The sequence below is a fragment of the Ochotona princeps genome, chromosome 10 (assembly GCF_030435755.1).
Source record: "Ochotona princeps isolate mOchPri1 chromosome 10, mOchPri1.hap1, whole genome shotgun sequence".
In the NCBI taxonomy this organism is placed as follows: Eukaryota; Metazoa; Chordata; class Mammalia; order Lagomorpha; family Ochotonidae; genus Ochotona; species Ochotona princeps.
This window is the reverse complement of record NC_080841.1, coordinates 67,872,895-68,161,252: the sequence shown is the minus strand read 5'-3', so window position 1 is coordinate 68,161,252 and position 288,358 is coordinate 67,872,895. Positions and strand designations below refer to the sequence as shown.

The following is a 288,358-nucleotide window of genomic DNA, read 5'->3' as shown; positions in this document are numbered from 1 at the left end:
ATTTTGTAGTTCCCATTCCCATTTTTCTAGGAACCTCTGTGGTGTTCCCAATCCCATCTATCCTATTGCTAGGGTTCCCTTCTCACAGGGTTCTGGATAATATGCATCACCTTCAATCTTAGAAATAAATAACATTAACTGGGTATACAGCACAACATTATTGGTCCTCAGAGCCTGCTATTCTTTCTGTCTCTCTCCCTCAAGATTTATTTATTTATTTTTATTGGAAAGGCAGATATACAGAGAAGAAGAGACAGAGAGAAAGATTTTCCATTTGATGATTCACTCCCCAAGAGGCCACAATGGCTGGAGCTGAGCCAATCTGAAGCCAGGAGCCTGGAGTCTCTTCCATGTGGGTGCAGGATCCAAAGGCTTTGGGGTATCTTTGACTGCTTTCCCAGGTCACAGGCAGGGAGCGTGATGGGAAGCAGGGCTGCTGGGATTAGAATAGGCACCCATATTGGATCCTGGTGCATTCAAGGCAAGGACTTTACCTGCTATGCTATCGTGCCGGGCCCAGATCCTGCTGTTCTCAACAACACACATCAACCCAGAGAATGTTGCACCCAGTGAAATAAACCAGACTCTGGTAGGACTAAGTGATGTCACCTGTGGAATCTTCCTAAATTGGGTCCCTTAAAAAAAGTGAGGATGGAAAGGTTGTGGCCAATGATGGGGAAATGAAGTGAGTAGAGAGTTGGGATTGGGAAAGGGTCAAAAAATACAGTTTCTGATCGATGCGGGATGAGAAAGTTGGGGGGGATTTACCATGCCTCTGGTGACCACAGTCAAATAACGCTCCACTCACATCGGATGAGGAACTCCCAGGGGTCCTGTGGTCTCAGGGTGAGTTTAGATCTCCTTCTCCTTATTTCACTGTAAACTGGGACTGTAATAAGGGTAGATTTCAAGTGCTCACATGGTGGTGTGTGAAGTGAGCTATTGGGTTTCTTCATTGGCAGTAACCTCTTAACTCTATGGCACATGACAACCTCACATTATGTACCTTAAGCAGACTGTTGGTGCATCCTGCAACTATGTCCTCCCAACTGTGGGTGAAAATAGTTGGGAAAAAAATCATAACTGGGCTGGCCATACACTGAGTTATTTTTTCCTTGTCATTGTTCTCTATACAACATAGTGTGGTACCTCCTGGCATAGCCTGTGCATGTATCAGATATGACAAAGTAGTTTAGAGATGATTAAATGTACACAGGAAGATATGCACAGCTTTAATGCAAGCACTATGCCATTTTACGCAAGCAACTTGCACATCTGTGGATGTCTGGCATCACAGGGACTCCTGAAATCCTCCAAAGATTGCTATTAATGGAAGAACAAATAAAAAATAAAACTACAGCCTGCCTGGCCCCCACCTGGAGATCTCTATACCTCTGGATTTTAGTTCCTTTTCATCTATGAAGCCTTTCTTATATATCATGTGACCAGTCATTACTTTTGTGACTCATCTGAATCCCACACCAGTGATTCATCTGGGAGGAGAGAAAGTTCCCTAGGCCATGGAACCTAGCAGACATGCAGCACATGTCTAGACTCTAGATGACTCTAGATCACGATAGGCTGCTGGTGACACACTACACTGAACTGAATGAAATGTTCTCCGTGGTCACCAGTCAGCCATCCAGAAACTTAGCTGGGCAAGCACAGCTGCCATGGAGAGGAATAGCAGCACGCAGGGCTACTGTACTGGGAACTGCCTACAGGATCCCAGAGAGCCAGACTGGAGGCATTAGCTGGCTTGCAGAGCCCTTCCTATCGCCAGATTATCTACCTCTCTTAGGTGAGCTCTTGTGACTTAATCTGCATCCCTCAGGGCACACCCCAGCAGACTAGATTTTGAGGCAGAAGTGACATTAGAAGAGGAAGTGGCAGATGCTGGCACATAAATGATTAGGAAACCACTGCAGGCACCAAGTACATCCTGCTGGGCCTGCTAGGCCTACTGGGATGCAGCAAGCTCAGAGTGGTCTCCTGAGCACACAAGGCCATGGAGGCATTCTCTGCAACCACATCCTTCCTCTGAGGGGCCCTTCAGCTCCCAGGGACACAGTGGGCATGAAAGCGATGGGTCAGAAAGCCTCAGGCCTGGAGGAACTTAGGCAGGAAGAGGCTATGGGAGGTAAGGGACAGGAGCAATGGTTCCTTGCCATGTGCACTGCATAGTGGGTAGAAAGGTTAGCTGTGGGGGCCAAGCACATGATCGTAGTTTTTTGAAAAACTTTATTTACATTTTATTTGGAAGCCTTTTCTATCCACTGATGCATTGCCCAAATGCCCTTAAAGGCCAGAGCTGAGTCATGACAAAGCCAGGAGGACTGAACTCCATCTGGGTCTCCTAGGTGGGTGGCAGGGACTCAGGAATTTGAGCCATCACCTGCTGCCTCCTGGGGTCTGCATCAGACAGAAAGCTGGATGGAAAGGGAGGAATCAGAACTGGGACTAGGCATTGAGGTATGGGATGCAAAGAAGTCCCAAGAAGGATCATAATTGCTGCCCTACATGAATTGTTTAACCAACAGATAAGTCTTCTCTTTGCAACATCCCAATAACCAGCCCAGTTCAGAATTCCTAGGAAGCTTGGTTCCTAGTACTGCATAGCGAGCTGGAAAGAGCTGGTCCATCTCTAAGCAGAATATGCTGATCACTGCCACTGAGGTTTAGCCATTCCTATCCCGCTTCTGACTCCATAATAAACCAGTATCGTGTGGAGAATCAAGATGGTGGAATAGGGTAAGGACATATTTAAGCAGATGGAGAATAACTAGCTAAGGTGAAGCAGAGCAAGCAGATTCCAGGGAATAGGAGAGGACAGGCCAATGACAGAGGGGAACCTGGAGACTATGGACACAGGGAAGCAGCAAAGAAAACGAAGTGGTGCTGCAATGACCAGATATCTCAGCGGCAGTTAGCAAATGGTGATACAAGCTCCACCAGCAACCAGAGTTCTACTGGCAGCCAGGTAGGAAGAGGAGTTCACTGGGAGCTCAGCAGGTGAACCTAGGCAAAGGACTGCCCATCAAGCCAATTTGTGTGATCTGATGAGCAGCAGAGATAGAACAGCAAACCCCAAGCAGATGGTGTGGAAACAGGGTGGATTTCACAGCCTAGACCTCCACCAGTGTCACATCAGGCACCATTTTGTGTAGTGAGGCAAAGGCTGTGGGACTGGAAAGACAATAGCAAGCTACACATACACTAAGCCTGGAGTCAACTCATTTCTGGGTCAGCACATTGCACTGGCCCCACATGGAAAATAGTACCAATGTGGCATCCTACAGGTTCAACCTAAAATAGGTCCAGGTACCCCCAGACCTACTGGCCAGTAGATCCAAAACTGCAGCAGGTACCTTTTTGTATAGTGTGGCAAAGGCTGTGGGACTGGAGGGACAATACGGAGCTGCACATGTGCTAAGCTGGGAGTGAACTCACTTCCAGCTCATTGCATTGTACTGGTCCCATAGGGAAAATAGTACCCACTTTGGCATGCTATGAGTCCCACATAAAATAGGTCCAGATGGCCCTTAGACCTAACAGCCAACAGGTTCTGGAAAGATCAACACCATCAAAAACCTAGTTATTTAGGACATCTGGCACCTCCCTAATCCTGGGAACTGCTCGAACTGGAAGTGGGAGAAAGGTTACACAGGCAATGGTGCAGCCTCAGCCCGGGATCACAGGAGGTGCAGACTGTGAGTGATAAACTGGGGCTACAGAGACCGTAATGGAAGCCTAACACAAGAGCCCAAGCTTGAAACTCACTGGAGGGAGTGGCACAAGTGATGACAAATGAAGAACTGGGTACCAAACACAGTAAATGAAATTGAACTGTAGACCTGTGGGTGATACAGCTTAGATCTTCCTTAAGGGGAAGAATCTGCTAACCAAAAGTGCAATGACCAAAAGCAAAAGAAGAAACAGAGGCACAATGAATATTACTGAAGACTCCCCTGCAAAGGAGCAAAGCCTTTTCCAACTTCAGAGTTAACTGAGGAATGTATCAAGGAAATAGTGGATAAAGAACTTAAAAAAGAAAAAAAGTTTGCTATAAAGCTTCTTACCAACAACCAGAAGCTTATACAGCAATTTAAGGAGTATGTCACACAAGAAACAGCAACACTGGAACAAAATGAAGCTGAATTATTAGAAATGGAGGACACAATGGAGCAAATTAAAAATTCGGTGGAAAGCTTCAACAACAGAATGAATGAGAGAAGAAATCTCAGAATTTGAAGATATTTCTTGCCACAATGGGCAAACAATCAAAAAGCTGGAAGCAGAGCTGGGTCAAACTAAAAACAAAGTAGTCAGGAATTAAGAGACATTATTAAAAGATCAAATATAAGAATTATGGGGGTTCCAGAGGTACAGAAAGAGAAGCTGGGTTTAAAAATGTAGTCAATGAAATAATAAACAAAAGCTTCTCTAGAATGGAGAAAGAATTGGGAAACAAGATCCAGGAGGGGCACAGAACTCTCATTAAGATTGACAAAAAGCAATCTTCATCATGACACATAATAATCAAGCTTTCTTCAGTCAGATATAAGGAAAAAATTCTTAAATATGCACAAGGCAAAAATATCAATTGATCTATACAGAAATAGCAATCAGACTCACAACTGATCTCTCAGAGGAAATTCTATAGGCCACAAGAGAATGGAGTGACATATTCCAGATTCTAAAAGGAAAAAAAAAATGTCGACCCAGAATAACATACCCAGCAAAACTTTCCTTTGTCTTTGAAATGGAAATGAAATTCTTTCACGGCAAAGTTCAAGGAATACACCTCTTCCAGGCCTGCCTTACAAAATGATACTTAAAGATGTTCTCTTGACAGAGAAAAGGAATAGCACCTACCAAAACCAAAGGCAAATGCAGAGAGAATCCAAGTAAAATGACAATAGAAGACTAAATCAAACAATGAACAACCTATGGCTAAAATGACAGGATCAAATAACCAAATATCCATATTAACCTTAAATATAAATGGATTAAACTCATCTATAAAATGTCATAGGTTAGTGGGCTGGATCAAAAAATAAAACCCATTTGTCTGCTGCCTACAAGAGACATACCTCACAAGCAAAGATCAGCAGAAATTACATCTAATGGTTCAGTGTTTTTGGTTTTATTTCTATTTCTTTTTTCCCTCAGTTTAAATTCTTCACTGACTCATGGGTCATACACAGCATCATTGTCTTCAAGAGGTTCTTGATTTTTCTTTTTCATTTCTTCAGCCACATATTGGTCATTCAGTAGATGTTATTTAACATTATGGCATTGTAAATTTCTCTTTTTCCTGTTGTTGATTTTGTTTTGTGGCTTTTTTATTTAAAAAATGCATAGTAACTGTGTAATATAGACTATCATCTAAATGTGATGATATAATGCAGTATGCATCTCTACTTCCAAATCAAAGATGGACTCCCAATGAAACTGCTGTATGGATCCTAACAATAGGATGCTGGACTCTCTGCCATTGTCCATGCCTGCAATGATGGACTTAAGAATGTTTATGAAGGACTATACTATCGTAATAACATAGGGAAATCAGCAGTGATGGGGGAAAAGATCTGCGGTGGGAGGGGGAAAGGGAAATCTCAGAGCCTATGAAACTGTATCATACAATACTTTTTAAAAATTAAAAAAAAAAACCAGTATCATTCTCCTTCAGCTTTTAAAACAGATCTCAGTGCAGCTTGAAAGCAGAGTGAAGACACAAAACTTAAGCCTCACCCCAACCCGTTCACAAGGACAAATAATCCTTAAACTTGAATTTTTGCTTTTGATTCTCTAAGTTGGTGTCCAAAAAAACAGGCAATAATATTCACGTGCCTCCAGCCTGATTGTGAGATGATGCAGGCAAGGCCTGAAGGCTAACAGGGCAGCACTGTGTAGGAAGGGGAACGCTCTTGACCTTGCTTAGGGCCACACTTTGGAAATCCTTCCAGGGCAAAGAAAGCAAGAAGGACACACACAGAGCTCTAGCCATGGGGAGTGAAGGGAGGAAAGAGAGCCAGGGACGTAGCCCCTGCCTGGATGTGTAAGAAAACCCGTGCAAGCCCCCTCCTCCAACTATACCTTGCACCTGCTTGAAACTGGAGACTAGCAGGCTGTCTGCATTCTGGTAGATATTTTCTATCTTCAACCCCCCCAACCCCCAGTCATTCCAGGAATGAGACTCAGGAGCAGCCAGCCAGGAGCCAGGAGCCAGGATGTGGGAGGGGAGGCATTTCAACAGCTGGTTGGGGGTGGGGGCTGGCAGCCCATGTCAGCTGTAGGCACAATGATCCCCAGGTCTTAGCTAGTCTGCTAACCTTGCAAGAGAGCTCATGGGAAAATTGGGCAGTGCCTTTGAGTGCTGTTTGAGAATTTAGTGAATGAGTTGCTCACTAGGGCCTGTACTTGAGGCAGGGATACAGAAGAAGATGGGGAAGGCAGTTTGGGTTTTTTTGTTTGTTTTGTTTTGTTTTTGGTCTGTTTCACAGGACAGAGTAAGAGTAGGTCTGGCTTATTTGGATGGATGGATGATGGATGGATGAACTGAGTCCCAGGTTCACTCTGGCTGGACCTGTAAGAATAACTATTTGACCCTAAGAAGCAGTACCAGTGCCCACCTTGTGATCAGCATTGCTGGTAGCCCATGCTGTGTGCAGTCTCTGTGTCCAGCCTATTTTGTGCTGTACCAAGGGATGATGATACAGAAGCTACCAGTTCTGAAAACGACTCTGTTGAGGCAGGAAGCTGCCTGGCACCTGCACCTGCTGGTGGTAGCAGCTCCCAGAGATGACCATAGCATACTCTTCTTCAGCATCTCACTTCCCATGCTACTTGACTGTAAATTTTCTTTTTAAAAAAGTATTTATTATAAATGTAGAAAAAAAAGACATGTGCTATCCACTGATTTGTACTCCTCCAATGCCTATACAGTCAGGGCTAGGCCTGGGCAAAACCAGAAGCCCAGAACTCTGTCCAAGTGTCCCACGGGGCCAGTAAGAGCCTAAGCACTTGAACTGTCATCTACTGCCTCTCTGGGCATGACTTGCAGGAAGTTGGAATGGGGAGTGGAACCATGACTTGAACCCAGGCATTCTGCTGCCATGTCCAGTGCCTGCCCCTACATTAGAGGTTGCTTCACGGCTTCAGGATCAAAGCTTTTCTTTTACAGTTCCTGGGAAGGAAAGCTGTCCCCAGGGGCATCTTTGCTGACCTATAAGTGCCCAAGGCCCCAAACCTCAACTGTGACTCAGGCCCGTCAACGGGAAATGTGAAAAATTCTTCTCGCCCACCCCAGACACCCACACAGAGCCGAAGAATGCTACTCTCCTCATACCAGACTGGCTTCCCAGAATGCTTTCCTGCCTTCCCAGTGGGTGGTGGCTGGCGGGGCCACGCCCTGTCCTGGGAAAGAAACTGAGAGCGCCCCAGCTCAGGTAGGATGCTTTCCCATGCACCTGTCTCTCTTCATTCTTACAGAACCAGGAATTGCCTAGCCAGGGATTACCCATTGTTATCACTCTCTGGACTCCAAAAGGTTCAGCTGCTGGTCCAAATCACAGAGCTGGAAAGTGGATACAGGGTTCCAACCCAGGTCCTCCTGACCACAGCCCACCCCACTAGGGATGTGTATGCATGTGTGGTGGTGGTGCTTCTTCAATCTGCAGCCATGCACTTCTCGCCACTGTCACAAGTCCAACACATGGTATGTTGAATGCACAAATAAATGATGAATGCCCTCTCTTCTCACCAACACACTCTTTGCCACAGGCCATCTGTCAACTCCTCTATTAAGCCACTGGGACCTTCTTCTGTTCTTTCAGCCCTTTATGGTTGAGATTGATTTTGCACAATCCCTCTCACGTGGGCTCCAGCAGATTGAGACTTCAAGACTTCATTCTGTTCTTCTCTACCCTTTGTTGCTCACTGGATCTTCTGGGTTAACCTGTGTTAGTCCCACCATCTGACAGAGGATGGATGTGAGGCCTGGCAAACATCCAGAATGGCAGTTCTGCAAGTAGACCACGAACTAAGCAAGGGGGAAGGCTCTTCTACTGATGTTATTAAGACCCAATGAGCATAATTCCTAAGCCAAAACCATTGCTTGGGCCTCTGTCACACAGCATTATCCACACACTCAACAGTTGCAGAGACATCAATTATAACTTATCCATCAAGGAAGAGTCCCTGACTTTGCCATAGATACCAGAATCTAAAGCCCTGGTGAACCCCAACATCCATCTTCAGCTCTTACATGAGCTCTTCTTGTATCTTCTTGTACTTTTGGGGTAATTGACTAGATAGCACAGTGTGTCATCTACTCCAATCTCTGTCATTTCAGGGGTTAAATTGCCACTTGTGACATCAGCATCTCACGAGCACCACTTTGAATCCTGGACATTCCACTTCTGATCAACTTTCTGCTTTAACACCTGGGAGACAGCAAATGATGGGTCAAAGATCTGGTCTTCTGCTACCCACATGGGAGCCCCAGATGGAGTGCCAGACTCCTGGCTTCACCTTGGCCCCGCCCCAGCCATTGATGCGTTTGGACAGTGAATCAGTAGTTGGAAATGTTCTACCCTTCTCTAACTCTGCCTTTAAAGCAAACAAATATTTTTAAAAGATGATTCTGAAATGTTATATGAACTCCAGTATTTTCCAAATTCGAGTCTACAGGAAATTGTTCTTTCCTTCAAAATAAAGGGAAGGAAAAAATCCTGCAGTCTCATGGCCCTAATTAACAAAGATTTGGGTAGCCTTCCCTAGCCAGAGGGAGAAATGTAGAACTGTTACAAATGACAAGAGCTAAACCAGCCCTGTTCCAAATGCATTCTCAGCTCTGCTGTTGTGGTGGCCTCAAGAAGAGTTGAAAATGAAAGAGAAAACTGCCAGGCTTACTTTTTTCCTTCTCTTTCTCTCTCTCTCTCCTCCCCTCCCTCTAATTCTCCCTCTCTTTCTCTGGTCTTTCTTTGAAACTCAGAGTTACAGAAGGATACACAGAGAGAGGGAGAAGGAGATCTTCCATCTGCTGGTTCACTTCCCACAGGGCTTCAATGAGCAGGACTTCGGCCAAGCTGAAGCCAGGAGCCAGGAATTTCAACCAGTTCTCCCATGTGGGTGGGTCCTTGAGTCCAAGCACCCGGGCCATCTCATACTGTTTTCTCAGAAGCTGTATTGGAAGCAGAGCAGCTGGGACCAGAACTGCTGCCCATAGGAGACGCCTGTGTCACAGGTGGTGACTTCACCTGATATGCCACAGTGCTAGCCCAAGCTCATGTTTCTGGGGAGTATGTGTTTCCATAGTTCAGGTAGTAGAATCAAAGACAGCTCTAGACTAATCCTATATGGCGATTTCAAATGAGGCAGCTCCATTCTGCGGTGGGGGCTGTGGTGTTTCTCCACTTGGGCAAGCTGTACCTGCCCTTGCCTGTAGGGATAACAGAGAGCTTGCTCTGGTACCAGAGACAGCTAACACCTGCCCCTCACTCTTAACTCCAAGAAGGCTGTGTTGTCGAAGAGCAAGGGTGGTGACACCACAGGCCTTGGGACTTTCCTAGAGAAGATGCTTCTCACTAGGTGTCAGAAGGTCACAGGTGCCCACCCATGGAGCTAGGAAGCGCTCATCTTGTCTGACTGCTGCCAACACAGCAGCAAGGTCCACAGTCCAGCTGTGCTAGGGACTTCACAGTTCATTCCACTTTACTCGAGTGCACTCACCCATTCATTCAGAAAACCTAGTCAACCCTCCACCAGGCACTTCCCTAGATGCTGGAGATGACATAATAACCAAACTGTGAGGTAACTCAGGCACCTCAGTTGGTAGACAAAAACAGGATAAGATAAAAAGGATTTGGCATGGCTGAAGGCAGGCAAGGCCCTTTGGGAGGCTGCTGAGTAGAAACGTGAAGGTCAGATGGAGAGAGTGAGGCCCACCTGGAGGAAGGCCTGTTGTAGGCATAGAACAGCACCAGGCAGGCGGGAAGCCCAGAGCTGGGCACATCACCAGGAAGGGAAGAGGCCCAAAACTGAGCACAGCACCAGCAGGTGAAGACAAAAGGTGCTGTGAAAAGTCCCACTTCCTACAGCCTGAGCTGATATGCCTGACACCTGCTACACTGTTGGAGGGTTATTAGCTGACCTGAGAGAATCAGTATGCAGCAAACTGCAAGGTAGCCAAGGCAAGAGCTAAGAAGGTTTTCAACTTTCCTAGTAAGAGATGGTGTTCAGTGCTGCCAATAAAAAAAGATAAAAAAAAAAAAAAGATAAAAAGGAAAATTGCCCATCAGGAGCTCTGGTGACTTGGACAAGGGAAATTAAAAGCCAGACTAAAACAAGTAAGAGAAGGACAAGAGCTACCCCTTCCAGGGGCCAAGGAGCTGGGCATGGCAGCAGGGCCAATGGTCAGGAGAAATAGCAGGATATTTGCTAGAGTATGCCAGGGGAGAATGACAAAAAGAGAGTGAAATGCAGACATCAAGAGTGTACAGATGAGAGTTGCAGGTGAGTGAGTGGAATGCTAAGCCATTACCTGAGCTAGGCAAGCAGCGCAGAGTGGGCATACGTAGGGTGAGGGATAGTATAAAGGAGTGTGAGATCAATGGATTTAGTGGGATCAAAATATTATGTTAGGGGCTAGCGCTACAGTATAGCAGATAAAGCCACTGCCTGTGATGTTGATATCCCACATGGACGTTGGCTCCAGTCTTAGCTACTCCACTTTTGATCCAGCACCTTGTTAATGCACCTGGGAAAGAAACAGAAATTGGCCCAGTTGCTTGGATCCTTGTCACCCACCTGGGAGACTCAGAAAAAGCTTCTGGCTCCTGGTTTCAGCCTGGAGCAGCACTGTCTGTTAGAGCCATGTGGGGAATGAACCAAAAGATGGAAATTCTCTCTTTCTCTCTCTGTTACTCTTTGAAATAAATTAATTAATCTTAAAAACAAAAACCCTATGATGTTAGATACTGGAGAATGTAAGCTGAAAAGAAAAGAGAATGAGTTGAGTGGAGGGCATCTTACCTTCAACCTCTAAGGGAAGGAGGATGTATTGGGCTGCTACTGCTGCTGAAACAGATTCTTGCAATCTATTGACTTAAAAACCATAAGCATGTTACTTGATACTTCTGGAGGTCAGATGTCTACAGCAGATCTCAGTGAGTTCAGTCAAGTTGTGGGTTGCGCCAAGCTTCTTTCTGGAAGCTTTCAGGAAGGATACACTTCCTGGCTCTGTCCAGCACAGAGTTCACCCACTTTCCTGATCCGTAGCACCCTTCTTCCTCCTAGGAGACCCTGAATCTTCTACTGAGCATGTGCTGTTTCTGGTCTCTGCTTCTTAGGACTTCGGTAATTTCCCTGGGTCCATCCACAGAATCCACGATACTCTTCTTGTTAAACATCAACTGGTGAGCAGTCTTCATCTGCAGACAGCATTCCTCCCCACCACATCAGGTGACATACCCACAGATTTGGGGCAATTAGGACTTTAGTGTCTTTGGGGGGGTTCACTATTCTGCCCGACAGGAGGAGTATTGTTTTTGGCAAGGACAGATCATGGAGTGGATAGAAGACAAGGTCACTGGAAGGGTTAAGGTCAAGGAAGTGCAAAGACAGAATAGTGCAAGAAATATGTGCAAGAATGTTGGTGTCTCTGGGAGATGATGCAGTGGCACAGCAAGCTAATCCTTGGTCCTGTAGTGCAGGCATCCTGTATGGGCACCAGTTAGTGTCCCAGCTGCTCCGCTTCTAATCCAGATCCTTGCTTTGACCTGGGAAGGCAATGGAGAATGGTCCAATGTCCTGGGCTCCTGCACCTGTGTGGGAGACCTAGAAACTCCTGGCTCGCAGCTCTAGATCATTACCACTTCTGGCCATTGCAGCCATCTGGGTGGCGAACAAGTAGATGGGAGACTTTCTCTATCTGTCCTTGTCTCTCTGTGTAATCTGCCTTTTAAATAAAAATAAATAAATATCTTTTTAAAAAAATATTGGAGTCGCCAAGAATTACAACAGGAAAAGTATGAGAGAATAATAAGTAATCTGAAGTCAAGACTCAAGAGATAGTTAGATCTAGGGCAGGAAGCAGTTATCATTTAATGAGCTCTTGGGTGCCTTGTGGTACTGGCAGTAAAAGAAGTTGAAGTCAAGGTAGAAAACATTGACTCAGTCCTGCCCCTATAAAAGAAATTTCAAGGAAAGGAATAGAGATGATAGAATTTTCTCAAAACAGAGTTATCTCCTTGCAAGAATAACTTGAACTATAGGAACCATAAGGTATTATACCATACTTTTCAACAAATTTAGGGCCCAGCAAAATAGCTTAATTTATTAATCCTCTACCTGCAGCACTGGCATCCCATATGGGTGCTGATTCAAGTCCCAGCTCCTCTACTTCTCGTCCAGCTCTCTTACGTGACCTGGGAAAGTGGTGGAGAGTGGCCCAATGGGAGACTCAGAAGAAACTCCTGGCTTCAGATCACCTCAACTCTGGTCATTGTGGTCATCTGAAGAGTAACTAGTGGATGAAAGATCTTTTTTTCTGTCTTTCCTCTCTGTAAATCTGTCTTTCTAATAAAAATAAGTAAATCTTTAAAAAAATGTTTAGGTTTCTATTGTCTTTGTGGATGCTTATAGCAACTAGGTTATAGAAACGTGATTTTCCCCTTTCCATAGATTGAAGAACCAAGAATTAGTTGGCAATAAATAAGTATTAATATCATCTCAATCCCATGCTCATTCAACGGCTCTGCAGAGTATCAAAGACATTGTAGGAAACACAATAAAGTATAACACAGACTATGAAAATCTCCAGTGGGAGACTAAACTTTTGGGTCAACAATTCTTTTGAAAATCTGATGCTTGGTAAGGATTTTTGTCCCCTTAAAAGGTATGTAATGGCATACATCAAATGGCACATGTGATTTTGCAACACCTCCAAACTCCCCTCAAGTCCCAAGGGATTTATGCATTCTTGGGAGTGAGCCTTTTGTGCACCTGGCAAGATAAAACCACAGACAGTAGAACGCAGGTGGCAAGAGAGGGCCTTATTATGCGTGCTGTGCAAATGACATGGGAAATCACAGCTATGAATCCAAAAGAGCCCTACCACCCTCACACTTGAGCGAATCATGGAAATGTTGTGGAGCACATTGAAGAATGGAGATGATGCTGTGAAAAAGAGGAGTGATGAGGACAATTCAGCAGAGAGAGGAAAAGGGACTGAGAATTTGGGAGCCATGTTTAGGAGACCATTGAGAGACCAGATTGCCTGTGAATTGGGGCCCAAAATAGCCTCCAAAATATATTAAAAAAAGAGAGAGAACCATGTCTCCAAGTGAAATGTTTTCTCCCCACCCCCTAAATTTATTAATATGGCAGATGGGTTTGTTAGGTGATGAACGGTGAGTAAAAATAATTATTGTGATGAATTCAAAATTTCTAAGTTTCTGGTAAACAGCTTGGAAAGGCGGCTCCATCTTCAAAACACTAAAACAGGAAAAAGGTGTCTTGTCTATGAGAAGATTCTCATGTGATTGGACAGTAGAAACTGAATGTTAAATTTTCGCTATCTTTTATGCATCTTGATTTTAAAAATGGGTCTATGAAGGATAAACAAAAGCATTTTTTATGACTGACATAAAAAATACTGCAAAAGCTGGTGTGGCAGCCCAAACCCATCCTCTGACACCCCCTCCCCCGTATACTCCCATTCTCTAGAAAATATGAGCTGTCACAGGGAAAGCAGTAAGTTAAAATGTCCAAGACGTTATGGCTATTTTGACAGCATTAAAAGAGAGTCAAATGTTTTCAGAACGCTTGACATGAAATGGAAAACAGGTGAACAGTGATAAATCGTTCTGTCTACAGTCCTGAGTTGTCACACTGGCACCTGAATCTGAGACATTATAGGGAAAATCCCGCATACCACTCTTCAAAGGGCCGAACGACATCCAAATGAGATCCAGGTTAGGAATGTGAGGACTGGAGACATCCTCAATGTCAGATTTTCCTGGTCCAAATTCCCCCTGGGTAACACCTTTGCAGAGAGTAATGAATATTGCAGAATCACCGGATGATAGAAATGGAAGGGTTTTCACTGTCTGCACCCCTCATTCCTTCATTGATGTCTGGATTTCTCTCCCAACAGCCTTGTCTCTTCCTTTGAGAAATCTACCTGGAGATGGTAGGCTGAGAAAGACTTACCAACTGGATCCCCGGAGGGAAAGGAAGACTTGCTAGAACTGCCAATTTCCATGGTGTACATACTCCCAGTGAGGTGGGTCCCAGCGGCCAAAGTAACACCACAATAGAGAGGATAGCAACGGATACGATACATGTCAGTAGTCTCAGATGTAGAGTAAGCATAAAACACAATAGAGGTTGGTATTGTGGCACAGTGCGTTATGCTACCATTTGCAATGCTGGAATCCTCTGTTCTGCATTCAGCTTCCTGCCAATGCATCTGGAAAAGCAGTGGATGGTGCTTTGCCCATCCCTGCCACCTGTGTTGGAGACCTGGATAAAGTTCCTGGCTCCTTGCTTCAGCCTGGCTCCTTGCTCTAGCTGCTGTAGCCACCTGGGGAAAACACAAGCAGATGGAAGATTTCTTGATCTCTCTCTTGCCCGCTCCCTCTGCCTTTTGGAGAAATAAATCTTTCAATAATAATAGTAAAACACAGTAAAATAAGTTGAGGTAGTAAATTTAAACATTTTACATGTCTAGAAGCAATTTAGCTTCTAATATTTTAGGAGTAAACATTTAATAATTGCTACACATAGTAAATAGGCTGCCATGAGCCAGTGTGTGCTGGCTTCCAGATACCACTAACAGTGGTCTTGGAAAATGACATTGGACCATCCCTCCCAAGTCCTGCACCAGCGGTAACTCCTCCAGGTCACCACCCAAGCATCCAACAACTTCTAAGCCTGGTGCCTCTTCCCGGATGCTCTCCCACTCCCATCTCTCTATAGTTCTTCCAACAAACACTATTCACAAAAACACAGGCCAGCTGGATTAATGGTATAAACACAAAAAATAAAAGAACTATTCCAGAACAAGGAGAAACAGAGACAACTATTTTTTTAAAACCGGAGCAGAAGAAGCTCATTAACCCTAACATGAAACCCAGAAATCAGGAAGCAAAACCAAAATCACAGGCTCCAGTGATTTACCTAAAGCCTGTGCATAAGAAAATGTTTTATTAAAAACACAGGAGAAAGCACTCAATTGTGAGCCACATTCCACATAAAAACAACCAACAGCCAAAAGACAAATAAAACAATGCAAAAATGGCTCTAGGATATAAACAAACTGGCAGGACTATAAATATTGATAATTACATGAATGGATACCTAAGATGTGCAGAATAAGATGGTGAAATACCCGTCTCACCCAGCATATTAATAAATATTGAAATATCTGGCAAAATCCTAGAGTTGGAGAAGGAATAGGAAACCACATCTGTGCCAGGTGAGGTCAATGTTACCTGGTTGAGGAGAGAAAACCACGATGAACTAAAATGCATATATCCTCTGAACCAGAAGTCTGTTATAGGTCTATTTAATGGAACAGGATTCTTGATTTCTTGTTTGTTTTGAAAGGCAAAGAGACAGACTGAGAAAGAAATCTCCCACCTACTGGTTCACTTTGGCCAAACTGAAAAACAAAAACAACAACAAAAATCCAGCAGGTTCCCTCTGCCAATCTAACTGTCTCTTGCTATCTCTCTACCCTTCACATCAATTAATTAACTCAGAATGATATGTTCATAAATATTTGAAGAGTCATAGCTTTTTCTTCAGGGAAAAAAAAAGAAAGAAACTGATAGGAACAGTTGGCTTTTCTGGAAGACAGAGTGGTGGCACAGGGCCTGTAGCACTACTCAACGGCTGTGAGCAAGGAGACCAGTGTGACTGGAGGAGCCAGGTGAGTGAGGGGCTAGAACGGAGTGTGGAGACTTCTTAGGCAGGGGCTGGGGGAGGTGTGCGCCTGCCCAGGTTGAGACCTGTGATGGTTGGGGGTTGAGGTTAGGCTACCTGGCTTAGGGGCAGTGCTTTTGCTGCGTGCACTGTGGGTTGGGGAGTGGAGCAAGGAGCTGGGGTGTGGGAGTTGAGGAGGTGAAGAGGGAATCAATGATAAAAGAGAAAAGATCTGGGGTGGGACTGTGGTGCTGTCTGTAGGAATGGGAATAAGAGCTAAAAAAAGGTGAAGCCAGGACCACAAAGACAACAGGAATTTCTGAAGGCAGCTTTGGGGTTGTTGCAGGGAAGGTTTTGTGAGTAAAGTGGTATCCAGCCTCTTGCTCAAGTGCATACTGTTCTCCCTTCACTCACTCCAAGGCAAGCTACAGCTACCCTCAGTCACAGAATCAGCCACAATGCCCTTGCCCTTCGTGGCTGCCCAGAGAACTCCTCTTCATCCATTAAAGCCTGATGCTACAGCTCCAATGAACTGCTTGTTTTTCAGCACCACACACAACCCGGTGGACAGCTTTGCAGCCAACATCAGCTAGAACATGGCATGTGGCAAGCAAGTCACGGTCATTTCCTTACTCAAAGGCTTCAGATTGTCCTCACTGAGCCAGGGGCAGCTGGTGCCAGGCTTTTGCCTGAAGGCCATGAACAGCATATCCAGTTACAGCTCAGAGGCGCTTAAGCATGAGGACATTTGAAAAAAAAAAGGAGGGGGGCGAAACGTGGAATTAAAGGACAAATTTATTTTGGTGCAAAAGGAGTTGAATTTCACACATGTAAGGCATCTCTCAATGTCGAGGGGGAAATGCATATTAAGAAAAACTATACGTGAATTTCAAAATGTTTTACACCAAAACCATTTGGATGGGGTGGGGGGTATCTTTATCTGAAAGGCACTGTGACAGAGGAAGAGAAAGAAAGAGAGGAGAATCATCCATTTGCTGGTTTACATCCAAAATGACTGCAACAGTTGGGGCTGGGTCAGCTAGAAACCAGGAGCCAGGCGCTTCATCCAAGCACTTGGGCCATCTTCTGCTCCTTCCCCTGGTGTGTAGGATGCTGAGCATCTTGAACTTCAGTAAGCGCTCATATCAGATGCAGCATAACAAGAGGTAGGTAGCTTCACTTGCTGCACCAGAACGCCAACCCCTAAAGTTCCCTATCCTCCCAGCTCTGGAACAGGAGGGTGGGGACCCAGAGATTCCCTCTTCTCTTACTGATGTCCTCCACCCTCTTGTTCAGGTGCCAGCTCCCACACAAATGCTGCCATACCCAGGGGTGGCTATGCTGTGGGAATTGACGAATACATACATGTTGGGGACAGACAGCAAATCCTGTAAGTAAACCACCCATTTGGAGAAATGTTAACAGATAAATCAGACTTCCTTTAATCTTCTTTATTTTGTCTCACTTTGAATGTACACACACACAGGCACAGTTACTCTCACAGGCAAATTTTCTAGAACGTAAATAACAAAGGGAGATGTGGCACTGGTAAGATGTGGGCATGAGCTCTCTGTGGTGCATATGACAAAGCACTTTGCCCTGTGTCTTGCACAGGTGTATCCACTTCAATGCATCCTGGACTAGCCTCCCTGCGTGCTTTTTGTTAACCTGATCAAGTTACAAGTTGGGACAAACGGCTTACTCTTGCATTGCCAGACCTGCAATGTCCCCAAATCCAGGAATCCCAGGACCAATTTTCAGCAAAACATATATTCATGCTCCCATCAGGCCCTTTTTTGCCATATCCAGAATCAAGGAGAAATGAGCAAGTTTGGGTACCCCGAAGCAAAACCAGAAGGCTACCTGAGATGTTCCTAGATGCTCACAATGAGGAGACGAGCTGCTAGTCAGTCTCCAAGGCCACGAAGTCCAGGAGGAAACCTTTAGCCTTGGCCTTGGAGCTTGTGGATGTCACCTCCCTGGTACGCAGGCCGTGTCCCTTACACATGGCATGGCTGCGCTGGCAAGGCAGAGCTCGCGGTGGATGTAAATTCCATTGCAGAGGCTCTCCTAGCAACGTGGCAACAATAACAAACCCACAGTAACCTTTTGTCGTGTGCTCTGTGAAGCAGCAGCATGGTCATTAGTCTCACCAGAAATTTTAAAGGCAATTCTGCAGGAGGAGAGAGTGATTTCCCACTGGAGCATCAACAGCAGAGGCCCCAGTGGCTCTCTGTGGGCTGATAGCTACCCACCAAGGCACCAGGTTTTCACTCCTTAAGAGGAGGACATACCCTAAGTGGGGACACAGGCTAGGGAAAGACAGGGGCTGGGAAGCTTCTGGTCCTAACCCTGGTTTAGGAACTACCTGTAGACCTTGGCCAACTCACTCACACTCTCTAAACCTTTCCTGTTCTGCAACAAACAAACTACCTAACTACTTTTGGGGCTTGTTAAAAATCCAGGTTCTTAGGATTCCACCTGTCTTCCGAATCAGGAGCTTGTTCCAGAAATGTGGATTTAACCACAGCAAATGGACAAGCCTGCTGACTGATTCTGGAACCTTGCTGGGTGATTCTGTCTCTCCTACTTTGCTCACTTGGCAGTAGAGGATTCTGTATCCCTGAGGACTGGCCTGGGCAGCTCTGACCACTGCAGTCATTAGAGGAGTGAACCAGCAAATGGAAGGCCTTTCTCCTTCTGTCTATACGTCTTTCAAATAAAATAATTACACTTACAAAAAACTATGTATCAAGGGGCCAATTCAATGGTTCAATTGGCTAATCCCCCACCTGCAATCTCTGACATCACATATGGGCACTGATTTGTGTCCTGGTTGCTCCACTTCCAATCCAGCTCCTGGCTTATATGGTAACAAATCAGTGAAGGATGACCCAAAGCCTTGGAAACTTGCACCCAAATGGGAGACCTGAAAGAAGTGTCTGGCTCCTGGCAGCAGATCAGCTCAACTCCGGCCATTGTGGCCACTTGGGGGTAAAACCAGCAGATGAGGATCTTTGTCTGTCCTTCTCTCTGTAAATCTGATCTGGCTTTCCAATAAAAATACATAAATATAAGAAAAAGAATCTATGTATCATGTTCCCTATCGGGAGAACATTTTGCTTCTAATATGTCTATTTTGAAACAGTTAATTACCTACTTTATTTATGTATTTGTTTATTTTTATTTGAAAGGCAGAGATAGAGAAAGGAAGACAAAGAGACAGCATGATCTTCCATCCACTGGTTCATTCCCCAGAAACAACCAGGATTAGACCGGGCTGAAGCCAGGTCCAGAAATTCAATCCAGATCTCCAAGGTGGGTAAAAGGGACTCACATATTTGAGCCGTCACCGATTATTTTTTTGCATCTGCAGAAAGCTGGGTCAGAAGGGGAAGATCGGGGACTTGAATCCCGGCACTTGATTATAGACGTTAATACCCTATACAGTGACCTGACCACTGTGCCAAATGTCCTCTTCTGTAGTTAGCATCCTTGCTTATTTATTATACACTTTACTGTTTTTTAAAGATTTATTTATTTTTTTATTGGAAAGTCAGATATACATGGAGGAGGAGAGGCAGAAAGGAAGATCTTTGTCCGATGATTCACTCCCCAAGTGACTGCAACGGCTGGTGCTGCACCGATCTGAAGCCAGGAGCCAGGAGCCTCCTCCAGGTATCCCAAGAGGATCCAGGGTCCCAAGGCTTTGGGCCATCCTCGAATGCTTTCCCAGGCCACAAGCAGGGAGCTGAATGGGAAGTGGAGCTGCCGGGATTAGAACCGGTGCCCATATGGGATCCCGGTGCATTCAGGGTAAGGACTTCAGCCGCTAGGCCACGCTGCAGGGCCCCACTTTACTGTGTTTTAACATATAACATTAAATATTAGCATGTTAATATATTTCAAGCATTCTGAAATATAAATTAAAAGGCTCTAAAAGAAAAAAATTTGAAATAAGATGAAGGATTAAGGATTACTTTATGTGCAAGACACAGAGAGATTGAGACAGGGATAGACAGAGATCGCCCATGCATTAACAGGGTCTGGATCAGAGGGAGAACTGGAATGTTAACCCACATACTCCAATATGGAACACAGGTATCCCAAATAGCATCTCAATGGCTACATTAAAAGCCTATCTACAGGCCCAGCGTGTTAGTCTAGTGGCTAGAGTCCTCTCCTTGCACGCACCGGGAACCCATATGGGCACCAGTTCATGTCCCTGCTGCCCCAATTCTCATCTGGCTCCTTGCTTGTGGCCTGGGAAAGCAGTCAAGGACAACCCAAAGCCTTGGGAACCTGCCCAGAAGAGGCTCCAGGCTCCTGGCTTCAGGTTGGCTCAGCTCCAGCCCATGCGGCCACTTGGGGAGTGAAGCAGATTGGATGGAAGATCTTCCTCTCTGTCTCGCCTCCTCTCTGTCTATCTGACTTTAAAATAAAAATAAATAAAGTCTTTTTAAAAAGACATGTGCACTTTTAAGACATTATTGGTGAAAATCCTGGTTTAACACTTCGTAGAATAGAAAGACCAAACACAACTTATAGTGCTGATTACTTTTTTTAATGCTTAGTTGTAATACTAGGGTAATTTAAAAAGTTCATAGAAATGGAATACAAAGATAATCTGTGCATGAATTCAAAAGTTTCTGAAAAAAATGCGTATTATGAATGAACTGCGAACAGATACAAAATTTTCTCTGTACCAAAATAAGCTTTATCTTTGGATTCTATTTCTCATTAACCCCTCTTTCTTAAACTATTGATTTGTTTATTGAAAATAATTACAGAGAAGGGTGGGAGGGGACAGAGACAGAAAGATGTTTCATCTGATGGACACAATGGCCAGGACTGGAGCAGAATAGCAAAACCGGGAGCCTGGAACTTCATCCAGGAGCCTGGGACTTCATCCAGGTCTCCCAGGAGGTGACAGGTTCCCCAGCACTCGTGCCGTCTTCCGCTGCTTTCCCAGGCGCGTTAGCAGGGAGCTGGCTCAGAGTCGAGCAATCAAGACAAACCAGTGTTCACATAGAGGATGCAGGCTTTTTAAGTAGCTTTTTAACTCACTATACCACAATGTCAGCCCCTTGAGTTATTTTCAAGCATCCATTTCCAAAGTGTTCTGTCCATAGTATGAATTCCTTTCCAAAGTGATTAATTTCCCACCCAATATAACACCATTTCCTCTTCCCTTTACCTCCAATGGACACATTAAACATTTTTCAGATAGCCTGCTGAATAGTGTATCTGCCACAGAGAAAGTCAGCAAATTTGGAATATTTTGTATTTATAAAATAATAATGAGTGTCTTTAGTTGAATAATGCCTTTAAGAGCTCTGCCGTAAGATAACTTACAACACTTTATGGCCACAGAGATCCTCACTGTCATTCCGCATTTCATCAAGATTCTACTTTGATTTTTCTTTTAAGTAACCACATTAAGGGCGGCCTGTAATATTTTTGTGGATTTGCAATTCAACTGTTTTGTTACAGTGAGATCCCAAGGTTGCCTCTTTGTCTTCCTTGGGGCGTTTTCTTCGTGAATTCTGTCAGATGAGTCATTTTGAGTGGCTGTGCACATACGGATGTCCCCTCCCCCAACTCTCTTTCTTTTTAATTAAATAAGTCATTTTCTGTTGAGAATGTATCTTTTATCCATGCATCTTTCCCTTGGCAGGCCATAGACAGGCATTACTTCCTGTAATTCACTATTGAAACAGGATCTATCAGTTTAGTTATGGGGTCGTGTTGGAAGAATCTCAAATTTCATCCAGTCAGCAGGAATTTATTCCTCAAACATCCTCCATATATAAGTTTACCAATACATTGCATATCTTCCAGAAGGATTTTTCATACTAAAGGAAACATTTTGATTTTTCACTACAGTTTCATGTAAGTTCTTTCATTTTTTTTTACTGCAATACATTTGCTACCAGATAAAAAAAGCTCAAGAGTGGCTTCTACATAGTTATGAGTATTTCACAAGATGTTTTAAAATCTTAGGTGAGTAAGCATCACAAAATATGACACTTTAAACCAGAGAAAGGCTCATGTTCATGTCTTCATGTCTTCATTTCAAATCCTGTTCTAATGCAGCAAAGGAATTCCTATAGAGAAGTTTTGCCTCATAGGTAGCAATAGTGGATATAAACAGGTAGAGTTTAAATAGATTTTCAAAACAGATTTATTTATTTTTATTCAAAAGGCAGATCATATTTACAGAGAAAAGGCAAGACAGAGAGAAAAACCTTCCAATTGGCCACAATGGCCAGAGTTGAGCCAATCCAATACCAGGAGCCAAAAGCTTCTTCTGGGTCTCCCATATGAATGTAGGGTCCCAAACTTTTGGGTTGCCTTCTGCTGCTTTCCTAGACCACAAACAGGGAGCCGGAAGAAAATTGGAGCAGCCTGCACAAGAACCAGTACCCATGTGGGAGCCCGGCATGTACAAGGTGAGGGTTTAGCCATTAAGCCATCATACTGAACCCAGCTAAAATATATTTTTAAGAGAACTTTGTCAATCGCAAAAACTTGAAGTTTACAAGAGGACTGCAAAGACAGAACAGAGAATTCCTAGACACCCACCATAACCCAGCTTCCCTGTATATCAACATTTTATATGACCAGAGTATTTATTCAAACAAAGTAACTGGCTGGAACTATGCACTGCACTAGAAACTTTGTTTTGCTTCTCCAGTTTTCCCATGAACAGCCTTTTTCTACTCCAGACCTAGTCCGGGATACTGTTACCGAATGAGCACTCATCAATGACACGTAACAAATTTTTGGATATCTGCTAAGACTGGAAGAATGACGCAGTTGTGGCACTGTGCCTCACCAAGAATGAGTGAGAGGCACATATTCCAAAATCCCTAAAGAATGGGTGTATTCTCTTCTACTTGAGATGAGATGATCCAGCTTCCACCTATGTAACCACCACATGTGTAGTGAATACTGGGGAAACTATTTCTTCTCATTTTACTTTTTTTGTAAAAGACAGAACGATTGATATATCGAGCTACCCCAATTCCATTCCCGTAGCAAGTCTCTGCTACAAAGTGGGTAATAGACTGCATCATTTCCTTCTCCCAGAGTGGACACCTCGTTCTCCAAAGCACAGCTCTACTCTGCAACCATACCCTTTGGCTGTCAGGAGAACACGTTACATTCCTAGTAATATCATCAAGGTCTGAACTCGGAAAACTGGACAGTTGCAGTGTCAGTTTCTCTAGTCGAGCGAGACCACATTTTCCTGAATTATTGATAGCCAGGAAGCAATTACTAAACAGCCCCCTAATTAAAGGGCACAGATGCATTCCCTCCAAGAACACTGTGAAACCTCCACACTCTGTTTACACGATGGACTCTTCCGGCAGGACAGCACTGGGAAAACTTTGGAGGGGTAGAAGGCACCCCCACAGAAGCTGCCGACTCCCCTGGATTTCACCACTGAAACTCGGAAAGTTCATGCATGAGAGATACAACATTCTTTTACAGGAAGAGTAAATGAGGTTGTGGATGCTCTACTGGGCTGCCCCCCATGGATCTTGCTTCCAACTCTTTCAGGAAGGCTCCCACACCAGTCCTGTGCGAGCACCTGCCACTCACCACTCAGAACTTAAACAGCACAGTGAACGAAAGAGAATCAGCACAGCAGTGCTGGGGATGCTTCCAGAAGGTCATGTGTGTGAACCTTTTCATAGAACTCACTTGCATTTTATGTCCATTTTGGTCATTTTCTCGTGAACTTTGCAGCACCCATGCTTGTTTGCACTTAAATCTTATCTTTTGGAGCCAGCAATGTGGCCTAGTGGGTTGAGCTGTCCATCCCACATCCCACATGAGCACCAGTTTTGAGTCCTGACTAGTCCACTCTAATCCAGCTCCCTGCTAATGTGCCTGGGGGAACAGTGGAAAATGTTCCAGTGTGGCATTGTAAACTCCTAGCTTTTGCCTCATCCAGATCTGGCTATTAGGACCTTTGGGGAATAAACCAGAGGGTGGAAGATCTCCCTTTCTACCTTGCTCTCTGTAGCTCTCTTTCAAACACATAAATGAATCTTTTTAAAATTGTATTTCTTTTTAAATTTATATTTTATATACTAGTAATACATCTTGACTTTTATTATTTTAAAGATTTATTAATTTTTATTTGAAAGGCAGATTTTTACAGAGAGAGAAAGAGAGAGAGGTCTTCCATCTGCTGGTTCACTCCCCAAATGGCTGCAATGGCCAGAACTGACCTGATCTGAAGCCAGGAGCCAGGAGCTTCTTCCAGGCCTCCCATGTGGGTACAGGGTCCCAAGGCTTTGGGTCATCCTCCATTGTTTTTCCAGGTCATAAGCAGAGAGCTGTATGGGAAGTGGAGAAACCTTGACATGAACTGGTGCCCATATGGAATGCCAGCAGAAGCAAGCGGAGGATTAACCAGTAAGCCACTGTGCCAGCCCCAATTTTTAGTATTTTTAAAAAGGTTTAATCATGAGAGAAACAGAGAGAGAGAGAAAGAGAGAGAGAGAGAGAGAGAGAGAGAGAGAGAGAGAGAGACTCCCACATGCAGTTCCGAACATCCTGATATCTGCAAAATGACTAGGGCTTGGTTCAGGTCCACAGCTGGAGCTGGAAACTCAGTTCAGATTTCCTATGTGCATGCAGGAACCCAGCTACTTGAGCCCTAACTACTGCCTCCTGGGGTCTGCATCAGCAGGAAGCGGGAGTCAGCTGCTAGGTGGGATAGTGTCTTAACAGGTGTCTGATGTGCTAGGTGAGACACCCACACTGATATTTAAGTTACTATATGATAATCCCATAGCCTGTTCATACCATGATAATAGCTACCATCTGAGAATCGTTCGCTGAGTGTCTCTGCTGCATTAGAGTATTTATTCTAACAGGTGCTGTTCTAGATTTGAAGTCATTAGCAATTATTATATCATGCTCCACTTCTAGGCTTAGCTATAAATTACAGTGGCCATTTAACATAGTGGCTAAAATGTGTGAAGCCCATGGTCTCATATTTGATTACCTAGATTTGAATTCCACTGTACCCCTGATTCCAGCTTCCTGTTAGCACACACCCTGGGAGGCAGCAGATGATGGCTCAAGTCGCTGGGTCCCTGCCACCTACATAGGAGACCTGGATGGAGTCCCTAGTGTGCTGGATTTAGCCTGGCATACAGCCCCAGTGAAGCAGCTGTGGGCGTTTGGGGAGTAAATCAGTGGGTGAGAGGCTGCTTTCTGTCCTTCTCTGTCTCTTTCCTTTAAAAGGTAGTACTAATTTAGCTAAATAAAAATTGCAGTTCAAGACTTAGCTAATATGTCACCCCTATTTTCCAGCTGAGAAAACAGATTTGCGTGACTCCTCAAAGTAGGAGGAAGAAGTGAGGGAGTCAGGATCCTTAAGCAGCCCAGCGATTGGCTCTCCAACCCATCTGCTCAGAAGCCCTGCCCTGTCCCACCCTTCACCCCACGCCGTCTCGCTAGCACCTCCCTGCCAGGCAACAGTGGATCTGCTGCTCCATCTCTCTGCATGCCAGCTCGCTCTTCTCTAAAGCACTGAGCGAGGGGCCAGGTGAGCTCCTTATCACACAGGGGACCTGGAAGTCATGATCACCCAGGCCCTGTTCAAAGGTGCCTCTCTTCAAAATTAGGGTTTTAAGGAATCAAAAGAGACCACATTCCATTCTTAATATAAAAATCTCAGGTTAAGCTTTTAAAATACTTCCATGCAGGCCCTGTGTGTTAGAGGCATATTTGAAGATAGGGTAACTACCTGGATTACCACAGCTGGAGTCTCTGGTGGGAAATGGAATGTTTTTATTGAAATTGTTCTTGTTTAGGTTTCAGGGGGAAAAAAAGGAGAAAGAGAGCTGATCGACAGTATCGTGTCTGGTTTTAATCATAGCACAATCTTCATGAGAGAGGGGAAGGCTGAGAATTTTTTAATCTGATATTTCTCAAGAAAAATACATGTCCAGGAATGATACAAACTCATCAGCCTTGAAAGAAAGGCTAGGGGGGAGAGGAGAAGGAATCCTTCATATAAAAAAGACACAGGAAATTCCAAGGATGTTCCACGGGGAGGAAGAAAACCACTCTATATTTGTTTGTTAAGTTTTTGCTGCTTTTATTTTTCAATATGGTGTGAAGAGCTGGTTCTGTCCAACTCCCAAAGCTTGGCTTAGAAGAAATTGGACCATTCACCTTCTCTGATGGGAAAGCACAACTCACCAAATGCATCAAAAACTGCCACATGTACAATGACCCATCAGCCCTCTGCAAAGTTATCTCCCTGCTCAATGTGTAGTTCCAGCTTAGAGCCCATGAGGCCACATCTGAGAGCTATCACGTGTCTGCAGGTGGCCTCAGAATGTCCATATTTCCATTTGATGACTTAACCACTAATTGGGTTGGGGAGCAGGAAGTCATTTGGTATGATGTCAGGGTTAGCTATCCAGATTGGAAGGCATTGTCATTTCAGGTTTCACAACTCTGAGAATAGCAAAAATCTCAACCTTCCAATAAGCAGCAAAACTACAAATGGCTTCCTGGATGGTAATGTTTGGCACTGATGCACAGTGGGATACATTACTTATAGAACATCAGCAGAGTTCAAGTACATTTCATACCAGGTGTGCTAACTTTACTGTTCCTATGAGTGTCCACAATTTCAGAGTAAATCTAGTCTTCTTTTATACGCATCTGCATGAATTTTGGCTTTATTTTTTAACAGGCTTTATGATTCAACTACTGAAAGAGAAAACTAGTAGAGAAAAGAAAGGCCAATAAAAATAAAAACAGAAAAATAGTTTCTAAGGAATGAGATTTACAAAACGATATACAATGGAGTACCCTTATTGCCAAAGTGTTCAATCTCAGATTTATTCAAAACTGCCTCATTTAGTGCTTATTTGTGCTAGCTTTCATAGCACAAACTAAATCACAAAGATCAAATAAGGTAACCAGGCATCATTTTAAAGTTCATATTTGGATTGTGAGAGCATTTTTTTCCTCATCCCCATGGTCTTATCTCTGTCCAAAGCAAGAAACTGAACATTTTTATATGACTGAAATAGTCACATGTAAGAACCCGTTAAGACTTAAAACTTCAACTACTTTGGCTTAAGCTTTCAATTCTCTAAGTCCACTGTGAAGAGGAAAAAGAAAGTTGCATAAATTAAAATAGCTAACATTGCCCAACTATTCTCCGCTATTTCTCTGTGCTATAAATTATACATGTTTATAAGAATGGTAACAACTGCCTTTTCTCCCATTTCTTAAGTTCCCTTGTCTACAGAAAGTGGGATATGCTCATCCATTATTTAAGTTGCTATTTCTATCCCTGAATTGATACATATTTCTACGTAAGCCAATGGACTGATGCAGCCAGCATACACACACACTTCAATTTGATGTCCCACTTCATAATCTCTATTTACAATGTAAATAATCCTGTAAAAAATTAAACCTCAAATATCTTTAGCCAAAAGGATGTTCCCCTTTTTGGAAAGATTGTTGCCTTACTCTTGGTGTTCTCTGGAGCCTGCAGTGGAAAGGCATGGTTACTGCATCCTGTTTGACAGGGTATATGCCTTCTGCATATAGACCGTCAAGCTATCCAGTTATAAAAAGTGGGAGCACTGAATGGGTACTCGGTCTGCCAGTTAACATGCCAGTTAAGATACCTGCATCCCATACCAGAGTACCTGGGTTTCATTCCTAGCTCTGGCTCCTGACTCCAGCTTCCCTGCTAATTTAGACTCTGGGAGACAGCGAGTGATGGCTCAAGTAGTTGTCTTTCTGCCACCCACTTAGGAGACCCACACGCAGTTCCCAGCTCTCTGCTAAAGCCCTAGCCCACTCTGGCATGGCAGGAATTTGGAGAGTGAACCAGCAGATGGGCGCTCTCCATTTCTCTCAGCCCTTCAAGCAATAAAAGTTCATTGAGTAACATATTGGGGATTTGCTCTTACCTTCTCTGTCAGCACAGTCTCACTTTTAGTAACTTTGGTTCCTGCTCCTGACTTCCCAGGTTTTCACTGACTTCCCAGGGTGAAAGGAGGAGATGGGGTGGAAGGGAATTGAAGGACAGACAGCCCTAGGCAGAAAGGCAGGGCACACATTTGATATTTATGGGACAAGCATGCCTCTGTCCACTGACACACTCTAGCCTAACTTGTGCCGGAGGGCTGTGCAGACAAATTCAGCCAGGAGGAGAAATAAAATATATTCCAGTTGGAAAAGGAGGATAACTTGGTTTTGTCCTGAACGAATTGTGTTTAAAACAAAAAGAAAATGTTAAGTAATCTCCAAAAAAGGCTAATTACAAGTAGTAAGTGACTTTGGGAAGATTATACCATAAAGCCAGTGTTGTAGTACAGTGAGTTAGGCCAGTGCCTACACCATCAACATCCCATATAAGATTGCCACTTCACGTCCCAGCTGTCCTACTTCAATCCAGCTTTCTACCAATGTGCCTGGGAAGGCAACAAAAGATGGCCCAGGTATTTAGGCCCCTGCAAGGAGACTTGGCTGGAGATTCTGGCTCCTGGGTTCAGCTTGACCTGCCCTTCGGGAACGAATCAGCAAATGGAAGCTTTCTCTCTCTGTCTTCACCTCCATGTAACTCTGTTTTTCCAATAAATAAATAAATAAGCAAATATTTTCTAAAAATATAACATGATGTAAAAGGATTGTATATTTAAAGTTAATATGTGAAATTCAGTTATGTAGTGCCTAGCTGACCTAACAATTAGCTATTAAATGTTTTTAAATTCCCATTACAAACAATTCCCTAACAATTAGCTATTAAATGTTTTTAAATTCCCATTACAGTAGCATAAAGATGTGACATACTTAAATCTAACAAAATGTCTATAAGACCTTTACATTTACTTTATTTTAAAAATTTATTTGTTTATTTTTAAAGAGTTACACAGAGAGAGAAAGAGTGTGTGAGACAGACCTTCTTTCTTCTAGTTCACTTTTCAAATGCTCTCCATAGCTGGGACTCGGCCAAGCTTAAGCCAGGAGCCTGGAACTCTATTCACATCTCCCACTTGGTCCATTTTCCACCATTTTTCCCGATGCATTAACAGGAGGCAGGAGCAGCCCAAACTCAATCAGTTCCCATATGAGATGCCACAGGTAGCAACTTAAACTTCTAAGCCACAATGCCAGCCCAAAGACTTTTACATTTAAAACAAGAAAACACTGCTGATATAAGTGGAAACCTTAAAGCACTTGGTAATAATATCATTGAAATAAATTTACCATTAATGTTTGGGCTATACTTAACATATTAAGGGTACTGCAAAAAGTTAATGGAAAAATATAGTTTAAAAGATAATGCAAATGGCATAATGAAGCAGGGCCACACAGAGTCTCAATTGAACTTTTCAAAGTTTATCTGATCATGGCCAGCACCATGGTGTTATCAGGCTGGGCTTCTGCCTGCAACACTGGCATCTCATATGGGAGCTGATTCATGGCCCAGCTGCTCTACTTCCAACCCAGCTCTCTGCTAATGGCCTGGGAAAGCAGTAGAGAATGCTCCAGAGCCTTGGACACCTGCACCCAAGTGGGAGGCCAGGAAAAAGCACCTGGCTTCAGTCTGGCACGAACCCCAACTGTTGCAGCTATTTGAGAAGTGAACCAGTGGGCGGAAGAGAGATCTCTCTCTCTCTCTCTCTCTCTCTCTCTCTCTCTCTCTCTCTCTGGCTGTGTGTTCTCTCTCTCTCTTTCTCTCCTTTCTTTTTCTTTCTCTTTCCTTTTCTTTTTCTTTCTCTTTCCTTCTCCTCTTTTTCTTTCTCTTTCTTTTTCCTTCTCTTTCTCATTTCTCTTTCTCTTCTTCTTCTTTCTCCTCTTCCTCTTTTCTTTCTCTATGTCCTTCTCCCACCAGAGTTGCAGGAAGTTGCAAAATGCTTGAACCGTCACCCCTGCCTCCCAGGGTCAGCAATGGCAGGAGGCTAGCACCAGGGCCTGGAGCAGAGAATCAACCCAGGATTTTGCTGGGATAGAAGAGCATCTTCACCACTGGGCTTAACACCCATTTTTCAGCTAATGTCTGGTACAGGTGCAAAAATAACTCAGGGGAGAACACTTTTACTAATAGAGAAAGAATGATTGAATATCCATTTGCAAAAGAATGAACTATAGTTCAGTTCTCGCACTGTTTACCAGAATGTCTAGTATCAGAAGATACAAGCATCAAAACCAAAATCATGAAATTTCTATACACACATTCTTGGTGGTCTCAGGTTAGGTGAAGAGCTCTTAAATACAACACATACACACGCAAACACACCCCAGGTTTTTTTTTTTTCTGACTTCTTTTACCAACTGCGCAGGAAAGAATGGAATCAAACAGGTAAATTGAATTAACTGAAGGACCAGGTGACATATGAAAAATACAAATTACCAGGCCAAATCCTCAGGAACTATATCAGGTACCCTGTTAGTGGAGCTCAGAAATTTATTTTTCTGAACAAGCTTTCTCCTTCCAACCCCACCCCTGCACACACACAGACACAGAAGATTCCGATTCTATTCTGAAGTCAGAGAAACAGGTATCTGAACAAATTACTATAATCCCATTCCCCCTTACTGAAAATTTTACTAAGAGCTGATTTTATTCACACCAATGAGTTACAAGTGGAAATCTGGGTGCTCTAACAAAAGTCTTTCTCTGTACACCCCTGCTAAAACTGTTCTGTACCTCAATTGCTGACACATGTCTTGTTTGAGTTATAAGCCAGTCTAGACTACCCCCCCAAAAAAAGAGGGAAAAAGTCAAGTTCAGCAAAATTATGCTTTAACGCTATATAATGCTAAATACTATAATGAAAATAGACACGAGACAGCTGAATAGTAATCTATAGCCATTTTAAGGTGTATAGAACCCGGTCGTGTATAAACTAAAATTGAAATGTCAATGAAGGAGTCACAGGATGTGGTAAAGAACTTGCATTTTTTAACATGTTGGTTACTCAATACTATGTCAATTAATTCCATAACGTTATAAATTGTTGCTGATGTTATTCAGGGTTTTTAATTCATAGGGATGATACTCTGCCGGCTCTACCTTCAGACCAGAGATGGTCTCCCCAACAAGCCGTTGAATTTATCCGGACGATAAGATGCTGGACTCTACGCTTGGTAGATGCTCGCAATGAAAGAATCTCAACTGATCTTGAACTGTGGTAATGCAACAAGGTGGAGGAATCCACCATGGGGGAGGGTTTGGGGAGTGGTGGGGGGAATCCCAGTACCTATAAGACTGTGTCACATAATGCAATGTAATTAATAAAAAAAAAGTCTTTCTTTGACAAAAAAGAGAGAAAAAAAAAAAAACAGTGCAAACGTTGGCCATAGAAGTGTGAAGATACTGTATCTGGAGCTACAGCACCATTTTTGTGGCTATAAGGAGTCACACTTAAGAGCTCCAGGGTAAAAAGATGATGTCTTAGTGCCACTGAAATGACCAAATTTGGCCCTACTCTGCATCTGGGGTGTCTGTGCAAAAAGGTAAGCCCCTTTTGTTCAGATACACTATTCCTTGCATCTGAAAACATCCCAGTAAACACCTTACTTCACTCTCCACTGAGGTTCAAAGGAAGCAAATTTGCAAATTTGCAAATTCAGAACTAGTGAAATAGAAAACAGCAACACAGATTGCAAACCCATCCTCGGAAGCCTTGAGAGCTATCTCTATTCCCTGGTCTTCTGAAATTTTATTTAGTCTATTTAAAAGGTGAGATCACAAGTATGCATGGGGCATGCTCAGGAGGATGAGAAGAGGAAAGGTGAGAGAAGGAAAAATGTTTCTGCTCTCAATTCTGTGCCTGCAGGAGGGGAGGGATGGCCCCTCTACATTGCCAGACTTAATATGATCTTGGGAAGTGGGCTGGGTTCATGATACTGCACTACCTCCCTGGCGAGAGGAGTCATTGATTGATAGGCAGGTGGAATTTACAAAGCGCAGGGAGACTGTGACCTCTATTTATGATCCTACGCCGACTACATACCTGTGCCATGCTCCCTCCCCCCAGAGAATCTAGACTATTCTTTAGAAAACATTTGTTTTATTTATTTATGGGAAAGTCAGATATACAGAGAGGAGGAGAGACAGAGAGGAAGATCTTCCATCTGTTGATTCACTCCCCAAGTGACCGCATGGGCTGGAGCTGCACCAACCCGAAGCCAAAACCCTGGAGCCTCTTCTAGTCTCCCACATGGGTACAGGATCATAAGGCTTTGGGCCGTCCTCGACTGCTTTCCTAGGCCACAAGCAGGGAGCTGAATGGGAAGTGGGGATGCTAAGCTTAGAACTGGTGCCCATATGGGATCCTGGCACATGCAAAGCGGGGACTTTAGCTGCTAGGCTACCACACTGGGCCCGAAATTCTAGACTCTTAATCTAAGGGTGTAGATTAGTCACAGCTTCTGTAATTACTTCCTACTGGTTAAGGATGTAAAGCTTGCCTATCCCAGGTCAGAACTCTTTCTTTCTCATCTAATGAATCCTTCTTATGAGCTGGAGAGCTTCCATTTAGTGTCAATGGCTACATCCCCTGAATCTTTATCATTACTCTGAGATGTTGTTGGCTTCTTTCCAGGGAGTCAGCAACATAGGTGGTTTAATCAAACAGCCTGTGCACTAAGGCCAGACAACACACCCACAGGTCCAGGACCCTGAGATCAGAGAAGGTGATGTGTCAGAATCCATCATGAGATGAAAGAACACGCTGCTTGCCAATGCCAAAAGATATTGGTGGGCCTCTCCCTACAGCAGATGCTGTGGCCTGGCCTGAGGAGGCCTGCCAGATCTCACCTGCAACTCCAGATCTCATACAGTTTGGCAGGTGCAGTGGTCTGACCCAGGGAGGCCTGTGGCTGCATCTCTGCCCATATAAAGAAAACCCTGAAGTGGCTCTCCTCCAGCCCCCCAAATCCAGCAAGCAGGGGTAGCAATCCACTCGTCCCATTACCCTCTTGCAGATTCAATGTTAAAGGGTAGAAGCTATGCTGACACACTGGTATAATTAAAACTGAGTTAGCATGAACCAATCCCAAATTGTCGTCTAGCTACTGGCTGCCTTACCCCCAGAGATGTAACCCTTGCCTGGGTACAAGGCAATCTAGTACAGTTGGGATACTCCCTGGTCTTAAAGCAAGAATATAAGTTAACCTCACTGTTTTTATCTACTATATGTCAATATTTACCTTTGTCACAATGCCTTTAAGGTATATCTAGTGATGATGCTATATCCAGACCTAAAGCACCTCTCCTGGGATCATCATACAATCCAGGTCAGGCATGTGTGACAGAAGATACTTTCGAAGAAAGTTCAGAGGCATGACCATTCTTGATTTCAATCTCAAAAAGTTAAAGTGGCACCATTGGGCTTACTTGAGTTTTCTGTCATACTTCATTGTGGCTTGACTGTAGATGCAGCCACCCAGCTCATAATAGTGCTCCTGCACCAAACTCACCAAATCATGGAGTGGAAGCAGACTTCATCTCAGAACATTTCCATCAGGAATAAAATGCCAAAACATGGAGTGGATAGAGATCTTCCCAGAGCAAAGGTGAAAGGCGCTTGTTGTCTTTGCAGCCATCAGCATTGCTTAGGCCTGAAGCAAGTCGCAAGGAAAGAAGATACAGAGGCAGGAAGTGAGGCTACAGAGCAAATAAACACATCTCTTTCTGTACACCACCTTGCCTTCAATGAGGATTACCTTTCCAGGTGAAGCCCCTCCAGGGACTCACAGCCAGCACAGATGGGTTTGTCATCCTTCTCCACAGGTCAGGAAACATAGGCTTTGCAGGGTTGACAGTCTGGCTCATTCCAAAATCAACTGTCCTCCACTGAGAATACCCTGTCAGTTGTCAGAGAAGGCGTGCCAAAGGAGAGAGAAGATCTCTCAAAGACAGAAAGCAGACCTTGCAAGATTTGAGGGCTTCGACCCATACCTCCTGTGGCTCTTGGAGACGTGAAGGAAGCCGGCAGCATATGGACCCCAGATGTTCAGAGCAACTTGCTCTCTCTCTCAGATGAGTCTGCACTGGAACTCAGAGTAGGTCACAAGAGAAGGCACCTGTGTGCCCAGCCAGGAAATGCAAGGAGCTGCTTCCTAGGCACAGAGTCAAGGGGCCAGCCTGAGTCTGGCATTCAAGATTTCCATTTTCTCCCCCTGGGGTGGTGACACTCTTCCTGTCTCGTGATGAGGTGTAGGGTTAAACCAGCACAGGCGATGGGGAAGAGCTATAGATCATGTAGCTCTTGAAGTCCTTGTGGCAGAGCCTTGGCAATGGACTCACCCACGGACATTTTTGCAGTGAGGTGGGGCCATGTGACTGAGCCCGGACCAATGGAATGTAGGTAGGCGTGGTAGACATCACTTCTGGCATAAAGCAACCTTGGTCATCCTCCACCGTCTGTCTCCTGCCCGCTAGTCACACACACGAGGTCCAGCAGACAGCCCAGAAGCCCCAGCATATGCTGACACCATTCACCGAAAGGAATGATACTCCTGGAATAGTTACACAGAGGGCCACTTACCTAGAAGGAATCACCACCTTGGATTTTGCTTGGAGGAAAAACAGCTTGGGCTGTGCTAAGCCATTCTAGACTTAGTTTAGGGTTAACTGACACCACTTGACACAGAATCTCAGTAGATCCTAGATGAAACACTGAGGGGTAATTGGTCCTAGGGGACAGGGATGACAGTCGTGTTTGGAGGCCAGGACCTCCCGTCCGTGCCATTCATGCACTTGGTGAGCTCTTTGGGAGGCGCCTCATTTCCCTCCCTTCTATCTGATCTAGTTTTTTTTTTTTTCAAGATTTATTTATTTTTATTGGAAAGGCAGATGTACGAAGAGGAGAGACAGAGAGGAAGATCTTCCGTCTGATGGTTCACTCCCCAAGTGGCCGCAATGGCTGGAGCTGAGCCGATCCGAAGCCAGGAGCCCGGAGCTCTTCTGGGTCTCCCACACAGGTGCAGGGTCCCAAGGCTTTGGGCCGTCCTCGACTGCTTTCCCAGGCCACAAGCAAGGAGCTGGATGGGAAGCAGGGCTGCTGGGGTTAGAACCGGAGCCAACATGAGATCCGCGCAGGTGCAAGGCGAGGACTTTAACCACTACACTATTGCACCGGGCCCTTCTGATCTAGTTTCTAAATAGTTAGAAAAAGTTCCGAGGACTTAATTTAGGCCTATCTCTTTCTTTGTTTCAGAACCTATAACCTCCAATACATTTCCAGACCCCAAGTTCACCGTCATTTAATTCATCCATAGCTGATGGTTGCTAGGTGCAGGAAGAGTTGATGAGTGTGCACCAGCTTATATTTTCATGATCGCAATAATCAATGGGAACCTTTGCTCATTGTTGAAGTGTTTCATACAAAGGGCACTTACAGAGCTCTTATTCCTGAGATTGTGGTTATTTTAAATCAATATTTCCTGATTTAAAAAAAATTCTGCCACATGTTTATGTGTGAGTAACTTGATCTGAACAAATCTGTGTCTGATGGTCAACACTTGCCTTGGTCTTTTTGGTGTTATTTTATTGTAGAAAAACTTAGTATACATTTACCATTTTAACCATTTTTCAATCCACAAGTCAGTGACACTGATTCTGTTTGCCATGTGCAACCTCTGCTGCTAATCCTGAGATCTTCCCATCGCCCCTGACTGAAACGTTGTCAACATTAAGCACTCTCCATGTCACTTCCTCCTTTCCAGTGCCACTCACTGAATTTTTGACTCGGTGAGTGCTTATTCTAGATAGTCTGTGCAAGCAGTCATAATAGATTTGCAATCTTGTAGCTGGTCTATCTTACTTAACATATTTATTCAAACTCCACCCATGATCTATCAAGACTTATTCTTCCTTTTTTCATTCCAGCTTCCATTTGCCCATGCCTCCTCATGTGTTGGAGGATGTTGGAGTTCCCATGGGCATTTGAGGGACCTGGTTGAAGGCAGATGAGGTTAGGAATACATTTCCTTGTGGTTTAGGGGCTTACATATGTAGGTTGTGGTTTCTTTTGAGCATAACTAGTTTAACACTATCATTTCAGCATGAAATGCTTCTGACCAACCAATGTGCACACTCGGTAACATTATGATTTGAAGGAGCTGCTGATAGGCACACTTTCCAGCAAGAGAAATAACACCTGGGCCCGGCAGCGTGGCCTAGTGGCTGGAGTCCTCGCCTTGAATGCGCCGGGATCCCATGTGGGCGCCGGTTCTAATCCCGGCAGCTCCACTTCCCATCCAGCTCCCTGCTTGTGGCCTGGGAAAGCAGTTCAGGACGGCCCAAAGCTTTGGGACCCTGCACCCATGTGGGAGACCCGGAAGAGGTTCCTGGTTCCCGGCATCAGGTCGGCGCGCATCAGCCTGTTGCGGCTCACTTGGGGAGTGAATCATCGGATGGAAGATCTTCCTCTCTGTCTCTCCTCCTCTCTGTATATCTGACTTTCAAATAAAATAAATCTGAAAAAAATAAAGAATTTTTTACTGACTAGTTCACGGTTCTTTAATTTCAGGTGTTATTTCTCTTTTTTTAAAAACTTTTTTTTTAAAGATTTATCATTATTGGAAAGCCGGATATACAGAGAGGAGGAGAGACAGAGAGGAAGATCTTCCATTCGATGATTCACTCCCCAAGTGGCTGCAATTGCCAGCACTGCGCCAATATGAAGCCAGAAGCCTGGAGCCTCTTCTGGATCTCCCACACAGGTACAGGGTCACAACTGATTTCCCAGGCCACAGGCCGGGAGCTGGATGGGAAGCGGGGCCACCGGGATTAGAACTGGTGCCCATATGGGATCCCAGTGCATGCAAGGAGAGGACTTTAGCCACTGTGCTACCATGCCGAGACCATCAGTGATAAATTTTTACAAATGCCTGGTGTGTAAAAGTGTAAGTTCAGAAAACAAATGCTTTTCTATCAATACTAAGCCCAAGCAGAAAGTCTTCCTTTATGTTTATATTTGATAATACAGCATAGATAGTTATAAGTGCACCATGTACTTTCTCCTTAAAGAAAAAGATGTATACTGATGAATTATTTGCTTATTCAAAAGTCAGTGTCCTAATATGCCACCAACAAGGAGCCAACAACGTCTCCTCCTTTCACAGCCTCTTGGCCTCATAACAGCAGTGCATGTGATGCTCACACAGTGGACTCAGTGGCCTCACAAAGATGTCCACATACTGATCCCTGGAACCTGTGATTGTTCCTATCTTAGCTCAAGCTACAGGGTGCCATGAGCTGGATGACTTATACTCAGGAGAGATTTGGTTGTCATGTTGCTGGTAGCTGCAGGTTTGAGACCAGAATGCGTTTGGGTCTTGGGGAGGGATTTTTCTGGGCTGCATCCTTCAAATTTTTCCTTGCACAATCTAATTCCAACAAGGAAACAAGAGAACTTCTTGGAGATGCTTTGAAAGGGGCACAGACTTCCATCTGTGAGAGCTTTGCCCTCAGGATCTGATTTCTTCCCCACAAACCCCACTTCCTGCAGTCACCATGTTGGGCTTACAATTTCAACAGGTAAGTCTGGAGGATGAGGTCAGTAAAACAGCAAGAAGAGGAGCTTCTGACCCTCACCTAGGCACAAAGTCAAACATGAAGTCCACTCTGAATGAATGAGGGACACCTGTGGGCCAACCTCAGCATGTGGTCAGCAGCTAAAGTGATCCAGAGGATTGCAGAAACTAAGATGGGGGCACAAAAGGGGGCAGGGAACGTTGCTGCTCTATCACCTCATCCCTTAACTTGGTACAGTGCCAGGAGGGCCACTCTTAGCCACAGATGACTCTCAGGGTGGGAAGAGGTAGTGTGGGGGTGCTCAGAGGCTTCTCTTTGTTTTGATGTAGATCTCAACTGCTGGAACATCTGGAGGCAGAACCGCTGTGCCTCCTGCAGCTGGAGCCACCAACTCCTCCTCCCTCCTGTGGACTGAGAGACGCTTTGCACTCCCCACACCTCGTCTGGTGAAGCTGCTTGTGTTCCTATCTGGGCACTGACAAGTGCATACCTGCACACCAACCACTGCCCATGTACCTCCAATCTCACAGGCAAGGTTCCCACCTACTTTCATTGCATACATACAAAGAAGCTTTGTTTACCCCCCACCCCAACCATGGCTCTTGCACACCCATTGCTACCCCAGTGCCTGCAGCTACATCCCTGCTAGACCAGTTAATTGCTCCAGCTGCAAGTGTGCCCAGGTCTCCAGCAGATCCAATCCCTGAATGTTTTTCTGGAACTGACACTTCTGGACATGGATACAGATCTAGAGCCGCAGAGCCCCTCCTATAGAAGGAGGCCTTTCCCTATGCTTGTGCCAATCTGTGAAGATTAGCAGGTGTGGCTGCTGCTTCCAATGCCGGCTGTGATACAGGCACAAGGAGCATGAACATTAGGAAACCTGAGATGACCAGAGGAACTCAATGACTCCCTCATACTGAAGAAATGGACATCCATGAGTGGATACAGTGCTGCTGCATGGTAAGATGCTGCTTGTGACACCTGTAAGCCATGCTGGAGGTCTGGTTCAAGTCCTGCTTACTTACTTGATTTCCAGTTCAGGGTTTGTTAATGCACCTGGGAAGGCAGTGGAATATAGCGCAATACTTGGAATCCTGACGTTGGAGACAAGGTGCAGCTCCTGGCTCGTGGCTTTTGCCTGGCCCAGCATAGGTTGTTGTGACTATTTGGGAAATGAACCAGCAGATGAAAGTGCTTCCTCTCTCTCCTCTCTCTCTGCCTTTCAAGTAGGTGAAAATAATTTCAGAATAACATTTTTAAAATGGGGACATATGAATTTCTAGACAAGGAATTCAATTATTTTAATGAATCTCAGAAACCTACATATAAACCACTCAAATATCAGGAAAAGTATATGTTAGCAAAATAAGAAGTTGAACTAAGAAATTGTAAAAGATTTGAACAAATTCTGGTTCTGAAGAGTACAGCAATAAGCAGGAAAGATACAGTACATAAATTCAACATCAGCCTTGATAAGACAAAGAAAAAATAACCGGACTTGAACACAAATCATTTGAAACTGCACAAATGGGAGAAAAAAAGAATAAATAAGAGTGGGAAAATGCATGAAATTTATGAGACAACATCAAGAGAATCAACATATTTATATACTTTCCATAAGTAGAAAGAGGAAAAAGAGAGGCAGAGAAAGAGAGGATGAGAGAAAACATATATAAAGAAATAACATCTGACACATTCCATTGCTCAAAAAAAAAAAAAAGAGAAATAACATCTGAAAACAAGAGAAATCAACATCCACATTCATGAAGCTTAATGATCCTAAGAAGAGTTAACCAGAAAGATTACTGCAAAGGGCCCAGCACAGTGGCCTAGCAGCTAAAGTCCTCACCTTGAATGCACCAGGACCCCATATGAGCACTGGTTCTAATCCCAGCAGCCCCATTTCCCTTCCAACACCCTGCTCCTGTCCTGGAAGCTCCTGGCTTCAGATTTGTGCAGCTCCAGCCATTGAGGCTACTTGGGGAGTGAATCAGCAGTCAGAAGATCTTCCTCTCTGTTTCTCCTCCTCTCTGTATATCTGAATTTCCAATAAAAATTAAAAAATCTTTTTAAAAAGATTACTGCAAGACACGTGAATATTTTTTTTATATGAAGGGAGCAAATTTCATGTATTTCACTTGCACAGTTTTAAGAGTGAGGTGATATTTTCTACCATACCTTCTCTTTCTGCTCCTTCCTTTCTGATTTTTCTTTTCATTCTTACAACACCAAATAAATTTTCAACTTACTTGGTGATCACAACCTTAACCTTCCACTGAATAAAAAACTACAATAAATATTAAGTAGGAAAAAAAAGACTGCATCAAAGGCTACAAATGATAATCAAATCTCAAAATATCAATTTGCTCATATACATTACATATTTTGTACTCTGTATATTAGTTATCACAGAAAAGAGAAAACATCACTTTCATCTTTTGGGCCTAGTTTATCTTACTAAGCGTAATGGCCTCTAACTGCATCCATTCTGTTGGATGTGGGAAATCGTCCCTAGGTTTCTGCCTGCTACCTGCTGGGCATGACCTAGAGCTTATCTGCCCTGGCCTAAGGTGTAACTTCCAATGCTGTATACGGAACATGACTTCTAACATGATTAGAAGGGCAAGAGGATTAGGGGTGCCTTTCAGTCAATAACAGTGACGTTATTGGGTGAAGGGACTACCTGAAAACCTGATTCAACGCATGAATTCTCCATCTTCAAGCACTGGCATTCCAAAGGACTATTTGGAGAGTGAACCAGCAGATGGAAGATATTTTCCTCTTTGTCTCTCCTTTTCTGTGTAACTCTGCCTTTCAAACAAAAATAAATAATAATTTTTTTTAAAAAAAAAAGTGTGCAGAGGGTAAATGTGTAGTTATTGTATCTATTTGAGGTCATCTTATTAAATTAAAGGAGAGCTAAATATAACTCTTTGCAAGCCTCATAATAAACACAAAGAAGAAATTTAGAAGAAACTCAAAGGATGGAAAGAATCATTGCCAATTATTACTAAAGAAACCAAAATACTAAAGGAAGAGAGAAGAAGAACAAAGCATATCCTCAATGACCAGGTGCATGGTTGATGAGCAGAAATGGCTGGAAAGGAATCTCTTTTTCTAAGAAATGGGTCTTGAAGGTGGACTGAAATATTTGCTGAAGTATGTTGGAAAGAGATATGTTTCATACTAGGCTTGAGTATCCCATCTGTAAAGCGCAGAACAGGTGTCGTACAATTCTCAACAGCCATAGCATCTTTGGCAGAGTGAATGAGCAGTGGCTTCCGATGGAAGACACCAGCTGCTTTTGTAGCTAAGAAAACAATCAGCCTGGCAGTTGAAGCTGTGAAGCAAGGCACTAAATTCCTCTCCATGGCTATGAGAATCCTAGCTGGCGTTTTCCTCCAAAACCAGGCTATGGGATCCAACTCGAAGACCTGTTGCTTAGCAGAGCTGCCTTGATCACCTGTTGGATCGAGCATTTCTGGGTTACTCACTTCAGCTTTCTACATCAGCATTTGCTCTATCTTCTGGTACTTCCATGTTATGAAGATGGCATATTTCCTGAAACCGCATGAACCAACCTCTGACAGCTTTAGGCTTCTCTTCAGCAATGCTTTCAGTTTTATCAGGATTGAAGACAATTAGGGCTTTGCCCCAGACTGGGCAAATGTGGCTGATTCAATATTCTATCCAGACCACTAGAACTTTCTCCAAATTGGCCTTAAGTGGAGTGGTACTTTTGATTTCCTTCAAGAGCTTTTCCTTTGCTTTCATAACTTGGTTAACTAGTGCAAGAGACTTAGCTTAGGGCAGTCATTGCTCAAAACTAAAACCCAAACAAGAAACACAACACAAAGCCTCCAAACCTTTCCAGTGGGAGGCATAGGTTGGATTCATTTTCTCATCTTGTCCTTCCCTAGAATAAGAATGCTGGTTGTTGGTTCTACAAGCCAATAGAAGAAAAGAGTCCTAGTTTCTGATTCAAATGATTCCAAATACTGATTGGATGACTCTACAGACAACTTGGGGAAGTTTCAAGATGGGTAAGTTGTAGCTTGTGTCCTCAAGGAATCAAGGAACAAGGCTGCGGAGGGAGGAGGAATTGCAGGGTATACATTCCTACTTATAGTACGCATAAGTCAGTTTTGTGTTCCTGCTATGAATCACCTGAAGCAGGCTACTTATGAACAAAATAGATATTTTTATTCATAGTTTTGGAAGTTCACTGTAGAAGGTCTGGCAAACCTCACTAATTTGGTAATCTTGCAGAGTTCATACAAAATAGGACTCCATGGTAAGACAGAGAAAACAACTGGGCCCCAAATGGTCTTTGTAACAAACACTTGCAAGAACTCCTTTCCAATGCCCACTTCATGGACACTGTAACTGGATGAACTTCCTAACTCTCAGTCCTGTTAGTTTATAACTTTGGGATCGAAACTCCAGCCAGTGTGGGAACCATACCTTACGGGAACCATAGCACAGTGAACTTAGAACACACAGAATGTCTCCTCCAAGGATAATGGCAGGAGAGGGTCACCAATTAGAGAGTGATGACAGGAAACAGGAGACAGAAGAACCTCCATGGGAAGGGTCCTGTGCATTTCCCTAAGCAGAGTGCAGATTCATGCAAGCCAAGTCTTTAAGGGGTGGGAGTCTAGGTCATGGGGGAAAGGAAGCCAGAAAGCAAACAGGGAGCCATATTTCACAGCTGGGTCAGTAAGCATTTTCTGTAAAGTGATAAGTGGTATTTTTAAAAATTTATTAAGTGATATTTTTCTGAATTGAAGCACAATCACTCTTTTCAATTTAATTAATCCATTTGAGAGAGAAAGAAGGAACTATCTTTCATCTGCTGGTTCCCTCCTCAAATGCTTCCAACAGCCAGGACTGGATCAGGTCAAAAGCAGGGGTTGGAACTCCATCTGCATCTCCATGTAGGTGGGAAGGACCCACAGATTTGAACCATCACCTGCTGCCTCCCAGGGAGTACTTCCTCAGGAAGATGGATTGGAAGTAGATCCAGGACTTGGATGCAGGGACTCCAATATGAGATGTGGACATCACAAGAAGCATCTTAATCACTGTGCCAGGAATCCCCTCCACTAGCAAGTGTCGGAGACATTGTACATCACGTGATCTATGTCTAGTAGCTCAAATGCAGCCCCACGCAATGCATAAGTAAAAGTGTGTGCCTCTGTCCCAATAAAACTTTATTTATAAAAACAGCAAGGGGGTTAGAATAGTCAGCTAAGGCAGCAATGAGCTCATGAGAAGTCACTGGTGATCTGTTAGTGGAAGATGATGTCATAACAGCACAGGTATGCTACATAGTTGGAAAAGAAGTTGGGCCATAGGGTATGGTGAGAAATATAGGAAGTGGAATTGGGGATAATGAGGTAGCAGCAGGGAGGTTGTTATAGACATCTACCAACTCAGAGCTGGGGTTTGGGTGGAAGGAAAACTCTGAGCAGTCCCATGAGGGAGCAGGGCAGTAAACATATCCCTGGGTGCTCAGAATAAGGCCAAGCACATAGACAGGCACTGTGGTTAGCCATCATCTCACACATGTCAGGGCCCAGCATGTCTGGTATAGCAAGATGGCACAGCACACTCCTGGAGGTCACAAGGGGCAGGGGCCTGGCAAACAGATAGCACCTGGTGCTCTCAGAGTCTGGCCAAGTCAGGGTTCTTCCCAGGAAGCGAGGATGAGCACCCATGAGCTGCTACACATCTTGGAAAACAGCCAAGGCAGAACAAAGCCAACCCTGGCCAGGGGCAGGTGCAGACCATGCCAAGTGACCAGAGAAGCCATGTGGATGGGCCAGATCGCTTTGTAATGACATGGCTCTCCAGACAAGATGAAAATGGTGTGCCTTGGAAAGCACACTTGTGGAGTCAGCCTAGGAACAGAACAGGTCAGGCTCCGGGTGGAAGGCCAGTGTCAGGAGTCGTGTTTCAGTGTTACCACCTTCCCCTTTGCCAGCCAGCCAGGGAAGGAGAGAAACAGGCCTGGCATGCTGGGGGAAAGCCACGGCTGTAGTGGAGTTGAAGATTCTGAATGGAAATGTGTGGCCTCACACTGAAGGTGTCATCACTTCTCTCTGGAAACATCGCATAAAGATGGCTGTTTTGTTCCTTGCTGTGTCTGATAGCAAAGCTTTTGCTTGCTGCTCCTTGTACTGAGACAGTTGAGCGGAAGAGGAGCTGCCTCAGAATTTGCCACACTGAGGGTTGACAAAGAGGCAGTTGGCTCCCTAGTAACACTTCTCCTTGCTGAGATGTAAACTCTCGCATTTGGCAGATACGGAAAATGCTATTTTGATATGTGATGTGCTTTCTGGTGACTGTAATTCAAAAGCAGACCATAAGGGAAGATATTCCTAATTGAGAAATGGAAATGTGATGCTGCCATTTGGGATTATTTATGTCCCTTGCAATCAGTCAGGTGATGTTAGGAAACATATTCAGAGTTGCTTCTAACATGATTTGGGGCAGGTGAGTCATTTCGCCATTTTCTTTTCATGTATTACAAGATTTTCCCCCTCATTTTCTTAAATGTACTTATTTGACAGAAAGACACAGGGAATGAGATTTATTTACTTGAAAGGCAGAGTTACAAAGAGAGAAAGAGGAGAGACAAAGAGATCTTCCATGTGCTGGTTCACTCCCCAAATGGCTGTGCACAATGGCCAGGGATGGGCCAGTCTGAAGCCAGGAGCCAGAAACTACTTCCAGATACACACATGGGTGCCAGGACCCAGGCACTTGGGCCACCCTCTACTGTTTCCTAGATACATTAGCAGGGAGCTGAATCAGAAGTGAAGCAACTTAGACTTAAGCCTCGGGGTGCTTTACTCAGTAAGCCTTGGCTCTGGCCCTGACCATCAATATTCCTACTTTTGGTTTTATAAATCCACCATCAGAACTTAATGAAGGAGGTGACTGAGACATCCGCGGGATGTTAGAGAGGGCCATCCGTAAGAGCAACCGACCAGCGAAGAGCTGGTGAACTTCAGTTGGGCAGAGGGAGTCAGTAGTAAGGGGAAGGCGGGAAGGTCAACTTGGTCTGCTTGCATTGCTCCCTCTGGTAAGAAGTTCCTTGTCTCTGACTATTTGCAGTTTGCTTGGTCTTGGAGGAGCTGGTGGGAAGCCCAGTGGGGTCAAGGCAGGCGATTGATTTACTACCACAGCTTCCCCCTGGAGACACAGGTCAGGCCCTCAAAGGTCATTAGCAGAGGGTGGGAAACCACAGGGCTGAGACACCACATCTCCTAGCAGGTGGATGAGAATTGGACCTCACAACTGTTCCTTAGCCATTCCTGGCCAGTTGACAGCTGAGGGAGAACTAAACCCAGAGACTCAGCATTGGGGTGCTGTTGGCTTTGCTGCCTGAGGAATCCCGAGAGGCTGAAACCTCTGAGAACATCATCTGGGGGGGAAGGGCAGCGGTCTGTCCTCCACACAGTCAGTCCTGCTCTGCCATTGACAGGTCAATCTGCAAGCCAGGCAGCAGGTGAAGCCGTCTTCATTCCCTCTGCATGTCCCTTGTCCATGTGCTTCTGCTTACTGTCACACAGGTTGGAAGACCAAGGACCTCCTGCTCTGAACCACCTCCCCCCATCGAAATGCTTCCAAAGCTTAGCCTTAGATGGGAATCTGTGCAGTTCCCTGGGATCTTGATGGAAAAGTTTCAGTGGACATTCCCTCCTGACATCTTGGCCAATGTCCTTGTACACAGAACAGCACGAAGGTCCCAGCTGCCTGTTTCAACACTGCAGGTGTTGGCCAACCAGCAGAAGAGGATGAATGAGGAGCATCCTTACATGTAGATGGTTAACTCACCACTGTTCTTGCCACATTGCATCCAAACCCCCTGAGGCACACTTGTTGGCAGCCTTGGTGATAACACAGTAGCCATGTGCTGATTCTAGGAACAGAGAGCTGTAGTTAGGTGAGGTGCCAGCCCACCTATCTTCATTCTAGTGGATGACATGCTTTGGACCACACTAACCTACAGAAACAGTAAAAATGGAAATGACTCCAAAGTTGCCTTCCACATAAAGGCCGTGACTGTTCACCATGGACCACAGACACCACCTAGGAACCTCAGTGACTTCCTCCTACCAGTCTGTTCTCTTGCTGGCCTACTTTCCCGAGCCCCAGTTGACCCAGCCTAGTGGCGACAGATGGGAGAAAGGAAGTGACTTGCTGTGATGAGAGGTTTTCCCCAGGGAGGTTCATGCAGCTGGCCACAGCCGGGGAGCCTGTCTGGGGCCCACACGTGCAGGATGTCAGAATATGCCAAGATCAGCAGAGATAAGATCTCAGCATACAAATTCTTCATCCTGAGGGTTGAGGAGGCTCAGCTGACAGCCTGAGCTGTGTGTCTGACTGCTTTGGCTGACAGAAGCCAACTGCACCTTGGATTAGAGACAGTTCAAGGCTACAGATTAAGAGCTCGGGGTCCTTCTGCTGATGCAACAGGAGTGTTACTCTCAATGGGCTGGGAAACAGAGCATGGGATTTATGAGCTCCAGGTGGCTAGAGTTGAGAGATGTCACCACTGCCTGAGATCTCTCATCTTTGACTCACATGCTACAGTGTTCACCTGTTGGGCCCCAAACGCTCCCAGGTGCACGTTTTAATCGTTACAATTGGTGTAGGTGCCAAACATAGAAATGTAATGCAATTAGATAAATAGCAACTCCCAAAGGAAAGAAGAAAGCTCACTTGTAGTTTGGCATGTGAGAAATTGCTGCCTCTCATTGGATACAACATTTAGAGTCTTCCTCTAACTCCTGTGTAGCTCTGGGGGAAGGGAGGACTCCCACTGAATGCTGTCTAACCTCTCACAGCATCAATTTCAAGCTTCCTCCCAATAGTGGAAGGAGAAACATTTGACCCAGTTGGAGAAATGTGAACCAAAAACAACAACAACAACAACAAAAAAAAAACCCTGCTCAGTTAGCGACCCATCCTGTGCTTTCTAATGTTTACAAATGGACTTCAAAGCTGCATTTAAAAAACGGAATGGGGGCCCGGTACGATAGCCTAGCGGTTAAAGTCCTTACCCTGAACACACCCGGATCCCATATGGGCGCCGGTTCTAATTCCAGCAGCCCTGCTTCCCATCCAGCTCCCTGCTTGTGGTCTGGGAAAGCAGTCGAGGATGGCCCAAAACCTTGAGACCCTGTACCTGCGTGGGAGACCCAGGAGAGGCTCCTGGCTTCAGATCGGTGCAGCACCAGCCGTTGCAGCCACTTGGGGAGTGAACCATCAGACGGAAGATCTTCCTCTCTGTCTCTTCTCTTCGTACATCTGCCTTTCCAATAAAGATAAATGAATCTTTTTTTTTAAATGGAATGGGAGGCTAAGTTCAGGGCACAGCGGTTGAGATGGCATCTGGGCCACCCATATTGTGTGACAGTGTGTCTGCACTGCAGTTCCAGCTGTGCTCCAAGCCACAGCTTCCTGCTAATGTGCATCCTCAAAGCCAGCAGGTAACGGTTCAAGTCCCTTGGTCACTGCACCCACATGGGAGGCCCGCACTGAACTCCTGGACCCAGGGCTCAGCCTGGCATAGCCATGTCTGTGGCAGGCACTTGAATAATAACCCAGTATTGGGAGCTCTCTTTGTGTGTGTGTGTCTCTCTCTCTGCCTTTAAAATAAGCATATTTAGAATAAAATATAAGAAATACTTATTTTGGTGCAAAACATTTTGAAATCCTGTATGATGTTTTTTCATACGCATTTTTCATGAACTTTATGGAGACCATTTGTATGTCTAAATTTCAAAAATGTGTGCCTCAAAATAAGCATATCTTTTGTTTAAAATTTTTAAAAGATTTATTTACTTATTTTGAAAGTCGGATTTACGGAGAGAGAGAGAGAGAAATCTTCCATCTGCTGATTCACTCCCCAGAATGGCTGCAATGGCTGATGCTGGGTAGACCAAAGTCAGGAGCCAGGTGCTTCTTCCAGGTCTTCCACAGATCTTCCACAGGTCTTCCCAATAGTAGGGGCTATTTGGTCTATCTTCAATTGCTTTTTCAACCCATTGCCAGGGACTTTGATGAGAAGTGGAGCGGCCAGGATGTGCCCTTATAGAGTTGACTTACCCACTAAACCACAACGCCAAGCTTACATTTTGATTTTGTTTTCCACGAGATTTCTGAAATACGCTCATGCTTTCCAGAAGGGAGCATGGTGATCTTCCTCGGCTGTGGGCCAACGGAGGGCTGCCCAGGTGCGATGGACAACAGCTGTCCCTTGTCCCAGCTGTCAGCAGTCCCTTCATGCGCACCCTCTATGTCCCCACACTGTGTCCTGCATCCCTGATTGTGCGTGGGATTCTCTATGTGCTTTCAAACACACTCTTGGCCTTCAGTGGGTGCTGTGCTGTCCACAAGATGGCCTGAGACAGTTGAGGGAGCTGATGACTATACCTTAACTTCCACCACAGATGTTTTCTGCATTTATTTCTCCCAGGAGGACAAGAGATGCAAATAGTTCATTTGAGCACTGTCTGTTCCTTGCTCTCCTATTCTAGTGCTGTGAAATAAGCCCAACGTGGTGGTTTGGGATCTTGTGAAGGGAGAAGACTTAGTTTGCATACTTCAAATTAAAGGGGAAAAAGCATTAGAATATGTAGGAGGCAGAAGCTGGCACGTCACCCCAGCAGCCACGACAGGCCCTCGGGGTGGGAGCCTGGGAAAGCTTACTGGTTCTGACATCTAAAAGAAGTGGAAGGAGCAATAAGGACACTTACACACACACACACACACCAAATATTAGAAAACATTGAGAAAATTGAAGTTGAGCATTGTTTCTTTTTTTTTTAATTTTTTTAATTTTTATTACAAAGATATACAGAAAGGAGGAGAGACAGAGAGGAAGATCTTCCGTCTGATGATTCACTCCCCAAGTGACCACAGCGGCCGGTGCTGCGCCGATGCAAAGCCGGGAACCAGGAACCTCTTCCGGGTCTCCCACAAGGGTGCAGGGTCCCAAAGCATTGGGCCATCCTTGAATGCTTTCCCAGGCCACAAGCAGGGAGCTGGATGGGAAGTGGAGCTGCCGGGATTAGAACCGGCGCCCATATGGGATCCCAGTGCGTTCAAGGTGAGAACTTTAACGGGTAGGCCACCATGCTGGGCCCCGAAGTTGAGCATTGTCTCTATGCAGGTGCACTGATGGTTCAAAATTCACAGCCTCTATCTCCACAGGGGGCCTGCTCTGGCCAGCTCTGTGTGTGCAGAAAGAGGAGGGCACGTTGCTAATCAGCTTGCCTGGGGTTCCTGTCAGCCGCCTTCCACATCTGACTTGCTGGCACTCATTTCCTCGGTTAAGTTCAGCTTCCCCAAAACTCCTAGGCAAGCAGAAAACTCCGGAACACTGAAACCATGAGTTCCCGGAGGAGACTGGACCACTGGAATCTTCCAGAAACCAATGATAACTGACCAAATTACAAGGCAGGCCAGCAGCCTCCTGGTGAGTGAGCATTGCTGAGGTCTTGGAATGTTTGTATTTGACTGAGAACATTTGCATCTGGATTGAAAAAAAAGCTAAGGGAGGTGTTTTCTCTCTTTAGGAGGACAGCAAAGAGGGCCAGGGACTGTCCCCAGAGCTCAGAGGAGGGCTGAGGATTGCCAGGCAGGAGCCCAGGCTCTGTCCCTCAGCAGCAGCAGCAGCAACTAGTCCTGGCTTCTGCAGTGACTTTTACGTGTGGCAGGCCCTGCACAAGGCCACACTCACACTGTCTCCTCATCTGGTCCGCAGCAGCTCCGTCTCACAGGGATTTTCAAGTGAGCTAGTAAAATTTCCTTGTTTTCCTAAAGTGGGTCAAAAAAGAACTGACTTCCTGTGACCCTAATTCAAGCCATGTGTGCATGGGGACGCTCAGCCCCTTGATTTTTTTTTTAAACCTCCATGGGAGAGAGGGAGAGCTAAAGATGTTTCAAGTGGCCTGGCAGCAGTTTGCCAGGCAGTTGTCCCCAGCCCACCTCATCTGTCTGCATCCCAAGCCTGGGGAATCAGGCACCACCGGTGGGCTTGGGTCCTGCTGTCTCTTACGGAGTGGTGATAAACACACATTAGGAGCAAAGCTCTAACTTGCCGGAATACCCATCCAGCCCCCTTGGCCAGTGTATTATGGGCTCAAATCTTCTTGAAAGAAAAGGGAGAAGTAAGAAGTTGCAGGTAAATCCAAAGGGTCTGTTAGCTGCCTTCTGGGAGAGAAATACTTTCCACTCTGAAGTTAGAAATTGACATTGAACATCATTCTTACGCAGGTGCACCAAGTGTTCAAAATTCCCAACCTCCACCTCCAAACGAGGAGCAGAGTGCATGGAGATCAGGTCCCAAGTGTTCTGCCTCCGGAAAGCATGTGACTAGCTTGCCACACATGCCACATGGGGCCTTTTCCACAGAAATATCCACAAATGCCACGTTTCCTGTATGACAGTTACAGAAAATGCTGCATCAGGCTTCCCACGGGATGCAAGGTGTTGGGCTAATGTCAGAAGTTTGCACATTGATTGGTGGGTTGCTTGTGGTGCCAATAGGAGGAGCTGGCATTTACTGAGGGCTCACTTCACCCCAGGCACTGTGCTCTAGGGCAGGAAGTTGGTGGGAGGGAGGGGGCTTTTGTGTTACTCAGGAAACCCACATGGACCAGAGGGGCAGAGACAAAGAAGCTGAGTTGAGATAAAACATCTGGCCCATAGTCACATCACTCAGGGGCGCCAGGGATGGAATGTGAAGATGGGTAGTGTGACTTCAGGCCGGGCTTAGCCACATCCTGTCTTGCCCCATCTCAACTCTGGGCCTCCCCCGCTAGAGGAATGGAGACGCTTGACCTGCTCAGACTCCCACCTCATGGGTCATCTGTGTTTTAATTTTTAAGGTTTAATTTTAAAAAATTTATTCACAAGACAGAGCTAGAGAGGAAGAGAGAAATATCTTCCACCTGCTGCTTCACTCCCCAGATGCCCACAACAGCCAGGGCTGGGCCAGGTTGAAACCAGGAGCCAGTAATACCACCTGGGTCTCTCATGTGGGTGGCAGGGCCCCAAGTACTTGAGCTTTCATCTGCTGCCTCCCAGGGTGCACACTAGCAGGACGCTGGATCAAAAGCAGCGCCAGGACTTGCTCTCAAGCACTGTGATAAGAAATGTGAGGGCTTAACTACCCTGGCACAATGCCCGCCCTTCACTGGCAAATCCAACAGTCAGGGATTCGGAATTTTAGAGGCACAAAATCAATGAAGAGGGATCTGCACAGAAGGGTCAGACACAAGAGGGTGAGCATTTGGCACAGAGGCTTCGGTAGCTGCTTGGGAATGCCCATATCCCATACCAGAATCCTTTGGTGTGAGTTCTGACTCTGGTTCCAATCCTGCTTCCTGCTCATGCACACCCTGGTCAGCAACAGATGATGGCCCCAGTGGCTGGGTCCTTGCCACCCAGCTGGGAGACCTCAGTGGAGTTCTTCCACCTGGCCTGGTCCCAGCTGTTGCAAGCATTTGGAGAGTGAACCAGAAGACAGAAGATCACTCGCTGTAATCTGCCTTTCAAAATCTTTTTTTCTGAAGAGAAAGTAAAAAACAGCGGGGCTCGCACTGTGCCCATGGCTTGGGCAGCTTGTTTGTAAATCAGCACTGACAAACTGCTGCTCTGTGTTTCATCTGAGCAGTCAGACAGATGAGCTGGGGCTCATAGGGTTTTGCAAGAGAGAGCCATGTCTCATTGGTGGCCAATGGTACTCTCTCCAGACCCTGGCCAGAGTGGGTGGGTGGCAACCCGCCATGACCACAATTACAAATCCCAGCTCCAGGCGAAGCAAAAATACAGTAAAAGATTGACGGGGCTCTGTGTGTGAGCAGGCGTGTGTGCCTGTATACATGCATGTGTTTTTGTGCCTATGATAATATGCCTGTGTGTACACACATGCGTATAAGCTTGGGTGAGTGTATATGTGTGCACACATGTGTGACGTGTGTGCATATGAGCATGTGTGAATGCGTGGTGTGTGACATATATGTGCATATGAACCTGTGTGAATGCATGGTGTGTGACACATGTGTGCATTTGAGCCTGTGTGAATGTGTGTGTGTGTGCGCGCCCATGAACCTGTATGAGTGTATGTGTGTATGTGCACATGTGTGTGTGTAAGTGGTTAGCATCATTCCCAAGGTCCTTGGGAGGATTTTGGCTGGGAGCCTCAGCCAGCGGGCAGCACACAGCCCTCCACCACATCCTGCCTCCCACTTCCTCCTCTCCTTTCCCGGCTGGAGTGGCCCAGATGGGAAGTCTCTCACGACCCTGTGGCTTGGCCCAGAGGAAGCCTGAACTTGACACAGCTGGCTTTCCTGAGGCCTGCTAAGAGCATTTGAGTCGGGCTTCTCTGCTGCCCTATTTTTAGCCTCTTACTGTAGATATTCTAAGGGCATGAAGCTGCTCCAAGCCAGGGCTTAGGCCAGCAGCTGTTGGGTGTGTAAGGGCACACCTGAGCAGGGCATCCAGTCATGGGTACACACACTTGACTTTCAAATGCAAAGGCAGGGGAATCAACTGCCTTCCACAGTGCCTGCCCTTCCTCCCAGGAAAAGCATTCTGGCTTTGCCCTCTGCCTCTGAAGCCAGCAGAGGATGGTGGCCTGGGAATCTGAGCACGTGGGACAGTCAGTGCAGTGGGACAATCAGGGACAGAGGCTGCAGCCTCCACTGTCGTCACACTCCCGGCCAGGCATGGCCAAGAGTCCCTTCCCTGACCAATCCTGCACCCTCACCCTCCCTGACAGCTCCTCCTGCTCCACAGCAGGCTTTGTTTTTTTGTGCTGTTGCTTCTGTGGGAAAGTTCTGGCTCACCTGCTCTGTAACTCTTGAGGTCTGTCTGGTTTAAGGAGTGGGCGTTGTGGCCTGGTGGGTTAAGCCACTACCTAGGATGCCTGCACCCTCTGCCGAGGGCCTGGTTCAAATCCAAGCTTCCTCACTTCTAGCTCAGCTTTCTGCTAATCCAATTCCTGGGCGGCAGCAGCTTGTAGCACAGGGGCTTGGGTCTCTGTCTCTCACCTGAATGAAGTCCCTGGCTCCTGGCTTTGGCCTGACACAGCCTTGACTGTTGTAGGCATTTGGGAAGCAAACCAGCGACAGAAGTTCTCTCGCTCTCCCTCTTCCTTTCCCTTTCTTTGTTGCTATTTTCTGCTTCTGTTGCTCTTTCAAATAAATGAAAATAAATAAATAAGCAGTTTATAAAAGATCTAGTTTCGAGACTGATGCTGTGGCATAATAGTGCAAGCTTGCAGCGTTGGCATCCCATATGAGCATCCGTTCGTGTCCTGGCTGCTGCACTTCCCATCCAGCTCCCTCCTTAAGGCCTGGGAAAGCAGAGGAGGATGACCAAAGGCCTTGGCACCCGGCACTCACGTGGGAGACCCAGAAGAAGCTCCTGGTTCCTGACTTCAGATCAGCTTAGCACTAACCCTTCTGGCTGTTTGGGGACTGAATTAGCTGATGGGAGATACCTCTGCTGTGTGCACACGCTATTTTCTGTTTCGGTTGCTCTTTCACATAGATACAAATAAATACACAAGCAGTTTTATAAAGATCTAGTTCAAGTGTTACCCAAGCATTTACTGTCTTAAAATGGTTGGCATGTAACTGCCTCCCCCAGAAAGGAGAGAAATTGAAGTACTTGATCTCTATCTTGCCCGTCTTTATGCTGCAGGTGTGTCAGGGAGCAGGTGTGTGAGGTGGAGGCTCATACACCAGATTGGCGGTGTGGTCGGGGCCAGCCTGTCATGGGTGCACATATAATGTGTGCTCGGAAAAGGCTGAGATGACTGAATGAACAAATGACATGCAACAAAGAGATATTATCATTGGAGGGCAATAGCCACACCTGGAAAAGGAGCTAATTCGTGTTCCTGATTTTCTTTGTTTTTAGATCTTGCTGTTTTAGTGACCCTTGTCCAAATCCACTTACATTTTTAAGCTTTATTTATTTTTTTACTTGAAAGGCAGTGTTAACACACAGAGAGAGACAGAGACAGAGAAAGCTTCCATCCTGTTTCTTTTTTTTTTTTTTTTTAAAGATTTATTCATTTTATTACAGCCAGATATACACAGAGGAGGAGAGACAGAGAGGAAGATCTTCCGTCCGATGATTCATTCCCCAAGTGAGCCGCAACGGGCCGATGCGCGCCGATCTGAAGCCAGGAACCTCCTCCGGGTCTCCCACACGGGTGCAGTGTCCCAATGCATTGGGCCGTCCTCGACTGCTTTCCCAGGCCACAAGCAGGGAGCTGGATGGGAAGTGGAGCTGCCGGGACCAGAACCGGCGCCCATATGGGATCCCAGGGCTTTCAAGGGGAGGACTTTAGCTGCTAGGCCACACCGCTGGGCCCCCATCCTCTGTTTCATCCCCCAAATGACTGCAATGGCTGGAGCTAGGTAGGTCCAAAGTGAGGAGCCAGGTGCTTCTTTCAAATCTTCCATGTGGGTGCAGGAACTCAAGCACTTGGGTCATTCTTTACTGCTTTCCCAGACTATTCTCAGAGAGCTGGATGGGGAGTGGAACAGCCAGGCCTAGACTGGCACCCATATGGAATGCTGACACCACAGGGAAGGTTACCCTGATGTGCCACTGCATCAATCCCCAAACATTCCCTATTAATTCAAGATATGAGGGTATCCTGCCCCTGAGTCGGTCATCTGGGCCAAATGCTACACGAGTGAATGGAAAACATGATTGCAGAGCACTGAACTGAAACTTCTCGGCTGTGTCGCCAGCATCAGTCCTGATCAGCCAATATGTTTCATGTGAAGTTAGCATAGTGGACAATAGATTTCGAAAAATGAGAACCAGAGCACACAAGCAGAGAGTGGCCTTTGCACAATTCAGACAGTTACCCATCACTCAGAAAAGGCATCCCATGGAGGTTAGCACAGCTGGCCAGTGCCGAGTCACCCTTTCCCGTGGACAGACTGGAGGAGGACGCAGCCAGGTCAGCAGAGGCAGGAGCAGGCAGGAGCACTTTAGGCCTTCAGCTGCCCTGTGACCCTCTCCACCCCACCCCTGTCACCTGTGGGCACTGAACGTGAACCTTGTTCAAGGTGAGAGCATGTTCTCTTTCTTTCTCCAGGGTGCTATGTGGAATTCTTTCTTTTTTGATCAGCTTCCATGGGTAGCTGGACATACCTGCTCACCTTACTGCTCTCGGACACTATGCTCTGCATCCCACAGGGAAGGAGTGTGCTAGGTCTAGGTAACCCAGGAGTCTGCCCCCTGTGACCAGGGTGTCCTTGTGTCCTGAACTTGACTCATACCTGGAACAAGACAGACGTGAAATACTCAGCACATGGCAGGTCTCTGGGGGATCTGTGCGGGACATCAGGCACTTGCCAGGGGCTCCAATACAGCAACTGCACCTGCCTGAACATGCAGGGCTGGATGGGCCCCTGGAAGCGACATGGCGCCAGGTCTGGTTCTGTTGTCAACCAGGCTTCTCTAGCCAGAGAACTGTGCACAAACCAAGGAGCCATGTTCTGGAGAGCTCTATCTAAGAAGACCCCTAGCCAGCCCAAAGGACAGAATCAGAGTCACTTCTGGAGTTTAATACCCACATGCTGGGAGCTCACTCCGAACCCACAGAGTAGGGGTCTGGAGTGGGGTGGACCAGGGGTCTGGAGTGGGGTGGGCCAGGGGTCTGGAGTGGGGTGGGGCAGGGGACTGGGATACACTACCCCACCATACCCCACCCCGAAGCAGGCACCATCACAGTCATATGATCTTTGAGGCCACAGAACATGCCTTTTACTTCAAACTTGGCATGGTCTTGCATACTAAATGCCTATTTAAAGAAAGAATGAGAGAGAGAGAGAGAGAGAGAGACGGGAAGGGAGGAAGAGGAAAGCAGAAGGGTGAGAGAGAAAAAAAGAAAGAAAGAAAAGAGAGAGGGATGTAGGAAAAGTTGCAGGGAAGGGAAAGAGGATTGGGTGAGAGGCAGAAAGGGAGCAAAAATAGAGAATAAAGGAAAGGGAGGGGGAAGGAGGAAAGAAGCAAGGAAGGGAGGAAGGAGGGGAGAGGGAAGCAGGAAGGGAAGGAGGAAGGAGTGGGAGGAAATAGGCTGAAAGAAAAAGAGGAAGAGAGGGAAGGAGGAGGAAGGCAGGAAGAAAAGGAAGAAGGAATGGAGAAAGGGAGACAGGGAGAAAGAAAAGAAGGAACGAATCAACCAATAAATCTAGGGATAGAGCAGATTTTCCATGACGGACTTTAGGGTTCTATGTCAGCATGTCTGGGGCCAGGCCACAGCAATAGCTGCAGATGACATCTTTCATGTGTCTTTTAAGGACCGGTATGGCTCTGCCAAGCACACACCCCACCCTGACTCACACTTCATTACATCATCCAAGCCGCCACTGTGGCTGTGGAGATGACAGAGACCATAATGCCACGTCCAAAGGCTTCAAGTGGAATCCCACATGTGTCTGACAAGTCTAACATCAAGATGATGGAGTGACTTTCCCATAAGCTTGACCACAGATCTGGGTAAGACTTCTCATTAGCCTCCATTCTACTACACAGAATCCCTGGTGCTCCAGACCACTCCATACTGAATGTAAGTCAGTTTTAGAATTCAAGCTGGCCTGATGTCTGCTTCAAAAATCCATACAAACAAGCATAGACCTCAGTCCAGATAAAATGAATGCAAGCCTTCAAGTAAAAGTGCCCAAGGGCTAAAGAAGAGGACCCTGTGACTGGTAGAGGTAATGCTCTCCTCTAGTTTTCTCCAAATCCTTGCCTTGCCTTTTTGCTCCTATCACTAGAAAACTCACACATGCTGGAAGAGCTGGGGCAAGTTTTCCAAATAGTTAGGCGGTAAGAAAAGAGGTTCATGTTGCAAGTTGCATGAAAGAGAGGTGCTCCCCCTGCCCATGCCAACTCCTTTAGCCTAGAGCTCAAGCCCCTGGCGCGCCTGGGCAGCACCTGTCCCTGTCGCTCTTGTTATCCATCTATGCATTTGTCTGCCTCATTAGGGACAGAAATTCCTTGAAGCCAAGATTCACATCTGTGGGGAAAGCATTTGGCACAGTGGTGAAGGGGCCAAAACCCTTTTTCAAGTGCGGAAACCCTGCATGCTATACCAAAGAGTTTGGGTTTGAGTTCTGGCCTTGTTTCCCATTTCTGCTTGCTAAAGGCAGTAGCTGATGGCTCAAGTTCTCGGGTCCCTGTCACCCACATGGGAGACTCGGCATGAGGATTTCGTCTGACCCAGGCCTTCAGAGAATGGACCAGTGGGAAGAGAGATCCTTCTCTCTCGCAGAATTGCTTGTCTTGTTCACCTCTGATGCCCATCAGGGAACACACATTCGATCAATACTCAATACTCAATGAACCAGTGCTGAATGATGAGCTCGAGGCAGTTTTGGGGTGATCAGCACAGGCAATCCACTTGTGCATACCCCTTGGCCTGTTTTTCCCAGAACCCTCTGCTCTTACCCATTCTAATACTCTCTCCCAACTGCCCCCATCAAAAGATGCTCCCAGGAGAAGCTGGATTGGAATCTGTGATTGATTTTTGTAAATTGCATGTATCTCAAAGGCTGAACAATAGAAAGAGAGACGAGAGACCTTCCACGTGCTGGGTGACTCCACAAAGGGCAGCAGTAGCCAACACTGGGCCAGGTCACAGCCAGGAGCCCAGAACTCCATCCAGGCTTCACAGGTGGGCAGCTGAGACCCACGCACTTAGGGCATCATCCATTGCTTCTCAGGGTGTGTGTTCATTGGCAGGAAGCTGGCTGGGGTGCGGAGAGGGGACTCAATTCCAGACCCTCCAATCTGGAATGAGGGTAAGCTAAACAGCAGCCTAGTTGCGATGGCCTCAGTGACTTCCCCTAAATAGAAGGCCAAATAGACTCCAGCCTCATTCCAGCACCAAAACAGTCGCCCCACCCCCTGCTCCCACTGAAAAGAAAAAAATTAAAAATGTCTGCAGAAACAACAGGCAAGCATGAAGGATGCTCGCTCAGAACAGCATGTCCTAGCCCACAGATGAGGCCAGTGATGTCCAGGTTCAAGTGGCTCAGAGGGGAGCCCACAGATGTCACCCTGCAGGTGACATCCGTTACCTCCACCTGTTCTTCAGCACACTTATGCTTCCCACTAGCAGGGCATCCTGCATCTGACTTTGCCTTCGCAATCTAAAATTGTTCATAATATAACATTCCAGGCCAGGCATTGTGGCACAGCAAGTGAAGCCCCTGTGTGAGATGTCTGTATCTTATACCACAGTACTTGGAAGTCCAGGCTCCTCCACTTTCCTTCCAACTTCCTACTAATGTGCCTGGGAAGCAGCAGGTGATGATGAACCAAGTCTCTGCCACCCATGTAGGGGGGACCCACATGGAGGCCCTGGCCCAGTGCTGATGGTTACAGGCATTCAGAGGTGCGTGGAGTCCTCATATACATGATCTAGGCTCTCCTGTAGGCTTGCCAATAAACAAGACAGTGAGGTCACTGGTTTTACGCATGCGTTGCGGTTTAGAAAAAGAAAGTCGACTGTAAACAAGCGGGTAAGTGATAAGCATTACACTGAGATGCATGCTAGGAAGAAAGCAGGCAGATGGGTGAGCTAGAATGAATGGTAAGGAAAAGGTCTCTCCGGAGATGTTTATGATTGCAAATAAATTAGGCAAACATACAAGCCTCAGCAGTGCCCCACTCAACTGGCCAGAAGTCAGCACACCATAGAAGCCAGAGGGAGCACCCTTCTCAGAACTCAGTCCATTCATCCAGTGTGTGCCCAGAGTCTTTTCCAGGACGTTCCAGCATGCAGGGGTAGACGGTAGTTCAGCAGGGATTCATGCCATTGTTGCCTTCTTCTGAGAAGCCACGTGCAGATAATAGTTTTAAGCACTTGATGTCCAACCCTCCTGCAACTGTAAAACACCAGCAGAGCAATCAAGGGACCCAGACAAGCTTTCTTTTTGTGGTTTGACCTTTGTTCTGGCCAACACAGCAACATTGGGGGAAATAATAAAACAGAAAGAAAGCATGGGAAACATGTTCTTGACTAAGTGGTGTATTAGAGAACAGGCATGGGGAAGAGGCAATGGTTTTGCCTGTAATAAAGATGGAATACGTGAGATAATCTTAATAACTGGCCTTGCCTACTTTTAGTCTAGGCAGAAAATTCAAGGATAATATAACACTGTGCCATGAACTAGTGCTGTTGGAATAAAAGCATGCTCAGGATGACTTTAAAAAAAAAAAGATTTATTTATTTTTATTGGAAAGGCAGATTTACAGAGAGGAGAGACAGAGAAAGATTTTCCACCTATCTGCTGGTTCACTCCCCAAGTGGCCACAATGGCTGGAGTTGAGCCGATCTGAAGCCAGGAGCCAGGAGCTTCTTCCAGGTCTCCCATGAGGGCACAGGTTCCCAAGGCTTTGGGCTATTCTCTACTGTTTTCCCAGGTTACAAGCAGGGAGCTGGAAGGGAAGTAGAGCAGCTGTGACAGGAACTGGTGCTCATATAGGATCCTGGTGCGTGTAAGGGGAGGATTTAACCACTAGGCTATTGTGCCAGACCCTTAAGGATGACTTCTGGCTTTGAACTTGGAGTTTCTGTTTCACTGGCTTCCAAAAAACAACTTTTTTTTTTTGCCTCCTTCCATTTGTACTTCAGTCCTTGTAGCTGCATAAATATGATATATACAACCTGGCCTCAAATTTAAAAGCTGCAGGACATGGAATATGCTAAACAAAAAATTCTGGACCCCAGATCTGCTTTGGAATGCCACGATGTTGGTTTTTAGAGAGTCAGTCACAGGTGGATCTCGTCATCAGCTGTGTGTGACCTCGGAGGAGAACTTGAGCTCTCAGACTAAGAGGAAGATCCCAGCAGTGCCTGCCCAGAGGGCTTTCACAAGGGTAAAACCTGAGACCACGCAACGGCAGCACAGACACGAACTTTTCCTTTCTTTGCCCGACCTCTCATTGAGTCGAGCTTTCTTGATTCTGGAGAGAAAATTACACAATTGGGAACCCCATGTTCATTCTCCATGGATGAGCTGAACACGGGCTCGCCACCACCTCTTACCGTTTGGGGCCCGGTGCTGTTTCCTGGAGGTGAGTTGCGATCTTCAGCGACAGAGGGTCTTGGGTATTGGTTCGGGCAGCTCTGGGCAGCCTGCTGGTATGGGAGACTCATCGCACAGCAATGCAGCCTTAAGAGGTTGCAGATGTCTCCCCTGGAGGAGACCCTTCTGAACAGCCAAACGGCAATGTGACGCTGCTTTTGCTTGGCCAGGGGGATTTCATCACAAAACCTCTGTCCCAAGGCCCGGTGGTGTGGCCTAGCGGCTAAAGCCCGTATGGGCGCCGGTTCTAATCCCGGCAGCTCCATTTCCCATCCAGCTCCCTGCTTGTGGCCTGGGAAAGCAGTTGAAGCACTGGGACACTGCACCCGCGTGGGAGCCAGGTTCCTGGCTTCTGATCGGCGAGTGAATCATCGCACGGAAGATCTTCCTCTCTGTCTCTCCTCTGTGTATATCTGGCTGTAATAAAATGAATAAATCTTTAAAACAAACAAACAAACAAAAAAAAAACCTCTGTCCCTAAAAGCTGTGCAGGGAACTCTGGGCTGGAGAAGGGTTGAAGGGAGGTCATGTGACCTCCTGGGTTCTTCTGCAGGCTGTGAAAGCAGCAACCCAGGCCGCCACAGAAATGCAACATTTTGCTCCAGGTATTGAGGGCAGAATAGCCATAGGGAGGTATAGTGTGTAGCACAGGCGCATGCTTATGCGCACACACATACACTGAAAGGTTGTGCTAGTGTGTGAATTTCAACCTGGCATTACAAAAATACTCACACTTGGGTGTATCAGATTTTATTATTGGATTTTATGGGCTCCACATAGGCACCAGAGGCCAGATGAAATCAAATGGAGATCTTGGGCATAAGGTTACATTTTTCACTTTTTACCTTTCTCCCATGTGAGTTTGACATTGAACTCAAGTCTTTTGACCTGACCATTTGTGTGTGTGTGTGTGTGTGTGTGTGTGTGTGTGTGTGTTTCCCCCCTTTTCCTCCGACTCACCTGCAAACCTCAAATGGTTGTTTCAAAGACTCTGGGTCAACTGCTTTTAACAGCTAAACGTTCAAGCAGCGGAGAGCATAAACAGGAAGCTGGTGTTTAGCTGGGAGTTCCCAGGAACTTTATACCACTGACCACAGAAGCCAAGACAGAAAGGAAATAGGAAAAACATTGTAAATACCTGGGTGACTAATGACTTTATGCTGCTCAGTTGGCTTTTCGGAATATGGAAAGGGAAGTCCCTGCCAGGCAGTGCAAAACCATACAAATGCTCCAGGACCGCCCGCGCGTGGATCAGCAGGACAGGGGTGTACACCGCGCGCAGTCGGTCGGTCGGTCGGTTTTCCGGAGTGTTCCTGCCCACTGTCCCTCTCTCCAAGAGCTTGTCCATATTTGCATGCGAAGTGCACACATCCCAGCCCTGTGATTGTTGCAGGCCTGGCCAGCTTTGCTCTTTCGCTGGCTCATACAGACCGCGCCTAAGAGGATTTGCAATGGGGTTGGGCGCATTTGCACCACCTCGCCGCTACCACGGGTCCCCAGGGTCCGCATTGTGCTCGGAGGGGCCGCCGCGGGGGCTGGGGCAGGCCTTTCTCTGCGGCCCGTATCCCCTCCTGGCCTCCTCCCCCACCGCCACGCGGGCTGCTTGCTTGTTCTGCTCTCCCCGCTGCCCGGCGCATTTCCAATGCAAGGGAGCGCGCAGGGCTCGGGGCTGGCCATCTGCACCGCGAGATTGACAGCGAGCCCGCAAGGTCAGCTGCCTCAACAGCAGGCCACCCAGGCCTCACGAGCAAAAACAGGGACATCTGCTCCCCTTCATTTCCAGCACCGGGTCTGATTTCACCCAAGCCCCCCTCGCCGCCCGCCCTGCGCCGGCTCCGGGGTGGGTAGCGGTCTGATGAGGTGCGTCGTAACACAGAACCCTTCGCTCCAACCCGCTCCCCCACCCCATCCCGGCACCCCAGTCCCGGACTCCCTAGAGGCGTAAGGCAGCTGAGCCTGGAAGTGGGGAGGCGGGTGAGGAAAGCCGGGCGGTTTCACGTGATCCGGGGACGTCACATCGGGAGGGGCGGGTCGGCGCGGCGGCCCGAGGCGTAAGGCTGCGTTCAAGTCCACCCTGGCGCTGGCCAAGGAGAGTGAGACCTGGAGGGACTGGGGATTGGGTCGCAGGACCCTCGCCTCTCCTCTAGGCAGGTGTTTTTAGGGCTCCAGGCGGGAGAGCACAGGTGAATGCTCAGCCTGAACGAGCCCCCCCCCACCCCTCCCCGGCTCTCTCGAGCTTCCTGGTAGGCAGGCAGGTCCACAGGCTGGGTGGCTAAGACATACACAGCCTGCCTGGAGTGTTGAATGGCCGGGTTATTGCCCTGCCTGTCATCCTTTCACTCTGGGGCCCAATGTCCCGCTGTGGAGTGCCCACCCCTGGATCTCGTGCAGACACACACTGCTCCTTAGTCAACCCTCTGGTGTTCGGCTCCAAAACCATGTTGGAGTGGGGGAGGTGGGTAGTGAAGGTTAGCCCTGAGCCCAGCTGTGCCCTTTGTTTCTCAAGGCCTCCAAGACTTTACCTGCGCCTGCAGCTGGGGAGCGGTTACCCTGTTCTCGCTACCCCTCACCTGCTCTGTCTTCCTGCCCCGGAGTCAGGGGCCTAGAGGGTGACTCAGAGAGGAGACCCCAGGCCACAGTCTGGTATTTCTGGCTTTGTGAGAGCAACTGGAGACCAAGACCGTGGGTGAGAGATTTAAAAAAAAATTTTTTTTTTTTGCAAATGTCTACTTTGGAGGGATCTTCCAAATGTTCATGGGAAAATGCTTTTTTTAATGGGGAAAAAAAATTGCACGGTTTTTTTTTTTCCCCAAAGAAACTTAATTACAGGTGTCCACAGATACCACAAGAGAGTCCTGAACTTAGCCTCTGGGGCTGGAGGTGTGTGAATGTGGAGGCTGGAAGAGGATCCACCCAGGTCCCTCTGCACCTCCTGCTCCAGTGTCTGGCTCCGTGGAAGAAGTCACTTCTCCAGCACTTGCATAAGTCAAGGTTTTCCTGCAAAGGATCCTGTGGCTCTTCAGTCTTACACAGGCAAAGTGCATCAAGGCCACCTTCTTGAGGCCGACTCTCCAGCAGTTTGTGGATGGATATGACTTTTTCTACGTGTCTGTTGAACTGATGGAAAATCAACCTGAAAAACCCACCCACCCCTCTTCTGAGGGACAGTCTCATCTGGCTAGCAGTGGATTAGAATGGGGTATTTGGAGATAGTCTGCAGTTTGGAGATTTAGAAACCGTCATCCATGCGAAGAGTGTGAGGCAGGCGCTTCTGGTGAAATAAGGGAGGGAGGAACACCCACACAAGCAAGCGTCTTAACTGAAGGAGCCTGCAAGGGATTCCTGCTTCAGTCTCAGCACACGGCGTGTCCTGGGAGCTGCTTGCAGGACAGGGATAGATACACGAAAACGTCAGTGCACCCATTCCCCTGTCCCCCAGTTCCTTCCAGGCTCCAGGAGGTAGCAGGGGCTGGCAAGGGAGAACCCAGCAAGATGAATTTGCCAGAAGGTAAGGGGGCTCCTTGCCTTAGGTTTCTTTGTGGAAGTGTGACCCTGGGGAGGGAAGGGACATTCCAAGAGCCCCTGGACAACCTGAAAGCACAGAGTGGCATGCCTTGTGCTTACTGATGATAGAGTTCATTGGTTTCAGGCTTCCCCCCGGGGTTTTAGAATGTCCCCTCCCTACCCAAGGTTTCTCATCTTCATCTTACACTTCTCTGAAAAAAAAAAAAAAATCTGTCACACATTGCCACAGAGAAACCAAAAGCAGGAAGCTGAGTTGGAAGTGGAGTGGTGGGGACTCAAACTGGGCCTCTTAGGGGATGCTGGCACATACAAACTCCAAATAGACTAGCTGAACTGATTGAGACTGGTGGTTAGTGGACAGGGACCACAGAGGGTTCTGGCCTGAGGCAGGTCAGTGCTGTCTGCTTGTGGAGTGAGTGTACTTAAACATCTCCAGTCAAAACGACAATGAGGCGCCCTGAATCTGAGTGTGTGGAAGCGATTCTCCCATGTGTATCACATGAGCAAAAGTTTTACACTTCAACTCTGTTTTCCCCTTAGGATACTCACCAGGGCAGTTTGCTAGATTAGATGTTGGGACTCAATCTGTTTTGAGATAGGATCTCAGATGTCCTCTCCTGCGCTTTGAGCCGTGGTGTGGGAGAGGAAAAAATGTTGCTTTCAAACCTTGGTGGTGTTATGTCCCAAATAATGTTTACTACCAGCATTTGGCCATCATGGCTGGTGGATCAGCTGTTGGCTGGGTATTAGAAGGGCATAAGATGAGGTCTCTGAAACAATAGCCAGTCTAAAACCCAGGCTGTGCATCGGGCAACCCCACACTCCACCTGAGTGTTTGGGCAGCTCAGCCACTGAGGCGTGCTCTGGGAGCTTCCTATGGGAGCAAGTGCAAGGGACTTTGACAGTTCTGTCTAGCTCCTGAGGTCTTCCTGGAACATGTCAAGGCCATGGGGCAGTGGGCGCATTCATGACAAATCTCAGGGTTATGGGGGTGTTAGAAGCAGATTTTGAGCATCACGAAGGCAAAGTACAAATGCATAATTTCTTTCTTTTCTGCACTCCACAACTCCTGGCCAGATCATCCTGAAACATCTTTTATATAACAGCTCAAGCAGCCAAGAAAAAGCCAGGGATCACTGGCCAAGGGTCGTGGCCAATTCCCTAACTCATTGTTGCATGAGTCTTCCATCCATCTGGGCTGCATCTTCCTTGTCTCACACTCCTTCTTGTTGGATCATGTTTCCTAATGGATGTTTGCACTCCAGACTTTGTCCCTGGCTCTGCTGGTTCGCAGCAGGGCGTGAGGGGACCCACACGTAAAAACCAGGTCTTAGGACTTATTGATGCTTTTAAGCTCTCATCTCACCTCTCTGTCTCGGACAGTTTTCCACATGCAAGCAAGCTCAGCACCTTTGGGCCATGCACGTCTGTCCATGGTTTTAGGGTGTTGCAGCCATGGTTTTGGGAGTGACACAGCCTATGGGTTTCCAGCTCCCCTCACTTTGCCCAGCATGGAATGTGGTGACCACAGTGGAACAGGACCAGCCTCCTTGGCTGCCATCACCGTGGGACCCAGCCTGGAGTGCACGGCTCAGATCCAGCAGTTAGATCAGAGATTTGGTCCTGGGCCTTCCTTTACTACCTTCAACCTGCCTCTGTTTTTATTTTTGCCAACATGTATATTTTTAACTTCCTCCTATTTTTCTAATGTATTCATTTTTTAAAAGATTTTTTAATTTGTATTGGATAGTCAGAGATATAGAGAGGAGGAGAGACAGTAAGATCTTCAGTCTGATGATTCACTCCCCAAGCACCCGCAATGGCTGGAGCTGAGCCAATCCAAAGCCAGAAGCCCAGAGTCTCTTCCAGGTCTCCCATGCAGGTGCAGGATCCCAGAGCTTTGGGTCATCCTTGACTGCTTTCGCAGGCTATAAGCAGGGAGCTGGATGGGACACAGGGCTGCCAGCATGATAGCTCAAGTAACTAGTGTTCCACCTGCAAGTGCCTGCATCCCATACAGGTACCAATGTGTGCCCTGACTACTCCACTTCCCATATCCAGCTCCCTACTTATGGCCTTGGAAAGCAATTGAGGATGGCCCAAAGCCTTTGGCTCCTGCACTTGCATAGGAGACCTGGAGGAAGCTCCTGGCTCCTGACTCTTTGCTTCAGATCAGTTTGACTCTGACTATTGCAGCCATTTGGGGAGTGAACCAGCATATGAAAGATCTTTCTATAATGAAATATGGAATAATTCTTTCTATAAATCTGCCTTTCCATTAAAATAAATACTCCCAATGTCAAAAAACCACATATGATGTTCTTCATGAAACAAAACTTTTGAAAATGATAGTTTTTAAACGGAAGGGTACAAGGCCAGCATTGTGGTATCATGGGTTTAACTGGTTTGGGTCACAGCTTCTCTACTTTGATTTGGCTCCATACTAATGCACCTTGGAAAAGAGCAGAAACTTGGCCAAGTCTTTGGGTCCCTGCCACCCTTGCAGGGTATGGGGATAGAGTTCCAGGCTCCTAGCTTCCAACTGGTCCATCCCTGTGCATTGTGGTCATTTGGGGAGTGAACAAAGGAATAGAAGATTCTCTCTCTCTCTCTCTCTCTCTCTCTCTCTCTCTCTCTCTCTCTCTCTCTCTTTCTCTCTCTGTGTGTGTGTACCCCTCTTGGCAACTCTGCCTATCAAATACAATAATCTTTATATACATATATGTGTATATATGTATATATGTTCACAGTGTAAAACTTGATCTTCATTTAGAGAATGTCTATTGAATTTATCACTAAAAAAGCTCTGAACTAATATAAAAATGACTATTTTCTTGATATTAAAGTGACATGAGAAAGTTAAAAATGTTGAAAGTCAAAGAATCTGCCATAAACTTGCAGTTCCTTTGTGGCCTGGTAACCTTATCTTGTTATCTCCTTTATTTGCCATCTAAACTATTATATAATTAATTCTGCTTTAAGTAGGTCAAGGGCCACACTGTGTGGACTTGGCTTATGTTGGGAACTTGCAAAGTGGTAGGGGATAATCAGGGAAGTGTTATGTAAATTAATACACATCTCAAAGACAGCAACTGAAAGTCAGCACCAAGCAATACATGGGGAATCCTAGGATGAGCCGAAACCAGTAATGAAAGTATCTGGCCTTGGAACTGACTGGCCCACCCAGGACAGGCTGATTCTCTAAGAGAGCAGCTGTTTGCAGAAAATTGGGCTGGGAACCACCTACAATCTACCTTGGACTTTAGCTCCCAAAACCCATAACAGTGCAGGGCAGAACTGAAAGGAATGGCCACAAGCATCCCACTTTGTGGGGAAGGGCAGAAATAGCTGGTAGGAAGGAGGTAAGATTTTGAAAGAGCAGAGATCCATACACAGCAAGCTAGACTCAAGAGCCACTGTGTTGGAAGGGAGCATCCTACTGTCCCTGCAGGAGAGAAGAAGGTATGCTGCTGGCCACTGGAGGACAGTCCTGCCTGGGCAGCACCTCAACTGAGAGATATCTTTTTTCCCAAGGTTGTGCTTCCTTACTTCTACTGTCCTACCACCTCAAGGTACAATGGCCTGGGGCATGCCACAATAACAGTGGGTTGGTAACAAGAATTCTAGATTAGAGAAATGTGCATGGACCCATAGGAGGGGTATAAGGAATGAAAATCTTCACACTGTGTAAGAACACCTACAGGAGAGTTACAAAACATGCAGCTAGATGACATAACCAAGCATGGAAGGCAGCCAGACCCTGTTACCCACACTCCCAGTGTTGGAGTAATGGTGTAGGAATAGAATAGCACAGCAGTGGGGCATGGATGGAGGCCTCACATGAACCAATAAGCATGGTCTCCCATATCCCAAAGCACACACGCACACACACACGAAAAGAAAGAGGCATGAGTGAGAATTTACCATCTACTGGTTCACTTCTCAAATGGTTGCAACCACCAAGGCTGTGCCAAGCTGAAGCCAGAAACTAGGAACTACCATCCAGGTCTGCCACATGGACGGCAGAGACCCAGGCCATCGAGTCATCCTCTGATGCTGTGCAAGGCGTGTTAGCAGGGAGCTGAGTCAGAAGAAGCAAAGGAGCCACAACTAAAACCAGTGCTCCAATTTGGGATACTGCGATACAAAGCTGCAGCTTAACTCAGTGCACTGCAATGCCAGCAACTCTGTGAACTTTTTGAAATACCCCATCCTGCAACTTTAAATCCACATTTGTGGGTTCCTGTAACATCACATCAGGGCAAGGGGACCACTGTTCAACAAAACGGTTGTTGGTGTGGGCACATGACCATGACTTCTGCTGAGTCTGTCCCAGGCCGTGTCCACCCTGCAGCTACCGGCCAGACAGGGCAAGGGCATGGAGGGGGATCTTGAGAGCTGAGCTGACTCTGCGAGGTCAAGGCACCACTCTCTAAGATTACAGGGGACTTTTACTATGGTGCGTAGTTTCAGTGGGAAGAATACAGGAGTCTTGGAACCAAGATGTAGATTCAAGAGTGGGTTGGTCAAGTGACCTTCTTGGAGAACCCACCAAACATTGATCTCAGTGGGTTTTGAGATCCTTGTTTGTGACAAGAGGTGGGGAGTGCTACTTCTGACAGGGGACACAGCAGCAGCTTCTATGGAACTCCTAAGGACCAGTTCATGGGTACTCCTTGCACCTGGAGCCAGCAGGAAGAAACAGGAGCCATTGACGCAGAATGAGGAAGGGCTGCTGCTATGCACCCCAATTCTGCAAGGAATCATGTTGAAAAGGGAATAGCAGCCAGGGATTCAGACCCAGCTGGGAGAGGAGTTAGGGTGTGACCACAAGAGGAGGTGGAGGAGCAGAAGGAGTGTTTGCTGAGAGGGAGGAGTCTACAGGAGATCTGGGAGGAGACAGCTGCAGTTCTAGGATCTGTACTCTTTCTTCCAAAGTCCCTCTTCCAAGTTCTCACTAGGAACACAGACTCGCTCAGTATCTTGCAGGAGACTTCCCCAAAGTGCAGAGAGCTGGATGGACATCCTGTAAGGGGTAGAACGTGGTAGGTGCCACAGGCACTGCCCAGAGTCCAGCTCAGGAATAAAGAGCTTATTTCCCAGGGGCTGGGAGTGCTGTGAGCCTGCATGGTTTGTATTACCTGAAGTACGGAGCTGGGGGTTCCAGGGAGCCCACTTTCTGCCAGGACCAACCTGCACTGCACAATAGATTGACCAGAAAGTGGAAGAATCAGACCCCTTTTCTTTAATTTGGGGCAATTTTATAAAGCTACCCCAGATCCAGAGATCTATGTGGCTTGGCATGTTTTTTAAAAGATTTATTATTTGAAAGATTTAGAGAGAGAAAGAATGAGAGAAAGAGACCTTCCATTTATTGCTTCACTATCCAGATGATCACCACGGTCAGTGCTGGATCAGATTGAACCAGGAACCTCTCATGAGTCTCTTGAGTGAGTGGCAGGGGCCCAAACCCTAGGGTCACCATCCACTGCTCTCCCCAGGCACTTAGCAGGAGCTGGATTGGAAGCAGAGCAGCCAGGCCTCAAACTGGTACCCGTATAGGATGCCAGCATTGCAGGGGACAGCTTTACTAGCTATATCACAATGTTGGCCCCTGGAAGATGTTTGTACAGGGACTGTAGCCTGTCTTTTTTTTTTTTTTAAGATTTATTTATTTTTATTGGAAAGGTGGATATACATAGAGGAAGAGAGACAGAGAGGAAGATCTTCCATCCGATGGTTCACTCCCCAAGTGACCGCAACGGCCAGTGCTGTGCCGATTTGGAGCCAGGAGCCAGGAACCTCCTCCAGGTCTCAAACACGGGAGCAGGGTCCCAAAGCATTAGGCTGTCCTCGAATGCTTTCCCAGGCCACAATCAGGGAGCTAGATTGGAAGTGGAGCTGCCAGGATTAGAACCGGTGCCCATATGGGATCCCGGTGCGTTCAGGGTAAGGACTTTAGCGGCTAGGCCACGCTGCCGGGCCCTGTAGCCTGTCTTAATTTCCCTTTCCTTTCCCAGAAATTGATCCCAAGAGCATTGCTTTACGAACTGTTCCCCTGGGAATGTGACCTGCAACAGCCAGTAAAACTTGGGATTGTTACCCAATGAGACTATCCGCATTCATAAGGGAAACACCTTGTTCGGAAAAGGCAGTCAGTTTCATGAGAAACCTCTTTCTAGTTGTCAGTCTGTTCTGATCACAGAGGCAGTTAGGCAGCCAAGTGGGCCTCTTTCAAGAAAGTGAATGCATTCAGTTTCAGCACATCTTGCTTCGAGTGCTGGATATCCAGCCCTGATCTCTGTTCTCAGCCGAGAGTTTAGCACTGGGCACAGAATGTCTCCCATAGCTTCAACACAGGGTCAGAAGCTTTGTGAGAATGGGAACCTTCAAACACTGGGCTCCACATTGTTAGGGCTCCAGGCCCTCTGCGTAGCTGCTTTCTCAGCCCAATCTGTTCTTGAACTGGAACCATATTGGACTGGAACTGCATAGAAAAAGTGGATATCTCAGAACGCAGAGGTTTGCATTCTGCACAGCTGCAGAAACCTAAAGCTGTAACTAATTTATATCAAACTCTAGGAATTGTTTTCAAAAAGATTTATTTGAAAGCTAGAGCTGCAGAGAGAGGAGAGGAATGGAGGGAGTGAGAGAGAGAGAGAGAGAGAGAGAGAGAGAGAGAGAGAGAGAGAGATGTTTGTTCACTCTCCAAATGGCCACAGTGACCAGGGCTGCACCAGATTGACTGCAGAAACCAGAAGCTCAGTCCATGTCCCCTGCTTAGGTGACAGAAACCTGAGCACTTGGTCCTCTGCTGCTGCTTTCCCAGATGCGTTAGTAGAGAGCTGGGTAGAAGTGAAATAGCCAGGGTTTGAACTGGTGTTCATATGGGATGCCAGAGTCATAGGCAGTTTTTAGCTCACTGTGCCACAATGTTGACCATCAAACTCTAGGAATTGTTTGTTGACTTAGGACCTCATCTATAGCAATGACTGCCTAATCTCTGTGGAGGTTTGGGAGCTTGACAAAGATTAGAAGTGGGAGTTGCTGCCTCCTCCGCTGTCGTTTATTGGCTCAGAATCCACGTATACCTGACACTTGGAAATACCAAGAAGTCGAGTTCTCTGTCCCACCATTTTCAAGTTCAGACCTTGCTTCAGCAGTAGGAAGCAAGTCTTCATCAGGGATGGGGTGGAAAAGTGGTTCTTTGGAATTTTCTCCAGTTCAAAATTTACTGATCTGAGGAAGCATCTTCCAGAAGTTTGCAAAACCTCTCCAGGTGAATTATGTCATAGAGGTCAGGAGTGCATACCTTGCCATTGACTTGGGTCAAGATCCTAGAATTTGGGACTGGCAGGCTTGGCCACTTCTTTGCACAACTATGTTCTGCATCAGAGTATTTGATTCAACTTCTTGCCTTCACTTCTTTTTTTTTTTTAAGATTTATTTATTTTTATTGGAAAGGCGTATACACAGAGAGGAGGAAAGACACATCTTCCGTCCGATGATTCACTCCCCAAGCGGCCACAATTGCTGGAGCCAAGCCAATCCAAAGCCAGGAGCCAGGAGCTTTTCCGGGTCTCCCATGCGGGTGCAGAGTCCCGAGGCCTTGGGCCTCCTCGACCACCTTCCCAGGCCACAAGCAGGGATCTGAATGGGAATCGGGGCTGCCGGGATTAGAACTGGCACCAATATGGGATCCGGGGCATGAAAGGCGAGGACCTTAACCACTATGCTATCGTGCTGGTCCCTTGCCTTCACTTCTGATCCAGCTCCTTTCCAATGCCTCTGAGGAAACAGTGGAAGATGGCCCAGGTTGTAGGTCCCTGCCACCCATGTGGTAAACCCTGATGGCATTCTAGCCTCCAGGCTTCAGCCAGCCAAGCCTCAGTCATTGCAGCCATTCGGGGAAGGAAGCACGGAGTGAATGATCTCTTTCTTATGTCACTCTGTCCCTCAAATAAATAAAAAAATAATAAAGGAACTGAAAACTAATTTCCTTTTTCACATGATCCTTTTGAGGTTAAGTGAACCAGTTTGTTGCCTTTAGAGCAAGTGCCCTGGGTCTTTGCTTGCAAGAGCAGAGCTGAGCTGCTAATTCAGGGTACAATGTTGTCACTGCACGTGGTCTCCCAGGACCATTTTGGTCATTTTCCTTCTCATTCCTAAGCTCCACCTTTTTATGATATGGGGGTTCAGACAATCTTGTTCGCCCCAGTAGGCCTGTTTGCAGGGAGAAATCCTTTCTTTCTCCCCAGCTCTAAAATGCAGAGCCCCTGAGAACCAGGCTCCCGCAATGATGATGGAGATGGAGAGATGTGGGTGGACAGATGTGGCCCAGAGAGGCGGGGAGCACTGAGCAGTCAGCTGAGTGATGAAGCCCCAGGGCTGCCAGGGCTTGAGTCAGCACCAATGATGTCCAAGCCTGGGAGTGTCCCCAGGGAGGTGAGGTCAGCTCCCTCAGACGCCCACACAGTGGAATCAGCCAGCACCTAGGGCGTCGTTCTGGGAGGAGACCGAGCCCAGTCCTCATCTATATTTGTTTTGATGTTAGCTAATGTGCCAGAGGACTTTGCATCCTCTCTGCCCTGGGCGCTGTTAGCCCTGGCAATCCGTCTTGCTCTGTCTGCTGTAGTTGTAACGCACCTGAGTCTGCTTCTTGCAAACTTCCAGGGCCTGGGAAGTCCCAGAATGTGGTGCTGGCATCTGACCAGAATTTCTTGCAGAGTCATAGAACCCTGTAGAGTATCACATGTCAAGGAAGCACACATGGCAGACAGCAAATTCAACGTGACTCATGATCAGGGAAGGGGAACCAACTGGTTCCCATGATCCTAGATCTTAACCCAGCTCAAATCTAAAGATTGTTGTTATGGCAGTTGCCTTTTCTTTGTTTAATTTTTAAACATTTACTTATTTAATGGCAAAATTACAGAGAGACAACACTATCTTCTATCTGCTGGTTCATTCCCAAATGGCCATAACACCAAGGGCTAGGTCAGGCCAAAGCCAGGACCCAGGAGCTTCCGCCAGTCCTCCTTCCTATGTGGGTGCAGGGACCCGAGCATTTGAGCCATGTCCTGCTTCTTTCTCAGGCCATAAACAGGGAGCTTGATCAGAAGTAGAACAGCCTGGATTTGAACTGGCATCCATGTAGGATGCCAGTGCCGCAGGCCTCCCTTTACTTGTTACACCACAGCACTGGCCAGGGCAGTTGCCTTTCATTAGGAGCTATAAACCATAGCACCTAATTGTACTTCTAGCTCTGATTAGTCACCAGCTGGGCAATGTCTGCCTGCTTGGACCAGGTTTGACTCCTCATATGTTTACAGGAGGAATAAGCTCATGGCCCCAGAATGAAATCACCACCTGAAAATTCAGGCTCCTTCCTAGGCTCCTGTATGAGACTCTAGAGCAAGTCTATACTATCAGGATCTGATCTTTCTCATCATTTGGTCCTTGGCTGCCAGGATAAGATCCACATAGGGCTGACTCTCAGCCACTCTTGGCTGAGTCAACGAAAGCCACGGCCGACTCAGTCAGCATTTGGGGATGGCATATGTGAGGCTCTGAGCATGCCACGGAGCTGAGGGTTGGCCAGGCAGGAGATTAAGGTTGAAGACGTGGGGAAAGTGACGGGGTGTGGGGGAGGAGAGAATGATCTATAACCAGAGCAGTTCAGTGAAACACAGTTCAGGCTGATCCCCTGGGAGTGCAGGGTAGGGGCCAGGGGTTGCAATCTGGAGCCTCCCTAGTCCATCTGCACACCTCATGCTAACAATGGTGTCATTTGCCATCTGCTCCCCTCCCTGCCCTTATCTCTGTCATCTATGTTCTCCTTCCACCCCAGTGACCCAGGCCCCTCTGCTCCGGGGAAACTCATCTGTTTTCTAACCTCTCACTCTCTGCCCCCTCCCAAGGACTAGCTGGAACCCGCCTGGCTGCTCCAGCCACACTAGTCCAGCACTGAGGATATGTGTCCCTGGAAACATAGGAGGTTTTGCTCAGACCCAGAGAGTTTAGACAGCTTTCTCGGATCTCTACATCTCTCTTCCAAACAACATCTGAGACTTTATCCAGTGAGTATGTGAAAACCTGGGAAAATCAGACCGAGTTGATGTGGATGTCCATGGAGGAATACAATGCAAAGGAAAGAGCTAGGGTCACCCATCGTGGACGTCTGTGCAGACTGGAGGTGGAGAGTTCACACCGGAGTGTGCTGTGTAACATCAGCACTGTTTACAGATCTGTAAACATCTGTAGGGGGATCTAGAGGTTGGGTAATCTTCATCACACTGTCAGGGCTGTCTGTTTGATGCCCATTTGAGTTAGAATCTCTTCATGACTGTGTCAGCTTTGAGTCCCAGCAGAAGAAGGATGAAGGGAACCAGCCAGGGATGACATGGTGTGCTTCATAGCTCATTTCTAATGCTGTGTCACCTGCTCCAAGACACCCTGTGGGACCCTCAGCTACCCTGGCATCTCACACCATGTAGTTCGCATTACCATCAGGGGTAGGGAGCACGCCTTCATCACAGGCTTCTGGGGCAGCTATTGTGGCCCCGTCGATTAAGACACCACTCGTGATATGGCAGCGTCCCATTTGGGTGCTGCCTCAAGCCCTTGCTGCTGCTTCCCACCCAGTTCCTTGCTATTGCTCCTGGGAAGGCAGGAGATGATAGCTCAAGTCCTTAAGTCCCTTGCCACTGAAATGGAATGATCTCCTTGTGTCAGTGTGCCTCAGCCCTGGCAATTCAAGACATTTGGGGAATGAACCGGCAGGTAGAATATCTCTCTGTCTGTCTTTCTTCCTCTCATTCTGTCATTCTGCTTTTCAAATATCTATATATATCTATATATATACATAGATATAGATATATATTTTAAATTTCATTTCATTTTATGACACAGTTTCATAGGCTCTGGGATTCCCCCAACACATATAAATGTTGCTTAGATGGGGCCAACAGGCTAATCATCCACTTGTAGTACTAACATCCAACATGGGCATCATTTTGTGTTTGACTTTTGATCCAGTTCTCTACTAATGGCTTGGAAAAGCAGCAGAGGATGGACTAAAGCCTTGAAACCCTGCACCCGGTGGCAGACACAGAAGAAGCTCTTGGCTTCTGGCTTTGGATCAGCCCAGCCCTGGCACTGTGGTCATTTGGGAAGGGAACTAATAGATGGAAGATCTCTCTATATCTTTCCCCCCTCTATATAATTCTGACTTCCAAGTAAGATAAATAAATCTTCAAAAAAAAGTACTGCCTAAATATACAAATGAATAGACTAATGCATGAATGGTGCTTCTGTGTTAAAATCTTGATGAAGACTTGTTACATCCCTCTTGTCTATGATAAAGAATAAGAAAACCAGATTAATCTTGCTAATAACTATCAGCAAACAAGATCAAATACTTGCAGGAGCAAATTTGAAGCTGCAGGTGAAATTGCGGTTCTCAGATTTTCTGAGTTCTTGTAAGCTTAGAATCAATAAGGAGTTAGCTATGTTCATGGCAGCCAGCCCTTCTACAGGGCTGAACATTAATTAAGCCCCGCCTTTCCCTAGAAGTTAGAAAGGAAGACACATTCCAAGCCTAAACAAAAATGGTACAGAACAAATACTTGTTGCACCAATGATGGTGCCTTAGGTGTTTCTTGAGGTATTTTCTCCTCCCTACCGGAGTGTTCATCTCTGAGGCAGTACGCCTTGGTAATAGATCCCACCAACCAAATGTTACCAGTTCAAATACATACACTATATGTGTGACATGTGAAGACTGAAAAATGAATCCTTCTTTAGCCAAAAGATCAGTGGGAAAAAGACTGTTGTGTGGAGGACCAGAATGTGCTGTCAAGTGAATTAACCTTTGAAGACAGATTGTCAACTATTTAATAAAATATGCAAATGTGCCAAGGAGGTGGGTATTACATATTGTGCAGCCCACTCAGAGGATGAGACTCTTAAACAAACACACTCCAGGGCCCGGTGTGGTAGCAGAGCGGTTGAAGTCCTTGCCTTGCACGCACCGGTGTCCCATATGGACTCTGATTCTAATCCTGGCAGCCCCAATTCCCATTTGGCTCCCTGCTTGTGGCCTGGGAAAACAATCAAGGACGGCTCAAAGCTTTGGAACCCTGCACCCATGTGAGAGACCCAGAAGAGGCTCTGGACTCCTGGCTTTGGAATGGCGCAGCCCCAGCCGTTGCCAACTCTTGGAGAGTGAATTAGTGGACGGAAGATCTTCCTTTCTGTCTCTCCTTCTCTCTGTATATATGACTTTCCAACAAAATAAAATAAATCTGTTTTTATTGTAGAACTTTTATTTTTTGTATTTTTCACATATTTGATTAGGGTGCGAAGGGTAAAGAGCTTTGGGAAAGTGGATGAGACCTTTGTTTTGACATTTCTCTTTTTTCCTTCCTGCATCTGGGGGGAGGGTAGAGAGAAGGGGAGAAGCCACACCCAGCCTCCCAACCATCCCAGGGTCCCCGATGTGGGGCATGTTCCGAGGGTCTTGCTGACGTGGTTTTGATAGTTCAACAATTCTGTGTTGTTGCTGATCTCACCACTCCAATCACAATGAAATCTCTTCAGAATCCACTGGCTCACACAGTCTACCTGACGGTATCCATTTGCCCAGGTATTCACTTCCAACTCTTGGCTGGGGTAGTTGATCAATTTGTTCTGTCCTCCATCCTGTGCTATGGTACCAAGTGTCCTCTGCAGGCTCCAGTGTACTGCCATGTCCTCTATGCGCACTTGGATATGCTGTCCACTGCTCCATCTAAGCCACTGAGGAGGCCCAGATTTGATATATGCATTTCACTGTCAGACCATGGAACTTGCAATTTTCTCCATAGCTGGAGTTCTGAGTCCAGCTATTAGGTTGGGGGATTCCCAAAGAAACTTTATCTGAGGTGATTCCAGATCTGATTCTTGTATGTGCATGTCAATACAGGGTCCAGCACAGACAGTCCATCACCCAAATCGGCCTACGCACACACTGTTAGTTGCAATTGCTGGGTCAGTTATCTCCAACCCTGTCTTCTACACAAACTAGTGGGTCTTGGAGTCCAGCCCGATACTGCCCACCACACATTCAGCCCCCATGTAAACCAGTGGGAGTTGTTGCCTAGTCACAGCAACCTGCAATAACCCCCACCAGGCCTGCTCGTTGCCCTGGTTTTCATGCTTGCCATTATGTACAGCAGACTGGTCCAGTCTATCCCACATCCCATTCAGCTCTCATACATGTCAATGAGCACTGAAGCCTAGTTCAACCCAACCAGCCCCACTATTCAGCCCAAACATGTGCTGATGGTTGTCACTCTCTGTCTAACCATTCCTGCCCTAGTTCTGGTTCTCATTCTCACCAGTTAGAGTGGCAGCACAAGAGGGAGGTGCCCACTGTTTCCCTACTGGGCTCACTCCCACTCCTGGATCTTGCACTCCTCAGGTGGTACTGTAGTTTAGCTTGACAGAGTTTTCCCCCAACCAACCCCCACCCCCTCTGGCTTATGCATGTACCAGTAGGTATAGTTCGACCAGCCTGGCTTGTCTCCAATCAGTTTATATGCAAGCCCACAGATGTTGTAGCTCTGCCTGGTCTGGTCTGACTCCAATCCCAGCTCCTACAACTTACCAGTGGGAATAGTGGCCCAGCATTCCCTCTGCATCCCCCCTACTGGATTTGCCCACTTTGCCCTGGGTCTCATGCATGCTGGTTGAGTACTGTGGCCCAGTCTGGTATGGCCCACCTCACCTTGGCATTTGCCAGTGGATTCTGTAGCCTGGCCTGGCCCAGCCCAACCCCTAGTTTCAGCACATGCTGGTTGGGACTACAGTCTAGCCAGCCCAGCCAGCCCCCAGTCCCAGCCCTAATGTGAACTGGCTGGTATTGTGGCCTGAACTGGCATGACCCACTCACCATTCTGGCTCTCAGTTTTGCCAGTGGCTGATATGAACTGGCCCAGCCTGGTTTGCCCAAAGACCTGAGCGAAAGGTAAGTCCATGAATACTATAACCTGCCCTGGTCTATGCTACTCCCTTTCTTGGTTGTTGCGCTCACCTGTAGGGGCTGTATCCTGACAGAGGAGTTGCCAAACTCCTCCATCAGAACCTCTCCCAATACCAGATCTCGCTCACACCACTGGGTCCATGGGCCAGCCCTACTTAGTCTACCTCCTGTCCTAGCAGGAACAGTGGCCCTTCTTGACCAGCCCTCACCCATTCTTAAAAAGAGAAAGGAACAAGGAAGGAATGAAGGAAAGGAGGAAGAAAGAAAGAGAGAGAGACCCCAACTAGGTCAGACTTTAAGAAAGAAAGACCCCAACTAGGTCAGACTTTGCCAAGGGAGGGACAATGGAGCCTAAAGCATGCATTTCCCATTGATTTCTATGCTGGGCTTGAACCTCTAGAAACAGATCTAAACTCTACACAAAACTGCATGTGCATAGAACACACAGAAGATGGTAATTTGCGTCTTCTTTACGTTTTTAAAAGGTCCGAGTAGAAGAGCATGTTGTATGCCTTGCTGCGGCACCTCCCAACCCCTCATTCTCCCAGGGGGTTGTTCAACAGTATGGAATACCCTCAATGCCAGGCATGACTGCGCAAGTAAAATGCCACTTGGCAGTCTCAGCAGCCAAAGAGCTACTGTGTCAGTGGTGGCACACCTGGCTCTTGCAGTGACTTGGCTGCCCTGTAAGGAGCCTGGAGCTCCTGACCCAGAACAGAGTCTGTGTGCACTGGGAGCAACACACACAGGACACCTTTTTGGTGACTGGCCCAAACTGAGTCCTCCTGTGGCTGGGCTGGCTATGGGGGGGGGAGGGTTTTATAAGAGTGTGGGGTTCTGGACAAATCAGAAATTCCATCTCCTTAAAGAGAATCCCTGATGGATTCATAGGCAAGTCTGATTCTGTAACATCAATTTATTTTTACATTTATGCTTTCTTTACAAATTATTTATTCATAAAGTAGAATTAAAATGAAGAACAAAGAAAGAGATCTTCCATCTGTTGGGTCACTCCCCAAAAGGCCACAACAGCCAAGAGTGACTAGGTTGAAGCCAGGAGCCAGGAGCTTCGTTCAGGTTTTTCACATGGATGAGTAACGCAGCCCAAGCCCTTGAATCATGCTCCACTGCTTTCCCGAACATATCAGCAGGAAGCTGGATGGAAGCAGAGCAACTGGGACTCCAGCTGGAGCTCATTCAGGTTTCTGGTAGTGAAGATAATGGCTTGTTAAACATTTTGCACCACAACACCGGGGGTAAGTTTTATTTTATGTTAAGGGAAGACTCAGATTCATGCCAAACTCTATGATTGTGCAGCTATAAAGAGAGGTTTGCAAAATTCATTTGATTTGTTCTTTCTGCGTAAGTGGAGGGCTGACAATTGACTAGGCAATCAGAAGATGCAGTCTCTGTTAAGCCCCAAACTCCTTCCTCTGGCCACAGGGCCTGCTCTTCCTGGGCCCCAGGTACTTGGGTGCCTCAGACTAGACAGGTGCAGGCTCCAGGGCCTGCTTGCATCCAACATCATGAAAGCCGTCCCTGGATAACACAAGGAAAAATATGCACAGAAAATTTGAGCTAATCTGGGAAGTTCTAAATTTAGCTTGGAGTTTTCTTCCAAGAGTTTGTTTGTAAATCGGTTTTGTGGAGCTGGAGAAAACATTTTCCCATAGAAACGTTGTAATAAACTTGACCCAGTAGAGTTAACACAGAAATGAACTATTCCCCTTGGACCCAAACATTTCTCCTGGCCGTCACTCTTTATTTTTTCTCTAGTTTTTTTCTTTCCCCAGCAACATCATGGGTTCAATGGACTTTTGTAGACTGGTCTGGGAGCTAGATCACCATGTACAGTGGTTTGTCTAGGAAGTTAGTCCCACACTGCTCCCCCAAAGCACACTGAGAATAGTTCCAGAAGTATAAAAGGGGAAAGCCTTTATGTGCAAGGCACATCCATGAGTGGGGCATTCATGTTTTGGTGAAGTGCCAACACTCAGTTTAGAAATCATTTGCAGCTGTAGGAGGCAAAAGGTGAACATGGCAAAGTTTGGAGCCAGGAAGCTGAATGAGAAGACATGTATGGGTGAAGCAAAACAGAGAATCCAAGTACAAGGAGACATGGATCCCAGAACTAATAACCACCGGAGGGCTTCCACATCCCAGTCCCAAACAAGGTGATGCTGGGATTAGCTCAGAAAAGCAATAACTTGGGATGTTGAACCCCCTGTCCACCACCACCAATGCCACCACCCCAAAGAGAATACAACTGTGGACTGTAGGTTCTCCTTCTTCTAGGCCTTCTCCTCCCATTGTTTTTGTCCCCAAATGGCATGTGAGAGCACTGTTTGCAGCCAGAACAAGGGATGTGATGGGATGAGGGCTGGATTACCCATGACTGAGAAAACACAGAAGGGCTCCATATTAGAGATTGTCAAGGATAGAGATCTTTGTGGGGAGGCAGAAGGGGAAGAGAGGTAGAGAATGAACTATGGTTTCTGTCAGGGGGAAGCAAAGCAGAAGGCAGGAGGAAAGCAGCAAGGGATGTATCAAAGGACATTTTCACAAACTTCCAGAAAGGAAACAGCAGTCAAACATTGGTACTGTCAGTCAAACATTGGGAAGGGTAGGGGGATAGATGGTGGGCAGGAAGCACAGAGTGAGTTCCTCAATAGCAACAGCAGCTGTGGGACTGCCCACAGAATGCCCCCACCCTCCAGATTGCCAAATGGGGAGCTAATGTTACTTTATCCACTACCACAGGATTGGAAGGTCCCCAGGGCCCTTAAAATTGTCCAAGAGTCTCCTGAGTTTGGGTACCTCTGTGATCTTGGGTCGACATCTCCGACACTAGTCCTATCCCCAAGGAGCCCCGCTGGCCACCTTGGGGTCCAAATCATATTTTATTCTGAAGAAGTAAAGAGGAATTCAAACTCTTTGTCTCTTGTTATCACAGGTGTCCTCTCATTTGCTGCCATTGGAACAAAATGCAAATGGCAGAGATATTTTCAGAGTGGGTTAGAAAGCATTTTGGGGGAGTCAACTAATGCAAAGTTTCCACATGATAATTTGCATTTCCATTCAACCATAATATGAAAGTAGTGATGGACAGGGATGCTGTTGGAAGAGAAAAGAGAAACAATAATATGATGTTAGGAAAATCAAACGAGTAAAATGGGGCTAGATCCAGGGTCTGAGGATCATCGTACTCGTCTACACCTGGCGTTCCTCAGCATCCGTAGGCCTGGGAATTAGCTCAGTACCCAGAGCTTGCAACTAAGTTAAATTAAGAAGTCATTCCAATCAGATGAGCTTGCTGCCCATCTGAACTGTTGGGAAATCCTAGCCACTGGGCCACCTGCCACTCCAGCAGTGACTCTGTGCCACTATGTCATCTAGGCTGGTGATATTGGGCAAGTGTGACTTGGACAATGTGGATCATAAAAATATATCAGTCCCTGGAAAGTTTAGCACAGAGAGTTTGGGCTCAGGTGAACCCTATGCCTGGGAGAAAGGCTCCATAGCTTTTCGCTGGTTCTTATGTGATCCAACTCAGTTCAGATTGCAATTTGTTAGCTGGATAACATCCACTCTCCTGCCAGACATTGCTAGAATTTAGTTGAGTTCATGAATGTATACGATCAGAGTCATTTTTTTTCTTTTGCATAATATTGATTCAGATATTCTGGGAAGCAAGTCATTCTGGATCTGAGAATGGATGCTGAAACAGTTGTACATTATTGATTTGAGAAGCAAGACAGAGAGGCATAGAAGAGACAGCGACTTGGAGAGAAATCTCCCAGCTGTTGATTCATTCCTCCGAATGCTGGCAACAGCCAGGAGTGAGTCAGGCCAAAGCTGAGAGCTTGGGACTCAAGCCATGGGTGGCAGGAATCCAAACACCTGAACCATCATCACCGGATGCCTTTCAGGGTCTATGTCCGCAGGAAGTGGAATCAGGAGCTGGAGCCAGAACTTGAATCCAGTCATTTGGATGTGGGAAGCAGGTGTCTTAAAAGAGTCGACTTCTTGGCTGGCACAATAACTCAGTTGGTTCACCCTTCACCTGTCATCAACAGCATGCCATATGGGAACCAGTTAATGTCCCAGATGCTCCACTTCCCAGCCAGCTCCCTGTTTGGGGCCTGAGAAAGCAGCAGAAGATGGCCCTGTGCCTTGGGATCCTGCACCTGTGTGAGAGACCCAGAAGAAGCTCATGGTGCCTGGCTTTAGATCAGCTCAACTTTGGCCATTGTGGCCCTTTGGGCTGTAGATCAGCAGATGGAAGATCTTTCTCTCTTTCTCACTATAAATCTGCCTTTCCAATAAAAAAAAAATACATCTTTTTTTTTTTTTAAAGAGTTGACTAGTTGGCAAAATAACCTGCTCCGCTGTTGTTTTTATGTAAGTTGATTTCATGAAAATGGGGTGGAAGCTCCAACATAGCTGAAACAAAAAGTGACTCACACCAGAGTGGTGAGTTAAACTGTGATGACTGTGGCCCTGTGAACTGAAAGCTAGACTTCTAATCCATACACAAGGATAGGACAATGTCATCAAGTCCTCTGAAGAGCTTTCTTAACCTCCAGTATGATTCTTCAAGGGTCGCTGGTCTAGGCAAAGAAATCCAGAACGTCTCCTCTGATGGTCCCCATGGGTATATGTGAGCTCTGTGTATGGTTCAGCGCCATTGTGAGTAAAGCAGAAATCCAGTTTTGCATCTCATGTGTATGCATGGGATTTACATTTATTTATTTAACTTCATTTATCTTAAAAGATGTACTCATTTGAAAGGCAGAGTTACAGAGAGAGGGGGAAGAGACAGAGAATCTTCCATCTGCTGGTTCACTCCCAAATGGATGCAATGGCTAGGCCTAGGCCAGGTTATAGCCAGGATCCCAAAACTCCATCCAGGTCTTCTACAGGGGTAGTAAGGTCCCAGGCACCTGAACCATCTTCTGCTGCCTATCCAGGTGCTTTAACAGGGAGCAGTATCAGAAGGACAGCAGCCAGGACTCAAACCAGCACTCTAATAGTAGATAACAGCCTAACGTACTGTGCTGCAACACTGCCCTAGGAACATCTTTTATCTTCAAATTATGATATGCAATCAGGGTTTAATTTGTACTTCTTTATTTTCATTTTACTTGATAGATAAACAATACTCTTCCACCTGCTGGCTTACTCCAAAATGCCTGCAACAGCCAGAGTAGGAACCAGGAACTCAATACAGTTAGCAGTTTTCTCCCTTAGTATCATAAAACAGTGAGCCTTTCCCTCTCATTTTAAAGTTTGCATGTTGAATCAAGAATCCTCTATGAAGGGACACTGGGTCCTTCCTATTTTTCATTAGTGTAAACAACATTGCAGCACATGCCTTGTGCACACATCTTTCACACTTGGGTAGTTTTCTCTTCAGGATAGCCGATCAATTTTTTCATAAGTGTTCCAAATTGGACAGATTTTCAAATGCTTCGCCAAGGGTGGTTGTATCTGAAGAGCCATGATTCATGAGTCTGGGACCAGCATCTTTCCTAGCTACTGAGCTATGGGAGTTCTTACAAGAACTGAAGACTGATCAGGGCTTGTCCTACACAGAAGCCAGTCCCGGCAAAGATTGAAGAAATTATATGCAGGGGAAGATTGACTGATTGCCCATCAACATCTGCATGTTCATCTACAACTCATCCATCATTCAGCTATCCATCCACCTACCCATCTATCCACCTAACCATCCAACCACCAATCCATCCATCTGCCTTCACTTATCTGTCTGTAACCCATTCGCCATCCACCCACCCAGCTACCATCCATCTACCATCCATCCAAATCATATATACTTTTATCCACCCATTTACCATCCAGACATCCAGAAAATTATCTACCCTGACACCTCTCTTTACATCATCTATCCACCATCCAGCTGCCTGTTCTATGACACTACTCTGGAAAGCCGTTGTTCTAAGTATTATGCCCCAACCCCATAGGAGACCATTATACCTGTAGGCCATGCTGAGGGATTCAAACTTTATCTCGAAGGATATCTATTGTTTTGTTTTTATTTTCTAGTCTCAAAAGCATTGTATTTAAAAAGCATTAAGCACTAAGTTGAGTTTGTCTAAGTCAAAATGTTTGACATTTAATAAAAGACAGGTGGCAGGCGTAGGAACACACCATTCAGAACCATCTGGCTTAAGGAGAGGAATTTATTCCTGAGAGTTATATGTAGCCAAACCTTTGGAATCAACTGTGTTTCATGGAGGGAAATGTTGTTCAAACCTAGTTAGCAAACAGCTTGGGATCTACAAAGTTTGGGTGCAGCTGACTTATGTTTGCAATGCTAGAAAAATTAGTCTTCTTTTACAGTCATTCCTCAGTTAACTTGGCCTCAGAACTTCCTGACCTTGGTCTCCATACAGGTAGTTTCCTTTTCCCAGATGATTCTTCTTCCTCATAGCCTGTCAAATTCAGGCCAACAATTAAGGCTCAGTTATGCCAAAGGCCCTGAGAAACCATTTGATAAGTTAGCTCCAATGGTGGTGTGTTATGTGCTCCTCTGGCATAGTGCATCTCTTCTATTCTTTACTTAAAATACTTCCAGAAAATTCAAAGGCCACCACCATATGATTGGACGGGTCGGGTTTTCTAAAGGGGCGTCATGGTCTACACCATTGTCTAATTTCCCTAAAGTTAAGCAGTGCACAACCTGTGCAGCTATATATTTCCACTATGATTGTTCTGTTTTTTTTAAATTATGTTTATTTGAAAGGAAGATTTATAGAGAGAAGGAGAGAGAGAGAAATCTTTCATTTGCTGATTTACTCCCCAAGAGGCCGCAAATGGCCAGAGTTGAGCCAATCAAAGCCAGCAGCCAGGAGCTTCTTCCAGGTCTTGCATGTGGTTGAAGGGGCCCAAAGCCTTGGGCCATCCTCCACTGCTTTCCCAGATTATAAGCAGGGATCTGAACGGGAAGTGGAGCACCCGGGACATGAACCGGTACCCATATAGGATGTTGATGATGACAGGTGGAAGGTTAGCCAATTGAGCCATCACAATGGCTCCTATCCCCCACCTTTATGACCTAGCCATCTTCATCTAACCACTCACCAGGGACAAGTCTCAGAACTGAAGAGATGAGGAGCTAGGGCCATTGTAGGGGGTCAGCCACCTGTTGTCAGGGAGTGAAATCAGTAAGCTCTCTCTCCATGTGACTCAGGAAGAATCAGACATCAAAAATTTCATGCATCAAGGTAAGCCGACATCGCTGTGCCTTCCAGGCCTCCTCACCTGCAAGGGATTCTGGGAAAAGAAGTTTCTTTATTGAGCCCATTACTGGCATTGGGAATGTGGAGAGGTCAAGACAGCAAGCAGTCCTGTCACAGGCTGGAAGAGAAGGCTCAGCCAACGCTGAAATGAGGGCACATGAATTGCTCTTTGCCCATTCAGCTCAGAATATCAACATGCCAATGAAGACCAACATATTTAAGGGTAGGTGGATGAGAAGGAATCTTGTCCTGTTTTCTGCAACAAAGATACATTGCTGAATAAAGAGACACCATTTCACGTCTGTTCTCCCTAAGGATACACATGAGTTTTGAGACTTTTTCCCCATTGGTGAGTATGGTCATCTCTGCAATGCTGACCCCAAAGCAAGAAATCCTCATCCTGTCCCCATTACAGCTGTGGGGAAGGACCAGCATTCTGTGTGCAGAGACTGCTACAGACCATGAGCTACGGAAGCAGAGGAGATAGCATGTCTCTTCACAAAGGAAGCTAAGAATTTATAAACAGTCGTATCCTGCTTCCTCTTCCCCTACCCAAGCAGGCTACTGCCATAGTTTCAAAAAGCTAAAAACTAAAAATCATAGCAATATATACCTTGCCCTGCCCCCTCCACACACATGTAGAACGCTCATGGAAAGAGAGAAGAACATGAGTTCGAGGATATTTCTGGACAGGCTCTCACAGGTTTGGAGGAAGTGGTGAGATGATGATGGCTTTAGATGGCAGGTAGAAGCATGGAGGTATGCATTTGGTGAAGTTCCAAAAGAATGGATTCTAATGAATGCAAACTGACAGAAGGGTGGTAGAACCAAGTAACACACTCTTGCAAGATTGTTCATCACCGTTCGTTTGCTCTACTGCATGAAATAGCCAACATCAAGTCCTTTTGTTTTCTCCCCATGTCTTAAAGCACCTTAGCAACAGGCTAATTCAATGATTCTGTCCAAATTGAAGACTAAGGGGAAGAGTCCATGGTGACAAATCCTTGGTAGCAAACATGCTCAAGGCATGTGATCAAACATGTCATGAGTTTCCCGGATAACTGAGGGATAATTTCTTCCAGTGGATATTAAATGTTGCAATCCAACAGAACCCAACCTGATCAAAAGGTCATTTGTTCAACGAGAAACTTAACTTGTTTGCAACAGGATCGTCTTCAACTCATGGTTTCTCCATTCTGCTTTCCTTTTACATTTTAACAAGAAACAAACAACTTTACTATGGTCATGGGCTCCTGAATACTCTAAGATGGAACTTCGATACATGTCTGGCTTTAGGACTCCTCCATGGGTGCTACAGCCAAGAGCACCAATGATGACACTTTTTGTGAGTGCAATGAATACTACATTAATGAAAATAGCCCAGCTGATGTGTACACAAGCTGTAATGGGATTCAATGAAACTTAGAGTCACTTGGATTCTCAGGAGACACCAACTGGCATTCTCCGTGGTGAAAATGACAAGACTCAGTTCAAGAGTTTCAGATAATTAGGCAGGCGTGTTGGGAAGAAGGAAGAATTCTTACTGTTTTGGACATCCAGATATGCATTAAACACGTCCAATAAATCTCTAGATTCTATAACCATTTGGAATGATCCATCACATATTGGGCACAAAGTATGCAGTCCGATGAAGTCCTCCCATTTGCCCTCTCCTGAGCTGGCAAACAACAGTGGGTGTTGCACCAGCCCTCAACCTTCTGCATCTCTTCAGTACTCTTGGTACTCTACACAGAGAACTGTTTTCTCACAGTCACACATTAGTGAGCTCCTCAGGGTCTAACCTATCTGTCCTTGTCCCAGGAAGAAGCCCTGCACACCTGGCTTAAAAGATCAGGCAGGCATGCTCCACACATTTGACTCTGCACATAATTCTTTTCTATCACTCTCAAAAATAGGTCCTTCAGAGGCTGTGAGGAATCCTGATGTGATTTAAACATGGCTTAATTCCCCTCAACCTTTTAAACTCACAGATGCACAAGACAAAGTACTATTGATAAAATGATCAGCTTACTAAATGATAAAAACCCTATTTCTTTGGCAGATATATTTGTGTGCAATGGGTAAGCCAATACACACAGTTTTATTGATCTGTGAAATATTAACCTTTGAAGAGCAATCAGTTCATCAGATTTTAACAATGCACTTTGGGCCGCTATGGTAGCTATGGACCTGGCTGTTGTGAACATTTGGGGAGTGAACTAGTGAATGGCATTCCTCTCTTTCAACCCATTCTCTTCTTTTCAAGTAGATGAAAACAAATACCAGAAAACACTAAAAAAATGATGTAGGAGTAGAATCCTGCCTCCTGGCACCTCGTGGACTGCAAACATAGCTGCCGTGCCCACCCTTGCACACAGTAGGGAGTTCTACAGCACATATATGTGTCCCTGCTTGTAAAACAGAAGCATGATTCATGCACTGTCTGCCCCACAACACTGTGGGAGCAAAGAAAACAGGGTGATAATGTCATTACATTCAGGTGCCTTGTCATCAAAGGGCAGGGTCCCAGAAGCACTATGACAGTTTCTGTTAAGGTTGCTTCATGGCTGGCATCTGCATCCTCCTGTGTGTCTGATGCACTTGGGGACCTGCTGTTCTTCTCTGGCTTCCAGCCACATAAAGGAGAGATGGAGGTACCACGTGATTTCAACTGACATGCCACACTCCCCTTGCAGTTGATTTCTGATGATCACATGTCCATGGCTTTCCACCCAGCTCAACAGTCAGAACCAACTCTATGCTGTGATTTAAAAAAAAAAAAAAAGAAAGAAAAAGATACATTTTTGAGAAACATACAGGTGTCACACTAATGGCTCTCCCCAGGCCCAGATGAACTATAAGTTTTTGTATTTTTAAATTCTACCTGTGAGTCTCATGCCACTCGCAGGCCCCCAGTGGCCCAGGGCAGCTTCGTGCCTCTTCTGTCCACCCTTCAAACTCACCTCTCTCATTGTCCTCTGTTAGACCTAGCTCCAGAGGGCAGGGGCACTACTGCCTTGACTGGCAAGCCTTGCTTACTACCCTGGCCTCTCCTTGCCTTTGCATCATGAACCAGAGACCTAGGCAGACAACATGTCTCTTTTGTCCCTCCCCTACCTCCTCTTTCTCTGGCGTGCATGATTGGTGCAGTTAATTTTAACCAATTCTGGAGTGAGCAGGAACCTGAGGGTTCATATCCAAGTGAGGAATGACTTCTGTGGGACTCCCATGGACAAGGTCACTGTACTTGCAGATAAGCAAGAGGGCTGAAACTGAGCAGTATGGAGTGAGGAATGGGAGGAACTTTAAGGGTCAGACCGAGGTACTAGCCCATGAAAGGCCTGAGCTTGAGGAATTAGCAACAACCGTCACTGAATACCATTCATAAGCACACACTAAAGCTAGAGCTATGGGCCTACCTGGCAGAGCTGCATCACAGTACCCACCAGTGAGAGTCGGTAAAGAGAACAGGTAATGTGAGGCTGGCCATGACACTAACCAGCATGTGAGTGAATCAGGTCTGGGGACAGAATCTGTGGGAATGTATGTGTTCTCACCCCTGTGAAATAACAATTTCCATTGGCATGTGCAAGATCTGCGGTTGGGAACAAGCATGGTTGGGGAGCTAAGTGGATGCACCGGCTAGGTCGGGGTTCCCTCTGGTGAGCACGAGAGCGAGAATGAGGGCAGCAGGCTGGGCTGTACGTGGCTGCGATCTCCCTCGGCATGGGTGTGGACTGGGTCTGAGGAACAACAGACTGGGCTAGACTTCAGCACCTACTGGTTACTTGTGAAAGCCAGTGTGGTTGTGGAATGGGCTGGGCTAGGTCTCGGCTCCCACTAAATCATATGAGAGTTGTGTCTGGGAATGGACCAAATGTGCCTGAGATGCAATACCCAACAGTAAGAACCGGAATGGGTGTGGGTCATTTGGGCAAGGTCACTGTTCCTGTCAGGACAAGAGGTAAACAGTCAACCTGGTCTAAGGGCCCACTATTGTCCGCAAGATCTGCCACATGGAGGAGATCTGATAGGGGAGCTTAGGGAGCTCCTTTGTTAGAACACAGTCCCTGCAAAAACCAAGGCAAGGAGCAGCCCAGGCCAGGCCAGGTTATAGTACCTGTCAGCATACATATGGGTCAGGTCTGGGGGTGAACCAAGCTGGCCCAGTTCATAACACCCACTGGAGGATGTGAAAACCAAGATGGTTACAGGACAGGCCTGGTTTACATTAGGGCCAGGACTGGGGAATGGTTGGGCTTGACTAGGCGGAGCACCAACCAGTAGAAGCTGGAAATGCAGACAGGTTGGACCCAGCCAGGTGGATGCCAAGGTGAGGTAGAGCCATGTCAGCCTGGGGACAGTGGGTGCCGGGTGTGTGAGCCCCAGGAGCAAAGGGTCCAGCGGGGCCTAGGTTACCCGGCCTGGGTCCTTGGGCCTGCATGTACGGTGGGTTCTGGGCCCATGAGCCCCAAGGATGGGTGGTGGGAGGAGTTCTTCGTCCTCCTCAGTGGAAAAGACAGGGTAGTGGACAGCTGGCCCAGATGCGCATAGAAGATATGGCTCCCTACTGGGCTTACAGAGGACCCTAGCACCATAGCAGAGGAAGAAGAACAGAACGAATTGGACAACTACCCCAGGCAAATGATGACAGCAAATATCTGGTGAAGGGAGACTCTAAGGTGGACTGTAACAGCCAATGGACAATGAAAGAATCCTTATCCATGGATCAGCAATATCGACAGCGTTTCAGAAGTATTGAAACTGCTTGGTCAGAACCCTTGGATCATGTGCCACATTGCAACGCTGGGTTGATATCAGGTGGCTGTTCCCCAGCCCTGGGTACTAGGATGGTTGGGGGGCTGGGTATGGCTTCTTCCCTTATCTCTCTCCCTCCCCCCAGAAACAGAAAGAAGAAATAGAAAAATTGGAAACAATGATCATACCCACTTTCCTCTAATCCTTGATCCGTCTCACCCTGATCAACTACGTAAACATTATTTAAATTTTTTTAAAAAAATTTAACCAATTCAATTCTAAAGAAGGTCTTTTGAAAATAACTATTTGAGAGTCACAGTGGTAATGAGAGAGGATGAGAGAGAGAAAATCGTCCATCCAGTGGTTCACTTCCCAAATGCTCACGATAGCTGGGACTAAAGCGAAGAACCAGAAACTCCATCTGGGTCTCTGAATGACAGAAACCCAAGAACTTAGGCCTTCACCTGCTGCCCTCCAGACACATTAGCCGGGAGCTGGATCAGAAGTGGAAGATCCTGGATATGAATGAATGCTTTGATATGGGGATATGGCTATCTTGCCCATGCCCCTGCCCCCATATACACACACAAGTCAGATTTTTAAACCTCTCCTTTTCTTCCCCAACCCCTCCAAGCTCATTCTAAATGGGCTCAGTTTTCATATACTTTTGCAATTCAAATATTCTCAAGTGGGCGCCGGTAAGACCATGCAAACAGACTGCTGACATGTGGCCTGCTGTTGCTCTTCTGCTTTCCCGTAAGGGTTTCAGCACGCTGCTGCTGTAATCATTCCCAGCTGGCATAGGGACCCGGCTCTGAAAGAGGAAGAAGCCAGAAATGCGGCCTCACTTCCCAGCTGCATACAATTACGCTATCCCCACATCACAGGAAATGAACAATCATTTAGTCTTGACAGGTACATCCAGAAACTCACTATCTTCCTCCTTTTCAACCTGCAAAACCCTGGGGCCTGCTGAAGTGAGCTGACCATCTTCAAGTAGGCTTCTGCCGGCGTGATGAGAACACTCAGGAGAAACACTGCCAATGGTCTGAGAAACTGGGGAGAGGGGCTGGGGGGAACCATCTCCAATCCTTTCTACACTGGAGCAGATGCCACTTAGTGGGCCCCTGTGAGCTGGTGGGGTCAAACTTAGGGTGCCGGAGGCCCTGTTTGGGGACCTGTAGCTTAGCAGGGAGCGCCCTTGCAAATGCATTTCAAGGAGAGCTAAAACAAATGTTGAATCTGCTTGGGGAGGGGTTCTGTTTGTTTTAAACCCCCCTCAGCCTAATGGATGTTCTCTGAACTGAAAATATTTTCATTTTCTGAATGTCCCTTTTCCCAAACCAGGATGCAAATGACACAAAATCCTGTTCCCATTGGTCCTAAAGTTTGTAACTCACGAGGCACTCCCAGAGCTATTCTCCTGACTTGTTGCCACTGCTCTGTAATAGGGAGTGACAAGATAGACACAGGACATGGGGAGGCCGCCCAGGCAGCCTGAGTCACTGCACCCAAGTGGGAACGCCTGTACGGACAGCTGGTCCACCAGCTCCCGAGCCAAGGCTGTTTAGTCTATGTGGTTGAGGATTTGAAAAACAGCAACTTCTGCAGCTTAGCTCACTCTGTCCCTGGAATGGTGCATTTGTGGGTGTCAGTCTTTATCTCTGAAACAGAATCCAACTTTCCTCCTTTCCCACCTCCTCCTGTTTCAGAAGGAAAAAAAATGGAAGACTAACTGTGGAGCACATGTGCTTCTGAGGGATGGGGGAAATGAGAATTGTCCTTGGCTTGCTCTCTGCCTCTCCTTGACCCCAGCTCCTGCTAGCACTGGATTAACTCACAGCATTCAGAGTCCACCCTCCAAGTTGCATCTTTCCTTGCGGCTTTCACCTTCGTGGCTTCTCTACATCTTCATGATTTCTGGTCTGTGAAAAATTTACTTCTGCAGAAAAGTCTATTTCAGGCAGAGAAGCAGGTGAGCGGGGAGAGTGGGTACCTATGCAAGGGGCTCTGGCTCCTTCCACCATCTTGCCTCCTCAACCACAGTGAGCAGCCGTGACTCACGGGTGAGCTCATACATTCCCAGGCACCGTTTATAGGGGAATCAGGAGGCTGAGCTATTTGCAGGTGTCCTACATACTGAACATTCTAATCTGAACTCACCTCTGCATTTGTGCTGGCATCTTTTGAAGTTAGGACTTCATGGGGTGAAAGAGAAGACTACGACTTCATTATTATTATAGTTGGTTTCCTTTGCTGAATTAGCGTTTATATTTTCCCAGTAGAAATCCCCAAATTGAAAATATAGAGGTGTCAGCTAGCACCACTTTAGTTAAGGTTGTGTCAACATTTCCTATAAACCTTGTTTTTCTAGGGTTTATAACTAGACCATAAAAACTCGCTGCGTTCTGAAACTTGGCATCACAAACTTGGATTTTTGCAGAATTTGAAGAGGGGAAAAATAAGTTCAGCTGCTTTTGACATGCGCTAGTGCAAAAAGGGAAATGATTCAAAGGGTGCCTTTTCTGTTAGAAAGTCAGAGAGAGACAATTGTCAGTACCAGCTAATGGTGCTTGTTAATTTTGGGGGAAAATGTTAATGATAAGGGCATTAAGCCCAAACCCACTAACCGTACATCTGTGGTGACCAGTTTTTGTAAAGGAGTTCACTGTGCATAATAATGTGATTTGAAAAGTTAGCTACACACATCTTCCCATAGCCAACCAGCCACACCTCAAGGGAGCCATTGTGACACCAGGGCAATGGGCCGATTCAAAACCAGAGCCTCACTCAGGAGAGCAGCCCTGCATCTTTACAATCCATATCTTGCAAGGCTGCTCAGGATCCAGTGCCAGCACCCTCTCTGGCTGCCACTGACTCACTCTGTCACCCATGGCTGAGTCAGTCCTCCTGTCTGGGACCATGAGACTACTCATCTCGGAGGGCTCTTGTGAGGAACCACTCACATCGTTATGCAGGTAACGTACCTCTATGACCCACAGGGCCAGCCCCTGCATCTCGTATCCATGGATACCTGCCCTGCATTGTTGATCATGTCACTGAGTACTCCCTCCTTCAGTTGGCTCATGGGAAAGGCCCTGGGCTTCCCCATGTGACAAGTCACAGCCATGTGACTCACAACCCTCCCACCCCCACCCCGGCCACCATTTCCTGTCCCCACATCTCTGCCCTTACCTGTTGCAGATCCCTAGTCACCTTGCAGAACAGAAAATATTCCAGAGTCAGGGCTGCTGGTTCCCTACAAATACCAATCCAGACTCATCCCAGATGACACCTGCTCTGCCACCTCTGCACCCCACCCCCACCACCTCCTGCACAATGTCAGGTCCCTGGCTCATGGCAGGGATATAATGGTTTTTGGTACCTTCTTCAGGTTTCTCAGAGATGGCCCCCATTTACTCACTGAGTCTGTCTGCCTTGTTCCCTTATGCTGTGTCCATCTGGGCACAAGCAATGTGTATGCATCATGGAGAATGCTCTGGCTGGAACAGTTGTCAGAATACATGCAAGGTGGTAAGGGCCAGCTGCATGGGCCTGTGTCCTATGAGTCACACAGGGATCCTGTGTGCTCGGAAGGGACCCTACTTGGTTTTATCACTCCACTTTTGCTGTGTGGAAATTCTCAATAGCTTACCAATCAGGGACCCTCTACTTACACCGGGACTCATAGATGACACAGTCAAATCTGGCCCTGGGGACCTCAACCTGCAGTGCTGGAGCCAGTCTCTGCGTCACAGGTATGACTGATCACTGAGCACATACTGAGCACCATGAGGGCACCAGGGACCACATCAGAGAGCATCCCTACCTCTAGGGAGAGGGTGGTGGGTGAGCATCATCAGTGATGGTTGCACAATGAAAGGCAGTGTGGAATAAGAGGCTGAGAGGGTTGGGAGGTGCAGCTTCCTTTGGAAAGCAGGGGATGTGACCCAGTCTGGAGGAGCTGGAGGAAGGACATTCCCTGCCAGCACCCATGAGCCTGAGTGGGCCAGAGAAGGCAGATTCTGCAGGCAGCAAGGGATTTCTCTGCCGAAGTGTGAGTGGGGGCACACCGGCAGACCAGTTCACAACACAGAAGAGTGACAGAATCCATTCCAGAAGCCTTAATGTGATGGTTGTGTAAGGAGAGATCAGAAGATGCCACTCCATCCCATCCCTGACCCCAATTTCTGTGCAAGTTATGGACCTGTCTTCTGCCTTAGCCCCAGCTCACGGCTTCCCACTTCCTTTTGATAGTCTTGTGGCATGGCGGCCTCAGTAGGCCAAGAGACACCTGGCTACCCAGGCCTGGCGAACATCTCCTGGGCTGCACATGGATTAAAAAAAGGATTATTATTCGAGAGACAGAGCAGACAAATACACAGAATTCCCATCCACTGACTTGCACCCTTCCCCACCAAATGCCTTCCATAGCCAGGATGGCCAAGCCAAAGCCGGGAGCGGAGAATTCCAGCTGGTTCTCCCACATGGCTGACAGCAGGCCAAGGTGTACACTGGCAGGAAGCTGGGAAGTGGGAAAAGGGATGCTGAGACTCAAATGGGGTGTTCTGACTTGGGAGCAGGTGTCCCAAACAGAGGCTGAAAACTGTGTACGTAGAAAGGTTCGATTGTTGAAAGCCAGCATTGCGGAGGAGAGCCGGGTTCTCGCCTCCTGAGACCCTCACAGCCCCACACTCAGTGCAGCTGCATCTGTGTTCCTTGGCTGACCCAGGAGCTGCACGCCAATGAGCCCCTGTGGACGTTAGCTGAGTTAGTAAAACACCTTCGCAGGCAGTAAAAGGCATCTCCCTCTGAGGTAAGCAGGCTCACTTGGTGGGAAAATGGAACACATGATGCCTACAGCTACAGGCAGACCTAGGCTCAAGGATGGAATCCTAGATCAGGGGCACAACTAGCTGGCCCGTGGGGGATCAGGTGAAGAAACATGGAGGAAGGTGGACCTTTTTCAAATTCATTGTCACAAAACCTTCCTGCCAGTCTCAGATGGAATTCAGGATCAAACCAGAAAATTGGGGAAGTGCTTTGCACTGTCCAAGATCAAGGTTGGTGTTGTTATCCAACCAAACAGCCTCCAGCACTCTCCTTCATCATTCTCAAGTCCCATGTTGACTACCTTCCAAATACTTCAATGCTACCATGCTGCTGTTCAAATGATGGTGCCTAGGGGCTGGCATTGTGACAAACTGGGTTACACCACAGCCTTATGGCCATTGGTTTGAGTCCCAGCTGCTCCACTTCTGATCCAGCTCCATGCTCTTGCATCTGGGAAAGTAGCATATGCCCCAAGTGCTTGGACCCCTGCACCCACGTAGGCAACTTGGATGAAGCTCCTGGCTTCATTCAGCTCAGCCTTGACCTGGCCACTGGGGCCAGTTGGTGGACTCTTTCTCTCCCCGCTAACTCAATCTGTTAAATAAATAAATCTTTAAAATAAAATGTTAAAAGGTCACATCTAGTAATCTGCCCAGACTTTTACAATCATTCTCCTAGGGGCTGTTGGGGCTGATGGCTGCTGGCATTTTCTGCTCTCTGCCAGGCAGACTGGGTGGTATAGTCCACTCCACAGAGCCTTGCGACCTTGGCCTCTCAGAGCTTCCAATTCCTTATTGGGAACACGTCCTGCCACTCCACAGACTCTGGTTGACGCACAACGCCTCAGGAAATTTTCCACAAATTGGACCATCCAGTGTTTGATGCACCTATCTTCAGAGTTACAATCTTAAACAATTGAGCAAGATGCTCTGCCCCCCTGGAAATTCCAAGCTCCAAGTGCAGTTTACACAAAGATGCTTTTGGGGCCTCCCCACCTTCTGCTTCTCACAGTTTTGTAAAACAAGGCAGCCAGGTTACTGGGCCTGATAGTGCGTCAAGGTCTTTCCGTGATTATCCGTAAGGAACAGTGTGCCATGGGTCACCGCCATCCTTGGCAGCAATGAAGAGAAGCTAATGAATTCCATAGATGAGAAACAAATGCAAGGAGAGAGGCAAAAGCACTGGTTAAAACCTGAATAAACAATGGCACAGAAATGACCGCTAGGAAAGCTTTTATGGGGCCCTGTTGCGTAACACTGGCTGGCCTACTAACTAGCATGTTTCCAAATAATTCAGACACAGCTGATGTTTCCCTGGATGGTGGGGGTGCTCTCAGGCATCCAGCTTTGGAACCTACCTGCGAGCTCATAATCACCAGCTCTCCCAGTCCAGCATCACTAGAACAGGGAAGCTGTGTGGTCACAGGGAAGACATCTGCCTGCTCGTCAGCTGAGAGGGAGAATTGTAAGGCTCCTGGCTTATGAGAAGCTGAGGAGGCTTTCAGGTTGTCAGAATAGCAAGAGTGAGATGTAGAGGTGTGAGCTGTGGAAAGCACATGGAGCCATCAGCCTCAGCTACTGCACACCTGACACACGGCTACAGGGCCTTGAGGCCTCCCCTAGGGAGGGAGGTGCTCTGGTGTGTATCAGAGCAGGCTATACATATGGGCTGCTGCTGCATACCAGAGCCAGGCCCCAGGCATGGCTACTCAGTCTGTGCCCAGGAGGAATGTTAGACACTTGTGCCTGGGTTATTCTATGGAACGTTCCAGAAACTCTGGAGCTGATTGTAAGACCTGCCCTTGCTTGTCAAGCAAGCTGGAACAGTTGCAATTATCTTTAGCTGGATCCTCCACCCCTGCCGTATCCCCTGCCTCACCACTCAAAGTGTGTCCTGCCACTTAGATATCAGATTAAGAAAGGAATCCACACAGTGTGCAGTCAGCTTTCCCCACTCTCCGTCAACCAGCCTTCTTCAGAGTCCTCATTACATTAAGGGTCATCTCACTGTTGCATTTATCGTCTTGTCTATGGACTGTCTCTTCCATTCTTGGCTGTTGTGGAATCCTCAGTGTGTGGAGTTCTGCTTGAGTCCTTGGAAAAGCAGATGCTCCCAAGAAGTAAGATGCAGAAGCATGAAGGGGAGAGAGAAGGAGAAAGTGGACAGAGATTTCTGGCCACTATGCAGATGGAGCCGTATCAAGTATGAGAGGGAAGAGAGAAGAGGTCAGGTTGGAAGAACCTGAGACAGCAGTGCAGTTCTAGGAAGGTTCTGGAAGGTCGTTGGCTGGGACTGGAAGCTACTCAGGGGATGGGGGCTATTTAGAATTCATTGGTTATATGTTGGCAGTTCTAGAAGGCAGGAAGTTAATGGTCCTCATCACAAGAGACTGGAACAGCACAGTTCCATGGCTGTCATAGCATGGAATGGGAGTGAAGTCTTGACACAAATCTATTTTTAGAAAGTCGTGAATAAATGAGAAGTTTTCCAAAATATCCCCAACTCAAAAGAAGAACACGTGCTCTCAAATTTTTCTCAAGATTTACACCCTTGTGTCACATGATTCTTACGCCTTTAGAGTTTCTTCAGCCACACAGGAGCTCAGAATGTTGATTTCAGGTCTCTTTGACTACAGATAGAAGCAACAGCAAGAACTCGGAAAGTATACCACTTGTTACATTATTTCTTGGTGTCTTTTGATGAAGACTGGGGTGGGGGAGCTTGAGACCCTGCTGTGTCCTGTCCCTCTGAGGCTTCCACTCTGGGAAGAGTTGTGTCTACCTTGAATGATTGGGGTACCTATTTATATAACTGGCAAAAATATTGGTGTTTTCTTTTTTATGTCTACGTGCTACAGAGGTCAGAATCAACCTGTCCATTCTCAGCAAATGCACAGGAATTTCCACAGATCTTAATTTTACATCAAATTTACTCATGGGACAATGTTATTTTCTTATTTCATCATGTTAAAAAAATACTTGCAATTACTTTCATTACTTTCTTTTCTTGCATTCCACATCCTCATATATTTTTGTAGGACACTTCACATGCTTTGAAATATGGTAGGGTAGAAAGAAACTGGTTGCTGTTTTGCTGTTTAAGGCTCCTTGGGGCAATGTGAGGATTCTTCAAAAAGCTCATGGAAATAAAATTCCAAGATAAGTTTATTTTGGTGCCAGCAGTATTTTTAAATACAGTCATATGAATGGTTGTGAAAAGTTTATAGAAAATATGTATGATGAAAAATATGTGTAGATTTCCAAAATAATTTTTTTGCACCAAGATAAATTTATCTTCAGTTCCATTTTCCATAAATGTACTGAAGCATCCTGTGGGGAGTTGTGCAGTTTTAGCCCTCCTCCTTCCCGTTTCTCCTGCTTTGCTCCACTGCCTGGCCCTCAACCATAATCCTGACCACATTTTGTTCCAAGATTTGCTTGACAAGAGGAGGGAAAGTCTTGCCTGCCCACAAGCAGTTGCCCCAGGGACAGAATCCTGCTGGAAAGATCACTCTTCATTGCCAAGTAGAATGGTTGGTCCTTTCTCTCTTAGTCATGACCATTGTCACTTGTGGAAAACTTTCCAATTTCCATTTAAGTCTTTTGTAAATTGCATGTAAATTTTATGAGTGTAGTCTACAATCAAGGGAACAAAGAACAGTGAGTTTGTGAAGTCTGTTCTTGGGTCAGTCCGTAGAAGGTCTTAGTCTTATGCCTCCAACCATTAACAAACAGACGTTCAAAAGGGAACCTATGTCATATGAATGCAGCAGAAAGTGCCAAAGAATGCTTAGCAACTGATTTCAATACAGACAAAATCTACTTCCTGATGTCGTGCATATTCATAATATAAATTAAATATACATCTATAAATATTTAATCAGGTCAACCAATTCAGACAGAGTGTCCACAAAAAGAACATCCCTTCTAAAATGAATGGGCTTCTCCACTAAACAGCTCAATCTGCTAGTTACTAGAAAGTGAGTACATTTGACCACTGTAACATGAAGGAAGAATCCAGAGCATTTGATATGGGGACGAGCGAAGAGTCATGTGAAATTCAAAGAATGAGTAGACGTCTTATTTAGAATGATTGATGGGCTCTTCTGGGGTGTCAAGTGAGAGGAACATATGCCGCCTGCCTTCTGTGCTTTGACTGCCAGATGGTGCCTACCTACGCCCCACCCGGGTCCTGAACTCTCTTGCTCCCACTCATGCTGACCCCTATCCTATTCCAAATACTCTCCAGACCCTCTCACCCAATCCCCACGGAAGCTGCAGACAGGGAGGCCAGGAGGTAAGAGGCTGGAGTATGAAGAGCGGGTGTGTGTTGGTTTTGCATATTATTGGGTAAAATCAAATACCTAAATTAGAATGGCTTGTCTTCCAGGGCACTTTCTGGCAACATCCAAATATCACGTACCTGCCTACCTGCCTCTCCTATTGGAAGTTTGTGTTCTTGCTCCACTGCCAGGACAATTCCAAGAACGTGGCAGCTGGTTGGTACATATGTGTTGTGTGAGTGAATCAAGAAATAAGCGAACACATGATATACTCACAGACTAAGCCAGCCAAAAAACAAGGAAGCAAAGTGAGTTTGATGTAACTTATCTCCAGGAGTCCAGGTTTCCTCTTCGTGCTGACGAGTCACTTCTGATAGGCTTTTGGAGCATTTGTCGAGGGGGTCCTATCCACCTTCTAATATTGTTACTTCTAGACTAGGCCATTCTCTCTTCTAAAAGAGCTGTGCCAACACTCACTACCTCCTGGCCTTCTGATACAGCTCCTATAACAAACCCGACCCCCAGTGGAATTGGGGACACATTTGTAGCCATTTTGCCTTTCTAGAATCATAACTGATCTGATTATATAGGCCAGACCCTCTTCATGGTATACACCCTCCTTGGAATCAAATTCTACCAGTTTTTATATAGGAATGTTTTAGTGCCACATTCCCAAAGCAGTCTAGAAAGGAAGGCTAAAGGTACAGGACAATCACTTAGAGGACTTAGTCTGATGCAACTGTTATTAGGATTCCTATGCAATGTTTTCCTTACGCATCTGTTTACACAACTTCATATGTGTATTCCATATACAGAAAATTTCAGACCCTGAGGTTTTGTCATTTTAGGAACCACACTACTTAGCAGAAAGAATTTAGTGTAAGGGTGGGCTTAATAGGTATTGGAAGTCTGAACACACATGAGAGAAATCCTGCAATGACACAGGCACCGTGAGCATAGGGTGTTGTACCCTCCCAGGCTGGGATGCAAAGGCCAGAATGAGGCCATGAGGCCCTAGAAACCTATGGGGTGGAGGGTTGTTGCAGTACTCAGGAGAGGGGCCCTTACCTGTGCCCTCTTACTGCCACTGTGTGGAGAACGTGATGAGGCTGGATGTGGGATTGGCTAAGAAGCTGAAGGTTGAAAACCAACTGCATTGCCAAGTGTGAAGGATTGTGTTGGAGTAATCTTGACCAGAAAGGAATCAGACATCACAGAGCATGTCCCTTCTCCCTCTGATACTCTCCACCCCCTGCTTTTGTGGGGTACAACAGATAGCTTTGTGAAAAGCAGAATTTCTCCAACTTCCAGGTCAGTCCCAGGAGCAATGTGGCTCCAAAGAGCATGACCCACCATTTACTAACCAATCCAGGGCTTTGGTTTCATGTTGCATCTTCCTACACAACCTCTGTTCTTAGTGAATACATCCTGAGTCTATTCCAAAGCAACCTGAGGCAGGATTGCTACTTGCCTTTGAGTTTATATTCTTGGCACTTTATTTTTAACATTAAATCTTGACTTTTATAGTTGATCGTTCAAGATATTAATGGTCTGGGATCAGAAGTCTGTAAGGGATTCCTTAATGTATTTGGATAAGGACAATTTTGGGGATTTGTTGTTGTTGTTCAGAGAGAGAGAGAGAGAGAGAGAGAGAGAGAGAGAGAGAGAGAGAGAATGAGAATTTCCATTTACTGGCTCACTCCCCAAATGCCTTTATCAGCCATCAAGGGCTGGAACAAAGCCAAAGCTGGGAATTCCATAGCGAGTGGCAGGCACCAAAGTACTTGAGAAATTGAGAAATTGTCATTGCCTCTCAGGGTTTACATTAGCAGGAACTGAAGGCAGAGATCAAAAACCCAGGTACGCTGATTTAGCCAGCACAGCATTTAGTCAGCATCTTAGCTGCTGGGTCAAGCACCTGCCTATGAATAGAAAACAGTTGAAAGAAAGTCCTATGTGGACGACTTAATTGAGGGAACATAATGGAAGACACAAGGTGGGAAAACAGATACGTTTGGTGTATGGATGCATATACCTGTTATGTATATGTCATTTTGACAAAGGTAACCTTTCTATATAAATTTTATTCTTTGTGGTAGATAATATGAGAATAAAATTTTGTGGAAAATGGGATTAAAAGACAAAGTTTAAAGGTTGGAGTTGTGGCATATTAGTTAAAGCTGCTGCCTGCAGTGCCACCATCCCCATATGATACCTAGTTCATGTCCTGGCTGCTTCACTTTCAATCCAGCTCCCTATTTATGCACCTGGGAAAGCAGTGGAGGATGGCCCTAGAGGTTGGGCCCTTGTCATTTGCATGGGAGAGTTGGAAGAAGCTCTTGGCTCCTGACTTCCTGTTAGCCCTGCCTTTACAATTGTGGCCACCTGAGGAATAAGTCAGTGGTTACAAGATCTCTCTGTCTCTATCTGGCACTCTCTCTGTTTCTAACTCTGACTTGCAAATAAATAAGTAAATCAATCAGAGCCAATGCTGTGGTGCAGTGGGTAAAGGTACCGCTTGCAGCTCTGGCACCCCATATGGCAGCTGGTTCAAGTCTCAGCTGCTCTGTTGCCAATCTAGCTCCCTGGTAATGCATCTGAGAAAGCAGTGGAGGATGGCCTAAGTGATTGGACCCCTGGTCTGGAGCTCCTGGCTTCAGAGTGTTGTGGCCATTTGGTGAGTGAATCAGCAAATGGAAGATTTTTTTCTCTGCCATTCTACCTTTCAAATAAATCAATTAAATCTTTTATAAAAATAGATATAAGGAAAAGTTTGTTTGATTTGACCAGGAGCAGAGACGGAGCAGGAAAAGTTTGGTGCAAACATTTGAAGCCCATGTATAGTTTTTTGTGACATGCATGTCCTATGAACCTTTGAAGTCCCTATGTATTAACTATACAATAAAATATTTTTTTATTTCTTGGTGCCTTTATACTATAATTTGTATTAATAAATTCATAAATCAGGAAAAAGAACCTCTTTGGCTCACATTGTGTGAGTCAAAAGATGAGCTTAGACGCAGATCTCCATTCTGCTGTATATGCATATATCCATATGTCTCCAAAGTCGCAAACCATTCCTTCGAGGCCTGGATTTGGTTAATAGATGACTATTTCCACTTCCTTTAATGAACTTTAAGAAGACAGATTTCATGTAGCAGTTTGTTCTATTAAATCCAAGTCATCTCCTCTTGGCTCCCAAATTTATGGCCTCTAATTTCAGCACACCTCATATTTATCTCAACCATGAAAACCAGGGCATGCTGCTCAGGGTGACACATGATGTGTTGCATGGCTCTTTTCTTTCTTCTAGTCCCCTGGCCCTGAGGTGTTTGGAGACCTCGGTGGCGTGCTGGCTTTCCAAGAGAGTGGGAGGAGCAGAGGAGTGAAGTCAGCGAGCTACCTCTCTGCAGCTTCCTTGTGGCCCACAGGCTCTCTGCACTGTGGGGCGAGTGTTGGGACTGTGAGAAGCAGTCCTCCTCATTTGTGCTCCTTCATTTGGTCACAGATCCATTTGCCAGCAGCAGAGCACCCCCCACCCCGCCATGGGAGTGGTGGGGACGTGTCTGGGGCCAGCATTGGTCTTCAGGGCTGAGCTCCTCATGCCTGGAAAATCAATCAATCAAAGCAGAGATGCATTTGCAGCTAACTTGAAGGAACAGTCCCAATGGTGCAAAGACATGACTGTGAGGAAAGAAGGAGGAGTGGGAGTATATGGAATGAGGTTTTCTAAGAAGTACCGAGAAAAGCCAGGAGCATGCTCTGAAGCTGGGCCAGGGGAAAAGTTGATTTGGGGGCCAAGGGGGCAGAGCTGAGGTGGTGGAGGAATTTCAGTGGAAACCCCTCATTGTGCTTCTTAAATAAGAGGATACATTTCAGTGCCACTCTTGGTGACCATGTGGCTTCCAGAGGACAAACAAACCATACACAAGGGACTGAACATGTGCTTTGAGAACACAATAAAGGTCTCAAATGTAAATAATAATAATATTTACAATGTAAATAATACCTTTTCCATGTAAATAATAATAATAATAATAATAAATAGAATCTCTAAAATGTTAAGGAAAGTAGAGTGAATTGTAGGAGGGAGCTTAATGAAGTTCATGGGAAATGTGCACTATGAAAAAAGTTGTTCATGGGTTTCCAATACTTTTGGCATCAAAATTAGCTTGGCTTTTCATCATTTTCCCCCCACAGACTTTCTGATGTCCTCTTGAACATAGGGAGCTTTGACTAGCAAATGATATCACTATCAGTAGCATCCAGCATGTTGGACAAGGCAGACGCAGGAGGGATAGCAGAGCTCCAATCTCAAGGCTAGATTAGCTCCCAGGGGATTCTAGGGCACTGGCTAAGCTGATAAGCAAATCGACCAAACAAGGTTCTGCAAACATGTCTGGCAAAGATCCCAGGCAGCCCTGGGCTGGTCTTCTTTCCAGATGTCTCCAAAGCTGAGGCAGAGTCTGCTTTTTTTCCAGTTACCCTCTTTAGTCAACACTAACAGAATAATCCAACCAGAGCCCAGCAGACCTTACAAATGGCTGCACCCAGCCCTCTCCTCCATGCTGGCACCGGTCCTTTACATTGAAGACCCCAGCTCTTGTTCCCTGATTACAGATGAGAACCACAGAGGGTTGTCACACCCCTGGGTCTAATGACCTTTTCAGTAACTAGACCCCATTCTGATCAGGATTTTCCGATGGTGCTGAACAAGATTGGGCTGGGGTTTAACCCCCCTGGGTCTGCTGGTGGTGCCCTTCGGGTAGGTCTTGGGTACATGACTTGCTCTTTGTAGTCTCCGTTTCTTCATCCACATAGTGGGATGCCTCAATGAAGCATGCCACTCTCAGGCAGAGGAATCGCCCCATAGGAAAGCTCAGCATCTGAGTGCAGCTGTTACTGTGAGTCTTCTGAAGAGCAGTTGGAGAGTTCGAGGGGGAGGTAAAGGAGGATGGTGCTGACCATGGCAGAGGAAGTGGGAAGGAGGTGATAAAATCCTGGTTTGGGATGAGGCCAAGTGTGCCACTTCTGCTTTGTAGTACTGAGCCCTTGAGAACTGCAGCAAGCTTGGGTCATTTAGCTTCAGGATGCCCCCACCATGACCAGCCAGGAGCTTATGGGCATTGCCTGATTTAAAGGCCTCCCCTTCCTCACCCAGCTAAAGTGCTGAGGCCTGCAGAAAGGCAAGTAACAAGGAACGGCTCAGTTCAGTATCAAATCTCAGGTTGTGTGAAGTGTCTAACCCTCTACTAACTCCCATAATTACAGAAAATAAATGCTGCAGCTTAGAGGGCTCAGGAAAGCTTATTTGTACAGGTGTTGCAGCTAGAGAGGGGCTATCCCACTCCACCTGATGGACATCAATTGGGAAGGCCCACCCTGCAACACATTCTTCTATGTTCACAATAGATATCCGGAATTATACTGGCCCCAGCCCATCTTACTGGCTACTTCCTTTCCCCACTTGCTTCTGATCGGTAGAGGTCACAGCTGTTGGACCTGTTTCCTGCCCCTCTGACCTGGGGGAACCAGCAGTCTCCATCAGTTCACCCATGGCTTCCTTCCTTAGCTCCTCCTTCTCCTTGTGGCCCTTCAATCAGTGCAGCTCTTAAACCGAAGATCCAGCTTCTCTCAGGCACCAGCCATGACACCAGATTCTGTCCCAGGCTCTTGGAAGGAACCTCAGATCCACATCATTTACCCTGTAGGAGAGGAGTTTCCAGTCACTTGGGACACAGCAGTTGACCTTCAGACATTAGAATTTGGTCATCGACAAGAGCGTAGCCATGGGTCCTTGTGCTAGGAAGCCTAGGCGTTCGTGGGACGTGACCTGCCCTAGGAGTGTCAGTGGAGAAACAAGACCTCACTCATCTGTAATTGAACAAGAGTAACACGATGTCGAGATTTGCACGTACAGTGGCTGACGCAGTGTTTGGAGAGAAAGTCTTCCTAATTGGCTGATTAGAAAAGGGCACCATCAAGGGATTTTAATGACTTCACATCGGGTGACACTGTGTTCCAACCAGTTCTGCTAATGACTTCCCAGGTGCCCCTTTCCCATGCCAGCATATGTCATGTTCTGTCCTCTTGGACAGATGAGGGAAATGAAGAGCAAAGATGAAGTGCTTCCCAGTGCTACAGTGTTTAAGTGTGGGAATTTGAGCCTGGCCATGCAGTTCAAAATTTCCTGGTTTCAAAAAAAAATTTCATTCAAATATCTTGCCCTTGTAGTTATTTTTTAAAGACTTTTTAATTTTTGTTGGAAAGTCAGATATACAGAGAGAAGGAGAGACAGAGAGGAAGATCTTCTGTCCTATGATTCACTCCCCACTTGGCCATAACTGCTGAAGCTGAGTCAATCTGAAGCCAGGAGCCAGGTCTCCCACACGGGTGCAGGGTCCCAAGGCTTTGGGCTGTCCTCGACTGCTTTCCCAGGCCACAGGCAGGAAGCTGGGTAGGAAGTGGGGCTGCCGGAATTAGAACCAGCATCCATATGGGAACCCAGCACGTGCAAGAAAAGGACTTTAGCTGCTAGGCTACTGCATCAGGCCGACTTGTAGTTATTTTTTAAGTGTAAGCTTGACTGACATAGAGCTCTCTATGATTGAAGCATTTATAAGAGGTGGCACATTTTTTCATCACATTTACTGATGGTTTTCTTTTCTTTCTTCTTCTTTTTAAAATTTATTTATTTAATTTGAAAGTCAGAGTTACACAGAGAAAGGGAGAAACAGTGACAGAGGTTTTCCATCTGCTGATTCACTGCCAAGATGGTCATAGTAGTCAGAGCTGGGCCAGGTCAAAGCCTCAAGTCAAGTCTTGTCTTACGGGTCCCTCACATGGGTTCAGGGGCCCAACCATTTGGGCTGTCTTCCACTGCTTTCCCAGGCATGTTATCAGGAAGCCAGATTGGAAGTAGGGAACCAGAACACACAGGTGGTGGCCATACCTGCCACCCCATAGCACTGGTCCCATTATCAATGGTTTTCAATGCTGAAAGAATGAAAAAAAAAAAAAAACAGAAATATGGGGAAGGAAGCTTTTTTGAATAACTTAATTCTGATTGAGTTCATGTATACGAGGAAAAAGTTTAATAGTTTCAGATTTTCTACTTTTTATCCAAGTTTGAGTATCTCCATAGGAAAACCTAGAATTTTCTACTCTCAGCTCACTAGAACTCTCAGCCACTGGATCTTATTTTTTTAATATCCATTTTCAGAAATAGGCCACTGTCAACAAAAATACTCCAAGAACTGAGTTCCTTTTTAAAATTGTTCGTGGAGCCACTCATAATGGCTGCCTTGAGTTGGTATAATTTTGACCAGATTTTCCCTAAGTGAGTAATATTTAAGGGGGGGACCACGAGGTTCTCTCTGCACTCCCATTTTGTCCTTGGCACTGTGTTTCCCAAGTCAGGAAAGTGGGCATGTGTACTTGATGAGTTACTAAAAGCATTGGCACTGGGGGAAAATATCAAGAACCCTCCACGGTCTCTGAAATTTCTGGTCACATAGTTTGACTATAAATAAAAATGTATATTTTATGAGTACAATTAATGAAAAAGTTTGGCTTTTTTTTTGTATACCTACTCAATATGGAGTGTTCTATGGACACAGGTTGCCAAGGTAGTCTGCCCCTGGAGTTATTCAGTAAATTATTGAGCGAGAACATGGATTAGGAGTGCTCAGCTAAATGCTGTATAAGGTCAATTATATTCCAACACCTACTGAACTTCATTTAGAGCAAGACCTGACCAGGCTAGGTGACAGGAATGAATCCAACCTCAGAAAGGGGTGAGCGCTTGGTGCAAGAGTTAGAAAGCTGTTGGGGGCCCCTGCATGTCATATCACAGTGACTGTATTTAAGTCTCAGCTCTTCTTCTAATGTGCAACATCCTGGGCGACAGCAGGAGGTGACTCAAGTACTCAAGTACTCGGGGCTCTGCCGCCCATGTGGGAGACCCAGACTGAAATCTAGGGTGCTGGCTTGGCCACACCTCAGCTCTGGTAAGCATTTGAGATCTAAATCAGTAAAGATCTCTTTCTGCCTTTCAAACAAATAAAAATAAATTTTAAAAGCTGCGTAAGACACAGTTATGGATCTCTATAATATGCAGCAAACTAGATGGCTATCATTCCAGAGAACTCAGGCACAATCTCAGAAATATGAATTCTTTCAATAGACTCCATAATCCCATGGCAGACGTTATTAATCAATCACAGGACACATCCCACAATCTGAGTTAGTCTGGAAGAAAAAGTCTGGGATGATGCCTCTCTCTCTCTCTCTCTCATTTACTTGCACTTCTTTCTTAAATGAATCACGGACTTTGAGTTACCAAGCTGGGAGGATCATGTTTATAGCCATAACTTGTCACATATGTCACAGCAATGGAAAAAAAATCCAGACTTGGAAGCAAAGCTCTGCTTCTTTCTGTCCACATTTTCCCATTGTTCATTTTAAAATTAGGGTAGATTCATGCATACACTTTTAAATCTTTATTCTCAGTAATAAATGACCACATCCCTCATAACACATCCCTCATAACTCATCCCAACACAACAGCTCTCGGGGACAGCTCTTTCAAGAACAGCTTCTCTGGGGACTCTGGAGATTTCAACTCCAAAGAGTGTCCAGGTTAAGCTAAAAGGACACGCTAAGTAAATAATACCACTGTAAGACACGAAGAAGGGACTAACCCAGAGCAAAGCAAAGCACTCCTTTCCCTCTCTACCCAAGCAGCTGTGCATGCTCTCATTGCATTTGATGCTTAAAAGCCTGGGTCATGATGTCAGGCAGGATGAGTAGAAGCCCACGTGTTGGGTTTTTCCTTTGCCGACAGCACTCTTGAAATGTGAGTAGCACAGGTGTGGCAGCTTCACTGGCAGCCTCTTGGGTCTTTATTCTGTGCCAGCCTTAGTGAGTCATGGAGCATTTTTCTGCCTTCACTAAAAGAACAAAATCTGTTCTACGGGGCATGGGTGACAAGTGAGATACCTCAGGGGAGAGACTTATCCCCACACCTAAATCCAGAGCTGGATGCAGGATCTCTGCTGTCTGTTGACTTTTCTCTGTAGCCCCAGGCAGCCTCACACCACCCTCCTTCTTTCCTGTCCAGGTCTTCTCTAAGTCACACTTTTTCGATTCAAGGCAGGTTGTCTCACCAGGCTTCTTTTTCTGTCCTGTGCCAAGCTACTGAGCCTTGGCCCATAAAGTCCCCAACCTGCCATCTCCCAACCCCATCATTTCTCTCTGCAAGATCCTGCCTTTGGAAGCAGCAAGCAGTCAGAAAGAACTAACAATTTCTCCTATGCACAAATGGAATTTCCCTGATTCTCATGTAGGTGTCATTTTTCTGACCCCTGTCAAAAGGTATCTCTTTCACAAAAGGGGCCTTGCCTTCTGACAGTCAGACATGATCTGTGTGGGTCTATGTATGTGAAGGGTTGATGCCCTAGTCTGTTTTTGTTGCTACTAATGCAGTATCACACACCAGGTATCTTGTAGAGAAAAGAGACACGTTGGTGCTCACAAGGCTGTGAGCCTCACCCCATAATGTTTTCCTTTCTGGTCGAGTCCCCAAAGACAGCAGTTGGCATATGGGGAGGGTGTGGGAGTGCTACCCAACTCTGCCTTTGGAACAGACCCATTCTCAGGATAACCCATCAACCCATTAGCCCAGGCACCTTTTAAGGTTCCTACCTTAACTACCTGTTCCTACCTCTTAACTCTCCCAGCACGGGAATTACGTTTCAACGCAAGTGTCCTAAGAATCAAACCCTATTTAAAGCATAACCAAGAGAGGTTTGCATTGCCATTCTCTGCCTGGAGGGGATTGACGCAACCAAACCTCACTTGTGTGTCTAAATACAGACTTGTGGGCAATTAGAGGGGATTAAGTTCTTACTCTGTTTCCCCAAGGACAGACCAAAGTGAGATTTCATGGGCTTAGAGTAAAGAAAACAGGAGTTTTCTCACCTAAATAGCACAAGCATGCGAATGTAGATTTTGTGCAAGCTCCCTAATTCTTTCCTGTCACATGAAAGCAGCACAACTCCAGGTTTCCTAGCTCCTTTTGCCTTTTCTCCTGCCCCTTCTACACTTGCCCCATCAGTGGGTCTTTCTTACCCTGCCTCCTACATACAAAAACACGGAAAAGATGTGTTAAAATTGTCTCATGGCCAACATAGTCAAAGTATGTGATTGATGGTTTAAAAAAAAACCTATTTCTTGCAACAATTTTCTGCTTAAAAAGCCAGTTCCACTAGCTCAGCTCTGTCTCAGAGCACTTTCCGTGGTAATATTGAATATCGCCATTCCCTTCCTCGGAACCTCATTTTTTACTTGATTTTATTGGCGCTGCTCTATTGGAATGTGTATGGCTTGAGCCCCCATGGAGAACTGAGCAGGTGTGAGTAAAGCAAAACATCTTTTGTTAATAGAACTACACCCTGGGAGTTCATGAAGACGCTGTAATTTCAATTGCTTTTATGAAAATTCTGTGAATTCCCTTGTTGTAGATTTTGAACAGAGCTTGGGAAACCAGCGGTCTTTAATAGAAACCAAAGATATGGTTATTTCTATGGCTGAAATAAATGTCCTGCTTGCTTTCCTTGAAGAAACAAATCCACATATTTAATTAGAACATGTAAGCTATGGAAAATCATATTAAATGGGAGCTTATCCTGCTAGCTGACATGGCGATCTCACTGTGAACAACCTATGTAGAAAGATAATGTGGTGATTTGCTGGTAGCCTCTTCCACCCACCTTCATTTGGATTCACAATGACTTCGCAGCAGCACTGCCTGTCCCCTGCACACACGTTCCTTTAAAATCAAGGAAGTGGCCTCAGAGTTCTCAGATCTGTCAGCTTGAGAACTGATGGATGGATTCTCAGTCTCCAGACCTCTTGGATCAGCTGCCACAGAGAATTGAAGGGTGAGGTTAATAGCAGATTTTTCTCCCCCGTCTGGGACCAGATGTGCATGGCTCAGTGCTCTCCCAAGCTGGAAGGAAAGAGGTAAACTCGATATATTGCAAAATTGCATGTGTCATTAAAAAGATGTCAGAAGGCTTTATTTAAAACTTTGTTTTCTCAGGTTGTGTTGCCCAAGTGGATCTTGGCATAGAAGAGTTCGGTTTCAGAAATTCCGAGTCATAGAATGCGTTTCTCATAGCTGAGACTATTGTATTTGGTCAGATGCCACCAACACCTTCCCCCTACTCCCACCCCACCCGCTTGCTTACTGCGATGACTGAATTCCTACTAACAGTTTCATTTGTGTCTCTCTTGCCCGTCAGGGTCTACTCTTGACAGGATCACTTATCTGGACCAGAAAAATGTAGAATGCACCATGACCCAGGACCTCGGGGTGCCTGCGAAGAGATCTCGAGAGCGAACTTGTTCACCATTTCAGGACCACTTGCAGAAGAATCCCCCAGCGGTCTGTTCCAGTGAACTCACCATCTGCCTTGTACTTGGCTGGAAACCTGGATGTCTGAAGGTCAAGCTTTCCTTGGTGGAGAAATCTAGAATCTTGAGAGAGGAGTACAGAAAACCCACATGATCCATGCCTCTCTGGGGTTTTCAGACCTAATGTACTCTCCTGGAAAACACCTGTTCCACCTGCAGTTGTTTTCACATTCCCTCACTTCAGGACGATCATCCTGAGAGAAGCAAGATGTGGTTTTTTGTTGTTGTTGTTGTTGTTGTTGTTTTAAGAGCGAGAATGTGTATATAGCTTCCATTTATTGGTTTGGTTCTCAAATGCCCATATTACCCTCAGGTTGGCCAAGGCTGAAGCCAGAAACCCAGAACTCTATCCACATTTTCCACATCGTGGACATGCTACCAGACACTTGGGTCATCACTGCTGCCTCCCAGGGCATACAACAGCAGAAAGCTGGGTCAGAGATGGAGTTGGGAATCCAATCCAGGTGCTCTGATATGATATGTGGGAGTCTGTAGAGGCATTTTTACCCATGTTTCCAAACAACCATCCTGAAAAGGAACCTTTTAATCTGTTTATGTTCTCATGGTCTCCTGGCTCCTGAATGGGGAGACGCCATGGGGCTTTTGGTGCGTTTTGCCCTAATGTCTCCATCACACTTGTGTGTGTCATTGCTGTCCTTTCCTTAAATGCATTAGTCCAGATGGACTCAAAGAGGCTCCTGTGCAGCCCCATAGACATTTCTTGAAGCAATTCTGATGAACAGAAACAAAGTCCAGGCTCCCAAGAAGTTACCTCAGGACACAGAGACAGAGCCGATGTAGTCACATCTGTCCCCAGACACCTTGTTTTATTTGCACAGCTACATTACCTCAGCCTTTGCAGAGTCACCACAAGCAGTGCTGGAATTTAATTTCAGTCCCCTTGGCTGCAGTGAGAACATGTGCTAAGAAATAGCAAGTGGGAAGGAAAAAAAAAAGGAGTGGTGCTCCATGATCAGCCATGGCAGAGACCAAGAGGGAAGCAGGTGTGCCCTGTTGCTCTCACAAGGGCTATCGTCCTGCCACTAAGGCTGACTCTAGGTTGCTTATTATTGAAACATATCAAGAAGATGATGTGAACCCTAGGAAAGGCTATGTAGTGACTCGGGAAGGAGAAATAGCCAGAAGCTGTTCACAGCCCACGCTGTATGTATCATACAACTTTCCTGAGTCACATGCTCACCTTCTGCTCAAGCCCAGCTCAACTGGTGTAAGTATAGGAAGGCAAGGAACAGCAGGGCATCAGGAGTTACAAAGCCTGAGGACAAGGTGCAGGGTTGCCCTGAATGAGTCTAATGCCCTCATTGAGGTCAATTGCATTCTAAAGTCTCACTCCTCGTTGCTGAAGGAAATTAGCTGACTCCCCCTTCCATTGCTGTCCCAGGCACATTAGCAGGGAGCTGCATAAAAAAATAGAGTAGCTAGAATCAAACTGCAATCATATAGGATGCTAGAGTTATAGGTAGTTGCTTAACTCACAATACCACAACCCCAGCCCCAGTGGCTCCTCCTTCCACGGATGGAGACTTCCTGGATATTTTGGCACAGCTGCACAGATCAGGACAGTCCACTCAACTGTTTCTCCCACTCCGGTCACCTTGTGGGAATGGGCTAGCAAGGACCTGGTAAGTTCCATCTGGGGAGGCAGCAAGGAGCCATGGTGTTGGCTTCACTTTGTACCCAGAATGACTGTGTCCCTCAGGTGTGGGACACAGCATGCAGAGTCAGCTGGATACCATGAGGAGTGAGGACTGGTGGTCTACCACTGTGTTCCCACCATACCCTTCCAGCTCATGCCTCTTTATTGCTAATCACAAACACTCTAGATTTAATTTCTTTCAAAAGTAAAAGGATACCTCACAAAGTTAATGGAAACATTAACATTAACATAACATTATCTAGTTGCTCCCCTCAAAAAACCTGAAATTTATGTGTACTGGCGGAGTCTTTTCAAGTTTCAAGGAAAATGTGCATCGTGGGATAAATCATGCATGAATTTTTTAAAACATTTGTTTATTTTTATTGGAAAGCCAGATTATAGTGAGAAGGAAAGGCAAGAAAGAAAGATCTGCCATCTGCTAGTTTACTCCCCAAATGGTTTCAATGGCTGGAGCTGAGCCGAGACAAAGCCAGGAGCTTGGAGCTACTTCCAGGTCTTCCACACACAGGAAAGGCCTTTTGACCCATCCTCCGTTGCTTCTCCAGGCCATAAGCAGGAAGCTGGATCAAAGTGGAGCATCCAGGACATGAACCAGCACTCACCTGGAATGCCAGCATTGCAGATGGAGGATTAGCCAATTAAACCATCATGCTGCTCCCAATTATGCACATATTTCACCAAAAAAAAATCACATTTTTGCACCAAACTAAACATCTTCAAATTCCATTTTTCATGAGCTTTTCGAAGTACCCTGGTAACATGAACACAGTTGTTTAGTAAAAGGATATGCATACATGCCTAATTATCATACCACAAAACTGAGATTACTGCGGTTAGAATAAGATTTACTCATGGCTGCTTGGTGTTCACAGTTCTTGAAAATAATTGAATCAGTTATCATTCAGGTATTCAAACTTCTAGATAGTAAATAACAAAAGTTCAGCAAGTGATCTCCTCATGTTAATGGTGAGATGAATGTTTTTCAGTGTTCAGTGTTAAAAAAAAAACAAAAACAAAAAAACAGGGTCCTTGGCCACACAGCTGGGAATCATGACTGCTCAGAGTCTGGGTGAAGCTCAGGTGTGTGTGCTGTTTGGTGAGCTATACCAGATTATTTTGATGTTTGTGTGGGAGGATCATAGCCAAGGAGTCTGATCTGAACAACTCTGCTCTGCCAGTTCCCACCACCTAAATGGGGGTCTCCCCATTTAGAGCTTCACTAGTTCTTCTTTCATAGTCAGCCAAAACAGTCTTCCTGTCTCCCAACTGCAAATTTAATGAATCTGGACTTCATTTTATAAATTTTATTTAGTTATCCTCACTCATTTGAAAGGTAGAGCAGTAACAGATGGAAAGAATGAAAAAGAGAAAGAGCCTTCTATCCACTGGTTCACTCCCCAGATGCCCACAATAGAGCTGAACCATCCAGAAGCTGGAACCTGGAACTCCATCCAATTCTTCCATATCGGTGTCAGGAGTTCAAGTATTGGAGTTATGGCTCTGCAACAACCCCCTCCAGGATGGATGTTAGCTGGAAGCTGGGTCAGAGCATAGACCCTAGACTTCATATCATCAAGTGTCATCCCATGTGACCTAAACATCATCACCCCTAAGGCACATTTCCAGTGCTTTCTGCGCCATCCCTTTCCACTCCCACCTAACTGCAGAAAGTTACAATGGGCAGCCTAAAGGTTCCTATCTGCTCCATTTGGGTTTATACTCCCTGGCAGTTCCTTTCGGTAGATTCTCCCTGGTCCCACTAGGGGATTGTGGGTTCACTTCTCCTAGGTCCCTCACATGTCCTAGACAACAGAAGCAAAGGCTTCTCCTTCCTGGCATCTCCTGAGTGATTCCTAGAGGGGGATCCACCCCAGGCTTGGGGACAGGGTGGCTGTAAGGGCTTAGCATCCAGATGGCATCCCCTGGGCTGCTCCCTTGCTTGGGAGCAGTTAGCTCCTTTTCTTCCCAAGAATTCTCGTGTCTGTCCCTTTGCTTTGATTTTGTCTGTATCCACCTGTTTCCTGGGATCAATGCTTCCTCCTTTCTCTGGCTCCTGAGTCTTGAGATCAGCTCTAAATACTCTTCCACTGTCCAGCTGCAGAAGTCAGCCACAATCCTTTAATTCTTTTGATGTTGGAAACAGCTGGAGACAGGCTGAGGGTAACCAAAGCAGGGGGAGCTGTGGGGTTTAGGCATACAGTCTGCGCGATCATGAGGACCCTCAGCCTCACAAACCAAGACCTGGGCCAGTTTCCCTGGGTGCTCAGTGTCCCCCCTCACCACCCCAGCTGCTGGGAACCTCTCCAGAGCTCACCCTCGTTGGCCCTGCTAGTTTCAGCTCCTTCCAATCCTGGGGAGAGAAGGAAATTGGAGCTCTGCTAATGACAGATTCGTGCTGCTCCCCGCCCTTCCACCCCACCTCCTCAACCAACCCAAGAAAGCTTCCTTTGCATTTTAGAGAAATAAAAGAAAAATTCTTCCAGCATCAACATCTTCAGGTTTCAATCCAAATTAATTTTTTTAAAAAAGCAAACAAACAGAGGAAAAACAGACTACATTTGCTTCCTCCCAGGAGCCAGAGCTATTACGAAAGATTGTTCCACACAGCAGTCCCAGGAGCCATGAGCCTGGATGCATAGCACAGCGCAGGAAGTGACCCTTCTGTGCCTCAAATGCTTCATTTGTAGAAGGTGGCAGTTGAAACCCATCTTTAAGGTCTGTGGTATGGAGTCAGCACATCAATCCACAAAGTGCACCTGGAACAATGTCCAGAAGGCTTTGCCACTCACCCCAAGTCACCTAAGGATGCAGCCTCACTGTTTGCCTCCATTTTCTGACCCCTTATACATATTTCCTAGTTCCTTCAGCAGCTGTTCTGTTCACTGCAAATTCTAAATTTTTTCTTCCAGCAGTCAAAGGCAACTTGTTTCTTAGTGAGCTGCTTTGTGATTTAAGAAAAAAGAAAAAATACATATATATATATATTAACATATATACATATATATATTAATATATACATATATATATTAACCCCACTTAGGGGCAGGTATTTAACCTGCTTGGATCTGGCTCCCAGCTCCAACTTTCTGTAAGTGCAGACCTGGGAGGCAGCAGTGATGGCTCAAGTAATCATATTTCTGCTGCAACCGTGGGAGAACCAAACTAAGTTTGCAGCTCCCAACTTCAGCCCTGGTTCAGTCTCAGTCTTTGCAAACATTTGGGGAATCTACCAGTGAATTTGCACTCTCTCTTTCTCTTTCCATATATCTCTCTGCCTCTGCGATGAATAAACAGTGAAAAATTAACTCCACTGTGATTACATTAACTAACCTAAAATGCAAGCTGATTCACACACAAGAGGGAATGATATCAGTAAGACTGGGGAATTGCTTCTCCTGGGCAAGACTCAGGGTTATAGCAGTGCAAGCATAAGAATCTACATTAACCAGAGAAAAAGAAGCTAAGCGTGATGAGCCAGGCTACCATCCACAAACTGCGTTTTTAAGAGTGCCTGCCTACTGTGGGCCTCCTGCGCACTCTCCCCTGAGAAGGGGAGCCCAGGTGTGTGGCCATCACCTCCCCACATGGCATGCCTCTGGCGTCCTCTGCACAGCAGCCCCCTCATTCTCCTGCCCACTTGGTTCCCATGTCAAAGCTGCCAGCACTGCTGTGCTGTGGCTCCACTGTGGCATTTTCTAGCCACCGGAGCTGCCTAACTGGGCTCTGGAGGTTAATGTCCCAGGAATCCAGTTTTGTTTTTATGCTGCTCTGGTTACAAAGCTGCATAGTTTTCAGTGGCCTGTTCCAATCTCACTTCCTCTCTTCCCTTAAACTTGGTTACTTCTGTACACAGTTTTTTTTTTTTTTGCAGAGTACAGATTTGGTAGGAAAACACATACCAAGTTAGAGTACAAATGCCTGTATTATTATCATTGCCCTGAACATACATTTTGGCATATCTGCATAGTCCTTGTCAATGAACTTCATGTCCTTCCTTGCTTTAAATCTTGAAATGACCACAAAGAAAACTTAGATATGTTAAACTAGGCTTGGCCCAAACCAGTTTCTGTACATAGCAGGTGATAACATTTGGCCCAAATCAGCATCTGTACATAGTGAACTGTGCCTTAGCCTCCTAAGTACACAAACCTTACCAAAGAATACACCCCTGTAGCCAAGCAACTGAGTTTCAGCCAAGCACAGGCTGGCAATTGACAATCCCAATGCTTAAACTGTAGCCAATCAGATGGCTCCTCTATGTCACTTCTGCTTCTCTGGTTACACATGGAAGTTATCCACATGGTATGGTGGGGCCTGCTGAACCATCTTTGGTTTGGAAATCTGTCCCAGTGTGGAACCTTCCTTCTGGTTCAAGTGAACTTTGGTAACCGGTCTCAGTTTTTCTTTTGACAGGTGTTGATTTGTTTGGAAATGGGGCAGTGTTGTAAAGCCCTTTCACCCTAGGTAAGATTGACCCAATGTTGACCTGGTTCTAAGATCAATTGAAGATATCATCTAGACTTCAGATTCTGAGCTACACATTGATCTTGCATTTTGGACCATCTTATTTTCATAACCTAGCTGTTCTCTATCACTTTCCCACACACATTCTTCCTTCCTTTTTCCACTCTTAAAGAGAAAGACTGATGTTATTAAACCCGATTTCTTGAAAAGTAAATTAATGAAGAAGAGATACCATAATATGACTTTAGAGAGATCACTTGATTGTTCATTTATATAAATATTTCACATGTAACTCGTAAGGACTATATTATTTTATCATGTGATAAATGATCAATTTGTTCCCAAATCGTGACAACAGCAAATAAAAAGTTAACTGATGTTCATTTAGAATATGTCACTTGGTATGAATTACATACAGCTCGAAATCCTTATTCTGCTGTTTGTTTTACATACACCCTTTTCTTCAGATGCTATTTTTAAAATCACAATCACATTTACTTGCTTAGCAGGCCATGTTCTTTGTATGGTTAGTATGTGCCAAATACTCTTCTAAGGCTTTTGGTGGTGTTATGTTCATTGTTTAGGGAAGGAAACCGAGGTACAGAGGGCTAATTTCTCAAAAGCCATAGAGCAAAGTTGTGGAAAGAGCCCCGAGGACAAATATTGCCATCCCTCAGCACCACTGTGCTTCCCAAGGAGGAGAGAAATAGTCCCACTCTCCACTGCACAGCTGAGGAAACAGGCTTGGGATGAACAGAGTCACAGTCACAAAGTGGAAGAGCTGAGGCTTTAATAAACACACACACACACACATAAACACACACATATAAACATACACACGAACGCACGCACACACACACACACACACACACACAAACACTCACCCTCTGACTTTACATCTTCCCGTCATTGTAGGCAGCTAGGACTCATTAGATCTCCTTATCTCTTGAATGTTTGTGAGGATTCGGAGGAAGGGGGGAAAACCTCAGTACTTTTCATTTGTTTATTACATATTATTCATAAAATAGTAATAATTGTACTGACAATATTATTATCTCTATTTGTAGCTAATATTTTATGATATATGGTTAGTATTATTTATCATTCATTGACTACTTTGGGATTAGTCTATCATTGGCTTCTTTTTCTTTTTTTTTTAAAGATTTATTTATTTTTATTGGAAAGGCAGATGTACGAAGAGGAGAGACAGAGAGGAAGATCTTCCATCCGATGATTCACTCCCCAAATGACCGCAACGGCTGGAGCTGAGCCAATCCAAAGCCAGGAGCCAGGAGCTCTTCTGGGTCTCCCACGCATGTGCAGAGTCCCAAGGATTTGGGCAGTCCTTGACTGCTTTCCCATGCCACAAGCAAGGAGCTGGATGGGAAGCAGGGCCGCAGGGATTAGAACAGGCGACCATATGAGATCCCGGCATGTGCAAGGCGAGGACTTTAACCACTACACTATTGTGCCGGGCCCTATCATTGGTTTCTAAAGAGGATCCTGAAATAAGCATTGAGGAAGAAGTTATTAATGAAAAGACGTTAATTTATAAGACTTCTCAAGGAAATTCTGAGACCCGTGAGTCCCTTTTGTTTCTCTTTACATTTTAAAACTCTCCTGAATGAGCTTAGCACAAGACTGACCATTCCTGATGGCTTCAAAGTTTCTTCCAATTTCTCTTTAAAATTCTCCACGGAGATAAAGAAAAATAAAGATTAAAATAGTAGAAATGAAATTTGAAGAGTCCACGTACAAAATGCCAGCCTGATTCTCCACCACCCGTGCCATTCAAAGGGGTGTACAGAGGAGCACATTTTTTCAATTAGAAACCACACACTCCATAGCCTGAATCAAAACACAACAGATGCCCCTGAGGAGATGGAACCTACTTCTGAGTCACCCCTTCTCCTCCTGTGACACACCTGGTCTGTGCTAACCAGAAAAACAGATGAATGCTCAGCTTCTGCCTTCCACCCGCCGATCGGCATCTCCTTTCACCATTCCTTTCTGACCAGAGTAGTGGTATGGCAGCAGCTGGGGTGGAGATATCAGGGTGGGGAGTGTTGGAGAAGCCATTACTGGCTCTCTGGATGAAACCACTGCAGACAAAGGGACCCACTGTTCTCTGCAGGACAAAGGGCAGCATCTAACCTTCCAGTCCCTGAGATCCGCGTGTGCCGAGTGACTCTGAGCACTGGTTGAACTGGGATCTAACTGCCAATTGTGTCCTCCTGGGTGGAGCGCAGGGGTGTGCTTGCATCTGTCCCCCAGGAGCTGTGAGCTGGACCCTGTAAAGAAGCAGCCACGAGGTGCCACATTTGGAAAATCAGGGAAGCTTATGCCTGGCTGCTCTGAGCAGATGTTGAGCAAACCGCCAGGGAAGGCCAAGGCTTGGCTTCAAGGTATGACAATGCTATGAGATTGCTCAAACTTCAGGGTTCCCCAGGGGTTGTGGCAAAGGGCGGGGAAGGGGGATGGAAGTTCAGCAGTACCTGCATGTTTGTGAGGCTTTTTCCGTCCCTCTCATCCATAGCTCTTACCTATAAGCACCATGTCTACATAACAGCAGCAAGAGCATACTTCAGGCATGGCGTCTCAGAACCCCCTGATGACAATGGACCAAACTAACACCTATTCTAGGTACACTTCGAATTCAGAAAGGAAAGGCAAAGAGAAAGTCTCTAGATAGTTTTCGTTTCCTAATGTATAGATTTCAATGGTAACCTAAAAGAACACCAAGTCTAGATATTTTATGATTTTTTTCTCTTCCTTCCTTCCTTCCTTTAATCCATTCTTCCTTCCTTCCTTTCTTTCTTTCTGTTTTTAGAAGATAGAGGAAAAGATCTTACATCTGCCGTTTCACTCCCAAAATGGCCAAAATGACCAGAGCTGAGCCGGAGCTGAGTCAATCTGAAGCCAGGACTCAGGAATTTATTTTGGGTCTCCCACATGGGTGCAGGGTCACAAGGATTTGGGTCATCCTCCACTGCTTTCCCAGGACACAGGCAGGGAGCTGGAGGGGAAGTGGAGAACAGGCACCTATATGGGTGCTGGCACTTAGAGGTGGAGGATTAGCCAATTGAGATAACACACCAGGCCCTAGTTTGTGATTCTTGAAATCCATTGCTCAATACTTTTTCTATAGAGATTGCCCCAATTGCCCTATCTCCAGCAACATTTCAGAGTACAAAGTTCAGCAAAGGAGACAGTGCAAGAAATCCCCGTTCGTCCACACAAGAAGGGGTAAGCTATTGCTGCTTTCATTTGTGTATCTTGGCCTGCTAATAAGGGTGAACATTTCCCCATAGCTGTCTATTAATTGTACATCTCTCTTACGTGGATTTCAAAGCGGAGAAGAAAATTCCATGCCAGGTTTCCAGAAATTTCAACACCATGAGATTCATCTCAATGTGTGTGAGGGCTTTTCAGTTCCATGGGAGTCGCTTCCAAGTTTGAAAACTGGGCAAAGCCATCGGGACTGTTTTTTTTTTTCCCTCGGTGTGGAAAGGTTAAAGTAAAGCAGATGTGAAACTCCAATCTCTTTTCTCGTACTGTAGCATTTGTCAAGCAAGGTTAACTCTTGAATGTCCTTTATGACAATGATGAAGAAACAATTTCATAGTCACGGAACTCACTTTTCATGTCCTTTTATTCAGAAAACAAACATCCGACATAAATAACGCAAGCATGATTGTACCCAAAATGGCCCACGGGCCTGACTCCCTTAGCTTTGCACTGGCTCTGCCGTCCACTGCGGTCTGCCTTCCACCCTGTCTCCCAGGGATCTGGAGGGAGGTGTTTCCCAAACTTCTGTCCCCGACCCCGTTTAGTTCCCCTTTTGTGTCCTTCCTGGGTGATACGTGCCAAGAGCCAGATTAAACTACCCAGAGGCGGTTTTTCTAGCTCTTTCGATTTCACGTGGGCTGTGGCGTTCCCCTGGGATGGCGGCTCGGTTCAGCCTTGGCCTCCCACAGAATGACTGGTCACATTGAGGTCAGCAGCAAAGGCCAGAGAGAGAAAATGGGCGTTTTTACAGCTCCCAGATCACGGTCTGCTTATTGTTCTGGTGTGTCGGGTTAACTTGTTCTCCGCGGTTGCCTTGCTTCCCATCAGGGGCATCCAACAGACAGACAATTCTGTCCCAGGACTTGTTTTTCTAACCTGGTCTCTTGAAAACTCGGAATATGGTAGGTTTCAAATTCCTCCATAGCAAGGTAATAGCCTGCCCCCCCTTTTTTTTCCTTCCTTTTATAAGATTTTATTTGTTTATTTATTTATTTAACAACTAAAAACACATCACGCTTTTACATTTGCTGCTTAACGACTCGAAATGCCCACAATCCTGGAGACTGGGCCATGCCAAAGTCAGGAGCCAGAAACCCACTGTGGATCTCCCATGTGGGTGGTGGTAACCTAAGCGCTCAAGGCATCACCACTGTGCTCCCAGCACCTGTGTTGGCAGGAAGCTGGAGTCAGGAGTTAGAGCTGGGTATCGAACCCAGGCACTGCAATGTGGAGTATAGGCCTTTTTAATTAATTCATTTGAAAGACAGTGTTACATACTGGGAAGGAAGGAGGAAGAGAAAGAGAGAGATTTTTCCATCCCTTTGCTCATTCCGTGAATGGCCACAACGGCTGAGCTGGGATCAGGCTGAAGCCAGGAGTCTAAGGACGTGGACCATCTGCTGCTGCTTTCCCAGGTACATTAGCAGGGAGCTGGATTGAAAGTGGAGCATTCAGGACTCGAAATGGTGCTCACAGGAAATGTTGGTGTCCTAGGTAGGTGCTTAACGCACTATGCCACAACACTGGCTGCAAGAGATACCAGCTTCACCACAATACTGAATGCTCACACCAGCTCTCCTCTGTAAGTGAGATGTTTGCCATAGTCTGCACTCTTCCCCAGTGCCTTAATTCTCCCTAGGTGTTCACCCATGCCTACTCTGGCCCTGGCTGATTTCTCTTCTCATTCTACCTTCACTTCTACCTCTATGGGGTAGAGCCTTTTTGGTTTTGATCTTCTCTTGTATCTCTCTTCTCTGTGGCCTCTTCAGACCGCCCTTGAGCCCTCACTGCCAATGAATTCCCCATCGTTACTCTTGGAATGCAGACACCTGCTTGCATTCACCAGTTGTACAATGAGAGACACTGCAGAGGAGTGTTCTCTATCAAAATCAAATTCATTGTTCAGGCAGCATGAAAAGCATAGCTCGTGGAAAATGCCAGGATAGCAGGTTGAACAGGGAATGATGGGAGGATGGAGGAGGAGGCACTCTGCCTGGGCTGGGCTACCTGGAGTCAATGATTCCTTTGATCCAAGGATGGGGAAAGGCACAGAGGAATTAGCTTAGCTCGTAAGTTGAAGGAAAGTGGATTTTAGGGAAGCAAAGCATGATCTGAAAAGGTACCTACCTGAAGCATAGAGCATGTCAGGATGACAGTCAACTGCACAGACTACAGAGAAGGGTGCTTTCACCCCTGCATTCAGGAACATAACTGTAAAAAAAAAAAAAGGAGAGATAAGAATCATTTCAACACACTTCCTTTTTTCAAAACCATGACTTCTTGTGATTCCAATTGAAATTACAGAATGAATGAATTACCACAATTGAAACAACTGTATTTTAGAGGAAAGATTTATGTTTTTACTTTTAGTTGTGTGTTGTCACAGGCATAAGGAACCTCACAATTGAGGGATTTGGGAAGCAATAGTTTGGAAGGGCTGATGGAAGCCAGAACATGATGCAGGCCATTTTTAACATCAATTCTTTCATGCGGCTTTGTTTTCGTGGCCAGAAATGTAAGAAAATTAAAGAAAAAGACCTCACAGTTGTAGCAAATAAAACTTGAGTAGGGACAGGAAAAGCTAGCTCCCTTCTTAAGGGTAAAATAAGGACCTATTTTATCCAGGATGTTTCACAATTATTTTCTGGAAGTTGCAACTCAGTCACTTCTGATTCCCCCAAATCTTCTCTTGGGGATCATCTGGCAAAGATAAAATATAAGTGAGCGAAAGTTTCCTCCCAAACTTCCAAATGGAATTTTCTGCTACAATGTCAGGAACACATTACCTGAATTTATCTTGCAGGCCGACTAGATGATATTTTACATTTTCCTCTCCCTGAAATCATTTTCAAGAATTAAATCAGAAAAAGAAGAAACCAATTGTTAACAGCAATTTAGCTCTCCCTGGAGCTGGGATTTTGGTTGTAACTCCCTGACGTATACTGACAAGCATTAATATTGTTGTTTGTCTCTGAAATGTTCAGGTTCCTTATTGAAAATTCCAAAACACCTGCCAAATGTGCCAAGTGCCGTGGAAAGGAAATTAGGCTTGAAAGTCTGAGGTAATTGGTAGTTTCCTTGATGTTCTGCAAATGAGATTGCTCTTTTCTTCAGCCAAGTACCTCTCCTTTTGGTAACAAGAGACTTCAGGATGGAACATGTAAGGACTTTGTCAGGGATGTCCCAGTGCTCATAAAGTAAAGTAAATACTCTAGAATTTTCACAGTACTTCCTACCTTCTTAATGGCATGAATAATTCTCATAAATTGTTGGCTGGACAGGATTTTGGATGCTCAGAGGTGGATAACAGATTATGTTTTTCCTGCCAAATTCTCCCTATGAATCCCATGTTGCTGGAGCACCATTAAGAGCCAGTTCTTATCGATCCCTTTTTAGTTCATTTACACAGAAGAATTTTGACAGAACTTCAAAGATATTATGAGGGTTAGTTGCAGGCCCAAAGACTTGGAAAAGCAACTCTTGTTCTTCCAGACTAATGTTAACCACAGTTATGCAGAAACTCATGCTGCAGCCAAAAGCTTGGAAGCAATTGTAGTAGGCATCCAACTAACTTGTAAGAAAGGCAATGTTTTGATCTTTTGCAAAAGTTGAAGTATGAGATCATCAGGTTAAGACATTTTCATGCCTATGGAAGCTGACAAAGAAAATGTTAGGGGGCTAGCACTGCGATGTGTGTGGTCCTGGCTGCTCCACTTCCTGATCCAGTAACCTGCTATGGCATTGGAAGGCAGCAGAAGATGGCCCAAGTGCTTGGGCCTCTGCACTCACATGGGAGACCCAAAAGGAGCTCCTGGCTTCCAGCTTTGGACCAACCCAGCTCTGACTGTTGTGACTACTTGGAGAATGAATCAGCAGATGGAAGATATTCTTTCTCTCTCTCTCTTTAACAAATAAATAAGCCTTTAAAAAAAGAGCATTTCAGGAATGACTCCTAGTGTCTTCTCAGATGCATTGTTCTTTTTTGTTTGGTTGTTTTTAATTTTTTCCCTTGTATTTTATTTTTACCTTTCTGATCTAATTCCATAGACTCTGGGATTTCCCTTCCCCCCTCCCCAAACTCCTTCCCCCCAACTGTTTTCCCGCATATTATAACAATAGTGTAGACCTCCACAAGCAGTCGTAAGTCCATCATTTAAGTGTATCCTGATATTGTGGGTACAGACAATGGCAGACACTCCAGCATCTTATTGCCAAGATATATCCAACAGCTTCATTTGGAGTCCATCTTTGATTTGAAAGTAGAGGTGCATACAACATTGTGTCTTCACATCTGGATATGATAGTCTCTATTACACAGCTACTATATGTTCCCTTAAATGAAAAACCATAAAACAAAATCAGCAACAGGAATTAAGTTTAAAAAAAATTACAATACCATGGAGTTGCTACTGTATGATCTATGAGTCAGTGAAGAATTTAATAAGAGAAAAGAAACTATTTTGAAGAAATGAAAAGAAAAACAAAAATATCAAAACCCATGAATTGCAGCAAAAACAGTATTGAAAGGGCTGTTGATTTTATATTTTGCGTGAAGTTTGCCTTATATCACAGAGAACATATGGTATTTGTCCAGAATGTATTGTTCTTTAGTGCTTCACTATTGCAAAGTTTTGTCCTCCAGGGATTAAAGAGGCTACTTCCTAGAAGATCTTTACAACCATTATGGTTTCTTCTCAACACATCCACGTTCTATTTAATACTACATGCTGGGGAGAATTATACTCTGTAGTAACATCTAGCCATGTGAAAGTAAGGTTGGTGTGAACTTGATTTAAATGTTGCTGAAACTGAGTGGGTATCTGTGGTTCCTCTGATTGGTGATTTTAAACACAGAACGCTCTGAGGGATTTTAACTCCTGAAATCTAAAACATATCTGGATCAAACCTTGATGTGTAAGTATATCTCATCAGACTGGTGTTTTGACTGCCTCACTGAGAAAAAAATGCGTATTTTGAGTATTTATGTATTTATTTGAAAGGCAAATTGAGAAAGAGTGAAAGAAAGAGACTCTTTCATCTATTAGTTCATTCCTCAAATGCCCCCAACAGCCATATCTGGGCCAGGACAAAGCCAGACTCCATCCAGGTCGTCCACAGCAGTGAAAGGAGCCCAAATAGTTCAGACATTTTCCTCTGCCTTCCAGGGCATAGTACGGGAAGCTACATCAGGAGCTGAGCAGCCAGAACTTCAATGCTTCAACATGAGATGGTGGTCCCACAAGCGGTGGCTCAATCTACTGCCCACAGTGCCAGTTCCCCATTTTTTTTTCTTTAACGAGCAGTGTTTTCAAGAGTGCTGAGCTAAATTCAAAGAATCTTGAGGGATATTTATTGGTGGCAGTGGGCAGATCAATGCCTGCCTTCCCCTCTTTCTTGAGATGAACAGTGAACTATTGGTCGGCTTCGTACATACACTGACATTGGCAGCATAAAGCATGCCACCCTTTAATGAAATACAGATGAGGTTTAAGCTATTTTTTTGTGGGTTTTTTGGTGATTTTCTGATTTCTTACACATGCTGGACTGAACTCTTACGTCAAACAATGCAAAGATGTTTGCAGAAGAAGCAGCTGTTCCTCCAGTCACCTGCAAATTCATCTCTCTGGTGCAAATCAAGTTGTTCAGCCACTCTACCTTTCATGCACCTAAGAATATTCATACTAATGTCAGTCTACGCCAATACACCAAAAATGTAGTTATTTTATAAAATAGTATTATATTGCATTTTTCTGCAACTTGTTTTAGCACTTGATTCAGTTGGTCCACACAGAGACATGTTATTACTCATTTTGATTTTGAAGAACATCATAAATAGATACTGACTAAATTTGTATTAAGATGTCTTAGAGAAAGAATTTTTTTATCCTACTATACTTCTGCCCAATGTAAAGGACTAAATTTTTATTTATTGAGTTTTTTATGTCCTTCAAGGGATAATTATACATATATTTTATATATATATATATATATATTAACTTTCTGCTCATTTTTTCTTTCTAAAAAGATCTTTTATTTGAAAGTCAGAATTTTGGAAAGGGAGAGACAGAGATTTGGCTCACTCCCCAGATGGCAGCAGTGGCCAGCACTAAGCCCGGCTGACACCAGGGGCCAGGAGTTTCATTCAAGGCTCCCATATGGGCGACAGAGACACAAACACTTGGGCCACTTTGCACTGCTTTTCCCAGGCCATTACCAAGGAGCTGAATTGGAAATGAAGCAGCTGGGACATGAACTGGTACCCTAATGGGATCTAAGCATTGCAGGCTATGGCTTTACCTGATATGCTACAAGATGGGTCCTGTGGTGCATTTTATAGTTTTTGTGCTGTTATGAAAAGCACTTCTGCATCTCTGTTAACAGGATTATGGTGCCTTGGATTATTGGCCATTATCTACTAACTGTTTGTTAAGAGGATGAATTACTCACACTTGCTAGTTGTCATTTGTCAGACCTTCAGAGATGAAGTCCGCTTCCTCTCTCCATGGTAGAGTAACTTTGTGACTTTCTGCAGCCAATGAATCTGAGTGGACAACATAGGAATACATCCAAGCAGATGCTTTCAACTCATGTGTGTGCTTCCACCAGGCCTCTTGAACTTCCGCCTCTGGCTTGAGGCAGGGGCTGCCCCATCAGCCCAGACACTGGAAGAATGCTTGGGATGCAGATTTGTATGTCGGAACAATGCCAGCGCCGGGTGTCAAGAATAAAGGGGAGTATTTCTTATTAACTTGCCAGTTTTGTGGATGTTGACAGAAGACACTTGGATCAGATACCAAAGATTTCATTACAGCCAAAGCAGCAGCCAGAATGCTGGTGTGTTTGTCAGTGCCTGCTGTTGTGAAGGGACCTAGGTGGGTGCTGATCTAAATATGTTGCATTACAGAAAAGAAGCCCTGAGCTTGAAATCCTGTCATCTCATTGGAAGCAGTGAGCAAGCCTGCTGTTTGGCCCTGCAGTAGAAATCACTTGCTCTCACTAAGTGATTGCCTTGAATCACAGCCCAGAGCGCAGGCTCAGTGGGAAAGGAGCAGGCTCTTGTAGGTTTGGACTGACCAACAAGACAGGTAAGAACAGCAGAAACCCATGGGGGAGCATCTCCCGTGCTGAACCTCAGGCCTCAGGTCACACCACTGGCTGTTCCAAGCCTCTGTGATATCAAAATTGTTTTCTTGAGCAATGAAGTTGCAGCTGTCACAAAGAACACTCACTGAGGGTGCAACAGAAGTAATTGCCTGCTATGTTGGCATCCCATACGAGTAATAGTTCCAGTCCTGGCTGCTCCACTTTTTATCCAGCTTCCCACTAAAGCACCTGGGAAAGCAGCGAAGGATGGTCCAAGTGCCTGGGCTCCTTCAACCACATGGGAGACCCAGATAAGAGTTCTAGGTTCCTGGCTCCTGCCTTACCCTGCCCTAGCTATTACAACTATTTGGAGAGTGAACTAGAAATGAAAGATATTACTCTATCTTTCACTATGCCTTTCAATTAAACAAATAAGCCTTTATAAAAGTAATGCTATTTGGGGATGATGCCATGTTGTAGCAAGCCAAGCCTGTGCCTGTAGTACCAGCACCCCAAATGGGTACCAGTTGAAGTCCCAGAGACCCCACTTCCAATTCAGCTCCCTGCTTGTGGCCTGGGAAGGTAATGGGGGCTGGTCTAAATCCTCGGGCCCATGAGCCCATGTGGAAGACCTGGAGGAAGCTCCTAGTTCCAAACTTCGGATCAGCTCAGCTCTAGCTGTTGTGGCCATTTGGAGAGTGAACCAATGATTGAAAGATTCTCTTTCTCTTTCCCTCTCTGTAACTGCATCTTTCAAATAAAAACAAATGTCAAAAATAGTGATATTTTCTACAAATAAAGTGAATGGCCTCTTGATCCCACCCTTTATATGTTATTTTTAATTCCATTTTACCCTGAGCATTCTACTACATCTCCCAAAGTGATTTCAAGTAATAATAATATTTTTTAAAAATATCAGCTATGTAGCAGACCTTCTGGTATTCTGCTTGTGGTGCCTGGGCTGGAGATCCGCCAGCGACAGTTTTGCCTGATGCCTTGGCTGATCGGTACCCTCTGCTGATGGGAGACAGGGCTATTCCTCGCTGTCTGTGTCTGGGGGTGGGGGTTAGGTGTTTCCTGTGAGCTTTCCATTCTGAGTGTCACCTCTCCCATGATGCCATGTGCCTCATTGCATTCCTCCTCCCTATCCAGGGTTCTGTACTGCATTTCCAAGAGAGTCCTCCCACAGCTTCACAATATTAGGATGTGCAGCCTTCCCCTCTTCTCTCCAGCCCACCAGTCACAAGGTATAGCTGCTCTCTGTCAATTCCATCACTGGGATCCCAAGTTCTCTGGGCTGTGGCATGACAATTATTCTTTTATTGAATGTTCTCTGTTCACTCTCCAAAGGCCCACAAAGGGCCATGTGGAAGCTAGGAAGCCAGAACTCCAGCTGGGACTCCCACTTAGGTAGCAGGGGCCCAAGCACTTGAGCCAACATGCTTCCTCCCATGGTGCATTAGCAGGAAATTAGATGAGAAGCAGAAGTACTCGGGCTTCAACAGGCATTCTGATGTGGGATGAGTATGCTCCAAGTGGGGGCTTATCCTGTTGTGCCACAACGCCTGTCTTGAAAAAATCACTAAAGCTCATGTTTTACTGATGGCTTTCCCTTACTCAGCCATATCTTGTTCACAGCAAGTGACTGGCAAGTGTTGAATGAATAAGCACCTAAAAAAAAAAAGACTTATTTGTGTATTTATATATATATGTGCATATTGTCCTGCCTTCAAATAAATATATGTGTGTATATTCAAATTCAATAAATTCAAATGAATGTGTATGTATGTCTCTGTGTGTGTTTGTGTATAGAAGGGTTGGGTGAAAAAGAGAAGGAGAGAGTAAGAGCGCCAGCCTGGAGCTCTATCCAGGTCTCCCACATGAGTGGGAGGAGCCCAGGCACTTGGGGCATCCCCCACTGCCTTCCCAGATGCATTTCCAGAAAGCTGAATGGGAAGTGGAACAGCTGGGACTGGAACTGGCATCCAATACAGGGTGCCCATGTCACAAGTTGTAGCTTAATCCACCGTGCCACAACGCTGAATCCAACAAGCCTGCTTTTTGAAAACAGCATTGATTCTGTCACAGGAGCTTCTAAATTCACACACGAAAAATATTTGCAAGTAACAAGAGCACATGACAACAGCTCCTTCTCCGACCAAACTGAATTCTGTAAGCCTGTGTGTTCATTTAAAAACTCTGACTTCTTTAAAGATTCTGTCTCCTTAAATGCCTCTGTATGGAGCTTTAGAATTCCCCACTTAGTTAACAGGAATATTCACTTTGGTACACTGAAACAGTTACTGTCTCGGGTTTTGTGATGGAGATTATATAGTGTTATTTCCTTTTCCAAAAAATTACAGACAAATTAGTGGGAGATCTGCATCACAGAGCTTAACTCATGAAACTACTGTCAGGAGAATGCTTTTTTATTGAAGCAGAAATTTTTTCCAGGGTTTGGGGCTTCTTAGGCATTGCTCCTGCCAATCCCAAATTTGCACTGGAGATCAAAGCTTGTCATGCCACCCTTGAAGTCTCCAGCTAAGGCGTCCTCAGCTACTCCCCCATGACTTAGTTTTGCTCAAATCCTTCATCCCTCCTTTCAAAACAGCTGTTAGTCTCTGTGCTTACCTTTATAAGCACAAGACATTTTGCTTGTTTGTGAGTGTGTGTGTGTGTGTGTGTATTTCACAAAGAGAGAACAGAGCATGTGAGACAGAGATCTTCCTTCCACTACTTCATTCCCCACATTGCCTCAATAGCCAGGACTGGGCCAGGTCCAAGCCAGAAGCCATGAACTCAAGCCAGGTCTCCCACATGAATGATACATGAACTACCCCTATTGCTTCCCAGGGTATGCCCAGTTAGGAAGTTGGTCTCGGAAGCTGGAACCAGGGGTGGAACCCAGGTGCTCCAATGCGGGACTCAGGAGTCTTAATGAGCATCTTAACCACCAGGCCCAACACGTACACTGTGTGTGGTCTTATTGTATGTGGTTGGCGAAGCAATGGTTAGGCATTTATGATCACAACTATCAAAAATCTTTTTCTCACATCCTCGTGGGATGTTTGGAGTAGCAATGTAAAGTGTGATAATAGGAATTACTTTATTATTTTTAAACCTTCAATACTACCCCAGGGTTGGTAGCTCTAATTTCTATTGTAAGTAATGATTTTATATATGTGTGTGTGTGCATGCAAAACAGTTTCAGGTCGGTTCAGTGGTATTTATTGAGAAACATTATACCATATTAGACAGTTTAAAGTGACTGAATATACATCCTGCCAGTTCATTTCCATTTATTTAGCCTATGTGAGTTCAGGTATAGATCTCTACCTGCACGTGTGCACACATGTATGTACGTGACGTGTGTAACTCCTGCTAATGGCAAAAATCTGTACAAAGTTTATAAAATCACACTATTTTGATCATAATCATGCAATTTTAGAAGGAAATGGGGGAGCACAGAATTGCAGTTTGATTATACTGAGTTTATATATGTTATTAGCTCATATCTTAGTCTTTATTTCTACATATAAATGCTTCTCACACAAATATTCTTGGATGATGGCTTAATGACAGGATATAAGAAATACATATATGTAGACATGCAGCAGCAGATACAAGGATCTATTTCAGAGAATTAAAAATGACAACTTGGGGAAACCTTCTTTTCTTTCGAATTCAGTTTATTAAGAAGTTGAGGGCCTGATGGCGATGGCTCAATTGGCTAATCCTCCCATTGCAAATGCCAGCATCCTGTTTGTGTCCTGGCTGCTCCACCTCCCATCTGGCTCCCTGCTTGTGGCCTGGGAAAGCAGTCGAGGACGGCCCAAGCTTTGGGACCCTGCACCCATGTAGCTATGTACCTATATACCCTGTACCTAAGGAGGAGACCCAGATGAAGCTCCTGTCTCCTGGCTTCAGATTGGCTCATCTCTGGCCTTTGCAGCCATTTGGGGAGTGAACCAGTGGACAGATCTTTCTCTTTCAATCTCTCCTTCTCTCTCTGTGAAATCTGTGTTTCGATTAAAAACAAATATTAAAAAAAGGTTGATACTGTCTTTGCCAAAAAACAAGTGTAACCCAAAGGAAGAAAAAAAATTGATTTAATATTCATGGGAAATTACTTAGGATACCTTTCTGGTTTTAAGATAGAAATTGACACTTTAAAGTTCTAGAGGGTTTTTTTAAATAAAAATCTTAGATTTTATGAGAATTGCTGACTCTGGAAGTGGTCCTGAATGGAAAAGATGTGTGTGCGCGCACTTGTGTGTGAAAATACAGTAAGAATAATGGGGCAACTTCCACAATTGTCTCAGTTCCCCAACCTCTTTACTGTTTTGAAAATCAGATTTTACAGGTATGTTTCCTATCTTGCTTTCTGGCTCAAGAACATTTATCATTTTCTGAGTTTACCAGAAACTGGGGCGTGCTGAGGGCTCATTTACTTCTTACAAAATGTCGCTAACTCATTCCTGTCCTCTTAAATTTAAAACAGCTGCTACCCATTGGCAGGGACTAACTCTTCACCCCAGACTTTCAGGATTCCTGTACTACACTATTGCCAATAATCATCTCTGTCTATCAAGCTGACAAGGGGACCATGTGCTTCTATGCACGTGTTTGCTCTGTCCACATTGGCAGAGCTAAAGCTTCCATGTTATTAATAAAACTCACGAGTGAATTAAAATATCAACCAATTGTTAGTACTAGCTAAAGCAAAAACGTTTAGTTCTGCTCAAACTCTCATGTCGTTTCCACACTATGGAGGTTGTATCTTTTAGCGTCATCTTTGAATTACAGTGTTACGTTTGCAGAGAGAAAATAGTAGGATGGTGCAAACTAAATCTAAGAGGCAAAGAAAATTTGGAAGAAGAAACATTCTACTTTTTAGAGATTTATTTATTTTTATTGGAAAGTCAGATATAAAGAGAGAGGAGGAGAGACAGAGAGGAAGATCATCCATGCAATGACTCCCTCTCCAAGTGATCGCAATGGTCGGGGCTGAGCTGCTCCAAAGCCAGGAGCCATGAGCTCTTCTATGGGTCTCCCACGCGGGTGCAGGGTCCTAAGGTTTTGGGCCATCCTCCACTGTTTTCCCAGGCTACAAGAAGGGAGTTGGATGGGAAGCAGGGCTGCCGGGATTAGAACCGGCACTCAAATGGGATCCTGGCATGTGTAAGGCAAGGTCTGTAGCCATTAGGCCATCATGCTGGGCCCAAAAAAAGAAATATTCTATCTTGTAACTTCAAGTTGGATTATGGTTTTGTTTTCAGATTGTGTTTTCACAACTTGGAATTTGCAATCTTCTCAATAATTATGCCTAAAGAAGGCAGCAATTCCAACTTTTTCAAGGAATTCTTTTCTGTCTATATATGAATTTTGATGCAATACTAAATCCCTGGATTTACAAAGATACAATATTTCTTCCATTTTAACTTCTTTTAGCATTGTTTTCTTACCAAAAATGAATATCACTGCTTTTGTTTCTCTTATGTGTTCCTTCAGAACAACTGTTCCATTTCTGTAAAGACAGATTCATCTGCTCTCAGAAATGCTACAGATTACCTTCATGCATAAAATAAATCACTGAGACAGTAAAGAATGTAAAAGGTACTTCATGTTCCACCAAGAAGGAGCCAAACCATTCTCCTCCACAGTGAACTCATGGTTTCCTGCATGATAAGATCTCATCCTGTGCAGGACTTCATCTTTGAAGAAAGCAAAGAACATACTTTCTCAGGGGAAATGCTAGTATCATAATTCAAAAAGACAAATATACCAAGAAGTGCTGCTCCTACTCACCTGAGTCTCTAACTAGCAATATTCTGTTATTGTGTAGAAGAGAGAAAAAATAATTGCTGAATCATTGAAAAGTTTCATTCCTATGAACAAAATTACAACGCCCAGTAATCTTTAATTAACACATTTAGAATTCCTTGTAGTGATGAGAATTAACTTTGCAGTTTAATTTGACATTTTATAGTGCGAAAAAGATTTTTTAAAAAATAAGCCTCTTGGGAGTGGGAAGAACATTTCCAGTCTCTTGCCAGACATCCCAATTGAATGGTCTCTCTCTCTCTCTCTTTCTGACATCATTTGTGTTTCCATTGCTAGCTCTCCCTGTCTCTTTCATGAACAGAGCCTAATTTTCAAGATGGGGATTTGTTTTATCTCAAAGTGTATGCCTGATTTTTTTGTTGGTCCTCCTGCAGTGCAGAAATCAAAATGACTTTTTGCAAAGGACAGATTGTATTCCAGACGGTAAAAAAAATAGTCCAGACATTGAACAGTGGGAACCAAGTAGGGGAATACATTTCTAAAAGCTGAACACTTTGGCCAGTGCCCAGCTTATAATGGTATCCACTCTTCTGTTCTTTGGAAATGAATTGAGAAGCTCCAATGCAATGAAAACGTCACAGGGCCCAGCACATGATCTCTGCCTATGGGCTTCATGATCGGTAGAAGGGTCACTTAACAACAAAGTAAGTTTCAATGTTAAATGCTAGATGCTAAATTCTCCTCCTGAAGACTTGCATGGAGCTGGGAGCAGGGGCTAATGAGAAGACATAGCAGAGAATGTGATGTCTGTTTCCAAACTGTAAGAAAGTATGAAAAGATGAGCAGAAAGTGGGGGAAAGAAGACCTCCTCTAGAGAAATGTGTGTAGAGAGCTTGGCAGATATCTATAATTGAGTTTGTCTGAAGGACTTAGTCTTGGTACTGGCAGAGGAGGCAGAGGAGGGATGGATGGGAGGCAGATTTCCTATGTCACATTAAGGTGTTAATACTCTGGTCTGCTGGCAAGAAGGTTTAGGCAGAGAAATGACATAATCTGCTTTAAGATTATGAAAAAGAAAAGTCTCTGAGGTTCTGAGATATGCCTGTGGCAAGTCCTATGCAGTATGACTTGGCGGGGTGGGGGGGTGGCGGGGAAACGTGAATGAGGAAGCAAAGGGAAACAGGCCAGGACGAGGGCAAACTGGGCTCAGTGTCAGTGTATCAGAGGCTATAACTGGTGATGCTGAATGTTCTAGAACTGGAAGCCAGGACTTCTTTTACCTACACTGGGAAATCCCTGGACCTGAGCTGTCTCCCAACAAAATGGGCAGTCCTGGATAAGTGGATTCCTGCAAGTGAAGGCAATTCATGGAGAACACAACTATGAATCACCAGTACAAATCCAGAAGCTGCATTTGGCAATTGGCTCCAGGAAACAGACCTGAGCAGCACACCCCAGAATCTATCACCCAAAAGTCAACCTTGGCTAATGACCCACCAGTGTGTGCAACATCTGCCATTGGAAGGAGACCTGATAAAGGAGCTTGGGGAAATTCTTTGTCAGGATGCAGAACTCTGTGGAACTGTCGTGATGGGGCCTCCGAATGAAAAGACATGAGCCTTCTCCAAGCTGGAATATATCCTCCCTCAGATGAAGAAGCCTGGGTCTTCTGTGGTTTGTTCATCCCCACAGTGTCTCGCCCACATGCTTGCTGTTTGCTTGGATGAGGCGTCCCAGATCTAATCAGAAGCAAATACCCCTCCACTCCCTACAGGTGATTATTCCCCATCCCCAGGATTTGGGGCAATTGTGAGGCTGGGAGTGACTTCTCCTCTTGTCCCCACCTCCCCCCAGAAACAGGAAGGAGAGATAAAAATTTGAAAACAGTGATCACACTCACTTTTCCCTAACCCTTGATCCTTCCCATCCTGGTCAACTATGTAAAATCATCTAAAATAAAAGAAAGAAGAATCCATCAGGCAGGTTTTGTGGTTTTAAAATTTTGTTGGCTTCATTTTTAGGCTACAGTGGACTATTGTGAGAAAACTAGTGTTAAGCAAAGATCAGTTAGGGACCGATCAGGTGGGATTGTGAGGGAATTGATGGCATCAGAGAGCAGAACAGTTACATAAGAAGCCAATGGGGGAAGAGTCTTCACAATTACAGACAAAACAAAGTCTTTTCCTAAGTTGCTGCCATTAAAAAAAACCTTATCTCATGTTACACCAAAACTTAACATGAAATGGATCACAGCCTGAAATACAAAAGCAAAAGTTCTCTCATTCCTAAAAGAAATTGGGGGAGAAATGTTTGTGACCTGAGGTTAGCCCAAGTTTCCTGAGGCCATCAGGGAATTTACAATAAGGAGGGCTGAAAAGGCCACAACGCCCAGTGTTGATGAGGATGTGGAGGAACTACAGCTGTCCTGTTTTACTGATGAGAATGCAAACGTGTACAGCAACTTGGCAAAAATTTGTACACAAACTTGGTCACTGTGTGGCTTCTCACAAAGCAAAGGATGCACTGTGAAACCCATCCCCACTCCAAGACAGGTACCCAAGAGCTATGAAAACATAAAGATGTACCCCCAGAGTTCACTATAGGCTATAACTGACAAAAAAGTGACAACAACTCAAGTGTTTGCCAAAGGTGAACAGATAAATACATTCTGACAGAGCCATCCCATTGCGTATTACTCAGCAATGCAGTATTTTAGTTACTGCACTTAACATGACTGCCAAGATATTCTGTTACATGAGGTGATACCAGATGCAAAAGGAGGCAGGGTTATGTGAATATGTGTCAATGATGGTCAAAACATCAAAGATTACAAAAGCTGGGAGAAACTTTTTGTAATATTCTATAATCTACATTATCATTATACCATAATTATATGGATATCTAATTGCACATTTATCATCTGTGCATTTTACTGTGTGTAAAGCACTCTCTTTTAAAAAGTGAAACACAAAAATAAATGAGAGGCCCAATAATGGCTACTGGGGTTTATTTCCTTCAGTTTTGCTTTCTTAGGAAAAGTTCTTTGGTATGAACTTCAGTTATTATTTTATTAAATGAGTCCTGACAGCATACTAGGCTCTATAATTTTCATAAGTGGCCCTGTTTTGTTTCAAATGAAATCTAGGAATGAGACACTGTAATGAATTAGCATTTCAGCAACCAATAGGTCCATCACCAAGTCCATTTTAAGGAATTGGTCACTTTTTTTGACAAAGATAATATTTTTAAATGCCAATAATAAATAAATGCTGCTTAGTGAAAGAAGCCAGTCCCCAAAATATAAACATCATATTTTCTCTGATATGTGGTAAAACACTAAAAAATGTGTAAAAATGGCACTGATGTGCTATGAATTATATATTATTTATAGTCCTTGTTCATATTCCTGCAGAACAGTGCTCTCTCTACATTTTACTTGAACATTAGTGTTGGTGGTACACCTGTTGCTCATAAAGTAAATCAAAAGTATGTTGTTGCAAAAATTAAAGGGGAAAAAAGAAGGGAATGAAGAAAGGCGGAGGTTGAGGGAGGGAGGTATGCTTATGATAGAATCCTATCTATGAAATACATGAAATCTGTTCTTGATATAGTAACAGTATTTTTAAAATAAGGAATATTTTTTTAAAAGATGCAGAGCCAGAAAAAGTAATTTATAGCAGAAAACCCCAAGTAGCTTAGGGTAAACATGATCGTGGAGTGTGTGTGTGTATGTGTGTGTGTGTGTGTGTGTGTCTGGGAGGAAAATGTAGTAAATGCTCACTTAGATAGGTAAAGAAGACATCAATATCATAAGGTGAAAAAGTGTTTTACTTCTTGAAACAAGAAGCTCCTGACAGCATGAAAAATGTCCAGCAATGAGAATGACATTTTTCTCAACTGTCAATCTCACAACAACATCTCATTCTCCCTTGTCATCCTTTCGCAAAGCCCCACCAGGAGTCAGAAGTACAAATATCTCTCTGGGTGAGAATCTCCCTGACTGTTTCAGTTGACATTATCGCCCTTTCTTTTTTCTGTTTTTTTTTTTTGTCTTATTATTTTTTAAATTTTTGTTTGTTTATTTTATCATTCCATATACAGTTCCATAGGCTCCAGGATTTCTCTTCCCCTCCGCAAATCTCTGCACCCTCATACTAATTTTCCCCATGTCATCCCCCATGTATAGTCCTTCACAAGCAGTCATAAGTCCATCATTTTGCTATTTAAGTGTATCCTGATATTGCTGGCATGGACAATGGAGGAAAGTCCAGGATCCTATTGTCAAGATACATTCAACAGTTTCATTGTAAATCTATCTTTGATTTGGAAGTAGAGATGCACACTGCACTGTATTTTCACATTCATATGTGATAGTCTCTACTACACATTTACTATACCTCCCCTTGAATGAAAAGCCATAAAACAAAATCAACAGCAGAGAGAAAAACAGAAAATTTACAACAACATGAAGTTAAGCAACATGCTATTGAATGACCAACGTGTATCCTCCCTTTCTTTGTAGTTACAGTCCAACAATCAGTACAACAGTGCAAGTCATGAGACTGCTCAAACAAAAGCATTCAGGGACACGTCAACAGCAGGCACCAACTCCTCATAGTTCTGGGGACTGGAAGATCTGAGGCTAAAGCATCAACAGGGTCAGTGTCTGATGGGGACCTGCTTTCTGGGCTAATAGATGATGCTCTCCTGCAGAGGCAAAGCAGCTCTCTGGGGCCTCTTGGACAACAAAGACCATCAATCCCATCCATGAAGACGCCAGCCTCCTGATTTGATCATCACTCCAAGACCCTTCCTTCTCACACCATCACACAACATGGAGCTGAGGGAGATCGACCCAAACACTGAGACCCATGTAGATTGGGAATTTGCAGACAAAAATAATGTTCAAATAAGTAATTCCCCCGTATAACTGTTTTTGCCACAGAGACCTTTTGTTCCATGATATCGACTTGCTTATGTTGAAAAGGTATAAAAGGCACTGTCTGAGGACACCTGGTCAACCAATCTCACCTGCACGATTGCATGTACCATGGAGTTTTTGGTGTGTTGCAGCTATTGTCACTTAGGTTTGTGGATGTACACTTGATATTCACACAATGATAAAACCACCCAGCAACGTGTTTCTCAGCACATGATCCTCTGATGAAGTAATGTATGTCTTTCTTTTCTGTTTCCCATTCCCTCCCTTGGGATTCTACCTACACCCAGAAACAATGAGGCAAAGTCAGTGATCTCCAGCACCCATCTGCAGCCACTCTTGGTTGGCCCTGCCCATAGGCCTGTGGAGTTCATTCACAGATGTGAAGCCTCATATCTCTCAGTCTGACTCAACAGCAGAATGGCCTGGGATCCCTGCTTCCCTGGGCACACACACTCCCGAGGAACCAGTGGCAAAACGCATAGTGTGTGTGAACACTCCTTGTCAGCCCACCTTTACCCACTGTCAGTTCCTCCTTCACCAATGCAGTGGTTCCTGAAGTATACTAGGCCAGCCAAATCACCTAACAGTTTTTGTTGTTGTTGTTTTCTTTTTTGCTTCAAGTGTGTCAGGTAACTCTTACTTGAAAACCCTTGTTCTAGATTTAACAGCAATCAATGATAATGCAGATATTGGGAACCTATGCCTTGTAAAAACATGTTAGTGCATGTGACAGACACTTTATTGTGTAAAATTATTGAAATCTTGAGTGGGGGCATCAGCATCTTTTGCACAGCATGCTAAGCCTCTGCCTGTGATACCAGTATTCCACATACATACAGGCTCCAGTCCTGGTTGCTCCACTGCTGATCTAGCTCCCTGTTGATGAGACTGGGAAAGTAGCAACAGATGGCACAAATGCTTGGACCCCTGCACCTACCCTGGATATCTGGAAGAAGCTCTGGGTTCCAAGCTTTGGCCTGGCACAGCCTGGCCATTGCAGCTACTTGGGAATGAACCAGCAGATGGACAATTCTCCTGTTTTCTCTCTTCCTCTCTTTGTGACTCTGCCTTTCAAATAAATAAATGAATCTTAAAAAAAAAAACTATCATAAGTCCAAGTGTCTTCAGAGGTAGGTAGGCAAGCTTGGTGACACCCAGATTGGGTTACAGAAACATGAGGAACAACTGTGTCCCCAAATTGGGCAGCCTTGATGCAATGATGAATGCCACAGTGAATTTTCTCAGAACCTTCGGTTCTTGAACAAGAAAATTAGCTGTTTCATGTATTCTTCAATTTGAAGAATAGTCAATTTGAAATCAAATCACACACACACAGACACACACACGGCAAAGAGACAGATATCTGGCCTAGCAGTCAAGTCCCCACGCGGAGCCCCTGCATTCCATATCTGAGTGCCTGGTTCAAGTCCCAGCTCTGCTCCTGTGGATGTGCATCCTGGGAGGCAGCAGGTATTGTCCCAAGTTCTCAGCTCTTCACCACCCATATGGGAGACCTGGATGCAGGTACTGGCATTTAGTTTTGGCTTGGCCCAGTCCTGACTGTTTGGGATATTTTGGGAGTAAATCAGCACATAGAAGATTTTTTTCATTCTGTCCTGTCTCCCTGTGCCTTCCAAAGAAAACAAACAAACAAGCAAAAACTGTAACTTGGAACAAACCAAACACTTCTGAAAGCAGGGTGCCATTTCTAATCTAAAATTTCAATAAAATTAGACCAGGATTTGTAAAATTAGCTTTTAAACATTTACTTTTGGGCCTGGCACGGTAGCCTAGCAACTAAAGTCCTCTCCTTGCACACTCCAGGATCCCATATGGGCACCGGTACTAATCCCGGCAGCTCCACTTCCCATCCACTCCCTGCTTGGTGGCCTGGGAAAGCAGTCGAGGATGGCCAAAAGCCTTGGGACCCTGAACCCTCATGGGAGACCCAGAAGAAGCTCCTAGCTTTGGATCAGCTCAGCTCTGGCCATTGTGGCCACTTGGGGAGTTCAGTCCATGTGTGTGACCCAGGTGGGGCAAATAGCTCAAGTGTATGCGCTCTCTCTCATCTATGACCTAAGGTAGTGTTAGTAACTGTCCACACAGAGTTGCTGTGAAGTTCAGTGTTGAGCAGTATTTTGGATCTGGACTTGAAAAATGAGTCTTCTCAAGATGGTCGAAGCAGGTTCCCAGGAAGACTGGAATACATGAAGGCCTTGAAGATCAGTTCCTGGGACATTTTGTTTTTCTGCTCCATTGTACTATGGGAGGTTTTTTCTTTTCCCTTGAGGAGCTGCAGCTCTTTTTGACACTTTCTTTTTCTTTTTTCTGCATTCCCTCCTTAGTCCCCTAATCCCAATGTAATCCCAAAGACACCTTCATTCCTACAGCTTTATTCTCAAAGCTTGTACCTGGCCTGTACTTTTTCAGGAACCTAAGGATCCATGACCTAAGTTCCTTGTCTCCACATCCCTTCTGTCCCATCTTGTTGTTGGGGCAACCTTTGTCCAACATCTTGTGTTTAAGAGAATTCATTGCTACCTTCGCAATGAGATTTCATACAAATAAGTCTTCAGATGGCCTGCCCTAATGCCTCATAATTCCCAGAGAAAATTTACCCATCTAGCATACCTGTTAGCTTGACCCCTTTGATATCTGCTGAAGTTATGGAACTTGCAGGAATGAGCACAGACTATGTTGCATTATCATCCAAAAGGATTTACTCCTAAAGGACTTCTTTTCTTAGTATTATTGCTATTGATATAAAGCCCCATTTTTAAAAAGTAACTAAGCACCTTGACTAAGAATTCACTGTTTGAGTTACTCATCAGGGATGCCTCCCCCGAAATTTACTTTAGTTGAGGATTCAAGTAGGGTCCCTCATCAACACCCTCTCCTACTGTGGCAGCACTTATAACTGGAAAGAGAGAAGAGCAGCTTGGGCAAAGCTTCTTAGAGCAGGTTCTGCTATACAAAATCAGAAAGAAGGGGAGCGGCCTGGCACAGTGTCCTAGTGACTGAAGTCCTCACTCTTAACGTGCTGGGATCCTACACGGGTGCTGATTCTAACCCCATCAGCCCTGTTTCCCATCCAGCTCCTTGCTTGTGGCCTAGGAAAGCAATTGAGTATGGCCCAAAGCTTTGGGACCATGTGAGAGACCCTGAAGAAGCTCTTGGCTCCTGACTTCGGATCGGCTCATCTTCGGCCATTGCAGTCACTTGGGGAGTGAATCATTGGACTGGAGATCTTCCTCTCTGTCTCTCCTCCTCTCTGTATATCTGTCTTTCCAATAAAAGTAAATAAATCTTTAAAAAAAATAAAAAGAAGAAAAGAAGGGCAGGTATTATGGTGTAGCACATTAAGCCTTTGCTTGAGACATTTGCGCCCTTCCCAGTGTTTCAGTTCCAGCTACTCCATTCCCCAGCCAGCTCCCTGCTAATGTACCCAAGAAGCATCATAAGATGATTCAAGTGCTTGGGTTCCTACTATCTACATGAGAGACCAGGATGAGTTCCTGACTCCCAGCTTTGGTATGGCCCAGCCATGGCTGCTGTGGTCATTTGTATAAATCCTTTTAATAAAAAGGATGGGAAGAATGAGCTAAGTCATTGGGATGGGGGAAAGAAGTGATAATATGATAAACAAGACACTTTGCACATGGTGTGACTACAGGTGTATAACACAGTGCCCGCCATAGCCCTTTAAACTCTGTCACAGGTCTTCCTCCCACAAAAATCCCACGTCTCTGCTCCATTGTGAGAACAAATCCACACATCCCTTGTTACTCCGCTTAACTTTTTTTTTTAAGATTTATTTATTTTTATTACAAAGTCAGATATACAGAGAGGAGGAAAGACAGAGAGGAAGATCTTCAGTCCGATGATTCACTCCCCAAGTGACTGCAAGCGCCAGTGCTGTGCCGATCTGAAGTCAGGAGACAGGAACCTCCTCCGGGTCTCCCACGCAGGTGCAGGGTCCCAAGGCTTTGGGCCGTCCTCGACTGTTTTCCCAGGCCACAAGCAGGGAGCTGGATGGGAAGTGGACCCTCCGGGACTAGAACCGGCACCCATATGGGATCCTGGGGCATTCAAGGAGAGGACTTTAGCCGCCAGGCCATGCCGCCGGGCCCAACATTCTCACTGTTGATAAGAAGTTTTATAATGGGTTTTCTGTATTCTGTATACCCTGTTTTCTTGATGTATTCCTCAGTTAACTCTGATGTTGGCTAGGTCTTTTGCTCCTTTGCAGGGGAGTCTTCAGTAATATTCATTGTGCCTCTGTCTCTTCTTTTGCTCGTGGTCATTGTACTTCTGGTTAGCAGCTTCTTCTTAGGGCAGGTTTCTAAGTGGTATCACCCACAGGTCTACAATTCGATTTTACTCATTGTGGGTTGTACCCAGTCCTTGATTTGTCATCACTTCTGCCATTCCCTCCGGTGAGTTTTAGGCCTGGATTCTTGTGTTGTGCTTCCACCTTGGTCTCCGTAGTCCCAGCTCCTGGCTCACTACTCTCCATCTCCTGTGATCCCATGTTGTGGCTGCACAGCTGTCTGTATAACCTTTCTCCCACTTCTGGTTTGAGCAGTTCCCAGGATTAGGGAGATGCCAGATGCCCTAAATAACGATATATTGGTGGTACTGATCTTTCCAGAACCTGCTGGCCATTAGGTCTGAGGGCAATCTGGATCCATTTTGACCTAAAGGATGTCAAATTTGATATTATTCTCCTTGTGAGACCAATGCAATACACTGAGCTGGACATGAGTTTGTTCCCACCTCAGCCCATGGATAGCTCATTGTTGCCCCTCCATAGCCTTTGCCACACTGTACAAAATGACAGCTGACATGGCACTGCTGGAGTTTGGGATCTGCTGACCATATGGCCCGGGGGCTACCCGGACCTATTTTGGGTAGAATATGTAGGATGGGGCCCAGCAGCATGGCCTAGTGGCTAAAGTCCTCGCCTTGAATGCCCCAGGATCCCATATCAGTGCTGGTTCTAATCCTGGCTGCTCCACTTCCCATCCAGCTCCCTGCTTGTGGCCTGGGAAAACAGTCGAGGACGGCCCAAGGCTTTGGGACCCTGTACCCTTGTAGGAGACCTGGAGGAGGTTCCTGGTTCCCGGCTTCGGATTGGTGCGCACCGGCCCGTTGCGGCTCACTTAGGGAACGAATCATCGGATGGAAGATCTTCCTCTCTGTTCTCCTCTCTGTATATCTGACTTTGTAATAAAAATAAATAAATCTTTAAAAAAAAAATCTTAAAAAAAAAAATTCCAGGGGTTGGTGTAACAGCTCAACTGGCTAATCCTCCCCTTGCAAATGTCAGCATCTCATAGGGTCACTGGTTTGTATCCCAGCTGTTACACTTCCTATCCAGCTCCCTGCTTGTGGCCTGGGAAAGCATCCAAGATGACCCAAGTCCTTGGGACCCTGCTTCTGTGAGGGAGACCCAGGGGAGGCTTATAAGTCATAGCTTTAGTTCAGCTCAGTTCTGGTCAATGGCCATTTGGGGAGTGAACCAGTGAATGGAATATTTCTCTCTGTGTGTCTTTCCTTCTTTTTCTAAATCTGTCTTTCCAATTAAAATGAAACATTAAAAAAAAATCCGGATTGGAGAAATTATGTCATAAAATGCTTTACAGAGGCATAAACAACAAAATACTAACTTAAAGGGTTCTTAAAATTGTAATATCACTGGTTTTTTAAAGTGTCTATCTAAAAGTGCTAATTTTCCAAATATATGCTGCACAAGCACAAAAACCTGGTGAACATCACAAACTTTACAATCACTGGATGGTTATGACTAAAGCATGAAAACATACAAATGCCATGTCAATCAGAACCCTAAAGGCATTACTTTCCCTTGAAAGAAGTTTATTTTTAACCAACTTAGATCTCAAAGCTGAAGCTCTCAGCTCCTTTCATCCTTTCCTATGAAAACGAGCTCAGACCATTGTTTCCCAATTTATCTTTTTAGCGACAGTGGTCTGGCAAAAACCCTGCTTCAGTTATTTATCCTTGGTTCTGTGAGGATTTTACGTGGGATCCTTGCTATTGCCTCCTTAGAGCTTATTTGCTTTTTGTTTTCCAAGTCCTGTTATTCTCATTTTTTCATTTTAATGCACTTGCTGAACATATGTGCCCGGGACCACTACCGCACCACACACTATTTTCGTAATGTGTGCAGCAAACAGTGCGAGAATCCCACACACCGGAAGTAACCGTGAGCAGTGGCTTCCCGAGCCAAACAGGACACCTTGGGGCCACAGCCAGGACGGAGGCGGAAGGGCGGAGCCCAGGGGGCGGGCCCCAGGCTGGAGTGGGCGGACCCCAGGCCGGAGTGGGAGGAGCATAGGGGCGGGGCCGAGTCCAGGCAGGCAGGGCCATGGGCGGGGCCTCGCAGGGCTGGGAAGGGAAGTGGGCGGTGCCCCGTCCCGCCAAGACGGGGAAGTGGGCGTGGCCGAGTTGAACTGGGGGCGGGGCGAGGCTTCCTGAGGAAGCCTTTCTCTGCTGCCTGAGGCGCCCGGAGACACCTGACAGAAGGCAAATGGCGGTCTCCAGGCGTGGAGAAGTTGGAAGGAATATGTGCCGGGGGCGGGGAGGGGGCAGGCCTTTTCTGTGGAAAAACGACTTCACCAGTTCGGTGTCCTACTCCAGTCCCCAGGGTGATATCTTTCTTACCCTTTTAAATTCCCGAGGTGGATTAGGTGGGTACGGGACGCTTCTGGGGTACGGTTCACGAAGCACCCCCATCTGGGCCCATGGAGCCCTACGCGCCTGCGCGGAGTGGCGCTGGGGGCGGGGCCGCGGGGATCCGGCCGCCCCGCCCGCACGCAGGCCCCATGGCGTCATCCCGCCGTGACGCTCGCGCTGTGGGACAACTGTAAGTGGTGAGGCTCCTCCAGCTTCCCGGGCCGCTGCAGTCCCTGTGGTGGTGGTGGCGGCGGTGGCGGTGGTGGCGGTGTCCACGGCCGTGGGGGACTTCGAGCGGGGGACGGACGGGGAAGGCCGCCCGATGTGGCGGGCACAGGCAGGTGCCCGCCCGCCCGCTCGGAGCCGGAGCGCGCCCTCCTGGTGGCGGGAGGTAGCGGGGTGCGGGGAGACAAGGCAGCCGCACCCCGCGTGGCAGGGCCGCTCGGGAGCCAGCCAAGGGGGGGGAAGTTCAAGTACAAAGTCCTCCCTGACCCCGCCCTTACTTGGTTAAGGACCTTAGGTGGTTTTTCTTCCCCTTCCACTACCCCCAGGGGCCTTGTAGGTGGATATGCTAACTCCCTGGGAAGGGTTCCTTCAGAGAATAGGGGGATCCTGTGTCTGGGAGCCAGCAGGTGACCAGATAGCGGGCCTTGGACATCCCGACACCCTCCTGCTGCCTCAGTTTCCTTTTTGCGCCTACTGGAGGTCGAGTGACCTCTGAACTCATCCCTGGTTACCTCAGGACCTGGGACGTACTGAGAGTGGCATAGAACTTGTCAACTTGCCAGAGACCCTTTATAAAGAAACCTGTGTCGCTAGGGCCGTGCAGGTCTATGGCCGGCTGCCCGAGGGTCTTGATCTTTTTCACTGTTTAGTTGGGCCTTCCACTTCCCCTTCCCGTCTGGTCATGGACTTGAGCTTGGATGATTGCCATGGACTACGCTAGAGCAGCTGTGGATTGATGCCTGGGTCATTTTCACAGTGTCCTGGTCCCTCACCACCCTACCACCCCCTCACCTTGTCTGGGATTCGCAGACAAAGCTGTTGGCACACCTGAAACCAGCATGTTCTACTCAGCACAAATGCACATCACAGGTCTTAGGACTGTGGCCGTGTCAGCGACATGGTCATGCCACCTGGCTGGTAAAATGTCCTTGGCTTACTCTTAGTATGTTACCGATGAGATGTTCTGTGATAATTCTTCCCAGCTGTGGCACACACTTGTCAGGAACTGTGAACAGGAGAACATTATGCATGCTGCAAGAGACTGTGTTAAGACAAGCGCCTTAAGAGCTCCCATTTCTGTCCATTTGTTCAAGGGTGAATACACTGTCATCCTAGGGGGAGTCATGAAGGGGGCTTCCATGCACTAGCTTTGTGTGCCTTTGGCTGAGCTCTGAAGTAGGAGTTGCTGTATTCCACTGTGGCTTTTACAAGGGTCAGATGAGCTAGGTCTCAAGGGTGAAAATAAAATGTGATGGTATTAGTGAGGGAGTTGTATGGGTCCCAGATGAGATGTGTGTTCAGGAGTCATATTCTGAGTCAGAACTAGAAATAGAGCCATGGGGAAGACAGCCTGTAACCTAGCGGGGCTCATGTTACAGGTAGGGAGACAGGTCACCGTGTGCAAATGCATAACAGCATGGCTTCACATAGTGACAGGTGCAGTAACCTAAAGATCAGCAGACAGTAGACATACAGGAAAAGCTTTTTCTGATAGGAGCCGATCAGGATTGGCTGCCATGTGTAAGGCATTCTTTTGAACACTTGAGGGTTTTTTTTTTTCCCCAAACCTTGTGAAATAAATATCCCTATCTTTATATTTCATAGTCAGGCTTTGCTTCAGGTTGCCCTGGTGAAGAGTGGAAGAGATGTTGAATTCAGTCCAAGCAGAGACCAGATGAACTAGAGGGGGCATCTTGGCAGGCTTGGGTGGAGGAGGATGTGACTCTTATGAAAGCTGGCTCTGAAGGAATGGGGATGGGTCTAAGTTGTGTTATGTGGGAATTCACTGCAGAGTCCTGGGGTGGAGTGCTGAGTGAAAAGGAGGTGAAGCGGCGGGTGATGGCCCAGGGTAGGAGAGATGACCACCAGAGGTGGGGTTCATGATAAGCTTTTGGAGGTGAAACTGATAGGACTTGCTGAGAAAAAGGGACAGCTCCCCCTCCCCCTCCCCCCGGAATGATGGTGTTCACTGAGGTGGAAGGATACCGAGAATGTGAATTGTGAGCCAAATGCTGGATCCAGTTTTGGACAAGTTTTAGCTAACCTGTTCAAGATAGGATGGTATTACTAATGCCAGTCATGATGAGAAATACTGTGTAGGCATAAACAGTTTCAGGCAGAGTTTTAGGTTAGTTTTATATCCATTCATCCATGTTTGCCTCATGATAACGGTATGTGGCAGGAACCTTGATGGTCTCCATTTGCCAAAGGAGGAAACAAACAGAGAGGTTGGAAATGGTTTGCCTAGAGTCCCCCAGCTTGTGAGGGGTGTTGCTGGGAATGACACTGAAGTGGTCTGCCTTTATTGTCCATACACTTCAACTCCGAGGCTACCTCTAAATGGACATGTTGGGTAGACAGGAGTGTGAATGGGAATCTCAGAAGAGTGGCCCAGGTTGGAGATAGAAATCTGTGTGTTGAGAAAGCTGCCTTTTGTTTCTCATAAAAGCCTTTTCAGTTACTGGAGCAATGCGTACTGATCTTCCTTATGTGGCCACCAACGTAAGATCTTTCCCTCTGGTCTCTGCACTGCGAGTTGCCTCTCGTCCCTGTCTCATGCCTCCCATGTAGTAGAGCTTAGGGATGACTGTATGTGCAGGGCATTCAGATAGGTTTTGGAAGTTCCAAGATGAATAAAACATAGCTCTCTCCCTGGATGTGCTGCATGTGAGGAAAAAAACCTGTGGGAATAATGCTAGAGTGGACAGCATGCATAAATAGATGCTAATGAATTTGTGCTGTTCAGTTGTACCTCCTCCGCCCCTGGCCCATGATTTGAGAGATGATAGGGCATGACATGGGCAAAGGGACCAGAGTGCCTAGGCCATCGTGGGATGAATCTCCCGCCCCAACAGTCTTTTCCACAATGGAATTATGATTGTGCATGTTTTACTACATTTGCATGAGTTTTCTTTGGCATTGTTATCATTTTCACCAAAATGATATAAATTCTCATATTTGACTCTCCTTGTGGAGTGATGAGTTTTTCCAGTTCTATTACCTCGGTTTTGACAGGGCTCACTGGTGAAATACGAGAGTTGGCTTGAAACATTGCAGCTTACATCATAGAAGGTGCTGGAGGGGCTGTGTGCAGTGGTTGGACAGGTTTCCACCAATGTAAGTGGCTCACCCCGGAGTTTTGTGATTTTTAAGAAGTTGAGTGTCTCTGCAGATCATTTAACATTTAGTATTTTCTTCTTGGTCATGGAATATTTGGCAGTTCATAGCATAAGTAGAATTAGAGATTACATCTCTTATGTTTGGGACACTGTAGAACATAAAGACTTGAAAAGCACACAGAATAAACTATTTGATTTCTGTCTTTCAGAGTACAGCATAATTTGAACACAGTCATCACTATTTTATTAGTTACCATGGGTATTCCAAATTTGAGCTATTAAAAGATTATATAAAAATTTTTGAAGATTTATTTATTTTTTATTGGAAAGGTGGATATATAGAAAGGAGGAAAGACAGAGAGGAAAATCCATCCAATGGTTCACTCCCCAAGCGGCTGCAATAGCTGGAGCTGAGCCAATCCAAAGCCAGGAGCCAGGAGCTTCCTCCAGGTCTCCCACACAGGTGCAGGGTCCCAAGGCTTTGGGCTGAACTCGACTGCATTCCCAGGACACAGGCAGGGAGCTGGATGAGAAACGGGGCCAGCGGGATTAGAACCGGTGCCCATATGGGATCCTGGCATGTTCAAGGTGAGGACTTTAACCTCTAGGCTGTTGCGCTGGGCCCAAGATTATATAAAATTTATCATTATAGATTTTATGGTTCACTTCAGAATTTTTTCCTGAACAGTTGATATAGGTTATATTCTGTTTTGCTTTTTAAGCTTTCATTGGGAGAGTTGATTTGTGTGCCCAAGTTCCTCATCCCTCTGAACAGAACCCTCCCCACATTTCAACTTAGAAAAGTGCCATCTCATTCTATAGCACACATAATTTTAATTCTGCTGTTGCAACTTCTCCATAATTAAGGGACTTGAGATGGTTAATATGTCTTTATATGATGCACATACGTTTAATGCCTCTAAGAACTTCAGATACCCGTGTATGGTAGTAAAAAATAGGAGTATGTGTTAAATGGCTCAGAGATTTTTTTCCTACCCAGTCTCAGCCAAGATCAAGTGGCTGATTGATTGTATGAAGGAACTTCCGGTGGAGCAGATGGGCATTATAGTCCCATTTGAAGACCATAATGAATATAACATTGTAGTTAATGAACAAAGTACAGATCACTTAAAAATTTTTTATTTTTGCTAGCAAGTTTTAAAACTGATGTAAATATGTGGAAAATATGTCTGATGAAAAGCAAGATAGCCCAGTGACGTGCCTACAAGGCATTTAAATATAATTCTTAAAATTCCACTGTTGGCTATTAACTCTTATTTTTGCTCATTACCTCCAAATAATGTGTATTGTAGTAGGAGCTGGGTGTAAGTTTATTTTACATTGTGCCTGTCCAAATGTGCTTCATTCATATAAAGTTTGATTCATTTCATATTTAGTTGCTTAGAAATTAAAAACCTTAGGCTTATTATTATTATTATTATTTGCTTCCTATACACACTAGTGGCTAGCAATTTCAAAGAGTAGACTAAGCTTTAGTGACAGGTTAACCAAATTGTCACTTCAGTGGAACAACCCAATAATAAGTCTTAGGAAGGATTAAACACAAACAACATGTTGATGAAGGGATAATTTACTATAGCTATAGTTCTTCCTAAATTCTTACCATCTTACAGAGAGTGTCCTTTTTTTTTTTTTGGTTCCCATTGTAGAACTTCTGTTTTCAAGCTCTGTCGTAAGCCACCAGTATGTAGGGAGAAAAAAAATGTGAGTTAAATACTATAGAATAGTATAGTATGGATCTAGCCCAGTAGATCACAACCTGGGACAGTCTTGTCTCTTCTGACCCACTTGGGGGGACATTAGGTCCTATCCACCCCATGGACATTAGGCTGTCATGACTGTGTGTTGTCACGACTGTGGCCTTGCTTCTGGCTTCTGGTTGGTTGATGCTGGAACTATTACTGAACATCCCCTCTACACAAGACAGCCTCCAGACAACAGAAAGTAACCCAAGCCATCATAATTGTTAGTTTTAGAAGTGATACAATTCTGGCATATACAGGTTTGCACTATAAATTTCCTTGATTTTTGTTAAATACTGAATTATCTATGTCATTGTTACATGGTCCTTTGTATGTTTAAACTGTCCTGTAATAGGACCAGCATAGTATGGTGGGCTAAAATGCAGCTTGTAGCATTCACATCCAACATCAAAGTGCCAGTTCAGAGTCCTGACTGCTTTGCTTCCAACCCATCTTCCTGTTCATGGGCCTGGCAAAGTGGTGGGGGATAGCCCAAAGACACAGGTACTCATCACCGATTTGGGAGACCCTGATGGAGTTCCTGCTTCCTGGGCTTGAACCTGTGCCACACCTGGCTCTTGTGGCCATTTGAGGATTGAATCAGTTGGGTAATGGACAGATGTACTGACTGACTTTCTTTCTCCTTCTTCCCCTCTCCCTCCTTCTTTATCTATTGGTTTCTTTCTTTTCTTTCTTTCTTTCTTTCTTTCTTTCTCTCTTTTCTTTTCTTTTCTTTTCTTTCTTTCTTTCTTTCTTTCTTTCTTTCTTTCTTTCTTTCTTTCTTTCTTTCTTTCTTTCCTTCCTTCCTTCCTTCCTTCCTTCCTTCCTTCCTTCCTTCTTTCCTTCCTTCCTTCCTTCCTTCCTTCCTTCCTTCCTTCCTTCCTTCTATCTTTCTTTCTTTCTTTCTTTCTTTCTTTCTTTCTTTCTTTCTTTCTTTCTTTCTTTCTTTCTTTCTTTCTTTCTCTGTCCCTTTGCCTTTCAAATAAATGAATCTTTAAAAAAACCCTTTTTCACATTGCCTTTCACCTGTGGCTGTAATGAGATAGTTATCCATTCTACTTTACCTATAAGGCCAATGATTAACAGATAGTAAACAGCCTGCTAAGGCATCTAAGCTCATAGTGTATTTAGGCTGTTTCTGTGGAACTGTGCTGCCTTTCTGGGTGTTCTTTGTTAATCTGTAATGTTTTTAATTTCTGGATTGATTCACCATACATAAACCTGATCCATCTAAGCAGTCACCAGTCTATCATTTGAGCACCGTTTGAATTCCTTAGTAATTGTGTGGTTTTAAAATTCTGCTCTGAGTTGAGAGTAGAGACTTCACTGGGTTTTAGAATGTTAGTATTATTCTAAAATGTGTTTCTCTTTTAAAATGTGACTTCACTTTGTCAGTCTGATAAAGGGGTATTCATGTTTGAGATTGGACTCTTATTTATACTCATTTTCTAATTTGAATACTTGTTAGTTTTCTTAGACATCTTTTAAGTGAAATTTTGGGCTATTTCACTTATTTTTTCCTCTGTGCCAAAACAAACTTCAAAATAGTATTATAGTCAGTTTTTATTTTCCTCCTAAGATATTTAGGGTGTAATGTTGCTTTAAATGAGCCTATCTTTTTTGTAAGATAGTAAGAACTGCTGATAATCTCTTTTATTGTGGATTGGGAAACTTAAGTTATGAATTTACCAGAATAAATCAGTTTCAAGCATAGGATTCTGCATTTGGGTTTTCAGATTGGACAGCGTCACGGCAGACTGTTTTCTCCGTGAGGTTAGAAAGGGAACACTGCTGGTCATCTGTGACTCTGGCATCCGTGGGGGGAGTGCTGATGGGATGTCTGACTGCTTTACTTGTGATCCAGCATTCCTGCTGATGTGTCTAGGAAGTCACTGGAAAGTGGTCCACATCATTGCGAGCCCAGCATGGAGTGTCCAAGCTCTGGCTTCGGCCTGGCCCAGATGTGGTCATGGTGGCCAGTGGTGGAGCAAACCAATGGATAGATGCACTCTGTCTTTCTTTAGGTCTTCTGCTGCTCTGCTTTTCAAATAAATCAATAAATCTTCAACTATATTTTGTTTGAGGGTTATTTGATTATAGTCAATTCTTGGTATAAGTTTTAGTGGTTGTGGTTGGAAATGATTTTCTTTTTTTGAAATTCATTTATTTTTATAGGAAAGGCAGATTTATAGAGAAAGATCTTCCATCTACTGGTTCACTCCTGAAATGGCTACGGTGGCTAGAACTGAGCTGATCTGAAGCCAGGAGCCTCTTCTGGGTCTCCGCAGGTATAGGGTACCAAAGCTTTGGGCCATCCTCTACTGTTCTCCCAGGCCATAGGCAGGGAGCTGGATGGGAAATTGAAAAACCAGGACACAAACAGGCACCCATATGAGATCTTGGCGCATGCAAGGTGAGGAATTAGTCACTGAGCCATCACACCAGGCTGAGTAGTTGGAAATTTTAATTTGTGTAATACATCGAATGGCTGTATTTGTTCAACTCATAGTCTCAAACTGTGTACTGGGAATGGAGAGAGAAGACAGTACCTTTGGCTGGCACGTTGTATATTGGGCAAGAATGATTAGAATTATACTTAAAAGGGGAAAGATTCTCAAAGTTTCATAAGACCAGATTGTCATGACAAAAAAATTTTTTTCCTTACTTCCATGCAGAAAAATGTTAATGTCTGAGTTACCAGAATAGTTGCTGTCTTAATGGGGGAAGACACCACCACTCAAGTGCAGGTGATGCAAAGCTAAGGAAGGCCATGCTTCTAGAGTGTATCCCCCCACAGGCAGAGGAAGAGAGAGAAAGATCTTCTACCCACTGGCTCACTCCCCAAATGACTGTAAAATCCAATGTTGGGCTGGTCCAGAGCTGGTAACTAGAAGCTTCTTTGCCATCTCCCATGCGGGTACAGGGATACAAGGACTCTAATCATCTTCTGCTGCTTTCCCAGGCTACAAGCAGGAAACTGATTGGAAGTAGAGCAGGTGAGACAGGAACCAGTGCACCTATGGGATGCTGGAACTGCAGATGAACAATTAGATTGCTACCCCACTGTGTTGACCCCAGAGATAATTTCATACAGGGCTTTGAGGAAGCATGGGGTTTTGAATTGGCTGATTTTCAGAAACAGAGACAACGTGAAGTTTGACCGACTTTAAGCTTGGTGTCTGGGGGCTGCCTGGCATCGAGGGGTGAAGAAGCCGAGGTGGGATGGTGCCAATTGGCTGACTGACTCACCCCAGTGCTTGAGTGAGAATGCTGAGAGGATGTTAAGGCCCGAGTGACTGGGAACAGATTGAAAAGCAGTTGTGTGCTTACTGGTTGCCAGCTGGGACACAGCCAGAGTGTAGGCTCTTCCTTTCTTGAAGTTGGAGAAAGAGTGCTGCTGCTTCTCTGTGTTTACATCAGACATGTTTGCATGAGTTGCTATGCTAATAAAACCCACTTTTGATTTTTGCTCTTCCTCCAAAGCTCTAAACGATGAATGCAGCAAATAACACTTCTTTCTCTTAACGATCCCGGAATTGTGTGTGTGTCCCAACCTGCCTCAGGGATTATTTTTGTGTGTAGTTAAAAGGTCATAGGTTATTTATGAAGATAATACTTCAGAGGTTAGGAGAGGGTTGTAGTACTTTTAGGTCTATTTTCCTCTCAGAGTGTGTTGTATCAATTGCCTGCCAGAATTAGTCTCCATAGACGGCAGATTACAGATCTAAAAGTTTGGTGTTTGTGCTGTCACTAGAGATACATCTAGACACCATTACTTTTTGAAAGCTGACTAGCAATTATTCTCAATATCATAGAAGATGCAATGATTACATTGCATGTCTTTTATGTGACAGGGTAAGGCTGAATCATTCTAATATCTGTGAATCATTTTTCCACAATTACAGTATCATAGCAGTGTTAATAGGAAGTATTTCAGCTTCATGATTATTTGGAATATTTTTAGTTCTCAGAAATAAAGGCCCACTATCTATAACTACTTATTGAAACTGTGATGCACTGTTGTTCTCAATTGATCTCTCACAGTAGTTTGAAAAATATTTGTGAGGGTGAGGGACAGAGAGACAGGCAAGCAGACAGGGAGAGCGCTCACTGACTGCTTCACTCCTCAAAGGCCTGCAGCAGCTGGGGCTGGGCTGAGAGGGAAGAAAAGAGATGGGAGGTATGTCCACATCTTTCTTGAGGGTGACAGAGGCTCAGGTACTTGCACCATCCTCTGCTACTTGCCATTTGCCAGAAGCTGGAATTGCAGGCAGAGTCAGAGCTGGACTTGGAAGCCAGCACTCGGTAAGGGATGAGGATGTTCTAAGCTGCAGTTGAACTGCTGCACACAGTGTCCCCCTGTGCTTTCCTTCCAGACAGATGGTTCTGAAGTAGGAAGAAGATGCCCATTCGTCTCTGATAGACAGACACATGACCTCTGCAGAGAAACTCTGGTCAGTGGGGTGAGAGGGGAAGTGATGTGTGCCACTTTCAAAATACGGCTTGCCACCATATTCCTCTTTCACCCACCCCCCAAGACCCACCCCAACCTTAACTGGTCTTCAGAGAGTTCATGGAAAATGTGTGTTATGGAAAAAGTATGCATTAATTTAAAAGCTTCTTTTCCCCCACCAAACCAAATTTGTCTTTTAAAATTCTATTTTCCTTGAATGATTTGGAGTACTTTGTATGTTCTTTTTATGAAAATGTGTTTCAGCTTTTGCAGTTAGAAATGAATTAAGAAATTTTTACTTGTTTCTATGAATGTAGTTTCACAGATTTGCGGTTAAAATTTGTGCCCTAATATTTTTGGATAATATCCATTTTCTTCATTGTTTTTGAATTCCAATAGTTTCAGAATTGCTATTATATCACATTCAGTTATGCTGTATTTTATTTAACATGTCTTTATTGTAGTGATTATGGACTGAGTGCCCTAGCACTCCCATATTGAGGCCCTGGCTCACCATGCAATGGGTTTGGATATTTAGTGCATAAGGATGTATGCTTTGTTGGGGTCCTGGTCCTGGGACCCTGGGAGGAGAGGAGGGGCCTCCAGAGCACCTTGTCTACATGACACTACACAGTGGGAGTGTCCATAAGCAAGGAAGGGTCCCACACCAGAGCTTAACTGTCTTAGCAGCTTCCAGAACTAGGAGGGAGTCCCAGTCACATTTTGTTACCACAGCCTGAGCTGAGTGGCTTATTATCACTGAGATGACCTTCAGGTTTTCTTTCTGTAGATAGTTTTACACTTTTTATAACAACTATTTCTTGAAAAGAAAAACAGAGGCTTATTTTTACTTGAAAAGCAGAGTGCTAAGCTGGTTCAAAGCTGGGAGCTAGAAGCTTCTTTGAGGTCTCTCACATGGGTGCAGGGGCCCAAGGGCTTGGGCCATCTTCCACTGCGTTCCAAGATCATTAGCAGGGAACTGGATTGCAAGTGGAGCAGCCTTGACTCAAGCCAGTGCCTGTATAGGATGCTGACTCCCAGGTATTTAGGCTTAACCTGCAATGCCATGGTGCCAGCCCCTGTAAAAATTATTGCTTATGCTGAAGTGTCTTAAATAGGACTCTGTAATTAGGAATAGTTCTATTTTATTACTGGTAGTAATGACAAAAACCAGTATGGATAAGAGCTACAATAATGGCAATGGCAGGCAACAGTGATTATTCTAACCATAAAGATAACTGTGAGAATGATGAGATCAGTCATAACATTTTGTGTCCACTGCTGGGCAGAGTCTACAAATCCTAAGTGGATCCTTACAGCAGCCTTGGGAGGCAAGTATTACTGCCCTTTCTGCCTTAGAGAAGAGGTATGAGTCCCCAGGAGGTTGAATATCTTCTTTGTGGTCACACCATAAGTTCATGGGAAAATCTGGTGCCCAGTAGGGAGGTCTTTCTGACTGTAGGATCTGCTGTGGACTAGATTGTGTCCACATGAATCTTACTTGGTGAAGACCTAGTCTTTAGTGGGAAGTACTTAGAGATTGTGGCTTGCACAGATAATCAGGATTGATGGGCTCATGTGAGCGGTGTCCTTGTGGTGGGATTAGTACTTTTGGAGTAGGAGACACCAGGGAGCCCACCCGAGGACAGTGGCTGTTCACAAGGCAGGAAAAGGGCCTCAGCAGACACTGACCCTGCTGGCCCTCCAATCCTGGCCTTGTTAGGCTCCAGCACTGTGAGTGAATATGTCACCCAGTTAGATGTCTGTGATTGTGGAGTTCTGAAATGACTGCAACATGCTTTAAGTGCTGTGCTACATGTACAGACTTGGTCCAGATCATGACTGAGTAGCCAACCAAACTGTGAAGATAGGCCAAAATAAGTAGAAGCAGCAGAGAGTTAGGATGGTGGTACCACGCTACTGAGGGCTCATGAGTTCTGCATGGATTTGCACTTCAGGAGTCTTCTGTTGGCATGGGCATTGTTGCACAGTAGTTAAGTTACCCTTTGGGACAGCAGTGCCCCATATCAGAGAGGCCTGGGTTGGAGTTTCATTCCACTTCTGATGCCAGCTTCCTGCTAATACACACCCAGGTGAGTTGCCTCACAGGCAGTGTCTCAGTTACCAACATGGGAAACCTGGATTGACTTCTGGGTTCAGCTTCACCTGGATCCACCATGGCTGTTACTGGCTTTTGGGAGGAGTAAACCAACACATGGGAGATCTTGATCTAGCTATGTGCTTCTCTTAATCCTTTTTGCCTTTCAAGATAAAAAAAAAAAAGCGTGGGGGGTGGCGGATGGAGAGAGAAAAAAAGAAAGTAGTAAATGATGGAGGAGTGGGCAGTAAAATCAGAGAGAAGAATTTTTTTTCCAAGAAATTTTTTTGTGAAGGGGAAAGGCTAATGAGGTGGTGTTAGGAGAAAGAAAGTCTGGGGAAGTTTGTTAGCTTTATGTGCTCACTTGTCATATGGTGAGAGAGATTTAAGCATTTTTATTCATGGGGCAAAATGTGATGAGGAGAGTGGGGCCTGGATAAATGAGGACGTTAAATCCCCAGCAAGTACATGGCTTCAGTTCCAGAAGCTGTGTTGAAGGTTAGCATTGGACAGGTAGAGGGACAGCCTTTGTATTGCCGAAAGTGGGTAAGAATATATGTGTGGTTGCAGGTCAGTGAGGGTAGGGAAACTGAGGCAGTCTGAGTTAATCACCTATACTTTGTTTCTGTGGAGCAGATGTACTTTACCAAGTAAAGTGGGGCTAAGCCTCTGGAAATGGAAGAGTTTGAAGTCCAGGAGAGGAAGCTGAGTAGGAGCCCAAGAAGTACCCGAAGGGCAGCCAAATAAAGGGCCTACCGAGATGGGAGACTCTGCATTTGCAGAGTCCCTGAACCTTGGTAAGGCTTGCTGTAGTAGTGGTCTCTAGCCTGAATATCAGAGTAAAGAAGCAGGTTATTAGATTGGCTTAGAGGTATGTGTGTGTGTGTGTAGTAGGACAAGCCAGCAAGGATCACATGAGATTTACTCATTCATTCAGTCAAGAAGTATTTGCTGAGCATTTGTCCTCTAGACACAGTTCTAGGTGTTAGGGCTATGATCAAGACAAAGTCCTTGCCTTTGTAGCTTGATCCTTATGGGGAGATAGGAAGCACACCATTACAGATGGTCAGGAAGTGTCCAAAAGGCAGAAGGGAAGGAATGGAGTGAGGCAGATGCTGCTTCACATCATGTAGGGTCAGAGAAGCTCCTGGAGTAGCGACCTGTGTGAGAAGGAGACCTGACTGTCGTGAGACTCACAGCAATGCACTCATCTGGAGGAGGGTCCCCATCCAGGATGACAGGGAGCAGGTGCCTGTGTAGGACCCTGGGGAGAGAGTGAGCAGGACAATGGTCCTCATTACCGGGTCAGGGTTTTAGCGAAGTGTCAGAGAACCATTAGGATGTTGGCCGTGTCTGGCTTTTTCTGGGAGACGTAATGGAACGTGAGTTGATCTACTTAGAGAACAGGAAGCACAGTCCGCCATCTGTAGGCAGCAGGTTGGAGTTTAAATTTCCGCCAGCCCAAGTGCTCTGTTTGAAGAATCCTGGTGCTGCTCCTTTAAGCAGATGCCCAGCTCCACAATAGGCATTCTTCTCCATGGATCAACTCCTGACCCTAACCCTTGGCTGGCGCCGCACCCTTTCCTGTTTTTGACTGGGATCCTCACCCACTTCATTATTCATTCTCCCATTTTGCCCTTCCTTTGTCTTTCTGAGCTGATGCACGTATTGTCTTCCTGGCCCAGACTTCCTCTCCGTTTAGGCCAGCAGGCCTTTATGCCACCATCTGACTTAAGGCTTAAGAGAGTTTACATTGGGAACCCTGTGTGTAAACCAGGTGAAAATGCAGGAAACAGAGGCCTGGGCTGCAGTGGTCTCTCTGCTTGGGGTTGTCCTTTGACCCACAGAACAACCCCAAGACACCTCCAGAAATAAACAAACCTTAGCCTCCCAGTTTGTATGTGTGGTGCTGCTTCCTGCGGCTGGCCATCCCTGGATCAGCCCATGCTGGGCTGTCCCAGCTCAGTCTGTACTTTCCTAATCTTTTGTGCCTGCTCCAGTTGTAAAGGGCAGTGCTGAGGGCACCCAGGCCCAAGCGGTAGCGGTAGCATGGTGCATCTCCCTAAGTGTGTGTTTTACTCACTGACTGTTGTGTACTCCACTCAGCTGAAACTTGCATAGGAAAAACTGACCTAGTTCTACTTAGAGGCCATGGATTCTGTCTGTGTGTCTCAGCAAGATCTTTCATTGGTCCTATATAAGGATCAATAAAAGAAAAGGAGACAAGTGTACCATACAAGCGTTTATGTGAGATTCTTAGAAATGGGATGTTGGGATGGGCTACTTAGGGGTAAGCTTCAGTATTCTGAGTGAGTGAATGGACCATTTTGCTGTGCAATTGTGAAACAGTGTTGTCTGGTCACAGGTACAAAACAGTTTCAGGGTTGAACGTGGGAGCCCTCTTAGGTGTTGTCCCATTGCTACTGTCAGTTATGTGGCCTCTGTGAATAAATAGAGACAGGGACACAGCAGCAAGCTTTCTTTGCTTTCTCCCAGCTGGCCAGTCTGTCAAACCACCCATGCTCTTCTAGCTACAAAATGGAGCTACCAGCGCATGATGTTTGTCTGTCTTCTCTAAGTAGGTGCACTAAGATGAAGGGGACTAAAAGCCAGAAAATACTTATGAATCTTGCATCTCATAATGGAGTTGTATTTGGAATTTATGTGGGACACTTAACAACTCTGTAACAAAAGGGACAAATGTCTAGTTACAAGTGGACAAAGGAGGACACACATCTCATTTATTGTGTAAGATTCTAGTTAAGATGCATGCCTGTCACCCCGAAATGCCTGGATTTGATACTGACCTCCAGCTCCCAGATCCAGTTCCCTGTTCAGTCAGACCCTGGGAGGCAGTGGTGATGGCTCAAGTCATTGGGTTCCCAGTTTCAGCATCAGCCCCAGCCCCCTTTGGGGTTTGGGGGAGGGAACTAGTGAATGCTAACTTGCTCTGTATCTGTCTGATTCATTCATTTATTCAGTCATTCATTCATTCTCTTTCTTGTTCCCTTGCATCTCAAGTGAATACATTTTAACTATTTTTTTTAATGAACAAAGTTTCTGAATGGACATTTCTCCTAAGAGGATTCATAGATAGCCAACAAGTACTTGAAAAGATGTTCAGTGACATAAAAACTCTCTAGGCCCTTGTAAGCTGCCACTAACAATTCTATTCCTAGGTGTCTACCTAAGATGAAGATATATGTTTACACAAGATTTGTACATAAATGTTCACAGTGGCATGATTCCTAATAGGTCAGCAGTGAAGAAAAAAGCAGTGTTTTATCAACTGATAAATGGGTATACACAAAATCTGGTATGTCCATATGATAGAATATTATATGGTTCAGCATTGAAAAGGAATGAAGTAATGACACCTGCTACTACTACAAAGTAGATGGATTTGAAAGTATTTAATGGTGAGTAGCAAGACACCAAAGTCCATATAGTGTGTGGTTCTATCCATACAAATTGTCCAGAATAGGTCATTGCATTGGGGCAGGAGGTCAGGTGCTATACAGGAAGGCTGGGAGGAGGGAGATGGAGAGTAACTTGTGACAGGTGGGGAATTTCTTTTGGGGATGTTTAGAATATTCTAAAATCATGTGTGTTGTAAGGGTTGCATAGCTCTGAATATAGCGTAGAGAGTTGTTTTCTGAGGGAGCTCTTTATTTTCTATTCTGTCCAGCAAGCTGATGTTTTTAATGCTAACTTAGACTTACCGTATACTGTCTTTCCTTATAGCATATCCTATGTGTTTTTTTTTTAAAGATTTTATTATTATTGGAAAGCCAGATATACAGAGAGGAGGAGAGACAGGAAGATCTTCCATCCGATGCTTCACTCCCCAAGTGAGCCACAACGGGCCGGTGCACGCCGATCCGAAGCCGGGAACCAGGAACCTCTTCCAGGTTTCCCACGCGGGTGCAGGGTCCCAAAGCTTTGGGCCGTCCTCGACTGCTTTCCCAGGCCACAAGCAGGGAGCTGGATGGGAAGTGGAGCTGCCGGGATTAGAACCGGCGCCCATATGGGATCCCGGGGCGTTCAAGGCGAGGACTTTAGCCGCTAGGCCACGCCGCCAGGCCCTATCCTATGTGTTTTTAACTTGCTGTAACGTAAGAGTTATATCACTGGACATCTTTTCATGTACTTGTTATCTATGAATTCTCTTGGGATTCATAGCAGTTATACATTGGATACTCAAAAAGAAGGTATTGGAATGAGGATCGTATCTCAATAAAGCTCCCCAAAATGAACAAATGAGGTAATGTACAGAGATAGCCTTAGAATTATTTTAGAATTATACTATGTTTATTTTAGTTTGAGTGGATTGACTTTAAATAGCAGAGTGACTTAGAGATAATTTTCCTTGCTTATATGCCTGCCGTTTTTATGCCCTGACTCAGCTTTATAAGACCATAACTCAGCAACATAAAATATTGAGGATATTGATGAGTAAAATGAAAACTGCTTGGTCTACTTACCTCTCTTAACAGGATTCTCCAAATCAGTTAATTAACAATAAGTAGAATATGCCATTATGGAATTAGGTTTCAGAATAATCCAATTTTGCAGCTGGAAGAAACTTGAGATATCGTCTCTTCTAGAGAAATCATCTCTTCTAGGCGCTCATACTTTGTTTTGGGAGAAGTCAGCTCTGTGGAGAACAAAGATATCTTAGGTTACAAAGGTAAGTCAGTTCTAGAACTGATCCAATGTTCTTTTTGTTAACTATACAGTCAGCTGAAGGCTCTAGGAGATCTCTGTTTTCTTCTTTATTTTTTTTTAGACAGCAGTCCAGTTTATTGTTTTCTTATTTTTTAAAAGATTTATTTATTTTTATTGGGAAGTTAGATATACAGAGAGGAGGAGAGAGAAATAGGAAGATATACCCTCCACTGGTTCACTCCCCCTAAACACTCTGGCAATGGCCAGAGCTGCTCCAATCCAAAGCCAGGAACCAGGGACTTCTTCCGAGTCTCCCATGCGGGTGGAAGGTCCAAAGGCTTTGGGCTATCCTTGACTGCTTTCCCAGACCACAAGCAGGAAGCTGGATGAGAAGTGGAGCAGCAAGAACATGAACCCGCACCCATATGTGATCCTGGTGCATGCAAAGAGGATGTTAGCCACTCACACTAGGCCCTATTTTCTTATTTTTCCCCAGTTTCTGGAAGCTTGTAACTTCCTTCCATCTTCTAAGCTGACAGTGGCTTACCCACTCAGGGGCTTCTTTCTGGTTCTGATTCTTTTACCTTTCTTCCTCCTTGTAAAGGAGTCTTGGGATTACTTTGGATCCATTGGCTGTTTCTCTGTTAGCCCCATCTGTGGAAAACTTTACTTCTGTCTGCAGCCTTAACTGCCACTTGCTATGCAGCATAGCACTGTCAGAAATCCCAGGTACTGGGCTATGGGTCTTAATGGAAAGGCTCAGTGTTTTGCCCACCACAGTCTGTTACTTGTACACAGAGATTCCTGTTGGGTCTGCGCTTGATGTAGCCAGTGAAGTTGCTTCCTGCAGCTCCAGCAACCCATATGGACAACAGTTCAAGCTCCAGCTGCTCCACTTTCAGTTCAGCTTTCAGCTGTTGTGTCTGGGAAAGCAGCGGAAGATGGTTCAAATCCAGCTCTGGCCATTTGAGCAGTGACCCAGTGGATGGATTTCTTTCTTTAACTCTGCCTTTCAGTGGAAAAAGGTTCAAATCCTTGGGCCTCTGCACCCATGTGGGAGACCTAGAAGAAGCCCCTGGCTCCTAGCTCTGGACTGTTCCAGCTCTGGCCATTGTGACCATTTTGGCAATGACTCAGTGGATTTCATTCTGTGATTCTGCCTTTCAAATTAGATAAATAGATACATACATACATAAGCAAATCCTTTTCTTTTAATTAAAAAGATTTGTTTCTAAATAGTTGAGATAAATGGTCCAAACCACAGCATTAATAAATGAAAGATCTGATACTGTAGCTTAGGGCTGTATTTTGTATGCATATGTTTCGGGTGACGTGATCTTTTCTACAAATGGCATTTGATCTTGGTCTGCAAAAGTAGGACAATGAACATTGTTCAAGTAGTGCATATCTCTTTTATATTTATTCTTCTGTTGCACAAGGAGTCTTGAACAAGTTCATGCATAGTTTGTGTTACGAAAGAAGCTGGATAAATTACAAATTGTTGTGGACCAAAATAGTTATTTTCTTACAAACTTTTTGAAATACCCTTGTATTAAAGGTATACCTGGTGTTTTTATATGTATGTTAAAATAATTACTACGATGAAGCAAATGAATGTATTCATTCATCTTTTTGTATCAAGAGCACTTTAAATCTACCATTAGCAAAGATCTGGAGTACAACACAATGTTGTCCTCATGCTGCACTGTAGATCTGTAGACCTTTTTTATGCTACATGTCTACAACTTGTGTATTCTAACCTCTCCTCATTTTCTCTGAGCTGCTGTTAACCACCATTTTGTTCTCTTGGTGTTTTATGAAGTTATATGGTTGTATCTGTGGCTTATTTCCCTAAGCATAATGTTCTCTAGGTTTACCCATGTTGTGGCAAGTGGCAGGCTCCTTTTTTAAACTGAATCATTGCATTGTACATCTGCATGCACACACATGCACAACTTGCGAACACACATGTGTGCCCATGCACATGTACTCACACCGTCTTTTCTGTATCTTCCTCTGTCAACACGTGATTGTTTTCATATCTTGGCTGTTATGAGTAGTACTGCTGAGAGTGTACAAATACAGATGTCTTTAGGAGGTAGGCATTTCGTTTCTTCTGGATATATACCTGAAAGAGGGATCCTTGGGTGGCATGATTTGAATGTGTTCCCTAAAGTGTATGTGCTGGAAACTTAATCGAATTCATCTGTTAAGTGTTTGTTGATGGCTTTGGGAGCAGGGATTAGGGTTCATATGTTAATGATATTAGCAGGATAGCACCCTCCTGGTGATGTTGGTGATTTGATGAGAAGAGGGTAGGAGATCCCAGCTATGGTGTTTGCTCCTTCTCATCGTGCAGTGCTCTCCATTGTGTTAGGAAGCAGCACACAGGGCCCCTGCAGATGCAGAAAACCCACCGAGACCCTGGGCGACATGTTGATTTCTTGAGGGAGCTCTGTGCTGTTTGCTGTGAGGGCTGTACCAGTAGACATTTCATCAGCAGTGCACAGGAGTTCCCTTTTCTCTCCATCCCTGACTACCCGTGTTGTCTTTTATACAGCTCTTTCTTATCCAAGTGAAATCACAATTATTTTATCGCAAAATAGGCTAATTATTATGGAATAGCAAAGAGCATAGTAGAGCGATAATATTGATTAATGCGAGGAAGTGTTGATGTCTCATTAAGACTTCCATTTCTCTTTATTAGTTCCCTCTGTTCCTTCCTTATCCAGGCTAGAAACCTCACTGAAAATTAGTATTCCATTCCTTCCATTTCTTTTTCACCTTGATGGTTTGCCCCATCTGGCACAACCTTAGGACTGGCTCATGTGCAAGATTTTAAACCTTACTGATAGGCTCAGCACTGATCAGCAGTCCTTGCTGTCTGTTACCTTTCTCTCTCACTCTCCAGCATACCCCTGTTCTTTTCTCAGATCTCTGCCATCTTGGCCATTTCCCATGCAGTTGACTACAGCCAACCATGCTTTCTTTGGGCAGCATCTCCCTCTCTTGATTTTCCCTTTTCCCATGCTGGTCAACCCTTTCTCTGTTTTGTGTTGATTCTGTTTGTTTTACCTGACTTCTGGAAGGGAGGTTTAGACCTCAGGGTTCAGTCCTTTTGCATTTTACTCAGCACCTTTGGTTTTAAATGCAATCTCTGCATCTAAGTGTCTCATGTCATCTTCAGTGCTGCCAGCACCTGGGGTTGGCCAGCTTTTGTTGTGGAGGCGATGCCTTGTGCATCATGAAATGTTCAGGAGCATCTCTGGCCTCTACCCACTAGGTGCCAGTAGAACTCTCTCTCTCCCCCAGTTGTGATAACCAAATATCTTCAGATATTGCCAAAATCATAGGGAGCAACATCACCTGCAGTTGCGGACCCCTTATCTAGCCTACAGCTCTCCTCTGAGGATCAAGGGATAACAACCTTTTCACATTTCCTCCCCAACATCTCAGGCATTGTACCTTTAACTGGCCAAAAGAGGCTCTGCTTCTTTCTACCTTCTCACACACTCTTCTTGCAGCTTCCCTCAATTTGGATTGTTTTAGAGATGCTGCAGCTTGTGTTCAGAGTGAACCAAGGAACTACTGGTAAGATTAGGGCCAGGCATGATGACAACCACGTCAGATTATTTACTGAGGCTAGACTAGGACTTGGAAGGGTGAAGTTGGGGAGGGCTAGTGTGGCCATCCCACTGAGGCAGCTTGGACTGGTATCGGAACAGGGAGGCTGCCAAGAACTGATGTCCTGGGTTCAGTCTGCACCATGAATATTTCGGAGATGAGAAATGGATTTCTATGTCCTAAAATTGATATCTTAGAGTGCTTTGCTTTTCAGGTATTTTTAAGACCTGTAGGAGTAGGGTTTTGGTAAATCAGAGTGAGAAGAGAATAGTTTCAGCCCAGGAGGTTCCTGGTATGTTTTATGAGAGACCCAACAGGAGGAGTAAGCGAGACAACTGGTGCAGATAGGCCCACCTCCCAGTCTTCTCTAGGGCTGGGTTTCCCACTACAAAATAGATACGTGTGGCAGGGTAGAGTGAATAAATGGAAGCTGGGAGGCTGCTTTTTATTAGCATTAGCAGCAAGGCATTTTGAGATGTGAGGCCCTTGGTCAAAGCAAGGTGGCTGCTGGTTTTTGGGTGTGCGCTATTGCCCTGCAGACGGCAGGATACTTGGGGTCCCTGGTCCCTTACAGAGTGACAGTACTGTGTTTACTCATTGTGACATGCATGGGAAATCCTCCGCTTCCCCCATTTCCAAGCCCCCTTGTGAGAATTCCACATATTAAGCTGCACGCCATTGAATTCAGTTCCCCCCACCCCTTGGCCAATTCAGAACTTTCCTTTCACCATATCAAGTCAGAAAAAGACTGTGGCATGCTACGCCCTTAAAGAGAACGCTAGTTTCGAGGAATTAGAAGGAATCCATCTGCATCTTAATGTGAACATTGAATTACATTGCTGATGTATCCTGTGGGTGTCTTGTGTTTATGACATATGCCTCAGAAGATTCTGGACCCATGCACAGAAGGCATGGATGTCCCAGGGCCATCTCTGAGCACTGTAAAGCACACAGGCTCCAACTGTCTTGCTTCTAGCCTTGTTATGTAAGGGAACTTGAATAAACCCCATGTGGCTGAGGGAACCTTCCTGGGCTGTGCCTTAGCAAAAAAGATTGGAGGTAGGACTGGAACAGAGGTTCACTGGCAGTATGTATGTTTTATACATATCATGATTTTATCAGTATGATGATGTAATGGTTCAGAAGCTAAATCTTTTTCTAAAAAAGGGTTTATTTATTTATTTGTTTTGAAAAAGTTATATATAGAGAGAGCAGTAGCCAGTGTTGGACCAGGCTGAAGCTCTCAGGTTGTCTGCTGCTTTTCCCAGACCATTAGCAGGGAAGCAGATTGGAAATGGAACAGCTCAGTCAGGAGCTGGTGGCCTTGTGAGGTGCCAGCATCATGTGCAGTTCCACAGCACTGGCCCAAAACTAAATGTTCTTAAATCATATTTTTGAAAAGTGGCAGAAAATATTACAGTGTTTGTCAGATTTGTGAAGGAGTTATCAAGCTCACTGTTTGATCAATGGAAAACTGATAGAGGAAAAGATTGAGTTTTGAATATCTAAAATTTCAGAACTTTCATAATAGAAAAACAACACAACATTTTGGGGAAAATGCTTGTGTCAAGTGTGCCTACAGGTTAATATCTGGAATGCTTTAAAGATTCTCTAAAGCTAAATGAGGCGAAATATGAAGATGTAGTATGTAAGTGGTTGGAGTATTTTGTCAGCTAATAAGTAATATAGTTATCAATAAAAATGTGGAAACTTGCCTACTGATAATCAGGGAGAAGAATTTTAAGTCCATCTGAAGTAACCCTTTCTAGTCTCCAGCAAGTACTGAAAATAAGGATTCTGGAGAGGTTGTCAAGCACCTACTGGTCTGCGTGAGTCAGGGATGCTAAGCCGCAGTGTCTAAGGCAGGGGTCGGGACAGGTGAGGGGCTGAGCCAAGCTGAGTCAGAGCAGCCACTGGCATGTGCATGTTCTACGGCTGGGAACAGGCCCGGTTGGGGAGGTAAGGGGACACCTAACTGGGCTGAGGCTCCCTCCAAGGGGCGTGTGGGCTGGAATGGGGGCTGCATTCTGATCAGGATACAGTTGTAGTCTCCCTTGGCACAAGTGTGGACTGGGACTGGACACACCAAGCCGGGCCAGACTCCAACACCGTCTGGAGTCCTGGAGTACCAGGGTAGATGTGGGACTGACTAGACTAGGTCTCAATCCCTACTGAGCCATGTGTGAGCCGTATGTGGGTATGGACAAGCCATGGCTGGGCTGCAACATCCAACAGCAAGAACCAGATTGGGTTGAAGGCCAGTCAGGAAAAGCCACTGTTCCTGCTAGGTGAACTGAGTAGGGCTGGCTCATGGACTCCCTGGTATGTGCAAAATCTGGCAATGGGAAGGGTTCTGATGGAGGAGCCTGGGCAACTCCTGTGGCAGGACATAGACCCTGCAAGTATACGCAAGAAGCATCATAAGAAACAGCCCAGAATAGGCCATGGAAAGTTTCCCACTTGCATACATTTGGCATGGGTCTGGGGAAGACCAGGCTGAATCAGTTCACGTCATCCACTGGCAAATCCGAGCACCAGAACAGAGTGTGGGTTGAGCCAGGTTCAGTCGTGACCAAAAAACCAGTACACAATACAGAATGCCAAGGTGATGTTGCCTGTACTGGATGTGACTGCAGCGCCCAACTAGCACATGTGAGAACCAGGAAGGGAGGAGGCAGAGCCGGCAGGGGGAATACAGGGGAGTTCCCTTGCTGGACAGCTACTCCCACTGGAGAGCATGAGCTGGGATGGGGGCAGACCAGACTAAGCAGGGCTACAACACCTGTGCGCCTCAGGTGGACTAGATCAGGGAAAAGCCAGGATGGGTGGATTATTCCTACTGGTACAAACAAAATTAGACAGGGTGAGGGATGTTTGGGCTTAGCCACAGCATCAGCTGGCAGAAGCTGGCACTGGGGGCTAATTCTGTCAAGTCAAACCACAGAACCACCTGGAGAGTGCATAATCCGGGAGTGACAGAGACCTGGGAGGGAAATAGTGGGCTCCTCTCGCTTGGGTTACCACTACCACGGGAGGGCATGAAAACTAGGACAGGGGCTGGGGTGGCTAGACAGAGAGGCATGTTATTTAACTTCCAGGTGTTCTTAATTTATTTTCCTTCCTTTTGTTGATGTTTTGGCTTTTCATTTAAGGGGATGTATAGTAACTGTGTAATGGAAACTACCATATCTAGTAGCGTGTTTAACTCCGTGGCATTGTAAATCCCGTTTTTTTTTTTCCTGTGTTAATTTTGTATTGTGGCTTTTCATTTAAGTGGATGTATGGTAACTGTGTAATGGAGAGTGTCATATCCAGATGTGAGGATACAATGCAGTATGCGTTTCTACTTCCAGACCAAAGGTGGACTCCCAGTGAAACTGTTCACTGTATCTTGACAATAGGAGGCTGGACTCTGCCATTGTTCATGCCTGCAATGATGTACATATGACTGTTTATGAAGAACTGTACTATAGTAATAGTATAGGGGAGCTCAGTGGGTGAGAGAATCGAATTGGGGAGGGGGTAAGAGAAATCTCAGGGCTATGGAAAATGATATAATAATAATAATAGGTAAAATAAAAAAGACTCAGTAGTCTCTGCCTTATGACTCAGTTGTTTAATATACTCATATTTATTATATTACTGATATGATAAAATTCACCTCTGCCATTTTGCCTCTTCTGTAATACCATGCTTTTTCTGTTCTGTTCTTCCTTCATTTAATTCTTTCAAAAATAAATGGATATTTTTGGCATGACCTTTTAATTGTGTATTTTGGATTATTTTCTTAGTGAATTCTCTATGTTTTATCGTATTTATGCAATTCTTAATTTCCAAGAATCTACTTCTTAGACTTAATTACAGTAAAGTAGACTCTCCTTTTCTATAGCTCCAATTCCCTATTTTTGTGCTATTACTATTATCACCTATATATCTATGTTCAAAACCAAATAATCCAATATTGTTATATTTTTTGCCAAGTATTACCTTATGTCTTTTTCTTTCTTTCTTTTTTAAACCAGAGCTTAGAGAAGAAAGTAGAGCAAGTATATGTTCATAGTTAATTATGTAGACCTGTCTGTTTTCCTTTTCTTTTTATGTTCTTGGGAGCTTGAGTGAACTCTACTGTCATTTCCTTACTTCACTAGAACTTTCTTCTACATGGGTCTTCCATGCTGTTACAAAAATGATGAATATTATTAGCTCAGCAATATAATTATGTACATATTATTTCATAGAATTGCTGTTTAATCAGTTAAGAAGCCAGAGGAGAAGAAATAGGCCATTTTAGGGTCATTTGTCAGTGTGTACCTACTGACCTTCCCTTGCACTTGGAAGCCCTGTTTGGCATTGGTTGCTTACAGCCTACTGAATATCCTGTATTATATTTTGTAAGGCAGATTTCTATCAGCAGATTATCTCGACTTTGTGCTTCTGAGAATGTCTTGGTTTCACCTTTAGTTTTTTTGTTTTGTTTTAGTGCTTTATTTATTTGTTGTATATACTTTTGAAAGGCAGAGAGGAGAGAGAGAGATTGAGAATTCTTGAGATTTCCTGCATCCATCGATTTACCCCAGGTGTACAGTCAGGACTGAGCCAGGCCCAACAAGCTGACAGCCAAGAACTCAGTTTGATTCCCCCATGTGGGTAGCAGGGACCCAACTACCTGAGCAATTAGGAATTTGAATCCTGTTGTACCCTCTCGGGCCACAGACAGCCTGACTAACATCTTATCTGCTAGGCCAACACCCACCCCTAAAATATGTTTTTGTTTTTGTATACCACCTTTTGCTAGCATTAGGACCAGGGCTGTCTTCTGATATTTTGTTTCATTGAGCACCATTTTAGGGCACTTTCCCTAAAGGAGACTCCCACATAGAAAAGGGAATACAAAGAGTGCGACCCACTTCTTATCCAAGCTGAGGATCAGAGCCATGGGGGTTACATAGTGTGATTCTGGTGTGAGAATCTAGAGTTCTGATCTTTATAAACAATAACATCCGTGCTTTCTAAAATCAAACCTTTGTACTCACTTTGCTGTCACCAGGAGTAGCTTCCTTCCAGTGGTGCCTCCTTGCTCCTTCTCAGCCCTTTACCTGGTGTGTTAGTCTGGATTCTTAGAAGAGAACAAACTGGTAGGAGGATTCAGTCTCCCACCCTTCTCTCTCTCACTCATCTGGACAGTTTAGGAATTGGCTCACATGATTGGATAAGCTCCACCACATCTGCCTAGTGTAAAGCTTTGTCATAGCCCTGGAGATCTCCATCCAACAGTAGATTTCTGTTGGACCAGACAGCTGGGCAGTATCCTCTAGTCAAGACGACACATCAATCCAACCTCAGATCACACCTAAATTAGTGATTGATTTATTGTCAAAATTGTGGGGTTTTTTTTTTAGAATAATGAGAAATGAGTTAGAACATTGTAATTGTAAACATTACTCAATAGAATTATGTGCTGTAGTTACAAACATTATAAAATAGAATGTGTGCAGTTGTCTGAAAGAATGCTTTTCTTATATTGGTAAACTTATGAGATGATCCTATTAGGAAGTTATCTTAAAGATAATTTTATTTCAAAAAGTAATAACATTTATCCATGTTCATTCAAGCAAAGACAAAGGTTGTCCTGTGTTGAGTTTTACAACATTCAAAGAAAACAAACAAACAAACAAACAGAACTTCCAGTTTGAAGTTCGCATAGATTACTTAGTTTTATAGCCATGGTTTGTATGTAATAGAGTGGGATGCTGTATTTTTCTGGAAAAATGCATTTTTAAAATATAGCTGTATTATTTTGAAATTGTTTCTCAAGATGGTAGAATTTTTTCAGCAGTCATTATTCTCTGTAAGTCCTAATTTTTTAATATGAGAAGAAAATCTCTACAAGTATTGAAATATAGTTGGTGAGTTCAAAGCACATTTCAAATGGAAGTTATTCTAGCATTTGACATTTTAATAATCTACTGTGTACGTATCCCAGCCTTTTACAAGTACTGCCTTTCCTCCCTCTATTTAGAAGACCATTGTTCAACAAAATCTTAATGTGACCAAGCCTGTCAAGTAAGTTTTGCCTGGTGTAGAAATATTTCATACATTTGGGCCCGGCGGTGTGGCCTAGCGGCTAAAGTCTTTGCCTTGAACGCCCCGGGATCCCATATGGGCACCGGTTCTAATCCCAGCAGCTCCACTTCCCATCCAGCTCCCTGCTTGTGGCCTGGGAAGGCAGTCGAGGACGGCCCAATGCTTTGGGACCCTGCACCCATGTGGGAGACCCGGAAGAGGTTCCTGGTTCCCGGCTTCGATTGGCGCAGCACTGGCTGTTGCGGTCACTTAGGGAGTGAATCATCGGACGGAAGATCTTCCTCTCTGTCTCTCCTCCTCTCTGTATATCTGCCTTTCCAATAATAATAAATAAATCTGTAAAAAAAAAAAAAAAGAAAGAAATATTTCATGCATTTACCCCATGTAGATGCTGCTAAATTGTATATTGTTTTGTTTCATCCTGGGCCACAATCTGAACCTACCTAAATAGAAAGGTAGGTTCTTCATGAAAAGAAAATTAAACCCTCCGTTACTGTGCTGTAGCATTCTCTGGCTGCTGTGAGATGGTGCTGTAGACCGGGCGACTTCACTAGCAGACATGTATTTCTCACAGCTTCAGGGGCTGGGAATCCAGTCAGGGGGCTGACGTGGTCTTCTCAATACGTCTTCACCTGACTGCCCTTGTGTGTACTGGGACAGAGAGCATTGGGATGGGTAGCTGATGGTTAGCCTGTTAATAAGATGCACGTTGCCCACATCAGAGTACCTGGCCTCAATTCCGGACTTTGGCTCCTGACTGCAGCTACCTGCTGATGCAGACTCTGGGAGGCAGTGGGGATGGCATGAGGAATTGAATTCCTGCCACTCCCATAGGACGCCTGAATTGCATCCCACTTCTGGCTTCCACCTAACCCTACTGCCCTATCTGCTCACTGAAATATATTTGTAACTCCAGAATCCATACTCATATTCTTTGTTGGCTGTACTGAGGGATCCATGCCTGCAGGAAGTACAGAATAATGAAAAAGCATGGTATTGCTCAACACACATGTTCCTAGCTGAGGTGGAGGGAAAAAAATGCTGCTTTGCCTTCTTCCAGCTCCCATGCTATAAGCAACTGACCTCTTTGCATTTAGAGAATGCCATGTTTTTTAATTTCTGTGCACATTGTGAGTGATTGTGTTGCTTGGAATGACTGTCACACAGTCCCAAGGTATAAGAGGGGCTGTGATGGGCCTCTCAGAGACAAAGCATGTTGGAGAAGCTGCATCACAAGTTGGGCCACAGCGATGCTGGCTGTGAGCTTGGTGTTGGTGACTCAGCAGTGCATGTAAACAGCAACACAGGACAGAAAGTTGGCCCCCTGAAGAAGGTGTGGACAGCAGCAGCTCTACAAGGAACCAGACTGCATTTTCTGCACGCACAACCTATCAGTATCGGTTGCTTCAGTGTTCATGGTGGTTTTTACAAAACCTGACCACAGCAGATAATGTGCTTCCGCTATAATTTTATATTTATTTTTGGATTTGTTCACTGAGTTAGATTGGCAATGACAGTGATTTCAGGTGTTTCATGTTTTCCATAATGGACTTCCAAAATCTTCACTTTAATTTCATGAATTAGATGAATTCATAAAGCCGTTGTTGGGAGTCACTTGACTGTTGTATTTTCACACATGTGCTGATACTGACTAAAGCTGCAATCATTTACCTGTGAGTTTCCTCTGCACATGCAACCAAAGTGATAGCTATCCCCTTACTTTACACTTTGGCTGTGTAAATAAGATAATTTAGAGTAAGAACTGATAAATACCAGTCATGCTTTATGGAATAGATAAAACACCTTCTCTGCTTTTGTTAAATTGGTGCCTTCAAGATAGTCCTATGCAGTGGTCCCACTGGAGACTGCGGGTCTGAGTTGTTGCCTGCTGCTCCTGGAAAAGTAGGTGCTGTTTGCACGTGAGGTATTAGTTAAGAGCACACAGCAGTGGGTCGATGCTTGTGCAGCTGATAGCTGGCTGCATGGCACATATGTGTTGCACACAGTTCAAGGAGAGCATGATGCAGCATGACAGGAAGTTGCAGTTACATCCAAGCTTATTTTAATGCCACAAAGAAATTACCACAAGACACAACGTGCAGCACAATTGGTAGAACAGGTGGGACTCTGGGAAATGGGCAGAAGTGGACGTGTTTCCGGCCAGCTGACACACACAGATGTCTTACATATGCCATGAGAAGGCTCCTGACTGCAAGTTTCCCCACCTCAGAGGCGGCACCCTCAAGGTGATTCACTTGTTTGTGACAACTTAGTCGTCTCCACAACATCATATACATGGAAAAGATGGTGAAGCACTGCTCTTAACTGGTGTTACTCGTGCCTTCCTTCTGTTCTTCTTTTCTTTCCTTTCCTTTGCTTTGCTTTTCTTTGCTTTCCTTCTTTCTTCCTTTCCTTTCCTTTTTTTCCTGCCTTACTTCCTTCTTTCCTTCCTTTTCTGAAACATTTTCTATTCATCTTAAAATTTCAAGTAGCTTTTATATGCTTTCACTTTTAAGCTAAAGATGTATAATGACTGATGAAATTATCCCCTTAAATTCCATTTTTCTGTTGTGTAGAAAATGAAAGTTGAAAAATGAGGGTAGGTTTATATATACAATCTGATAAAATGAATTATCTGAATTTAATTATAATACTATTTTCTGTTTTATTACAGAATTCATTAAAAAGATCCATCCTATGTCCTATGACCCCACCTCTGGGAGCCTTGGAAGATAAGTAAGTAATATTTATTTTTGTGAGAGAGATTTCTGAAACATTAATCTCAGAGGTTTGCAGCAAAGTTGGTGAAACATCAGTTTTGCTGTTCTCTCTCTTCAGCAAAATGTTAGTACCATGTTTGCTTGGATCTTGATTTGGCTTTTCTGTAATACCCATATTTTTTTTATTTTCCAGGATATTTTAAATTTATTTTCTGTAATAGTTACAATATAAATATTGAGAATAAGATACAGGAGTGTGACATACACTAAAACCTAAGACATTTAAAGAACTCATTAAATGCAAGGTGATGTCCTGGATGGCACTCAGAAGCTAACAAAGGGGGAAAAAGAACATTTGGTAAAGCAGATCACATTTAAATAAAGTCTGTATCTAATAGTCATATATCAATTCTATTTTCTTAGAACAAATACACTATGGTTGCATAAGATGGTAACTTAGGGGAACCTGGGTGAACTACATGAAGAAACTGTACTATCTTTGTAACAGTTTTGTAAATCTAATGTTATTACAAATGAATGTTTACTTAAAACAACAAAAAGTCAAATTATTGACTTGAAAATTATGTTTTAAAAGTAGCTTCCCTCTTAAGCAGTTTGAAAAAAAGTCAAAATTATCTACCAAAAATACAGATTCTGTGAAATAGAAAATAAGGAAATGAGTGACTGTACATTTGTTTTTCAGTTTGTACTATAGGATTTCAATTTTTAAATGTTGGCATGATAGATTCCCTTAATGTACTTGTGGGTTCTTTGTTTTATGTAGTACTTTGTGATAATGCAAGCAAGTCCCTATAAGTGGTTCCAGGTATACCATTTTTTCCTTTCTCTGTAGCGCGTTATTTAGACACAAAAAGGACAGTGAAATGACTAAGTTTTTGGAGAGCCTTTTGGTGTAGTTTTGTTCAGTTGCACCCTCTTGAGATTCTAGGTCAAGTGCCCAGCACAATTGACCTATTGTCAGAGAGTAGGAATAAAGAGGAACATAACTCTTATACAGCCAATTCTGAAGTTGAGCTAAAATAATACAGAATTGATTGCTGTCAGATAATGGAGATTCTCAGTTTCTAAAAGGGACTGTAGCTGGAGAGCTCTCTTCTGTTTCTATAAATATTGAAAGACCATAGATGAGAACTCTCTAGTTTGCTGTGTCTGTTATGTAACTTTTCATTAATAAAACAGCCAGGCCTGTCTTATAAATAAATGACTTCCACCTTTCTTGCCAACTTTAATGATTGCACTTTAGATTCATAAGGAAGAATCCAGCTATGTTACATGTGCGGGGCGTAGACCTGCAAAACAACAGGCCCATGCCTGCATGACTATTGCAGGATCATTGTCAGGCTTGAAGATCTTCATTTTACTTGCTAATTTCTACTGAGAATCGGTGTTGCGAGTCTCCTGTTAACGGGAGTTACATCCTTGACTCTTAGTTGTGTAACACGATTGTACCAACCTTGGAAGGGAAATGTAGAGAAAGGGAAGACATTAATTTTTTAGGTCAAGTTTAAATTTCATTGATTGTATAGTAGTTTGATTAGAGCAAACAAGCTAAGCCTTTTATTATCCTGTTATCAATGAGGATTGAAAGTGTTGCTTTTAGGGTCATGGTTACCATTCGGTTGCTGCTAGGGTAATTGGTAGTAGCTAATACAATGTTGAGCACTTCTGTATGCCCAGGCACTTTATACTTGTCTCGTTTGGCCTTCACAGACACTTGTGAGACAGGTTGGCATCCCCTTTACAGGTGAGGCTGAGGCAATAGCAGATGTGTACAAGGCTCAGCCTAAGACTGGGGCAGAGACAACAAGTGCTGACTGCAAGTGCTAAGAATCCTTAGGTCCATCGTGTGAGCAGCTTCCAGGGAGCACTGGCACATTCCCAGGGACATGTGGTCAGCCTCACTGGCTAGGTGTATGCGATCACACTGCATGGCTGAGAGCCGATTTCCCCAGGGGAAACCAGCTTTTACCTGGTTCACTGCATGGTTCCTAACCTGTCAGGAGTTCTCTGCCACCTGATTCATAGCAGAACACTCACTCATTGTGTGCTTCATTGATCATAGGCCAAGAGTTGTTGGCAGCTCCAGGGAACAGGCTCTCAGCCTGCCTCCTGGTTAGTGTTAGACAACTCTGAGTTCTTAGCTGATGGGAGAGCTTGGATCCAGAAACCAGGACACCTGCCAAGAACTGGGTAGTTGTGCCGCTGACAGGCGAAATGTGACTCTTTAGACTCAGCGCCTGCTGGCCAGGAGTCAGGAACAGAGCAGGCGAGCAACTCTGAAAGGTGGATTTTGAAGAGGTTTATGATGGTTGACTATGGCTCCAGAGTTTATAAATACGCCGTTCCAACTGCTTCTTGAAGAAGGATCATAAAAATACATAGTCTCCTTTCCTAGAGTTGACATTCCTAGGGGTCAGTCCTTGGCCTTCTGTATCTGCTCTGTGAACCCATCATCTGTCATGCAAAATCCATTGCTTTACCTCAGTCTCTCCCATGAGCCCTTACGTCATTTCAGCAGTTCCATCAGAAAGCCTTACACCATTCTGGGCTTGAAATAGAATGTTATAATCATCTCTCCAAGCCTGTCCCCGCCCCCATGTTCAATGCAGTAACTGGTGTACCCTCTGCTCAGGCTGAAACCTAGACATCATCCTCCACGTTTCTCTTTTATCTTCAATACCTGACAGCCAGTGCATCTGTAAGATTGATAACTCCCCCTTGCAAAATGTACCCCAAGTCACCCCTTGATAATCCCTTACTCCTGACCATCACTGCCCTAGTGGAAGTCTCCATGGTGAAGCCACCTAGATGGTAGTCTTCCAACTGTCCTTCTATGTCTCCTCCTTGCTCCTTTCAAATCAGTACTATAAGAGAGAGAGATTGAGATTGAGTCCTGGTTCAGTGCCCAAAAGCCTTTAATAGCCTGGGCCGGCCCAGCCTGAATCTGAGAGCTGGGAAATGAGTCCTTGTCTTCCAAGGATGTGACAGGCACTCAGTGACAGGAGCCATCACCTGCTGTCTCGCAAGGTCTGTTTTGAAAGGAATCTGGAGTCAGGAGTTAGAAGTAGGGCTCAGGCATCCTAACCACCCAGCTAGACACCCACTCCTTGCATCTTTTTTTTTCTTTCAAATGTTATATGCCATTCTTCTGTCTTATTTATTCTGCTTTAGTGGACAATTGCTTTCACTGTGATATTGCAAGTCCATTTTTTTTTCTTTTTAAGATTATTTTCATTGGAAAAGCAGATTTACACAGAGAAGGAAAGAGAGAGAGAGGATCTTCCACCCACTTTTTTACTCCCCAAATGGTCACGATGTCCAGCGCTTAGCTGATACAAAGCCAGGAACCAGGGGCTTCTTTTGGATCTCCTACGTGGATGCAGGATCCCAAGACTTTGGGCTGTCCCTTGATGCTCTCCCACAAACAGGAAGCTGGATGGGAAGTGGAGCAGCTGGGACGTGAACTGGTGCCCATATGGGATGCTGGCATTTGCAGGGGGAAGATTAGCCAATTGAGTTATCACACTAGCCTTCAAGTCCATTTTATAATCAGCTAATTCCACTCCCCCTCCGCCAAAATCCTCACTCTCATTAGTTCAGTGTCCAACCTCGTACAGTGGTCAGTTTGGGAAAGCAGAAGAGTGCACATCTCAGCTCCTCTGGCATGGACAGTGGTTGGAAGGCTCTCTAGAAATACTGTTGCCTTAGCATTGCCGGTGTCTGTAACATGGGCTGCTGTCAAGTGTAAGAGTGCCTGGTGATTCAGAGCTACTGCAGGATGTAACCTAGAACCCATGGGTGAAAAGTCCTGAGGGACCGATTGCTGCTTGGCTTAACCAACACTGAGTCAGACACTTTGGCAAGGATTCTGTGGGCATGGAAGCAGCTGCCAAGTTTGGACAAGAGTTCTTCCTCACAGACAGCTTACACATGAGTGCTCCACTGCTTGCCAACATGCTGTGGATTGAAGATGGTCCACGGTAGAGGGCAAACACGGCGATTCCCAAGGACTTCCTGATTCTAAGGTTTCCCCACGTTTAGAAACTTCTTGGTCCAGGTGTGTATCTCTGCAGAGCTCTCCTCTGTGTTCTCCCCCTTGAGCAGTGTTGTGATGTTTCTCCAAGCACTTCCAGGTGTGGGCTTCACACAACTGAGATCTGACTTGGAATCTCATTTCCAGTTCCATCAGCCAGGTCCTCATCTGAGGATCAGCCGTGAAATGGTTGCTTTTATCAATCTCACTTCTATTTTTGTTTTTACATTTTATTTTGTCTGAAAGAAATAGCACATATATGGAAATTCCCTACTCGAGTTTAGTTCCTAACCCAGCATTCTCTAAATCATGGAACAAAAGAGTTGGCGCTAGTTGGAAACAGCTTGCGATTAGAATTACTGGAAATGGAAACTGTACCTCCTTGGTACTTTAGGACCAGCGACTCCTGGAGAAGTCAGGAGTGTGTTTGAGAGAAAGGCAGTCATCATTGTCTCTTCTCTCAGACAAGGTGAAAGTATGATTAACATAACAGAACTGTTAAGTAAGCCACACTGTAGTTAGACCTGTCATGCAAATTCACGTTGCTTGTAACTGCTGAGCTGAGCTACCTAGAATTGCTGGTGCAGGAAAGGATCTTCTGGCCTGGTTTAAGGTCCTTCTTTGTAATTGCTTCCGGAAGCTGGCACCTGCATCACAGAATAATACAGGTTATGCTGAAATCAAGTTCTGCAGTACTGGCCCAGCCCAGTGTGTGGCGGGGGAGTTGGCCACCCATGTGACCTCCACATCCTGGTGGGCACAGCCAACCCTCCAAGTCTGTGCAAGATTGGCACCAGAACTGGCCCTCCTCCCCTCAAGACCCAAATCCCGAGATGCTTCCACATGCCTGGGATAAATGGCATGGGGTTTGCCTATAAATCGTGTACACCCCTACCCTGTACACTTTGAATCCTCTTTAGTTTACTTGCAGTACCTAATACAGTGTCAGTGTTATACAAACCACTGTCATATTATAGTGTTTAGGGAGGAAGGATGAGAAAAATGTCCGTAGAAGTTCAGTACAGAGTCATTTTGTTTTGCAGGTATTTTTATTGTGCAGTCAGTTGAATCTTGGCCTGTACAGAAGTTAGAACTGTGGAGGGCCAACCACCCAGTGAATATCCCTTGGTTCACTCCCTGCAGTAAACAAGCCTAAAAAAGGCTTGAAATCCTTGACACACCTTGTGTCATCTCTGTTCCTGAATCTTCTCTGGGTTCCAGATTTTGCTCCCCTTGCTCGTCCTCCTCTCTGTAGAGACCAAAGGGATTGGTTATTACCTCGACTTCACCCGCACACACTACTGCTCTGCTATATGACCTGTGGTCTGGATCATCTCCTGTGCTGCTTCTGTCTTGACTTGGACCAGCTATCCAGGTACCAGGAGGGCCAGAGGACACACACCCACTGGTGCCTCTGGCTAGAAGACCAGGGCCCTCACGGCACATGGGCCAGTGTCCGTGATCTCATGTTCATACAGCTGGGATTACTTTTTTCACCTGGCTTTAGCAGAGAGCTCCTGTGTCTACAGGCTTTCTAAAGCCAATGAACTGAACTAAGAAATGAAGAGGGGATAAACTACATTCTCAAACGTAGTGCACAGAACCAGGAATTGGGAATAAAACGAAGGTGGTATTTAATCTGCAAGCAGCACACGTTCAGTTATCTGGCTCACTGACACACTAGTCATCCATCTGATTTCCTTCCTAGTAACAGCAGACACGTGCATAGCACTTGCACATTCTGCATGCCCTATGGGCTTCAGCTCATTTAAAACAATAATCCTGTGAGGTATACACTTACGTTAGTCATGTGCCTCAAGTTACACAGCCTGTTGGTATTCAAGTCCAAGTGCATAATAACTACTTGTTAATTTGATCCTCGGACTCTCAGTTCCAAGAAGCCTGGTTGCTCAGTGCACTGTAGGAAAATGGTTATAAATTCAGAAGCCAGTGTGCTGATCTAGGATTCCCACTCGTGATGTTTCTCTCCCAGGAAAATAATTGCTGAGAAGAACAGAGATATATGTGCAGTAATTTGAAGAGAAAAATTATTGAAAACAATGCAACCAGGCGGTAATAGAGGAGCTCAGGGTACTCTCTCTGTCTTGAATGTGTGTGCAGCCACCTGGATCTAGCTCTGCATTTTGATGCAGAAGCTCTGTGGCAGAGTCCAGCGGTCTACATTTTACCAAGTTCCCAGGTAACTCTCAGGTCGCTGATGCATGGAGCCTGAAATTGCAAAGGGTGCCAATACACTTGTGCTCTGTGATTGTTTAGAAGAGATGGGGGCAAGGTGGCAGGGGCCTGAGGCGCCATGCTTACTCCTCCATGTTCAGATGAGTGCCTTGGCATAGCAGACCTCTGAGGAGACTTGCCAGATGTAAACAGTACTTGGTTCCGAGCGATGGGCTAATAAGTGACATTGGTTTTCATTGGTATGTGTCTGACATTTTTCCGTTCTCCACACTGAGCCTGGGTAGTTTTGTAGCTAGCGCTTTGATTGTTGAAACTTTTAAATAACTGTGGATTCAAACTTGACTCATGGCAGCCCAATCTCGGAGGAAGCATTTCCTTCCTGTCACCCTCAGACAGGTTTTTTGTTCAAATCCACCAATTTCCAGTTATGATTTGGTGGGGACTTAGGCTAGGGCAACTACCCCTACATGGATAAATAAGTACTAGTGTTTTTAACAATCAGAGTAGTAAAAGAGTTAATGAAACATTATGGGTTAGCTGGGAAAAATCCTGCTTGTCATTATTTATTGAAATTAACAGTACAGGTTTTTTACGTGGAAAAAAGCAGTTTCTTTGTGTTTTGCTCCGTAAAAAGCTAAGTATGAAAAAAGTGTTCCCCTGCCTTCTCATTTCTCAAAGAGGTATGCTCAACAGATTGTAGGGAGAGATCAGATAAGGATTACAACTTGGATCTAAAGTGAGGTGCTTGATTCTCATTGCGGAGCAGCCAGGAGTGAAACAGAGAGACAAACAGGAATGTCTGAGTCATTTAAGGTATAGAGGTGTTTTGTTTTTGTTTTTTGAGTGTTGGAAATTAACCCTGTGACATACTGAAATGTAAGTTTATGTACAGCTTTCAAAGTTGAATTAAATAATGTGTGTATTGCTCATGATTTTTAATAACTCACGTTGGTATTTCATTGTTATCAGTATTTAGAGCATGACCGTAAATGCTCCTAGACAAGGGCTTGTGTTTATCTGACCGTGGATGAGTTACAGGAGCTAGAATTACCACCAAGCCATGAGCATTTCTGAACCTAGGTGAATAAACATAGGAAATAGCTAGGTTTGTTTGTTTTTACATTGGAACAAGCAGGACAAGGATTCTCTTAGACGGGGGAAATAGGCAGAGGGAACCCTCATACTGTCCTGGATTCCTGCTTGAAGGCGTTTTCAGACTAATGCAAGTGTGGGGAACACAACAGGAGTCTGCTCATCTGCCCAAGTAGATAGCAGTAAAAATTGAGGAAGTTGTGAAGAGGCAGGGCTTTCTTGAGTCAGGATTTCCTGAAATCTACACCAGGCTGTCCAGGAAGGCAGCAGAAGGAAGGCCCAACTGTGCAGGCACAAGGGGACTGCTCCTGAGAAAAAAAGCATTTTCAGCCTGATGTAAGATTGGGATAAAAGTAGCCCCTAAAAGAACCCAGAAATCAATGAGTATCAAATTAATTCACAAGGGATTCAACAGCCTCCCAGAAGATACCCAATGCTCTTGAAACAAATACAACAAAATCTGGCACTCAGATGCATGGAACTTACAGTGAACCAGACACACGCGTTGTCAGAATAAAAATGGTAGGGAGAAGAATATCAGCCCATAGAAATAGACCCTAAAGTGACAGAGGAAATGGCGCTACCAGACAAGCATGTGGAGACCACTTTCAAAAACTGATTCATGCACAAGCATACAAGGAGAGAGACAAAAAAAAGAAGATATGAAAAGTAAGATGCGAGAACATCTCAAATACAGAAACTAAAATAAAAGTTTTACTAGATGGTCTAATTGCAGATTAGATCTTTGAGGAGAAAAGAGCAGTGAAGATAATGAAGAATTGAAGATAATGAAAAATTGAAATAAATTTCATACCTATGTGTATATATGTAAACACATGTACCTACATAAATCACCTCTACTTTACCATCACTGAACAACTGGTCATTGAAATCTAAACTTTTAGGGAAATATGAAGAACCTAGAAAAGGAATTCAAGAAGAAAAGTAGAACAGTATCAGAGGACATTCACTGCCCAGTTTTCAGACTTCCTGCACAGCTGCTATGATCAAGGCAATCTGAGCCTTAGCATGGAGACACACAAATCGATGAGATAAAGGATCGGGAGTGTCCCCACAAATGTGTTATCCTTGATTTTCAAAAGTGGTGCCAAGACAATTGAATGGGGGGAAAAGATCACCTTTTGGGGACAGTGCTGTGTAATGCAAGTAAAGCTGCTGCCTGGAGAGCCAGCATCCCATTTGGCTTGAGTCCCTGGTATTCTTCTGTCTATCCAGCTCCCTGTTTGTGGCCTGGGAAGGAAGTAGAGGATGGCCCAAGTCCTTGGGCCCTGCTCCCCTGTGGGAGATCCAGAACAAGCTCCTGGCTGCTGGCTTCAGACCAGCCCAGCTCTGGCCGTTTTGACCATTTTGGGAGTGAACCAGAGGATGGAAGATTTTTCTGTGTCTCTTTCCTGTAACCACTCTGAAGCACTGACTTTTAAAGAAAAAGAACGGAATATATAAAAACAAAACAACACAAAAAACTTTTTTTAAAGCACTAGGGCAGAAATTGTGATGTAGCAGATGAGGCTGCTGCTTCTGTTGCTGACACTAACATCCCATACAGGTGCTGGCTCTGGCTTTGGTCTGGCCTAGTCCCAGTTTTGTTCAGCCATTTCAGAAGGGAACAAGCAGAATTAAGATCCTGCGCTCTCTCTTTCTGTGTATTCATATGTCTTTCCATCGCTCTCGCTGTAACTCTGCCTTTCAAATAATTTAAAATGTGCACAAGACCATAATGCAAGGCCAGTACAGCCATGCAAAATGTGTTTAACATCTCTAGATTAGATGTCAGAAAACTGCACATTAATACTATATCAGTGTTATAGCTAGATACTGTTGATAGGGTAGACAAATGTAAAAATTATGAAAGAATAAATGTTGGCTGAGACATCAACCACTTGGAACTTTCTGATATTGCCAATAGAAATGTAAAATGATAACCCCCTCCCTTCTTTTTTTTTGAAAAGAAAGAATATGAGTATAGGATTTTCTCTTGAAGTTAAGTATACTGCCATGAAGCCTTCCAGTTGTATTTCTGACGGTTTACTTAGGAGACAAGAACACATGTACCCACAGACCTGTACGTGTGTGTTCGCAGCAGCACTATTGGTCATAGCTAAGAAAGACAAAAAGTAGGTGAGTTGTTGCCTGTGGCATAGTGTGGGTTGTGATTAACCTTAATGCAGTGCAAGGTATGTGTGGTACACCGTGATTTAAGTAGGTGATTGTATGGTTTATAAATTGCATCAAGCCCGTTGAGAAGTACATTTAAAATATGCTTCTGGGCCTGGCACAGTGGCCTACCGGCTAAAGTCCTCACATTGAAAGAGCCGGGATCCCATATGGGTGCAAGTTCTAATCCCGACAGCCCTGCGTCCCATCCAGCTCCCTGCTTGTGGTCTGGGAAGGCAATCGAGGATAGCCAAAAGCCTTGGGACCCTGCACCCGAGTGGGAGACCTGGAAGAAGTTCCTGGATGCTGGCTTCAGGTCGGCACACAGCACCAGCTGTTGCGGTTGCTTGGGGAGCGAATCATCGGAAGGAAGATCTTCCTCTCTGTCTCTCCTCCTCTCTGTATATCTCACTCTGTGATAAAAATAAAATAAATCTTTAAAAAAAATATATATATACTTCTTATTTTGGTTAAAATATACTTCGATAACTTAAAAAAAAATCTGGTCCAGAAACCTCAAAAGATATTGTAACTGCAAGAGATTAATTTCTGTCCAGCACTAGAATACCTTTGTGTAAGGTTAAAAAGTCCGTCTAGAACATCCATTTGGATAAATGAAGGTGTATAATAATAAGACATTGAGTTTACTCTCCTCAAACAGGAAAGAAATAGGCAATGTATTTTCTAGCCTGTGATTGGATGGGTTGGAAAGGGACTGGTCCATCCTCAGAATGCATTGATGCATCTTTCCAGTTTCTACATTTGTTGTTGTTTGCTGGTGTTCTTGTTCCTAAGTACCCACCTGGAAACCTCATTCGAATCAGCATCTCCTGCAGAAGGCTGTGGTGCAGTGACTAGTGGGTGATAGATAGTAGTGTGGATCAGGTCACCCGTGAAAGACAAGTGGATTTATTATTATTTTTTTATTATTACACCAGGGAGAGATTTGAAATTAAAATATAAATTTTTGTGTCTGATGTGTGCTGTAACAAAGCATATAAAGTCCAGAATATGTGTGGGATTATGGAGTGATTGGATTTTAGGGCAGAATTTTGGGACTCATCCCTGTGAGGCAGTAAATGTGTAAGGGGGTTTCCATGTCACTGTCAAGTTACCATGTCAGGGACACAGTAAGGTTTGTTCAGTGCCCAATCTCTTGTTTCTTGAAGTCTGTGTTATTCCAGTCCTGAGTGTGCCTAGACCCCACCCCCTCAAGGGTGCCTCAGCTCCGTGCTCCATCTGATGAAGGGCGCCTGACAGGGGCTCTCCCAGTGTTGGCAGCAGGTACAGGAAGTCCAGTGAGGGAAGCCAGCCTTAGCGGGGTTGCACCCAGCCCTGGCTTGGAAATAGCAGGAAAGGACAGTCCCACACAGTTGCTAGGGCTGATCTCCCTCAGGACACAATGCTGTTGCTAAGTCATTTGTCAAGACAGAAAGCTCCTTTTCTTTTTTCCCCCCTCTTTGGCAGATAATTATGCAGCCTGATGACCAAGATGTAGGGTGGGGTGCAAGGGACAGCACGGCCCCTAGTGGGGTGGGGCTCTCGACATGTGATCCTAGCTGGAGAGACATGGAGGCCTGTAGTCTAGCTTTGGTTCTTTTTCTGTGTGATCATAGCCAACCATTCACCTGTGCTGGGTCTCAGACCAGAGCTGTTAAGTGAAATGGACAACTCTCCCCTCCCCTCCCCTCCCCTCCCCTCCCCTCCCCTCCCCTCCCCTCCCCTCCCCGCTCCTTCTTTCCCCTCCCCTCTCCTTCTTTCCCCTCCCCTCTCCTTCTTTCCCCTCCCCTCTCCTTCTTTCCCCTCCCTTCTCCTTCCCTCCCCTCCCCCTTCCCCTCCCTTCGCCTTTTTCTTTCCTTCCCATCCCTTTCCCTTATCTTCCCTTTTCTTTCTTTCTTTTTTTTGTTAAGAAACGTTGCATTGGGCCCGGCGGCGTGGCCTAGCAGCTAAAGTCCTTGCCTTGAACGCGCCCCGGGATCCCATATGGGCGCCAGTTCTGATCCCGGCAGCTCCACTTCCCATCCAGCTCCCTGCTTGTGGCCTGGGAAAGCAGTCGAGGACGGCCCAATGCTTTGGGACCCTGACCCGCGCGGGAGACCCGGAAGAGGTTCCTGGTTCCCGGCTTCGGATCGGCGCACACTGGCCGTTGCGGCTCACTTGGGGAGTGAAACATCGAACGGAAGATCTTCCTCTCTGTCTCTCCTCCTCTCTGTATATCCGGCTTTCCAATAATAATAAAATCTTAAAAAAAAAAAAAAGAAACATTGCATTTATTTTTATTGGAAGGGCAGATTTACAGAGAGAAGGAAAGACAGAGAGAAAGATCCTCCATCCACTGGTTCACTCCCCAACTGGTTGCAACGGCTGGAGTTGAGCCAATCCAGAGCCAGGAACCAGAAGCTTCTTTGTGTTTCCCATGCAGGTGCAGGGTCTCAAGGCTTTGGGCATCCTCTACTGCTTTCCCAAGCACAAGCAGGGAGCTGGATGGGAAGTGGAGCAGCTAGGACACAAACCAGTGCCCACATGGAATCCCGGTGAATGCAAGGCAAGGACTTTAGCCCCTAGGCTACCACACTGGGCCCTGGATCCTCTCTAACTTTAAAAATCTCATGACTGACCAGGACTGCTAGGGGAGGTTTCCACTTGACAGCATCTTTATTTTTAATTTTGTTCAGCCAAGAAGTCAGCTTAATATCATCTTAGACTGTCAAGAGGAAGAAGTCATCTGTCTTGCTCCTTTACATAAGGAGGATTAGGAGAGGGGATCCTGTGTGGCTTGTGTGTGTATTTATGCTCTGACCTCATATTAGGTAAGTGACATGCCTTGACGGATTGTCCCATTTGCAGCACCTGGAAGCAATCTGGTGCTGGCGTGACTCAGAGGAATGAAAATGTTCACTCACTGTTTTTTCTTTCCCCCCAAGAAAACTAAGGATGACACATTTATCTAGGTTTCCAGAGGTTTGTCACCGTTCTTGCCCACCCCCAGGACAAGGATGGGTCTTGGGCTGGATTAAACTGAGGGTAGTTTTTCGCATGGTTACAATCTAGCACCCACAGCACCGGGAGGGAAGAAGGGGATTTGCTCAGGCCCATGCTGCCCACCGGCGGAAGTAAGGCTGCTGCTACAGATGGCATCCAGAATTCAACGCGAGGATGATACCTTGTGATCAAACACCATGTCCCATCAATTTACAGAAAACAGTTTTCTTGAGCTTTAAATATACCTTAAAGATACCCGCCTACCAATCCTGGGCTCCCATATCTTCTTTGAGGTGAAGGTTTCCTGTTCAATCCTGTGTCCTACCTTTGAACTAAGTGGCTGCTTTCCTTATATGTCATTTGTTGTGATGCCTTTGATTTAGAAGTAAACCCACTTGGCACTTGGAGGTTGTACAGGAAGGAGCTGACCTCGGGCAGGGAGGAAGGCATGTGTCTCACCCACACGCCTCAGCCCCAGGGGACTGCTGCTCTCAGGGAGTTACTAAGAGCTTTTAGGGACTGCTTGCCCCCCTCCCCCTTTATTGTTAAAAATGGAGATGGTCTAAAGGAAAAAAAGGATGAAAAAGTTAGAGTTCCAGCTGTGAACTGGAAGGGGAAGTTAGACTTTTCAAAGCTCTACTGATAGGGTCCAGAGAAGAAGTTAGGAAGAACTTGGAAGGAGAGGTTTTTAATTACAGCAGCTCTCAAGACATTTAAAGTTGTAAGAGTGATTTTGAAATAGACAACCCATTGGTCTTTAGGACAATCAGTAGTTCAACTTTCTAGGTGTGGCTTATTTCATGTAAACATGTAACAAAATTAAAGGGAAAAGGTAAAATCTTTTTGTCGTTGTTGTTGTTATAAAGCTGGTTTGATTTATGACTTCCTGGGCTTTGGAAGTCTCCTTGTACTTTGATTAAATACAGTGAGTGCTTTTACAACTTAATAAAATCGCAGGGCAGAGACTTTGCTTTAGGCACCATCGGGGATTTTTTAAATAGCGATTAGTAATGTCACTAGGCCAATGATTGAAAGTAGTTTGTAACAGAAGGCCTTAATGATGCTACTAAAGAAAGAAAACCAGGTTTGGGAAATTTGGGATATGTGAACTATTAAGGAAACATTTTCTACTGAAATCAACTATGGACCTGAAATAGCTTATTATGGTGCAATTTTATGTAGATGACATTTAGAAAATTACGTATAGCGAACTGAATACTTTCCTTTAAAAGAAAAAAAAGCAACATAGCTCAGACTGCAGTCCGAGACGTGCCTGTCTCCTTCACTGCCTCCCCTAGAAGGCCGCAGATCGGAGAGTGAGCCCTGCTCAGCTTCCAGGAGTGCAGAATATGACAGGTCAGGTTTGACTCATTCCAGTAGGGGGACAGGTCATCTCGGACATGACCTTGTATTTCATGTTAAAAGCTCATGTCTGCATTGATGCCCATAACTGGAGGCCTCTTAAAGGATAAAGGATAAAAAACCTACACTGAGAAGCCGAGTTTTGTTAGAGAAAGAAGACATCAGCTGCTGGAGGCAGCCTAGGAAGTCTGAAAGTTACATCTCCTTCGCTGTTTTTGGAGTTGCACTGTTGGTTGTCCCAAGCACTGTGGGATTACTCCTCAGAGAAGACTGTGTGCTTTGGAGATGGTGCTTTGCTGAAGAGAGACAGCTCATTGGGTGGGACTGTTGCCTCTCCCAAATGGTTCTACAAGCTAAACTCGTAGAGTTTTGCTGATGGTTTGCCTTACCTTGCCAGCTCTGTATTTGCTTTCATTATTTTTTTTTAACAAACCATTTTTATCTTGATGTTATACCAATGGAAATCGTTAAATGTTATTTCAGAGTGATTTATGAGATTTCATTCCATAGGCTAAACCTATCCCATTAGAAATGTCGTGGTTTTCTCTGTCACGTTTTGTGACACCCAGCTATGCCCTCCCCATCTGAGAGAGAGTGAGAGAGAGAGAGAGAGTGTGTGTGTGTGTGTGTGATGTGTTAACTAATATCCCTGAAGCCTTCCCCCTCTCCCACAGACAGATGTGGTAAGAATGCTTTATTCCTTGAGACCCCGGTCAGAAATCTCTAAAGAAGGTGCCGACAGTCTGCACACATCACATCCGCGTCTGCTTTCCCAATTCACAAGTAGGAACATTTGAACTCACTTAAAAAACGAAAGGAGGGAAAAGTTGGCTAAGAATTGTATGCTCCAAGCTTCTGGCTTAGAATTAGTGGGGGGTGGGGGGAACTTTTCCATAGAGTTAGATAGAGGATGGAGTCAGAATTTCTGATGATCCCCTGTTATTTATTGTGGAAGGAATGCTTTCCCTAAAGACTGGCTGGGAACAAGAGGTGGAAACCTAAGCCAGGGCAGGGAGACCTTTCTGTTTGGTCAGCTTTATAGGAGCTGTGCTTCCCTCCTGATGGGGAGTTGAGTCTGCCAACTCCTCCTCCTCCAGCACCTCCCCTTCCAGCCCCTGCCTGTTTCTTTGGAATTTCCACTTGGGACTTTGTTGGATAAGGCCGTGATGCAGCACACATGTGGCCGTCAGAGAGGCTAACTCTGTCCCTGGAACAGCGTGATGTTATCATGGCATTACGAATTGATGCTGCACTCACGCTGTGTGTGTGTGTGTTTGTGTGCTGGCGCCACATACAGGCATCCCTTTTCCTGTCTCCCATCCCTGTCGGCTCTTGGCCTGTCTTCACAGAAGCGGGCAGCAGCGGGACTGCATTTATCACAGGCCACAGGAGGAGGCACAGACCGTGGAAAGGGTTACTATTCCCATTTCCTGTGCAACTCCCTCTGATCTCACAGAACTGTAATTCCTTCCTTGATGTTAAACATTCCCGGGCTCCTCCAACCTCCTGGCCTGCATTCACAGGCCAAATCTGTCCCAGGTGATCCTGGAAGCCAACCTGCTGATTTTAAGAGGTGAAACTGCTCTTTCCTTCATGAGCAAGGCTAAATGCTCATTCTTTGGCAATCCCAAAAGACATCCTTCTGGTTTAAAACATGCAAACAAACAAAAATGATGTCTTGGTTTTAAAATTAAAATTTAGCAGCCAAGGATATCGTCAGATGAATTGTGTAGATTTTTGTTTTGTTTTCCTGATTCCTAGTTTAATGAACTAATGTTTAAGTGAAATCCAATTGACCTTTTAATGATAACATTTTTTTCTTCTTTTTAAAAATGCTCTTGAAAAACAGATTTTGACTCCAAAAGGATGCATTTTGATGCAGCAGTCTCCCTTTTAGCCCATTTAATCAGTAGACCATTTTTTTTTCAGCAGACCATTTTAAGATGCCTCACATACAAAGTGGCTAAGCTGAAGCCATGCAGGTTTTCTTCTCTCATTGTCAATTTAGAACCTTCTCATTGAGAACAAGGAGAGATGATTTTATCTCTCTCTCTCTCTCTTTTTTTTTTTTCTGGTTTTAAAAGCATCTAACAGCTCATTGTTATTCCATAGTTAAAACATAATATTTTTTTGTAGTAGGCAAAAAGATGTTCAGTTTTGCCTTTCAGTGTTACGCGTCAGAAGAAGTGTTAGACTCTGAAGCCTACACGTGAATCAGCAGCTGTTCATGAACTGACAGGGACAGAGCACACCTGTGCCAACAGTGCCACCCTCTGAGGTCAGCAGTTCTGTGCACATGCAGCTCTCAGGGGACACATTGACTCATCTTACTTATATGTTGGTATGTCCTCACCCAGCAACTTGGGAACATGAAAATTAAGTGATAGAAATGAAACTGTCCCTTTGAAAGAGTTTCTAGTAGGCAGACTGTTTGCATTGCTCTATGCAATGAGGGAAAAAAAAATTATGCACCTTCATCATATGGTTTCACCTAGAGGTAGGCAGGTAAATATTTAGGTTAGTTTTTGTCTGAATCTGTTTTGGAGAGCCACTGTGAGTCGGTAATATTACTTACCTTCATAAGTTCTCCAGTGCATAATAGAGAGCCAATTCCACAAGCAGCCCCCATCATGGGTCACAAAATGAGCAAATGAGATTGCTAAATGACTTTGTAGTCTCTTGACTGTTCCATCAGCATGTGATTGTAAACATGTCTGAAAATATTGTCCTCATCCTTCCTGTTAGTTTGCGATGATAGATGCTTGTAGAAGTCCAGTTGTCGTTCAACAGTTACTTCCCTCACAAGACTCTCTTCCTGAATCCCTGGGTGAGCTGTGCCTGGCTGGCCTTCCTGTGATACTGCTTTGCTATAGAAAAAAAAAATTAGGTGTAATTGTCCATTCCTTAAATTATAGAGTCTATTTAGACAATTTCGTATAGAGTCTGTTTAAACGATTCCTTAAGCAAATAAGCAATTCATTGTCCTAGTAGCAGAGAAACACATTTTCTCCCATGGACTATTTTGACAAAGCAGAGAACAGTGATATCAGTCAACAAATATTTACAGAATGCTTATTTAGGCAGTGTTGTACCTCAAATCATGAATTTGCCAAACATGTATACAGTTTTTTTCCTGCTAGTGAGGTCTCCTAGACTCTCAATAAATAGGAAATATGTCCTGGTTAAGTTAAATGACAACTTAACATATATTTAATATGATAATGTGCTCAATGAAAGACAGGAACAAGAATCAAGGTATGGGACCAGTGTTGTGGCTTAGCAAGTACAGCTGCTGCCTGCGATGCTGCCATCCCACAGGGGAGCTGGATGGTGTCCCAGCTGTTCCAGTTCCAATCTATCTCCCTACTACAGACCATTGAAAAGCAGTGGAAGATGGCCCAAGTCTTTGGGTTCCTTCCATTCACATGAGAAATCTGGAAGAAGCTCCAAGTTCCTGGCCTGTTCCTGGCTGAAAACTGGCCATGTGGCTATCTGGCAAGTGAGCCAACAAATGGAAGACATCTCTTTCTCTTTCTGTCTCTCTTTCCTTCTCTCTGGTGTTTTTAAAAATAAATGAAAAGAATCAAGTTGGCTAGCAGAGAGATGCATTGTTTTGCCTCGAGTTAGAGAGTGGTGACAGATTTCATGGAGGAAGCTTGCAAAGGGGGCATTAACCATGTGGTTGTAGTTTGGATATGGAGGAGAGAATAGGCTATCTGACATTGACAACTAAGGGTAGCGCTCACCTCACTTGCTGTTCCCAGCAGCATCATCAAGCCTCACCACAGAGTGGAGCCTTCTTCCATCCATCATTGCCTGGCTCCTGTATTGTCTTGATGTGGAATTCAGGAAAGCCTCCACCCAGGATGCATCACCACTCTTGGAGCTGTGGGTAGGAGATCCTCCCTGCTTTCTGGAGCCAGACACAATTCCAGCCGAATGGCAGACAAGAAGATACCAAGAAGTTCTCATCCGTGCCTATAGTTTGGACGTGAAGACCCTGTCTGGTCTCCATGGCAGGTTTAATAGCCATAGTTGCAGATTTGCTAATTTTTTTTTTTGCACAAAGTTATCAGAATGTTTATTTAAATTTTTGTAAAGATCCATTTTATTTTTATTTGAAAGGCAGAGTTATAGAAAGGGAGAGTGAGAGAGATCTTCTGTCCACTGGTTCATTCCCCAAATGGCTGCCATGGCCTAAGCTGGGCTGGTCCAAAGCCAGGAGCTGGGAGTTTCTTCTGGGTCTTTCACCTGGGTGCAGGGGCCCAAGAACTGGGCCATATTCTGCTGTTTTCCCAGGTCATAGCAGGGAGCATTAATGGAAGTGGAGCTACATGAACTCAAATCAGCACCTACATGGGATGCTGATACCACAGGTAGAAGCTTAGCTTGCTGTGTTGCAGCACTGGCCCCTATAATGAATTTTAAAGCATGAGTTTATGTTGGTGCAACACCAAATTTGAAAGCATGCGCAGTTTGCTCATAATAATGTTTTCCGAAACAAACTCGTATTTTCAATTCCACTTTTGCTGATAGATTTTGTGATATCCTTGTGTTATAGGTTGCCATAATAATGATATATTGCAGTCACTATAGATAAATACCATCAATGCACGGCAGTTTTTCTTTAGCTTCTTAGTGCTCTTTCATAATAAAGCAAGTATTAATATTTTAATTCTGTTTTTTAGTTTATAAAACCAGTTAGCAATTGAGTAGGATTTATATTGAGACCTTTGTTTTTACTTACTCAAAGAAAACAAATCAGTGCATTTAATTTTAGAGTCAAGCTCTTGTATCTGGCTGTATTATTCTATAGAGAAAGGAAAACTAACACAGAATGCTATGAAACCACATTTTCCAACATGTTAAAGATAGAATCTCTTATTTTTAAAATTTTTGCTTTTTTGCCTATTGCAAATTGATACGGCCTTGTGCAAGTCTGCAAATCCCCCGTTATTTGTTCAGCTCTGTGAATTGCCTCCCAGAAAACAGTGAAGGGAGAGCTATAATCGACTCGCTTCCTATACTGTGTTTTCATGAAGACCTAGAGTTTTTCAGTTTTTCACTAGCTGATCCATGAGGAAAAGATCTGGTGCTGAGCTATCTTTAGTTTTAGGAAAGGTGGCAATAGTCACAGTATTATGTGTCGCTATTCTGTTTAACCCACTGTTTCCCCAAATTACTTGAATCTACACGCATCCACCCCTGCGTTCCTTTGTTCACACTTCCTTTCTCCCGTCCTTTTTTAAGAACATTTATTCAAATTTCCTGTAGAGTAAATTTCAGGAATTGCCACTGTGAAGTTCTCATTTGGGCATGCTCAAGAACACACATTCGATTTATTTAAGGTCTGTTACTTCTGCCCGTTTTTCCCCCCTTAATCTCTGTTTTCTTTGGTATCACTTGGTACTGGTCACTTGAATGTCAAGTTTGTTAGCAAAGGAGGTCAAGGCGCTCCTCTGTAAGGAGGTTTGAGATGGTCTCAGGGTCTCCGAGTCTTCTGTCCCTCTGAAGCCAGAACTTAACTTCTGCAGGAAGAGATGGGTGGACTGGAAGAGAAATGATACTCTACTTTTCTACTGAGAAGACTACCATTTTGCATGAGTTTTTCCATTAGTATGAATTCCTTTTGTAACTGAAAGAGCAAAGGGAAACTTAGAAGATCCTTAAGTTGAGAGAGAGCCCCATATTTTTGTAACTATTCCTTTATCCCTTTTTTGTTTGTTTGTTTAATCTTTAATTCTCTTAAAATTTATTTGAAAGGAAAAACAGGTAGATGATGAAAAGAAAATACTTCCATCCACTGATTCATTCCCCAAATGCACCATTTACTGACCTTGGGCCAGGATAAGGAAACAAGCTGGGCACTCAGACTAGAGCTTTGCCATTGGATGACAGGTAACCAAGTACTGGAACCATCTCCACTACCTATAGGATCTGTATAAGCAGGAAGCTGGACTGGAGCTGGTACCAGGAATTGGCTTCATGTGCTCTGATGTGAATTGTGGTTTGTTAACCACCTGCATCAATGACTGTTCCCCTTGTCTGGTGTTTTTGAAATCCATTTGTGTAGATAATACTAAAATTTTCAAGCCATGTTATTCATAAATAAATCCGCCATAACATAAGAAGTAAAAGAAATCTTACTAAATAAAACTAGTATCCCTTGTTCTCGGTACCACCATGCCATGTCTTACAGGTATTTCTAATATTGCCCTACGCAAAATACAGTGCATATGTCATATAATCACTGTGGAGTTGGTTCAAATGCAATTTAAGTAAATAAAAGAATGAAATTGTAGGAGTTATGCTTCACAATTTCAAAATGTACTCTGAATGATAGTGATCAAGAAAACTTTGCAATGGTTTAAGGTTAGCCACATATATCAGTGGGATGAAATTGAGTGTCCAAAAGTAAACCTTGTAATTTTTCATTCTTTGATTTTTGGAAGAGCTGGGAATAAGATACTTAAATAGAAAGAAGATTATCTTTGCAACAAATTGTGCCGAGATAATTCGATATTCACATACAGAAATCAACCACATTTAATAATGAAGTCAAAATGGGTTACAAACTGCAATATATGAGTTCAAACTATGAAACTTAAAAAAAGTAGAAAACTCAGTAATGTTGGTTTAGATAGAGAATAGATAGGATACCAAAAGCATAATCCATAAAAAGTTGGTAAAGTTGACTTTGTTAAATTTAAGCGTTTAGGATTTTAAAATTTTTATTTAATTTTTTATTTGAAAGACATAATAGAGTCAGATCTTGCACAATTGGCCAGCGTCATCACAGCATGGCCTAGCACTCCATTCAGGACATCATCTGCCTTTCTAAGCGCATTAGCAGGATGTTGGACTGCAGGTAGTACAGCCCAGCACTCCCCTATGAGACATGGACATCGCGTGGCAATTTAAGCTGTTGTTCCACAATGCTTGCCTCCAGATTTTATGCTTTAATAGACCTTGTTAAGAAATTTAAAAGGGGCCCGGTGCAGTAGTCTAGCGGTTAAAGTCCTTGCCTTGAACAAACCAGGATCCGATATGGGTGCTGGTTCTAACCCCTGCGGCCCTGCTTCCCATCCAGCTCCCTGCTTCCCATCCGGCATGGGAAAGCAGTCGAGGATGGCCCAAAGCCTTGGGGCCCTGCACCTGCGTGGGAGACCCGGAAGAAGCTCCTGGCTCCTGGCTTCAGATTGGCTCAGCTCCAGTCATTGCAGCCACTTGGGGAGTGAACCATTGGATGTATTTTCCTCTCTGTCTTTGCTCCTCTCTATGTATCTACCTTTCTAATAAAATAAATAAATAAATAAATAAATAAATAGGGCCCAGCATGGTGGCCTAGTGGCTAAAGTCCTTGCCCTGAACACGCAGGGATCTCATATGGGCACCGGTTCTAATCCCAGCGACCTTGTTTCCCATCCACTCCCTGCTTGTGGCCTGGGAAAGCAGTCGAGGATGGCCCAAAGCCTTGGGACCCTGCACCCACATGAGAGACCTGGAGGAGATTCCTGGCTCCTGGCTTCGAATCAGCACAGCACCGGCCGTTGCGGTCACTTGGGGAGTGAATCATCAGATGGAAGATCTTCCTCTCTGTTTCTCCTCCTCTGTATATCTGCCTTTCCAATAAAAATGAATAGATTTTTAGGAAAATAAATCTTAAAAAAATTTTAAAAGACAAGCTGCAGTCTTGGAGAATACATTTGCAAATCATGTTTGATAAAGGACTTTTAACTAGAACATACAAAGAACTTTAACTCCATCATGTGGCAAGAAATCCTACTGAAAACTGAGTGAAAAAAAACTAAACCTCATAAACAGCAAAGCACGTGAATATGTGAAAAGGTGGCTGACATTATAATATAGGAGACAGATTGTATTACCCACTGAGACAGCTGTAATGAAGAAGACAGCATAGAGTGTCTAGGATGTGGAGCTATTAATTTTCAAGCATAGTTGATAGCAATAGAAAGTGATAATAATAGCTACTGTGTGTATGTGTATGTAGGAAGGTACTTGAGGGAATTGTTCACAGAGCTGGGGAGACGTGGAGAATCTGATGGAGGAGACCAATGGGCTGTCGGCTGAGTAACGAGTTCTGGTTTGAGGCCAAAACCAATGTTCTAGAAAATCAGGTGGAACCTATGTTGCAGGTGAAGCCCAGGTCATCTCCTGGGAGGTTGGTCTTTTGTCTGCTCGGACCCTCAACTAGTGGGATAAAGCCCACTCCTTTAGTGAGTGACCCTCTGCATTACCTAATGTCTGGAGATGGAAGCACAGATCTCCAAAAGTCTCTGACGGGCACAGCCAAAAAAAAAAAAGTCTCACCAAAAAGCTCAGTATTTGCTCCAACAATATTGATACTATTTTTACAAGCTTTTATTGATATTGACATTATTTTTTCTTTTTTTAAGATTTGTTATTTTTATTACAAAGTCAGATATACAGAGAGGAGGAGAAACAGAGAGGAAGATCTTCCATCCGATGATCCACTCCCCAAGTAACCGCAATGGCCAGTGCTGTGCTGATCTGAAGCCGGGATCCAGGAACTTCCTCCAGGTCTCCCAGGCGGGTGCAGGATCCCAAAGCATTGGGCCATCCTCAACTGCTTTCCCAGGCCTGACATTATTGTTTTCAATGCATCCTTAAAACTAACAAGTCCATATCTTAAAACCTACCCAAGAGAAATGAAAACACATATCCATACACACAGACAATTGGCTGTGGTTGTTCAAGACACCCTTGCTCATAACAAAAGAAACAGTCTGTCTTTCAACTACTAACTGGGTAAAGGAAGTGTGGTAATGTCCATGTCTAAGAATGTCATGCATCAGTCAAAAAGAAAGAGCCAAGTGGTACTTACCTTTGGACAGCACCAGAAATACTGTCATCTGTGAAGTGAGCCAGACTCGAGACTATAATATGATTTCTCTTTAATTGAAATGTTTAGAAAAGAGAATCCAACTCAACTGGGTCTTTGGAGGCAGGAACAGTGATTAAGTGCATATGGAGTCAAGTAATGTTAAAAAAAATCTTTTATTTCTTTTATTTACTTGAGAGGTAGAGTGAGAGCATGTATACAGTTGTGTGCTCTCATCTGCTGTTTCACGCCGCAAATGCCTAGAGCAGCCAGGGTTAGAGCAAGACCAATGCTGGGAGCTGGGAAATCCACCTGGCCAACTCACACATGGGCGGCAGGCATCCAGTTCCCTGCACCTTCACCTGTATCGTCCTAGGGTCGCAAGGTCAGGAGGCTGGAGTTAGGGGCTGGAGCCCAGTACTGAAACCATTCCCTTAGCCAGCACCCAACTTAGCCAGCACCCACCGTGGACTCAAGTTTGAAGGGTGATGGAAATATTCTAGAGCTGGATTGTAGTGATGATTGCACACCTGCATGAAGTCACCAAAACAAATGTTATGTATAAAAATTTTATCTTAATGTTGTGGGAAAAGAATAAGTGAATTAGAAAAACCTGGTGCACAGTGGAGTAAGGATAAGTCATCTTAGAAAAGCCCCCATATTTTGCTTGAGGTGGATCATGAATTTTGCTTTAAGCCCTCTAAGGAGATCCCTCTAAGGGATCTTCACAGTTCAAAGGACAATGTAGCCTTTTACTTACAGTGTGATGGCAGCCACACTGTCCGCAATAGTATCTTCACAGTGAGGAGCTGAGTACTCTTCTGCAGAGCTGTCTCCTAGGGCTCCCTTTGCTGTCATGGCTGGACAGCCACAGGATTGAATGAATACAGCCCTGCTGGGTGAACAGGGAACAGCAAGGGCAGGGAAAGGCTGAGTCCCTCAGTTACACTCTTGGCTAGTGACTCAGTCCAGTGAGTGAATTGACTAGATAGACTAGCAGTCCTGCAGAATCTCTGGGTGAAAATGAGTAGCAGTAAGCTTAGCAAGTACCTGGACTCCAGTTACGCTCTTGCATGTTCGTGATGGAGGCATTTTTAGATGAGCAGTGGGCAGCCCAGTTTAGAGACAGTTGGCATCATCTTGGACAGGTTGGGGAGTCTGAGAAGTACAAAAGGACTTAGATGGAACCACTGCCACTTGTTAGTGGACCTGTGGGCCGATGTGTCAAGATTCTGCCTGAAGAATCATCCTGGCTCTTCCACAATATCTTGGCCGATGGACCATTCAAGGTCAAAAGAGATTAGCTTGAAATGGTGGGTTTTTTCTTTGTGTATAAATTTTGCTTGTTTATAAATTTTCTCGAAGTTTATGACACATGGTTTGTCATAAATATTTCTAAATTCAATTTATGTGTCAAATATAAATCATGTAGACTTAAAGTGTATTTCCTCTAGTTCCTTTTTAGAGATTTGTTTTTTATTACTGTGTAATGAAGTTTCTAATTTTCATCTATTAATACTACAGTAAACATCCAGGTGCCAGGCATTTATAAAAAGGATATTATACACTTACATACGCATGTATTTGGCTTATCACTGTATTAACAGTGTTTACCTGTTCCACACTGTGTCATCTCAGTACATCGACATTTTTTATGTTGCACTGGGAAATTTCTGTCCTAGTTGCTAAAAATGTTTTAATTTTATGTTTGTGATCCTGCTCTTGCTTCAGTCTTGAGAGACATCTAAAGAACCAGTTATTAGATGAACCACAGGACAGCCTGAGCATAAATACTTGAATTCAATTGTATATGTTCATTAGTTTATATAAAAAGAAGAAAATGACTGGTTAGAACTCCACAACTTTGCCGAAGTTCATTATGTGTGGGAAATGGTTTATTTTCTAATAATGCAGTGAAAATGGGCCTTTGCATCACTAGGAAATGATTTTACCTTGCAATGAACCTTGTAAAGTATTTCTACAAAATGAATACGTTTAGGAGTCTGCTTATAGTTAGAATGTAGAAGTGAATGACGAGATATTCTGCAACATCTCAAAAAAATAAAACAGCTAAATTTAAAAATCATTACAATAACAGTACATTACTTTATTATACTTTAATATTATACTTTACAGTATAATTTTACAGTATTATACTTTGTAATGGAAAACAAGTCTTTGACATTGTTTCTGATTCTCTAGGTTGAGATTTTGGGCAAGTCGCGACTAAGTGATTTTTCTGTTTTTGTTGCGTTAACTGATATAACTGGATCATATTCACCAGGTGTGTGGACTACTACACAACCAATACAGGCCTGATGCCTGGGGAGACATGGAGGATTGGTTGCGCATGACTTTGAGACCACCAAAGTTTCTGCTCCAGACAGACTTCTAAGAAACAGGAGGTGAATGTTGTCAGTCTTTGGATTCAAGCCCACAAAATGGCACCTTGCCATTTCCACCATACCCTGTCAAAGCTGTCCCAGAGCCCTCTCCGTTCCACTGAGAGGGGACATAGCCATGGCCTGTCAGTGGGAGAGAGTCCAAGAATTTGTGGACATCTCTAATCCTCCAGCCCATCATAACCCTCTGGATGCAAATGATTTAAATTCCTCCGTTTTCAGAACACCTTGGCTTAAACCTCAGGCTTCCAATCCAGTATCTTGTAAATCAGTCCAAGACACAGAAGAAGCTCTTCAGCTCTGTGAGGAGGCGGTTGTTTGACACCAAGAAGCAGGCAGGCGTAGCACCCTCGCATCCCACAGTGGTGAACCCCATGATTTGTTCCCCGGACTGTGCAGACTGAAATCCTGAGATTGCTACTTCCCTTGTTAGCATAGGAGTCTCCCCAGCACCAGGCTTCACCCTCTGATGGGCGACCCATTCTCGTTCTGCTTTTTCTCAGGCAGCTGGTCTTGTTGGCCCCAGGTCCCTGTCTGCCTGTAGAAGTTTAAACTCCAGGAGCTCCTTTCCATTTGGTACTATTTCTGTCCCTGTCCATCCCAGCTGACAAGATGCTTTTAACAATTCATGGGCTTCGTGTGTATGAAATTATTAACGCTCTCCACTAGGGAAGGGGACACATCCACATTGATTTTTCTTAGTGTCCCTTCTGCAGAGAATGAGCATGAAAACCTGTTTTGTTTTTGTAAAGAGCATAGCCTTGTTTATATTTGCTCTAAATTCATCTGATCTGAGCAGGAACTAGTTGTTCTGTTTATCATTCTCTGTGCGTAACTTATCCTGTATGGCTGAAGAAGCCACACCTGGAGCCTTCTGCCTGGATGTCTGCTCAGTCAGATGTGCTCCGTCGGGTGTATTTTCTGTTTGGGGAAAGGGTCAGTGTTGCAGACCTTCCACCACACCATGAGAGTGATGGTCATTTCTCCATCCTTTGCTAATGATTTCTCTAATGTCACTCAAGCATTCCACTAATGGTCCTCTCCGGACCTTCTTAGCTCCTAGTCACCACCTGCTTCCAGAGCCAAACTGCACATCTTTAAGATTTTGCTGCAGAGCTTCACTTGCATGTACCAAGTTCTGTTTGAGTTCTCTAAATCTGTTGTTTACAGTGACTTGAGGAGGTGATTAGTAGCTGTTTTACTATACTGCACAGTTTGGTGCAGACAGATCCAGAGAGTGGTTATCCTTCTTGTAGCGTAGGCAGAGGCCACTTTGTGGTGGTCAGCTGCAGAGTGGGCTTTCCTCACACTCTGGACACCATGACAGAGGGGCCTCACTGGGAACTGTCAGCCAGAGAACCTATGGGGAACTTCTCCAGTATGATATTCTGCAGTAGTTAGGCTGGGATGACAGTGGTACACTAGATAGGACTGGAGTGAAGTAAGGCACCCCAATAACACAATAGTCAACTTCATCCCTGACACGGCTCCCGAATGCCTCATGGGCAGGCGGTAGACGCAGCATAGATAACGCTCGACAGAGGGATGGTTCATGTCCTGGGAAGGTAGCAGAGGGATACTATGAGATTTCCATCATGTTACTCAGAACACACCATGTAAAACGTAGGAATGGGTTATTTCTAGAATTTCCCACTTGTTGTTTGTGAGTTATTGGTAGTGAGGGGTTAAATGAAACTGTGGACAACAAAACTGCAATTCGGAAGGAACTACTCACGATGCTTTATATGAGACGTCCTCTTCAAGTAGCAACCTATAGTTGGAAAGAAATCTCATGCAAGCGCTAATCAGTAAGGAAACTGGCCTTGAAATCAACAAATGATGAAGGAATTTCCTGAACCCAAAAGACCTAATATTTCAAATGAACTCTGTAACAGTGCTTTAAAATAGCTGAAGCAAAAAAAAAAAAAACTGACAAAACACAAAGAAAGAATGCATAGTTGTAACATTCCTTATAGATACTTCAGCAACTTTTGCTCAGCATTTGTTAGAATGAGTCAAACAGGTTCTATTGGCACAAGTGTTGCTTCAAGGGAACAGGGTGAACCATCACAGAGACTTGCTCTTGTATGTCATCAAGTATAACTTGAAGAATGGGTGCTTCTGCTTGCTTTGCTTGCTTCTGAAGGGTTTTTGTTTACATGGGTAAATTGTACTCCAGCTACACTGAAAGTACTATGCACAAATATAGGAATACCTAAGTATGTACAAATACCATTTGTATATAATGCTTTCCTTTGCCTTGCTATATTTTATACATAAAGAAATTCCAAGGAGTGTTCACCTTGACAGATTTTATAGTTGTGTATATTAGGTGCAGTAGGGTAAGGAATATATTTTTGTAAGAGATGGCATTAGCTTTGTGTGTGTTATGCATTTTCCTCAGAAGTTAGATTTAAGGGGAAAAAAGCGCCAGAATACTCTAAAGTACTTCATACAGAATATTGAACAAAGTTTTTAAAGTCGTTCTTAATCTCTGATTTTAGTGATATGTGACTCATAAAAATAATCATCAACAGGGAAAACTTGTTTATCTAATGTATTTGCATAGCCAGAATACCTCATTTACTGTCACATCATGGACAATACCCGTTTGTGTGCCTTATGTTTGTTTTTGTTTGAAACAAGGATGTAATTGACTTAATTTGTTCATCAACCTTTAAACTATCAGTAGAATTTTTACACAGTAACAAAATGAGTATTGTTTTAGCCTTATGATTTTTTAAATGTTTAGTTGGTGATTTTCCTACGTAATTACAAGTATTCTACCATATTTAATCGAAGAAATTAAGGATTACTTGCTCAGTTTATCTCTTTGTTAATCATCATGTGAAGACTCCCAGAAAAGTTTTAACCTTTCATACTTACAAGTGAAATTCTAAAGTGTATTTTAATTATTCTCTTATTTGTACTCAACTCTTAATTCTTTTTATGCTCTATTTTTACAAATAGGTTAATTTGCGTAATATACATTATTATTTATAAAAAAAGAATGAGACAGAACACCAAACACAATAACAAAAGAGAAGTCTGGAATATCACTATTAACCAGCTGGATTTAGTTGGTATTTATAGTAAACTGTACTCAATAACAACAAAATATGAGAATACTTCAATTCGTGAGAAACAGACTGAAAATATGCCTTTATTTTAAAACAAAATAAGAATTTTTGAAATACATGTATGATCTATTCATAGCATAGATTTTTCCATTTATTTTTAAAGTTCCTTTGTATTACATTTCAAATTTGTGCGTGTAAATGAGTTTGTCTCAATTATATTTCTACAAACTTTTTAAGTAGCTTTGTACAATTCTTTTAATGTGCACAAGTAATGTTCACCGAAGTAGATCATATGTTAGATCATAAAACATGTTTTAATAAGTTTTCTCTTAATATAATTAAATTATGTTAACTATCAGTAGCAATGGACTATCTAGAATACTGATCCCAATATTTTTATTTTAATTTTTTGAATCTTTTAATATTTATTTATTTTTATTTGTAAGACAAATTTATAGAGAGAAGGAGAGACAGAGAGAAAGATCTTCCATCTGCTGGTTCACTTCCCAAGTGGCCACAACAGTCGGAGCTGAACCAGTCTGAAGCCAGGAGCCAGGAGCTTCCTCTGGGTTTTCCATGTGGATACAGGGTTCCAAGGCTTTGGACCATCTTCCACTGCTTTCCCAGGCAGGGAGCTGGATGGGAAATCGAGCAGCTGGGACATGAACCGGCACCCATATGAGATTCTGTGCGTTTTAGGTGAGAATTTGGCCACTGAACTGTTGCACCAGGCCCGATCCCAATTTTTGGAAAATTGCCCAATATGCTTTTCAGAGATTACAGTTCACAGAGAAATTACAAGAAAAGTCAGAAAAGATTTTGAATGTGATCAACCTGAAAATGTATCATTGCTTACAAGGTGCAGGTGAAGTTTTGCTCAGAGGAAAATGTAGAGTTTTAGAACACTAGCTTAAAAAAATCAGCCCTAAATAAGTAGAAGGTAGAAAATAAGTAAAATGAATAAAATAGAAAATACAAAACATTCATATTAAGAAACATTGGTAAAAACAGAAGCCTCAAAAAATCAAATTTATTTACCCTTGGCAATATTAGTTCAATGCTTTCAGAATGTTCCACGATTTAAGAGAGTAAAGCTGTCATCCTCTTCGAGTCTTTGTCCAGAAGTTGCTGCAGTATTAAAACCACCTGTTGTTTGTCAACTTCTCATTACTTTCCTGAGGCAGAGTAACTGTAAAAGGAAGAACTTCACCTCGTCTCTTGGTTGTGGAGATTCAAAGTCCTAAACTGAGCAGGCTGTATGGCTGAGCCGCTGGTGGTCTTGTTTTTCCTGGTGGAGTCCCACAGGGGTATACAGCTGCTTGTGGCAGGAGAACACATCTGTCTATTGACCTGCCTCTCCCCTGATAAAGCCACCATAGTTCACTTGTGGGAACAGTAATTCAATCTAATCATTTCTCAGAGATCCTACCTCTAAATACAGAGATTGCCTTAAATTCCACCTGCTTGTTACCATTGACCTAAGACATTAAATGGTAAACTTCCAATTTCAGAGGTACAAATAGTCAAACCATAGCATTGCGTATTAATTAGTAAGAGGAGTCCACCCAGACTCAAAGGCGGGAGGGGTGAGAATGGGCCAGATGTTTTCCACTTTTCGTTGGGAGTGTCACAATATTTGTGTCAATTTTAAAATCTCACACAGTAACTTAAACAAAGATCTACTGATTTATTTGAAAGGCAGATTATTATAAAGAGGAGATAGAGATGTTTAGGTCATCCATCCACTAGTTCATTTCCCAAATGGCCATAATGACCAGAACTGGGCCAGGCAAAAGCTAAGAGCCTAAAACTCCCTCTGAGTCTCCCACGTGGTGTGCAGGGGCCCAAGAACTAAACAGTGGGCCATTTTCCCCTGCTACCCAAGAGCATTAGCATGGAGCTGGATCAGAGGTGGAGCTGCTGGGTCTTGAACAGTAGCCCAGATAGGATTCCAGCATCACAGGCAGCAACTGATTCCACTGCACCAGGATGCCAGCCTGCACAAACTGAATTTCTGGAAATGAAAATGCCCCTTGAAGTGAGACGGCTGCGGAAGGTGTTTGCTTGGCGTGGGTGTTAGGTGAAGATCAAGCTTGCTCTACTTCAGGGAAAGAACTACTGAAGTTTCAATGATCCCATAGTCTAACCTGATGAGAGCCATCACACACGCAGCTGTCTTCTCCCCTGGGCTGTTTGCTAAACTGTGGGGCAGTCCGGGAGACAGGGAAGCTGAGCTATACATGCATGGAGATGTACTCTGCAGTTTCACAATGACTAGGGCGCAGTCTGTGAAAGAGATCAGTGTTGCCACAACAGTCACACCACAAGGCTCACCTCGGATCCATCCACAAGTGGACAGGGTCTAGCCTCTCTTCACCTGACCTGCGTATCTCAGTAGAACAAAGATGGAGCCTCGCTGAGACAAATTAGCGTTGTCCTCCGTTCCCATAATTGTTAAACACAGAGTAGTAAGAATGCACTTAAAATTATGTCATGTGACAAGAAGAGACATTAGAGGAAGTTCAGACACCTAGGGATTACCAAAGAAGGATTTTGTGATTCAAGGATGTTTAACAAAAAGTAAAGGGACAGACTAACAGAATGGATGAGAAGATAAAAAAATGTCAACTTGGGATCTGCAAAAATCTTATCAGGTGAGTATCCTAAAGCTAAATATACAGTATCTGAAATTAAGGTTCAATTTGAACTTAGTGATAAAAGGGATGTAGTACAAACAAACAAATAAATAAATAAAACTGATGAACTCAGGGGCAGGTCATTAGAAGAATATACAGAGTAAACCACAAAGAAAAAGGAAACAGAACAGAATTAAAGATATAGAAGTTTGAGTCGGTTCATCTAATATACATGTAACTGGAGTCCAGGAGGAAAGGGGTGAGGCCAAGTCAGTATCTGAGATGGTAATGTTCAATGACTTTCCAAACTGATGAAAGACATCCCACACAGGATGTGCCAGAAAACCTATGAGGCCCAAGTAAGGTGCATGTAGAGAAAGCCACACTATGTCACAGTGACATTTGAGAAACCAAAGACAAATCTTGGACCAACCAATGCAAACATTCCCTGACAGGTGCGATGGTCAGATCGATGGCTGCTGGGTGTGCAGAAATTATGAATTAAGTACAGAGAAGGAAAATACTGCAGCCTGAAATATGAATTTTTAATAAAGGCAAAATCATGATGTTTTTAGACAAAAGATGGGAGACCTTCTCAGGCTGACTAGACATTGACACTGAGAAGTGAAGTCCTATGGAATTGCAGAAAGTCAGGGCAAGAAGGAAGGACAGAGACCAAGTCTTTTGTAAATATAAAATTTGGGCTTGAGGCTGGTGCTATGGCATGGTGGAAGCACCCCCTGCTGCACCAGTAGCCCACGTGGGTCCAAGTCCTGGTTACTCTAACTACCATCCAATTCCCCTTTTTGCCCTGTAATATTGGTGGAGGATGGCCCAAATGGCTGGGCCCTTGCACCCATGTGGGAAGCCCAAAAGAAGTTCCTGGTTCCTGGCTTTGGCTTTGGTTGTTTTGGCCATTGCAGAATGAACCAGTGGATGGAGGATCTCTGTTTCTACCCCACTCTATCTCTGTAACTCTGCCTTTCAAATACACACACACACACACATATAAATGTATATGTGCACATATGCATATATATGAATGAATGTATACATAAACATACACACATATATACATAAATTATATATATACATATGCTTAGACACATATACTGACTATTTAAAAATAATAGTTACAACTGTCTTGTATTGCTTGAAGGTTAGAAATACTAAGCAGTAGAACAAAGTAAAAGTGGGTAGAAGTGGTTAAAATGATATTTTAAGCTTGGGCAAGAAGTAGTAAAAATCAGCTGTAGCATGTCCAAGACTTTTCAATCTCTTGGGTAATAGCTTTAAATAACTTAAAAATTTTCAACAATACTAAAGGCTAACAAAGGAAATAAAATGGGTCAATAAAGAACTGATTCATCAAAAAGGGAGGCAGAATAAATAGATAATTAGAAGGACTGTTGTGGACATTTGGAACGGTGAAGCAGTTTAAGCTGCTGTTGGGACCATCTTCAACCCAGACAGGAGCCTTAAATTGAATCCTGGTCCCCCGGCTTCTCATCTGGTTCTCTAATGATGCTGCTGGGAAAACAGCTGATGGCCCAAGTGCTTGAGTTCCTCCCACCCACATGGGAGATTCTGATGAAGTCCCAGGCTCCTGTGCTGTATCTGACTGGACCCTGGCTTTGATGGATATTTGGGGATCAACCAGTAGATGAAAGATCTCTTTTTCTCTTACTGTGTGTCTCCACCTCTATTAGTCTGCCTTGCAAATAAAAATAAATCTTTAGAAAGAAAACAAAACTAAGCGAAAGATGTTCTTATGTATTAGTAAATAACTCTTGATATATAGAATAAATGGTTTGGTTAAACACCAAAAATTTGGAGACTAACAAAAAAAACCACCATAATTGCCATATATTACATAAAAAAATGTATGGGAGACAGTGTATTGTGCAAACACTAAAAGAATTTGATGTGTTAATATCATGCTCACAGCCTTCAAAGTAAAAAAGTATTTTGAAGGGTAAAGAGAGCATTTCATAATGATAAAAGAGTCAATCCAGTTGGAATACAGAAACTTCTAAAGTTATATGTGCTTAACAGCATAGATTCAAAATTTTAAAAATAATAATAAAAGGAGAAATAGGAGTTGGGCAATGACTGAACTGGCTAACCCCCTATCTACCCCTATTTGGGTACTGATTTGTGTCCTGGCTGCCCCACTTCCCATCCAGCTCTCTGCTTGTGGCGTGGTGAAAGGAGTGGAGGATGACACAAAGCCTTGGAACCCTGCACCCGCATGGGAGACTCAGAGGAAGTTCCTGGCTCCTGGCTTCAGTTTGGTTCAGCTCTGGCCATGGCAACCATCTGGGGAGTAAGCCAGCAGATGGACCATCTGTCTGTCCTCCTATGTAAATCTGCCTTTCCAATATAAATAACTTTTTTAAAAAAGGAGAAATAGATGGGTCCATCAGCTTAGTAAGTGAATTTAGCAACCTTTTTTCAGTCATTAATGGAAGAAACAGGTCTTTTAAAATCAGCAAGGTTATAATATAGGATAAAAGACTTAAAAAAAACTTGACCTGTAGCTGTTTATGGAGCATTCTCTAATAACATGGAACATACATTTTTCCCATATACATGGATTTTTTTTTTTTGCCAGAACAGAACATGTTCTGGGACAAAGTACAAATTTTAATGACCTGCAAAGTACGGAAGTCATGCAATAAATGTTCCATGTAGAATTAAACTAGAAACAGATAATATAAAGGTAATTATAAAGTCATCAGTTTGCTTGAAAATAAACAACTTCTTAATAATCATGAGAGAGTAATAGTCAAAGAAATACAGTAAAAATTAGAAAAGATTCTGAATATCAAATTCATGAGGCACATAGTAGTAGTAGTTAAGAAAAAAATGTATGGCTTTAAATTCTTACGTTTAAAGTTTAAGATTAAAATGTAGTGATGTAATTTTGTGTCTTAAGAAGCTAGAAAAATATTTGGACTCAGAGAAAAGGCAACAGAATTTTAAAATAGACATAACAAAGTTGACAAATCTATAAGTTCTGTATTTGAAAATATTAATAAAATTGACAAACTCTTACCAAGGAAAGTAAGAACGTTCCAATCCACATGATAAAATAAAAAAAGAGACATCGCTAGACAGCCAGGAAATAGCTAAAGGATAAGAACATATCATGAACAGCTTTACTCAGATGTTAATACATTTTACAGCTTATATGAAATGAGCAGGTGTTTCGGAAAATGAAACTTACCACAAATCTCTTGAATATAAGCACTGACTGCTTAGCTATAAATCGTCCCCACTTCTGGTAGCATTTTCCAACTAAATTAGATCTCAGTATTAAGCCTTGAATATTCCTGGGCTGTGGCTTGCTATACAGATTCTTTCACATGACCTTCTGTTGACTTACTATATATTCTTGCAGTAGAAGTTTGGGGGAGCCTGTTAATCACCCACTTTTCCTTTTTCCAATTTCAGTCCCCTTTGAGAAATAGATTGATGTGAAGATCAGAAAAAGAATGTCAATTTCATCTGTGGGGAAAGGAGGTGAAAGAACCCACACAGGAGCAGCTTAGCGTGAAGCTGGAGTGACTTAGCTTGCCATGTTGAGTTTTCTGAGGATGCATCTAGGGTTAGGCCAACAGGTTCTAGGAGAGGGTAAGAGACTGGTGATTGTTTGTCTTTTGCCTTATCTTACAGACCAGGTGAGTCAGAGAGAGAGAGAGAGAAACAGAGAAAACCAACTTGCGTCAAGCTTCCCTCTTCTTACTTGGTTTGTCCCAGCAGCCCTGCCTGCCCGGGTCACATAACCCATGGGTAATGCACCACTCACCTCCTTCCCATTCATGTCACAACTGCATCTTCTACTCTCTTGTGATTCTTCATCCCTCTCCGTTCCAGAAATTTAAATTTGGTTTTCATAGTCAGTGATGGTTTAAAGCCCAATGCAAACTTTGTTGAAGAAGTTGGGGTGGTATCCTGGAAGTCAACCAGTAATAAGATCAGGAAAGGGGAGACAGTAGATAATGGCTCAAGTGCTTTAGGCCCTGATACTGGATTGATTTCCCAGCTCCTCTTCAGCTTGGCCTAGTCTTATCTGTTAAAGCATTTGGAAGTGAACTGGCAGGTGGGGGATAAGCTCCCTTTTCCTCTCTCTGTTGCTCAAATGAAACAGATAAATAAATAGTTTTAAAGAGAGTAGACAAGAGTAATCTATTGTATTGACTTGCTGTAGCAAGAGAGACCACACAAATACTCTGAAGGTGAAACTGCTTAGAGGAAAGGAGTGCATCATTGTTTCTTTTTCCTGACTCTTTTCAAAGATTTCATTTAAGGCAGAATTACAGAGAGAGAGAGAGAGAGAGAGAGAGAGAGAGAAAATAATCTTGCTTCCATTGATTTACTTCTCAAATGGTCACAATTGCTGAGTCTGAAGTTTCATCCACGTCTCCCTGAGTACAAGGACACTAGGACTTTGGCCATCTTCCACTGCTTTTCCAGGCACGTTAGCAAAGTGCTGGATAGGAAACAGAGCAACCAGGACTCAAACCGGCACCCATATAGGATGGTCACATTGAAGGCAGCGGCTCAACCTATTATGCGATAGCCATCCACCATAGTTTTTCTATGTAAGCTCTAGAACATGATGTTAGAACTGAAGGAAGTCATTGGATTTGTCAATTTCTTACAGCAGATGGATCTGTTGCCAGCCTGTGACATCCTGTGCTGGTAACTGAGTAGCTGACTATTAGTGCTTGTTGTAGTTGTCAGTACACATAACTGATTGGGTAGCTATTCTGAGTCTCACCATCAAACACAACCTTCAGCGAATTTTTAATCATTTTCATCTATTGGCATAGCCATGGCTTCTTTCCATTTTACTGGTGGGTAATATAACAGGTCTAAATGACTTTTGAATCTTCTCATGTCAGCTAAGAATCCTTACCAGAGCCATCTTGTTAAAATGTAAGTTCAAAGAAAAACACAATGCAAATTTGAATGTGTTCTCTATTGAAAAGCCTTGGTGACTACTAGACAGCAAAGCCCTATGTGTTCCTGAATCTAGTACTCAATTTGAAGATTTCAAGACCAAATTCTAGCCCTCGGCTCTCTGCTGTGTTTATCCGTAACACATAGCCTTCCTACATTTTTTTCCCTATGGTAGTTAACGCTCTCCCAATTCCCAGAGCACTTTGTATCATTCAGGGCACTTTGACCTTTCCTTGGTATAGGTTTTCTGGGGAAGTGAGAATTTTTTTTTTTTTTTGAGAACTATATCTTACTCAGTTTCATCCATCCTTTCTTCTCATGACACTGACTTCGACTCAAATGTCAGCTGAATTTTAAATAATTCTGTTCTAACCAGGTTCATATATCTAATAATATGTTTTTCAGAATTTTTAGGAGATGGATGTAAAAATATATGAAGGGAAAGTATTATATCTCCTGATTTAGAAGCCCTTTAGTGCAGCCTGAGATTTTTATTTTAGGTTCTTAAATTATACATTGTCTGATTGATGTCAATTTTATAGGAACTCATATAACTTTTTATAGTCTTTCAGGTATAATCATCTAATGGGCTGCTGCAAGCTACCTATCAATTCTTTTAGTTTCATGATTTTCATTATGTTTGTTTTCAGATAAAGATGAATGAACAGCATGGCTCATCCAACACTAAAGTTTTGACGTTAGAAGACATCTTCTAAGCCAGATTGCCTCTGGTAAGTTAGCTTTTATTGCTCTTAGCACCAGCTCAAGATATATTTAAAATGCAAAGAATTAAGTCCATTACCCTGATATTCTCTCAACTCTCAAACTTCTCAGAACATAGTATAGTTACCTTGGATACTGAATTTTTCAAAGCAGTGAAAGCATGATTTCTTACTAAATTCCACATGCTCATAAAATACAGTGTTTAAACTTGTAGTATTATTTTGGAAATGAATGTTATCATAAGTCCAATGTGCCAAATCTGATGCTCTCAAAATGACTTCTCCATTGGGCCAGTATCTTGTTTTTCAGTTTTTAAAGTCTTCAGCTTTTCTAAGTGATGTATGTGTTGTCATTAAAGGGAATATTTTTGTCAATGAACTATCATTTGAACCTTACTTGGTTATTAATTATTTGTTCATAATTCAGCTTTGCATGATCATCTCTTTTTAAAGATTTATTTTATTTGCAAAGTTATAGAGGGCAAGGGGGGAGAGAGAGAGAGAGATCTACTGGTTTACTCCCTAAATGGCTAGGCGAGAGCAAGGAGCCTAGGGCTCCATCCTGTTTTCTCATGTAGGTGGAAGGGATCCAATCACTTGGGCCATCCTCTGTTGCTTTCCCAGGCTCAGTATCAGGGAACTGGATTGCAGCTGGTGCAGCCGAGAATCAAATGAGTACTCACACAGGATGCCAGCACTGCAGGTGGCTGCTCAACTCACTGCTGCAATGCCAGCCCCTGCAAGATCATCTTAACTAACCTCACCTCATGACAATCTCCTGATGGTATTTCTATGTTTATTTTTGTCTTCCCTTCTCTGTTCTTCAGATAAATCTTCCCACAGAACATGGTTTAAAAACCTGCCATTCGGGCTGAGCAGCGTGGCCTAGTGGCTAAGGTCCTCGCCTTGGTCCCGTATGGCCGCTGGTTCTAATCCCGGCAGCTCCACTTCCTCTCTATCGCTGCTCCTCTCAGTATATCTGACTTTGTAATAAAAATAAAATAAACCTTAAAAAAAAAAAGGCATTTGACTTTAAAAAAAAAAAACCTGCCATTCCTTATACTGGCATTCAAAGCCCCCTGCCCAGCCTCTACCTGCTTGAGCCTGCTGAACTTCCTGCACCTGCCTGTTGTGCCCCTGCCCACGCACGTGCGTGTGTGCATACACACACACACACACACACACACACACGTATTTGGTTATTCCAGGTGTAGAAGCACTATGCATGCTTTTGCAGGAGACTCTTGCTGCCTGCTCCACCAGGTGTCCTGGCTCTTTCTCACTCTTGCTGGCTTTACCGAATGCTATGTTTACTCACGCTTTCAGCACATTTTGCCATGCTACTTTATGGTGTATGCTTACACCAGTCTTATCTCCTTATCCTGGGTTGCAAGGACTATAAAACCAAACATCGTGTCTAATTTTTGTCTCCCACAACATTTAGCATAGCCTTTCATCGTGCATAGTAAATATTTCTTGAACAAATCTCAAGTGTTCTTGGCTGCTTCTGCCATCACTCCCTTGGTCTTTCATCCTTATGTATACACTCCATATTCCTGGCAACTGTTCATTTCTGTTAGGCACGCTTGGCTGCCATCATATCTTCGGAAAATACTGACCATAGTGCGGCAGACAAGATAAAGTCTTATCCCGACCTAAGGAATAAACTGTATTCCAAAAGCTCATGTCTGTTGTTTGGAATGCAGAGAGCATTTCCCCCACGAAAACTGTGTTATAAATAGTGGTTAGGATCTCAGCCAGCCCCTTCTAAGACTGTTTAACTTATAGGCAGCCACCACATACAACACTATTTTTGTAAGACATACTAGCCCTGTATATGGCAGTGCTTCTCCCATGCTGTAGCAGCAAGAGAGGGTAATTTCTGGACAAGGAGGTGGTAAGAGCACCTGCGCTGGGCTCTGGTCATGGCTTAGTGTGTTGGATGGTCTCCCTCCAGAAGAGTAGCATTTTGGTTTTCAGTACGTGCATAGGAGATACTTCCTGCAGGTGACTGGTACTCCCAGGTCATCTAAATTGAAAGCAAAGGGGTCCTCGCTGTTCTGGTGCTTGCCACAGTGGATTAGGATTATAAACAGGGCACCCACACTGTTCTTTCACATGAGTGGGCCTCTTGTAAGTCAGCTATCACCACATGAGACACTCTTGTGCACACGTAGGGGAATTGAATATGGAAACATGGAAAATACATATGTCTATAGGGAAGGAAATGTTGATCGGAACCGCCCCATATTTGACAACACATCAGTTTTCATGGACTGCTGATTATCTTTTCTGCACAGCACAGTGATGTTTCCCAAGAAAAACATGTCAGCATTTGCATACACAGTCCTGGAAGTTGAGAGATTAGGTTGTCAAACTGTAAGAAAGAAAAAGAAAAAAAAGTTCATACGTTTCAGAGAATTTAATTTCCCTAGTCATCACAAATATCAAACGTCTGTGAGTGTCTGCTTTTTGCTTAAGACTGTTGTCTTTACCTGGGATGAGGGAGTAGGACTAAAGATGTGACGGAAAGTTTTCCTTCCCTTGGTAGTCTGAAAGGGAACAGAATACCAAGGAAATCGTCAAAGTGAACACAGGGGTTATTCATTGCCAAGAAAGGAATAAATAAACTTTGGATTATCAGAATGGTCAGACCATATGATTGACCATGGTTGCCAGGACAGTTGGTGAGATTTCACAGAACAGGAAAGGTACTAGAAACATGACAAGCAAGCAGTACTGGCTGCAGCAGTAGGGTCAGTTCATGTTGAGTAACATGGTAGGATGAGAAGTATCAGGGCTTCCACCTTGGGAGTACCTGAGAATCACCCACATACGTTTAGAGCTGCATATGCCCTGCAATGACAGCCCAGGACGGCAAAATAAAATTTCTGGGTTGAGAAGCACAAGCCTGTTTATCTCTTAAAGGTCTCCTAGTGATTCTGATCCTTAGCCAGGATTAAAATCCTCAGAGGAATGAGACAATTGGACCACATTTCGGAGAGCCAGGGGAGGCCCCCTGAAGAGGTGGAGCCCTCTCTCTCATACAATGAAAAGCCCACAGGGGTGTCTGAGAGGAGTGACCTGATCAGATTGCTACTTGCCAAGACAAATATTTCCTGTGCTGTGCATGAATGGAAGATTGAGCATTCTTAAAAGTGTAGGTGAAGATGATGTCCTCCTGGGCTTCAGCATGGATTGCTTTATGATCTGAGTCTTCAGTTTCACCCTCATGAATTGGATCTCTTTGCTCCTAAGCCAGCAACTTACAGTCATTTCAGCCAGTTTGCATTTGGTGCAGGGAGATCATTGTCTACTCCTGTACATTCCTGACTCATAATAGTAAGTAAAATTTATGCTGGTGACCATGACCTTTAACAGAACCATTTTGAGGTATTTAATGACTGCCCACATGTACCACTGCACAGTGCCCATCCTACAGAATGGCACCAGCAGCCAGAGGCACACGGACATGACACCATTATTGAGATGCACTTTAGTAACAGTTAAGCCAAAACTTAAAGTCACATTCTAAATCACACTGTGTGTTTTCATATTCTTAGCATTGCATTTGATATCTATTTCATTTTATGGTTGCAGGCTCACAAGAGTCTCCCCACTGTAAGCTCCCCTTGCCTTTCCCTGCAGTGAATATAGCCTGTCTTCCCAGTCAGGCTCATCCCCTCCTCACATCCACCCAAGGGCACCTCACCCAAATTTCCAGAGGGAGAGCCTAGCTGCAGAGGGGAAATTCAAAGAAGGAGTCAAAGTGTCCAGGCTCTGCGACTTGCCTGGGCCAAAGGCCTTGGTGACTGTTTTGCTTCTGATCCCACAACCCCACCCATGGGACACGACACCCGTGGAGGTATCCATACATAGGAGTACTGAACTACACCATTGGCTGGCAGCAGTTACATTCACCTGTGCTGAGTTCGGAGGTCTTGTTCGGAGACAGCACTGAGCCACACAAATCAGGCAGCAGAGAACAAGTTCAAATCAGGAAGTACAGATGTGACCTGCCTCCTTCGAAAACACACTCTACATCATGACTTTAGAAACAAAACAAAACAAAAACACAAGTATTTTCCCAGTGATTCTGTAATAGTACAAACACAACGATGATTTCTACTCTGGCTTTCTTGGTCTGTGACAATGGATTTTTTTGGTTGTCTTATGTATTCTCTTAATCTTCACGTCTGTGGAGTTGTTTTTTTTTTACACTTGATCTCTCTCAGTCAAAAGGCCGAGAAGCAGTGTGTGCAGTTATTTTTTTAGCTATTTCCATTTTCACTGCTGTTTACATGGCTGGTTTGCTTAGACCTGAAAGGTCCCGGAGGAGAGAAGAGGAGGAGGAGGAGGCTGATCATCCTCCAGTGCCCAGTCTGTTGCCACATTCTTTGGTGTCATGTGTCATCAATGAAGGGATCAGGGTTTAGAGGGATTTTAAAAACCGTACCCAAGGCCGGGCCAGATGTAGAGTCCGCAGTAGCAGTCGACTTTGCCTGTTGACAATGGCTGTGTTGTATGCTCACATGACTTTTCATTTGTGGGGAAGCACAGTGAACTCGGCACCGGGAGACTCTAGTACAAGCCTCACCTCTGTCACTTCTGGACTTGGACAAGTTCAGTGCATCTGAGCTCCAGCGTGCTTATCTGTCCTGGTCGGGGAGGGACAGCAGGGGGACAAGAGAGATGCCTATAAAAAGATAATGCATTCCAGTAAAACTTTGATAGCTAGAGGTTTTGTGAGGTTTTTTTGTTTGTTTGTTTGTTTACCTTTTTTTTTTTAATTCCAAAGAAAAACCAAACTGAATAAGTAAATGAGCTGCCTCGGACAGTTCTGGTAGTATCCCACCTCCCTTCCTTTCCCTTCAGAGCCTCCAAAAATAGCAGCAGTCACCTTGGCAAGTCCCAAACATGGCAATGTACCAGACCACATCTTTGGGCATTTGCTGTCTCACCCTCGCACAGAGTGACCTGGCAATCAACATGTCAGGTGCCCCTTGGCACTTACCAGAAGCAGCCATGAGATCCTGTGCCAAATCAAGAGGTCTGATCCCTGAAAATATGGAAAAAAAATGTTTCCAGTCAGCGAGACCTTGCCTGTAAGACTGCTGAACAGCAGCACATTGGACAGGAGTGATGTTAACGGCTTCAGAACAGGTTTTCCTATATTGTTGGAGTTTTAGAACAAGCCATCTGTGTAAGGCTATTTTCATAAGCCTGCTTTTCATGCACATTTCATGGTTTCTGGGTGGTTCTTATAGGTAACAGAATAATGGATACTGAGAGTCAACTGTGAGCTGTTATAACCTACTAGTTTTCTTTCATTAGGAGATAAGTTGGGGTAGGGAAAAGTGGTTGAATTTTTGAGATCAGTTCCAAGAGTGAGGCGGCAGTGAGTCTGAGAAGCACTAAATTCACACTAAATCTTTACCATGTGATGCTGCCCGCCTCTTCTAGGCATGGCATCAACCACCAGACCTAAAACAGCAGTATTGAGCTTTAGCTATAGACCCAAAACAGTGTACCCTGTAGATCTCAGATCCCTATGGCGGGTGTGACCCTTCCACCTCTGCCACATTTCATAGCAAAGAGGGTTTTCCAGTCCATGAGTGCTGACCTGGAATGACTCCTAGTGCCAGGGTCGCACCTGCTTCCTAGTTAGGGCCTCAGTCAAGTGAAGTACAAGGGAAGCGGAGCTAGAAAACCAATGCAAAGAGATCACAAAAAGACCCTTTGGCCAAACTTGGTCCCTAAATGTGTTTTGCTTGGCTTGTACTCTTTTCTGTTTGGCTTCTTTTCAGAGTACCAATTTGTTGACACCCGATTGTTTTGATCAGTAAGTGATTTAATATATAGGTAAGTAATTATCTGCACAGATCCAGATTTCTGGATTCGTGTGAACACCAGAAGGTCTGGCAAGTTCAAAGCTGCCCTCTGGTGTGGCTGTGACCTACTGGAGCAGAGCAGAAGCTACCTCTGTTGCATGTCAGGCTGTTTTTGCATTTTCAGAGCTGCATCCTGCTGCTATTTCTCTTAAGCAGAATTAAGAGGAAAGTTCAGTGTTACCTTCACTGTCTGAGTTACACCTGGAAGTAATGGGTTCATCAAATCCTGTATTTCAGTAGAAGTGAGGAATGTTTGTTTTGCAGAGCTTGCATAGCCAAGATCCCAGACCCTGTGGTTTCTAGTGACAGAGAAGGATTCTTAAATCTGCAGTCCAGCTTCTGGCTCGGCCAGCTGTCCTTTCTCACAGGCAGCAGGGAAGGCTCCTTCCTGCCTCCTCCCTGCTTCTGGAAGCCCCAGGCATCCTTGCCCTGACCCTTCATCTCATGGCTGTCTTTCCTCTTCTTGCAAGGACGATCAGTTTTCAGCATGGTCCAATCCAGAAGAGCCACATCCCGCCTGGTAAGAACAGCAGAACCAGGTAAACAGGTTCTTCTGTGTACAGAAATCAAAGCAAAATCTCATCCCAAAATGAGATATTCCTTTGAGATAAGCCCTGTCACTCCCCTTTGGGAACTTTCTAAGGACTCAAGGTTAGGGCAAAGGTCAAATTATGGATATGTTCCAGTAATGTTTCAGAAGACATAGCCTTATTATTTTATTTTGTCTGGGCTGCCACAGAATTATCCCTGGGAGAGAAAAACAAATAAATAAAATGGAGAAAATGAACGAGACAGTAAGTTTTACTGATTTGCTTTTCAATATAAATTTTGATACAGTGATATCAGAAACATTTAGCTTGCTTGCTCTTTTAAATTAGTTCATTTTTGGCAAAGAAGTGCTGCTTTATGGTTTAATTCTTAAGAACTAGAACACCGAGATGCAGTGCTGAAATCAGCGGGATTCTTTCATTTGCAAGGAAAAGAAAAGCTGGTTGACATGAACTTGTGAGAATAGAGATGGTCTCCATGGTGTGTGAAACGATGTTTTCCAGAGGTGCGACTGGCTTCTGGGACAGCTGCAAGCAGAAACTCAGGTGAGCCCATCTGGGTCTCTTTCAGCTCTGCAGGTTTATTAGTCTTCAAACCAATAGGTGGGCAGCGGGACCTCCACTAGCAGCCGTTCTGCCTTGTTATTCTCAACCAAACAGGAGAAAGAGGCCTCATCAGGCCAGATGTCCAGAGGTCACCCTCAGAGAAGACGTGGATGGAGTCTGTTTGACTCCCTTGTTTGGCTCCTTGTACACTTGTCTTGGCCCAGGAAGCTGAGCTAACTGCCCAGTGCTGCATGTTTACCCAGCACTTCACAGCATCCAGGAGCCCCACTGGACTCACAGTGGGTGAGAGAGGAAGTGGGGGACAGAAAGCTGTGCTCATCCCAGCAACACCATCACAAGCTGCAGCCACTGAACAGTGATGTGTGAGACAACTCAGAATGCTGTTCCTGTTTGAAGATGGCAAGTGAAGAAGTCTCTTGTTGTTTTCCCTGTAAAAAAAAAAAAAAGTGTGGAAAGAAAAAGATCAATGGAAAAAGAAATAAATTCTAGTTCTTCATGCACCGCAAGGTGAATGAAAGAGCCTATCTATAAAATCTGGAAACAAGACATGCGATGCTGTGACCGAGACCAGAGGCAGGTGAGCACCAGAGCACCTGCTGGGGAAGCTGATGATGATGTCAGAGACTGCAAGAGGGCGTGAGTCCTGGAGCTGACAAGCAGGTCAGGTTCTGGCCTCTCCCAGACCTATGAAAGTAAGAGGAAAAGTTGAAACTGCTGTGAGAGAGTCTGGATGAGGATCCAGGGGCCAGGAAAAGCGAAGGTTGAGTGCAAGCCCGCCCTGCCCTCAGAGTCAGGGGGAAGAGCCAGCTGCACACGGAGTCCTCAGAACAGGAACAGATAGATTTCCCAGCATCAGCACGCAAGAGCAAACACCACAGTGCCCTAGCGGGATCTACACAGCACGATGGGGGCCCAATTTGCAATAATCTGAAGGGATGGAGTTTGCATCGCAGTCTCTGAATGTTTTACGTGCACATGAAGTTGCATCATTGTGGAGAACAGGCTGTTCGTGTCGAAGGCTCGTTTCAGTGCCTCTTTCGGCAGTGAGGAAGACAGGGTCTCTCTGGGATGCTGTTTTCAGAGGAGGCAACAGAAGCTGAACCGTGCAGATTGATCTTGAAACTGCCATGAGTTAAAAATGCTTTCTTAGAATTGGAGGAATATTACTGTTATTTGATTGTCAGAAAATATATTTTGATGAGATTTGTAGATTAGAAATCTCTAAATTGCATCATGATTCTTCAAGCATTCGGAATCTTGCCCCATAAAAGTAATAAAAGCAGTAAAATTCTGTAGTATGGGCTACTTCCTTCCCTTTTGGGGGGATTAGTTTCTAAATGAAATGAAAGGCAAGTATCTTTCCCCGAAAAGAACTTGTTACTTTATTCCTTACTGTGCTGTAGTGAAGCCAAGATAATATAGAGAAATTTAAAAATGAAAGCAAAAACAACCACATTTTTCTCACCACTATAAAATATTGGGTAAAGGTACTCGAGGTATAAAAAGCAGACAGACCAGCCCCTGGCAGCATCTCCAGGCTGTGAGGGTCTGTGTAGACTAGGTATGGCGGCTTTCCTTTGGCTCAGGGACAGCAGGACTTGTAACTTGAATTACAGGCCTGGAATGTGCCCTCCTGCTCATTTTGCAAATGACTGCACCGACTCATGATTGATCTCCGAACACAAAGATTCGTATAGCAAAGGCTGGCTGAGAGGCAGGGACTTCCAGGCCCTCAGCACAGCAATCTTTGCCAAAGACTCCTGAGGTTTATTCCTGCCACCATCGTTCCACAGGCCGGGCCTCATCTGGGATTTATTGCATGGGGCCCAATTAGCAAATTGCAAGGTATGCTTCATCCCCTAGAGCCAAGGAGACATCTCGGGTTTGGAAGCCTGACAAGTGACAGGAGAAACTTGGCTGACGGCAGGCACTGCAGAGCATCCTCAGCTAGGGTGGGAAGTGTCCCTTGATCAGACTCTGATCGCATTCGCTAAGAGGAGCTGACGCTGGCTTCTAGAAGATTCTTCTTTGCCCATTTCTCTTCAAGGTTGCACTTGTCTGGACATTGGGGAATACACCATCTCTATGGGAGGTTTTGCAGGCTGTTTCCTACTCCCTGCCCATGTGGTTTGGGAAACTTGAATATTGTTTTAAAGTCAGATAAGCCCAGTGCTTGTAGGTTTAGAGCAATGCTATCGTCTACTAAAACTTAGTTGACTTTTGATGTCTTCTTTTAGTTAATTTTGTATACTAGTAATAGAATGAGTGCATGTGCTACATTCACAGGAGCAAACTTGGTTTATACCCTTTTTCTTGGCTTATTGAGTAGTGCTGTCCTTTTCCACGAAGAACTCCCATCTGGACCATTATGTGGTTATTCTAGCTCATAAGCACATCAGAATACCATGCCTACTTTATTTCTTAGCTTCCTTTCCCCTATTTCCCTCTCTCGGTGTACTGGGAGCTCTTGGAGGGCTACCTGGATGAGACCACCTGATGTACAGCAAGGCAAACCCCTCTGGTACCCAAGATAGCCAGAGCCACTCTTGGGCAAAAAGCCTTTTGCTTTCAATCTTTTCTCTCACTGGACTAAACCCAGAGGCACCAGCTCCGGTTTCCCCCTGGCCCCAGATTTCTAGAACCCCTCTTGCCTCTCACCTCCATTTTCAAACCTTTCAGTTTCATGGCTGTTGACATTCTTCTAAATCTTTGACAAATGTCTCATTACTCTAATATTCTAATACTCCAATACTTCTCCTTCCCCATGGACCCTTCATTTGATAACATGAGAAACAGATGTGCAGTCAGCACACAGCTCTTAGCATTGAGTTGCATGTGTTTTGACAGTTGCACGCAACCACATGAACGCTGCTGAAAATGAGATGCAGAACAGGTTCTTTGCTTGACGCAGATGCCGCTTTCTGAGCTCCAGAGGCAGCAAACCCCTCTCTCACATCTATCACCAGGGACCAGTTTTGGCAAGCCATATTTTTATGAAGTGTTTTGTGACCCCATGACACAGCTACCTTTCCATCTTTTACGTAGTCTCTTGCCTCCTATCGCTTGATTGCCCTTACCATATATTTTAGATTTTCTTTTCCTTCTTTTTCTTTTTTTTTTTTTTCTGGATCAGTACTTGTCTTTGAGATAGCAATTTTCGTGTTATTCAGTGAGCGGTAACTGCTTGTCATCAATGGCCCACAAAATGAACAACAGCTTACTCCCTGTTACCCTAGGCCAATGCAGCAGTGTATTGAAAGCATTCATGAACAAGTGACTATCCACACCCTGAGCTTCCAGTCCAAGTCCACCGTGCTGCACCTGGGGTAACAGTGTGAGTACCCCTCACCTGCTGCTGAAAACAAAACAAACAAACAAACAAGCAAAAACAGCCTTGTCAGTTTTCCACAGATGCACTTTTGGGAGAGAGTGACTCACAAGGCCCTATCTGGCCCAAGGCAGAAAGGCTTGGAAGTGTGAAGTCTGGCCATTTCCAGGCTACTGCTCCCCTCAACCAGGAAGAACAGCATTTAGATGCAGAAAGTCACAGCTTTTATTATGTTTCAATAACAAATATATCATACTCCTTTCTTATCTTCACATTGCATCTTTCTTCTTTAGGTCAAACATTCTTTTATATTTTCTGATTTAAACACTTCAGAATCTGAAGTTGGGGGAAAAAAATGGCATTGTGATCTCCATGATAGAAATATTCAAAGCAAAAGCAGGCTATGTTCTCTAGATTCTTCTGATAAAAGGTAATAAACTTTGGACAGGGACATTTGTAATTTAGTTCTTTTCAGGGTTGAGCCCCAGAGATTCTAGCCAGTAGAATAAGTGCTGGAGTGGTGGAAATGGCAATGCATAAGCCAAGAAGCATAGGGCTAGAAAGGAAGAAAAAATTGTCATTATTGGCAAATGATTTAACTGGCTGTGTGGAAAACTAGAACTACAACCAAATTCTTGGAGAGTTTTAGCAAGGTTTCTGGATGTGAAACTAACATAAGAAAGCTCATCACAAATTTTTTTACACCAGCAACAGCAGAACAGAGAATGTAATTTTAAAGAAAGTTTTTTTTTTTTTTTACAAATAATTCACATGCCACATAGTCCTGCCTAATTTTTCTGAAGTATGGAATTCATGTGTGAGAGTAATGTTAACAAAACGACAGCCTCTGTTCTGATTGCTCCAGTTTTTCTCCTGATGGGTCCAATTTTCAGGATCTCTCTCCACATTTGATAACCAGGTCTCTTCAGTTGACTCTGGTTGGAGCTAATCTCTTGGTCTTCTCTGGTCTTTCATGGACTTGATGACTTTCCACGGGTAGGAGCCAGGTCTTTGGTAGAATGGATAGGATGTTTTCGCATGATTTTATCCCACCATATCTGGGGTAAATGACATCATCATGACTTAACTACAAGTAATCTTAACTTTGGTCACTTGGTAAAGACAGAAAGATTTCTCTGGAGTAAAGTTGCTTCAATAGCCCACTCTTCTTAGGAAGAGTGGCAGATGCTCTTCCAATCGCAGATAGCTTCTCCAGTGAATTTATGTTCTATTTTTCAGTCCCAGTCTACTTTTGGTTAGGTGTAACCATCCCACTCTTGAAGTAAGTGGATTAGTGAGATCTCTTGCTCCATTTGACATAATCTCAGTGCCTTCTGCAGCAACACATCACTGCCAGCTGGAACACATCTTATGCTCATGTCCTCCACTTAGAAATTTAATTCCTTTTTCATCTTAACTAAGCACGTATTGCGCTCTGTAACTGTAACTTCAGTGATTTGAGGTTTGACAGCCAGACTGGCACGAATTTCTTTTCCTTTTCCACCGTTTCACACATGGAAGATTCTTAGTGTAGATCTTAGCAATCTCAGCATAAAAGTATATTCTTTGCTTATGAAGTTAAATGTTTCCTCCTTTTCACTTGAAAGGAAGCACTTCCCAACTTCTCTTCGGCGTTTCCGAGTTGCCAAGCATTGCTCTTCTTTTTATTGTTTTTAAGGAACTAATTAATAATGCATTAGATCCTTGGAGTCATAACAAATGCATAATTATTACAACACAATTCTCATCACTTTTCAACTTAAAATTATATTAATAGAAGAAGAATGGGGTTCATATAGTTGCAAAGTACAATTCCAAGAATATCATACTCTCCTTTCTTTCTTCCATCCTTCCTATCTCCTTTCTCCTTCCTCCTTTTATGCTTTGGGATGTTGTGAAGTATAAGGGGTTGCCTGACACATCACGTTCATATCCCAAAAGTTGATCCAGTGACTCTGGGGGCTGCTAAGTGACTTACTGGTGGTAGTGTGGACAATGCAAGTGGACTGGAAAGGAGGGTGACTGATCACTGTGGGTGGCTATAGATTGGTGATGTAAGATTTCATCACTTACAATGGCTCACAATTTAGAACCTGGGAAAGTTTTATTTCTGGAATTTTTTGTGTACTGTTTTGAGACCATTGTTGACTGCTGGCTGCTGAAACCTTGAAAAGTGAAACTGCAAACTATTGTACAACAGGAAAGGGGAGCATTTCTGAAAACACTGCACTCAGCGTTTACAGTTCTCACGTGCAGTGTGCTCAGAAAGTGAGTTTCCAGAGCTGGCCGTCATTACCCTGGCTGGTGAGGCACACTGACCAGCACCTGCCCACAAGGCACAGCACACCGACCACCACCAGCCTGCACAGCACAGCACAGCACACTGACCAGCACCTGCCCACATGACACACTAACCACCACCAGCCCACACAGCACAGCACAGCACACTGATCAGCACCAACCTTCAATTGTCAGGTTGCCCAGAGAATTCATCATTCAGCATGACCAACTTAAATCTGAATACTTCTGTAACTTACAAAACAGGTGTCTCATGGATTATTAATGCATTTGTATTTGATTTGCATGAGAATTGAAAATCAGTCAAGTAGATCTGAATATCACCTTGGCTTTCCCATTGCATGAAAGGGATTTGTTGTTTCTGTTGATGATCTGCCGTCACCCCAGCACCTTTTGAAACAGTGTCTTCCAGCAACACCTCTGACACACTAACAACATGAAACTACAGACACATACGTACAAGCTCATCATGTTCGTTTTTTTAATGAGCTTTTTTGAAATTAATATTTAGATTTTAGATTGTAAATTCACCTTTCTCATGTACAACTAACAATTAGCTTATCAGTGACTGCATGATGACTGTTTTCAGTGATAGTTTTTGTTATGCAAATGTTATGGAATAAGTCAATATTTGGCAAAAAAAGAGAAAAATATATATATTTTTAAAGATACAATTTACATAACAACACAATGCAAATAACTTTTGAATAAATACAATGATGAATGATATAATTTTTAAAGGATACAATTTGCATAGCAAAACAGCACAAATAACTTTTGAATAAATCTAGTAATGATTGTTTAAGATCCTTACCATGAAAATTCTTGTTTTGTTGTTATTATTATTACTTTTCATGATGTAATCTCTTATGCGCAGGAATTTCCCTCCTCCCATCATCCCCTGTATTATAACAATATCATAGTCCTTCAACAACAATCATAAGTCCATCATTATATTTAAATTTATCATGACATTGTGGGTATAAACAATAAGTTTTATCGTAAGACATTATATATGGGTTGGCACCATGGCAGCAGCGAGTAGAGCCTGTTCCAAGCAGTGCTGGCATCCCATATGGGTGATGCTTGGAGTTCCAGCTGCCTCACTTCTTTTTTTTGATCCAGCTCCCTAGTAATGGCCTGGTAGAAATGACTCAAGTGTTTTGGCCTCTAACCCATGTGGGAGGCCTAAAAGAAGCTCCTGGCTCCTGGATTTGTGTCCAGTTGGGGAGTGAACCAGAGATTGGAAGATCTTCTCTCTCTCTTTTTTCTTCACGCCCACTCTGTGTGTATAAATGCCCTTCAAATGAATAAATATTTTCACAAAACAGACATTAAGTATTAATCAAATTCAATGTAAACAAACCCCACATTAATGAGTTGAAGACTTAACATGGCAGAGATGTTAGTTCTCTCTAATGCACATTTCATTTCCCTAATAGATCTTGAGAGTTTTATCATTTCTATTATTTATAGTATTATTTTTAGTCACATTTGATATTGTAATTTATGGATTTATATGGAAGAACAGTCCAAAGATTACAGATATACATATGCAGAGGATAAGGACATACACATTGGCTGAAGGCACAGAGAATTCAGAAGCCTGCATGTACATCTACAGGTGTAATTTATGGCAGAGCTGGTATTGTAGAACACTTAGGAAACAGATGATACTGGGGCAACACCATATGGAAGAAAATCAAGTTGAGTTCATACTGGCACCATAAACAGAATGTCATAACTTAATTATTGTGATATTTAATTGCAAAGCTGAAATATACAAACTTTAGAGGCATAACTCAGGAAACACCTGAAAAAGAAAACAAAACTCCCAAAAGAGTTAAAATACAATCAGAAGAAGCACAAAAGAAAAAGATTATGCAGAAGAAATCCTAGAGCTCAGCAGTGAGAGAGCCAAATCAGATACGCATTTAAAGGGTGATGAAGCACTTGAGTTCAAAGCACCAGTGTTAACAACTCTTCACAAAGTGCCCCATTATTAATATTTCTCATCTGCTGAGTTACATACCAGAAATCATACAGTGAGCCATAAATTTAATTATTTTAATTAGCTCTCTACTGAAAACTGCATTATTCCATCCTCTGCAAAGAGCAGACCACTGGAAATCAGTTGTTTTGAGAAGAATTTGCTATCACTTTCTAACTTGGGGGAAGTTTATCAAAGAAGTTTAATTAAGATTGGTCAAATGACTGTTAGACTTGTTAATTCTCTTACTAAGGGGTGCCCTACTTAATACAACATAGTTGTTAGAAATGCTACTCATTTTAATACATATTTACTGATGTGCAATTTTTAGAGAAATCATTTCTTAACATCTGTTTTAAGTATGTTTTATGAAAACCTAGCATCTATAAAGATAGTTCTACATAGGGAAACTGGTTGTCATGTAATCTGATTGGCAAAGTCTTCGTTTTCTTTCTTTTTTTTTTTTAAGATTTATTCCATTTTTATTACAAAGTCAGACACACTGAGAGGAGGAGAGACAGAGAGAAGAAGTGGAGCTGCCGGGATTAGAACCAGCGGCCATATGGGATCAAGGCGAGGACCTTAGCCACTAGGCCACACTGCCAAGCCCAAAGTCTTCGTTTTCAAACTAATTGAAATTGGGCATCTGTCAGTTCAAGCCTAACTTGACTTTTAGACTCAATGTAAACTTATGTCCCGTACAAAAATTCATATGGCTGTACCCCAATTCCAACAGATAAGGCACTGAGTCTTGCCACTTGTGTGCCTGGATGCAGTACACACTGTAGCCCTCGGCATTTCTTTGCTTTGTGTTCACCAGGCTGTCTTGCATGTTGGTAATAAAGAGCTAGAAGAGGTCAAGTTACACGTCAACCCATTGACGTCTTATTTATGATAACCCAGCTTAAAATAATGTGGGCCCAAATGGTGCGTTTTTTTAAATAAAGTGTCTATGAGACAGGGCAAGAACAGGACTTCACTGTTATTTGGTTTAAGAAGTTGCAGAAGTTGCATTCTAACAGAAAATTTGGACCAGGGAAATAAAGTATGACTCAAATCTGTGTAGTGAAAGGGCATGCTGTGTGCTCAGGCCTAGAGAAGTTGCTGGACCTCAGAGACGAGGAAAATTCTTCTGGAGAGACATGCAAATCAGTGAGACATGTTAAAAGGGAAAATTATGTTGCTTTCAAACTTGATTCAGTGCTAGAAAATGGAACATCCTTAAAGATTTTTAAGAAAAGGAGATAGGGCCCAGTGCTGTAGCCTAACGACTAAAGTCCTCGCCTCACATGCGCCAGGATCCCATATGTGCACCAGTTCTAACCCCAGCAGCCCACTTCCCATCCAGCTCCCTGCTTGTAGCCTGGGAAAGCAGTTGAGGACGGCCCAAAGCCTTGGAATTCTGCACCCACATGAGAGACCTGGAAGAGGCTCTGGGCTCCTGGCTTTGGATCCACGCAGCTCTGGCCAGAAGATCTTGCTCTGTCTCTCCTCCTCTCTGTGTATCTGACTTTCCAATAAAAAAAAATCTTTAAAAAAGGACAAGGTAACTTACAGATTTGTATGTTTGTTTGGTCTTTCAAATTTATGTAAACCATTTTAAACTTTGAAGAATTGCAGAATTATTCCTTTCAGCCTTTTTTTTTCCTCTCTTTTTTTTTTGTGACAATAGCAGAAGATGAATTTCCTTAAAGGGAATGGATTATAAAACAAAGAATTGTTTACACCCAAAAAGGGACCAAAATCACAGAAGCGAAGAAATGATGAGAAAGGTTAAGAAATCGGTGTTGAAAAGGAATTGGAATTAGCAATGACCATCAGTGTCGAAATCCACCACTAAAGGGTACATAGTAAGAGGATGGTGGAGGTGAACACCTGAATGAAACAAAAGAAAGGCTTGAACAGGAGGAGAATTGTGACTAAAAAGAGTACAGGAAGACAATTGGCAGCAAAGCATATAAACAAAAGACAAACAGTCAAGCTGAGGGCAAAAGGTTCAAAAAGGGGCAAATAGAAACCAAGGTTAAAGGGACAACCTTTTAAAAACAGATAATAATGAGAAATTTAATCCGTCCAACTGTCATATCATCATAAAGGTAGGAGTCAGAAGAACCAGATACTAGTGATAAGCAAATCCAGTGGGCAGTTCCAGGAAGAATCAGAGAACGAAGAACAGGAATAGCATGGCGGTGGGTGAGGTGACTCTCCTGCACTGCCCCAGCAGAGCAGAGCTCTTGGCTCTCGGTGAACAGGCAGGTATGACTGTCTGCTCAGAAGTCAGACACCCATGTTTGCTGCCCTTCTCTTCCTTGAACACAGCATCATGACTGTGGGCCAGAAGCCAGTAAAGAGTTGACTTTGGAGCAGTTGCAGCCCTTGCCTAAAGGGACTCTGTGCAACCGCAGGCTGGAGTGATGATTGTCCAACTCTCATCTTGCCACATCATATGAGATACTTCCTGCTCTCAATCCCAGCATACATGCTCTGTCCATTGCTTTATTTTACTGCCAAGTTGTCAAGTCCTTGTCCTTTTTTATATTTTTTAGAAATTGGTGTCTTGTCATACAGACTATATATTATATATTATACATAAACCAAACAGAGAGAGGGGTTCTGCTGGAGCAGCCCTGAGAGACAGATATTTCAAAGCTGGTCCCATCAGTAATAAACTTGCACCCTGTTAGAAATTTTTGGAATAAATTTAGCAAAAGTCATGGCAAATCTCCACAGTAAAAGCAAGCATATGTTAAAGCTATTAAAGTAAGACCTGAATATGTGGGGAGAGGTGCTATGTTCATGGGTGGGGAAGACTCCAGTAGATGGCACTTCTCCTTCAAGTCATCAGTGGTTTCAACATAATCCCTTGGGGTTGAGTTTTTAGTTTTGTTTTGGAAAAATTGGCCAATACTTAAAGCTATACAGAAATGTAGAAGACTAAGAGTGCGACCTCAGAAACAAAGTTAGAAACCAAGTTGGGATTGTCTTTGGGCTGTGACTACAAAGTTAGACTCACCAGAACAGTGTGGTACAGCCATAGGGATCAACAAATAGATCATGAGTTCTTCTGCATAGAGAGCTTTGGGTAGACCCTCACCTACATTTGATTCCCAACAAAGATCCAGAGAAACACAGTCCTGGAAGGAAAAGCAATAAAAGGAAGGGTTTTTTTTTGATAACTTACCTTGAAACACCTGCATATGGAGAAAAAAACTAACAGTTTCTATGTTGCACCATACATAGAAATCGTTTTGCGATATGAATCATTACAAAATGTAAAATCTAAAACTACAGATTTTCAGAAGAAAGCATCAAAGAATATCTTAATAACCTAGGAGGAATCAGAGATTTCTTAAGATGCAGAAAGAAATCACCATGAGAAGAAGTTTATAAATTCATTTTTATCAAAATAAAAATTGTGTTCATTAGAAGACACCAATAAGGACAAAAAACAGTCCATACAGTGGGAAAAAATATTCACAAAAATAGGCTTATCTAAAGATCGTATAGGTAAATAATATAATCAGCTTTAATGGGGAAAATGATCAATCAGAGCAAGAAAGGGAAGGAGGAGAACAAGTGATTCAAAAAGTTGTTATATAATACCAAAGCTGTATGAGAGAAGATACCCAGATAGTTAGTAAGCAGGTACTCAGCATCATTAATTGCCAAGTAAATGCAAGTTGTAAGATAAGGTAATGCTCCCATGTGGCTCGAACTAAATAGATTGTTAGATATCGAGGACCATGAGTAACTTGTCTTCTTGGACATTGTATAGGAAAATTAAATGGTTCAATCTCTTTAGAAAAGAGTCTGGAAATTTTTCCCAATGTTAAGCATATACTTAACCACATGCCCTGGTGGTTCCTAGATAGTTACCCAAGAAAAATAAAGGACAAGTTCACACACAAAAAATGTTTATGATCAGTGCCTACTGTGTGTATGAACTTTTCATAAAACTGAAACCAGCTCCAATATCATCAAGGACCTGGTATCATCATAGTTAACTTTCATGGACAGAATGTTGGATGGCAAAACCAATGGAACATGAGGGTACTTCCCGTATGATGACAAAGACCTGTGAAAGAGTACATGGATTAGGGTTAGCTATAGTAACACGCGGAGTGGTTGAGGGGGAGACATGGGGAAAAGGATTGAAATTAGAAAGGGAAGAACCTTGAAAGGGACTTGAGTTAGGACTGATGTGTTGTTCCCTCAACTGGCTAGTGGGAAAATGGATTCATTTCATCATTTTTCTTTATAACTCACACATATACAGAAAGTATTATTTGATACATATTCAACGTTTAACAAATGTTTCTTGACAAGCAAAAAAATGTAGTGTGTAAAACATTTCATTAGCAACAATATAATATGCAAAATGTAAGAAATAGCTCTTTCAGGTATTATTAATTCAGGCACTCATCCCAGTATTTATCAAAGGCCAGAATCCAGTCTAATGCTAAATATGACATTAGTTAAACCTGTATTTAAGGGTTTCAGTCTCAGTAGCTGTATTTTAAAAATGAATTGAAATACACTGAAATTGAAAGTGATTACAGCTTATGCAGGCTAAAATAAAGCAGTGCTTTGCAGACTGTTTCTCCAAGATTGTGCCATCGCCACGTGGAAGGAGCAGAAAGCTTTTCACTTACATGAAAAGCTGAATGAAATTCTCAGGAAAGACACCAAGTGATTTTGTTTTTCTTTTGGGGTGGCTCTCCTTCACCAGGCTTCTTTTAGAATAGAGAAGGACCAGGCAAATGAGAGAGCCCAGCTCTGACCTTCCTCCCCTCTCGTTAGTCCCATCCAGCTGCCTTCTGAGGACATACTGTTATGAACTGAACTAATTATTGACCCAACATCAAATTACCTTGCAACCAGGTCACTGAGAATGTCTCCCATATTTTATTCTCTTCAAAAAAAAAAAAAGGGCTATGATAATTCTCCCAGATGTTATGGTTAACACCTAGAGTCTTTTTTTTTTTTTTTTCTGTTGAATTCAAAACATTTTCAAGGTTATTTATAGACTTGGTATCTCAACTTATCTTGCAAAATCTGTGAATATTTTTCACTAAATCACCTTGCCAAAGAATGAGGGCTGACCCAGCAGCTGTAATGTGATCCTAAATTTGTAGCTTAAAATTAAAAAGGCTTACCTTAATCCTCTATTCTTTTACAAGAGTTCAAACATTCCTTTGGATGCCAAATAATAAATTCGTAGTGCTCTGTATCCACCAAGATGACAGCCTGGTGGCTTATATGAAGTACTTAAATATACACAAGTGCAATTCCAAAGCCTTATTGCTTCATTCATCATAGGACATGCCAGAGGCCTGCAATATTTTGTAAGAAAAGCTACTTGACTTGCATGCATTCTCATAGGAATGAGCAGGAATATCATGCCAGTTTAATCCTAAGTATGGAAGGGAGGGTTCCAAATGACATTTAATTGTATGAGTTATTTTCTATCTTAAGCTTTGTAGGGCACAAAATAAGATTCTGTCCTTTCATATCACTTTTTATTTTTAAAGAGTCTGAGTGATGATAAAAAAATCTAAAATCTAAGCTTAAAAACTGTCAAGTGATTTATGATATTTCATTTATTTTTCAAAGGATTGGGGTGTCACCAGTAAGCCTATTAGAATTGTAGGTTTAAAGTTCGTCAATTTTAAAAAAGACCAGCTGCACAGACAAGTGTGCAAGTGTTGTAATCTAATTCTGTGTGATTTTTTTTTAATACTTCAAAGTATCAAAGGCAGTTTTTCTTAGGTCATAAATAGTTGTTTATGTCATCATGATTTCAAATGTTCAAGTATATTTCAAGATCTATTTTAAAGTTTTAAGAGGTTTTTTTTTTTTTTAATGTGGTCATTACAACCTCAAGGCATGTTTCGTGTTTCCTTCATCTACATTGGTGGACACCATCAGAAATGGGTGTGGAACACTTGGAGACTACTTAGGAATTCTCAGAGATTACGTCATCTAATCCCTTTTTAAGAGCTATTTCCATATTATGCCTTTAAGTTTGGGTAAAATAAAAATTTACGTGCAGCTATAAGAAATATTATAGAGATCTTCCAAAAATTAATGCGAAATGCATATTCTGAAACAACAAATTTTTTTAAAAAAATTAGTATTTCTTATCCTTAAAAGACAGAGAGAGTGGAGAAGATCTACTGGTTTGCTCTCCAAGTTCCTATAATAGCCAGGACTGGGCCAGGCTGAAGGGAGGAGCACCTGATTTCATCCAAGTGTCCCAAGTGGGTGACTGGTACCCAGGTACTTGAGCCAGGATAAGCAATAACAGGAAGCTGAGCTGGAAGTGTAGTAACCGGGACTCAAACAAGTCACTGGATACAAGATGCAGGGTGTCCCAAGGGGTGCCTTGCCCACTGTGCCAAACACCTGTGCCATAACTGTAAAGTTTTTTAGATCACAATAAATTTTTCTTTCTGCCCTATTTATACGCAAAGCTTTTGAAGAATCTTTATATAAATCCCATGTCTTCCTTCCTCCCAACAGTACATCCAGGATATTAATGTTGATAAAATCCAAATCTTCCTCAGATTTCCCTATTGTTTTCTGTATGTACAGTTCTGCACAATTTTTAATCACATGTGCAGTTTCTGGAATCTACCAGAGTCCAAAGGAACATTTCTGTCCCAGGGACTCCTCATTTGTGTCCTTTTATAACCTCCTTCACCTACTCTTCCACCCCATCCCTCATCCCTGGAACTTACTAATTGGTCCTGTTTCTACAGCTTTCTCATGTCAATCATGTTGAGGAAATAGAGTCTTGGAGTATTTTACCTTTGGGGATTGACTTTTCGTCCAGTATAACCCCCTTGAGATTTATCAAGTTTGTTCAGTATATCATTAGTTCATGAAAATCTGTTTTGGTTTTTAGTTGATTCACACATGCAATATATCACAAGATGATGTAAAATAACCATTTAAGCGATATTTATTTAAAGAAGTTATGAAATTAACCTATTGATTAAAACTGCTGATGTGTTTTTTTTTTTTGGTCATCTTAGTGAATTTAATTGAATGTTTTCCATATCTTAACATACAAAGAAAGATCAGATGAATCACCATGTGTTTATTGAAAATATATTTTCAGTAGGGGGAAAATAAAAAAACCATTGTGCACTACATGTCTTTCTGGTAAAAACTGAAAACATGAAGCTGCAGGGCAAATCTATGCTCTGATTCTACCAGATTTGCTCCTTGGTTGTTTGGCTTTTCTTTCCATTGTGCAGCCTGGGGTTGTTGAAGGAGCTCCCTTTCGTATGCTCTGTTGTTACCAGAGGAAGTTTGCTCACTTAGATGCTTCTAGAATGACTTCCTTGTTTTCTTGAAATTTCAGCTGAGTATAATACTCATGCTTCTCTACTGTACCCCTTCTAAATGCATTGTTCCTGTCTTCCCTGATGGAAAGGGGCAGTGAGTATGAATGATGGGACAGTGAGTATGATGATGGGACAGTGAGTATGAATCATACAGTATTTGGCCTCATCTGGGAAGTCTTCCCAAAGGAGGGTATATTTAAGTAGAAGGGAAGCAGGAGTTAAGAAGGTAAACATCAAAGAGCACTTTAGACAAAGTAAAGACTGTGTTGTGGGAAAGAACAAAGCAAGAAGGAGGAATTGGTGGCCAGCCTTGTGGTATTGCAGCGGAAGCCTGTGTGTGTAATGTCGGCATCCCAGATGGGCACTGGTGCAAGTCCTGTCAGCTCCACTTCCAATCCAGGCTCCTGCTAATGCACCTGGGAAAGCAGTTGAGGATGGCCCAAGTGCACAGCCTCCATACCTATGTTGGGAACTGGATGAAACTCCTGGCTTCTGGCCTCAGCCTTGCTCATCCCTAGACGTTGAGGCCATTTGGGGAGTAAATGAGCGGATGGAAGATTCTCTCTCCTCTCTGTAGCTCTGCCTTTCAAACACATAAATAAATAAGTAAATAAATAACTACAACTTTAAAAAAAAAAGTTAATCAGGTGGCCTGTCTGGCTCTTGTGTTCCGGAGCTCTCGAAAGTGGGTTTCTTAGTTGGCCACAGGGAATCCTTTGGGAACAGGTGCAGGGCTGGAAGCGTGCAGTTTCGCAGAACAGAGAAAAAGCCGTAACATGTTATGCAACAGGAACTGTGAATCTGGTTTTATGGGTTTATTTTAAGCAAACATGTAGTGATTATTTAAAAAATCGATTTTTGAAAGAGGCCTCTTGTACTGAACAGGTTATCTTATATTCATATCTACTTTAGATGACATTTTTTTTTTCCACCAGCATGATTCCTCAGCTTTTGACTTTTCAAAAGCTTGAAGGATGGGGCCGCCATCTGATGCTCTGTGTGAGCCCAAAGGTATTCAACAAAAAACTAAGGAGAAGACAACTAGTTATTGTAACTGCACTGGTACTGTGGGATATTTTTATAAAATCAGTAGGTAACTCATTTGAAATAATAGTGACCTCTTTTTTAACCTGCCAAAAGAATTACTTTCCCTTTCCCAATTAAAATGTTTATTTTATGTGACTGAGAGTGTGACTCATAATTGAAACATGCTGTATAGTTCTTTTTCATAGTTTTTTTAATAATGAAAATGTCTATTTGACTGCACTGCATTGCCTTAAGGTTTTGATGTTTTTAGTAGTGATTTTTTCTGGATGGTTTCTATTCAAGAAAATGTAAAACTGTTATTACCAAATATTACCAAGAAGTAATATTTTCCAATTTAACTTCTCTTAATATGGAATTTGCATAACATTTCTTCCTATAGCTCCTTTCAATACCAGCTTTTCTCTTTCTCGTGCCTGTGACCTCAGGTGATCCTTCTCCCCACCCCTGTGCGTGGCACTTATGCCCTCCGCCTCCAGGAAGGCCTCACATGGCTGAGCTCCTAGCATATCCTGATCAGAACCTACCTCCCTTCTTAAGAAAGGCCCAGCTATTTCATCTTCACAAGCTGTGAGGAAAACAGATGCACCTGCCACGACCTTTGTTTCTGTCAGGACGATAGGTCCCACATCTCTTTGCGCCGGTACCATACTTGTGTGGATATACTGCATGCAGTGTAGTCATCACAGTTGATGGAAGGTGTGATGTACTGGCGTGAAAGCATTGTTTCAGGCTTAGGACTGTGCTCCGTAGTGATGACCATGGCTGCATAAGCCACAGCTGCTTCTGAAATGCCTTTACCATCTCATGAATCTGGGGTGGAAGCACCCTTCTATCAGTAACACCATCTCTTACGTGTCAGAAAGTGGTTTACCATGCAACACTAAGAAGTGTTTTTTGTTGCCTTCTAGATGAGGGTGTATAATACTCGTGTAGCTTTCTAAAGTAGAAGTAAATGAGTGAGGGTGAGTAGGAATGAAGACCAGGCACAGAAAATTAAAGTGGAAAGCAATTTTCTAAGACTTGTTATAGCAGGTATTATTTGGAGGGTTTTGGATTCTGATTTTGAAATAATGATAAATAAGCTCTCAGCCCAAAGTCAGGCTATATTTTCTTCAGTTAAAAAGTTTGGATGTATTTGAGGTGAAATGTAATACTCCTATTGAGCATGCAAATATGGTAATGATTTAGTAGCATAATCATAAAGATTATGTGGGAAGACACGGAGTGTTGATTATATAATAATTGGAAACAAACCAACATATTTTTATGGATTTAGAGCTGTATATAAATTTCGTAGTACTCAAGCCATGTCATGATTTAAAGAAATCTTAGTACTTCGTTGTATTATACAAGAAGATAAGAGTAGTGTCTTTATGGGTATTGCTAAGGATCAAAAATACTGTATAAATTCTTCAAAAATTATACAAATAGCTTTAATGGTACCCAAGTACTACTGGGTTTTTTTCTCATGAAAGTTTGAAAAATCCATCTTTTCTAGGTATATTGAAGAAAGTACATTTTCTCTTCTAGAGATATTAATGGAAATAACCAGAATCCTCATACAAGACTAGCAAAAGGTATTTTTTAGGCGATTTTTATACATGATGCATTTGCCTTAATTTCTAGATTTGGCTCATAAAACTTACTTTAAAAAATCAACATTAGTGGATTCAATTTCCCAAAGTGTATTTTATAAGTAAAATTTCATAATCATAGAATTTATATCTGCTGTATAAATTCAGAAACAATATTTCTTTCAGAAAGTACTTTGGCAGACTAAATTTCAGTGTTGGTTGTTTGAAATAACATTATTTTCACCATGCACTTGGATGAATTTTTTTTATACACAGCGTTCATCTCAGCCATTTATTTGAAGCATAACCAGGAGATAGATATGAAATTAATCAGGAAAGACAGGTGAGCTACTTTCACTTGCTACTTGCTCTCCTTAGAGCGCTTCAGAATAGACTTGTTTAAGAACCAATCCAAGGTGTGAATTTTGCCATGCTTCCCTCTTACCATTAGAGTGACATTAAATTGTGCGGGGAGTCCTTTGAAAGGTGAGGCCCTCTTGAACATACCACAAGTTGGGTCCCATGCCCAGATCCAAAACTAAAAATCAACTAAATTTCACAGACATCTATAGAACATTGCATTCAAAAAGAGCACAGTACTCATTCTCTTGAAGTGTTCATAGAACATTCTCTAGTATGAGCTGCAGTTAGGCCATAAAAGGAGCGTAGCCTTGTGGCTCAGTAGCCACTTCCCATGCCAGCATCTCATATCAAAATGCTGGGTTGCATCATCTTTGCTTCACTTCTGATCCAGCTCCCTGCTGATGTGCCTGGGAAGGCAGCAGAAAATGGGTCTCAGGTTTCAGCCACTGCACCTGCGTGGGAGACCCAAGTGGAGTTCCTGATGCCAGGCTTTGGCCTGACCGAGATCTGACTGTTGTGGCGTTTTGGGGAGTGATCCGGTGAATGGAAGCTCACTCTTTCTCTCCTACTTTCTCTGTCACTCTGCCTTTCAAAACAGCCAAGTAAATAATACAAGCCTCAATATATACAAAATGCATTGAAGTAACACAGAATATGTTTCTCTGGTCACCACAGAATATAATTAGAAATAAATAACAGAAGCAAATTTGGGAAATTCACAAATATGTGATAATTAAATGAATAATAGACTTCTAAATAGACTGGTAAATAAAAGAAGAAATCACCAGAGGTATTAGAAATTAGATTGAAATAAATTAGTCTAAAACATTGCAAGCCACAATTTATGAAATCCAATTAAAAATTTTTACTGTTCACAGAGAACTTTGTAAATGCTTATATATTTTTAAAAGGATCTCAAATTGATAATGTAATCCTATGCCTTAAAAAAGAAATATTAGCAAGTTGAAGGAAAAAATAATAACAAAGCACACATACATGAAGTAGAAATTAAGACAGTAGAAACAAAGATAAGGTTAATTCTTCAGAAAGATAAACCAAATTGATGAATTTAGACTGTGGCCAAGGAAGAAGGGAGCACTCTTTACTAGAGTAAGAAATGAAAGGGGATCACTGCTGAGCCTATGGAAATTGGAAGAAAAAATTACAAAGACCTGTGAGGAACAATTCTATACCAATTATTAGGTGACTTAGGTGAAATTCAAAACTGATTGAAGGGCAAAATAAAAATTTATTCAAGGAGAAGTAGAAAATATGAACTATGGTAAGTGTGATAAGTGTGATGATGAAATTATTTTTAAAAAGGGTGCTTTCCCCCGCCACCAAAGAAAAACCTTGGCCAGATGGCTTCAGTGGTAGGTTATACCCAAAAACATATAAAACAGTGAAGACCAATGCTTTGAAAACTCTTTCAGCAAATAGAAGAGGATCACTCTGAATTCCTTCTGTGAGGCAGGTATTAGCCTGATGACAAAACCTGACAACAAAGAAAATACAGACCACTGACCCTCATAAAAATATGTACGACAAACTATTTGAAAAGCAAATCTAGTCACATTGTAAGCTAAGACCAACTGAGATTCAACTGAGGAATGCAAAAAAATGGTTCCGCATATTAAAATCAATGTAGTATATTACATTAATCAAAGCATTTGATAAAAACTCAAGTCGTTTTTACCATGAAAACACAGCATGCTAAAAACAGATGGCAGTGGAGCTCTTTACCCTGACATAGGACGTTGGTGGAAACCCCACAACCTGTGTGAGAGTGTGAAAGCCTGGAAACTTTGATGCTGAGAGCAAGAACAAGACAAGGCTGTTCAACAAGGCCTGTCTCTGTTCGACCTAGCATTGGAAGTTCAACCCAGGATCAGTAAGAAAGAGAAATAAAAGGAATTTAAATTGGAAAAGACATAGAGTTCCTATTTAAATTGGAAAAGACATAGAGTTCCTATTTGTCATATATGCTTAGAAGTTTTAAGGAATACACTAAAAATCTGTTGGAGTTAATAAATAAGCACAGTTGAATGACACAAGAGGACAATAAATATTTATTGTGTTTACAGATAGTAGCAATGAACAATCCAAAAATGAGACTTAGAAAATGATTATATTTACTGGAGCATCAAAAGAAGTATTACTCTGGGATAAATTTAGCAAAAAAAATTCAAAATTTGTAATGCTGTAGACAAAACTGTCTTGGAAAAGTTGGCAAATTCATGTTTTTCTGTTCCTAAACTAAACGAAAAAGCCACAGTGAACAAAACAGTGTGGTATACTTGCATAAAGATAGACCTGTAGATCAATGGAGTAGATTTAAGAGTGCAAGAATTACAACTTACATCTATGAAACACTGGTCTTTATCACAGGGCCCAAGACAGTCCCTCTCCCTCGGTCCCCCACTCTGTCTACCACCCCCTCTGACTGACATCCTGAACCTACTAGAATGTATTTGAATGGAGTCCCTCCTAAGCGGTCTGTCACTGTGCCAGGAGGCTATTGTACCCTGAGAACTCAAAGGATCTGACCCCAACCTTCAAGAGCCTCTCTCATCTGTTGTAGGTATCAGACATTACCTAAGGAAAACTTGTGTCATACCAGTACTGTTGGCAGAGCCCTGGTGTGGTTGACAGCCTGAGAGGCGACCAAGAGCCTTGTGGACATGCTGTGATTTCAGAGGGCTTGGGGCCTGGAAGGGTGTGTTCTCCTTTGTGTTTGGAGAGCATCATCATGGCTCGTTTCACTAGAGAAGGCCAGGATGGAAGTAGGGGACTACAGCTACCAGAAATGCTCAGTGGCGTCTGCAGGGGCTGATCAGCTTGCACCTGCGAAGTGGCATTAGGGATGAGATACAGCAAACATGAGGGCTTTTGAGGAGATACAGTGGGCATGGGCTGGTGCACATAGACATGGGGAGTCAGGCAGAGAGGCCCCCACCCCACGGTGGCTTTGCAATTTGTTAGCCAGAGATCTTCCTCCAGATGCGCCTTAGAGATAACTGAATGATGTAACCAGAGTTCTTTATCTCCAGCACAGTCCCATGTTGTATAGCATTGTGTGATTTACTGATAGCAAACCTTTGGGAGGAAAGCACATGTCTGAGAAAGTTAGATGATTTCCTTCATGGATTTCCCAGATGAATTTTGCTCCTGGTGTCTCTTTTGTCCCAGTCTGCAGCCTTGGAGTCTCAGCATAATGTACTTGGCCCAGTGCTATACAGATCGTCTGTCATGTACGTTTCTTCATTTGGATGGAAATAATGAAAACAGACCCCGAAATCATTGGCTGGCAAATGACTGCCTTCCAGTGGGGGATATCTGGAATGAGTTCAGTTTTAGCATTTTCTTATTTGCTTGGCCAGCCAAGGTGCTTCAGATGTCAAGTTTTTCAATGATGTTTCCATCCTGCAATTATGTGTGAGCAATGGTCTTTTATTATAACTTCTAAAAGCAATTTTGGCAATCTAACACTGCACTGAAATATATTTTAAAATTTATGCCCCCTAAAATTTTTCAGATGACCACCAAAGAGTCATGGCGCACAGACTTGGATTTGGGAAGCTGGCACAGAGAACCAACTGACAGGCAGAGACCGGAAAAAGACCTGGTATGCACATAGGTTGGGACTGAATTCACCCCCTGTGATAAAGGCATCTCCCGGTTATCAGTACTTTATGTTAATACATGAATGATAGACAGATGAAAAAGCTGTTAATACCATTTATATGCAGCATCTGGGAGTGGGTGCAGTTAAACCAGAGCCTAGCACTCCACCCAGGGGTGATAGGAGCCCAGCGACATTAGCCATCATCCACTGCCTCCAGATGCAGTAACACCATGGTAGACTGGAAGCCCAGAGGGCCAGGACTCAAATCAGGCACTCTGATGTGAGATGTTGGCATCCCCGGCAATGACTTACTCCACCTTGCCACAACATCTGTCCGTCAAGAATAGTTTTTACATGTATACATTACTGGTGTCAAAAAAAAAAAAATAAAACAGATAATACCCCATGGCACATGAAAATGACAGAAAATTCAATTTTGGTATCCATAAAACTTTAGTGTAATTTTGGAAATGTCATTGTTATTGCTTTTATGTACAAGAGGAGAATCACATAGAAATGAAACGGTTTACTTCCCAACATTTTATTGAGAAAAATTTTCCAGTGCCCACGTCTTGGAGTTATTAGTTATTTTGTGTTAAATGAGTGAATCTTTCTTTGACAAAACATGCACACTCGCTAAAGAAAGCATATGAATTTAATCAGCTGTGACTGGAGAACTTCTGCCTTGTTTTGATTTAAAATAAGTACAACTTTCCATCTTGGTTAAAATTCTGTTGAAACTAGAATATAAGTTGACAAGGACTCTCAATTCAGGACTCATGCTGTTGGCTAGCTAGGTATAGGCATGCTAGAAATTGTATGTTCTCCCAAAAGAGTAGGAAGGCCTGGATTCCTCTGAAATCTTATCGAGGGCCAAGTGTATGTTTGCTTGCACATGTGTGTGTATGTATGTGGAAACATTGAAGGATTCCTGACATTGGTTAAATAATTTTTATGAAGATCTACTCTGCCCTGGATTATCTCTGAAATCTTGCTAACTCCTTCATTTAGATCTCTGTCTTTCAGAGTAGATTCATTAATAGCATTTTTTAGAAAAGCTCCTCTCCAAGGATTTGGGAATGGTGGGAAGAAGACAGCCAGCGCCCGTGCCTGGAGGAGTATGTCAGGGAAGATGAGTGTTAACTTTACTGTAAGTGTTGGGAAAGGAGAATTAAATTGTTCAACACGAACATCAAAGAACAGGACTTCGCCTAATCAGACAAAGTCAGGAAATAGTGTTCCTGCAGAGCTTTCTTTTCCTGAGTTTTATGCTGATTTTGAAAATCCACCTTTAGCTGAAGACATCATGAAATGGAAAATATATTGGTTTTAGACAGCATTGAAGCAAGAATTGTCGAGAAATTACATATAATGTTTCTCTTAAGGGTACACGTGCTATCTGCTAAATTGCTGTGTGAGACAGTAGGCAGATGGACCTAGTGCATTTGATTTGGCCAGAAAATTATTTGTTGTTTGTAATAGCCACTGTGAAATTGGAATGAGGAAAATACAGAGAGTGCTGGGGGGAAAAAAAAAGGCTGCCATTCTGTTTGTTAATTACTATTTGAAAATTTTTTAAAAATCTATTGATTCTTTTTTTAACAGAAATGTCCTTTGAAGTAGTTCCTACTAGAGCCCTTCCCTCTGATTTTTAGAACAGTTATTTACCGTTTTATCGTGAGAACTAGTGGTTTTATAGCTACAAACACAGTTACACATTTGCAGAACACATACATGTACATACCTTTATGTAACCCTTGAGCCCTCAAAATAATGCTGCTCATAATTTGCTGTTTCTCTGTGGAAATGCAGTGTTTTTTCTCTCTTTGCCTAGTATGTCACAACTTGCTTTCTTTATGAGTTTTCGTGGATCTCTTCCCTGCCAGTGTTTGGGGAGAAACACCTGTGGTTGAATCTGCACATGTAGCCTTTCTAGTCTCATTGCTGATGTTGTTTGGTGTGAGCCATCCATAAGGTACAACAGGAAGATACGGTAGAAACCTAACCCTCTCCCACACACATACGCACCCAGTGTGCTTCCCTATGCATTCCCTTCCGGTAGCTCCGACCCTTGCTACGACTTGCCTTTTGAAATCATCCTATTTCAATATTCACTTACATACACTAACACTATCTTTACCCCCATCATTCATGGGCGACCCAAATGTTGAGTGAACTGACAGCAGCAAAACCGCTGATTTTTGTCATATGGAGGTGTAAGATTGTGCAGCAAACATAAGAAGAGACTTCCCCCATTGCTTCTATTTCAAGTTTAGGTTTTTTGCTGTGTGATGGTTGTAAGTGGACCATCCGCAGGGGGCCAGTCTTTTTAGATCTTCATTTTAGATCTTCACAAGTGGAGCTTGCACATCCCAGAAGTCCAATACACAAAGCCTCACAGTGTTGCAGGACACCGCCTCCCACTCACAGCTGCCTAGGTTGGCTTCTCTTACTATCAGTGTTCTGAGTACAGATCTGGCTCATGGGAGAGTCCAGGAACGAATGCACTTGCTGCTGTCATCTCCACTCTAACTGGGGGACTTGCAGCTGCCGTCTATGATGTCCTGTTTTAATCTGGAGCCACCTGAATTCTTTTGAGTCCCTCCATTCAGCTTCTGGAAGAGCAGAGCCTAGGGAGGGATTGCAGATTGGGGAAATCTCTCTGGGAATTTACCTAGACCTGAAAAGATATCCTTCCCATTCCCATAACACTTGCCCTTGGCCTGTCCCCAAAGCAGGCCTTGTTTCATGATTGATTTCTTCACACAACTCGAATGCTAGAATCTCAGCAGACAGGTGATTTGCAAATGTCTGGTTCCATCCCACAGGTTGCCCTTTCAAGAACATTGATTACACGGTTTCCCATTTTGTTATGGTCCAGATTATCTAATTTTGCCCATGCTTCAATGTCATGTCAGTCGCTTTTCATATTTTCATCTGTATCAGTTCCTCTACACTAATAAGGATAAACTGCCGTGGAATATACATCATGGCAAAACCAGGGCCGGCTGGTAGGGCAACTCCAACACACACATACATGAAATGTTGTTCGTCAGCTAATGTGAAAATTAACGATATTGGGTTACAAAGTGCAGCTTGATGTGGAACTATAAGGAAATGGATTATGGAAACATGGCCAAACATAAGAATGAATGACTAGGAGAGTCCTCCTAATCACATCCTCTGCATTGGGATCCCTGTATATTCCCCAATAAACCATTCTAGAAATCCTGGCAAGGAAAACATGATCCTCTCTTGACTTTAGGATTCCTATTTTCCCATGTTTCTCATGTGGTAATGCCTTAATGTCAGTTACTTCCAGCGAGAGAACAGCAGGAATTTCTATTGCAGGTTAACTTTCAAATTTAGGGAAATTTAAAAAAAGATACCTTGGGTGTATGTCACATTAGCTTACATTTCAAGAAACACTTTTAGTTACACAGCAACAGAGTTTCATACTCCACTTAGTGATTGCTTACTGGCAGGACTTATGAGCAGGCATTGCACAGAAAGTTCTAGAAGCATCTTTTCAACCTACAGCTGAGAACACAACCAACTCATTCTGAAATGGTTTTCTTTGTCCTGAGAAATTTAAAGAAACTCAAATGTAAGTGATTCTCTCCTTCACATGTAGTTTCTCCTTTTAAAATAATGTTGTTGTTGTTGTTACTCCACCCCTCCCACCTAACTTTTCTTCCTTTGGTGATTTCCACTTACTTATCTTTCCCAACTCACGAGACCAACACAGGCACTGCAGGGCTTCCTTGGCCCTCATGCTGCCCATTCAGACCCACCACTGACTGTTGCACGCTGTGTCCTCCAGCATGTGTGAGTGTACAAACAAGTCCCTGAGGGTGCCTCTCTGGTTGGGGCGCTTACAGAACACACACTTGTTTCCAGCGCCCAGGCACACAGCTTCCTCACCACCACTCACCCTGGCCAGGGGCTGGAAGGGGACAGGAACCCGATCTGGCAGGAAACAGAACTGCTCTCACCAGACCATCTTTTCCCTCAGAATGCCAAATGTAGCTTGATTGTTTAAAACTTCAATAGGAAAAGAAGATATATAACAGAAATACCTTTTTCTTTTATTTTCTTTCAGATTTAAATATTTTGAGTGACAGCACAGGAAGCTTTTGGTAACAGAACACAGAGGGAAACCCTCGTTTTCTGCAAAAGGACTCCATGTGTGCTTACAGTCCCCCCAAAGTTTCCACTTAAACTTTCCATGTGTGAACATCAGGCATTTGAGCGGTGACTTTGTTCCATTTTAAGCACAGTGGTGTGGATGAGCAGTTTTGCTTTGTGTACAGGTACAGTCACTCTGAATAGGCTCATCCATTATCAAAAGGCACCCTCATATGTTTAGTCAGGGTCACAGTGTTCAGTTTAACGGTACTATGATAATAATCACCATAATTAGTCTCAGATTTGCCTTCCTTCCCAAAAGACAAGACTTTCCTCCCCCCAAAGCCTGCTTTAGACATGAAAATGGCAGCAAAGTTAAATGTCATGGCCTTTGTAGACTGTCTTCTTTTTTTTTCTTGATCTTCCCACGTAGTCCCCTTTAAGGATTCAGGGAGTAGTGTTAATGTACTAGAATAATCTAAAATAAATAATCTAAAGAATAATATACAATAATCTAAAATAAACCACTTAATATGGAAAAGTCCAGAAGTGGGTTCGTGAAGTTCACCTGACCCTCAGCTGGTTGCACCTCAGTCAAGGCAAATCACATGAGACAGAGGAACAAGATTTCATACTGTGACCTCACCCTGGAACACACCTGCACATTTTGCAATGCCTTGAAAAGGGGTTAGACATTGTAAACAGGCTTTTCTTTTTTCAAATATGTAGGAATTCCCCTTTTTCCCTGCTTCCCTCCTGTCCCCACCTCCTTCTTTGAGCTGGTTTGTCTTTCTCAATTAGGAAATCACTTTGTCTTCGGATTTTCTTAGCAGGAGTGTGCTGGTGTCAGCTAACGGGTCATGCTCCACCCGCAGCAGACCCACTTCCTTTTGCTAAGGCCCTACAGTTCCTGACCTCAGACCCAGCCCCCTTCACAATCCTTGAAACCTGAACGTTGGCTTCCATTTCGTCTTCAAATGTATAGTGTCAGGTGAAAGGTAATGTTGGCTTACTCAGTTGATGTGCAGACAGATGTGTAGACATGCGAGGCTCTCAGGGTTGTTGGATGGGTGACCTCCAGATTCCCATGCAACTGGTGATTTTGAGGCATTTGTATCCATTGTGAGATAATCTGACACTTCCGGGAAGGATGATTCAGTGGCCTCCAGGAAGATTGTAAATCCACCTAGGGATCTTGCTGTGTGACCGTGTTGTCCTGTCTTAGCCTAGGTGTATACACATGGAGGAAGATGTACACTCCCTCTCTGTAAGATCAAAAAGCTGAGCATGATCTCTCCATCCGGGAGTTCATGTGAGAAGTTCAGTGGTGATATAGACAATTCTGACAAACACATGAAATGAAAAAGAAGATCAGCCTGTAATCTGCTTCCATCGGAGAGGGAGGAGGAGGGAGTAGACAAGGGGTGCTTGATCAGTTCGTGGAAAACCAGAACTTAAAGATGTTTACTTTAGTGTATTAAATTGTTGGGTTGTGCATGTGCATCCCCGGAGCCCTTTTTGAAGGCATCCTGTGCTTGTATGCATTAGTTCATGTCCATCCCAGCTGTTTCTGAAAGAATACCCACTGGAGTGACTGCTTAGAGGAGTACGGTGAGCGGAGGTGTGGCTTTGCTTTTTTTTACCTTTTTAATATATAGGTAACTGAGCTTTTGCTTTTTTCTCGAGCTTATATAATTTTCTAACTGAATGCAAAACCAGTGCTAGCATTGTTTTTTGAACACTATAGCAATACAAGAAGATGCTTAATATATAACTGCCTTTTTAATGAATGATAAAGATTATATATGGATTATGATCACGTGTATGATGAACACCAAAATAAGGCCATTGAGATGCCAGCTGTGACACCAGGTATTTTTTTTTTCTGGTGGCATCTTTTTTTTTTATTAATTATTTTGCACTATGTGACAGTTTCATAGGTTCTGGGAATCCCTCCGCCCCTTCCTCTCCCCTCCCCCCTGGTGGATTCCTCCACCTTGATGCACTATTACAGTTCAAATTCGATCAAGATTCTTTCCTTGCAAACATATACCAAGCATAGAGTCCAGCTACTTATTGTCCAGATGGGTTGAACAGTTTCTTGGGGAGACCATTTCTGGTCCGAGGTTAGAGCTGGTAGAATATCATCACAGTCAATTAAGAGTCCCAATATAACATCAACAGCAATTTGCAATATTGTGGAATTGACATGGTTTTGAGTAACCAGTATGTTAAAAAAAATAAATTAAATAAAATAAAAAGCAAGTCCTAGCCACAACCTATGATTAGCTCATTGACATTTCAATTTTAGTTTATAAACAAGACCGTCTGCTATATACCTTAAAATGGCTATAAGGTACCATTCAGCTGTCTCGTGTCTATTTCATTTTAGTATTTAGCCATTTGTTGTGTTGAAGTATAATTTTGCTGATCTTGGCAGATTTTAGGATAATCTAGACTGGCTTGTAACTCTAACAAGACATTTGTCGACATTTAAGGTGCAGAACATTTTTGGGGGGGGTGTGCAGGAAAATCCTCAACACCATGGTGAGGAGTAACTAATCTTTGTGTCCCACCCAGCGAGGCATGAGCCAATCCACGCCAGTTCTTTCCTGTCAGATTTCAAGCTCTACTTTCTGTTGTTTGTCTATTTATTTTAGGTTTTTTTAGTTTGTATGATTGTTTGTTTGCTGTGAGGGGTTTTTGATAGGATCCCGATGGTCATTGCGAGGGAGGGCGGGGGTCCAGAGGTGGAGCCAGGCTCGGACCAGAGAAAGCTCTCCTTCCTGGTCCCGAAGGACATTTATTGTTCTTCTGTTTCTGCGGACCACTCAGGGCTTCTGGTTGTCTTTCAAAGCGGCACTAAACAACAGTAAAACTACTATACCAATGCATGAGGGGGGAATAGGGTGTGATCCTGACAACCTCTTAACAGGAGGTCATGTGCATGGGGGCACTCCAGAGTGGAGCAGGTGGTAAGGAGGAAGCTTGGATCCCAACCATGAAGACTCCCAGACCTTCACCACAAACTATTCATACGAGCAACAAGGACTATATCCCAACTGCCAAGGAGGCCACAGGGAATTGGATGCCCTCGGAGGCCGAGTACTCTGAGGTCACCCACCCCCAACCGGAGCTTCCGCAGGGGATGGAAGAAGTCCAAACACTACCATGCAGAAACCAACGTCATTGGAAAGACACCAGGTATTTTATATTCTAGTGCCTGGGGTTTAAGTGCTGTCTCCACTAGGAAATGTAACTGTCTGCTAGAATATACCAGGGAGGCAGCAGGTGATGGCTGAAATGGCTGGGTTCCTGCCATGCACACGGGGAAAGCTGGATTGAGTTCCTAGCTCCTGGTTTTGGCCTCTCCCATCTCCAGCTATTGCCAGCAGTTGGGAGCTGATTCAGCAGATGAAAGCTCTAATATGTCCGTGTCTGTGCCTGTCTCTTGCGGTCTGCCTTGTAACTTAGTCTAAATTTAAAACAAAAATAATAGGAAACAAATTGGAAAGCAGTACAACTAAACTTTTAAAATTCATCATAGTAAAGTATGTTAGAATATTGACATTATAAGGTTGTTATATGCAAATTCATTAGTAAAGTAATATTTTATTAGTAGAATTGGATTTTCTCTAGTTCTAGATTTTTCTGCTGTAAAAGCATTTTAAATAATACATGTGAAGGTACTTGAAAATGTTAGAAGACATTTTTCTTAAAAGATGAGTTTTAAAATTCATCCCTTACAAAGATTCACAAAACAGATGCATGGTCATGAAAAAAACTGCATGAATTTCTTTCTTTCTTTCTTTCTTTCTGTCTTTCTTTCTTTCTTTCTGCATCAAGATAAACATATTTTCACTCCATTTTAAAGACTGATTTTATTTTTATCACAAAGTCAGATATATATATAGAGAGAGAGATGGAGAGACAGAGAGGAAGATCTTCTATTCAATGACTCACTCACCAAGTGACTGCAGTGGCCGGTGTTGTGCCGATCCGAAGCCAGGAGCCAGGTCTCCCACGTGGGTGCAGGGTCCCAAGCCTTTGGGCCGCCCTTGACTGCTTTCCCAGGCCACAAGCAGGGAGTGAATGGGAAGCGGGGCTGCCAGGATTAGAACAGGCGCCCACATGAGAACCCAATGCTTTCAAGGCAAGGACTTTAACCACTAGGTCACTGTGCCAGGCCTGTCCAGGAACTTTTAGAAATACTGTGTTACCTAAATATTTCTAATTTTTTTTAAGATTATTATAGTGACCAGCAGCTTTTTATTTCCTGTTCCATTTTTATGCTTGTTCATTTTTACTTTTTCATGTTGGAAATGCAGACTAAGCATCACTAAGCTGAACATCTAAAACTACTCTAAGTTTCAGATTTTGGAGCATTTCAGATTTAAGAATTAGAGGTATTCTACTGACAATGTTTATGTAAATACAAGCACTCCAGAATCCTTGACACCAAAACTCCAAAATCATTTTAGGAATCATGAGGCCCTACAAACACTACCAGACAATTTAAAGGAAGTTCATATTTAGTCAATTATCTGTCATTGTAATTATGGAAAAAGCATGTTAATGGAAAATCTATATACCAGGGAGGGTAAACATCTGAATAATAGCAGTTCAAGGGAGAAAACAGAGAACAGAAGAAAAAATAAGTAAATGTCCCCCAAAGTAATGGAAGAAAATATCCCAGAACCTGCAGTACACACAGTCTCCCACAGACACTTGGCAAGCAGTTGAAAAGCAGGAAGTTTCTAAACATTATTTTCCATAGAGAAAAAGTAAAAACAAATGGTATATGGAGGATCACAAACTCCTGTGACTTTGAATTTTTTCACACTTGCCTTGAAAACTGGAGAGAGTAGAACAATTACTGTGACTGTAAATCTGAAATGCGCTACTAGGAAAAATTACCCATCAAACATGTTTGTTTTTTGAGAGAAATTAATGGTAACTCTTCCTCCGTACGGGACAGGGATAGAGATTGTCTGCCCCTGAACAGTCAAGAAGTGCAACTACAAGCATGTTTTTGACAGATAGGGAGATATAAATACAAAAGAATCAGCTGTAGGATATTGCAAGTGCTTACCTCCAAGGCAGAGGATATGCTGATTGTGTTTTGACAATGAGATGTATAGGAATAATTCATATTACTGTGATCAAAAATTATGCTTTGAAGTGAGAGATGGCCATAGCTGAGTCTGAGAGAATAGATTGGGAAATTGTGAGACCAAAGGTCAAGAAAAAACTTAGAAGGCTGTTGGAATGTGAGTGTGCTTGAGAAAGTTCGTGGCAAGTGTGTATTATGCAAAACCCAGGCACGAAGTGCTAAATCGATTTACCTTTTATTTCTACTTTTTCCACCGATGTTTTTGAAGTCCCCTCATACAGTGAGAACCTGACCTGTACAGTAGTTGTGGGCATAGAGCAACGGTTCTGAAAAATATTTCAGGGGCACACATCTAGTACAATGGTGAAGAGCCGCCTTGGGACATTCACTTCTCATATCAGAATGCCTGTGTTTGAGCCCTAGTTCTGCTTCCCACTCCAGTTTTCTGCTGATAAGCACCTAGAGAAAGAGCAGGTCGTGACGCAAGTGCTGCGGGCTCTGCCACTCACGTGGAATGGAGTTCCTGGTTCCTGGATGCATCCTGCCCTAGCCCTGGCCATTGCAATCAGCTGAGTAGTGAACGTAGTGAACAGATGGAAGATTCTCTCTCTCTCTCTTTCTCTTTTGCTCAGCCTTTCAAATAAAGAAATCACCAAAATTGTGAAAGTGCAACTGCCCAAACAGCTGGCTGGAACATGATTCTGAAGTGGAGGTCAGTCTAATCTTTTAAGGTTTTGGGGAACTGCTACGTGTAACCAGTGAGACTACCTTCACAATAGGTCTAAAAATATCAGGAAAATGGGGCTACTTACAAGGTCTCCTCAAGTCTAAGTACAGAAGGAGTTTCCATGGAAGAGCCTTAAACCAGCCTGCCTCAGCAGCTCCCTGTCCGTAGATGACATTCAGACACACCTGAAATTAAGGAGATGCAGCCTCAGCCACTTCATGAAGGAAGAAGATTGCCAAGCAATATGTTATATTAATTCAAATATTAACCTAAGCATGAAAAATTCACGAAGGGGATCAAAGTTTATTCTGTAGATTAATTTTTAGCTTCCCTAAATCCTTTGATACCAATTTGAGAATTTTATTTTTATTTGTTTCTTAAGTAGGACAAGATTAATATGAGGATAAAATTTAATTATGTTTGAACAAATGCTGACTTCTGCTACTCGCCAGGAATTATCGATTATAAGCATCTGTTATTTGACCAGAATGAGCCTTGAGGTATTTGGGTTCTCTTGATCTTGCCCAGCGTGAATTCCTTCAGTACTTAAAAAAAGTAGCTTTTTATTGTTTGTTTTAAACATTGTATTCATATGAGATCCTGGGAAGGAACTCTGACCGCTTGGTAAACTCCCCTATTGCCTGCAATAGTTGGGATTTGACTGATCCAAAATTGGGAGACAGAAACTCAATTCAGGTCACCCACATGGGTGACAAGAACTCAGTCACTTGAGCCATCACCAGTGCCTGCCAGGTTCCTCATGAGCTGGAAGCTGAACAGGACTGGGGTATCCAAACAAGTTAGTCTGATGAGCGGTGTCCACGTGTGGACCAGCATCTTAACTGCCGAATAAAATTGTCATGCTAGAGGTAGCTTTTTTAAAGCCATGAAATGCAGTGCAACCACTTTGGAGAGTAGATAAATGTACTTAATATGCCGCCTAGCAATCCATTTATAGATTTTTTACTCAAGAAAGGTGGTAACGTTGCTCTCTACAAAAACTTCATCACAGACATCTGTATTCTTTCACGTTAACCAAAGGCTGAGAATTCAGATGGTCCTAAGTGGGTACATGGGTAAACAAATTTGATATATTTATTTAAAGATTTATTTACTTATTTGAAAGACTGTTACAGAGAAAGAGGGAGAGACGAAGCTCTTTCAACTGCTGGTTCACTCCCCAGTTGCTGTGATGGCCAGGGCTGGACCAGGCCAAAGCCAGGAGGCAGGAGCTTCATCTGGGTCTGCCATATGAATGACAAGGGCCCAAGTACTTTGGGCCATTTTGTACCACTTTCTCAGGCACATTTGCAGAGAGCTGGATCAGAAGCAGAGCAGCTGGGGTTCAAATTAGTGCCCATATTGAATGCCAGCTATGCAGGCTGCAGCCTAACTCACTACTCCACCATGCCAGCCCCAATAATAATAAAATTATATTTTCATGATGGAAAATATTCAGCAATAGAAAGAACTGAGCTGCTTTTACACACAATAAAATCATATTCATACACACACATATATATGTGTGTAAATATATACACACATGTATGTCTTTCTCTATTTTGTAATGTTATGAAATTCTAGAACAGACAAAGCCAGTTTACAGTGACAGCATTGGCGATTGCTTGGGGCTAGGTCTGAGTGGTTTTAATCAGGTATGGTGAAGTAACAGCATGATGCCTGCCCTGGAAAGATGGTTTGCTTATTTGTATCACCCCAGAGGAAGGGGTACACCACACAGCACATGGCTACCCAGTTAAGCACTAGGGTGAGCCAGAGGGACAGAAAGAACAAGGAGTGTGCATGGCCCCTGCCTTGCTGGTGGCTTCCCTGGGAAAGCCAAGGCAAGGCAGGACATGGGACAGGGCAGAGCAGACACATTAGAGAAGATGAGTAGAGTTATATCATCAGGCTCATCCTGACACCTGGCCAAGAGAGGGATTCACTTGCTATGTGTTGAGGGAAGGGGGAAGTTGGGGATTAGATTTTGGGTTGAGTGTTCTACATTTGAAGAGTGGGCTTATGAGGAAATCTAGGAAGAGTGAGTCTTGGGAGGGGGTCCTCTGTGCCTGGCTAGCACATGCCCAGGATGTCAGAGCAGCATGAAATCCAGGGCAAAGAAACAAGCAGAAAACCATGACTTACACAGTAACCACCACCCAGGTATAGATACATAGGATGTATATATGTCAAACTCACTAATCAGACGCATAAAAGGGGGTGTGTTTTGTTACATACAATTATAAATTGTACAGCAATAAAATCTATCTGAAAAGCTAAAAAGCAAAAAGGGAACTGAAATGTAATAGGTACCCAAAACTGTAAAACCAACCAGGAATACTTATTCTGAATTCTGTCGCTGTTGCTCAAATGCTGCCAAAGTGTCACATGTGGAAAGCAGAGAGCTGCAGAGAACACCTCAGATGGCAAGTTCCCCCCACGTGGCTCCTCCTTTCCCTGGGTCATGACCCTTCCTGTGTCTTCCAGGAAGACGACCAATGGAAACAAAAATGGCTTTTCATTGATCATATGTCTGAGGACCACAGCCTCTCCTGAGGTGAGATACCACATAGTGTCTTCAGGGCAGGAATTGAGAAGCTGCTCTTTCACAGACTGGAATTCAGCATTCCAACCACTGGGGAAGGTTCTGCCTCATGTCACTGTGGCTTACAATGGGGCCCTTATCTGTTGCCTGCTCCCACATGGGGTTGACCCCTCTAACACATACTCTCTGACTCTTGAAGCTAGCTAACACTCTCTCAACTCTTCTAAATCATGTTTCCCTCTGACTTTGTTCTTCTTTATCATTCTCTCACTGACTTCCCATGAATTGTAGTACTCATGTCCATCTTAAGCTTGTGCCACGAAAAGGCCCAAGATCACAGCAGAAGTGAAACTAGGGGAAGACCAGCCGGAAGAGCAGCTGCCCAGCTCGGGTGGGACAGTGCCACCATCCCAGTGCATGAAGGAGAGCTCGTTACAAAGAGCCAAATTCTCATGTTGCTTCTTACTGAGAGTTTCACATTGCAGACTCTGCCAGCCATGTGTATTGTATTATGACATTTATCTGGATGATAGCGTGTCAGCGATGGATGGCATGTTTACTCGCTGGGAAGTTTTTTCCTGGAAGCAGTCTAGACTACATCCACATTACAGGGCTGTGTGCACAGGCCCACGCAAATTCACACTTCCACAAAGCTCACACAGTGTGGATTAATACCACCAGTTAGCTTCCGGAGCATTTGGCAAGTAACTGTCCACGATTCTCTAAGTTTTTTAATGTAAGACTCTAGGCAAGACAACATAACAAAGACAAGGCAGTGACTGCTGAGGTTTCCTCAACAAAGAACACATGGAAATTTTCCATTTCTGCCACCAGCAAGTTGTCACTTTCAAATAACCAGTTCACCCAATTTTCACTTTTAATCAGCTCAATTTAAATATGGCATATTAACTAAAATTAAAAGCAATTACACAAGAATGATTTGGAAAGCACGTTGTGTTTGATTTGGTTCTAATTGCTGGCATTTGCTGTTTGCATCCTTTAATTATTCGTTTCTGACAGATTTCTCTAATTAATGTACTTTGCAGCAATTCGAGTAAAAAAAAGTCAGGTTGTAATTTCCGGGAACTCGGAAATGCTGGAAAGACTGCAGTCACTGCCTGTGGTTTCACATTGATTTATTGTAGGAAGCGTGGGATATTTTGTTATTTTTTTTAAATACATTTTACTTTTTTATTTTATGAGGTCTATTTACACACTTATTTTGAAAGGTAGATTTTACAGAGAGAGAGAGAGAGATCTTTCATCCACAGATTCACTCCCGAAACGGCCAGAACAGCTGGAACTGAGTGAATCTGAAGCCAGGAGCTAGGGTCTTCTTCTGGATCTCCCATGTGGGTACAGGATCCCAAGGACTTGGGCCATTCTGTGCTGCATTCCCAGGTCATTAGCAGGCACCTGGATCAGACGTGGAGCACCTGAGAAGTGAGCCGGTACCTATTTGAGATGCCAGTGCTACAGGCAAAGGATCAGCTTGTTATCCTACTGTGGCAGTCGCTGAGATAACACCTTTAAGTTACATGATGGCCAGAGGTTTAGTGGTTCCTCTGAACAAAGAATTGAACAAATAAAAAGACCATAATCCAAGCAGAGAATGGGCAGGGGCTAAACATACTAACCTAAGGAAAAGATGCTCAACTTCCATCATAACAAAGTAAATTAAAGCTGTAATAGTACATAATTTCCACCAATTGGCTTGAAAGATATTTAAAGCCTGATTTTATATGACTGCTTAATGGACATCTTTTTCTAGCTCATTTATATAACAAACTATTAACCAGTTCAGCCACAAGCTGCAGCATGGTTGTTATTTAAATGTTCTCCTCACTACCTGTGAGGTGTGTTTATTATACAGTTTATTCATAGCTGCAGTAGAACAGAATGCCGCAGTACTGATTGTGACAGCATAAGACAGTTATGTCTCTAGGAATGGGGTTCCTACTTGAAATACCAAGGTATCGGGAATACAGTTAGGATTATTTTAGTGGTGTCCCTTTTCTAACACATCTTAGTGTTCTAGAACCCATATTTTCTCTTGGGTGCATTTGTTCCTTGAAGAGACTTCATGACCCATCCAGGGCCATAAAAAGGAAGGTGTACTGATTTCATGCCCTCCCAGCCAGGGCCTCTTTCTCATGAAGCAATAAGGAACCATACTGCTCTGTGACCTCTGTCACACAAAAGCATATCAGAGGTGTCACACAGATTTTTAGACCCAGGCATTCTGACATGGGAGGCAGGTGCCACTTACCTCACCTTTTGTTTTAACAAAAAGTGTTAATTGGGAGCCTCTGTTGTGGTACAAGTTAAGCTGTTTTGTGGAAGCCAGCACCCCTTATGATGTGGTGCCGTTTCCACTTCTCTGCTCCACTTTTGATGTCCAACCCTCTGCTAACGTGCCTGGGAAAGCAACAGAGAATTGTGCTCGGGTCCCCTGCCAACCAAATGGGAACCCTGGATAGAGTTCCAGGCTCCTGACTTTCCTAGCCTAGGCCTGGCCATTACAGCCTCTGATGAGTGAATGCACAGATTCTTTGTCTCTCTCTCTCTCTCTCTCTCTCTCTCTGTGTGTGTGTGTGTGTGTGTGTGTGTGTGTGTGTGCGCGCGCGCTTTTCAAATGAAAATAAAGAAAGAAATGCAGCCCTGGCTTTTGTGGCCACTTGAGATGTGAACCAGCAGATGAGAGGCAAATGAATCTCTTTCCCTCCCTCCTCCTTTAACTCTCCTATCCCTTTCCTGCCCAGATTCTCTCTGCCTTTCCAATAAAAAATTTATTTAAGAAAATTTGTGAGTTTGTACAAGACTGAGTTAAAAGATACGTTTAATTTATCGCAAAAAAATTGAAATGCATTCAGTTTTTTCATAATGCCTCACATTTTCCATGAACTTTCTGAAGATTCCATATGCTTAGGTCAAATGTTTCTGCCCCAAAATGAAGGCCTTTTCTCTGCAGTTTTATATGAAATTTTTTTTAAGTATCGTTGTGTTTTATTGCTATGCAATACCCATATGGACAACATGAAAAATATCTAAGGTGGGGAAAAACATTTGTAATTCCATCACCAACAAAGCACAGATGGCTTCCGCCAGGTGTTTTCTCTGATGCCTCAATTTTTTCCTTCAGCTGTAATAGAGTGTGTGTCATTTAGTGAACTCATCCAGTGCCTTGTTTCATCATTCGTTATGTTGCTGCATAATCTCCATAATCGTGTTTTAATGACTGAGTTGTACTTCATGTAATGAATGTGTGCCAGTTGTCTTATGTGTTGTTAAGTGTTTTGGTTACTTCTGAAACAAAGTCTATGAACCGTGTTATCAGGCGTGGCGTTTTCCGGCAAACCTAGCTCTGCCCACTGGGACGTAGCTCTGTAGAAACAGACTCAGGGAAATCCCCTGGCTCCAACACATCCCCACCTCCTCTCCAAACCCACTCAAGAGTCCTCAGTGCAAGCTCATCTGTAGAAAATGCGGAACGTTAAAACACCAGTTCTCAACAGCTCAGTCTGTTTTTTATTACCTAGTTACATAAATACAGAGCCTTTGAAAGGAGCTTTTAACTTAAATTTTAGCTTGCTCTAAGATGACGGTTTCCACTATTTTCTAATGAGTGTGTTTGTGCTTGGTTATTTTTCAGAACAGTTATTATTGAAGTCCAGCACATCAGAATGCAGAATCCGCCGTCAGTACCACCCAAGGACCAAGGTAAAAGTAAGCCGGGCTGAGGAAAATGCTAACAATACACATATTTCAGTAGGGATGTTGAAAGCCATTGCCCTCTCATCGTAAAGTGACTCATTTCCTACAATTGAAAGTGGAGGCTGGAAGGACACATGAAAGCTCAGTTCCCAGGTGAGCCACGGGAACCTGCCTGATGCCTGAGTTAGAAGGAGGCGTCTCTCTGACAGCTGCTGACCATAGAGCTGGCCCACCCCGTGCTATAGTCACAGTGAGCAGCCTTTCAGCTCATGGGCTGCTGGCTCTCAGAGATGCCTAAAGTACTGGTTCCACAGAAGCAGTGACACAGGTGTTTTTGGGGTGTCAACGAATATATACATACAGTATGCAGACTTATCCACAGCTTTGCTCTCTCTGGTCTCAATCCATGCTCCCACGTGGACTGAAAATACTCAGTGGAAAACTCCAGATCTAAAAGTGTGCACCATTCTGAGTAGCATAATGAAATCCCACACTTTCTGGCTCCTTCCCACCCACAGTGTGAATAACACCCCTGTGCCCATAGATCCACAGCCGTTAGTAGCTTGGGAGCCATGTTAGCTGCCAGCACTCGATATAGTACTGATAACTACCCACAGTTTCAGGCGGCCTCTGGGGGTGTTGGAGTGTAGTCCCTGTAGGGGTCGGGGAGGATGCTGCTGTGTGTATGTATCTATGCATACATGCGTGTGCACATGCTCGTATGTAGAGAATGTTTGCTTGCATGTATCTTTGACCCCTTTCTTCCCATATAGCCATTTGAAAAGAAGCATTTAAAAGAAACCATTTCCCCACCATATAATTTCTAAAAAAATTTTTTTAAAGATTTGTTTTATTTTTATTGTAAAGTCAGATATATAGAGAGGAGGAAAGACAGAGAGAAAGACCCTCTGTCCACTGATTCACTCCCCAAGTGGCCACAATGGCCGGAGCTGAGCCAATCTGAAGCCAGGAGCCAGGAACTTCCTCCAGATCTCCCATGCAGATGTAGGGTCACAAGGCTTTGGGCCATTTCAGCTGCTTTCCCAGTCCACAAGCAGGGAGCTGGATGGGAAGTGGAGCAGCTGGGATTAGAACCTGCACCCGTATGGGATCCCAGTGCATACAAGTGAGGACTTAAGCCACTAGGCTGCCATGCTGGACCAAATTTCTAAAGATTTTTTTTTAATCAAGGCTCATTTAACAGGAACTTTCTGGAGCTTTATTAACAAAGAGCTGGACTCCTGTGGTGATAATAAATGATTCGGTTATCTTCACCATAAAGGATCTGTCTTTAGGGGGGAAATCCATCTTCCTTCTCCCCCTGCCTTGTCTTTTCACACAAGAGAAGTTTTGTGTGAAGACATGTGTGAAAAATGATAGTTCTAATGATGCCCAATTGGGCTGCATTAGTGGAAGATGTCGCTTTCAGTGAAGGAAGCAATTTTCTTTAGCAAACTGATGAAGTGTGGCCGATCTGCTTGGATCTCCCTGCTGTAGCAGAGAAGTGTCCCAGCTCTTGAGATGGGGCCTGGAAATCGAGTCTTTCACTTAGTAGTGTAACCTTAGGTGCATCACGTGACCTAGACTTCTTCACTGTGTATCTATGAAATGCAGGTACTACCTACCCTAGTAAAATCTCACTGCCTGAATGAGATGCCTGTCACTTCAGCCAGCTCCTGTTGATTACACAGTAGACACTTGAAAGATAGTAACTGTTTCTTTTGGTGTTTTCTGTGAAGATCTGGGCTGGCTTTGCCTTCAGTGTGGACAGCCAAGAGTGTACCTCCCACTTGAGATGCTGGATGGCCTTAGAAGGCCCTGTGTGAACCAAAGAAGGTGTTCCTGGGGAGTAAGCAGGGAGCAGGACCCCCCACCCCACACCTTGGCTTGGTTTTGATCCAGGCACTGGGCCGTAAGGAGAGCAATGGTCCTTGAGTGTCATAAAAAATTGGGCCGTGACGCCAGGATGAGAGAGCAGGTGAGAGTGGGAAGGAGAGGCAGGCTCTGAACAAGGGCATGAGTCTACTGTTGTTCTTCTCCAGAATGCTCTTCAGCCCTTTAGGAAGGTGGCCATGGCGGGGAGGCTGCAATGATCAAAGGTATGCACAGTCTCCATCCCAGCTGGCATTCTCTGCCTCGTCTGAGCAGGCCAGGGAATGAGAGAATAGCAGACCAAGGAGGAAAAACCTGCACTCCTTGTCCCACGTCTGCGTCCAGCCAGCTGAGAAACCTCCGTCTACCTATTAGAAAAGTCAAGAGTGCTACAACATCGCTTTCTGGGAAACAAAGCCCATTCCTACACCACACCTCTCACCCACCTTCTGGTCAGGCCGCTTTTGTTTTTACATCTGTCTCTCTCACAGTAGCCTAATCATTGATTCCGCCATAAAATGAGGCCTCTCAAGCCTACCTTGATATTCAGTGGCTTCAAAAACTGGCTCATCAATCACTGCTGGGTGGAAGATGCTTAAGCCTCAAACCTGGAATTTGACAGAAAAAGAGATGTGACAGATAATACCTAAAAGACCTCAATCAATCACAGGCCTCTTGTGAGATTCAGTCTCCCCTGAAACACCACATCCTTTTTTTCTTTTTCTTTCTTTCTTATTTTTTTTTAAAGATTTATTTATTTTATTACAAAGTCAGATATACAGAGAGGAGGAGAGACAGAGAGGAAGATCTTCCATCTGATAATTCACTCCCCAAATGAGCTGCAACGGGCCGGTGCGCACCGATCCGAAGCTGGGAACCGGGAATCTCTTCTGGGTCTCCCACGCGGGTGCAGGGTCCCAATGCATTGGGCCGTCCTCAACTGCTTTCCCAGGCCACAAGCAGGGAGCTGGATGGGAAGTGGAGCTGCCGGGATTAGAACCAGCGCCCATATGGGATCCTGGGGCGTTCAAGGCGAGGACTTTAGCTGCTAGGCCACGCCACCGGGCCCTCTTTCTTATTTTTTTTAAGATTTATTTGTTTTGAGGGCCAGGACCATGGTTAAACTGCTTGTAGCAGTGGCATCCCACATGGGCATTGGTTCTAGTCCTGGCTGCTCTACTAACAGTCCAGCTCCCTACTTATTAATGGCCTGGAAAAGCAACAGGGGATAGCCCAAGATCTTGGGACCCTGCACCTATGGGGAGACCTGGGGAAAACTCATGGCTCTTGGCTTTGGATCAACTCAGCTTTGGCCATTGCAGCCATTTGGGGAGTGAATCTGCAGATGGAAGACTCATTCTGTCTCTCTTTCTCTGTATATCCTTCTCTCTTTAATCCTACCTTTCAAATAAAAACAAAAACTTTAAAAAGAGATTTGTTTTTTAAAAGTCAGAATTACAGAGAGACAAGAAGACACAAAGAAAAATCTTCCATCCCCTCCCTGGTTTATGCTCTAGGTGGCCACAGTGGCCAAGGTTAGGCCAAACTGAAGCCAGGAACCAGGAGCTTCTTCCAGGTCTCCTACATGGGTGCAGGGTCCCAAGGCTTTGGGCCATCCTCATCTGTTTTCCCAGGCCACAAGTGGGGAGCTGGATGGGCAGTGGAGCAGCCAGGACACAAACTGGGGCCCATACAGGATGTTGATGTCTCTGGGGTATCTTTACCTGCTACATTACACCAGCCCCACCACACCCCTTGTTTTGTTCAATACGCACAGTAAGTGAAATATAATCTTTGTTTCAAGCAGTAAGGGGAATCAGTTACTTTTGTCAAGATCACTCAGTAAATGAGTGACTTCAGATTTTGAACCTAGATCTTCTCCAGTGCCATCTGTAAATTTGTAAATAATGTTCCAATACTTTCTGATCATTCTTTTTCCTCTCTGACCAAACATATCTAACTTAATCATATGCTTGAATGTTAATGCTTAAAGGCATTTTTAAACCAAAGTAGCCAAAAATCCTATCTTAAATTATGAGAGAATATAGAAGTAAGAAAAATCATAGATACAACAGTATGTATGGGATAGACCATTATTCGCTGACGTACTCACTTATCCATTCAAATGTTTTGTGTGTGAGAATACTACTAGTTTTAGCAAAAAAGAAACTCAGCTTTATTAATTATGAATTTGTGTATATTCCCATAGTCAAATATAATCATTTATGTGATGAGAAGTTTGCTGGGCACATACCATTTATTAATGCAGTGCTCGTTGATTGGTTTGCCACACCTTGGATGACAACTTATAAGTTATAGTGGTTTTGAATTCCTAACTTAGAAACACATGCACACTATACACACTTACAAATAAAGTACAGGTAGCATGCCACCCTGAGTGGTGAGGCTTAAGACAAGTCTTGGGCAATAACCTGTTACCCCCTCACCCTGGTTTATGTGGTGGGACCTGGCTTAGTGCTGACCAAGATCATTTACACCACGAGCCATGGTCACGTGCTGTGAGCAGCCCTTGGCAAAATCCCATTGAAATAGCAGGCACATATGCAGTTATCGAGGTCCAAGCCTGCCTCGTGCTACACGGAAGGAAGTGAGATCCAGATCAAAGGCCAGTGGCTGGGAAGCACAGCACGGAAGACCTCTGCTGAGCACGTCCTCATATGTTGCTGTCAAACTCAACCAGATAGAGCTGAGACAAAGCATGTGAGTTTAAACCCAAGAAGAGCTAACAGGCTTATCGGCTGAGAAAACTAGTGAGAAATTCTAATTCCTTCTAAATGTTTCTTAATTTCAGGTAAGGAGATTTAACATTGTAATATCACTGTAGGATAATTTATACTGTATTTTAAAACTTGCACTATAATTTGATATTATCATTATGCCTTTCTCTGTGGGAAGAGTGCTTATAAAATCTCCAGTGGTTCTTTTCTCTCTCATGCTTACAGAATGTAGCAAGTTGGGTTGAAAGTTTTCCTCTATCTTCCTTTTTTTTTTTTAAATTTTGAGCTAATAGAAATGTAAGGATATGTATTTTGGATTAGAAAAAGACTGAGTCATAATCAGTGATAAAAGGCATGAAAACCTAAGGCCAAGTATAGTTGTAACATCCACTTGCGATTTGTTACAAATATGCACCACAGTGATTAAAGATGCAAATGAGGGGCCAGCACAGTGACTCAACAGGCTAATGCGCCTCCCGCAGTGTCAGCATCCCATTTGAGTGCCTGTTCATGTCCCAGCTACTCTACTTCTGATCCATCTCCCTGCTTATGACCTGAGAAAGCAGTGGGGGATGGACAATTCCTTGAGCCTCTGTCATCACGTGGGAGACCTGGAAGAAGCTCCTGGCTCTTGGCTACAGATCAGCTTAAGTCTAGCCATTACAGTCATTTGGGGGAATGAGCCAGCAGATAAAAGATCTAACTCTGTCTTTCTCTCTGTAAAATATACCTTTCAAATACAAATAGGTATCTCTTTTTTAAAAATTCAAGTGAACTCACCAGAACATAGCACTCACAGGGGTGAGTCCTAGTACCCCATGGCTGTCTAACAGGAGCAGTTGATGTTTCTGCTGTACAAAGAAGGAAATATCCTCTGCAGTTAATGCCAGCTGAGAACTGGAGTGAACCTTGGATAAAGCAAGAGGAATCTTAAGTTCCTACACAGTTGGCTTAAACATTGACCAGAAGTGTGCCTTTTAAAAGATTTGTGTATTTTTATTTGGAAAGCAGAGCAAGAGAAAGAGAGAGATCTTCCATCTACTGGTTCCCTCTTAAGATGACCACTGCGGCCAGGGCTGGGCCAAGCCTAAGCTAGGAGCCTGGAGCTCTATCTGTGTCTCCTGCATGGTGGAGAGGGCCAAGCACTTGGGCCATCTTTTGCTGCTTTCCTGGGCTCATTATACTGGGGAGCTAGATTGGATAGGAAAAGGGGGAATTGGACCAGTGTCTTTATGGGATACCAGAGTCGCAGCCAGTGGTATAACGTACTACACCAGAATGCCAGTTCCAAGAAAGATGTCCTTGTCTGCTTTACTGGAGTCACAGAAACTCCTACTGGGTCCTCTGTGCACTTCAAGATTTGGGTTTTGCCATTTCCATAAGCAAATTGGCTGTAGATAAAAGGGACTAAAAAGGACGGAGCTCACCTGTGCCATATGACATGCTTTGTTTAACTTTAGTTTGCACACTGTGAATGTTATTTCTATTGAATAAGAATAATAAGCAGAGAGAAAGATAGGGTTTTTTTTTCCACAAAGACACAGTGGCTCTTAATGGCCCCTCTCAAGCCATTGCAGTTAGCTAAGCATGTGCTGTGCAATTGTAATTCACCTTCAAAACCTGTTCATTATTCAACTAAAAAGCCAACCCACTGTTGTGCTGTATGTGGCATTGCCTGTGAAATTTTACAGGAAGAAAAAACCTAAATTGTCTTATCTGATAAAATATTTTGAAAATAAATTGTTGTGAGGTTGTCTAAGACATGAGAGGATCTTGGCGTCAGGCTCTTAGTTCTTTTCTGAAGTTCTTCATGAACTTCTTTTGTTAGCAGAGTTTAAAGCATGCTGGCATATAATGTGTTCTCAGATAGGTGTAAAAGAGCTTTGAAAAGGCTTCACATTGTCAGATAGTTTGTATCTATCATATCATATGCTGTGAAAAGGTTTCCATCCTTTTTGGTACTGTGTTTTGATATAACACCAAGCCAGAGCAAAGCCAATGTTCTTTTAACAAATATGCATTGCCATTGAAAAGTCAATGAGTAAGGAGCCAAGATGGAAGAACTCAGACTAAGCCAGGTCTGCTCCCTTACACTTGTTGAGATGAACAAACCCAACCACCTTGCATGCAGGAGTCTACCTCTATGGAGATGGAACCTATAAGCAGCATCTTCTCTTCCTTTCTGAGCATAGCTTGACTTCGGAGGGACCCTACATGAAAGCCCTGTTCTTGAGTTTCCCTCCTATTCTTGTTCTTTCCCTTCTCCCCCCAGCTCCCCACCTCTCTCAGTGTGTGGAGAAGGACCCCTGGACAGCTCAGTTTCCATCACTGTGTGATATTATCTTGGCTTTCCATTGAGAATGATTATTCCCTCACAGTTAAGTAACATCAGGTACAGTCAGCTACCCTTTGTCAGTGGTTGTGTTTTCCATAGTCCCAGAGAACACTGAATTATCAAATACTGCACCAAAGGGCTGTCCCAAGTTTCCATGCCCACAGGCCTCTGGTTGCAATGTGCTTGGTAGAATCCAGTACCTGACTCTGTTCTTTGTGTGTTTCTGTTGTAAAGATATCTTATCTGCTATATACTGCTGATTCCTTAACACTGAGCTCATGGACACAGTCCTGGAGCTCATGTCCAGTATGGCCTTCTTATGCTTAGGAAAGGACCCTGGCCAGCACTAGCAGTGAAATCCCCCCATAAAACACACACTCACACACACACACACATACACACACACACACACACACACACACACACACACACACACTGCAATGCCTCATAGCGCTAAGGAGACCATGAGTAGGGATGAAGGCAAGGAGAGCAGGGTGCCGCCTCATGTGACCTTGGCTGGGAATGTGCAAGTCAAGGGGCTCCACTGTTCTGAGTGACCATGGCACGTGGGTGGCACACAGCCATCCATGATCATAGACATCCCATGAGCGTTACTTTCGGGGTTACAAAGGAGCTACAGCAAGTAAGTCAATTCACAAACACAGAATCTGTATGTAAAGAGAATCTATGATGTAAGAACATAGTTTGTATAACCTTGAACTGAGAAACAATGACTTTGCACATAGTTAATACTATAAATACAACTTGGCAAGTATATTATTTGAAAGTGAGCAGAAGAGTCTTAGCTGAGTAAAGCTACAAAGAAAATTAGTATTATCAGTTCTCTCTCTGCACATGGACTCCACAGTAGCAAAGGAGAACCACTGTAACTTGATGCTTTTCATTTGCTGGACAACACTACTTGGTGACCTGATTATTGGGGATAAAAACCACTCCCTGTGTATTACCAAAATATTATGTTTCCAAATATATGAAATTCATATGGAAACACTTTGACATTAACAAGTGGTGTAAATGCTGTTCTTGGACTTCGGGTACCATTTTATGTTGCAGACCACATAGAAACTGACATTTGGAAGCTGGTTCTGGTTAACTCCTTCATGTTGGAAATTGGAACTTTCCTGCATAATAACTTCTGCAAAATACCACTGAGCGTTATTACCATGCCACACTGTTGACAGAAGAATAAATGGAAAACACACTCATACCCTTGCAGAACAAAACGGTAATGACCTGGGTGGCTTGAAACTCAAACAGACCTTCCACCAAAGGAATTCTTATTGCAGGATGAAATGTTAGAGCTTAAGATACTCTTATTAGTAAATGCAGCTCGGGAGTGGGTTATTTGAAATAGCCAAGTTTCCACCACTTTAACATCAGGCTGACAACCAGATAGCATGGAGCAGTGTTGGGTGGCCATTAGGCACCAGTCTCTCAGAAGTTCCAATTAGCCATGTAAATATATTTCATAGCATCACATGGCACTTAGTCAGAACCCCTGCTGCCTTTATATCATTAACATAAGTGCAGGTGCAAATAGGGTTTATGTACTTTGATAGAAAACAGTTGGAGACATTTCACTGTGGGACACCCAACTTTCAGATTGCCTACATCTGTTCAAATAATGTCTCCAGTCCTGGTGACACGAACACAAGGGTGGAAACATCTGCCCCAGAGACCATTTACCATATAGCAGATGCTTGCATCTTGATTTATGCAGATGGTTTGTATGATCACTTGCACAGGGATAAAAGCCAAGTGGGCTGACAGAGGTATTTACTGTATGAGCCAAAAACACAGACTAGGCATGTTTGTTTGTAAAAGTCTAATATTAATAGGAGTGGAAATTCATAAATCTAGTAATGCCTTTAGAAGAATAAACACATTATTGTTATCTTTCAATTAGTTGGCATCAAAATATCCTTAAAAAAATGCTCGTGTTTACATTCCCAGAATCCAGCTGACATTGAAAGCGGCAACCTTTATTCTCATTTTGTTAAGTAACTTAAAATGGTTTGAATGCATTTTGTACTAAAAGCCCTTTAAAAACACTGCTCTGTGTTTGAAAAAAAACATATACTGCCAAGGGAATCTTGTAATGATATCCCTTAAAAGCGATGGGAAACATAAAAGTCATCAACTTGATTATAATTTCTAAAGTATATCATGATGACAAAGAAAATAAGTTTATAAAGTATTACATATTTTACATTTTCAAGAACTTGATTAACTTTTTAAGGGATTGTTTTTTTGGAAAAGTTATATAGCGGGAGAAACAGAGAGAGAGAGAGAGATCTTCCATCTATTCCAAATGACTGCAAAGGCCAATGTCGGCTCAGGCCAAAGCCAGGAGCCAGGAGCTTCTTCTAGGTTTCCCACATGTGCACAGGAGCCTGGACATTTGGACCATCATCTACTGCTTTCCCAGGCCATGAGCAGGGAGCTGGGTGGGAAGTGGAGCAGCCGGGACATGAACCCACATCACGGGTGGCAACTTGGCTCGCTGCACCCCAGGAGTCCCAACCATCTAGTTACTTCATCTTTTATTCTGACATTGCCATCTAGTGACATATTAATTATAATTTGTATTTTATTTAGGGTAAATGACTTTAAATGCTTAGTGACCCAAGTTCTGTTCTATTGATCTATTTTCTCAGAGACAAATGTGAGAAAGACATAAGAAAAAAAGTAATAATAAAATCAAGACATTTCCAGTTTTAATGTTCTTTTCTCATTCACACATACACACATAGTCACAGAGTGTCAGAAGAGAGAAGTGAACTGTTGAAAGGTTCTCAAAGTTTTTTGTTTGGGGGCCCCTGAGCACTCTTAAAACTCCTGGAGACTCTAATGAGCAAATTTGAGTGAGGGTTTGAACTATCAATGTGTATCAGACTCATGGTGAGCAGAAAATAAATTTGTCGGTAGATTAAAAACTAAGAATAGTAAGCTTATCAACACTAACGTAAATAATTTCATTTAGTGAAATTGTGTTTTTGAAAACAATTAGTGAGAAGACAGACATTGACTTGGGTGGTGGTGTTTTTTTAAAAAATATATTTTTCTTTGAAGACAGCTGGAGCTTCATATCTGATCCTTCTTGTATAAGTGGTTGTGATGTTTGAAGAAAATCCAGTTTTACACTCTCTACAAAGGGAAGAAGTATTTTGATTGTTATTTCAGATCACTGTAGATACTGTTCTTTGATACTTCATCATACCAAAATGCCCTGCTTGTCAGTAGGAACTTCTTAAAATGTAGCTGTTAATGTGAAATTTAAAACCATGCCAGTTTTCTTCTCCCACATAGCAACACCGACACCAAGACCCTGCCCTGTGTGCTTGCAGAACTTAGTCCGAGAAGCTCTGCTTCAGTCAGAGAAAACAACAACCAGCGCAGATGAAGAATTAGCATCTTGCTCAGACTCCTGGGTAGGCGGGGTAGAACCAAAGCCAGACACCTGCTGCCCATCTCACATGTAACACAAGTGACTTTTTGTCTCTGAGGAACTTTTAACTTCCCCTCCCTCCATCAGCCCCCACTAGGAGGAGAGAACCCCACATCTAAACCAGGCCCCACAGCCCTGATATCCTCTGAAGGAGCAAGGCTCATTGCGGTGGGAGGAAATTAGCAATTCTGTTAGACTTTCTAGACTTTTGTTTTCAGTCATCTCAGTCATAGAAGCTGGTGGTTTCAGATTAGAAAAGCACCTAGGAAATGTGTATGATTGCTAAAATTATGGAAGACCTGAGTAGTGATTGGTGCAGGTTTTCTATTCCACTTCTGCTCATTTAAACACAAAATAAGGGGGAAAAAAAAGCCTATCTTACCAGTGCTTAAAAGTGTCATAAAGTGGACTGTGCAGTTGTTGCTTTGTAACAATCAGGATCTGGTAGAAACCTGGCTTATTTTCTGTGGCTGTGCTAAAGAGGCTGGCTACTCATACAGGAAGACTAATGTCTGAGTGTCAGGGTGTCATAGATCGCCCTGTGTAGGTTTCATCACCACCTCTCTGCTTCATGTAGTTGAGAGACATGCCTGCAGCAGCCAGGGAGTCAGAAACTCCCTCATAGGGGTGGTAGAAACTGAGCCGCCCAAGCTGTTGCTGCTGCTTCCGCCTTCCAAGGTCCATATAGCAGGAAACCTGGGTCAGGAGCCTGAGGCAGGTGGGTGAGCCCATGCACTGCCTTGGGGGGACAACTTGAGCCACACACCTGCAACCAACTTGGTTTTCTGGCATTAAGATAGTGAGAAGGTGTGGTCTTGCTCTCCTGACGGTTCTCCCCTACTGGCAAAGGTGAGGCAGAGAGATCCTGCGACAGATCCCATGGCACTCCCCGGACGTCTAAGCAGAGCAGTTGCACAGCATCACTAGGGTTTCTGTGAGTTGAAGTGGAACAGAGGATCGCTTGGATGCCAGATAGACCCAAGTCCAAGTCCAGCTGTCACTCCAGGCAGCTTCATGACCCTGCGAGAAGTAGGGGCAAGGGGAAGTGAAGTGTCAGGTCAGGGGTACAGTCTGTGTCCTGGCCAAAGCTCTGTGTTTCTGTGCTTCCTAGCAAGGGGTGGGAGGAATGGACGTGGGAGAATGGAGGCAGGGAAAGTCTGCGTGACCTAAAGTAGGGACCTACAGGATGGGAATAAGACCACAGCCCAGAGTGGACATGAGGCCTGTGCAGGGGACCACTGGGGGGCTCTCCACCATATTTCCTGGTTCAACCATTAGCAGCCTGCTTACTTCATAAATAACACTCGGGTAAGACTGCTAGGGATTGAGCTGGCAGTGAACTCAGCAAGCCCTCCACACACCAACACCCCCATCCCTGCCTTTTCAACTGTTACCTGTCAGATATGTTCCCTTGAGGACAAGGCAGGCAGAGAAAGATAACAACCACCTATAGACAAGGCCTGGGTTAGACCTCCCCGAGAGCTGAGAGCCCCCCACCCTGGGATGCAGGGTCTACCAAGCAGGCCTGGGGCAGGGGAGGGGAGTGGAGAACAGGCTTGTGAAACCTTTTTCTAAGATGTGCTTTTTATTCTAGGCAGGATGTGGATGCACATATTTCCTTTACCCTCAGTCCTCCTCTCAGGAAGGTTTTATAAATCTATTTGTGTAGTGTAATCAAAAACAAAAGGGGACCCAGTGCAATCACTCAGTATTTCTAAATCTTCACCTTGCATCTGCCAGGATCCCATACGGGCACCAGTTCATGTACTAACTGTTCCACTTCCCATCCAGCTCCCTGCTTGTGGCCTGGGAAAGCAGTAGAGGATGGCTCAAAGCCTTGGGACCCTGTACCCACATGGCAGACCTGAAAGAGGCTCCAGGCTACTGGTTTTGAATCAGCTCAGCTCTGGCCATTGTGGCCACTTGGGGAGTGAACCAGCAGATGGAAAATGTTTCTCTCTGTCTCTCATTCTCTCTGTTAATCTGACTTTCCAATAAAAGTTTTTAAAAACTTAAAAAAAAAAACAGAAGGAAGAAGGGACTGTTGAATGAGTTCCCACAAAGAGGCCTCTCTTTTTCCCATGCAGTTCATGTCCAAAGTCATGAAGGAGAGAGAACGAGAGAGTTCTGGGTATAGGGCAGAGGTGGTGTCTTGGAGAGAGAACGGGAGTAACCTGGGCCAGCCCACCGAGGAACACAAGGAAGCCTGTTGGGAACAAGTAAAAGGATGATGGGTCAGGCTTCCAGTCCTGGGTCCAGGGTCCCCATGCAAATTGCCGCAGGAAGATAGCGGAGGGTGGTCTGCCCCAGGGGAAGCTCTGGCACAAGTCTTCTGAGAGCACAGACATCCCCACGAGGCAGGCAGAAGGCAGGGGAACTGTAAGACCACTGCATTTTTTGATCACCAAGCAGATGGAGAACTAACTCCTGCTTCTTCCCACACTGTGACCTGAATTTGTACATAGCTGGTCAGCTCTGGCAGTGTCTGTCTGGTTATATCACAGCTTGTCATATCCAGTGCTCTTGCTTTTCTCCCACATGTGGTGAGTATTGTAGGTGGCCTCTCTGCATGAAGGAGCTGCCCTTGACTGGACAAAATGAGGAACCATCCAGGTGCAGCTGCACAAGAATGAAGGGATACTTTATTCCTTAACAACCCACGACCTTCCAGCTCTGTGCCCTCCTACATACACCTTGGGCACAAAAGCTGAGGAATGCAGCAGCTGGCAGCCAAGATGAATGATGGAACTTGTGATCCAAAGATGCATCAGAAACAAAGATGGAAGACACAGTTGTGTGGCTCTTTTGTTTTGAAAGTGTAAGGTTTTTGTGTCCCTCCAAAATGGTCCCGCAGCCTAAAGGAAGCCTGCTTTGGGCTTATGAAGAACGTCTTGGCAAATACAGCCCGTCACTTTTGATGGCACTGCTGCTGGAATGGGATTAGACACATGTCCTCGGTTCGACATTGGCACAGCGTGCCCCTCCTGAGGTCAGAACCCTGGCTCTGTGCTTTTCCCACTAGAGGGGAGGTATTCTTCACCCCGTGTAGCTCCCCAGGCCAGCTACTGTGGAAACCCAAGATTGCAAAATCCAGGCTCTGTCCTGACCTTGGCTGGTGAAGCTTTGCTAAGAGGCATACCTCTGCAGCCCACAGGAGCTGATTTTCAGGAGGTATTTCCATGGGGTCATGGCTGATTCAGCAAATGCCCACCTCTCCAGTAATCTCATTCACTCTTTTTTTTGGTGAACTTTTAAAGATGCTTTTATTTATTGTAAAGGCAGAGTTACAAAGGGGAAGAGAAATCTGCCTGCTGATTCCTTCTCCAGATGGCTACCACATGGCCAGGGCTAGGCCAGGCTGAAGCCAGCAGCTTCATCCAGATCTCCCATATGTGTGCAGGGGCCCAAAAGCTTGAGCTATCTTCCACTGCTCTCCCTGGCACACTAGCAGAAGGCTGGATGAGAAGTGAAGTAGCCAGGACTTGAACCAGCGCTCCTACAGGATGCCAGCACTGCACACCATGGCTTTACTTGCTATGCCACAGCAGTATCCAAAAAGCTTTTCAGACTTTCTCTTTACTTCAGACATTAATGCTATGGCCTCAAAAGAATAATCAGTTACCCAAATTTGACAGAACACACTGTTATTTTAATCTCTTGTTACCATTAATACCTGAGGCAATTTGGCTTTTAAATTCTTCCCTGAAAAAATGTCTGTTTCCTCTTTAATTCATGATGTATTTGCATATGCAATTTGTTTTCAGGGTTTTAGTTCCTCTTTTAGTGCCCAATTCTTCTTTTCATCCTTATGCTATCTTAAGCTTCTTTTTCTCTATCTCTCTTTCCTCCCTTTCCCTATTCTTCCTTCCCATCTGCAAAGGCAGAGAGATCTCCCGTCCCTGTTCACTCCCCAAAAGCCTCCAAAGCCAAGGCTGGCCAGGCGGAAGCCAGGAGCCCAGCAGCCAGGTCCCCTAGGTGGGTGTCAGGGACCCAGGTACTTGAACCTGCTACCTGCTGCCTCCCAGAGTTCCCATGAGCAGGGAGCTGAAGTCAGAAGCACAGCCGTGCCTCCAACCTGGGCCCATGCATCCTTATGTGGCATCCTAACCACCTCACCAAAAAGGCCCAACCCTCAAAGTTTTTTTCTTAATGATGTCCTCGTCCCAACCCCAGCCATTGCCCACACTGCCCTCCAGAGGCAGAGCCAAAGCCCTTAGTGTTGGTCACAGGGTCCCTGATAGCCAAACACCTCTGAGGGAGTTGACTTTCCTCCCTGGTTTGTTCAAGAGCAACCGGCAAGGGGCCATACCCATACAGACTGACTCACAGTCAACATGCATAACTGAAAGGAGCCCTTGGACTCTGATGGGCCAGGATTCAAGTTCCAGCACCGCCATTGCCAGCTTCAGAAATCTTGGTCTGGAAAACCAACAATAGCAGGGGGCTAGTGCAGTGGCTCACCCTCCACCTGCAAGCACCAGCTTCAAATATGAGCACTGGTTCATGACCAAACTGCTCCACTTCCGATCCAGCTACCTGCTTACAGCCTGGAAAAGCAGTTGAGGATGGCCCAAAGCCTTAGGCCCTGCACCCATGTGGAAGACCTAGAGGAAGCTCCTGGCTTCAGATCAGTTCAGTTGAGGCCTCATGTGGAATAAGCCAACAGATGTAAAATCTCTCTTTGTATCTCTCCTTATCTCTGTAAATCTTTTAAGTGAAAATAGATCTTTTTAAAAAAAAATGACGAGCTGCTAACGCTGGTGTGGAAATGAAGTGAGCTAGTGCATTTCAAGTATCTGCATGGCAGATATTCTTTTTTTAAAAAAGATTTATTTATTTATTTTATTCTGAAAAGCAGAGTTATAGAAAGAACATCTTCCATCTGCTGGTTCACTCTCCAAATTGTCACAACAGCCAGAGTCAGAAGCCAGGAGCCAGGAGCTAGGAGCTTCTTCCAGGTTTCCCACATGGGTATAGGGACGCAAAAACCCAGGCCATCCTGCACTACCTTCCCACACACATTAGAAGGGGACTGGATTGAAAGTGAAGCAGATGAGACTCAAACCAGTGTCCATATGGGATTCTGATGCCCTGGGTAGAATCTTAGTTTGCTAAGTCATGGTGCCAGCCTCATACAATATTCTTATCACGAGGATTATATTTAAGAGTCAGTATAGATAGTGAAAGTCTATTGCTCAAAAAATTGAGGGTTCCCATTCCCATTTGGCAAGCAGACTTCATGGCCTGTGTTGCAAGGAAGTGACCTGGTGTTAGGGGAAGGAGGAATTTTGCCAAGAGTGTGGCTCTGCCGAGCAGAACAGATGTGCCGAGGAGAAATGACCACACGAGACTCAGGATGCCAACGAGCCAATGGAAGCGTGCTCACTTCTCATTTCCTGGAATCCGAGTCTGAAACAGGACACCTCTGGGAGGTCTTAGTGGCTCAGACATGCGAACCAGTATTGCTGTTTGCCACTGTGAGTCCTTAGAAACAGGAGAAGACGTGTGTCCATCACCCACATGCCTCCCAGGGCAACTGCCACCATCCCCGTTGACTCTGACTGTGCAGCCTGCGGAGATGGCACACAGTAGCAAGTTGGGCTTATATCACTTGCAACAGCCTGCAGCTGTAAATCCCTTGTTCACAAGGCGTTCCTTTTATGCCAGACTTCCCAGCGTCATACCCTGTGTGCTGTAACCACCTCAGAAACGAGTCGGAATTGCAACTGGAATAGCTGGCCTTTATGGAAAGCCATGCCAGAGGCAGAATAGACATCCAGGAATAAAACCAAAACTGGGACTCAGGGGAACAGGAAGCACACCTAAGCCATCAGGGCCACACTTTTGACTGCTCTTCTCCTGGGTCCTCGTGGCATGCCCCTAGACCAGGGACATCCTCTTCCACTGTGTGCTTTCCCCTTTAGGAGCAAGTAGCAGGCCCAGACTTTTACCCCCTTCCCCGACTAGAGGGAATGACAACGATGTGCCCAGACAGCTTTGCTCAGAACATGCCGGCCTTGGTACTGCCAGTGGGCATCAGGCAGTGAAAGGATTGTAACTGCCCAGAGAGTTGTCCTGTCTCTTCACACCAGTTGTGCCAGCTAGGCCAGCTGTGTCATCGAGTAGCTTGGTAAAGCTGGATGATACATCAGCACCTGGGACTGTTTGAACTCTCATTCTTCTGTCAGAGCTGGGCACATGGTGGTAATAGGAGTAAAAGGAGGATAGACATGGCAGCTTATCCAAACAGGTGTCCAGCAGCCATTCCAGATTGGTCAGAATCCTATGTCAGGGAAGTAGCAAGTGTAAAAGCCACTTGGAAAATCTGCCTTTACCTCCAAGTGCTATAATCCCCCATTGATTCTTTCTGAGATGTCCATGTCTTCTAACCAAAGTAGACATGTTTGGATAAGCCACTAGATCAAAGGTTATTTTTATCTTCTCCCTAAAATTCATAGGTATTCTGACATTTAGGGAGTGACAAGGGCAACTTTGTCTGTCATTCCTCACCTCAACTCTTCACTTTGGAAGAGAGGACAAAGAAAAGGAAGGTTCTGGCTTTGAGTTAGAAGGGAAGAAATCTGGGCTGGGTGGACTTGGCGGCTCATTTCTGAACCACCTCCAGCCTCGTGTTTCTGTTTTTCTGAACCTGCAAAAGGCACCTAACAGTATATAGTCCTGGGTGAGGACTCAGTTAAGAGGGCCTGGCCCACCACATTCCAAGCCCTGGTAAGGGCCTCCCCCACCTCATGGCTTTCCCAGTAATCCACAGTGAGATCAGGTTCCTGAAAACCATAAATGTCTTTTTTTATTTCAAAATCATTATTTTAATTCACTTACCATGCAAAGACCAGCTCACATTTAAAGTCATAATGTGAAGCATCCTTGCCGAGTCCCTGTGCAAAAACGAGTGCAGTTTCTGCCCTTTATGTCTCCACTTAATAAAAGTCCATGTTTAGCACCTGCAAGTCCTGGGTGTCTCTTTAACCCTGTTCCAGGTAATTTCACAGGATTTCCAAAAATTACGAATGTCAGAGGAACCTTCCCTTTATTATTTAGTGCCCCGTTCCTCAGGCATAATTTAGGAGCTGCAGGTGAGGGTTCCCTCCCCCCATCACACCATTTGTAAAAGGCCTTTGGAAACAGTGTAGCCAAATAAACCACTGTGGTAGTTCTGTGGCCAAGAAGTCATAATCTTAGTACCTAAGTGTTTTAAAAAGCATACTGAAATTTTTAGCCTCTCCAGGATTTCCTGTTGTTTAGACTAATTTATTATTAGTAAAAAAAAAAAAAAAATCAGCTGTAGTTACGCTTGCATAACTGACCTTCCTTGCAGATCTCCACTTCTTGTGGTTAAGAGACCACAAGTTCACTCCACTGGCCCTCAGGGGTGATGAGGCTTGCACCTGTCAGGGCCTCGCCTCAGGAGATCACACATCTGTCAGATCACCAAACCATCAGCAAGTCCTGGCCCTCAGTCATCAAGGAAAACAATAACCAGGAGCTGCTTTCTGTGTGTCTGGCTTGACACAGTCATCAGAAAAATCCTCATCACAAAGATGCCTCAAGACGTAGCTTTGAAAAGCTGATCCCGTGGGGACCATCACTGTGGTACAGCATGTGAAGCTCCACCTGCACAGATGTCGGTGTCCATAGGCGAACCCATTGAAATCCCAGCTGCTCCACTCCAAATCCAACTCCCTACTAATGCATCTGGGAAATGGCCAAAGTGCTTGGGCCCCTGCACCCACATAGGAAACCTTGAAGAAACTCTGGATCCCAGGCTCCTGGCACAGCCCTGGCCCTTGCAGTCATTTGAAGGGTGAACCACAAGATGGAAGACCTCTCTCTCTAACTGTAACTCTGCCTTTCAAATAAGTAAATCGTAAAAAAAAAAAAAAAAAAAAAAAAAGATTCAGTGGAAGAATGTCACTGTAGTGCATCAAGTTTAACTGCCATCTGTGCCGATGTTGGCATCCCCTGTGTGTGCCAAATGGAGTCCCAGCTGCTCGACTTCTGATCCAACTCCCTGCTAACGTGCCTGGTGAGGCAGCTGACGATGGCTCAGGTTGTTGGGCCGCTGCCACCCAAATGATACCCTGGCTATGGCCTGGCCCAGCCTTGGTCATGTGGTCATCAGTGAGTGAACCAGAAGATGGAGGATCTCTTTCTTCTTTTTCTATAACTCTGCCTTTCAGCTAAGAACATCTTTTTTAGAAACAAAACATTATTGTAGCAAACTTTGATTTTTTTCTTTCATTTGTTCAGCAAGTATTTCTGTGCACTCCTGTGCCAGTTTTAAGAGGCATTAGTGGATATGAGCCCCTCTCCCACTCCTGACTTTCTGGTATCCTAGTCCCTGAACCCCACAAAGGCTAGTCTCCCCTTTCTCCCTCACCCACAGGCCACACAAAGGTACCGAGCAAAAAAAGATCAGCCCAATATACCACTGACTGGATTCTGAGTCCTGCGTGGAATGGTCTTGCAATGACCAGACCAGATGATTCCACAGGCCCTCTGTAGCCTGTGGCATGGACATACCTCACCCCCTGTGACAGGACATGTGTGTGTGTGAACCTGCCGTCTTTCAATCCAGGCAGTGGTGTCCTGGGATCTCCCATCTCTGAGAGGTTGCCCTGGCTCATTCTGCTTTGGAACTGCCACATAACATGACATCTCATGTTGGGTGACTGTGCGTTCAGCACCCTTTGGATACACCTCTGAGCAGCTCCTTGAGTCGTTCCTTCTGTTTGTAGTGCTCTGCCCTCTCTCTGTTGCTTTGTATTTTTTTTTTTCCAATGCACCTGTTTGTTTCCCTGTCCTTAACCATCCTCACAGATGGACCCAATATCCCCTTCACTGTTGACTTTCACCCTATGTGTGTTAATGCAGAAGCAGGTAGGTCTGGGGAGGTGAAGCTCCCTGATCAAGCCATATCCCTTTTGCTCCAGACAGTCTTTATGATTAGCTTCTGATTTTGTGGATTCCTTTTTTATTTATTTGTATTTATCTGACGGAGTGATACAGAGGCAGGTAGAGAGAGAGAGAGAGAGAGAGAGAGAGAGAGAGAGAGAAATGTTCCGTCTATGGCTCCTACTCCTTCCAAGTGACTGCAACAGCCAGGATTGGGTGGGCTGGGCAGAAGCCAGGAGGCAAAAACTGCACCCAGGTCTCCCATGTGGGAGGGAGGCCGCAGGTGATGGCTGATTGGGAGCCGACACATGGGAATTTGTGCACCTGGCGTACACAGCACACCGCACAGGGACACTGAGGGGAGCTGAGTGGGTGAGCAGGCCTGTCAAGCCTGAGACCCTCAGGGCTGTCCTCAGTGCACAGCCCCAGTTGGCCTGCTTCTTCCTGTAGGTCTGAGGCTTAGGCAGATGAGCCACAGTACATCAACTTTCTGTGTTTCCTCAGTAGCACCCTCCCTCTGACACGGCTATGTAGGGTCTGTCTAGTTCCCTTTCTTTCTAGAAACCTTAAACTATCAGCTATCACTTTGTGACACTCTGCCATCAGCCTCTGGAAGCCCCTTACTGACCTGCGTCGTTAGGGACCTGCCTGGAAGTGGTTACTGCAGCAGCTTCCTCCGCCCACTCTCTGCATTGGAGCTTTACTTGCCCACTGGAGGTCCTGCTGCTTTGGCTGTACTCCCCAGAATCTCGAACTCCTCTCATTAGGCTTACCTGCGTCCTTGGCAGCACTCTCTTCAGTGGCTGTTTGTTCTCTGTTCTCTTGCCACCTCACCTGTCCCCTCTTCTCAAATGCTTTATTTCATCATTGGCACCACCAGCCCATTTACTTACTGTGCAACCAAATGATTGGGATTCAGGAGTGGGGGTCCCAAGAACATAGCCTCTGTTTGCTTCTGCATTTTGAAAATCTTGAAATATTTAGTCATTCGTAAGCACTGCCCTCCTCCCGCCCCTTTACAAAGCTCTGTAGGCCACGTGCATAAAGTAGCTACTTCCTGGATCATATTATTGGCACTCAACAAATTCAGCAGGTATTTATGGAATCCCTGCTCCCACTGGATGCTCTTCTAGGCCCTAAAAGCAGATGTATTCAGCCCAGCATGGGGAAAAGAGGCCATCAGTGCTCGATGGCCCAGGGGTTCCAGAGGAAGTTAAAGCCAGAGGAGTGAGCTGGGTGTTCCTTCTGACAGGTGCTGGGGTTTAAATAAAGTGGTGAGACAAGCAAACTAGGGGAGAGGCCCTGTGAGGCAGGGATTCTGCAAGAACTAGGGATTCAGCATGAGGACCATGGGGCAATAGGAGCAGCCAAGGCCAGGCTCTGAGGAGGGGCATGCCCAGCATGTGTAAGGAATAGCAAAGGGGTTGTCACTGTTGGCAGGTGGGTAATAGAAAAGCTGAAGCCAAGGATCGGCCCTGATGTCTGCCCCCAAAGACCTGTGAACTGAAGACCACTGCAAGGACCCTGGGCAGCTGAAGAACATGGGCCAAGAATGGATGAGCAGGCTGTGACACATCACCTGCCCCATGTCTCCAGGGGGTTTGTGATGGAGGAAACAGCTCTAGAGCTGACTCTTCCCGTTGTGTCTTTTTGCTCAGTCAGTAAAGAAGTAGCGAGGGCCAGAAGTGGGGCTGATACTGAGGTGCAGCAGGCTAAGCACATCCCATGGAGGAGTAACAGTTCAAGTCGTGGCTTCTCTGCTTCTAATCCAGTTTCCTGCTAATGTGCTTGGGAAGCAGCAGGTAATAGCCCAAGTACCTAGGAGATCCAGATGGAATTGTGGGCTCCTGGCTTCGGCATGGTCCAGCCCCAGCTACCGCAGCCATTTGGGGAAGTGAACGAGTGGGTGAAAGATCTCACTTTCTCTTCCCTCCTCTCTTTGCCCTGCCCCCCCCCCTTTGTATCACTGTACCTACCAAATAAGTAAAACTTTTTTTTTAAATTTGGAACCAGCATGGTGGTACAACAGGTTAAGCTACCACTTTAAATGAAAGCATCCCATATGGATAACAGTTCAAATCCCAGCTGCTCCATTTCCAAACCATTTCCAAACTACCTACTAATGGCCTGGGAAAGCAGTGAAAGACGGCCCATCTACATAGGAGATCTAGATGAAATTAATGGCTCCTGTCTTTGGCCCTGGCCATCGCAGCCATTTGGGACGTGAACCTGTGTTTGCAAGAATAATCTCTCTGATTTTGACTTTGAAAAAAAAATATTTTAAGAATTATAAAAAAACTATACATGAATCTCCTAGCAACTTTTCTTCTGTTGTATCTAAATATGCAAAGATGCTTATTAGGAACCTGATAGGCTTTTTCTCAAGGTCATCGAAACCAATCATGGGCTTTTGGCTTTCTGCAAATCCTGCTCATCCCAGCTGCATGGCCTTAGTAAGAACTTTCTGCAGTTGTTTCTCCATAAGAGATGATACAGCGAGGCTTACAATGAAAACCAGCTAAAGAAAAAGGCTGCGAAAGCAGGACTGAGGAAGTGCAAGCTCACGGAGCAGGAAGAAGCAAACACTGCTGTCCCATATGGTGACTTCTGTGATACTTGTGACCAGGGAGTTTTCCTCCTGGGCTTTCTGGTAGGAAAACGAAGAAGGAAAGCAGCAGGCCCTGCCCATCCTGGCCTGTCATGTCATAGCATCAGCTGAGCCACTGGGTGAAATGGGTCAGAACAGGCCTTTTCTTCCCCAAATGCTATTCATTTTTTGAAAACAAGTTGGTGAGCATTCAAGTCACTTCCACTGTGGTCACACTGCTTTACTCAGGAAATGTCAGTGTTGCTGACAGAATCAACTTCCTGCCAAAATGATCAATTTAGTAGACTGTAGGTCTTACAGTCAAGGTTGAATCATCTGGAGTTGTATGATTTTTTTTGGTTTTTTTTGTTTTGGTCAGTTTCATCAAATTTGCATGCCTGATCCCCCAAAATTCATAGTTGTTTTTTTTTTTTTTTAAGGCTTATTTGAAAGTAGAATGGCAGAAGAAAAGGAAGAAAGATAGAGAATGAATTTCAATCTACTGATTCATTCCCACATCAGCCTGGGCTGCATGAAGTTGAAACCAAGGGCTTGGAGGTTGAAACCAGGGCTCCATCCTGGTCTCCCATGTGGATGGCAGGGGCCAAGGAACTAGGCCGTCTTCTGTTACTTTCCCAGGCACATCAGCAAGGAGCTGGATCAGACTCAAACCAGTGCTCTGCCAGTGGGGTGCCCATCACTGCAAGAGAAATCTTAACCCATTGCACCACCATGCCCACGCCAGGAAACAGTTCTTGGACTCCTATCTACAACATCCAGATGTTCCGAAAACAAAACATTGTGTCAACACCTAACCACCAACCTCATGCAGGGGCAAAAGCCCCTGAAATACTGTTATTTAAAAACTTTTTTTTATCTCATGCCACTTATAAATGCCCATGTGTTCTGCCCCATGCTCAGCGAGAGGTTTACTTACATGTGTTCCCCGACGGCAGGTCTGTGCATCTAATGGAAAGGGCCGATGGGAGCAGAACGCATCCCGAGGATAGTGTTGGTGCCTACAGTTTGTGAAGCGGGAGTGGAAGGAGGTGCCCCGCCATGGGAGCCGAAGCCAGGCAGCCAGGCCTTGCGACCTGAGGTCTTGGCTCAGCCCGCTGAAGCAGGGTGCCAGACTACCTCCTTAGCTGTTCTCTTGAGGCAGGAGGAGTTGGTGTTAGGCCAGGGCAATGGACCTGGAAAGAAGGAGCTGTTACTCTGTTAGTCAAATAAAAGGGGGATGGGGGGCTCCAATTACTATCCCAGAGGGCTCTTTCTATGGGAGTCATGTATTTTTTTTTTTTATGTTGTCTCCACCTCTCTATTTATCACCTTGTATCTTTTGGTTTGGGCTTTTTCTTTTAGATGCCACATCAGCCTTTTAAATAAGCAGCAATTTAATTGCAAAAGCACATAAACAAGTCTGAAAGGTGTGAGAAGCAATTCACAAGTCGCAGGGGAAAACAACGACACCAGCTGGGCATTTAGCCCAGAAGCACATCACACTGCCAGGGGGTCACAGGCGGTGGGAGTTCCCTCCGCTTCCCCACACACACACACCACCACCACTACGAAAGTGGGTGACAACTGAGTATAATACAAGCAGCAGTTGTCTCATGCTGGAGACAGAGTGAGAGCCACCGAAGTGAATGGTACCCTTGCCTCACACACATCCCAAGCTTCAGATTCAACTGAGAAAGTAGTGCAGGTGTGGAAAGTATACGGCAGGCTGTGCCAGAGGGAGAGCTGGCAGCTTGTGATGCTGGGGGAGGCTGGAACTCGGGGTTCCTCATGAGCAGGGCCAGGTCTTGGCCATCGGCAAGCTCTGTGATTGATGGCAAATGGCTGGGGTTCCGAGGGAACTCCAGGGGAGGAGGACATCCTTCCTTGGGGGAGATGGGCAGGGGTTGACTTGGGTGGGTCTTGAAGGTCACCGACAGGTGCCCAGAAGAATGGGGGAGGATAGATAGATCCTGCATTCCTGACAGAACCAACAGGCTGAGGATTGAATTCCCAATGACCACTCAATATTGTTGCAGGTGAGCCCAGTGAGCCTCCTGAGATGGCGCATGGTGGGAGAGGATCCAAGAGCAAGAGACAGTTCAGAGCCATTGCCCCAAAGATTGCACCCCGAGCTCTGCCCCCTCGGGTGCTGCCATGCCCCCCACCAGCGCTCACCTCCAAGCCCCTGGGGCTGCCCACCCAGAACTACACTCTGATGCAGGTCTCTGGCCAGGACGGGACCTTCTCTCTTGTCGCCCTGCCCTCAGTAGCTGCAGCACTGCCGGGACAGAAACCCAGACAACCCCTGGGCCTGAAGCTGCCCATCCCACGGTATACAAAGTCCCCAAGCAGTGACAGAGGATCCAGAAAGACACCCAGCCTGAGCCCTCCCGAGAATCACAGGGCCAAGCCCAGAGCACTTGAGCGAGTTCCTTCCCTGGAGCCAGCCCCCACCATTCTGGGCATGGCCACAGCGACTGCACTGGACAGCTGTGGAGACCCTAGCACTCCAGGCACCAACAGATGTCCTGCCACCCTAGCCCTTACGTCCGTCGAACAGAGCTTTACCGAGACCACCAGGGAAGCAACCCTGACAAACAGGAAAGCATCCCGGAAGCCCCCTGGTGTCGCCAGTGGGAAGTGTAAAGCGCCATCCAACCTGGAAAAGGTTGTGACAATGTCAAGTGCCATGCCATGGGTGTCAGTCCCCAGGGGCAAGCTGCCCATTGTGAGAACAAGGACAACCACAGCAGCAGTGGTGGTCTCCGAGCTGGAGCCAAAGGCCTGCCCTGCAGAGCGTCCTTGCCTGGAACCCGGGGCAGACTATGAGCAGAGAACGGCCAACCCAGAAGGGTTCCCCCAAGCTGTCAAAGCTCTGGTCAGTGAGATGCCAGCGTCCCAGGTGCCCAAGCAGAGTCTGGGTGAAAGAGCCTTCTGTGCAGCCCCTAAGCCAGACGTCAACCACAAAGCCAGACCGAGTAGCGGTGCAGCCAAGAGGCGAGCCAGAAAGCGCAAGGCACCGGAGGACACGGTGACATTCCAGGGGAGGAGGAGGAAGGGCAGAGATGGGAAGGAACGAACAAAGCCAGACCTGCAGGAGGCCCGAGACCCCAAGCCCGGAGCTGTGACCAAGTACCGGAGCATCATGCCCAAACCTGTCCTCATGCTACCCACCCTGGCCCCCCTGGCATCCTCCATGGCTCTACTCCAAGCCCAGGCTCCCAGCAGCCTAGGACAGGCCGCTATGTCGGACGGCTCGCCCATTTCAAAATACCACTCTCATCACAGCAGCCTGTCCACCAGACCCATCTCTGGGTTACGGAATGTCCTGTGCGGTGTGAAGAAACCCTTCCACAGGTGCCAGGTCTGCAGCCGTCACTTCCAGTTCAAGCAGCACCTGCGGGACCACATGGACACGCACTTGGCCAACAGGCGACCCTACAGCTGCCGCCTGTGTCGCAAAGCATATGTGCGCGCAGGAAGCCTTAACACGCACATGCGGCTGCACCATGGCGACAGCCGGCTCAAGAGGCTCATGTGCTGTGAGTTCTGCGCCAAGGTGTTCGGGCACATCCGCGTTTACCTAGGCCACCTGAAGGAAGTGCACCGGGTGGTGATCAGCACCGAGTCTGCCCCCAGCGATCCACAGCTCGGGGACGCGTCCAAGAGCAAGGATCCAGAGGCCGTTGTGCGTGGCCCTGCGGCCTCCCTGGACAGGTGAGCACTCGACAAGGGAAGTGCCCCGATTGAGGGCCAGGAAGGTGAAGACTGCAGTTCCGGGCGGGAGAGTTTGTAAAAGAATAAATAATCCTTGTAGGCTCTGTGGTAGCCAATCTCGTTTCTCCTGGATTGCTGATCTGGTCAGCCAGGCTCAAAGCGTTAGTGCCCTTTAAAGAGTGTGGCACGGGAGGGGAGGGGGAATGGACGAGTGACCCAGACATTAGTACACCTGCCTCCTCCGCAGTCCCAAGCCCGAGTTCAGGCTCCTGGCTCCTGCCTCCTGACAAATGCAGACCTGGGGAGACAGCCAGGTGGCCCAAGTAACGGGGTTCCAGCACACACGTGGCTTTAGCCCAGTTCCAGCTGTCGTGGGTGTGGGCGTTTGAGCTATGAACCCGTGAATGGTAGCACTATCTCTCCCCCTCTTTCTCCCCGCCTCTCCTTCCTCCCTTCTTCCCTCGGGCTCCCACGCCCCTCTCTCCACTCTTCATCAAATAAATAGTAAGTCTGTTGAAGTATACTGTAAGTTGTCCTGGGGGCAGTTGTGATAGAGTATACTTACATCAGAAAATGAAGCTGTGGGTTATTACAGGCATTTCCTAATAGTTTACACGTACTTTCTGCCCTTCACTTTCCCTGCACGTCACATTTGCAGCTTTTACATCTAAACAGCACAGCATCACCTGTCCGTGAGCCCCTGTGGCAGGGGATCTGTTGGATTGAGCACACAGCTCCAGTGCCCAGAGCTGACCCCCTACCCCTGCACTTTCAGCCTAACCAGGTTCGAATCTCCCATTTGCAAGGCACCACTTCCTGGCAGGGGGATGAGCAGAGAGCAAGCTTGGTGCTGCATGACCATGGCCTAGCCGCCACCCAGGCAGCCAGTGTTCCATCCCCTCCACCCTCCGCCCCCACTGTTCCTCCACACTTTCTCCTCCCCCTGAGGTGTTCAGATCCCTGGGGCTAAGGGCAGAGAGGGGGAGCTGTGCCCATGCATCTCACGGCAACTGTTTCTGGCCTTTTCAGGGAAAACAAGTGGAACGCGGAAGACTTCCTCCTCAGCAGCCAGGCTGAGGAGGTCAAGCTGCAAATCCGATGCGGCCGCTGTCAGATCACCGCCCATTCTTTTGCCGACATGGAGTTTCACTTGCTTTACACTCACGGGGAGGAGATTCAGGGTGGGCACCAGGAGGGGAACTTAGCAGGAAGCAGAGGTGCCCGAGAAGAACTGGTTAAACAGCAGGATGCCGCTGCGCCCCTGGATCAGACACCGAGGCCTGAGAGAGGGGAACCTGCCAAGCCCAATGAAGACTATCCTGCAGCAGTCCCCCAACTCCACGGGCAGCTCCACCTGCACCGTCAGCACAGAGCTGAAACCCTCCTGGGCAAGGAGAGCACCCAGCCAGGAACCAGTGAGCCAGCGCAGGCCCCGGGGACGTCCAGCTCCCACTCAGTTCTGCTGTGGTCCAGTTCCGGCTTCCACTGCATCCTGTGCACTCAGACGCTGGGGCGAAGGGAGGAGCTCCTTCTGCACTGGGCACGCCAGCATAACTGCAAGGATCCCTCCATGCTCTGGGCTGTCTTAAGCACTTGCTCGCGCCAGGGTGTGATGGAGCTCTCCAGCCCAACGGGCAGGCAGGCAGAAGGTCCTGGAGCTCGGCTGACTCCCACCTGCCCATCTGAGCCTTCTGGTGGTGGGGGGTCCACAAGAAAGCTGCACCAGGAGTTGGGATCCTCATGATTGGGCCGGGAGTACTTTTTGTATGTGGTTTTATTTTCTTATGAAATAAAACATGTCCTTAATGCGTAGTTTTAGCCACATGTGCGCTGGTTTTTACAATGGATTCTTAACAGCATAGTCTCTATTTCAGAAGAAATAAAAAGATCGATAGCTGGAGGTTAAAATGTTGAGTATTCTAAGGTACTCTTCAACTGCGCATGCCCAGGAGTCCCCTGGCTCAGTGGTTTTCTGCATCTGTAGATGAACAAATATGAACAATTTCCAGGGAACAGAACCACTTCAGTTCCAAACATGGTAGCGAGTTAGACGGTGAATATTGCCATTTTAAATCCTCTGATCTATTTTTATAATGTGCTGTAGAGTAATGGGGGGGTTTGGTAATGATTTTTTCATTTATTATGATTTTTCTTATTAAAAGCCAGGGCCACAGAGAGGAGAGAGAAACCCACTGATTCAGTCCCCAGATGGCTACAGCAGCCGGATCTAAGTTGATCTGATCCAGAGTCAGAAGCCAGGGGCTGCTTCTGTTTCTTTTGTTTTGTTTTGTTGCTGTTGTTGTTTGTTTGTTTTTATGATGTTTACATAGTTGATCTGGATGGAAGGATTGAAAGTTAGGTGTGATCATTGTTTCCAAATTTCCTATTTCTTCCTGTTTCTGGGAGAAGGAGGGAAATAAGGGGAGAAGCCATACCCAGCCTCCCAACCATCCCAGAACCCGGGGATGGGGAATGGCCACCCAATAGCAACCCAGGGTCCCAGTGCTGAGGGTTCTGCCCAAGTGGTTTGAATAGTTCCGAAATGCTGTCGATGTCGCTGATCCAAGGATGCAGAAACACTTTGAAAGTCCACTGGCTGACACTGTCGACCTTACAGTCTATTTGTCATGGATTTTGCTAGTGTTTTGCTGGAGTGGTTGTCTAATTTGTTCTGTTCTTCCTCTGCTATGGTACCAGATGTCCTCTGCAGGCCCCACTGGGCTACCATATTCTCCGTGTGCGTCAGGGCCTGCCGTATACTGCTCCATCCTTTCCACTGAGAAGGACCAGCTCTCGAAGGCAGGTACAAGGCCCAGGGCCAGGCAACCTGGGCCCCACCAGACCCCCTGCCCCTGAGGCTCACGGAGTTAGTGCCCATCATACAGGTGGGTCCAAAAACCTGAGTCAGGAGACCCAACCCCCAGGGCTTACAGACCGGCACCCATTGCCACTAGAATGGCTTGATTAACCTTATCTCAGCATCCATCAGCGAATTGCACAGCCTGGCTCAGTCAAGTCTGCCCCCAGTTCCAGCTCCTGTTGGCAGGTGCTGCAGCCTAGCCTGGCCCAGGCAGCCTGGGGCTCCTGATACGGGTACAAGTTCCTGAGGACTTGGGCCAGTTTCCGTTGTCTTACCAGGCCATTAGCACAGAGCTGAATTGGAAATTGAGCAGCTGGGACTACAACCAGCACCCACGTGGGATGCCAACGCCACAGGCAAAGGCTTAGCCTACTACACTGCAGCAAGGCCCTAGAACAATAGTTTTGATAAGGTCATTTACCATAACCTAAAAATCCATGTTTCCTAGACTTAGTCCTTCCCCTCCTCACGTTTTCGATCATTTTGTTATTTTCTTAAATGCACATTGGGTACATTAGACAATAGCTGGCAAGTTTTATAGCTATAATTCATATTAAAATCATAGCAATTTTTGGTACTTTGAGCTAATAAAAACTTACAGTTTAAAAAATTGTATTTTCAAGTCCTTGGTACTAATTTAGAAGGGGAGCCAGATTGTTCAGTCTAGATGTGCAGGTATCTCCACTGTTTCCCTGCCTCCGAGGGCTTTGCAGAACATTGCCACTACCCAAGCCACCGGTCCTTGCTGCCACAGTGCCTCATACACACAGGTTGTCTTTGAAAGTCAAGAGTACATGGTTGGTCTTCTCCTGGGAAACCACCAGGAATCACAACAGCAGTCCATGGGCCATTCCAGGCCACAATGTCAGTGTCTCGGGACTGGTGGGTAGAGCCCTCCACTTCCTACTCCCCCGGTGCTATTTAGAGGAAGCACTGGGCATGGAGCCTGGCCCAATCATTGGCACCTTTTCCTGTACTGGAAGAAGTGACTTTCCAGAGGAAGAAAATACATCCTAAAGGAGCAGCTAGTAAGTCAAGCCATCTTAAAAAAATGTTTTATTTCAAAGGTAGACTTATAAAGAGGAAAAGACAGAGAAAGAGATCTTCCATCCACTAGTTCATTCTCTGAATGAACACAATGGTCAGAGCTGGGTTAGTCGGGGTTTCCCATGTGGGTTCAGGGGTCCAAATACTTAGGCCAGCCTCCACCAGTTGCCAAGTGCATTAACAGGGAGCTGAATCAGAAGTGGAACAGCCAGGACATGAACGTACCAATGAGGGATGCCAGTGCTGCAGGCAGAAGCTTAGCCTGTTATGCCATGGTCCCAGCCTCCTGAAGCCATCTTTTTTAACATGGAGTTTCAAAAGTAAGTGTTCTTGGGCCTGATTTGGCTCAAAGAAGACAAAGAAACTCCATCCTTGCTTTTTTTTTTTGAAATCATTTTTATAAGTCTTAGAATGTAAGGACAGGAATAGAAATCTTTTTTTTTTACACTTTATTATTATTATCATTTTATGATACAATTCCATAGGCTCCTGGCATTTCCATTATCCCCTCCCAAATTCCCTCCCCCCACCTAGTTCCTCCATATCATTACTAAAATACAGTTCTTCATACACAGTCATATGTCCATCATTGTGGGCGTGGACAATGGCCGAGAGTCCAGCATCCTATTGTCAAGATACAGTGAACAGTTTCGTTATAAGTCCATGTTTGGAAATAGAAATGCATAATACATTGTGTCCTCACATCTGGATGTTAGTCTCCATTTCATAGCTACTGTACATCCCCTTTAATGAAAAGTCATAATATAAAATCAACAATAGAAAGAAAAATAGAAATTTACAATTCCATGAAGTTAAATGACATGTTACTAGATATGACAGGAATGGAAATCTCTTTGAAGATTTTGCCATCACCTTCTCAGTGGATCACACACTAACCATTTCACAGGTCAGAACTCTACTCTGTGCTTTGGACAACTCTGATTAGTAATGGGATTACCATGCGATAACCATATCACTCAATGAAGTTCCTAGTTTGTTGTCATGTTGGTTTTTTGGGGGGGGATGGGGGGACAGGAAGAGGGCAGGGAAGCAGAGGAGATTGGTTTCAAATATATTACAAAACTGACAGCAACCAGAATGCTGCTGGAATTCATACTATGACATTTGAAATCAAGCTATGGTTTGTGTCCTGGTTGCTCCTCTTCCCATCCAGCTCCCAGCTAATGTGCCTGAAAAAGCAATGGTAGTTGGCCACAAGGATTTTTTTTTTTTTAAGATTTTATTATTATTGGAAAGCCGGATATACAGAGAGGAGGAGAGACAGAGAGGAAGATCTTCCATCCGATGTTTCACTCCCCAAGTGAGCCGCAACGGGCTGGCATGCGCCAATCCGATGCTGGGAACCAGGAACCTCTTCCAGGTCTCCCACGCGGGTGCAGGGTCCCAAGGCTTTGGGCCGTCCTCTCCTGCTTTCCCAGGCCACAAGCAGGGAGCTGGATGGGAAGTGGAGCTGGCGGGATTAGAACCGGCGCCCATATGGAATCCCGGGGCTTTCAAGGCGAGGACTTTAGCGGCTAGACCACGCCGCCGGGCCCTTGGCCACAAGGATTTGAACCCAGAAGTGGCTTCTGCCCTCCTGGCTCAACCCTGGTCTTTGTGGTCATCTGGGGAGTGAAGCAGCAGATGGAAGGTTTCTCTGTGGGTGTGTTTCTCTCTGTAACTCTAAATTATTATTATTTTTTAATTCTTTAAAACATCACATTTCAGAGCAGCAGCCCTGACAGCCTCACACACTGTGGGCAGCTCTTCATGGTACTATTCCATGGAGAGAGGGGACCACCAGGAAATCACACTTGACTCTCGCAGTCCCCACCATGTGTGGCTCCACCTGGAATGCAAACATCGCTTACTGCCCTGGATTTGAGCTCACCTTCCTGTGTCACAGTGGGGATAGTAGCCCTTTGCAGTTTCGTTACTTGCAGTAAGAATGCTGGGAAAGAGGAGGTAGGAAGAAAAGGGAATAATGCAGCTCCAACATCTTGGGATATGCCTCAGAGCATGCCTGGGAGATCCTCAACTGAGAACCACACAACCATCACTACAGAAAGCAAATTTCAGTCACTGCCTTCTTCTGGCCCCAACCCGCCCGTCCCCATGGCCCCATAACCCAACCCACCCCACAACTGCAGGAGCCTGTGCCTGGTGGACTCGCCTGCCTCACAGCCTGGGCTGTGTCAGGCTCTCGAGGGCCAGCCAAAGCCCAGAGCCCTCAAAGGTCCAGGGCCTTATCCAGACAGGCACACAGTCAGTCCTTGTCCTCTGACAAAGTTGCTTCTTACCTTCCAATGCAGAACCAAACCTGCAGCTGGCTAGCTAGCAAGGCAGCCAGGCACAGTGGGTCTGGGATTCAGCACACGAATTTTACTTCTTGAAAATTTGTCCAACAAAACTTGATTTTTTTTCCTCTTTGTGTTTAGCCTTAAATTATTTCTGAAAGTTACAGAGTTTTAGGCTTGTACAGTTTTACTGCCTGCCAGTTTTATTCATGTCCCCTTGTGTTGCGTTCTCTTGCTCATGCTGGACCACTTCCGAACTGCACTCACTGGTGCCTCCTCATAAGGAAAGCTGTGTCCTCAGCAACATGCCATAAATAATGAGAACTCCTGGGTGCCTTCCATGGCCTTCTGAGGCTGTATGCTCCTCCTCCCTTCCCCAGCCAGCCAGCACCGGTTTTACTGGGTCCCCAGTGACATAATCACTGGCCAAAAAAAAAAAGGTTCCCCTTCAAATATTTGTTGGAATGCTGGACCCGTTGGTTCCGTCCAGACCGTTGACATGCTGTGCTTTAGCTGTCTGCTTCCTAGTCTCCCCTTCACAGGAAGCACCTGAGAAAAGGCAGCTGTAGACAAACTGAAATGGGCTAGAACATGGTTTGGTTTTTACCTTCAACTTGCTACTGACATCCCTGATACTAAACAGCTTAGCTAGGTTGCAATGCAGTCTAGAAAGCATGTGTTTTCACTTTTTCTCTTCTGACTTTGGGAGGTGAAATGTTCATGTTTGATCATGATGATGGTTACCACCATCATAAAAATGCAACCATGGGGGCCCATATGGTGTTGCATTAGCTAATCCTCCACCTGTGGCTTCAGCATCATCTTTGGGCACTTATTCATGTCCCAGCTGCTCCACTTCCCATCCAGGTCCCTGCTAATACACCTGGGAGAAAGCAGAGAATCCCACAAGTCCTTGGTCCTTTGCACTCACATGAGACACTCAAAAACTTCTGGCTTCTGAATTTAGATCGTCTCAGTTCTGGCTGTTGTGGTCATTTGGTGAGTGAACCAGCAGATAAAAGATTTTCTCTCTCTAATTTTGCCTTTCAAATGAAAATAAATAAATCTCTTTTTTTAAAAAAAAAAGTGCAATTACAGTTTTTTGGGCATATTTTAAATTTGTGTTTAGCATGAGAAACATGGTATAGTTTTCATGCTTTTAAGTGTGATGGTGATACAGTGTGTCACTTAACCCTAAGGATTAAAACAACAACAACAACAGAAAAGCATTCGCCATTAAGAGGAAAAAATTTAGAGCTGACAAGTAAAAACAATGTAAAGATGATTTATTCCAAACTCTAGTGAGAAGCTAAGCAGGCTTTTCTTTTTCATCATATTTGCTCACATCTCCCAAATTGTCCCACCCTGTTTGCATAACCCTACAAAAATCACTTAAAATAGAAAGGCAGTTCTTGCCTGTGTTGATGCATTCCAACAATAACACCAACATTGTGACTTGTTAGCAGCATAAAAGATCATGTTTCTGATAGGCCAAATAGCCAATAGGTGCTACTCAGAAAGAAGAGAGCTCATTCTTTTTGGTTACATACAAACTTGACTTCTACACAGAAATTTTAGGAAGGATCCTAGTGTCACGCACACATATCCAGAGATAGAGCAAGGAACTTGATCTGATCACTGCCTGACATGACCAGCACATCATATATGGAAACGTGGCCACATAAAAACACATCACGGCTCCAACCCATGAGCTGCATCACCACACCACAAGCCCTGAGGACATCTGAAAGTTGTATTTAAGACACAAGCATGCTGTCTTTTCCCAGTGGAATCAGAATGCAAGCAATTCATTTGTCATGATTCACTGAGCCAGTGAATTGAGTGAACTACATTACTTTAAGATGTCCATTGGAAAGTGTTCTGTCTTAAAGGGTGGCCAGGGGACAGGAGGAGGGCAGGAGCAATGGTGTGAGGACATGGTTAGTGAAGCCGTCAGGTGAGGGAAGGCCCGCTGAGGCCATAGGAGCCTCACTTGAGTGTCCAGGCAGCTCCCTTCTGTTAAGATTTTTATGGAGAGAAATTTGGAAAGTAGCTACCAAGGACATGCCTTTGTGCCCCAGAAACCTCCCCCCACCTCCCCTAGAATGGGCTGGTACAAGGATAGTCCACTGCAGTATTATTATAACAAGAGAAGATTGAACACACATGGCCTTAAAGGTGGTCAAGAAACTGGCAGTCAACCAACCAACCACACAACAGGGTACAACATAGCCACGTGAAACAGGCAGATAGCAGTTGGGGGCTGAAGGGTGCCAGGTGTAAGGGAAGCCAGAGGCCTGATGACAATGCTGTGAGGGCTCTGATGTGCTCTTCTGAATGGGAGAAGTAGGGGAGAGGGAGGAGCTGTAGGTGTACTTGAACGCACATAGAAATTCAAGGGCAGCAACTCTGTAGCGTGGGGAACTGGGTGATGGGGAAGGCAGCAAGGATGTTTGCTTGCTTTGGCAACTATCAGCATGTTTGGCCTGCGCTTCCTCTCCACATTTGAAAAATTGGCGTTGCTATGCCTAGCTTATAGGCTATGCTGTTAGCATCTGGACAGACCTCATTCCAAAGTGGGCAGCAGGGAGAGCCAGTTTGTCCACCAGCCTTGGTGCCCCACCTGGACCCTGCAGCCTGCCTGCATGCCCCCACCAAGACTACATCCTCCTCTACCCCCCACCAGTAAGA

At 44.4% G+C, this 288,358-nt stretch overlaps 1 protein-coding gene and 1 long non-coding RNA gene across 2 annotated transcripts; both read left to right on the top strand.

Moving 5' to 3' along the window:
- The first annotated feature begins 91,913 nt into the window (after positions 1 to 91,913).
- Positions 91,914 to 95,259, top strand: LOC131481203 (uncharacterized). Its single transcript, XR_009246124.1, has 2 exons — positions 91,914 to 92,186; positions 94,863 to 95,259. It is a non-coding gene; the product is annotated as an uncharacterized LOC131481203 (long non-coding RNA).
- Positions 95,260 to 143,886: 48,627 nt separating this feature from the next.
- Positions 143,887 to 281,207, top strand: ZNF438 (zinc finger protein 438). The gene is made up of 7 exons (XM_012927909.2): positions 143,887 to 143,926; positions 172,445 to 172,506; positions 208,951 to 209,031; positions 237,516 to 237,605; positions 253,771 to 253,838; positions 277,783 to 279,463; positions 280,493 to 281,207. Exons 5-7 carry the CDS (start codon positions 253,802 to 253,804, stop codon positions 281,205 to 281,207), a joined length of 2,433 nt encoding a protein of 810 aa, XP_012783363.2. The 5' UTR covers positions 143,887 to 143,926; positions 172,445 to 172,506; positions 208,951 to 209,031; positions 237,516 to 237,605; positions 253,771 to 253,801.
- Positions 281,208 to 288,358: the final 7,151 nt, after the last annotated feature.

Coding starts and splice junctions, on each gene's coding strand:
- ZNF438 (XM_012927909.2), top strand. CDS start 253,802: ATGCAGAATCCGCCGTCAGTACCACCCAAGGACCAAG. Junction 253,839..277,782: donor AGTACCACCCAAGGACCAAG/GTAAAAGTAAGC, acceptor ATATTGTTGCAG/GTGAGCCCAGTGAGCCTCCT. Junction 279,464..280,492: donor CCTGCGGCCTCCCTGGACAG/GTGAGCACTCGA, acceptor TGGCCTTTTCAG/GGAAAACAAGTGGAACGCGG.